This window comes from Syngnathus acus, chromosome 23 (assembly GCF_901709675.1).
Source record: "Syngnathus acus chromosome 23, fSynAcu1.2, whole genome shotgun sequence".
In the NCBI taxonomy this organism is placed as follows: domain Eukaryota; kingdom Metazoa; phylum Chordata; class Actinopteri; order Syngnathiformes; family Syngnathidae; genus Syngnathus; species Syngnathus acus.
Window position 1 is genome coordinate 1065744 of NC_051107.1, and position 288358 is coordinate 1354101.

General features: G+C 43.2%; 7 protein-coding genes and 1 long non-coding RNA gene across 22 annotated transcripts in view; 3 read left to right on the top strand and 5 right to left on the bottom strand.

The window, feature by feature from the left end:
- Positions 1 to 47393: 47393 nt before the first annotated feature.
- Positions 47394 to 153552, bottom strand: snd1 (staphylococcal nuclease and tudor domain containing 1). Its single transcript, XM_037243732.1, has 24 exons — positions 153334 to 153552; positions 152069 to 152218; positions 151143 to 151263; positions 150848 to 150929; positions 149438 to 149598; positions 148341 to 148432; positions 147823 to 147981; positions 147624 to 147730; positions 147372 to 147462; positions 142951 to 143055; positions 137659 to 137760; positions 131275 to 131375; positions 130470 to 130580; positions 129597 to 129669; positions 126214 to 126355; positions 120327 to 120436; positions 88471 to 88659; positions 70544 to 70685; positions 65903 to 66026; positions 65680 to 65749; positions 63690 to 63803; positions 58359 to 58562; positions 49345 to 49389; positions 47394 to 48049 (listed from the first exon to the last, which is right to left on the bottom strand). The coding sequence occupies exons 1-24, from the start codon at positions 153406 to 153408 to the stop codon at positions 47984 to 47986; spliced, it is 2736 nt and encodes a 911-aa protein (XP_037099627.1). The 5' UTR covers positions 153409 to 153552; the 3' UTR covers positions 47394 to 47983.
- Positions 102539 to 107710, top strand: lrrc4.1 (leucine rich repeat containing 4.1). The gene has a single exon (XM_037243731.1). It carries the CDS (start codon positions 104272 to 104274, stop codon positions 107119 to 107121), a length of 2850 nt encoding a protein of 949 aa, XP_037099626.1. The 5' UTR covers positions 102539 to 104271; the 3' UTR covers positions 107122 to 107710.
- On the top strand, positions 121632 to 121974 carry LOC119117457. Its single transcript, XR_005096523.1, has 2 exons — positions 121632 to 121743; positions 121851 to 121974. It is a non-coding gene; the product is annotated as an uncharacterized LOC119117457 (long non-coding RNA).
- A 4367-nt stretch (positions 153553 to 157919) lies between the features above and the next one.
- On the top strand, positions 157920 to 161224 carry pax4 (paired box 4). Of its 3 annotated transcripts, XM_037242627.1 has the most exons (10): positions 157920 to 157990; positions 158074 to 158204; positions 158909 to 159124; positions 159203 to 159284; positions 159366 to 159464; positions 159536 to 159618; positions 159687 to 159735; positions 159797 to 159840; positions 160507 to 160564; positions 160766 to 161224. In XM_037242627.1, exons 1-10 carry the CDS (start codon positions 157957 to 157959, stop codon positions 160876 to 160878), a joined length of 909 nt encoding a protein of 302 aa, XP_037098522.1. In that variant the 5' UTR covers positions 157920 to 157956; the 3' UTR covers positions 160879 to 161224. The 3 variants fall into 3 exon arrangements, with proteins under 3 accessions (XP_037098522.1, XP_037098521.1, XP_037098523.1); XM_037242626.1 differs by lacking the exon at positions 157920 to 157990 and having other exon boundaries at positions 158008 to 158204; XM_037242628.1 differs by lacking the exon at positions 157920 to 157990 and having other exon boundaries at positions 158008 to 158204; positions 159203 to 159269.
- A 174-nt stretch (positions 161225 to 161398) lies between these two features.
- Positions 161399 to 184166, bottom strand: hgfa (hepatocyte growth factor a). Of its 2 annotated transcripts, none has more exons than XM_037242615.1 (18): positions 180102 to 184166; positions 177992 to 178139; positions 177778 to 177896; positions 177273 to 177387; positions 173969 to 174111; positions 173770 to 173890; positions 173572 to 173690; positions 171213 to 171384; positions 170902 to 171035; positions 169560 to 169653; positions 168325 to 168464; positions 166798 to 166827; positions 166587 to 166719; positions 166433 to 166507; positions 163753 to 163890; positions 163565 to 163671; positions 163359 to 163492; positions 161399 to 163026 (listed from the first exon to the last, which is right to left on the bottom strand). In XM_037242615.1, the coding sequence occupies exons 1-18, from the start codon at positions 180163 to 180165 to the stop codon at positions 162850 to 162852; spliced, it is 2163 nt and encodes a 720-aa protein (XP_037098510.1). In that variant the 5' UTR covers positions 180166 to 184166; the 3' UTR covers positions 161399 to 162849. The 2 variants fall into 2 exon arrangements, with proteins under 2 accessions (XP_037098510.1, XP_037098509.1); XM_037242614.1 differs by having other exon boundaries at positions 177778 to 177890; positions 177977 to 178139.
- A 52-nt stretch (positions 184167 to 184218) lies between these two features.
- cacna2d1a (calcium channel, voltage-dependent, alpha 2/delta subunit 1a) lies at positions 184219 to 237089 on the bottom strand. 5 transcript variants are annotated; one of them, XR_005096385.1, is made up of 41 exons: positions 236832 to 237071; positions 229872 to 229953; positions 228108 to 228224; positions 224660 to 224719; positions 224290 to 224325; positions 223555 to 223678; positions 220137 to 220268; positions 219793 to 219862; positions 219668 to 219718; positions 218656 to 218755; positions 217129 to 217287; positions 216166 to 216270; positions 216005 to 216083; positions 215889 to 215938; positions 215694 to 215783; positions 214857 to 214919; positions 213547 to 213630; positions 212848 to 212922; positions 212686 to 212757; positions 212537 to 212608; positions 212405 to 212466; positions 212175 to 212251; positions 209809 to 209817; positions 208637 to 208645; positions 208265 to 208325; positions 208059 to 208165; positions 205123 to 205207; positions 204989 to 205051; positions 204331 to 204443; positions 204142 to 204213; positions 203769 to 203836; positions 203662 to 203700; positions 203500 to 203571; positions 197263 to 197412; positions 195696 to 195748; positions 194872 to 194927; positions 194650 to 194776; positions 193760 to 193872; positions 193589 to 193671; positions 184443 to 184573; positions 184219 to 184337 (listed from the first exon to the last, which is right to left on the bottom strand). XR_005096385.1 is itself a non-coding variant. In XM_037242605.1 (41 exons), exons 2-41 carry the CDS (start codon positions 236909 to 236911, stop codon positions 192142 to 192144), a joined length of 3513 nt encoding a protein of 1170 aa, XP_037098500.1. In that variant the 5' UTR covers positions 236912 to 236922; positions 237002 to 237089; the 3' UTR covers positions 192109 to 192141. The 5 variants fall into 5 exon arrangements, 4 of the variants coding, with proteins under 4 accessions (XP_037098502.1, XP_037098503.1, XP_037098500.1 ...); XM_037242605.1 differs by lacking the exons at positions 184219 to 184337; positions 184443 to 184573 and adding an exon at positions 192109 to 192534 and having other exon boundaries at positions 236832 to 236922; positions 237002 to 237089; XM_037242607.1 differs by lacking the exons at positions 184219 to 184337; positions 184443 to 184573 and adding an exon at positions 190070 to 191795 and having other exon boundaries at positions 236832 to 237070.
- Positions 237090 to 240861: 3772 nt separating this feature from the next.
- Positions 240862 to 271967, bottom strand: pcloa (piccolo presynaptic cytomatrix protein a). Of its 8 annotated transcripts, XM_037242593.1 has the most exons (26): positions 271479 to 271966; positions 269124 to 270306; positions 268053 to 269045; positions 264695 to 264880; positions 258726 to 262683; positions 256917 to 258430; positions 253996 to 256057; positions 252936 to 252983; positions 252380 to 252462; positions 252213 to 252288; positions 251361 to 251486; positions 248754 to 248862; positions 248607 to 248671; positions 248361 to 248548; positions 248236 to 248286; positions 247997 to 248127; positions 247648 to 247674; positions 247133 to 247226; positions 246735 to 246806; positions 246422 to 246659; positions 244602 to 244769; positions 244115 to 244256; positions 243963 to 244018; positions 243752 to 243886; positions 243187 to 243332; positions 240862 to 243123 (listed from the first exon to the last, which is right to left on the bottom strand). In XM_037242593.1, exons 1-26 carry the CDS (start codon positions 271691 to 271693, stop codon positions 242980 to 242982), a joined length of 12210 nt encoding a protein of 4069 aa, XP_037098488.1. In that variant the 5' UTR covers positions 271694 to 271966; the 3' UTR covers positions 240862 to 242979. The 8 variants fall into 8 exon arrangements, with proteins under 8 accessions (XP_037098488.1, XP_037098490.1, XP_037098489.1 ...); XM_037242595.1 differs by lacking the exon at positions 252936 to 252983; XM_037242594.1 differs by lacking the exon at positions 247648 to 247674.
- Positions 271968 to 277568: 5601 nt separating this feature from the next.
- The window catches only part of sema3aa (sema domain, immunoglobulin domain (Ig), short basic domain, secreted, (semaphorin) 3Aa), a 22685-nt gene continuing 11895 nt past the window's right edge, over positions 277569 to 288358 (bottom strand). The window contains exons 3-17 of the mRNA XM_037242611.1: positions 287720 to 287782; positions 283948 to 284067; positions 283722 to 283812; positions 283529 to 283648; positions 282463 to 282605; positions 282269 to 282383; positions 282126 to 282195; positions 280856 to 281000; positions 280172 to 280391; positions 280001 to 280092; positions 279885 to 279926; positions 279190 to 279347; positions 278521 to 278588; positions 278296 to 278453; positions 277569 to 278201 (exon numbers count right to left, since the gene is read on the bottom strand). Coding sequence (XP_037098506.1) covers positions 277569 to 278201; positions 278296 to 278453; positions 278521 to 278588; positions 279190 to 279347; positions 279885 to 279926; positions 280001 to 280092; positions 280172 to 280391; positions 280856 to 281000; positions 282126 to 282195; positions 282269 to 282383; positions 282463 to 282605; positions 283529 to 283648; positions 283722 to 283812; positions 283948 to 284067; positions 287720 to 287782 — 2238 coding nt within the window. The remainder of the gene's footprint in view (positions 278202 to 278295; positions 278454 to 278520; positions 278589 to 279189; positions 279348 to 279884; positions 279927 to 280000; positions 280093 to 280171; positions 280392 to 280855; positions 281001 to 282125; positions 282196 to 282268; positions 282384 to 282462; positions 282606 to 283528; positions 283649 to 283721; positions 283813 to 283947; positions 284068 to 287719; positions 287783 to 288358) is intronic.

The window sequence follows — 288358 nt, forward strand, 5'->3', positions numbered from 1 at the left end:
TGCTGAGCGTGAAGAAAGCGGTAAGGAACAAAGCCGGGCGCGAGGAGGAGGCAATCAAAAAAGAAGGGTGCGGGACCGTGGTCGGTTCAGAAACACGAGGGGGGGCAGCGGTGGGGAGTTAGCGGGTGATTTATAGGTAGGTGGTCGGCCGCTCGAAGTCAAGAAGCTTTATTCATTTCTTTCCTAATCTGGCTCGCGTCAACCAGACTCGCTTAAGGTGATGGGCATCGAGGTGGGACTGCGTGACCGCCAGCTCAAAGGTGATGAGGCCAACATGCACCAGCTAGCTTGGTAAGGTTACGATGTTCTATGTGACTTTTTTTTAAAGCTCAATCATTCCCCTTGTTCCCGCTCTGGTTTCTCTTATATAAAGTATTTTGCCAGTTGCTAAGCTACAATAGTGTGTCCCCTGACACAAATCATCTGATTCCCTACTGAGCTCTGAAAAAAGCCAAGAAAACACCTTCTACCTCAATATCGAAGATACTTATCATGCAGTGAGGGAGGCCTATTGTTTCGTGTCACTCTCCTTCCACTGTATGAAATTCACTCTCCGAATGAGGCAAATTTGTTACATGGTAGAAATACTACATCTGACATATGATTGCCTGTCGTTCTCTTTCCCCCTGAGATAAAGATGTGGGACAAAACTTGAAATCCTGCTCTGGAATCAAATAAGCTTACCACACTGGGGTTGCTCCAACTAATTTCCAAAATGTCTTCTGACGGGTTGAACTAGCTCGTGGTCATGGCTGCTAACGTATATATTTTCTTGTGCGTTACCCTTAAAGTGTATCCAAACCAATTTGTGTCAAACTTTAGCATCTGCGTGGTTTGACTTTCCCAAAGATATCTGGCGAGTCAACAAATAAACAATACTTTGAACTTTGACTTGAAGGTTCAATGTCGAGGCAGCCAACCCTGAAGCTCAGCACAAACATTCTTTTGAGTACTACAGCATTTTATTTGGATTGCTGGTTCCAAGATACACATTTTCATTCCAAGTGATTACTCATCAAAATTAATTAAGCACAATCTAGCAATTTCCTTGTTATTGGAATAGCCTTTGAAATACAGTCATGACTCGTGAGTTTTGGCTTTACAGCTAATTCTCGCCGTGGCTTTTGGATGAGCCAAAACAATACCGCAATGTGAGCCTTTTATTATGTTATTGTTCTAGTGCAGCTCATTATGCACTACATTTTAGGCCTTTATTGTCGCTGTGTAACACAATTAATGAGCGGAAATTGCTTTAACACATGACCTATGGTGGCACCGGGACGGAACATATATGTATCGTCATATCTTAACCTTAAAATGAATTCTTGCAGTCCTTTTTAAGAGTAAGCTGTTTATAATATTATGTCTAATGTATGTTCTTGTTCTTATTCTTCAGATATGGTCATTGTTCCGGCGGAATGTTTTCCCACCTACTTTGTCAGCATTCGCCGGCGTGCTTTTTATCATTTCCAAATTGCGTCTCGAGTATCTTGTGCCGTCGAGAAGCTCGGTAATGAGCATGGATTCTTTTCCTAGGCGGCGGCGGCGATGGCGGTGGTAATGAATCTGAGTTGTATTTGTGTTAACAATGGATTTGAGGACGGGGGAACAAAGAAGAAGCAAACAGCAACTTTAGTTTTTGCACTCATTATTATTTTGGGGGGTGGGGGGGAGTGTATGGGTATGACCTTATTAAGCACATCAATTGGGATGACAACAATCGCCGCACACACACACACGTCTTGCTTCCCGCAAAATGGGAGCCGCGGAGCAACCGGTGCATTTCCTGCATGTCAAGCACTAAATGTCATCTCAGCTTGAGGAGGTAAGCGCCCTAAATGGCATCGTGGCATCATTTACATCCTCTGCAAGAAATGCGCATGCTTATTTTTAGCCGCCCGCATTTGGATGCTTGGTGTGTTTACTGTTAGCGGCAGCTCTTCTTTTTCTGGGTCACAGATGAAATATGATGCTTTTCAATTAAAACTTAGCCCTTTTAATAGTGATTCAGCAAATTGGAAGAGAGAAGTGCCAGGCATCGAGGCAAAAGCAATGCCAAAAGAATTAAAGTAATTAATGTGTCAAATTTGACCTTGATCAGCAATTTCTGTTTGACCATCGGTGATTGGCTGCGAGTAATCACACGGGTCGGCATCAGTTGGAACAAACCTCGAGTCAATTTTAATACCACCAAGGCACCACTAGTTCCGCCCATTTCAATATTTCTGGTCACCAACAGGGGTGTGGATTTCTTCCTGCTCCCATATCACACAAAGTTTTGACCATCACTCCAAAGAACCCAGTACCACCCCAGCACTTTATAAGCCCCGCCCCCAATCATAACAACCCCAATCAGAAATGTGCCATTTTGGTATACCAAAGTAACTGGCCCTATTCACCCTTATTTTTAAATGCACGCTTCAGAAATATCACCACCACAAGGATTGCCATGGTTACGAGCTGCAATGATGCATTCGTGTCATATTTTGAGAAATATTATTGTCAACGTGGGGACCCCAGAAGTGGAGGGGTAGGGGGGGGGGGCTCCCAGCCCATTCCATTAGTTTCCTCGGCACCAGCGCAAACATGACGCACCTCCTCCTGCAGTGCACCCACATGCTATAACGTAGCCGCCATGGCTATCGCTCGTCTCATCGCTTACACTCTGCTCCCATTCAATCAGGAGCCCGTCACCGCCTCCGAGGGGGCTGCAGATAAAATTCTCATTATCTTAGCGCACAGAATTAAAGGGACGCTGGCAGAAAGGGTGGGCGCAAGCATGCGCTTGCAAGGGGAGCTCATGAAGATGTTCCAAACTGTTACCGTGGGAACAGTTTCCAACTCTCTCAAGGACAGTGTGCTTCAAATATATCCAGCAGTGGGCAATAGCTCTTGTGTTTGCTTATTACCTCACCAGGTGGAAAAAAAAAACCTGAGCCTATCTTTCAGCCGTGAGCACACAGAGACTGTAGAACTTTAAAATGAATTCCTCATTTATTTTTCAGTCAGCCTACACTGGATCCTAATGGAGGCAATAACCCAGCAATGGATTAACGTTTATAATCTGCATCATCGCCACCTAGTGGACTGGAATGGATAACATGTCCCTGGGATATTTTTAAGCCTTGGCGGAGGTCTACTGCCATTGTTCAATATACATTTGTCATCTGCGCGATCTCTAAATAGTAGTGTGCATGAAAAGAGACAGAAAGATCTGTTAGTGTTGGGAACGTCACCAGGGGAAATTTCTTCAGTGCATGAAGAGCCCATTGTTTATTCATGCCTCCTAAATTGAAGCGTGTGCATCCTTGAATTCTCCCGCCTCTTGTGTCTAACCAACGGTGAAGGAAGTTCCTCTAGGCCTCCTGCAGTTACTAGCATCAAATAGCTACCATAATGAATCAATTGGATCAGAAGTGACCTCAAACCCTGTCTTTCGTCTCTTTGCGGTGGATTGACACATCCCTGGATGTGGCTTTTTTTGACCACGCCTTTTTTTCCTCTCACAATGTGCTATTGACCGCTTCCATTTACGCGCCTATCGATGCCTCACCTTTTTCCATCTGGCGTCACTTCTTATTTGTTAATATGCGCCACACCGATCCCTCCATTCCACGCTGTTTTTTTTTTCCCACTTGAGTGTTCAATCAATGGCTGACTGCTGCGGGCCGGTGGCGGCGCCTTCAGGAGGTGTTAGGCGATGAAAATGTTTATCGGAATACCATAATACGATTAGGCTTTGCAAACCTGGCCGGAATTAAAACGACATGCTTATGACGGACACCGGCTCTGCCCTGTGGTGAGAAAGAATCTAATAAATCAGCGTAATTTAAAAGCATTGGCTCTCTCCCGCCGGGATGCCGAGGACTCTAAAATATTTGTGGCACAACCGCAAGGACAAACGCTTTCTTTGGCACACGATGCTCAAGCCCTCCTCCTGCGCCTCTATTCATTAAAACACAAGTAGGTCACCTACAAAATGGCCGCCCCTTGGCCACCCTCGCCGTCCCCTATTCCTGTCAGCATATGTTCCTCTCGGGCCTCCGCCAACAAGAGGCTCGGTGATATTACACTCCGGCGAGGCACCCTGAAGACAGGCAGCCGGCCGGGAGATTTATTGCCGCTGTCTTTGAGGCTGCTTTTGCTCGCAGTCCATTTTCTGGTGGGAACCCGTTTTAATTACCCTAATCAGATCCTGGAAAGAGTAGAGGGACAGCATCACTAAAGATACATAATGACAGCAAAAAAAGGAAAAACAAGACTCCGGGGAATCTCGGCTTGTTTAGTCCGTGCCCACAATTTGTCCAATTTGTTTTGTTTTGTTGTGGGGTGACTCAGTCAGCGTGTCACTGTATGCATGCATGTGTGTGTGTGTTTGTGATATCCTGAAGCATTAACCCGATTGGAGGTTCCAATTGGGCCAAACATGGCACATTTTTGTTGTTGTTTTGTCTGTCCTCATTTTTGGAGCTCCTTGCTTATTCTTTATCATGTCATACATTCATCAATATGAATTAGTAGCCTGTAGTTGCACTATCCAGTGTTCAGGCTAAACTTTAGCTGAGGGTTTAGTAAACTTTTTCAACATGGGGTTCTGTTTTAGCTTCGCCCCCAAAAAGCAGGACAACTGAAAAGATGAAAAGCAGTTTGACGATTCAGTACTTCAGCCTTGCCATGTTTTCATCAATTGAAAGAGATCTTTAAATTCGCTGTACAGGATTTGTACAATTTTGGCATTTGTGTGGTTGTCCTAGGAATGTAGCTGGTTATCGTAGCATACAGATAACAATAGTTATATAAATACGTGCAAGTCACACGCTTCATCTGCGCAATGTTAATAGAAAGTATAGTAGTATTTCTATGCATAGATGCCATGAGAGTTAACCTAAATCTTTCTCCCGTAAAAGAAAAACTTGCTCACGCGCCCGCGCATAATCCCTGCACCCCCGCGTGCATATGCTGAACATTAACGCAGAGATTTAGCGTAGCCCCTGCCGGGCCGCCGTCAAGTTCCTCGCCGACCCACAAACATGTATATGGATAAGATGGCGTTGCGGCTCATTTGCATAAAGGATGATAGCAGCGGTGTAGCGCTAGCGTGATTTGTGATGCGTGCGTGCTTTGGTTTGTACCACACGCCATAGCGCTCATTCTCGACTTGCTGCCTCTAATTATGGTGCAAAACGTGAAGATTGTAGCTCAGTTATCTGGCTCTAAAAGCAGTATTATTAGCCGCTCTGAAACGGCCATGTTTCTTGACAACACACTCGTTGGCCTCCATACAATACATCTTTTTTCTGATAATCTTCCCCACTCATGTAGCTACACATGGCAACCAAAATATTAGGAACCACCCTCAGTATGATACATGACAGGGAAGCTTTACCGTCACTCGTCTTTAGAGACTGAGAGGCTGAAGTGCGTGTGTGTGCGTGTGCGCGTATGCGTTACACAGTGGCAGGGTTTGATTTCTACTTTGGCTGTATTGATTTTGTCAGTGTTCCAAGGGCACATCTCACCTCAGTAGCTCAGCAAAGGAAAACCCTGTCTTGTACCCTCCTCCCCTTTTCTGGCAACCAGAATTTCTGTCATCATACACGCTTAGCAGAATGTTCATGTAGCACTTAATATGTTCCTTGTTGGTGTAAGTCAAACCTCTCGTGAAATATTAAATTATGGCTTCTGTATTGTCTTAATAGATCTCAATCCTTTTTTTGACATGGAAGCAAACCTGACGGACAGCGTTTGAAACAAATGAGAACATTGTAAACGATTAAAAAATATACCTTACCATTAACCTTACCATTAAGTATTGGTAATAAGTGGAAGCTCTGCGTTAGTTTCTCTTCAATTTTCTTGGTCCTAAGCTCGACTGCTTCTGTCTCATCATTACTCTCCAAATTAGGTTTGTCATTCATTTTTGCGAGTTTGTGGGCTTCCTTTCTTGCTACAAGTGGTTTGACTTGTGTACATAGGTGAATGGACCTGAACTGTAAAATCAAACTTCTTTCAGTCTGTTCGATTCAATATTTTTTGATCAGTTGTTTGTACGCTGCTGATTTAATTGACGATATGACTAGCTCTTGTTCTCATGTGTTTCTATGAACAGCTATACCAGGAAGCACACTCAACCTTGTGATTCCCAAGGCAACAGATGAACTCTGAGGACAACAAATGTAATGAAAATGTGTGCCATTGTCCTCGCTCTATCTCCCCTCACTTGGTCTGTTTCGCCACTATCGTGTGTAGGGGGTCTACTAGGACAACTGGCTTGCTGTCACGCCACTTTGCCTTCGATGTGGTTCACATGTTGATAGAATGTCCTCATTGCGGCGCGTTTTTTTTGGCATTTATTTCTCACAATGCTCATCGTCTTTATCTCGACGATCTTCATTGTTTTGTTTTTTAAACACGACCTTTTTCTACTCTTGACTAGGGCTGTCAATATAAAAAAAAATTCTAATTCATCATTCTGTCAATTTACTCTATCAATTAATCGAATAATTGGACGCAATTTTAGTTTGCATGCCAGTGTATTACAAAATCAATTTTCTCTCTTTGACTCTATTTGGTATCAATTCGTGATGAAAAGAACGAAATGATGCGTAAATAACTAAGACACACAAGATGGATGAATGTACTCAACAAACATGTTGAAACTGATTCAGTGATTGGTGCGGTTATAGTTTTCTGTAGGAGATCCAAATTCCAGGTCTTTGTGTGTTTCCTCCTGGTAAAATCCCATAGATAAGAAAAATGTCAAATTGACTATTAGAGCACAAATGTCAAAGGATGTTTCAATTTTGTCCAAAATGACGATTTAGGGCTGTTTACGTGGGCAGTTCACCTTTCTACAGGAATACACCAAACACCATTTTATGTCTGTTTGCTTCCCAGCTCCATCCTGCTTCCTATCGTTGGAGCTAATTGGACACCTGGGAAGACGCACCGTCGCGCGGTAGAATGAGAAATGCGAATTGAGCGAGACCGAGCAGCGACAGGTCATTCGGTAAAGATGATGTTGGTATAATTGCCCATTTGAGGCTGATGTGAGCCGGAATAGGCGGACACTTCACTTAGTACACCTGTATTTTGGTTAACATCACAAATAGTGAAGTTTACAACCACCAGGAGACCACCACAATAAACATACTGTATTGTATATTTGCTCTTTTATAGCACGTGATTAGCATAGCAAAAGTATCGCTTTCTAAATAAATATCCACACGGCCAAGCTGGAATTTACCCAAGATCAATAGTACTCCATGGCCGTGCGCTTCGGATACCTTTTGACCTTTTACGTCTGTTTAAACTTTGCAGTGGATTCTTGCATGAGGTGCACTGCGACTCGCCAATTCACTCTGGAGACACGCTCTTCATCTGTCGGCCCACTCCATAATTTATAGCGCTTGTCACGGCGACGGGCGTCCGACGTGAGGTCCGCGGAGGATCGATAGCCGGCGACTGAAGTCGGGCCAGAGCGCCACTGCTCAAGTCCCGTGGGAAATAGAAGAGGCAAATAAAGTTTGTCAGGGTGCTTTAATCAAAATGTCATCGCTGCTCTATCCGCAGTAAAAATCTTAAAATTACGAGTATATGTGTCACTCACCAACCTTTGGGTACATTTCAAGACAAATCAAGATATTTGGAAGTGTACTTATTTATTTATGTATGTATGTTATGTATTTATTATTTGTATTTGTTTATTGAATAAATACATTTATTATATTTATTTATTATTTGCATTTATTTATTAAATAAATACATTTATTTATATATTTATTTATTTAGTGAATGAATGAATAAATAATTATAATAATTTAATTATCAAAAGTCAAAGTCTGCTTTATTGTCAATTTCTTCACATGCCAAGACACACAAAGAAATCGAAATTATATTATAATAATTCACCCATCCATTTTCTGAACCGCTTAGTCCCCACGGGGGTCGCGGGAGTGCTGGAGCCGATCCCAGCCGTCACCGGGCAGTAGGCGGGGGACACCCTGAACCAGTTGCCAGCCAATCGCAGGGCACACAGAGACAAACAACCATACGCACTCGCACCTAGGGACAATTTGGAGTGCTCGATCGGCCTACCAAGCATGTTTTTGGGATGTGGGAGGAAACCGGAGCGCCCGGAGAAAACCCACGCGGGCCCGGGGAGAACATGCAAACTCCACACAGGGAGGGCCGGAGGTGGAATCGAACCCGCACCCTCCTAACTGTGAGGCGGACGCGCTACCCAGTGCGCCACCGAGCCGCCTATGTTATAATAATTATTTTACTTATTTATTATTTGTGTACTGTAACTCTTCAAAGCTTGGCTCTGCTGGCTGAGGTGTTTGCGCAGGCACATTGTTGAAAAATACATGAAAAAGCCCCAAGTACTGGCATCGTATTTCTTTTGTTTACTGGTTGGAGGTAAAAGGTAGCGTAACGCTGCAGGAGTGGACTGATTTAATGATAGCAAGATAAAGCAAAGTTAAAAACAAAGCATTGGCCGTTCGTCTTTCATACTTTTTGTTTATTGACAGATTGTTTCCTGTCTTTTCTCAAGTCCCTTTTGCCTGAAAAATACATTTCTGTCTAGCAGCTTTACCAGGTTTAATCTTATCAGTTTCTGAAGCTTGCTTGTTCAGAAATTGAGCTCTATTCTCTCCTCAAATGACAACTGCGCATATTCTAAGCTTCCAAGTATGCGAGTTCGACTTACTCAATTTAAACATTGGACATGACTGCGGCGTTGAAATGTCCAACTTCATTGGCAGAAAAACTGATATTGATGTGGCTTTTTTTTCATTCCTCTGGTGACTAATTAATTCATTTATGAGCGCTTGGATTCATTCCATGGACGTGTTTGCCTTTAATTGACAGTGATCGCTCAAACAGGAGGGCGCTAGTGGGAGCTGTGCAGAGGCAGGAGGATGTGGATCGGTGGTCACCTGACATTTTTTTTAGCCATGTCTCAGTTTCTGGGCCTTCTCTTGTGAGAATGCAACCATGTCTTGTCTTACACACTTGAAGCCTGCTTTTGACGTCCTCTTCCTCTTGTTAGCTTGCTCTGCTGTCTTGCTAAGCGTGACCAGCCCTCATCTTCACCCTGTTCCCCTGCCTGCCATGCCTGAGTAGTTCCCTGCATTCCCACTTGCTCCATCAGCCTACTTTGTCAAGACTTGACTGGACATCAGTGCTGAAATTCCTTAGGTATCATCTGCAGTGTTGGCGGCCATTTTAAATAATTCGTAATCTCATACGTAGTCAGACGACAGTTGTTTTACCCTCAAGGAACTCTCTGATCTTGTAGATAATTTTTTTATTAGCAGTAAATTAACTAAGTTAATGTTTCAAGGTAACTGTGGCAACACTGAACGTCTCTTAGCATTGCACAGAAAACAACTGTTCCAAAAATATTTGCTGCAAGCTAACAGTAAATCCAAAATGGTGCCCATGCGACTGAACGGCCTCTTGCCCACAGTTGTTTGGGAATCTGCTCCAGGATAAGCCATAGAAAATATAGAATGCCAAATGTTTGGATTCTTACCACTGCCAAGTGAGGACTGTTTTCATGGTTGGTTAGTTAGCAGGATAAAACAACACAACAGATTTCCACGCAACTTGGTGGTCCCAGATGGAAGAATCCATTTTGTTGTTTCCGCATTTTGCCGTTTGACCCCCAGCAAGAAAATATATTCTTATCTACAGTGACTTCATGTTGTTGGGCCAAGGAGGAACCCATTAAACTGCAACAAATGTGGTTGGCCAAACTCTTGAGTTTCTTGAGGTCAATGGAACGTTCACGTCATTCTTACCACCAGGAACATTTTCTTCATTTGAAGAGCTATAGAGTTCTAAAATCATAGTTTGTCAAAAAAATAATTTGCCACCTATGTCAAACATGCTCTTCACAGAAACCTTTAACCACTTTTGATACCAGAGACTCTGTTGCAATCAATGTAGCGATGTCCCAGACTGTAGGTTTAACAGGTTTGCTGACCTCACTGAAACGACAGCTGGCAACAGTCTGGAAAGATCTACATCCAACGTTGCCCTTGGTCTGACCTTGTCTTGGCACCCACAGCGCTCATGCCATCCCATCCGCCGTACTCGACTCCCCTTGACCCACTTAATCTGCGGAGGCAACACTAATGCAGAGTGAAGGACTCTGATGTCTTCACTCGCTTTCACGGGAGAGGTTCGGTGGCCATGTGGAGCAACTGTTAACATGCTGAGTCAATCTATTGCACCTGAAGAATGTTCCATTAACAAGTGACATCACGCTCATGTGATTGATCCCTTGTGTAACACAAACTCTTTCAGATCCGATTACAGTATTTGTCATTTTGTGACAATACATTTAAAGAAATGGCTCTTGGAAAAAAACAAAAAACTTAAAAGACTTCCACTGGACCAGAGAATTTCACTCTTTGTTCATTACGCTCATGCTCGGGAAAAAAATATATATTTCATGCATGACAAGCTCCTGCAAATGATATTATGTTTATATTTCATCTGTTTGTGGCATCTGCGTGGATCATAATGACGAATAGCTCCTTACAAATGCCACGACTCGCCGATTCTCCGGGCTAAGTAAAGGATTTTATTTTTTCTTCCATCCGCGGTTGTCAGTTTGCTGGCTTTGATCGGACCCAATTGTTTGGAGATGTGGATGTTTGTTTCTTCCGGCGACAAACTCATGTTGACAGTGTGTTTACTGCTGACTGAAATGTGGCTGTGAAGACGTCCCACATTGTAATGAGGCAGTAAAGGTTTGACGGTAAACAAAAAAAATCACGTTCTATGTCTCCCATCTATTACCGTATTGGCCCGAATATAAGACGGCCCCGATTATAAGACAACCCCCTCTTTTTCAAGACTCAAGTTTGAAAAAAGACTTTTTGAACACCAAATTAAATTTTTATACAGAAAATAATTACATCTGAAACAAATGATGATAACAATATATTCGAGAGAAAAAGCATGTTATTTTGCCTCATTCAAATCATGTGAAAACTGTCTATCACATCTTAATATCTGAACGTTTAAATATGTAAACTTAGACTTAGACTTAGACAGAACTTTATTGTCATTTTGTCAACACTAGGTGTGTACAAAACGAAATTTCGTTGCATACGGCTTTCAACAATGTAGAGGTATTTCGGCTGGTTAAAAAGTGACATTCTATATAAAAATATGAAATAAGATAATTATAAAGTACAAAGTGCAGCACTGATAAAGTATGTAAACAGTGCAGGAGACAAAAGCAGTATTTACAAGTGTGCAGAGGAATGCTACGTTTGAATGTTCAACAGTCTGACGACAGCAGGGAAAAAACTATTGCAGAACCTGGTGGACCTGCAGCGGATGCTGCGAAACCTCTTCCCAGAGGGCAGCAGGGAGAACAGTCCATGGTGGGGGTGTGATGGGTCACTGATAATATTTCGGGCTCGGGACACGCAGCGCTGGGATGACAAGTCCTGAATGGAGGGAAGAGGAGCCCCGATGATCCTCTCTGCTGTCCTCACCACTCTCCTCAGGTTCTTCCAATCGGAGGCGCTGCAACCTCCACACCACACCGAGAGACAGCTTGTCAGAATGCTCTCTATGGTGCTTCGGTAGAACGTCCTCATGATGGGTGGGGGCAGGTGGGCTCTCCTCATCCTCCGCAGGAAGTACAAGCGCTTCTGTGCCCTCTTGACCAGTGTTGTGGTGTTCACAGTCCAGGTGAGGTCGTCTGTGATGTGGACTCCCAGGAATTTAGTGCTGCTGACCACCTCCACAGCTGAGCTGTTGATGATCAGTGGAGCGTGGTGAGGCTGGTTCTTCCTGAAGTCGACGATGATCTCCTTCGTCTTCTCCACATTCAGGATCAGGCTGTTTTCTCTGCACCAGCCCACCAACTGCTCCACCTCCTCTCTGTAGTCCAGGTCGTTGTTGTCCCTGATGAGGCCCACCACCGTTGTGTCGTCTGCAAACTTCACGATGTGATTGGTGGTGAACCTGGGGGCGCAGTCGTGTGTCATCAGGGTGAACAGCAGGGGGCTCAGGACGCAGCCCTGAGGGGAGCCTGTGCTGAGGGTGATGACATCTGAGGTGTTCTGTCCGACCCGGACTGACTGAGGTCTGTTGGTGAGGAAGTCTAGCAGCCAGTTCCGAAGGGGGGTGCTGAAGCCCAGGTGTTCCAGTTTTTCCACCAGATGTTGTGGAATGATGGTGTTAAACGCTGAGCTGAAGTCCAGGAACAGCAACCGCACGTGGGTGTTCCTCTCCTCCAGGTGAGCCAGGCTCAGGTGAAGAACGGAGGAGATGGCATCCTCAGTAGAGCGGTTCTGCCGGTAGGCAAACTGGAACGGATCGAATGTTGGGGGGAGTCTGGAGACGATGTGATCTTTGAGCAGCCTTTCGAAGCACTTCATCATGGTGGGAGTCAGTGCCACAGGTCTGTAGTCATTCCATGAGGTGATTTGAGGTTTCTTCGGCACCGGAATGATGGAGGCAGCCTTGAAGCACACTGGCACTTTGGCTTGGTCCAGCGAGATGTTAAAAATGTCTGTGATGACACCAGCCAGCTGGCCTGCACATTCTTTGAACACCCGCCCAGGTATGTTGTCGGGGCCTGGGGCCTTACGTGGGTTGACTCTTCTCAGAGTCTTCCACACGTCGGCTGAGTCAAGGCAGAGGGCCTCCTCTTCCTGGTGGGGAACAGTTTTCACTGCAGGAGTGCTGTTTAGTGCCTCAAAACGCCCAAAGAAGTTATTTAGACCATTCAGGAAGTCAGCATCAACCTCACCCACCGGGGGGGAGGGTAAGTTGTGGTCCGTGATCGCCCGTATGCCTTGCCACATACTCCTGGTGTTATTGGCGTCGTGGAAAAAATCCTGAATTTTTCGACTGTGGCTTCGCTTCGCTAGCCTGATGGCACGGTTCAAGTTGGCTCTCGCTGTCCTCAGTGCCTCCTTGTCGCCAGACTTGAAGGCTGAGTTCCGTGCTCGTAGCGTATGACGTACATCCTCAGTCATCCAGGGTCGTTGGTTGGCTCGGGTGATGATGTTCTTAGTGGTGCTGACGTCCTCGGAGCATTTGTTGATGTAGGCTGACACAGTCATGGCGTACTCATCAATGTCGATCTGATTGTCATATGTTGCTGCTGACTTGAACATGTCCCAGTCAGAGCACTCAAAGCAGTCCTGGAGTGCCTCCATGGCCCCCTCAGACCACACCCTCACCTGCTTCACTGTGGGTTTTGCTCTGATCAGCAGGGGCCTGTATGCAGGGATTAGCATAACAGATAGGTGGTCTGAAGAGCCGAGGTGGGGGCGGGGGGCTGCTCTGAATGCATCCTTTATATTGGTGTAAACCAAGTCCAGAGTGTTCTCTCCCCGAGTTGGAAAATCCACGTGTTGGTAAAAATGAGGGAGAATAGTCTTCATGCTAGCCTGGTTGAAGTCCCCAGCAATGATGAAAACCCCCTCTGTGTGCGTGGATTGCAGCTCACTGATTGTCCGATAGAGAACCCTCATGGCCTCTTTAGTGTTAGCGCTAGGAGGCACGTACACAGCCGTGATGCTAACAACAGTAAACTCTCTGGGCAGGTAGAAGGGTCTGCAGTTAACAGTCAAAAGCTCGATGTCCGAAGAGCAGAAGCTGGCGACAGATCTAGCATTTTTGCACCAGTTGTTGTTGATGTAGACACACAGCCCACCTCCTCGGGATTTACCGCTTAGCTCGCTGTTTCTGTCGGCGCGGAATGTAGCGAGCCCCTCCAGGCTAACGGCGTTGTCCGGCATCGATGAGTTCAGCCATGTCTCCGTCAGGATGAGAGCGCAGCAGTTTCTAACTTCCCTCTTTGAAGAGAGTTCCAGTTTTAGATGGTCCATTTTATTATCCAGTGAGCGGACGTTGGAGAGGAAGATGGATGGAAGCGGCGGTTTGTAGGGGTTAGCTTTAAGCTTAGCCGTTAGCCCACCTCGACAGCCGCGCTTTCGCCGCCGGTCACACCGCCTACGCTTACTCCTCCTCCGGCGTGTGCTGCCCGGCGAGCCCGCTGCGTCGTGAGCTTCTGGGGCTAGCGCCCTAAGCACTCCGAGGCTACGCAAACAGACTAGGGTAGTTGTGGCTACGAGTCCGAAAACACTTGATGACCGTACCTCCAGCAGGCGCTGGCGATCATACACTAATCTACTGGATGGATAAACTAAACTTTGTGTTGTTTGTAGTGTCCTAGGCGACATATTTTGCGAAAATCCCCGTCGGATGTTGAGACCCGTAGCGGCCGCGGCCAACTGGGGCGCCGCCATCTTGGAATTCTAAATAATAATTAAAAATAAACTAAAGTGCAATCACATTTGTAAATGAATGGCTTCTGGTTTTTGAAAAGTAAATAAACCAATCTACTGTGATAAAACAACAACATTTCAATAACTGCATTAACCATTAAAGTGAAGTCTAACTATAACTGTAGTCTTGAAACAAATCTGAATAAGGAAAAACATTGCAATAAAATAATGCAAACTGCTACCGCTATTGTTGGTGAGCCTGAGGACTGTACAGGGGGTTGGCTATACAGATAGAACGGATAGTTATGCTCTTTTCGCCCCCCGGGTGTCGGTCAGAACACAGGAGGGAAGACGTGGTTCAGTTTTGATTGCTTTACTGAATTATTGGCAAAAAAATAATAATGAATAACCATAAATGAAATACACTCGGCAACACACCAAACACAAGTCATCGATCAAGACAACAAAATACATTTGCTGGCGACCGTTAGTCGCCGTGCCGCTGTGTAACGGCCACTCGTACGATGCGAGGCAAACTCGAAGGAGCGCGCCGGAGCTGTCAATTAAACGGCGCGCACACGAAGCAAACCGCTATCGGACAAACGGCACAACAGTGGACAGTAGTAATGATGAAATGTATACGTATACTCACTTTGTGTCAAAGACGCACACGATCACAGCAACATACTCAGTCGATTATGAGCGCGCCGGAGCTGTCAATCAAACGGCGCGCACACGAAGCAAACCGCGATCGGACAACACGATCACAGCAACATACTCAGTCGATACCAGCAACCTTTAACTTACCGCTGCACACAAGTGAAAATGGGTATAATGTCCAGACCCCGAATATAAGACGACCCCCACTTTTTCAGTCTTATTTCAATGCAAAAAAACTCGTCTTATATTCGGGCCAATACGGTATATTCTATATGGGAACCTTGTATGACTCGGTACCATTCACTTTTACTTTACACCCGTGTTACCCTATTCTTTTTTTCTGACCGCATGGTAGAAAAATCTTTTTTGGTACGTCATCAGTGCATATCGTTTCAATTCACTTGATTTGCTGAGCTCAGTTGAATTAAGATGCAGCAAACCTCGCTTGCTGATGAGAGCTCATTAACTGCCGGCAGAGTTAAAATTTACATTTGACGTCTATACCCGTCAATGGTAGTGAATGAGTCAAAACACTCACCTTCACGGGTCAGTCAAGACTGAAAGTTGCTCATCAATTTATAGAAGAAAGACTATGTCTGATTCTTCTTCCACCATTATCGTATTTTGAAAGTTGTGGCGCCAGGTGTCGATTAATTGAACAGGTGGCTCTCATTGATACCGCCGGGGTCAATAAAGTCTATGCTTACTGACTCTAATGATGCCACATATCATCTGCATCGGTCTTCCGAGGGTTTTGGATTGACGATTTGTAACCATGGCCGCTTCATCAGGCTAATCCAGCACCATTGATTCAGCCTTCATATTGCTTTGAGTTAGCAAAGAGCTCCCAAAAGACCAGAGGTCATGAGTTTGAAGCCCAGCACGCAAATAAAGATCTCAGCTCGCCGACATTTAAAAAAAAAAAAAAGAAACAATTTCCAAGATCAGATGTCACTCTTTATATCAGAGTCTAACAGGCCTGGCCAGCTCCAAATAGATATACAAGCTAATCTCACCGCAGGTGTCGTCTAGTTTTGTCTGTTCTCGCCCTCACACCGGGCTGTTTATCTGACCTCAGCCCTCCGAGGTGCCGTTTACGCCACGGGAGGTGTTTATTGACCAGCAAAGTGATTCCAAAAAGACACTCGGCTTGTTCATTAAAAGTTCCGGACTCTTCCGTCTGAGAGACGATGGGAAGAAAAACATACTGCAATGTAGTGGAAGGTGCTTGGGGGGAGGGGAGAGGCAGATATTATCCGAGTCTTGATGGTGTTCCGTTTGATTGAATTCCCTTTGACAATCTTCCGTCGGTCCTGTTTGAATCCCCCACGGTCCAAGATTTGTTTCCCTCGCGATTGTGTTGGTGGGTTATTTGATCAGCTTTGTTAACACGCTGCAAATAAGGATGTTGAATGTTAAAAGGCTGTCAGTGGCCTACATAGCCGCTTCTGCTGGAGGTAGACCCGAGCTGTATTTTCATTTGTTTTTATTATCCAGTCAGAACTGAGAATGTGGAATTAATCGGAATTCGATTACAATGACGATTATTCCAGTCAACGATTCCAAACTTGGCATGATCGTAAAAAACAATCATGCAGTTTAAAATTAAAAAAAAAAAAAGCAATTTCCTGTTTGGTTATACAAACAGTATTTGAATTCATTGAATTGAATTCACAGATTTTTTTTAGAAATAACAAATGTGATACATTTTGTTGTTCCATAAGGATCTTATATAATTATAGTATATAAAAGTATATAAAAAAATACTTTTCTTAATATTTTTACATTTAAACATTTTATTGTTTTCTACCAAGAAATAAATTATCGTTTGGTCATTGAAATTTTGATTATGACCAAAATAACGATTATTATTTTTCTCCACGATTTTTACATTTAACCATTTAAATGTTTTGTACCAATAAATAAATGATTGTGTGGTAATTGAAATTTTAATTATGACCAAAATAACGATTATTATTTTTCTCCACGACCACAACTTTCATTATAAGGATATTCGTTTGCACCAATTTGCTGGAAATCAACCGTGTTAGGTTTTGATTCCAGTAAAGCAAGACATCAAAGAAGAATCTGTCTGAATTTATAATCAGTCTGGTCCGCTGTCGTTTTCAACGCCGCCATCACATCCGATTTTTAAAAGCCTCCAGATGCCGTCAAATTGTTGTTTCCACACTGGCAGTACTTCAAACCACCTCTCGAGATTAGCGCACAGATTGGCCAAGGGTCTGAAATGGTGTGGATTTATCAATAAAGCTGTCAGGCTTCGATTAACCGGGTGTGCTCCGGCATTAATCAGACCCCAGGCATCAATCTGGAGGTGCCCGCTGACACGTTGACCCAAACGAGGTTGGCCAAACTCTTGGCCTGAACAAGACACAAGCATACCACTCATCATCCTGAAAGCTGACCAGGTAGGAGAATGGATGATGTCCAGGAGTGGAGGGACTTCCTGTCATGGTTTCCGTGCTGCTGGTAATTATGGATAGTGGTCTAGGCCATCCGTCAGGGACAAGCGGGCGGGCAGATTGATACCAGCGAAGGAGCCCGGTCCTGTTATTTTCATCCCCTCTCCTGCGCTTAAGCTCCTCAGGATGTGATTTGGGAAATGGCGAAGCCACTCATCCATCAATTTCTCGCTTGTTTGGTTCCCAGTGGAAAAGCAGCAACAGAAGCAGCGCGACACCCCGAGCGCTCCAAAATTCTAAAGGCCGTTTCGCACAATGGTCAAGAACTGAAAACCAAATTCGAAGCAATTTAAGAGGTGGCCTAAGAGTAGAACCACTGTGGGGAACATTTAAAAGGTAGATTACAGGGAAAGGTAGTCGCTGATGATCCAAGAGTAGCGTGGGAGGTGAGTAATGACTGTGCTTTAATTAGAAAATAATAACCACTTGCAATTTCCTTTACTTAATTACAATCAGCACACTGGCATGTTAATGACTTCCTCTTTATTTCATCGTTTGGATTCTGACCGAGATGACATCTATCGGCTGCGTTAAGCTTCTTACCTGTTAAAAACCGGAGAAACAATTTCAAAAAGTCAGAAACTTTGGCAGCGTTTTGATGAGCATATGAGAGCTTACCCATCTGCTCGTGGCCACAGATGTTTGGTCGCCACGGCAACAGGTTACCCGCAAAAGATTCGATGTGTTTGTCGAGTGGGATTAGTCTAATCTTCTGATTCAAAGTTATTTTCACTTTTGATGAGATGCTTGTTTACCTAATTTACGACGCACCTTTCGTCCCGGAGTATTAATTTCCGCGACGCTTTCCTGGCAGAGACCTTGAAGGCTCACCATGCTCTTTCCCTCTGTCGAACGTCCTCTATGTCCTTGTCAGGACTGCTGGATTGATGACCACGACAATTATAAGACAGTCAATCAACGACTCGCACATGAGGAGCCGGGCCGAGATGCATCTCATGAATATTGAATGTGCGTTTCTGCCACAGCCATTAAAGCCGCTTTGCACAAATATTGCACGGCGGAATTGTTGTGACATCGCCTTGTCATTTGTCACACCCGTGTGCGGTATTTTGGACGTCTTTCTCTCAATCAACTCGACTAAGGGAGGTCAAAAAAACAAGTATTGGCTTTGGAATTCAGAACTGTTGATGGACAAGCGTTGATTTCAGTTTATTCTTGCTGCTGCCTTTTGCCTGTATTGATTCTGTAATGATTTGGATGTCAGCATTTGTCGATGAACAAGACCTCGCAAGATGTTTCTCGGGAAAACCTGTACAAAGATGGGTTCAAGATCACATTTTCATGTCTGGCACTGTGTGCATATCAAATCATTGGGTAGGACATAACATTTTATGCACTGCGAAAAGTATGTATATCAAATCCATACCCATCGGTAAGTCGTCGTCAAACACATCGGAATCTAGTCTTCCCCAACCACGTTATATCAAACCCATCGATTTGATATGCTTGTATCAAGACCAACCGAACTAAATCACGCACATCAATTTGGAAAAATTTTAATAGAACACCCAAAAAATTTATTAATAATTAAATTTATTAATAATTAAATGTATTAATAACGGCGGCTCGGTGGCACACTGGGTAGCACGTCCGCCTCACAGTTAGGAGGGTGCGGGTTCGATTCCACCTCCGGCCCTCCCTGTGTGGAGTTTGCATGTTCTCCCCGGGCCTGTGTGGGTTTTCTCCGGGCACTCCGGTTTCCTCCCACAACCCAAAAACATGCTTGGTAGGCCGATTGAACACTCCAAATTGTCCCTAGGTGTGAGTGCGAGTGCGTATGGTTGTTTGTCTCTGTGTGCCCTGCGATTGGCTGGCAACCGGTTCAGGGTGTCCCCCGCCTACTGCCCGATGACGGCTGGGATAGGCTCCAGCACGCCCGCGACCCCCGTGGGGACTAAGCGGTACAGAAAATGGATGGATGGATGTATTAATAACAAATATATTAACAATTAAATCAAGGAAAAAATATTCCTCAACCAGATCAACTCGTAGCCGTTAATTGTGTATGCTTATCGTCAAGCAAATCACTTCTCGATCATCCTCATTAATTTAACGTGCTATCCGACTTTTATTGCTATTGGAAACATTTGGTGATTAATTTCAAGTCCCTAGTGGCAGAGTGTTGGTTTCAATTCCAAAGACGTTTAGTTCTATTTGCATAGCGTTAGCATGCAGGCACACTCTCTATTTAAAACACTGTCAGCGGTCACCCAGCTCAGTGAAGGAATGCCTTTAGGCGCTTGAGTGGAAAGAAAGAAAAAAGAAAAAAAATGTGTGAATGTCGCCATACCCCCTCTCGCATTTTTCGTTTCATTTAGCACCTCAATCATTTCCAGTCGCTTTAAATCCAAATGTGTGCTCACAGAAGCGGTGCTATATATCAATACCGGACTGGTCATCTCACCTGCAAAGGAGCTAAATATACTGTAGGGCTTTTATTTTTTTATTTTTATTGAGTTGAGGTTATTTCCCGCTGGCTATTTTTCCCCAGCGAGGCAGCTAGTGCAAGGGATCCGCTTCATGAAATCTGCATTTAGATTGAACACGAGTCGAATCCTTCCTGTAAGCCCTCAAATGCTCGTCTTGTGATGCTAAACTGCATTCTTGATGATGTTTGGCTGCTCGAGCGCCAAATGAAGGAAGTCGGATGATGATGTCAGGTGTAGTGAGAGAGTCCGTAGAGGCCAGCGGGTGATGCTGGATGCGCGGGTCAGCAAAAATGGTTTTTAATAGGACTGACTGAGGAAAAGTTGCTCTTCCAACAGCAGTGGGTTCTTGAAGTTTGCCAACATTGCACTTTAATTGCAAAAAACAAATATTCTGGAGCTACTTCCTGCAAAAGCTATCTTTGAGAAGCCCTTCATTTATCACTGCGCTTATTTTCCAGAATCACCTACCATGGAACTAGCACCCATATATTCAAATATGATATATTTTAAATCAGGAATGTCACTATTGAATGTTTTCAGTATAGATTATTCTAGCTATTATTCCATCAATTAATCGAATAATCGGCTAAAATGTTAAGTAAATAAAAATTAAACGATTAACGTACTCACCAAACATTTTGAAATTGATTCAGTTACTGGTGCGATTATTGTTTTCCGTAGTCAATGCAGGCGTCTTGTTTTATAAAACACAAAATATTCATGAATGAATACAAACATTTATGAATAATTGCAGAGGCTGACATTAGAAGATTTGGACCATTCTAAGTAAAAAAAAAAACTTTTAAACAAATACTCGAGTATTAAAATAGTTGCCGATTAATATTGTAATCAATTATTTGTCACCTAATCAATTAATTTTAACAGCTCTATTTCATATCTATTCATTATATCAATGAAAAAAAAGTTTTATTAAAAATAGTTGTCGATTAATATTTTAATCAATTATTTGTCACATAATCAATTAATTTTAACAGCTATATTTCATATTTATTCATTATATCAATTTAAAAAAAAATTGTCTTGTCCACAGGGTAGCTGTTCTCATCGTCTGCACTGTAGTATCTGTGACTTCCATCGGTCCAAGTTCTCCCATGCCAGTCACTTGAGTGTCATAAATTATGGAGAGCCACCCTTCCCACATTTAGAGTTTGTTCCGAGTCGACTTATGCAAACAGCGTCGGGGTGACTGACTAATGATGCATTTTGAAGTAACTCCGCTATAGCTAGTATTTGCCACTCTCACCTCATTAATAAAAGAAAAACAACCACACACTGGGACTTAATGTATAGAGACCATTTTGGTTATGATTATGCAAATCCGCCGTGAATGCCAGTGATAAATATACAAGCGGGTTTAAGTGCCACTAATCAATAACGGAGATGCGGTGTTAGGAACTCGCCCGTGCACCGCTTCATTTGTGGTACGGCAAAGTGGTCTGTCATTCATTTTCATTAAATTCACTAAGTGAAGCCGACATCTGCTGTATTAAAAATGTAATTATCAGAATACATAAATATGTAATTGCCACTACCTGCATAATTGATGCGCGCTAATGCAAAATGGGGAAGGTGCGAATCTCCACTTAGCAGGCACATGAACAATAGGTGGGCTCCAGAGTGACAATTGAGCCGACATGTGATTCCCAGGCTTGGGAAAATGTTAATCACACAAGACCGATCCTTCATTAGCCGCCTTATCCATAAAACGCCGTTCGCCGAACTAGCTTTACGGTGAGGGATAGCTCCGCCGCTACGCCTATCGCATGTTCCCTGTCACGGGGATTTGAGAGGAATGACTTCACCTGGGAAGCGAAATGGCCGCTGAGGCACGCGCTGGGCTAAAATTCTAATTATCTTTATGGTGATGAATACGTTAGCCGATGCGCGATACATCGCGCGGCGGCTCAGAAGCGATGCGTCCATGTGTCTTAGTAACCGGATCTGGCTGCTTATCAATTAATCATCCCTTTCATTCAACTTATATCACGCCATGCATATGATGGAAGCGTTTCTACAAGGAGTCAGGGAAGCATGTATGTTTGAATACTCTATAGGAGACCATCTTTCAGTCGCTCGACCGTTTCCCGCTTACTGTGAGTTTTCCGGCATGATCCGAGCAGCCAGTCAGGAGGCCGGCGAGCTGCGACGCATCAAGCCGCATTATCCCAAAACTATCCCCCAAGGCTCAGCAGTGTCGGAAGCCCGTCCGCGAGAAGGCCTCATTTTTCATCAGGTGACACATCCCCAACCCCATTCCGAGCCCGCACCCCCACTGCTACAATTGCTTCAAATCCTATTTGTGCTCTCAGTGCAAAATATTGATATGGTGATATATGGTGGTATATTGTGTCGTTATCACATTATTGCTACCGTGGCTGTCTGTTTGCTCACCGCATGACAAGTAAAACTGAATCTTTTTGTCAATACTTGGAAACGACCAATGGAAACAAACGCCTTTTCCAGTTTCATCAATATCACAAGTAGATTGGATGTTTTTTGTGGATGACTTCCCAGTTTTAGAAGTTGCAGTGTATTATATTAAGTCAGGCATAATCCCTGTATGGTTAACATATGGTCAACGAATTTCTTTCCCATTAAGTGTGTCTTCCTCTTCCTATACATTGTGCTCTCCCCTCCACAATCCAAACCCTGTGGGACACCATTGTTGGCGGTACTTTTCATACTCTGACCAATACTCCCAATTATCTCTGTGTCTTAATGAAGCCTTGTTACCACACAACGGCCATCCCTGGAGTTGCTTTTCCTTGTCCAATTCCACTGCAGTTATCCTCACTTGCAATGGGATGAATAGCTAATTAGCAGCTAACAGATTTCTCCCAGCGTCAAGCAAGTCAAACTGTAATTAAAACTACCTATGGGCAAGGCAAGGCAAGGTAGCTTTATTTACATAGCACGTATACATACTATATACACCCCACACACACACTGTATGTGTGTGCCATCGATATGGATCAGTGTGCTGTCAGCGCACTTGTCCACACTCGATGATTTCTTATTTTTGAGCTCATCGATCGCCTTGATGAAAGTGCGCCCATGTCTGTGCTACATGCAAGTTTATTAGCCAGTGTTGGATGTGTGCGTGTAGCGCTCTCTCTGGGCCTCTGATTGACAGCAAGTCGCCTCCCAAGGCAGAAAATCCATGGCCTTCCTTGCCCCGGCTTTTACTGACTGCTGTCTTTCCCACACTTGATTTATTGTCATGCTAATTTCCTTGCTGTGGCGTTATCAGCCGCCAAGAGGGTCAGCATCAGCAATCATCTTTGACCAGTCCGGGCGTTAAAATGGACGCAATTTTCTTTTTTCCTATACCTGGGCAGGCAACAGGTTTCAAGTTAAATCTTATAAACTTTTTTAAGTTCATAATGATGCAGTTCCTACGGGGATTTAGTTTTTTTTTTTTTTTTTTTTAACCACGGCCGATACCGATCCTGATACCAATTATTAGTGGTTAAGGAGGCTGATAACGGATATTCTAAGATGACATTCATTTGCAATAAAAAGGAAAATTTTGGCATCAATCTTATTAAATAATACAAACCCAACACTTAAATTAATTTAAATGCCAAAAGGACACATTATTTCTTTCACTTCAGTTTGGTTTTTTAAACAAAAGTTCCAAAACAAAAATTGCAGTGACTTCCAAGGGTCAGCAGCACCTCTGATAAATATCTATGACATTATTAACAAATAATCAGCTCCCTGAAGTTTTATGAAGTAAATATAATTTAAACTTTTTTTTTTTACACACCCTTGCTTGAAGTTCAAAAAACGAAGTTCAGCATCTCTCTTCTTTAGGTCAGCAAAATTGCTTGAAAGGTTAACTGCATCCGAGGGAAAATACCCCAATTTTAAACTGGTCACTTGCCAGCCATTGGAAGAATAAAAAAGGCAGATGCCAATAATCATCAAAATGCCAAATATCAACCCTGATAATCGGTCGATTATCAACCTGGAATGGCAGTTCAGAGCTATGATTAAAAAATCCACAGTTTTTCTATGCCGTAAAATCTTTTTTCCAAAATATATGAACATTAACTTGGTGTTTTTCTGCTTTTTGGTCAGATACCATGGCGCTTGGTGTATCCTAACCAATGCTGCTAAAGACAACAACCCTTTAGGCTGCCTCTTTAAACGGCATGCCTAAGATGGAAAGCCATAACTGTCCTGAGCAGTGTGCCGCGAAGTCATGATTCATGTTAGGATGGCGCACCGTGCTGTCGGTGTGGTTCCTGGATAAGAACATCAACGCTTTGAAGTGTGGACTCGATTGGGGCTCCCTCTCTTCCTATCGTCGTCCCTCGTGTCAGTCTTGCAGCAGGTCTGATGTGCGTGGCTGACACATGACAATCTCATTTCCATCCAGGCGTGCTTCCTCGCAGGCGGAGGGCCTTCGCCGTGCAATTGCTATAAGTGTCACATTAAATCCCAGCCGGTGAGACGGGAATGGCAGGGTGACAGTGCAACCCATTCACCGGCGTCATTATCTCCACGGTTGACACCCTCGAATAGAAATGCGGCGGCGCCGCGTAAGTTTTAGCTAGCCGTGATCCTCGCGGCGTCCCCGACCGCTCTTCCTTCTGACACTCTGCGCGATTCGCTCGACGGCTTTAAAGTGACGCCGGCTCGACAGCGGAGACGGCGAGAGTCGCACTGACTCGGATCAATCAAATCCAAACGATGATGAAGAGTCTGACTGCCGCGACGATGATCAATACCTGCGGCCTGCTGCATACATTGTTGCCTACCGCAGCATTTCTGATGTTCAACCACTGGAATGGATGAATTGTCGATCCGGCAGTCCAGCTTTGAAAGACTGAGATGAGCCCCTATGTATTCAGTGGCCGTGAAGCCAATATCTGATATAACTTGGGACCCGCCTGCCGCGTGAAAGCAGGCCGTAAATAGCATCACATACTCAACAATGTGTGGCACTCAACAACCCCAGCGCTTCCCAGAATATCGGAAGACAATTACCCCAAGGAGAGTGTCCCCCCCCCCCTTCCATTTTCCGTTTAGCTGATGAGATTTTGGCAGGACGCCGAGGAATAAGAGGAAAGCTCAAGCCCCGTCCAATTACGGCACGGCTGAATAGCTTTGGAAGGCCCTCGTGATGGCGACGCCGGGGCGGCGGCTTGTTTGAATGGAAGTGCCGGGAGAAAAGGGGAAAATGAATTATTGATTGTAATTACACAGGTCTGTGATTCCATTCACTGCTGCGGGCGGGTGTGTGTGTGTGTGTGTGTGTGTGTCTGTCACCTGTTTAAGGGATGCGCTTCGCTCATGCCTGAAGTTGTTAACACGGACTATTTAGTTTGCATCACAGCTCAGGATTTTGGGAATAAAAAGCCTTAATAGGGCACTGAAATACTGAATAGCCACTTAAGGTTAAAATAGTAGCGAATATACCGTACAACTTCAGCTACCTTAAATGATCTTTAAAATAATCGAGAACACGGGTAGTTTTGGCCCGCAAAAGAATACCAAGAAACTGTAATAAAATAAAAAGGGGAAATGTTTGGAATTGTCCTTTGTGGCAAAGAACAATTGCGGTCCTGCTGTGACATTAAAGCCACACATCCCTAAAAGTTTCAAAAGCACTTGAGAATTCCAAGATAATTGCCCCCTTTTTCCCGAAACTTCAAAAAAGCTGAAACATTTTTCTTGCCCTTACTTCTCTGGTCCTGTTATAATATGTAGCACAATGTCATGAATATTTCACTCAAGTTGATCCACAGACACAATTCCCATCCCAACGTTCCCCAATGCAGTCATTATACAAAATAAATGACAACAGTCTTTAACGTCAAATGCATAGAACACATTTGCATCCCTCTCAAAAAGTTCCCACTGACAAACTTGCCACATGTTACACAATCTTAAATTATAATTGCGTTAAAAATACGAGACAAAGACTCCGTGGAATTGTTTCAAGAGCACACACTTAAAAGTAACATCGTTAAACAGACATTAAAATAATAAAACTTAGAAAAAACAGACTCATTGTGAATATTGATGAGATGCGGTGCACATTGCAGCAACGCTACGCGCTCGTTTACAGCTACACAAAGTCCATCTTTTGGGATCTGCTTGTGGAACTTGGGTATAAACAAGAGAGCCAAAAAGCAACAACAAAAGACTGAGTCAATCACTATAAAGTGCCTTTGAGAATTCCTCACTCCCCCCCAAAAAAGTTGAGCATATTCATTGTCATAGATGCAAAGTTGTCAGCATAATGTGTTGTCTGTGTGATATTGGCACCATACATTTAACTTCAAGTAGATGTGAGCGTGCTGACAGGGTGGACATTTTTGGCTAATGTTAGCATTTGTAGCTAGGTGACTGTGTACAGGTTAAAATATTTTTGGGCCAATTTACTGAAGAATTTTTATATCTATTGATATTTCACATCGACAGTTTAGTTTGACAACATGCAACTGTGCAAGTGTGAGAATTCCAAACAATGTTTACAAATATTTTATATTGCAATCAATAATGTTTCAGCTGCCATTGATGAAAGAAAAACAAATGAAGTAATGTCACTGAGAACATCAGAATATATCTTGAACGGCCTCCCACTCTGTAATGACAGGGTGGACAGCTATTTTAGGGACACAAGCAAAATTCTCAGTATGATTATATAGTATTATATATTTTTATACTATTCTATTAGAGTAGAATGTACATGATTGAAATGACTTGTTTCATATTTAATTTTTTTTTAATTTTCTAAAAATTTTTAATTTAAATTTAATTTAAATTGTTTTAAAAAATATTTAATTTTCTGTGACCAATAGAACCATATAAAAATGTTTTTGTATTATTTGATCACTTTTTACACACACTGTAGATGGCAGGAAATTTTTTGAGGGACATAAAATCACATACATCCAATTTTAAAATATATTTACATATATAAAATGACCAAAACATTATTGTTCCTATTTTATATAGTATGTGCAAATTTTTGTTTTCCCAAAGTTTACTTTTATAGCTGACAGTAATTCCAATTGCGCACTGGAGCACAGCAAAGGCATTTGATCGGGATATTGACGCGAATACATAAGCACCTGTTGAAACTCGGTTGGTGGGGAGCCTGCAGACAAACAACAAAAGCAGCAACACCTGTTCACCACCTCAACATGAAGGGAAAAAGAAGAGCGCAAAAAAAAAATCAACAATAGAAAACAACTAATACATCAGTTGGGAGATCTGATGAAGAAAAAAAAAAAGGAGCCCAAAAAGTAATCGAAAACAACATCTTTAACCTAGTGGAGAAACTTTGAAAAAACAAGCAGAAAGAAGAAAAAGGAGAAACCAAAACAAGTGTGTTCTCGCCATCAAAATGGCAGAAGAAGCATGCATTGTGTTATAAAGCACATCCGATAGTGGATGTGATGTGTCCCATATTTACTGTGCCGCAGCAATATTGTAGCATTCCCCGGGCCGGGAAGATGAGGGGGAGGGCGACCATTATTTTCCATGGAGTACATGTTGAATTTTGCTGAATAGGCTTTATGTTGTCAGATTGAACGCCTCCTTATTGTTTCTCCATCATCTTTTAGACACCTCAATTCCCCATGGAGATAGAGATTGTGTATTGTGTGTATTAAAAGATAAAGCCCCCCCCCCCCTACATACACACGCACACACTCCAAGCAGTGTGCTTACATGCCTCCCCTTTCCCTGTCTTTTCCATCTCCTCCCCCCCAAAATTCAATCTTGGTCACTGGCAGGCAGCAGCCATTTTTTTTTTGACAACCGCTGCAGTGGAATTTATTAACCGTCAAGATGGCTGCTATCTGTCCCAGTTTTACGTTATTGACTGATTCGTGGCTTTTATTTGTCTGTTTTTACGTCCGTCTACTCATGTGACAATAACAGCTGAGTGATGGACTCCAACATGCCTGTTTGAGCAATGATGACGACAGGCTTGGGAAAATAAGAGTTCCCGCTGCGGCTTGCATTAGAAAGGTTTTAATTGACATTTAATAGAAATTGATTCAGTTTTCCACATCAAATACTCACATACCGCTGATATTTGGTTTTGGTCCAACAAAAAGCTTCAAAATTTGCTGATTTACGTATTTATTTGTTGTTGTTTTATACAACTCTAAATCAAATCTTATTTTTAATTAAAAAAATGCACTTTTAAAGCTGTTTTAAAGAAATTGGAAACCCATAAATTAACAAATTGCAAATAAACTTTTATTTTTGGTGAAAAATAAACAGGAAATAGGTAAAAATATAAATGTAAGCTAGTGAGTATTTTATGTTGCAAAAAAATATTGTTGAAAAGGAAACGAAAATATTTCAGTCAACTAAAATACAGGAATTATATATCATAATAATTATAATTTTACAACTTAAAAAATATTTTTTGATATATGTATTCCAAAGTGTCAAAGAAAATTAATGTGACCAACAAAAATTGTATATATTTTATATAATAAATATGTATGCTTTAAGTGCGCTTTGAGGTTGCCAGAAAATAAAACATGATTCCCATTTATGTATAATTAACAAGCGTCACCATCTCCTCACAGTACATACGCGTCGTCAAACATTTTTAATGCGTGTGCCAAGTGTGCTCTCAACTGCACAGGTGCTGGCTGACGTGCGAACGGCACATCGCCCGTAATACGTACGCTCACCATCCAATCAGCAACACTGTGCAAATTGACTTGTTAGGTAAGCAGCGTTCCTGCAGATGTTTGAAATTAAAAACCACTCATGTCCTCTGAGGGCCCAACATCTGCGGGGGAAAAAAAAATAATCTGGTTGACAGCTGCCTAACGTCAATTACGAAAGTATCGGTGAAGCTACTCGATGCGAGAGTTGTTAGGAGAAACAGGCCGTACGTGAAAATAAATAAATAGAAAAAAGATAAAAACCAACAGGGACGAAGTGGATGACAGATGAGATGGATGGAGAGAAACTTGGAGATATTGGAGGAGCTCTGCCGATCATTTCCCTAAGGCGCGTCGCGTCACGTTCACATCCACCGACGCTAATGGGAATTCCCGGAAGACACAGGCTTTCGTCTGAGCAGACTAAAATACGTGAAAATCTTTCCCTCAAAGTCCAAATATGCCGTGTGTTCCATCATACCAAATATCACATCTCGCTGAATCTTGTTATCAGCAGAGCAAAATAGATTGTGAGAACATTATATTGTTAGTTACTCCCAGCAAAGTTGCTTGTCGGTATGGTAAGGCTTTGAAAGTAGTTTTTTCAAACCAGGGATATTTGTTGAAATTTGCCTTTCGAGTCAGGATTGAGGTTTCAAATGATAGTTTCTGAGGTTTGGTTTTCAAATTAAGGTTAAGTTTCAGACCTGGTTCAGACTTTCGAGCAAAGTTTTGGATTTTCGATTAGAGATTCAAAGCCTGGTTTGGCTTTCTTGATTTCTCTGTGGCGGTCGTCATTCTCATCACCTTTCTTTGGTCCTTTCACAATTTCCCGTCATGAAGTTGTCATGGAGACGCGTTAACCCGCCACTGTCACTTCTGTTGCCGTGGCGGCCCAATCGTTCGATCGACACGCCGGTGTCATGACTGACACAGGGGACAAGTGACGGCTGACACGGATCGCGCACCGCGCACATTTACGCAAGTGTCGCTCATCACAGGAGCATTTTTCGAAGCCGCCTTTTTTCCACGGCCCATTTGCTCCCGCCTCTCCACTGACGGATTTTTCTGGAAGGGGAACAGCAGACAAGCACAGGCGCAAAATTGGGTTGAAATGATATCAGCCTTGACTCGCTCTCGGAAGAGCTCTGACATTTGGAGCGTGTCTGGCGGGGCACTCGGTGCGGCGCTGAGTCACGCCCTTATTTGGACGCGCTCCCGGCGCAAGGTTTTTCCCCTGAGTGAGTGCGAGTTGACGCAGCTCATGAACATCATGTTTTGTGAGAAATGAAGTCCAAGCGGTTCAGGACGTGATGAGGTTTTCAAGTTAAGGTTTCAAACATGGCTTTCAAGGGTAGGGTTTTAATTTGGGTGGTTAAGGTTTCAAAATAGGGCTTCAAGATAGTTGATATCTGGGCAGCTTGAGTTGCTTCCTCTTGTGGCCGTCCCATTTTGTGTAAAGTAAATTCATAATCACCCTGTGAAACCCTTGGGTGTTTTGCCGAGATCAACAAATTGAAGATGTGCCTCCCCCGCCGAAATGACAGCTGAGCGCAAACTGCTGACGGCGCGTGACGTGACAGAGGAGTGCACGAGGATGACGAGACGCCATCGTAGATCCATTAGTGGCCTCTCGGGGTCCTTCGAATCGATGCGGTTCCCATCCCTGCTTCGGCCCTTCGCGAACATCCGCTCGCTGCCGACGACACAAGGGCAAGTGCACACCCGCAAGGTTACCAAATAAATTATGCACTGAGGGACAAGCACATAGCCAAAGTGCATTATATGAGTTGACACCTTGCCGCATTAATTAGCACTTAAATGAGAATTGCTGAGGATTTCATTTGTAGGATGTACTGAAGTTTATTTGTAAAGCCGTTAACTACAAAAGAGTCTCACAGGGCTTCACAGGCCCACTATTCGCAAAGATCAATGACATCCTCTAATCTAAACTAGAAACCGCAAGTAGACTCAAACGCCAAATCTTCCCAGTTACCCCCTCAGACGGGGGGTGGGGCGGTAAAACAGGCCATTGTCCGGGTGTTCAATTATGTATGGCATCACCAGCCCCGCCCCTTCCCCACCTCCGCCGCCGCCCTTGACACCTCACCTGGATCTTCTAGCCCTGCTCCGCGCGACAGTTCGCATGAATATTTATCCTAAAGATCTTGTGGAAAGCGATAACGCATAGGAAGTGTACTGTCGATAGATTACGGCTTCATAGGAGGAGTGTGCAGCCATCTGTTAGCGACGTTGGCATGTAACATTTATTGTTTGGTTGGGCAACTGCTGGTGTGTGTGTTTTAACTGCAGGCTAGTGTAGCAGCATGTTGCCTTATTTATTCATAAATTGACACTGCGTGCCAAGTATGCGCCCTACTTTTTTCCTCTCTGCTTGACTCCATGTCTCAACACGAGCATATGGAATCATGACAGGCAGGAATGGCAGTATTTGAAATCAATAAATTGTGAGCTACAGTATATGACATTATGTGGTAGTGCCTTGAGATACAAATTGAATTCATTCCCTGACCTTACACCAAGCATGCAGATCTCAAATCCTCATTCTCCATTGGAATGAATGGAAGTGCCATTAATATGTTCCAAACCACCACCCAAAAACAATTTTTTATAAACCATGTGGTAGTAACGTCATTAAATCCAATATAAAGAATTAAACAGTTTGAGAACCATGTTTTAAGTAACAAACATCGTTACGACCTTGAGCAAACCTTAGATGCGCTACCCTCGTAAACACGTTTGCCGCTCAGTGAGAGAAGCAATGGTTCTTTAGAAACATCATTCAAACTCAATAGTGCTTGTGTGAACCGGAATACTTTAAATCAGCCTATTCAAATCAATCGGCAACTGAAAATGTTTACACGACTCAGAAAAAAGTCCTTTCATACTCAGCAAGACTAGCGATTGACGTCACTTAAAAAAATTGGAGTCGATGAAGCACCTTTTCATTTTACCGTAACCTAATGACGTTTTTCCGTAAAGGTTATACAGAGACCATATAAAGGTAAGATGCTTTGACCTTTGGAAGTGGCCCAGAATCAAGTCTGGACCAAAATCAGAAGAATCATAGATGCTCCAAGATGTATGAGGTGGCTAAATGTGAAGTGGTTAGCGATTTGTTCCTACAACTAGTTGAAGCTCAACCGCCAAATTCTAATTGAGTCATTATTCCTGTCAGTCAACCCGAATCTGTCAGCCGGCTGTCAAGTCCACAGTCATTCAACCTCCTCATGCGACAGACACCCTGTTCTAAATCCCCCAAAGGCACGGCAGCTCTTTTATATATTATACAACTATTAAAGCGCACAGCGTCTGAATTATTTACCGACTTTTATGCGATGCTCCCGGGCGGAGGAGGTCTTTTATATCAGTTATATTTTTTTTCCTTGCGCAGCATATCTCGCCCCGTGCTGAGTATACTGTACCCCATATACTCTATTAGTCTTAATCTACGCTGTTAGCATAGAGCTAATTATATCCCCCACTCAGGAAGTAGATGTCGACACGGATGCTAATGGTTTTCTGTACAACACGCTTGTTGTCTTTGCTGCTTGTCAGGTGTGGATGCGAGTCATTATCGCAGCTAATCACCCCGCAAGAAACTATCAGTCATCAGTATCCCGAGTACCGCTGACGTGTAAAAAGGTTTTAATGGACGTGGAATTATAGGCTGCTTGCAAATACGACGTCTGCGGTTTTAGTGTGAGGAATTAATTGGCGTTTTGCCGTTGTCAAGTTAGTGGTGTCTGTAAGGGTATCAAAATTTGCTAAAATAATGGATCAAGAAAAAAAAAATCAAGGTATTTTTTACAATAAATAAAATGTGAGTTTAGATTAATCTCAATTAAATATTTTAATTGCTTGACAGCAGTAGTTATGTCTTTGAAGGACAAAGTGTCGTCGCTACAATATTGCTATTCACCAACATCAGAAGGAAATCTAGAATGAAACGGTAAACAAGGCCTAATTGATTAATTGATCCAAGGAGTCCCAGGACGATAGTCAGTGTGTTCAGAGGGCAGTCAGTACTGGAGTGGACAAACGAAATACGATTGACTTTGATCTTTGTTTTTGTTTTTTTCCATTAAGGTCGTGACCATGAAAGCGCCACGACTGCCTGAAAAAGCAGCACTTCATCAGCAGCATGGAAATGAGAGATGAATGTATTCAACCTGATCTGTATTCATGTCCTCATTTGCATCCTCCTCTTCCTCTGGCTCACACTGTTTGTTTTATTGCATATTTAACTCTTCCTTGTCGGGAAGTGATAAGTTTAATCTTTACAGGTAGCCCAGGCAGGCATTGGAGGACATCACTGAAGGTTACAAAAGATAGAATGAGCCAGAGTCAATACTATTAGTTGAGTTGGTAAACAAAAGAAATGTCCTTTCAACAACATGAATATCGTTAAAAGAAATCACTGAGGCCTTCAAATGAAACCTCGCGACCTGAGTCAAGAGTGAATAAAACATCACCGCAGCTAAAGCGCGTCAGAAAAAGAAGTTGGTTTTGCTTTTGTGTGGATTCCGTGATCTCCCGGCCATGAAATATTTCCACTTTCCAAACAAGCCCAGAGGTTCAATTATGAAGTCGGGGAAGAAGTGCTTTGACAAATTTGTCCTTGAAAGTATTTATCCGCTATGTTGTTTCCTTTTTTTTGTACAATTCAGCCGAGTCCGCAATGTGCCATTGATTGTCTGCCCTGATCCTCTTTTTCATGCCTGATGAGAAACTACGGCTTCTTAAGTGAAAGTTTCAACCTCAAGACTAGTTTTGTTTTACACCGTCCTCGTGGAGAATCAATAGACTTTGAGCCAAATGTCAACATTGGTTAGCGGGATAGCGGCAGGCGCAAGAGATAGGCCCGCATTGATTCCTTCTGTAAGGCGCACGGTGACATTACGCTTCTTTATCTTCGGATGGAGAAGTCTCGGGGAAAAGGGCATTCCGATTCTTTTACCTTTACGGAAGAACTTTGGGGAGTGCTTTACCTTCCTCTCTAACTTCTCGCCCTTATCCCTGTGTCCTCCAACTCCGGATTTATCGATCGCTTGGCCAGATCAGAGCAGTGCTTACGAGCGGCGGCGTGCTGCCTTTGATCGACTATTAAGGAGCTAATTTTTTCACGTGTTCCGCCTCGTGCTGTAGGACGCGCTTAGCACTGATCCCTGGAACCGCTTGCTGTTTGGAGCTTCGGCATACCTCTGAACCAATTCAATTGACGTTCAAAAGCAAACGCATCTAAACAGTTTTTTCTGACTATGCCAATCAACATTAGATTAGTCAGTCATGTAAATGATCTGTTGGCTTTTTCCATATTGAAAGCAAGACTTTGGATCATTTTGCAGATTAGCAGAGATGAAAGCCAAATCCATGAATTTCTCACCACTGACAATTGATCCCTGGTTCTTCACTCTTTCTGGAATTGTCACATGAGCACAATAGTGACGGGCAAATGAAGCTTCAAATTTGCTTCATGAACCAGTTGGTGTATTTTTCTGTTGGTTTAAAAAGTAGTTGAAGAAATAGAAAGTCACTTTCAGCCCAATGTTGAACAAAGCTAGAAGAGTTAAAAATACAAGTGGTTGATGAAGCAAATTTGAAGCTTCATTTCACCATCACTACAGCATAACATTAACCAAAACCTTGTTGAGACAAAAGGCACATTATTTGGTTTCTTGCCAGGGTGGCCATTAACAATTTGTCACAAGTCACCATGCTAAGAAGGAACTTCATAGGCTATTTTATTGTTCAGTTCCCAATCAGTCGTAGTTCGTCTTCAGCAACAACACCAGAACCGCATTTGTTTTGGAAGATTAATCAATTTTTTGTTCACAATGTTGTCATTGTTTTATTTGGTCCTTGTCTATTGTGGTTTTACGTATTATGTGCAATTTATTTGAGATCAAGTCAAGCTACTCTACAAAATTTTAGAACGTGTACTCCTTTTGAACCGCAGCAAGATATTTCTGCGGTCGTTTCTGTCGCATTACACCCGCCATCTTAGCCAGTACTGAGTCTCCTTTTCTATCAAGTCCTAATAAATTGCCCTAAATTGAGACAACCGTTCCTGTGGTCCAACCCCACAAGCTAGTTTGGAACTGAGCTGTAATAGGCCATTTGTTGGTCGGCCTTCATGCCTGGTTAATGTGTTTCTTTGCCAAGGTGAGCCGGACAGAAGTATCAATTAGCCTGCAGTTGTTGGCGCCAGTGACGCGTGACAGCTTTCATCAGCTTGCTGCTGATGTTCTACATGAGTCGAGGAGCACGCGCCGCTGCTTATTGACTAGCTGCGGTTAATTGACGGCATTTCAAGTGCCGTCGTCAAGTAGCGTCTCTGCTCCATCTTCGTCTTGCTGCAAAATTTTGTTATTACAATTTTTTTATGAACGTCTAAGAGGTGTGAGTGAGCTGTGATTGATAAATTACGCCTTGCCGGTGACAAGCTAGCGTGGCAATTTAGATAAAATGCCTGCTACTTGGACGGCTAGATGACGGTCTGAGTGAGACTTTTGGAGCTCGTGTTGGCTGTTAGTAGACATTATACTTTATAATCAGAGACTAGGCCTAGCTTGAAAAGAAATACAATTGTAATTATGACATGATGGATTGTAAGGTTGATTTTGATTTCTTTGACTGGTTACACATTGACTGACAGATTTGGCAGAAATCACAAACGAGTGAAAATACAACACTATTACGCTGATTGCAGTTGTAATTACCGTCATTTTTGGACTATAAGATAAGCTGCACCAGCTAAAATTCGAGGAAAATCCTGTTTTGTTCATATATAAGCCGCACTGGACTATAAGACGCAGGTGTTTTAATGTTTAATTTCCATATAAGAGAATATGCACAAATCATACAATATTATAAAAATCACAAAAAAAACAGTTGATATGCCGCACCGAACTATAAGCCGCAGGGTTCAAAGCGTGTGCAAAAAGTAGCGATTTGGTATTCTGATTTTGTGTTCCATAGCTTATCTTAAAGGGACATCATTGCCAGACTCCAAGAAAATCAAGCAGTTTTTAGTTTCATTGTTTTTATTGTGCTTTTTTTTTTACTTCTGCCACAGGTTGACCTTTTTAATGACATCACATCTTGTTAGACAAATTTTAAAAGTAAACGACTTCAAATGGATGTAGAAGGACATGACTTAGAAAGACACAATGACTCGAACAGTCACTTCACATTCTGTAGGTTAATATTCTTGACTCCCTCGCCCACTTGCATGTGTCACTGCTGCTTTAATAAATGTTCCACAGATGAGTCCAATAGTCATATGCGTCACTTGCTGCTGTGTGATGTGTCGGATTTGTCTCTTTCTCAAAAACATGACACGTTCTGCACTTGTACAAGGACTTGTGTCGTGACGCAAAGAGAAAACCCAAAATAGTTCCGTTCAGTCACATGCCTTGTGGATAAATGGACCCTATTGCACAAAGCCGATTATCTTATGGTCTTTGTGTTCTGTATAAGTTGTGGACACACACAAGGTCGTCACCAGCTTTGATTGATAATGTTTGTAAGGCCGAGAAAGTGTGTAAAAGTATCTAATTTCCTGTCCTGGCTCTGCAATCTGGCCTTGGTCTTCTCCACTGGAGCGTCTCCATTTGGGGCGGTGGTCAAATTTCGTCGTCATGCAGTTAAAATCTCTCAAACATGAAATTACCAAAGTGCGCTGGAGTGAGTTTGTCGACTGCGAAGGAGTCAGGAGGAGAGGGAGGCGCGCCTCCGTTGACTTGACTGCAGTCTCATTATCCCGGGGCCTGTTTTTTTTTTTTTCCTCTTTCCATCCGGTGACATTAAAGAGTCCCCAAAGTCAAGTGGGAAATTCAATTAAAGCCAATTTAATTGAGCAATTAAGTAAGATGACAGCAGGGCCGGCTATAATTGGATGATTGCAGATGAGATTATGTGCTATATTTATTTATTTTTCCATGAATATATATGTACATTGCTTCCGCTAAATCCTGCTACGGTTTTGCTACTTTAAAGGCGTTTACAGAGTAATAAATACAAAAAACGATTAAACTATGATGTTTCTTGATAGACTCCCTGTACAGTGTGCCAAAATGTGTAATATGACATGTTGAGACTCGAGTAAGAATAGTGCAATGTTTACCATGATACTAAAAGACAGGTTTATCAGAAGTGTAAAGCACTTTTCGATTGGAGCGTACTCTCGCGCTGGCTCCTTTGCCAGGCCAGTGGGCAGATGTGATCTGGGCGGACAGAGCTGGAAGCCAGCCCGTGTTTTCTAGTTAAAAGGGCAGTGGGCGCATAACGCTGGCGCGGCGCACTATCAGGGTCTCTATAATCTCTTGCGCGGCACTGTCATCATGGCCAGGGTCACGGTCCACTCTGGAGAAGGAGAGCCGAGCTGACAGGTCTGACACCGTTGGGCTGGGCCCGGTCGGGCTGCGGGCCAGGCGGGCACAAGGACAAATGACATTGCAATGCAGCGTAGCATTAGCATTTTGACTCTGGCAGCTCAACTTTCTAAATGTATGCATCATCACTCATACGCTGAGTTGGATGCATGTGTCGGAATTAATTGAAAAATAATGAACAATGATTTTAAGAACAAAAGTGCCAACGAAGTGTAAAGTTGATGAGCCCACGGGGCAGGCAGCGGCGATATCCTCGTGACAGGTTGAGGCCTTTGGCTCTCCAAGGTCGGCTTGTATTTCCCACACGAAGACAGCGCAAGTTGGTTGATTACCGAAGACATAGGATGTACCTGCGAGCACAAAAATTCACGTACATGCATGTACAAACATACTTAAAAATACTAGATAAAAACAATCCAATTTGAGTTCAAAATTAGACTGACCAAGGAATTTGCATGTAAACTTGTAGATGTAACTGGTTTGACCAAACTTTGGCACGGATTTTTTTTAGGGTTAGGGATGCAACTGGACTTGATCCAGCGTTGCCTGAAGAACAAGATGGTGGTGCAGCATAAGGGGTTTGACTTGTCTCCACGCTGGTCCAAACTCTTAACACAATGGCAGACGACTTCACCTAGAAGTGACACGTTATTGTCATCAAACTAGTAAGATGACTTGTACTCTGAAGAAGAATTAAAAACAGATTACAATGTATGTGGTTGGCTGTCTATTCAGAAGTGGACGTGATCACACAACAATGAGGGAATTGGGTTAAGTGGGCGTGGTCACACCAATGCTAGCAAGCGTCTAATTGGCTAGCCAAGCAGAAGTGGGCATGGTCAGTGTAAGGGATTGGGGAAAAGTGGGTGGGGTTATGGGAGAAGGGCATGGCTAAAGAGAAGTGGTTACACAACATTTCCTACTCAGCTAACTGAGAATCTTGACACCATTTTAGCAATAAAACGTGAGCGACCGAATCGAAATCTACCTTTAGATGAGTATGCAGCACAATTGTGGAACTGTCGAGCAATTTACCTGTGCACGACATGTGGCCACTTGAGCCACTTTTCCACGTGATGACGTTCAGATAGAAATGGAGACAACACTCTTTCATTGTGGACGCCTCTGCTCCTGAATGTTGAACACTGACGAAATGACACACCAACAGAGTCAAACAATCAGGCCTCTTGGGAAAGTCAAATTGGCCAATCATAACGCCACTTTTGCTTAACTTTTGTTGGATGGGTGACATCATTGAGTCATGGCTAAATGGGACATTAACTCTCTCAAAACAATACTGATATAGCAAACTACATTCTAGAAGCCTTATGTGTCGTAAATATGCCTTTGATGGGAAATAAAGACTCTTAAAATTTTAAAATAATTCTTAATAAATCCCCACTAAGGATACCTTGTCCGTGTTAATGGTGGAGTGTGAGTGGTTGGCAAAGAGCAACATAGGGTAGTGAACAACTCATAAATTTACCATATATTTATTTTCCTCCATATAATTCCCTCAAGAGAAATTTCAAACGCTTGTAAAAGAATGAATAAATACAAATATTAAATGTTACTTTCGCCCCCAATTGATTTTGATGACTCCACATTATTTGGCATATTAAATAATGAACACCTCTAATGTAGCATATTTACACCATATTTAATTGTCAACGCTTTCGTGTAGATTAACGGCGGATGTCTTTTAAAATGTGTTTATTAGTGTTATCTGTGCAAACTCCAGTGTGTCAGTGCGTTTACGCTGCGCTCACACTGGCAGACATCCAATACAAATCAGATTTTTCCCTCCATAATTACAAGGCCCAATTCCCCTCTGAAGCTATCCGATTCCAAAGTTTTTCATCTTTCTATTTACACTACTGTGATAATTTTGATTCACATCCTAATTGTGCCACTGTAGACATGCGATCGCTCATCTTGATGCTTCTCAGCAAATCGAGATCTAAAGTGAAATTAGAATGAGTTGAAAGTTGGAAGAACTGGGGTGTACCTATTATTTTGAACATTTTGCACACCTCATTTGGTACACCTAAAAAAAGAGAATAGAAGAACCCTGCATAATTGGAACACGTAATGCATCCATGCTTAAATATTTGACACATACTTTTTTGTATCAGCATCTTCATTCTGTTTGTATGTTGGCTTCTTTCACTTTCTGTCAGCTTATGGACAACATGGTGCTTAATCTCCGAGCTGAGAAGCATCGTATTTAATCCTAATGCGTCCAAGGTGACCCTGGACACATATTGGCCTGGCGTATGGAGGGATGTTTTTTTTTTTAGTTACGTAATTTATTCCTTCTTATCATAAAAAACATTGTGTTGCAACACAGAAATGCGGGAAGAGGAAAAAGATTGATGCACCTGCAGCAGCTGCGTCGGGCAGAATACGCTGACCGGATTTTGCGAATGTGATTTGTCGGAATAACAAATAGCATCATCTCAATGGTCGCTTTGTCCATCTGCAGGTAAAGCGATTGATTAGCCGCAGCAAGTTGAGCTTTGATGGTATGGTGGCCTTCTGGGGGCCATTGATTGATTTGGAAGTAGGACAGCATTTTCATGAGCGACTATTGATATGTATGCCGCAACCAACGTTCGCCTGCTGCACCATAAATCCAAAATCAGATTTTCTCATACTTCATAGCTGTTGCATAAAATTATGTCAACAAAGAAAGTTGTGAAAACAAAAACATGCACTCGCAGGATGTCATGTGCACGCCAAAGATGTAGGAGGCGCCATTGCACGAAATGGTGTCTAACAGGTAACTGGAAGCATGAAGAAATAAAGAAATGTATTTGTACAAGTAATGCATTTGTATTTTTGGGAAAAAACACAATGTCCAAAAAGAAAAAAAACGTAAAGGAGATACCAATGCATTTGTAATCAATCGCCGTAAATTCAAATAAGAATATATATATTAATTTTCAAATTTAACAAAAATGAAATTAAGTAACAATGTTAGAAGGGATTCAAATTAATATTATATATATTCTAAAAACGGAAAAAATATCTAATGTGTTTCTTGTAAAAAAATGTTAAAAAGTAACCGATAAAAAATGTTTTAAAAATATTAAAATATGAATAAATAAATATAAATAAATAAAAATGATCTTAAGCATAAATAAAATGAAATTATTTTGTGTTAAAAAAAAAACTGATCGCACCAATTTTCATCTAAAAATAGGTTGAGCATCAATTAAACTGACTCCAATTTTCCAATAAAAAATGGTTACAAATGATTTAGCTTTAGTGAATGAATGCACTAGCTCTCGTCTCCGCGACAGCGCACTGATAGGGACGGCACGCTCAGCACTGTGTGACGATGTAATTCTCACATGCCTCTGAGTCCATACATGCTGTCACATTAATTTGTCGAATTAACTGCGGCCGCCATCCGTGACGCTTTGGCGGCTTTGTGAGCGAGTCAAAGAGCGCTAACGAGCTCGCTATTTGTCGTCAACAAACGGTGCTCTAATTGAACCGCTTTTTCAAACAAACTGCTTCATTCAATCATTGGATTTGCGTGCTCTTATCCTCCATGTCGACAGGATAATTAACTAAATTACCAGTTGGAGGCATTCCGCTTTTCTCATATGAATTTAAGCTTGAACTGCATATGCTAACATTCCCACATAGACATTATGTTTTGCTTTAGTCATTCAATTTATACTCAAAAATGGAAATTGGTTTATTTTAGACTTTTACACAATTCAGAAAAATATGCTGCCCCCCTGTGGTTTGGAGGGGGAAAGGTGTCGTGTTTTGTTTATAATGCCACATACGTATTTATTTTCCCAGACAATGTGAAATGATTTGGGGCTTGTTTCTTTTTATTTATTTTTTATATAACGCATATCAAAATGCTGATCATATTTCAATGTGTTTTTTTTATTTATTTTTTAAAATATTTTGAAATTTCAGTCATTCATGTAGTTTTAAATATAGAAATACATTACATTTGTAAAAACAATACGTTTTCTTATCCATTCTTTACACCGTTCATCCCATTCAGGGCTATTGTCGTTTTAAGATCATTTTCCATTGACATATATTCCTCTTGAATTTCTGCAAACTCATTAGCAGCATCATCACTGCATCTATGTTTATTTAAAAAGGGATGAGTGGAGGCTGACATATATGTACAGTGATTGCTGGTTGTCATGGTAATCAGAGTGCTGGGCACGTTTTTTGTCCCTTTATTTCTAGCCTGTGGGTGTTAATTAATTATGCAGTGTCAGCCATTACCCTTCATTTACAATTAAATTTGTATCTAAGGGCCAACATATATGGGTTCTATACCATATCGTACACAGAGAACGGAAAGTGGCCGCCATTTCCCTGCACTAACCCTCAGCCGCACTTGCTAAAGGTCAACCCACTGAAAGTGTGGCAAAGCCTAGTATGGCAGCATAAAGCCCATCATACACATTTTTTTTCCTTTCCTTTTTATGGACATGTCATCCCTGCAGTCATTCATGTCACAGAAGTGTCTAGTCAAATCCAACAAGAACAAGATGAGGACCTTGACGAGTGGGGACGGAAAACGACAGATGAATTAAATGGAATCATCTAAAAAAAAAAAAAAAAAAAGGAAACAATACCTTGACGGGACAGTCTCGCTCCTGATGAGATGGATAAAAAAAAACAATTGTCAAGATGAAATATTAAAATGAAAGAGCTGAATTGATTTGTTTTAGAATTGTTAAGAATTAAAACATTAACCTAAAAAAGGAGCAACTGACCCACCACCGCTCTGATGCTATTTATTCTCCAATCATACATGCTCCATGCTAATTGCTAACATATGTTAGCATATTTCTTCTCGATTATCACAAGTTATTTAAAAAAACAACAAAAAGAACAGGCGTGATAATGACATGACACCGTTTTTCACTTTAATCAGAAATCTTTAACTGTGGGTGGGGAATTTGAGTGCAATTATGAGGAAGAAACCAAAAATGTTGTGATTAACTTCACGTGGTTTCCTCATAACATTTGAATAAAATTAAATATTATCCATTCATTTTGTGATCAGGGATTTCTATTTTTCCATTTGTTGGCCAAGCACCCCTCGTCCCCCGTTGCATACAAACCACTGTCATGACAACAACAAACACATCCGAGCAAGCACCCCCACCCACCAACACCACCCCGAGGCAAAAACACATTTGATTTGCAAACAATATTCAAGGCTCAATGTACACCATGGCGCCGCTGTGCTCGCTTTCGGGCGCTTCCAGCTAAGACATCTGCTGCCAGCGTGGAGGAACAGATTTAGTGGGGAGTAGGGGGGGTTACACTCACCAGGGTCATCATCTTTGTCACTATGGAGAAGGGAAAAAAACAAACAAAATAAATCAATGAATCTTGCGTGACTTCAACTTAAAACAAGAACCCCCTGTGACTGCTGTTGCTTCATCCAGCCCTGGAGGACGCCTGCATGCGTGCGACCGGCGCGTTCCACCTTCAGTGTCTCACACACACACATGCTGACACGTACAGTTGTGCATGCTGTGCACAAGCCGTGGGCCAAATTCGCATGCTAGCTGATGGCAACCGGTCACGTGGCGGTCAAGTGTGTGTGCTAGAAAAAAATTCAAATCCAATCATGACGACAAAATTCACTTGTTTGTGTCCATATGTCGCCATAGTGTCTTATTTTATGCCAGGATGCTTTTGTGGAAGAACATTTCTGTTGCATAAAGCATTTATTTTCCTTGAAAGAAAATGAGCCCGGTCTTTGCAGTGTTTTTATTTTTTTTGTATGTGTAAGCACAAAGCAGTGAAGCAGGGGTCATAAAGCAAACCAAATAAAAACATCAACAGCAAGTGTTATAAAATGCCTAAAAAATATAACCCATCCTCAACCCATTTTTTTTCCCCGAGTACAGTCGAGACTTCAGATGAGTTTGATTCAATCTGTGACTACACTGATAACATAAAACACTTCTTAAATCATTTTTCCCCATTGAAATAAATGGAGGTGCTTTTAATTCATTCTGGCATTGAAAAAAAACTGTTTATAATGTAATTATAATGGGAAAAAGCACTCTATAAATCTATTGTACTAGTACTTGTAAGTAAATTAAACTGATTTACCACATTTTTGTTTCATTTCAATGGACATTGTGTTTCGCAATCAACGCTACCTTTGATCCTATGGACAACCAATTGTCTGGCAGCACAGGATCCAGTCGAACAGAGGCGTCTGCCCAAGCGCCTGATTAAAAAAGAAGCTTCCTAATTAGCTGCAAATAGAATGTCAGACAGGAAAACGCGCAGGCCGGCCTACTGGATAAACACTCCATGGATGGTGCAACGTCTGTTAGCCGGGAACACTTTGCCGGGCTGATGGTTTTGGCGGGCCCGGCGGCTAATTAGTGGAGGCAGATGAGAACACGACTAGCTCGTGTTCACGAAGTAATGACCGACGAGGAGCTTTCTTCCGGACCGGTCGCCGACACCTTGAACTTAAAACGCACTCACTGATCTTCCTGTTTGACGTGTCAAACGGCTACTTGCCCCTCGGGGGGACTGGTGTGCAAAAAGTGGCGGGCGTGTCCTTGGAGGATCACGTGGTGTGATAAAGGGCAAGATAACCTATCTCCACGGTAACCGAGGTGCCCGGCATCCTTTTAGCTGCGAGGCACCAGCAACATTTGATTTTGTTCTATTGATTTTCAGTTGGCGGAGACGTCAAATTAGCTGCATTCAGACGGTCGCCATAAGAACAGAACAGAAGAAAAAAAAAAAAATCATGGAACATATCTAACATCTCCAGCGTAACCACGGCAACGTGAAGCTGAGCTCTTTGCGCCAGACAGCGCGAGAACACACGGCACCCATTCCAGCCCGAGGAGACCGCGCTGGCGTGAGCAACTCCATGAACTTCATAGTGTATACATTTTAGCATTGTAGCTTTAGCATCTTTATTATTCACAGCTAATATATGCTTTAAGTCAAGATGTATTGTGTTGTCACTACTCTACCAGTCACCATTTTGAAACTAGGGATAATTATTTTACCCCAGTTGTAGATTTTCCTCGGGGTAGCTCACATCAGCACACTATCATTTGTATTCATAATTATTAAATCAAGAGTTCACATTGTCTTTGTAATCATTTTGTTTGTGTGTTGCCCTTGGCCTCCACGGCTCAGTGTCTCATTAAAGGCTTTGCAGGATTTTGTGCTTTAATGAGCAAGCAACATCGCCGCTAATCGATATTTATTAATTACTGCCGGCAGGGGAAAAAAATCTCTTGGAGAAGGAAGAGCTTGCGCACGTTAGATCAGTAGCAAGAAAGTCGGACTGTTGGATTACAGCCTCCATTGATTTTAAAACACAAATTCCTCAATTGTGTAATATATTGTTACCATGGCAACCAAATCACTGAACCACAAATGCAATTTGGAAACCTGACGTGAGATAGTGGCTCATTCCTAACTAGCCACCAAACTTGTAACTAGCCAATTATCGGGTTTGGAGTGTTTTTCTTGTTTTGCACGTATGACACAATTGATATATTTATGCAAGATAAGCTCGTTCATGGCGACCGAATTTCAGCCCAGCTGTTAAGAAACGCAATTAGTGGCACTTAAAAGTGGTTAAAAGTGCTAAGCCTGTTTACTGCCAGTGCAGCTTTGTACACAAGATAGCCGCCCTCATTTGCATATGCTAATGCTAGTTAATTAGCTACGCTCCACCGGGTATTCCGTATTCGCTCTCACTTGGGCTTTTTTTCCCTCTTTTTTTCTTGGATGACAAAGAGCAAGAATTCAATCAATCATGTAAAGGCTAATACATGCGCGACAAATGGCAAGGGGACAACTTTTAATGCCATGACAAGACCCCTGCCACCAGTTGTATTATTGGAAGTCAGATATTAAAAGCGCCCCCGCCACATACACATCATCGCTGCGGTTGACCGCGAAATTAAGTTAAGCATCAGCCGGACCCTCAGGCAAACATGTTGGCTGTTTGACTTCAACGTGAGTTTGAAGTGCACAACGAACCCATCAACTTGCCTTGTTATCCCATTAACGCCTACGAAACACAGTGATGGCAGAAAAAGGCGGGAATATCAAAATCAGTCGCTACTGTTTCATAATTCCTTTTGTGTCTGAAGTACATTTTAAAAAAAAACACTTGTAATTATTCATTTAATATAGCTGTGTGGGTTGCTAGGGAAACAGACAGTTGCAAAGGGGCGGGGCAGTCGCGCATGCCAATGTGCACCTGTCGCCATGGAGATTGACGATTCAAAGCTGTGGCTGGAGATGATGTGGCAGCGATTACTGCCGCTTTTTATGTTTAAAGGAATACAAAAAAAACTAATGATGCTTAATAATCATTGATGTGTTTTGCATGCTTTGTAAGAAATTGTAAGCCACAAAATTTCTACACCAACATGACTAATATTTATTCTCCCTCATTGACAAACAATACAAATATTCTTAACAATAATATTACAAATGATTATGAAATATATCAATCTTGATCAAAAAGTTTTATTCCATCATGGCACGTCGAACATGTGGAATGTCGAGAGCAATGCTTATTCTTGAGAAATAGTCCAATTGCAAAGGCCACCGATTGATAAAATTTTTTCAATCGTTTTCTTTCTAAATTCTTCACGATGGCCATCGTCTGTTACTATACACAAAGACCCATCTATTAGCATTAAACACGCTAACATGCTAATTTCAGCTACCGAGCCATTTGCCTCATCAAGACAGAATTATACATGACGGCTAATTATATTGCCTGCTGAAATGTCATGCTACCTGGAAGAAAATGGGGCGTGTGGCGTTGTGACTGCTAAGCACAAAGGTGTTGCAGCACTAATTGGCGGCATTGAGGGTGGGCGGTGTCCGGGAGGTTACGGTCCATCCAGTCTTCTTATTGCACTTGACCATGAAGTCAATTTAATTCGGACGTCATGTTAATTTGTGAAATAAAGTAATAAAGTTTTCATGCTGCCTTAAGTTAAATAGCAAAAGTGTATTTAATGAAGGGACTTTTGAAGGAGTGGGTGTTTCACACAGAGTGGGACAAAGTGTGAAAATTAGTTTTTTCACAGTTACACTTAGTTTGGTATTTTTGACGATTGCAAAACTTTAAAAAAACACATGATGATTTGATTCACTGTTATGTTCTATTTTTTTTTATGGGGCAGTGATTGAGAACTGTGAATACTACCAAGCAACAAGTAGCTGGGCAAATATAAGGTGATCAAGAATGGGAAGCTAAGCTATGCTGCCGATTTATGTTTCTGCTATTGTTAAAAACATTACATCAAGGTTTCTCACCTCATATTTGATTTGGGTGTCTCTTGAGAGCACCTGGAAAGGAAAGAGCATGGCATCAGGGAGGGATGCTAACATGCTAATCAGATGTAGCTTGTTTTATTGGACGTACCTGTGATGCGATGTTGCCTTCGCTGACAAGTGGCAGCAGCAGTAGTAGAACGGTAAACAAGGCAGTGACGACGCCATCGCAATAAGTTCTTTTTTGTGTGTGCAATTTAAAAATCAATTTTGAGGCTTTGAATGCAAAGCTGAAAAATTAGTAACACAAATTAAGATCTTATTCAAACGCACCAACAATATAGTCATAACTTGTGTGACGCATGGCCAGAATGCAACATGAAATTAAAGTTAAGTTAATAAACAAAGTTCTTAAGTCAAATTATGAAAAAAAGTGTCATTCTGAACAATATGGTATGGTGGGGCGCTTAAAAAAAGAATTGATTTTAAATAAGAAAAAAATATATCAATAGAAAATAATTTACCAATCAGAGTAGAGACCAAAATGAAGACCGAAATAAAAAAAAAATAGAACGATAGGAGTATAGAAATGTAATGAAGGTGCAAAAATAAAATAACGCAAAGAAAGTTAGGGCCAAAACTACAGTAATATTCATAACGCAAAATAGTAAATTAAAGAGATAAAATTAAAACCCCAAATAAACTAAGTGTTGCGGTTAGCCTACCTCACTTTTATTTTTGCGCTATTTTAAGGTCAAAGCGTTGTAAACATGCCAAGGCAGCCGCTCGTTGATGTAGTGCTTCACATAAAGCTGCATCGGCGAGCTAGCCCCATTGGTGCGTTGAGCGGGGCCGTCCGTCTGCCTCGTCGCCGTCATGGCGGCATTCATGAATTATGCCGTTAAGTGAGCCGCTTTACGCCAACTGCGCTTAGCGTTCATTTCAGGCGAAACGGCGCATTTACTTCTACGAGGGCTCGTATTAAATGTTTATGAGTGCCTCCGCGTGGACGTGTTTTATTTATTTTTTATTGTTTTGGCCTGTAATGATAATTCAGTGGTTATGCTGCCACGCCGCGAGATTTACACGCAATCCCTTTTATAAATAAACGGAAAAAAAAAACCATTCCAAAATAAAGAGGGGGAAAGGGGTCATTTAGTTGTTTTTATTGAGGAGACAAATGCGAGACAGAAAAGATGGCTTGCCCGCCAATGTCGCTACAGAATGAAGATGGGAGAAAAGCCGCTGCATGGTGTCACTAGTTTTGACAACAACAAAAAAAATCGGCATCGCACGTTTACACTCCAAGACAAACAAAGACACCCTTTTTGTCCTTTTATTTCCTCGCTAAATTCATTGACATCGAGGTTCATTGGGGGAGCAAAGTTGTTATCGCAAGAAAAAACACAAATAAAAAGAAACTGAACATTAGTCCTTGAAGAAAAGCAGTGATTGGAGGAGAGGCCGTCGCTCAAACGCCTCGGAATTATCAAATAGCGCGGGAAGTGAGCGCAAACGACACTAGCGTGCTTTTTTCTCTCCATGATATTCACAATTTAAAAAGATAAGACTGAGCGTTTTTTTTTTTTTTTTAATTCATTTGTCCAGTCAGTCACCCCCCCCTCCCCCCAGTGCACCGCTCCCCCCAATATGTCCAAGTTGGTCTTTGGAATGGCGTTGATTGGATGGTCGATTTTTGTCGATTTTTGTCGTTTTTGTGAAAATTCTTATGTCGCATTGACGTTAGCGCCTGTAGCCAAATTCTTCGGCGTCGTCGGCGCGGAAGTCTCCGTAGCGCCAAATGTTGAGCTGGTGAAAAAACAAGTCACATTTCATTTGACCATTTCATAGACCAGTACACACACCAAATTATAACATCTATTCGAGGACATTTCTTTTTTTTTCTTCAGACGTTTCTTTTTCTGGTCTGCTTGGCTATTATTGCTGTGATTCATAGCTAATTAGCGCCTGTGCTAATTAGCACCAGTTATTAGAAGAGGAATCAATGAGCCATTTGTAGCGTGCATTTTCTTTTTAACGTTTACCCCCCCAACATAGTCTAGCGCTTCCCGCTATGGTAAGCAAAGACAGCGGCACCCCCACCTCCATCGAGCACCAGTCATCGGGATTGCGCCAGGAGGTGGCGGCAGTGAGACTTCACTTTGGAAATGAACCAAAGAATACGTACACTACAAAATGGCAACACGTTATAAAGAAGTCTGTTCTGAGCAGTTTAACTATTATTTATTGTATAGTTTTTACTCTGACATTATATAAGAAAATATTTATGATTAATGATTTTTTAGTGTGTAATAAAAATGGCATAAGTATTGATCCTGGTTATCATTATATATAGTTTCATGATTTTTTTAAAACATGTTTAATATTTTTTATACATATGTAAAACATGTACTAAGACTAATTATTTTATTACCTTATTACATAAATTGCAGAGGTGGATGAGGTTTTGGTTTGTTTGGGCTCAAATTTGACCTCAAATTTTAGTCATAAATATAGTATGTATAAATAAAACATTACAGATTTTATTTTTTTCATTTGAGCTGTGTTTTAGAATATGAAAAATTACCATAATTTTATTTTTTATTATTTTAAATATATTAGATATTTTACAATCTGTCTAATAATCTGTCTAAAGTTAATTTTTTTCTTAAATCCTCCATTATTTAAAAATTGAAGATCTAATTTTAGAGTCATTTGGTGCTATAATCAGTACGTTTGTGTTAAATAACTATGTGTGCGTGTGTTTGTGTGTGTATGGTGTGCGTGCAAATGAGTTTCCAATTTTTGGTACACATTCAAACGAACACCATATTTGCATTCCACGTTGTGTTTTCTCTTCCCCGAGGAACAGTATGTCACCTTGTGTCACGCTTGTTCCAGTTTCTATCTCCACCATGCACATTGTCACACTATGGACTGGCGCTAACTACTGCAACCCATATGGGGCTGTGTTGTATAGTGAAGAAAAATGAAGCCTGGGGGAGGACAGGAGACACCGCGGGTGCGCGTGTGTAACAGTAATTAGCATTAGCATATTAATTGTGGAACAGTTCTAATGTAGATTTTAAGCAGGCTGGACTCACCCTGGCACTCTTGGCGGATTCTTGACTGTTCAGGTATTCCTTTACCTGCGGGCAGAAGAGAGGGAATGCATCATACGTTAAGAAATTGGGATTGGCAAAATGGATAGTATTGAAAACTAGAATTTGCAATTCCTGAAGAAATTGCGTGTGAAGGTGAAGAAGTTGAATAAATATTTAAGGAATGCTGCAGAATGATGTTGAAACGAGTTGAATCAGTTGAAAAATGTAGAAATGAGAAGGGAAAAAGGAAATATTGGAGAAATGGGTGTGAATTTCAAAATAAAAGATGTGAAGTTTTTGGTAAGTTGTGGAATAGGTAGAAAAATGATGAACAGTTGAAAGTTGGAATGGGTTGAATCGGTTGAAAAATGTAGAAATGAGAAGGGAAAAAGGAATTGGGTGTGAATTTCAAAATAAAAGATGTGAAGTTTTTGGTAAGTTGTGGAATAGGTAGAAAAATAATGAACAGTTGAAAGTTGGAATGGGTTGAAAAATGTAGAAATGAGAAGGGAAAAAGGAAATATTGGTGAATTGGGTGTGAATTTCAAAATAAAAGATGAAAACGTGAAGATTTTGAATTTGGCAAGTTTGGGAATGTCCCCAATGTGATTTGAATGTGTTGAATTATGTGAATTTCAAACTGGAACAACGTAAATGTGAAATGTTGAATCTGCCATTAAGAATGAATGGGGCAAAATTCGCCGTAAATTTGTGAATTTTGCGAAAACGGAAAATTTTTCGAACGAAAAAAATGTAAGCACCCATGCCATGAATATTTGGAATAAGTGAAAAGTGGAACGGAGTGAATCGGTTGAAGTATGTGGAACTCGTTAAGCGCCAAAGAAAGTTAGCGGAAAGCTAGCGCAAAATGTTGTAGAATAACAATAGTGTGAAGGTCTTCACCTTCACACTAATAAGGCTTCAAAACATTCAATAGGGATATTTACACATTCCAATGGTGTTATGTTTGATTGATAATACTATCAAGTATCGTGATCTATTCATGATCAAATACTCGCATCACCTGCAACCGATGGGAGCCGGTTGCCGTTAGCGACGCTAACTGAAGTGCCTTCAAAGAAGCGCCACAAAATACAAACGTTTAATTTTTTTATTTTTTTAATAACTCCAGCATGTACACAAGGCTCTTGGAATATTTCTAATTATGTGCACGGCGGGAGGACGGTGTTCCTGTGCCGCCGCTGCCGCAACCGTTTAGTGTGAAAGGAATTGTTTGCGAGAGCGGGAATAAAAGAAAAAGATAAAGAAGACGAAGCAGTGTGGAGCATATTGACTGCTTCTGCTAGAGCAGCCTTTTAGCCTCGCTCAATGAAGCGCTCATGAGTAATAGGGAGGAAAAATAAAAGGGGGGGGGGTTAGCGAGTTAGCCTTTGAGCAGACGCGGTCTTCGTCACGAGGAAGAGTCGTAAAGAACACAACACTCCACACGACCAAGGTTTGTTGTACTTCTTGTCGAATGATAACAGTGAAAACAGTGGCGCTCTACATGTTACTAAAATTGCTTGCAATTTAGCTCCGCCCATCTGTCTCGTATACACACTTCAAATAGAATTGGACGCCAACCTCCTATGTCCGTTATTGAGTTTTTTTTGTCAGTCTACTCATGTCCACCAAATTTAGTGTTCATAAGTGTAACTGGCTTCAGGGGCTGTGAATATTTAAAAAAAACAAATTAGCCGAGTTATTACTGGTTATCAAACTTTGACGCCATGTTGCACCCACAAAAACCTTGAAGGCTATTTTGCATCAGTCTATGAGGTTTAACTTCGGTGGCAATCTTTGAGGAGTTGGTCTTGGAAATTGTCTCTTCAAACTGAGATGGACTTCCTGTATCATTTGATTTTCTTTTGTGGAGCTACTCCTGATAGATCTATTTATGCGCGTTTTGGTTTTGTTTGTTTGTTGTGAGGACATATTTCCCGAGTGAGAAGACCTGATTGGACAAACTAGCCCCACAATTAAAGAATTCTCGCTCCTGCTTAATGGAGGCGTTGTGTGTCTTATTATAGCAGCAGATGCGCTGGCATAGGCGCTGCACACTCTACACGGCGCTAACATCTGGTGCTCTTGTTCTCGGACTCGAGTGTTGCAGCGGCTGCGCGAGTCATCCGTCAAATCAGACTAAAAGAGATTTGTGGGGAGGTTGGCGGGGGGATGTAGTCATCGGGCCAGATGTCGTCGTAAAAGAAAAGAGCGAAGCAAGCACAATGAGCGCTGATGATCCCGCCGCCGTCTTCTATCCACCGACGTCAAGGACGGCCTTTCCAGTTACCGACAACTCAGAGAACCCCGCGGTGGACCGTTTTTCTCCTTTCAACGTGTTTCTAAAGCAGGCAAAATTGACAAAGGCGCTAAAGAAGGGCTAATCTGGAAATGACGTAAACAGAAAAGTTCATGCAAGTGCTCCTTTGTGACGAGGTTGAAGGGCCTTCAATTGAGGCAGAACGGAACAACAATATTGTGCAAAAGAATGCCAACAAAGAGAGAATTCATTCAAGGGTTGAGAAGGACTAATGAAGACTTTCAGTTGACGACGGAGAGAGAATTATGGAAACGTCGGGTCAAAGTCGACCCCTCAATAACGTCTCGCATTTTTGCAGAAATGGTAAAATCACTAGGTAAAAGCATTTCTACAAACAAATTGTGTGGACAATGTTGGAATTCAAGTGAAATTTTGAAATTTCTTAAAAGTCTGGACAAGTGGAAGGCAAACCGTATACTTTTGCAAACGTCGGAGGTGCAATCGTTCCTGCAAGCCGAGTGACAGACGCTGCAATTATGAGAGAGAGCTCGGCGAACTTGCCAAGCTAGCTGTTCGCCGAGCTGGCCAGCCGCCTCGTGCCGCATCCAGGTGGCGTTCTAAAGAGTGACAAATCGGCAGCGGCTTTTTGACAGGTTGTGCGCGATCTGGTGCGTAGGATTCGACCCAGCCCGCTTGAAAAACATTGCAAAGAAAAACACTACGCGAAAGCAGATTTTGTTAGTGACTAATCAAAGTCACGGCACTGGGAAGCCACTCGGCCATGAAGGGAACAACGTCGCGTGTCGGGCCTTGCTCATTAACAGCGATGACGATCAGACGATCCGGCTGCCAGACTCGAGCAGTCCATCTCCAACCAACCAAATAAAACAAGCCCCGCCGCCGCTATTTCCCTTTTCCTTTTTTTGTTGCTTTTTTATCGTTGTCCGTCTGACAACGCCTGTAGTTGAAATGGTTTGGAGTTGGCGTGTTGTCGGCACTCCCTGGGAGAGGTTCTGTCATTCAACATGGCAGCCGCATTAATACTGCAAGACCTGCGGCGGGGATTTTGGGCAGAGGAGAAGTCTCCTCGGGCAAATGCTTTGATATCAGCTGACCACAGCAATGTGTTAGAACCTCCATTTTAATAGACGGATGAGCCAGGCTGCCATTTTACATCACAAACAACTTGTGGTTTTTTTTTCCTTTTTACTGTAGTATTTGAGGTGCCCTGACGGGGCCTTGGTGTTCCTCCCAGCGAGGCTGTTGGGTGGGATCAGGCGCTGTGCTGGGAATGCGCCATGACAAGCCCACCAGCATGTGCTCACACGAAGAAGGGTGGGGTGGGGGGGAGACAAATGAGAGGGAACATTCTAGACTAGGCTCCCACCCCCCTCAAGGGCACTGTGAAAATAAAAACACACAAATATGGAAGGCAGACATTTTACATGCTGCTGTGTCTTTTTTTCCTCATTTTCTTGTCAGCAAGGTCATAAAAATAAAGTTTCCTAACAGTGACCCTGAGGAAGTAAAGTGATTTTGAGTTTTCTCAGATATCTTCCTATTTAATAACTATTTCTTATATAAATTTGTATCTTCAATATAATGAATTGGTTGATTCAGTCGCTCCACTTGAGTGCAATAGCTAAAGATGGAGGCCGTGAAGCATTTCCACCCGATTTGAGACCACCTCTTGGGCAGATCTTCCAGATGTCAATTGTCTGATCTCTTTGCAAAGATAACTCAGGTTATTTTACCTGCAAAATTTACTGCAGGAATTTGCCACCAAAATTTTTTTTTGTTCCCAAAACAGGCCATCAGGAGATAAACTTTGGACATCCCTGCTACGTGTTTGACTTCCAGATGTGCATCCCCTCAACCGTGTGTGTGTGCACGTGTGTGTGTGTGAGAAAAGTGGAAAGGGTCAGGGAGGACATGTCCGAAGGGTCTTTGGGGACAGAATGGGACTGTATGTGTGAGCAGTCAATAGCAGGCAAGCAGAAAATGTCCATTAAAAGGCCCCCCGCATCTCTAACTCTGGCTTGTAAATTAGGTATTGAGCCATTGGTGGAAAGCGGTCATGCTGTCCGACATCCATGACACTCAGTGTCTGTGTGTGCGTGTTTAGTGACAGGATGGAGGGGAGCGAGGGGGGTGGTCTTGATGAGCTGTGACAGGCACTGGGGTTGAACAGCGAGGGCAGCGACCTGAAAGCCTGTCAATTGGTGTTCCGGAAACAGCTAAAAGCCATTTATAGATGACATGCGAGTGTGGGTGTCGGTTGGGAGCAATCGTGATTCGGATAACCCCGAATTTAACTCAAAGTGCACAAGTTTTAATACCGGGTTATTCCGACATTGGGGTCAATGCATGCGGAAGCAACAGGTGGCGCTCAAAGCTTAAGGCCTATTTTGCCAAATAGAGGCTGGAAGAACGGCATGTCTGGTAAAGGCACAATATATTGCGCAAAAATCCGAACGACTTGGAAACTAAAAAGGGATGGACAAAAGAAAGAAACATTTTTTTTTTTTTTTTTTTAAATACCAAGTTAAGATTCATTTGGGAAAAGCCAACCTGCCTTATAAAAAGATCCAAATTCCCATGTGACAAGCAGCACATTCCAACTGTGATTAATGGAAGGCGGCATCCCTGGAGGCATCCTGGCATATGCGTGCATCCCCTTTTCCTCTCATTTCCTGTATGGATTCCACACGTGTGCTTAACACTTCCCACCACCACTCTCCCTACTCTGTTGTTCCATCCTGCCACCAGCCATGACTGCAATCATGCCGCGTCGGGACTTCCATGATACGCCGGGGACTCGGCGATGAAGAAACAAGTCGGACAAATGGCGGGGTGGGATGCCCTTTCTGGCCCCTCAAAGCTATTCACACGAATAGCCAAGTGTGAATATGTAACATTTCCCAAGGCGCTAACTTGCTAATGCTATGCCGACTATCAGCTTTCTAAATAGACATATTCACACATTTGGATGAGTTGTACATTAATATACTCGATCTGTATATGTTCACGCCGGAAACATCTCGATCAATGCGGCAAGGCCCTTTGTTCAACATGATTGATGATAACTGAGAGAAGGACCGCTGCGTCTTTGTATCGGATTAACAATTAGCACGGAGAGAATCATTAGCTTGTAGCACTAATGAACTTTTGTTTGCGCTAACGGCGGTCAGCGGAGTCAAGAGGTGGAATTTGTTATTTCGTTTACGAGGATCTAAAAGAAATTGCGTGGCTGCTCGGTACAATATTAGCAATAAAAGTAATTACATATAAAACGGCATACACAAATAAAATTTAACCAAGCAGATGCTAGCGGAAATAGCGCGGGCTACGACGAGCAGGGGAACAACCAGGAAGGGTTTGCCAACTAATGGCACATTTTTATTGTCCATTATGACACTAATTTTGCTTTATTTGAGATTTATTTTAGCTTTATTCTCCAGTGGTAAACTTCTCAACTACTTATGTTAAAATCGTACACATTGCTGATGACTACGACTAAAGGGCTCGACGGGCATCTTTCTATTTTAGCAGCGTCTAGTGTCGACAGTGCCAAGACAATTTAAGGATAGCTCAGTACATTCACTGTGCCAGAGTGAGTGGATTCATTATGCCTGTCTCAGGTCGGGCAAAAAAAAAAAAAAAATGGGACAGACTTAACAACTCCAGTTGCCAAGTTGACTTCGCATATTCAAAAAGGAGAAAAGTTTCTTTCCTCATTTGGCTTATCGAGTTTGGGTCACCGCTAGTTTTTTTCCCGTCGATGCTCTAACACCCCAGAGAAAAATCAATGCGCACTAACACTTGGAATTTAATCTACGGGAACGAAATAGCATTTTATAAATAAAAACAGCAGCTGCCACAAGAGAGTGAGCGGATCAATTATATGCTTAACGTAGCTCCAAATCTACTAGATAATCACATATATTTTTTATTATGGAGCCAATCAATAGCAAAATCGCTTTTTAAAACTTAAAGAAAAAAACTAATTAACTGAAGAAGCACAATGAAGAAGTAAATTGAGCAAGATTCCCTAAGTTGGCTAACATCAAATAGATGTAGATGGCAATATTTTTCCCGCCCATTGACACCGCTCACCCAGATCCATATTTTTTAAGACTGCATTTGAAACTGAAGAGGCCCCCGGCTGACCAAATGAGCCCATTTTCATTTGTTCTACATGCAGTATTGTTTTCTGACCATTTGATGTGAAGGGATTCCCCAATATGCGCACCAACAAATATAGATTGCTACACTGTATCCACACTTTGACATCGCTCAGCAAGATTGCTTTTTGTTTTGGGGAGTGGCTCTGAGCCTCAGTAATGAACCCAGATGATGAGTAGTAGCCTCTCATATAAAGCAGCTGGTTTTACAAGACACAGCGTGTTGGCCACTGTGCTGCTGATGCACCAAAACAAGCAAGAGCTAGCCAGGTGTAATGTGCGCTGCGTCAAACAGTGTTACGGCGGCATAAAAAGGGAATAGCGTCCATCTGCTCCGAGTGTCACGCGGCAGGTGCGCAACGACGACGCATTGCGTGCCAGATGCGGGCAGGATTAATCTTTACATTAGGACGGCCTGCATCTGCTGTACAGTCCGTGAACGCTAATCACGTGTATGGGACATGAGTGCTAGCGACTCTACGCGCTGATTTGTGATTTTGTACGACAGCGGCGTATTTATACGGTAATCCCGCACTTTATGGGGCGCACACCTCTGGGTCAGGAATATGACGCTTTTGTGGACACGGGTCGTTTCAGAAAAAGGACTGTTTATCCTTTGCTTCCAGATCGCATTTCACGTACTTATCCATATGGCGGACAAGCGGCGTTAACCTTGAGCGCGGCCGCGACTCGACTGGCGAGCGGCGTTCGGGCGCGACGGCTAAACGGCGGCACCCATCTGTTACGCAATGTTTAGCACGACACATTACGACGTCGTCGTACTTCGGGTAATGAGCGAAGACCAGAGACAAATGACAAAAGTCACCCGAGATGAGGCTCAAGAGAGTTTGGGAGGAGTTTGCTTGGATAGCAAGGTTTTTAGTGTTTTATTATTTTGGCTAGGTGAGATCTGTTCAGTTGGATCAGTACATTTTCACATTTTTTAAAATAATTTTTCAGATCATACACGAGTGACAAATATTCACAGATTTGTGCAACTCCTGGTCAGACTCTGTTCCTATCCGTATCAGTTGTGTTTTCCTTTCTTGTTTTTCAAAAACATTCAAACGTGTCTTGGGCAATTATGCTATTATGCTAACTAGGAATGGGTAAGTGTCAGTACCTATGCTGATCCCAGCCTTCTTTCAATTCCTTAAATTAACAATACATTAGATTTGTCATTAATGTGTCCAATTTATTCAGTATTTTGTGGTCTTTAAATCATTTTGATCACATTTTTACTAACCGGTATTGTCATATCAAACACAGTATTTTGTTTTGTTACCCGCAGTCAATGTACAAACTTTCCTTCCTCCCCAATTCTAACCAACTGTAACGGTGAAAATACAGCAGATTGTTGCCGTTGTACCGGGAGCAGAGGAAATAAACAAACCTTATCAGTGTGTTTTTATTAACTTTCCCTCTAGTGGGAGTCAGCGATGGCCAGCGGGTGTTGTACATCATCCGTGGGATTGACTCGTACTCCATTTTAAAGCTTTCAAGTAGCATCATCTTCGTTTTTTGCGCCCGTACAAAATGAGCGAGATCTTCTTTGGAGCCGGGAAGCGGGGCGGAATTACGAGCAGGGTGGCTTACTTGCAAGTACGTCGGCAACGCTGCAGCTTGTTAAAGCTTTTTCCGGATTGGAATATGGTTGAGGGGGAAGGGGGTGGGTGAAACGTCGGAGGGACTGCAGAAACCGACGCGGAATACTAAAGAGAAAGCATTAAATGCAACCAAAGCAAGCGGCTCAGCTTATTAGACCGTGTTTTCCGTCCTTTGTCTATTAAGTCCATTACCTCCAGACCACATCGTGATCCTCTGGCACCTCTTTAGCGCCAAGAGGTCGAAACAATGATGCGAAGGGTTCAGTGAGGCACTTCAGTACACGTGGGGCCGATTATTCGTCAAAGAAACACCTATCAGTCATAACCGTATACGTTTGAGCGTTTACGAGCAATTAAGACGCCAGCGGACATATTTCTCCGCGAGCTCGCCCGTTTACATTTTTTAACTAAGTGGCAGAGTGACTGATATTGGCGAGCATTCGCCGGCTGTAATTGCAGACATGTAATTTTTCTTTATGTTAATATACCAGAGTGGGTCCATGGGGGAAATTATTTTAACGACCAGAAAAGTCAATGGGCAACATAGCGGCGCTGTGAGAAAATGTTTGCGGCAAGTCCTTTCTGATATGAAATAATAATGGCGTGGATGGAAATGTGCTCGTTATCGAACCGGCAACACTTAAGAACTCAAGGGGGCCATTTGCAAATGGTGGTTGCACATGGTATTGATTTATGCAAAATAAATAATGTATGCGGCCGTAAATGGCAAATAACGGTAAAAACAATCGGCAAACATCGGCCATTAGGCTATTATTTTGAGCGATGTTTGAAGAGCCATGATTGGCTGATGTAATCGGTCGGACGATTAATCGGCTGGGCCCTACTCATTAATAATTGTAAACTCTCCTTTTGGCAGTTAACTACGACATTGTACGAAAAAATAAACCATACAGCCTAGAGATAATCCACAAAGTCAAAACACGAGCATGCGACACTGACCATCTTTTGCAGGTGCTTCTCTTTGCGTACATCTACCATGACCAGACCCTCCTTGACCAGGCCAAGGCCAACGTCGTCCTTGGTGTCGCCAAACTGTATTGTGACGTGAGGGCATGTGACGCCAGAGTACTCCACGTTGAGCAGGCACTGGCTGTTGTGGATGTCGCGCACCACGCAGTCCACCACGTCAGCCCGGGCATCTTCCTACAAAAACGGACGAGTCGAATTCAGAAATAATGCCGTGTTCAACCAATATTATACACGACTCAGAAGTTAAAACAAAAACGACATTTTGTCAAGCAGATGCTAAATTTAATAATCTCCGAAAGTAATTAGAAAGTTCTCCCAAGTATCTTAAAAAGGTTGGGCAGTTTGAGCTCATTTCTGTTTTATCACATTTTAATGTATATTTTCGGCTCCTCATGCTAACTAACCAATGATAGCTAAATCAAAAACACTGGAAAACAAAAAGAAAAAGCCATCGCCACTTTAAGCCCATCAATCTCCTCCCTCCCCTCCTGCCCTGGTCTTGTCTCCATGGTAACCCCTTTCCAGCAAACTGCCCTTGGATGTGTGTTTGTGTGTGTGTGGGGGGGGGGCATTTCTGAATGTGCACTCAGATATTTGATTAGGTAAAAGATAACGAGTCCTTCTGAAAAGTGTGACGGTGTAAATGACAGCAATCAACAATCAAAATGGACACATTGAGTTGTACCTAAACAAGTGTCCAGCGTGACCATTTTTTTGTTGTTGATTTGGTTCTCGTGCTACAGCTTCCTTAGTTTGTTTTGATCTATTTTTTTTTAAATCATTTTAGATCTGATAGAAATTCAACTTTCTAATCAACTGTTGACCTATTAAGGATATTTGAGTTTGTGCTGTTTCAGAATGTACTCAAAAGTCAAACAAAAACAACCAACGTGTTTAACCAACGTTTACCAAAAGTTCGTTTGAATGTTTGCGTAAAGGCTAATACCAAAGTATTAAGAGGCTTGTTTATGCAAAGTTCTTTCAGCTTTTTAACGGGTTGTTTTTCCTCCGTCGGTTGTCATGGTGGTTACACAAAAGTGTCTTTTTCACTTGAACTCAAATGAACTGAAACGAAGTGTTTCTTTGGTTACATCAGTATGTAGAAGCTAAAAATAGTAAAGCACAGATAAGGATGTCAAATAATTTTCTAAAAGTTGTTTTGGAGGCTGACTGGAATGCTGGATGACTTTTTGACTCCCATTTCGGGGGGAAATTTCTCTTTCCTGTCAACGACGTTATGTCTCTAACTCGTTCAAATCGAAAGAGTCCCAATTAAAGCACTTGTTGATGCTTGATGGTCTCAGCCGTTCTAATGTGCAAATGTTTTCATGACATTCAGAGTGCTCGAGTAAAAAATCCTCTTAAAAGCCAGAATGTCGTTGACTTTAATCGCTAATTAATTGACATTTTGTGTTTGTTGTAGAACTTTCACTTGGTTTGATTTATGGAGTCAGTGCGACTTAGCAGTGCGGCTTTGACAAGGCCGTCTTATTTAAAGAAAATAATAATCATTGATTTTGTAGTACGTCACCTTTATAAGCGAGCTACTTTGATAAATTAACCCAACTGAGTGCAGCCGGTCAACAGAATCAGCGTTGTCGTGGCAACAATGCCCAGCGTCGCTGACTTTTCAAAAGGTGACTGCTTTTATTTCTGTCCAAAAGCAACAGCTGGAGAGAGTGATGTTTATTTGCCGCGCGGCGTGAACTCTCCGCACCCGGGAAATGGACGCCTGAGTGTACGCCTTTGCGGAGGTGAGGGTCGCACAAGAAGATAAGGTGGGTGCGACTTGGCCAGCCGAGAGCGACTGTCAGCTTGCAAGTGTGTGTGTGTGTGTGTGTTTGCAGTATAGGTGACGCCTGTGAGCGCTGCAACAGATGGGCCACTTTAGCCGTCAGGAGATCCCACGTGACAGCATGCTTCAACACTCAACACACACAAAGACACCAAGTGACCAAGCACATTTTGGATACATACACCATGTTTATAATTATGCAAATGGGACTTTTTTTGCCCAGATTTTTATAGTCTATGCTAATGGCCTCATCAAGTCATTAAAACATAATCAGAATGTTTTTAAACAAACCTTTCTGTGATAACAGGTTTTTTTTCTAAAATTAAAAACATCTAAACAGGTCACGTTAGATTCTAACATTGGGGCTTTCTTTGAGAGCAGCTTGGAGATTTTTTCCATCCGTTTTTTTTTATTTTTATTCAATGTTTTACCAGGTAAGCCAATTGAGAACACTTTCTCATTTACAATGGCGACCTGAAGGCAAGGTGTGTGAAGTGTCTTGCCCAAGGACACAACGACATGTGACTGACAGAGCTGGGATCGAACCGCCAACCCTTCATCCATCCATCCATCCATCCATCCATCCATCCATCCATCCATCCATCCATCCATCCATCCATCCATCCATCCATCCATCCATCCATCCATCTTCTTCCGCTTATCCGGGGTCGGGTCGCGGGGGCAGCAGCTTTAGGAGGGACTCCCAGACTTCCCTCTCCCCAGCCACTTCATCCAGCTCATCCCGGGGGATCCCAAGGCGTTCCCAGGCCAGCTGAGAGACATAGTCTCTCCAGCGCATCCTGGGTCGTCCCCGGGGTCTCCTACCGGTAGGACATGCCCGGAACACCTCTCCAGGGAGGCGTCCAGGAGGCATCCTGATGAGATGCCCGAGCCACCTCATCTGGCTCCTCTCAACGTGGAGGAGCAGCGGCTCTACTCTGAGTCTCTCCCGGATGACCGAGCTTCTCACCTTATCTCTAAGGGAGAGCCCGGACACCCTGTGGAGGAAACTCATTTCGGCCGCTTGTATCCTGGATCTCGTTCTTTCGGTCATGACCCATAGCTCGTGACCATAGGTGAGGGTAGGAGCATAGATCGACCGGTAAATCGAGAGCTTTGCCTTTTGGCTCAGCTCTCTCTTCACCACGACGGACCGGTACAGAGTCCGCATTACTGCCGACGCTGCACCGATCCGCCTGTGGATCTCGCGCTCCATCCTGCCCTCACTCGTGAACAAGACCCCAAGATACTTGAACTCCTCCACTTGGGGCAGGATCTCATCCCCGATCCGGAGAGGGCATTCCACCCTTTTCCGACCGAGGACCATGGTCTCGGATTTGGAGGTGCTGACCCTCATCCCGACCGCTTCACACTCGGCTGCGAACCGCTCCAGTGAGAGCTGGAGATCACGGCCTGAAGAAGCCAATAGCACCACGTCATCTGCAAAAAGCAGAGACGCGATGCTGAGGTCCCCAAACCGGACACCCTCAACGCCTCGGCTGCGCCTAGAAATTCTGTCCATAAAAATTATGAACAGAATCGGTGACAAAGGGCAGCCTTGGCGGAGTCCAACCCTCACTGGGAACGAATCCGACTTACTGCCGGAAATGCGGACCAAACTCTGGCATCGGTGATACAGGGACCGAACCGCCCTCATCAGTTGGCTCGGCACCCCGTACTCCCGAAGCACCCTCCACAGAACCTCCCGAGGGACACGGTCGAACGCCTTCTCCAAGTCCACAAAACACATGTGGACTGGTTGGGCGAACTCCCATGCACCCTCGAGGATCCTGCCGAGGGTGTAGAGCTGGTCCACTGTTCCACGGCCAGGACGAAAGCCACACTGCTCCTCCTGAATCCGAGGTTCGACCTCCCGGCGGACCCTCCTCTCCAGCACCCCTGAATAGACCTTACCAGTGAGGCTGAGGAGTGTGATTCCCCTGTAACTGGAACACACCCTCCGGTCCCCCTTCTTAAAGAGGGGAACCACCACCCCAGTCTGCCAATCCAGAGGCACCGTCCCCGATGTCCACGCAATGCTGTAGAGGCGTGTTAGCCATGACAGCCCCACAACATCCAGAGCCTTTAAAACTCCGGGCGGATCTCATCCACCCCCAGGGGCCTTGCCCCCGAGGAGTTTTTTAACTACCTCAGTGACTTCGACCCCAGAGATTGGAGAGTCCGCCTCAGAGTCTCCAGGCCCTGCTTCCACAATGGAAGGCGTGTCGGTGGAATTGAGGAGGTCTTCGAAGTATTCTCCCCACCGACTCACAACGTCCCGAGTCGAGGTCAGCAGCACGCCATCTCCACTGTAAACAGTGTTGACTGTGCACTGCTTCCCCCTCCTGAGACGCCGGATGGTGGACCAGAATTTCTTCGAAGCCGTCCGGAAGTCATTTTCCATGGCCTCGCCAAACTCCTCCCACGCCCGGATTTTTGCCTCAGCAACCGCCGAAGCCGCGTTCCGCTTGGCCATCCGGTACCTGTCAGGCCAAAACCGCCCGATAGGACTCCTTCTTCAGCTTGACGGCATCCCTTACCGCCGGTGTCCACCAGCGGGTTCGGGGATTGCCGCCACGACAGGCACCAACGACCTTACGGCCACAGCTCCGGTCGGCTGCCTCAACAATGGAGGCGCGGAACATGGTCCACTCGGACTCAATGTCCCCCGGGACGTGGGAAAAGCTCTGCCGGAGGTGGGAGTTGAAGCTCTTCCTGACAGGGGATACTGCCAGACGTTCCCGCCAACCCTCCAGTTACTAAATGACCCACTCTACTGCCTGAGCCACAGCCGCCACAGTCCGTTGAACTTGTTAATTTTTAGACAGCATCTGCTTGAATCATTTGTTTTGTATTAATGATATTGTTTGGTTATTTGAAAAATAAATGTTAAAGTGACATTTTCTTTTTAGATTTATTGGTACAAAAATTAACCTCTGCTACCACAACAAATAGAACAAAAGTACCGAAGATTGGTGCCAATGAGTACTGGTATCAAGTCCCACGTACTGTGAATCAGAACCCAATCGGTTCAAATGTGAATGTGACCCCCAGAATCTAAAGACAACATTCTGATTGATACTACAATTGTGAATTCATCTGAAAATCCAGAGAAAACTGGTTACTTTGATTTTATATTTATATTCTTAAAAATATTTTTTTAAATATGCAAAAAATAATAATAAAGCAATATTTTTATGGATAAATAATTATAACAAATTGCACTTGAAAATTAAAAATAATATAGAATATTAAGATAGGTTAAATAAAAATGATACCAATACTGAAGGATGTTTATGTATTGACGGGTATAATAAATGAGAAGTGGTTTGGAAAGACAGAAATATAAAATAAACAAAAAATACATTCATAAACATGATCCTCCTCAACCTTGCGTGTCTTGTTCAAATTTGAGCGTGTTGAATTGTGTTTGTACCCACTCAATGTCAAATGGATTTGGTTATGCTGTTCCGCCCCAAAACAGAACATCTATTTTTGTTACTTACGTCCTGCGGCACCTGGATGTAGGCGAGGGCGTACTCTGTAGCCTGTGCCGGCAGCGTTCTGGTGCTGAAGGCGGGCGGGATGGTGGCGAGGCGGGTGGACGACACGGTTTCTCTCTGGCAACGACACATATTGATTGTGTTTATTATCGTCATTTGTGTCAAGCTTCCAATTCGGGGCCGGGTGTCAGCTGGGGGTACACGAGGCTTTGGCAGCTGCCGGAGAGCCCGGAGTCAAAAAGCCGACGCGCGCCAGTCAAGTACACGCTGAGACAATACGGCAGCCGTGACAATTAGCCCTGATTGCTGTGATTATGCCTCTGAATAAAGACATTTGAGTAATAAATGAGGCAGAGCTGTGAAAATAACTTTTTTGTGTCTGTGTGGGAGGGGGGGGTATGATCCCCCCTCCCCACAATGGAAATGGCATGTTGCAAATGATGACAATTAGTAGCTCACGCTGTGTGTGTTTTTTTAGTCACTAGCAATTTGAATTTAGTTCCCCAAGAAAGTTGAATTTTAAGTGATATCTTCTACAGGACTGTCTCAGAAAATTAGAATATTGTGATAAAGTTCTTTATTTTCTAAAATGCAATTTAAAAAAAAAAAGTCATACATTCTGGATTCATTACAAATCAACTGAAATATTGCAAGCCTTTTATTATTTTATTAATGCTGATTATGGCTTACAGCTTAAGAAAACTCAAAAATCCTATCAAAATATTAGAATATTTCCTCAGATCAAGTAAAAAAAAAAAAAGATTTATAACAGCAAAACAAAATCAAACATTTGAAAATGTCTATTAATGCACTCAGTACTTGGTTGGGAATCCTTTTGCACGGATTACTGCATCAATGCGGCGTGGCATGGAGGCAATCAGCCTGTGGCATTGCTGAGGTGTTATGGATGCCCAGGATGCTTCAATAGCGGCCTTTAGCTCCTTAGCATTGTTGGGTCTGGTGTCTTTCAGCTTCTTCTTCACAATACCCCACAAATTCTCTATGGGGTTCAGGTCAAGGGAATTGGCAGGCCAATCAAGGACAGTAATGCCATGGTCAGTACACCATTTACTGGTGGTTTTAGCACTGTGGGCAGGTGCTAGATCATGCTGGGAAATGAAATCATCATCTCCATAGAGCTTTTCAGCAGACGCCATAATCAGCAATATCAAATAATAAAAGGTTTGCAATATTTCAGTTGATTTGTAATGAATCCAGAATGTATGACATTTTTGTTTTTTTAATTGCATTTCAGAAAATAAAGAACTTTATCACAATATTCAAATTTTCTGAGACATTCCTGTATACAGATACAGAATCCTATGGACGCATTCCCGTATATTGCAGCTCAAAGCAACACGAGCAAATGTTTCACCAATCAATGAGCTCCTAAAATAAATGCTTGAATTCTCTTAAATGGGTGACATGAACAAGATAGCACAGTGTGACAAAAAAGTCTGTCCGAAAAAGCGCGCCGCTCCTTTAACGAGGCGCGTATATTAGACTAACGCAATCAAGTGCACTCTAGAGTCGAGAGGGAGAACACCTTCAACGTTTGCTACCAATCAAGCGCCTTCAGATTTATTGACGTCGTATTAGAGACTCGCACGGCTGTTGTAAATGTGTCTCTTTTGAAGGAAAAAGGAGACAAAAGCCCTTTGTCGGAGTGGACAGAGACAAGGTGATGCCCCAATGCATTGTGGGAAGTGACCCAGAGCACACTGGATAACGAACGAGGAAGAAGTACCTTGGGTGATGCCGTAAAAGTGCACTGGTTCGCGAAATGAGTCACACCCAGCCATAATTCAGGAATGAGGTTTTAGAATTATCTCAGTTTTCCAATACAACCATCGCGCTAAGCATAGCATAGCATAGCATAGCATAGCATAGCATAGCATAGCAGGAAAACTCAAATCAAAGCGGTCCAACTCATTTTTCGAATGTGCTAACTATGTAATAAATAGTTAAAGAAATACTGTTTTCCGTCACTTACGTTGCCGTAGTCGATGTAGAAGACGTGCACTTTTGCCGCCGACTCTACTTTCTCCACTCGGGCTCTGTACCTGCAGGGGATAATATTCCTGTCATTATTCTCTTCGCTTCGCAATTGCATGTTTTCCACCTGGAGACAACTCTGGTTATTATATTGCAACCACAAACGCATGAGCTGATTGGAGCGGTCCATAGTGAAGTCCTGCTTTGATTCCGACACCTACCATTCACCATCGGCGAACTTGGCTATGCAGAATTCGCCCCGGCGCGGAGCGTAGGCTCCTTCTACGGGGGGCTGGGTGGCGAGCTCTGCTCGCATGCTCTCCATCAGACTCTCCAGCTGGCTTCCTAGCGGGGCACAAAGTGATTGACAAGAGAGAGATGTTGGGTGAAGCTATTTCGGTTCAATCATAGGGTAATTTATCAGGATTTCAAGAAAACCGGGAAGGTAAGCACTTCAAGAGGTCCAGCAACCTACCGAGACAAGGTCCCAAAATAGCTCAGAACCAATTTGCTAGGAACACTGAAGCAGCAAAAAAAAAATCTGGAGTTTTGGTATGCTGCTCATACTGAATGCTTGCATGTGGTTGGAAAGTGTGTCGAGTCTGCAGATGCATGAATCAAAGATGCTTGTTAGCCAAAGAGCCTCAATGTCAGAATACAGACATAATATTAGATAAGTTCCTTTGGAAAAGGCGCCCGAGTCGCAGATGTAAACACATGGCAAGTTGCATGGCAATGAGTCTTGCAATTACTCCCACATTGCGTTTCTTAAATCTGGCGGGTTAATGCTATGCGCCCTCATTTCAATCTGCCCCCAGGTTACCTTCGCAAACGCAATGTTTGTTTTTGGAAGACGCACCCAGCGCATTTGCTCGGGTCATTTGCGGCGACCGCGTGTCGTCATTAACACCTTGAGCGGGGAGCGTATATAAATAGTTACGGCAGGGTTATCTTCGTCAAGACAGGCGGCATAATTTTATTAACTTCAATCGGGGCTTTGCAAGGATCGGGAGCCATTTTGGAGAGCGGGGCTACGTCAACGATTTACAAAATGGCGTCAATCTTTTTGACGTATCTATTTCCGCTTTGTGTCCAAAGGGACGGATACATGAACCTTGAGAGAATGCTATTGGTTCTATTTATGTAAATGACAAAGCACGTCCAGATGGAGAATAAAATGGACAACGCAGAACTCAGTTTTGGGATAAAACTACAAAGCAAAAAATATAATACAGTAATCCCTCGTTTATTGCGGATAATTGGTTCCAAAAACCACCCGCAGTAAGTGAAATCCACGAAGTACGGTCACCAACAAGCATTTGGAGCAATCGGCCGACTTCCTCACATGCTTCCTCAATTTCGAAGTTTTATTTTGACTTTTTAATTGTTTTTCAATTTGGAAAAAAATCCGCTATGTAGTGAAGCCGGGATAAACGAAACGCGAAGTAGTGAGGGATCACTGTAATAATAATTCACCAAGCTTGTAAGTTGGACTCAACTTTCTACATTGACTTCTGAGTGAGTTTACAGCGTCCAACGCCACCTCGGGGCCATAAATAGCCGGCGCCTTGGCCGCCAGCGCTAACATGATTATTACAGCTTGGAGTGATGCAGTCAAAGGCCGCTGACAAGCGTCGCCATGGTTCGCCGCCTTTAACGAGACGATTTATGACCCCTCGCGTGCTTCTGGAGATTCACTCCGGCCACTTCCCGAGTCAAGTCCTGTCACGTCTGCTCCCAACATAAATCCATCACGGTCAATGTCTCAGAGATATTCAGCGCCTTCAAACCAAACATGGATACCCTTGATTGGGAAAATGTGAAGGACTCCTGCTAATTACAACACAGATAATTCGCCTAACGGTGAGTGAGATTTGTTGCTGTTGAAATATATTAAAAAACGACTAAAATAAAAAATCGTTTGGTCTTTCAACCCTAAACAGGATCGATTAGGCTTTCCCGGCTGGCTCCATCCTGTCGAATGCGTGTTTTCTGACATAAAGAACCCTCAGACCTGGTTGCCTCTTGGCTCGCATTATTCACACTTCCGCCTTCTACGCAGAGCAGCTGTTCATCACCTAATGAAGCCCCCTCCCCCTCCCCTTCCCCAACGGCCCGTCCGCTTCCAGGCAGGTCGCTCTTCAAAGCCTGAAACCCCTTTCCCCATCTTTTTTTAATCTCGACTGTTGACTTGGAATATATTTCAGGCGTTATGCGGCGGGCGATTCATCAATGGGGAAGCGGCGAGCCTGTTGCTCTTTTGGCCTTATGTCTTATCGGGATTATTTACCTGCTTTGGCTTTAATGACTTTCATACATGGCGCTTAATAGAATCCCACGCAGCCTTGGGATGTGCGGAAAAAGGCCACGGGAGTCCCAAGTGGGCTGCCCCGCTCTCTCTGCAAGGATGTTACGCTTAGATCTCGAGCTATAATTTTCTTCCATACATCACATTATTTTTCTCTCTCGATGTGACAAACTGAAATGTTTGCATTTGTCTGTCTTATGTTTGCATTTTTTTTTTTTTTAAAATCACCGCTGGATTAATTTGCCTGGAGCACACATTGGCCATCAAACATTGATCATGTGATCGCTACTAAGCTGTTGTTGCAGCGCAAATTGTCACGATTGAGCTTTATCCTCCTTAGCGGGATGCTCGCTCGTTTAATTAGAACGCGCTTATTCTCTAAGTCAACATTCACTCAACTACGAGGACTACGACTTGGTGTCTTTGATAAACAGCTGATGTGGCATCCAATATTCAGACTGCAGGCACACACACCATGCCGCTAAATACTTAATAGGCTATATTTAGCACATTATTGTTGTTGTGGTTTTTTAATGAGGTTGGCAGCGGAAAAGTAGGGGTTTCTATTTGCCGGTCGCATTTACTTGGAGTGGCCCGTGTCTTTGGAGTGCGCAAGGTCGCAGAGATCTATGCGGGTCCCCCACTCCAGACAGTAATTACATATAGCCTACAGAGAGAGAGGCCAACGCCGAGGGAAGAAGAAAAAAAAAAAACTTGGGCGGGGTTGGAATGGTGTGATAGCCCTTTGAAGGGGAGATAATGTGTGTGGGGAGGAAAGTGAGACAATGCCAGATAAATGAGTACATTAACAGATAAAGAGCCGTCCAATGAAGTGAGGATTAAGGCGCGCAATCCCTCACGCTTGCTGGCGATTTGGCAAAGAAGAAGAAAAAAAACCCCGCTCCAAACGTGAAATTAATCACTTATCGAGCGCGTGTAAAGATAGCCATGCATGAAGAAAGCTGCACTTATGAGTTATTAAAGGGGGAATAATTAAAATGGGAGGGTTGGGTTCAAGAGCCGAGTTGGCGTGACCCGCTGAGGGGATAAAATGGGAATTTTCTCGAAGTCATTTGACAATCGCTAGGAAGATGAAAGTGCTGAGGTTATTTGGTGGGTCTGCACGTGCCCGCTCAAGTGCAAAAACAGCTGTGAGGCCTTTTCAGTTTTTCTTTATCAAGCCTGCACAACACAGTGATGGAGCTCGGTAGCATTTTTAAATCAAGCCCCTAAATCCTTTTTAAGTTTGTAACATAAAATTTTGTAGACATGTCTATGATGAGTAGACCCACTAAAAAAAGACACATTTTGGTTTCAGGTGTCCATTTTAGGGGTCACTAGAATTTTTTGTGGGTAGAGCCTGGTGGCAAATTTTGATGACTCTCCCCAAAACGGGAAAATCTGAAAACAAGTCTCTGCCGAGTGCCACGTCACCGTTCCGTAACGTAATTATACAGTACGGTGCTCGGCTGCCGTGATTCTACAACAACACTTTGATGTGCTCTTCAAGGGCTTGCTATGACTTAATGCGGCTTTGAGCGAGCGTCAGCGAAAACGAAAGCGACCGAGAGAGAAGGAAGGACGGCGGTAGGGGAGGCAGGGCCAGTTCCCCGATGGGGTTTACGCTCTCGGACAAAATCTCTAGGGCAAGTCAGTCTTTGAAGGCCTTAAAATGGCTGCTTTAAACCAAAATGGCAGACTTCCTGGGCCTTTTGGAATACAGTCTCTGGACATTTTTGTAGGTCTACTGATAGACAAATTTCATTCGAATAATTTCCAACATTTCTGTAATTTCAAGTCAGCCTTGATAATATAAAGAAAGATTTCAAGCGTGCTCAGGAGCTACTCGGTAAAACACTGCTTGATCATAGAAAATGTTTTAATGCGTTTGATACTACTATTCGTAGCGAGTCATTAAATCCATGTGCCTCGTGGCAAATGACGCTGAAGGCGTCAGCCGCTCACTTCAATCGGAATAGCAGGTACTGCACGTGGTCCTGGTTTTTATCCTCGTGTTTACACCTGGAGGGGGAGCGGAAGGTCGGGCTAGCTGTGTTAGCCGCAGGCACGACTGGGGGCCTTTCAACCTCCTCGTCGGAGCCTACAGCAAGATGATGAAAAGATGATCAGTCGCATGTTTGCGCTCTCAACCCATTGGTTTTGTAAAAGTGAACAAATAATACTCAGCCTGAGTTTGTTGTCACTTGTGGCGGGTGCTACTAATCTAGAATTATCCGGGGAGGGGCGGTACGGAGAGGTTTTTTGGGTGAGGATGCGAGGGGGTTGGGGGGTCGTACTGAGCACAACACACCAGGAGATGTATTACGTGCGCATTCATTCATGTGAAAACATACATCAGCCGGTGTGGGTGTGCATCCAAGCGGGAGCAGCAGGGACTGTTAGTTCTCCAGTCACAAGCGACGGGGTGATGGATTCCTGTCATTGCATCGCGATAACAACAAGCGGCATGTCTATGGCTGCGGGAAATTGGGGTTCTTTTACTTGGCCTGGTGTTTAAAGGCGAATAAAAATAAATGGGGGAGGAGGGACGTACCTGTCTCTACGTCTTGGGTGTACAAGTGGAGCATGTCGGTGATTTCCGTGACGTAGACGGGCTTGTATTTAGCCACGCGCTCTTTCTCCTCGGACACGTGCACCACTTCCTCCTTGGGCTTCTCCTCGTAGTTGGCCCACACCTACAACACACGAGACTCCACATCACACACAAGTCGATGTCGCCGTTGCAAGAATGAGAGAGATTAAAATGGCATGAAAAGATGAAGGAGATTACATTCTCCATCATGTCGGAGGAGACGTGGGTGTAATGAATCGATTAATCGTTTCATTGATTCCTAAGAATTGTCAGTCGTGTGGGATCGGTTGAGTCAAAATGGAGTGCTTATCATATTAATAAATATGTCTTACAAGACATCAAGTCATATCAAATGGATGTATATATTATGCATGTCCTTCAATAAGTCAGAATTATACAAAAAGTGATGTTTTCCGACATAAAAACTACATATACATAAAAAAATGCCATAAAATGGTTCCTTGCTAGTCATTAAAATGTCTTCATGTGGAAAAACGCCTCAGTACACTAAAAATAGCGCCAAACATTTTGTCAATGAAAAAAATGTCTTAGTATATACATCATTAAAAAATGTCATCATCAAACATGTCATAATGATGTCTTGCAATAATACATGAGGGAGTACCTAATATTGTGGACAGTTAATCACACAGCATAACAAACAAATAACACTTTGTTTCTGCGTTAGTGGAAAAACAAGAGTAGCCTTATTTTGATGGAAGTGTGTGTGTGTGTTTATGTTACGATTGAGTGTAAGCAGGTTCCATTCTTCCCGCATTGAGGTTACGTCTCTTTTGGCTTCCCAGGGAGAAACGGGAGGGCAGGAGGCTCATTAGGAAGAAGTGCTTCGCCGGCGGCCACGTATCAAACCGCACAGATGCCAACTGATGTGTGTGTGTGTGTTTACTGTACAAAGAAACCACGGTGGCGGGTGCTTGTTAAGGCAGAATGCAGCCGTTGTGTACTCATCTTTAAGAGCAGTAAAGCATGTGAACACACACAAAAGGTGAAGGGGAAAAAGGATGAAAGCGAGCTAATCATTTTTCGGAACTGTATTCGCGCTCTCTCTCCTTTTTAAAATATTACAGCAGACGGGCGCCACCCCGAGCAGACGACGCAACCTTTCTTTGGCGTGATTATTGCGGCGCAAACGAGGCAACGCTAAAGTTTGGAGTTTTCCATTATTTTTTTTGTAAGCCTTCTGGCTAATGAGAGATGGGGCCGCGACGAACAATTAAAATCAATTATTCATTCCTCATCGTCGGTGGAGGTGTCGCAACCCTGGAACAGGGGGCAAGGGGTTAATTAAGACGGGGGAAAATGTGGCCATGCGTTGTAAACTCAGGGATCAACAATGAAGACTTTGATTCAGACAGGTAGCCGTGATAGACTAACTTTGGATGAATTCCCGAAGTGTCAGCTATGTGTGGCAAAGATTAGGCCGGGTCACCATTCATTAACCTGCTGACCATCACTAGGGCTGCTCAGGTGGGTGGGATATAAAGTTGTTCGGGCAAATTAATGAATGGAAGATCACAAAAGGACGATAATAGATGACGAACAGACATGAATGCAAAAAAAAAAAAAAAATCACTATCACATATTTTTAGAATCGATTATTCCATCGATTAATAAAATAATCTCATACAATTGTATTTGCATTAAGATGTATTAAAAACATTGACAATAATTACTGTTTATTAACAAATTATTTTTGTTTATTTGGTATTATTTAGCGATTTGAAAAAAAAAAAAAAAAAAAGTTCAGCAATATGACGCAAAAACGAAAAGGATTGTTTTCCAAAGCAGATGTTAGCAAATATCTTGGTGAGACACAAAGATAAATCAGTCTGTTTTCATGAAGCACAAGAGAAATCAGAGAATTACTTTTGCCATCTTGAAATCAGAACATTTTGACAATCTTTAGTCTCTAAAAGATTACTTGATTATTAAAATGTGAGGCGATTAATTTGATGAATTTGTTTTCGATTAATTGATTTATTTTTACCCCTAAACTACAGTACGCCACATACAACGTCTTAATTATAGCCTTTCATACGATAAGCCACCTTCAAAAGTATTGGAACAGCATTGTCACTTTCTTTCTGTTGCATACTGAAGACTTATTTGGGTTTCACATCAAAAGATAAAATAGTAGAAAAGTCCAGTTTTTATATGATGAAGTGTTTTAAAGTTACATTGAAAACGTGCTTTGGACTGTCCTGGGAGTGAATCACGAGAAACGCTGCGGTGTGCACGCACGCGCACACGCACGCGCACACACACACACACACACACACACACACACTGCCCAGGGCTGATGACCTTCCGTGAGCAGCCAACCATCCAGTTTGTTCCACTCGAATGCAGGTATGTGACTGCTGCTCTGCAACTGCAGCCAGATGCTCCAGCCCAGCCAACGGCTGAGAGACACCAGCATGCAGAGACGACGGACAAAACCAGAGTGACAAAAAGCGCTACTAACAGAGGCCGCTCAGCTCGCCCTTCGGAAACTCCCGAATGACCCCAGCTTTTGTTTTGACGTCCGACGCAGCCATTTTGACAGCAAAGCAGGCGTTCTTTTGGGTTTAATCATCTCTGCCGCCGAGGACGCGCTAATCTCACACCTCCGATGCCAGACTTTAGCACTTTTCAACAGCAGGGATGCCATCAAAGCCAACAGATGAACCTATTTTTTTTTGTCCAACGTGTTAAGTTATTATGACAACCTTTAAAGTGAACGAGCACTTTCTTTTTCTCACTAACTTAGGGAAAGGCCTCTTAAGTGATGACTCATTTTTAAGTGCTAAAATGAGGGTTGGGAGAGTGACCGTTAATAACATTTAGCGATTGTTAGTAGGATGTAATTTTGAGTTCAGTTAGTTCGTCATGTTAGTATTAAGGCCAATAAAAACGTTTTGTACAGCCAAATGTTATGAAATGTCAGCACAATAAAATTAAAGTTCTTCGTTAGCGTGAACCGCATTGTGGCGAAAGAAAAGGTTAGGGGGAAAAAAATATTGAAGTTCAAGTAATGTTTCTATTTTCAATTTCTTTCGATTTATTTGAACTGCAGTGATGATTGATGCCCTATGAGGAAAGCCGATGTTATGAAATATATTCAGACTAACATTAAAACTAAGAATTTGTCACAAGTATGGTCTCACAACTTTTTTGCTGGCTTTTTATTATCAAGATGCTGCTATGATGTGATTTGTCATCGTAACATCAATCTCAGACAGGCCATGAAAGAGACGCACTATTTATCATGTTTTATTTATTATCCAGTTATCATGGAGGCACACCTTAAGTTGCCATTAAAACCACAGTTTTCCATGAAGCCATATAAGAAAAGCAGCACCTACCAAATGTGAACAAACCAACATGAATTTCGCTTGTTATCGAAGTTAAAGTTCAGTACTTTTTAGCTTTTTACGATTCAGAATTTTGTAGTCGGTCTCGGAGGCTTCACAAAGTTACTAAAGAGGTGCAACCCTCAACGACAAAAGGGGTCCAAGTGCAAATTTGCCGTTTGATGGTGAGCAAGGACGCCTTGAAAGGCGAACACAGGTGTAGCGAAAACACCGTCGCAGATGGGTGAGCCAACGCCAGACGGAGGAAGGTGGAGGCCACTTTGAACGCTGATTAAAAGGTGTGTGTCACTTCAATCAGTGTGTGTGACTGTGTGTTTGTGGTCTGCTGAGACGAATCCAAAAGTTAAAAAATTAATAAATGACTACAAATTAAGTGCACAAACAATCACAGAAAGGCCAACTGGAGCTTCCAAGTCCAACGTCCAAATGGAACATGTTGTATTGTTATGAATAATCACGCACTGGGTACTGGGATGGCTTGAGGGATGCCATACACAGCACGGCCCTGTCGGTCTTTGGCAAAAAGCAGGGAAAACCAAATGACTGGTTCAATGCCAATTTAACAACATTGGCACCAATTCTTGAAGAAAAACGCGTCGCACTCACAAATTACAAGCGCACTCCAAACACCAAAACTCTACAGACCCTCCGATCTTCTAGGGGGAAACTCCAACAAGCCGCTAGACGTTGTGCCAATGACTATTGGCTACAGCTCTGCAGCAACATTCAAGCAGCTGCTGACACAGGCAACATCAGACTCGTGTTCGATGGCATCAAAAAGGCACTTGGACCATCACCCCGCAAAATTGTCCCATTGAAATCAGCTTCGGGAGAAACCATCGCTGAACGCTCTAAGCAGCTGGACGGACCGCTGGGTGGAACACTACTCAGAGCTCTATGCCAGGGACAACAGTGTCTCTGATGCAGCCCTCAGGCATGTAGGGCACCTACCTGTTATGGAAGAGCTCGACATGGAACCAACAACTGAGGAGCTAAGCAAAGCAATTAACAGCCTGCCCAGCGGAAAAGCTCCAGGCACCGATGGGATAACAGCCGAAGTCCTCAAGTGTGGGAAGCCTGCTCTTCTGCATAGACTGCACAAGCTTTTATGCCTGTGCTGGAAAGAAGGCTCTGTCCCACAGGACATGAGAAATGCTAACATCGTCACCTTGTACAAAAACAAGGGAGACAGGAGTGACTGTAACAACTACCGTGGCATCTCCCTACTCAGCATTACCGGTAAGCTCTTTGCTCGAGTTGTACTAAACAGACTCCAAGTCCTCGCAGAGATGCTCTACCCAGAGTCACAGGCAGGGTTCAGAGCAGGAAGATCAACTCTGGACATGATCTTCACCCTGAGACAGCTGCAGGAGAAGTGCAGAGAACAACATAAACCTCTCTACATGGCCTTCGTTGACCTTACCAAGGCTTTTGACCTGGTGAGCAGGAGCGGCCTTTTCCAAATGGTGGAACGGATAGGTTGCCCGCCAAAACTCCTCAGCATCCTCCAGTCCTTCCACACTGACATGAAAGGTACTGTTCAGTACGATGGGTGCACTTCTGAGTCCTTTAACATCCGCTGTGGTGTCAAACAGGGATGCGTTTTGGCACCCACTCTGTTTGGGATATTCTTCTCTCTCCTCCTGCGCCAAGCCTTCGGAACATCAACTGAGGGAGTCTACTTACACACCAGGACAGACGGCAAGCTATTCAACCTATCCCGACTGAGAGCAAAAACCAAGATCAGACCACTCACCATTCGGGACATGTTGTTTGCTGATGATGCAGCATTGGCAACACACACTAAGGAACACCTGCAGACTCTTCTAGACCGGTTCAGCCAAGCATGTCAGGACTTCAACCTGACCATCAGCCTAAACAAAACCAAGACAATGGGCCAGGGGACTACTGTCCCACCTTCCATCACCATCAACAACTACACACTGGAAGCTGTAAGCAGCTTTATCTATCTTGGGTCTACCATCACCTGCAATTTGTCACTCGATGCCGAGGTCAGCAGCCGGATTGGGAAAGCAGCTTCTACCTTTGGAAAACTGACACCCAGAGTATGGCAGAACAGCAAGCTCACCATCCATACAAAGGTGCAAGTGTACAGGGCCTGTGTCGTCAGTACACTCTTGTATGGCAGCGAAGCCTGGACTCTTTATGCGCATCAAGAGAGAAGGCTAAACTCTTTCCATCTGCGTTGCCTGAGACGCATACTGGGCATCACCTGGCGGGACAGGATCACAGACAGTGCAGTCCTGGAGAGTGCACAGCTCCCCACTATGCTCTCCCTGCTGAAGCAGCGGCGTCTCCGTTGGCTGGGCCATGTCCGTCGGATGGAAGATGGTCGTATGCCAAAGGACATCTTATATGCAGAGCTAAAATCAGGCAAAAGGCAAGTAGGCCGCCCACTGCTCCGCTACAAGGATGTCTGCAAACAAGACCTCAAATCCTTCAACATCAACCCAGCCATCTGGGAAGACGTCGCCCAGGATCGCCACAAATGGCAACAGGCTCTCCGAAACGGGCTGCAGACCTACGAAATCACCCTGGCTCAACATCGAGAAACGAAAAGGAAATTGAGGAAGCAGCAAGCCACCATGCCCCCACCTCCACCGGGTCTGGCCCACATCTGTAACATCTGTGGCCGTGTCTGCCTCTCACGGGTAGGACTCGCCAGCCACAGCAGACGCTGTGCAAAGAACACCTAAAATCCAGACACAAGAAATCTATGGTCTTTCGAGACTGTGATGCCGCTGATGAATCACGCACTTCAAGAAAAGAACGTGTCTCTCTAAAAGAACACCACATGGTTCTTCTGAATCAGTCGACGGTGGCAATTTTGGAATGGACAACGCCACATCATACAGACGGCGTTGGAACTAGAACGCTCGCCATAGTCAATTCATTAGCCGATCGCGCTTTGAGAACAATTGAAATCAATATGAGCATGTTATTCATAAGAGTGCCCTTTGTAAATCAATTTAGACCCTATTATATCCCTAATGAAACCTCGGTGGAAAGAATGGTTCATTAATTCACTGGAGGACACTTTTCTTTCTTTCTGTTTCTTCCTCGTCCACTCGTCGCTTTTGGGGGGGGGGGGGGGGGGGGGGGGTCTATAAAATACAGCAAGGAGGCAGATGAAACGAATTTGATTGGTGTATAAAGTAAGAAGAGGTTCTTTCACACTGCCGAGTTGCTTTTCTGTAGAAATGACACGACACAAACGCAAGGGACCAAGTCGACCGGGGAATTTTATATCAGAGCTGTAAAAAGAGAATGGAGGCCGCCTGTGTGTAAGGTCATTTTTTGTTGGATTCGGTTCACAATTTGCAGAGGGTGGAGACACTTATTGTCAGTATAACCTGACTGTAGTACACGAGTGAAATGATCTCTGGGGAGAAAATGCGACACAAAATGGACATTTTTACTCATCACCTCTTTGATTTTTAATTAATTGTACATTCCGAAATTGGGTGAATTGCAAGAATTGGGATTAGCTAGCTTCTTATTCAATCAGTTTTAATGGTGTAAAATGGGGTCCGATGTGACGCAAGGCCAAACACGGAAAACGCAGCTGCCGCACAATAGCGCCAGTAGACGAGCTGTAAAACAATAAATAAAAATTGAATGCCGCGCTGTTCGAACACATTGCACAGTGTGATTTTCCAGGGCCACTTGGTTTACCATGACATGACTTTACAGACTATTGAGCAAAAGTGGAACAAGCTAGCGTGACGCACAATGCAAAGAAGCAATTTTAACGCAAATTGTGCGAGACCGGAGACCTAAAGAAACTGAAATGGCAAATGCCTACTTAATACAAGAATGGAGATAAGACGCAAAGGAAATTTACCAGAAGGGGCTATACAAGATGTGGTCTGATTATGTCTCGAGTGAAACAGCATGTGGCTCATTATTCAAGGTTATTTTGCACAATTGTATGTTTGTGATCAGAATCAGGAAGCCGCTTGTGCTAGTCAGAAGACTGAATGCGCTGTACGATTTGCTTGAACTTGTAATATAGCCTGATCTTATAGCCTGAGTGTCAAAAGGAGGCAAACCCTTTGGCACCCATGCCCCACCAATCTCCCTGCTGGTAGAAATGTTCACTTTCCAGAAGGCCTTGGTAGGGTAAGTACCACCCGGCTGCGGTTACTTAACAGATAAATTATGCATTGAAGCCGCGCAGGGTTGACGGATGAATGACGAGGCAGGCGAAAGGTGTAAGGGAGCCGGAGAGAAGTGGTCGTACAAAAGACAAGATGCTCCCCTCCCTGTCATATCGCGGCCAGCAGATGTTCCCGCCGTCAAAGCCCAGCTTACGCGGCTAATATGAGCACAGCCCCACACCGCCTCTCGCATATGAGAATCCGCACAACAAATTGAAGGTTCTTAGACGACCCGGGGCGATCGCAACTAGCTACACTTTCCAAATTGACACAAATTGATCCACTTTGACATGTTGGTGGGCTTTTGGGAGCGCGAGCGGCTATTCTTAGCGGCACCTGGCTGCCGGAATTCTCGCGTACGCCGAAAGAGGGCATGGCGTTGCCGTGGAAACAGAACATGTTGCTGCATATGTAATTGGGGCGAGGGGCTCATGCAAACTTAACACCTGTGACGACGTCCTCAACGGCGCACACAACAACAACACCGACTGGTATGCAAAACCAACCTGGAAGGTTGTGGGTTCAAACCCCGGCCGGGTCATACCAAAGACTATAAAAATGGGACCCATTGCCTCCCTGCTTGGCACTCAGCATTAAGGGTTGGAATTGGGGGGTTAGATCACCAAATGATTCCCGAGCGCGGCGCTGCTGCTGCTGCTCACTGCTCCCCTCTCCCCCAGGGGATGGATCAAAATCACACGGGTTAAATGCAGAGGACAAATTTCACCACACGCAGATGTGTGTGTGACGACCATTGGGACTTTAAACTTTTTAACTAAAAAAAACAGGTTGACAAACCCTGGAGCCGAGTTGCTCGGGCATATGGCGCCTTGTTTCAGTTGGGACTTTGTTGGTTGTGACCTTTGACAATAGATTGTGTCATTTTTAAAGATAACTCAGGCCTTGACTTCAGAAAACCAATTAAAAAGTTTATCCATAGACATAAGTTTTGCCCATCTGTTCTTAATAGCCTCAACTTAATTCAAACTCAAAAGAACAAAATGTGTTATTCGTTTGGCATAAGTGATCCACTAGTTTATTATTTCGATTGCGTAGAATTTCTTGAATGAATGTGAAGCATAGAGCTTTAAAAATCCATAAGAGATATAAGTCCTGCCCACTACAATCTCCTTCAGGCAAAATATTTCAAATTTGTCAACAAAAACAATTGGTAGGTCGTTTGGGATCCACAGAAACTGTAAAAATATCTGCTGGTTATTTGTCATCTGCTATTAATAGAGCGTGAATGTGGCTTAAGATTTCAGACAGACTGAATAGTGTTGCTTGTTCAGGATATTGTTTCAGGCTTATGGCGAGGGCCGTCACTACGGACTATTTTTAATATTGATTATTCCATCGATTAATCAAACACAATTTTATTTCCATTCAATTCATATATTAAAAAAAAAACAAAAAAAAACGATTCCTCTTTATAAGCCAATTATTTTGTTTATTTGGGAATATTTTGTGATTAAGAAATAACTAAAAGGTAAAGCAATTGACGCAAGAAAGATTGACGGTCATTTTTTTGCAACGTAAAAGCAGATGTTTCCGTGCACAAATACTCTATCAAAATATGAGGTGATTAAATTGATAATCGGTTTGTTGTCGATTAAGTGAATTTTGATGTAACAAGTTTAGTTTATTTAAGGATTATTTTATTTTATTTTATTTCCAAGGCATGTGCCACTTCATTTTCTTCCTGTGATATTTTGGGGGTTTTGTTCTTGACAACCACTACGATTTGTTCAGCTTGAGTCTCAGTTTGGACTGTGGAGCCACCAGATGACTTCTTTTTATCTACCCATGTCTACCTTAACAAACGGATGGCAAGCCGAATGCGATTCGGTCCCAAAGCAAACGTGGCCACCTGGTTAAGTATTAGCCACGGGTTTCAAGCGGATCCATCGTCCAAGAGAGAGCGATCTCTCGGATTCGAGTGATTAAGAAAGAGGACTACCTCAAAGCCACTATGTGTAAGTATGCAATTTAAGGGCCATAAATCAACTTTTTAATTAACAGGGCACTCTTGCTCCCAGGTTGCCGTGGTGTTGCCATGACAACTGCCTTTACAGGGTGCTGTTATCTGGCTCGCATGCACACGCGCTTGCTCTTCCGTCGTTTCTTTTCTTTTCCCGAGGACAACTCCTGATCATTTTTCTTTCTGATCACACCTTCCGAGGAAAAACGGGAGGCAAAAACAAGGGGCGGTAGAAGATGAGGATGGGATTAGTGGGACGGTAGGCATGCGGGACAGAGGCCCAGAGGTTAATGCCGATCTGGCGGCGGCAACCAAAGTGAATGGGGACAGGACGCTGGGGGTGGAATTGGTAGAAAATAACAGCACATCAGATGTTCAGAACCCGAAATTGCTTTCCCCATCTGGGGTGATGGTGTCTGTGTGAGAATTGCAAAGTTTTGGCGCAGCCACTCCGCCAACCAATTAACATCTTTGTAAAGCCAGAATGCAGTTGGGGGGGTCACACAGCTCGGATGCCAACTGAAACGGAGAACAAAGACTCCATTGCCCCAAATTGGCCAGTTCTGGCTTTTTTTTTTATTTATTTTTTTTTATACAAGAGCTTTTTATGCCAACGGTCAAGACACTAATGTAGTGTTTGATCTGATTAATGCTCATGACGACAAGTCATTTTAAAGACAAAACTGCCCAAACCAGGGAAACCAAAAATTTGGAATTGCAGACAAGACGAGGGTTGGTTTATGTAACGGTCGCTCCCCAAGGCTTGAGGGCAAGAAGAGAGACTCTGTAAAATGCACCAAAACACACACACAGCAAAGTGTTCTCTCTTTCTGACGACTTGGTGTTTTTTAGCACTCCATCCAGCCCAGTAGCCGGAACAAAGTGAAAGTAGACTGACCTCAATATGAAAGGACATTTGAGGAGAGGGGGGAACAGAAATGTCCCTCTAACATGAATCTTCTCTCGGAATTATGTCAAGATCTACGATGACGTTCACACGTTTGACGGACGACCTTCAGGCCTCTAATCAATTGCACGGATTTATCTTGCCCTTATTGCTCTGTAAAGTTGACAAGCCTTCAAATAAGCACCCATCCATTTTCTATTAAGGGGGGTTCGCCTCGTGCGGCGTGCTCGCGTTGTAACGAGGTCACCACATGATGATCCTTGAGGTTTTCGTTTCACGGCCACAAGCGTTAACGAAGCGGTCGGTTGCGGGAATGGAAAAAAAAAATCTTCACGCTGATTAATACTCTGCGGACGTCTTTTGATTTGGGCTCAGTAATAGGACAGTGTGGGGCGGGCACTTCTTCCAATTAGGGTTTAATTCACTTTAGCGACTCGAAGGCTCATCCCAAAACCAAAGAGGACATAACTGTAGTAGATGCATAAAATGAAACGCCAAGAGAGACTAGCTCGTCGAGTTGCGTTCTTATTTTGGTAGAAAGTCTGCTGTTTCATTCACGACTTCTTAAAACTTCTCGTTTCTAATTCTTTGTTTCTAACTCAGATTGACAAACCTACCAAATTTCATGTAGCCAAGCCAAACTGCCTACAGTGACAAAGATACAAACCTCCACGAGGCACCGCGCCAAATTCTGGGGTTCAAGCTCGGTCATTTCCAAGCAAGAGTAAGCCCTAAACGTTGACGAGACTGAGCAATTTCAAGAAGGCCCTAATGAATCAAAGCACTTTGCATTCACTTCACATTTGAGAGCATGGGAGGTGAACGGCACGAATGATAAATAGGAGGGATGGAGTGTGAAACGGGAAATTTGGGAGTCAGACTGGAGGGAAGATGATGTAGAGTCACGGGGAAAGTGATTACTGTGGGAGAGAAGAGAAGGCAGGAAAGAAAAAAAAAAAAAAAAACGAGGTGCATTGTGGGAGAGTGGGACGATCGACTACGAGGGGGTAATAAAGACAACTGAGGAGGCGCTAGAATGCCTCTGCTGCCCCAAAGAACCTACCTGGAGAGTGGCCGATGAGCCACTTAGCATTCCAACAAGGTCCACAACTAATGAGCACAATAAATAGGCCGAGGTTCGAGGATGATCACAAGCCTTGAGATCATTTTCAAAGTGGTGCCCTTCAGAAGCAAATGCTTAACATTCTATTAAAATGAGAAAGGCAAAGAATCCACCCATCCTCCACTTTGCTCACATGGAGAAGAGTTAAAGAACCGCTAGCAGGCACACTAAAAAATGTCCAAGACGGTGTAAATGTCCAACTTGTCTGGAGAACAAACCGGCTGCTCGAATCTTTCGCTTACACCTCCGCGTTAAACAAGAGCGATTAAAGAAAGACATCCGCAGCCTTGACGGGTCGATGGCAAGAATACAGAAATGCCAATATTCAGACATCCTCATATCAAGTCCGAAAACGGACGTGGAGTCGTCCGCCAATCAAGCGCCTGGTCATTCACCACCAACAAAAGGCCCACTAGAAAAAAGGGCTCAATAAAACGTAATGCACTAACAAAAAGTAAAAAATTATATTGGATTGGGACCACTGACAAGTAGTAAGCATTTATAGGCCGCTCATTGATATTATAATTAGACTTTATTATACATATTTGCTCATCTTCTATTGCCTCATTTCTATTGGCTTCACACTCCCGAGAGAAACAAATAATCAGCGAACGTGATTTCCATCGATGAATGTCCTTCACACTCGCCTTTATCGAAAGAGATGGGAGGAAATTGGGTTAAGACCCAGGAGGCAACTTTTGTGTTTTGCAGACGGAGAAGGTGGCGAGGCTCGGCGTGCGTTTATCGGCCATAATGCAGCGATGTGTGTCATATAGCATCATGTTCACTGGCGCTCTTTCACCTCTCTCATTCTTCTGCATCCCTAGCGCAGATAAGAGCCCGAGGCATTTCCGCACTAATGGCGCCCGCAAATCTGCCCCCGAGGACCTCCGCCAAGGAGTCGGCGCAAAAGGCCAAGGACACGGCGGTGATGCATAAGATGAAAAGGAGACGGTAATATGATGAGGATTCCAAGTAGCCTTCTGTGTCTTCCTGGGAATGCTTCTCCTTGTGGCTGGGTGAGTTCCGCAGATGACACAGTCCAAGTCGGCGTGTAATCCTCCAACTTGTGCGCATGCATAATTCAGCCCGTCACTGCTGCCTCATCCTGCGCGCCTCCCTGCAGGTTGTAGTCGCCCCTTGATCACAGGAACATCACCCTGGACGGCGCTCGGCAGGTGATTGCCACGTGAGCATGCGATGGCGAGCCGACGTGGGGGGAGAAAGAGGATAAATATGTGGGGAAGAAGCAGAGGCTGGGGTACACACATCACTGGGTCCCGCTGATCTGCTTCTCTGTCTTCCTGTCACCGCCTGAGGCGTCGAGGGTCCGGCATGCCGTCTACACGGGAGTGGCGGCCCCCAAGAGAGCGTCCGCACATGCTCCGAGTAGCTTTGAGTAATCAGGAAAGAGACAGCTCGAATGGTGTGAGCACTCTGGAATTCAGATTATGTAATCCATATGAAAACGCCTCTGTCAGCTTTTTTTGCTTTTGTGTGTCAGTGGTTCATTTAGTCAAGACATGGCACACACGCAAAAGACATTGCAGGACAGCAAATAGACGGCAATGTAAAGACTGCCGATCCTCGCTGTGGTTTTTTCCCGCAGAGGTCGAACGTGGGTCACCTTGTTCATTGTGACCACCCTGCTGCGGGCAATGACGTCTCCTCGCTGCGATCCCGATGTCCTTTCACTCGGCCCCCGCAAAAAGTCTGCAACCTCCATCTTGCGAGGTCACGGAGAGACTTTGTTACTATTCCAAGTACAAGGGAAATTTTAAACTATATTGTGTTAGTAGGGCCCATAAAAATATAGAGACGATCAATATGAAACTGGCAAAAATAGCGGAGTTGAAGTGCGTGTATTGATTAAAATGTAAGGAAAAAATAAACAAGTGGCAAACTTCCTTTATGTTAGCAAAGCTGAGTAAGACTTTTTCGTGGGTTTCCTTATGATAGACATACCTGACAAATTTGATGTTGCCAAGTTTTTAAGGGGGGTTCCATCCACAATTTTCCTGCATGCTAGGCACTAAGAATCCAATCTCTGTCGGCCAAACACAGCTCAAGCAACTCAGACGTAAATGCCCTTCATTTGTGCGTGACTGACCAGAGAATGCAAGCGTTATTATTCCTTCCACTGTAACAAAAAAAGGAGTCGAGTGGGACGGAGGAAAAGATTGCAACCCTGAAAGCATTTCTGTGGCTCTGGGGCATAAAGCAGCAGCGAGCGTTGTATTAATAGAAAAGAGACTGTCATCCGTGGAAAACAAACAAGGCGACTTGTATGAGATCCTCCATGAACGGTTTACCTTGTGCGTGCCACAAACATGAGGCAAACGATTGTCGAACGAGTCCAGGTAAAACACCGAGGTAATCAGATGCCACCTGACCGAGCGATACTGTAGTGCGGAGTGGCTGAAGTTACAACACAAGCCCATTAGGTCGAATGAAAGGCCCAATTATCTGGATTTCTGCTAAGCCAGGTGCGTGATGTGATGGCCGCGATGGTTTTTGACAGAATGACAATGTGGTACGCACAAGCTTTGTATCGTAGCTGCTGAGCATGGACGGAATTCTCCCAAATGAGCCGCCACCAGACAGATGAGCGTCGCTAAACTGACCAATTAATCGGCACTTGGTATCGGTATCGGCGACTACTCAAGATTTTAGTAGTCTTACAGGTGTATCAGTCTGAAAAAAAAAAAGTGGTATCGAAGATCCCTAGTAAAAATTACATAAAACATTTGAACAGTTTTTAATTAATTTATTTCTGCTGAGGGAATTCCGAAATATTTTATATTTATAAATGTATTTCTGTTGAGGGAATTCCGAAATATTTTATATTTATAATTTGTTTTATAATTTTTTTTATTTATAAATTTATATATACTTAACATTAATATTTTTAAACATATCGCGATATACTGTGACGTGAATTCATACTTCCAACTCTGTGGCAACCGTTTGGGGAAAGCCAACAAGCATTCCCGAACAATCCTAGACTTCTACGACCAAATTGGCTTCAAAAGTGTGACGATTTTAAAGCATTAATGACGTCTGTCATGTCGGTATTGCCACCCTGGATTGCCTCCAAAGAAGCGAGCTGAAAGGCACTGCCAAGGACGCATCGCCGTATTCAATGTCAAAACAAGGCCGCTTTGACGGCGGGCAGTGATGGATGGCTCAAGTATGGGGAGAGGCAGCGGCGGACGGGATCCGAGCTTTATGATTCCTGAAAAGATGAACGAAAATACACTCTGACCGTATTGCTCGAGGACCCCCCTGTGGGATCCCGACAGCAAAAGGGGGTGCAAAGGCCACGGTACCAAGCATTAATCCGGTTAGTGGGGATGGATTCAAAGATGATTAGTCGGTGGGGGAACGGAAATAAAAAGCCAGCGTAAGGATGTGAGAACAATGAATAGACGAAAAGAACTCAGCGAGGAGTACGAAGACGTGGCAATGAAAAGACGAGCGTCCCGTAACATGTAATGTCTTCAACGCGGGCGGTCATATCCTCTTTTGCTTCCTTCTCTACCTCCTCCTCTCTTCCAAGCTGGCCCGATGGAGTGTGTTAATCTCCTTCAAGGTTGGGTAATTACAGCAGAAAAAGCCCTTGCTCAACAGAAAGCGCATTCAGGTTATTATTGAGAGCCCCCCCTATTGTTGATTCACCTATTCATAATTAGGACACTCCAATTACCAGCCCGTTTCCTTCCTCTGGCCGTTTTGCTTTAATTAGATTGCTTTGCTTTCAAGCCGCAATATTGACGAAACAAAGCAGTATCAAATAGCTTGACTGAGTGGGAGAGCAGAGGTTAAACTCGGCATTAAACTAACGCAACATTGTATCGTTGAGAAGAAAAAAAAATCTTCCTTACAAATTTCAGTACGATGTATTGATTATTGTATTGCAGTGTATTGTTTACTTTTAATTGTGTATGCTAAAAAAAAATCTTCCTTACAAATTTCAGTACGATGTGTATTCCGGTATTTATTTATTTTTTTAAACATTTTTGTTTTTCTTTTAATTGTGTATGCTAATTTATGTTTGAACGGCGAAGTTGAAAGGCACCTTATAAATAAAATTTTGTCGACATACAACGCTTACTATTTTTGCTTCATATGGGGAAAACTTCCTGTGTCCATATATGGTTCAACTCGTTTTTTTTCCCCACCAATCAATATTGGTCTGTCCCTACATGGTGTTATTGTTACAAATTATAAACCAATTTAAAGCTTTCACAGAAAATCTATTAAACTTTGACACTTGATTTTTTTTCTGTAAAACTGCTTTTTTACCTCATAACTGGAAGGTCTGGATTTTTTTTTATTTTTATAATATATATATATATATATATAATATATATATAATATATATAATATATATAATGACCCACTGTACCGACTATCGCTGCTGTTTACATTCTGAGTTGCAGCTATTGTACCGTACACATTTGTATCGTTATAACTCCACTTGCTGATAATTGATAAGCTCCAGGGGTTCTTCCTGCATATAATTCACTCGACCGACTCTTGCTGCTGTTCCCGTTTGCATCCTGATACTGTATATTTACTGCATAAACAAGTTCGCCATTACCAAGGCTAAGTCAATTCTATTCTATTGTTAAGTCCTGAAGCAACACGCGTATCCATAAACAAAGGCAGAGGTGCTTAACTTAAATCTTGAGGAACCAACTGTGCACAGGGCTTTTGTAGTGACAAGTATCCAAAATAAATTTTCAGCTGACACCCGAGAAATACAAATATGCTGAGCCGTCCTCTTTGGAAGGCTTCATTTGGAGCACAATCACTTTGTCCCACTGGTCTAATTGTAGTAAAACCTCATTGACTCCAACCAAACTAAGCAGTTTTGGGTTCCGGATGCAACTGCAGTCAGTCTGCTCCTCCCCTTGTTGGCGTGGTGCTAACTCCCCGCTGAACGGCAAAGTTTTCATTAATGCATCCGCCTCGACATTTCATTACGACAACCTCGTTTTCTCGGAGGGTAGCCTGACACAGCATGTTACCACAGCCGGAGGGACGCAACTAAAGAGCCGAGGTGATAAGAGGAAAAGGAGGCAGGAAGCCGCACCAGCCGCTACACCAAGACAAAGGCCAACCGTGACTTCAAACGAGGAAATAAAAGCAAACATCTCAGCTTTTTTTTTTCTTCTCCAGGAGGTCTCAACGGGTTAATTAGAGCACACAGACTCCCATCTCAGCTGCCTGCAAGTTGCAAACTATGCATTAACAACACACCCACCAGCGCGCACAAAACAAACAACTCGGGGCAGGGCTCGAACTGTGCGACATCAAACAAGATCACCGTCTGTCTGGCTCGCTGCTCTCAGGTTAGCTCAAGTCACAAAGCTGGCGGTCAAAGTCAAGCCGGCTCAACTCGGCGCGAGCGGAGGGCGGTCGGGTGTTGTCATCGGAGGTGTCGCCGACCAGCCTTCCTGCGGCGGTGAGATTAAAGCTGGCAGCGGCTGTATCTGGCAGAATTTATTTTTTTTTCATTTGGAGACGACTGGGCAAAAGCTCAAAAGCTTGTTAACTGGTGCACCTCGCCATTGCTTAGAGAAACATCCACGATATAAAGTGAAAAGACCATTGGAGGTCTCAATATGACTGCACACAAGTAGCGTAGACGCAAGACAGATCTGACGTCGAACACGATGCTTTGAAAAAATGTGATATAATTTTCAGGATAGAAAAACAAGGAAGTATGTATGTAGGTTACAACCACAATATCCCAGTGACAAGGCAAAACAAAAATGCTAACTTGCGCATAAAGCAGAGCAAAAAGACAACCATTCTGAGATCAATATTCTAATTTTGTGGGACACCCCATCCCAGGGACCTGAACCATGAGTGTTGTTAAACAATGAAAAAGATCTATTGATTGTCTCTTTTATGCAGCCAAATGTGTTTATTTCTTAAATTTATAAAGGCTGTTCCTGGCTGACGTAGGGTGTAGCATACAGAAATTATTTTACGGTTTCCAGTCTGTCTTAGCGAGTCGATTTTCTCTCCGTTAGTTGGCATACAATTTTTTACACAATGTTAGTTAAGCTATGATTTAATGCGCTTTCCAGCTATAAATCTGTGAAAAGTGTACTCAATCACCCAAGCACCTAATGAGGGTGCTAAACACGCTAGCTGGGTCAACCTTAGGGTTAGGTTAGCAATTAGCATAGCTTGTAGCTTAATCGCTGCTTATTGGTCTTAGGTGCAACGCCACAACAAACGAGCTTTAATGACTCTTATGCCAATATTTTCTAAAATAATAAACCAGTGAATTAAAATTGCCACACACCTTCTCCTTCCTCTGCCGGCACCCTTCCTCGGCCGTCACCAGCGTTTTGTAGTAGTTGCTTCGCTCGGCCGTGAAGTGGACCTTGGAGAGGGCGTTCTCTACCAATGCCACCGACAGGTTGACGCCTTCGATGTGCAGCCAGCCGATGAAGTTGCCCGCTTTGTCCATGTTCTCCACTTCCACCTCCACCTGGAACCCAACAGGGAGGAAAACATTGTTCAGAGATCTACAGCGCAGATTAGGTGTGAGGTGTCATTACAAGGAATCAAGTGCAGATGCTATCTCGAAGGAGTTGGCAGTGTTCCTCATTGGAGCTTGCCATTGATTCTCTAATATGGATTTTCCCGCTGTGCTTTGTCATCACCAAAATGAACCTTTTGTTCGCAACATCTGCTGATATTTAGGGGTCAAAGCATGAGCAGCATGGAATTATTGTGGCATATGCGGTGTTTTTTGCAACGTAACTGCTCCGCAATTAGCCACTTGCAACTCATAACAAAATTTGTGCCTATTCAGACCAATTATCTATTCATTTGCCTTCGACCGGTGATGGGCGAATGGGTGGAAACAGCACAAAAAAAAAGTTTTTTTTTTTTTTTTCCTGCAGTCAGCGAGAAAGCGAGAGGGCAGGTGCGTCGGCGAGATAGGAGGCCGAGTCCAGCGATTAGGAGCGCCGCCGGTTAATGCCGTGGCCACGGGGGAAATCTGCCAAGAATTAAGTTTGTAAACTGCTCGGCCTCGTCCGCCGCTCCCAGAAAAAAAAAGTTTATTTAACGCAGGCATAATCTGAGGCATCAAACTTGACAGCGTGGCAATTTCATTCGGGAATCGCTCGGCTTTTCTGATCCGGGTCAGATCACCTCAACAGACATCAAAGAATTGAAAGCGTACTCAAACCTTATCGACCTATGAATATTTCTGTACTCCCCCTCCACTATGAAGACTCTTCAGCACTCTGGGCGCAGTGGCAGTTACATAACTAGGCCATTAGGAATGAACTCGTCCACAGAGCGCCGTCAAACGGGGGAATTGAAGGCAAGAAAAGGTTACCGGCTAAAGGCTAAAAGATGGAAGGGGGAATAGACAAAGGAAATGATTAGTAGCCGTATGTTATGCCATGTAGCCTAGCATAAGCGCCAAAAGCGCGTTTTACCAAAAAGGGGTACTTTCTTAATTCATCTTGCCTTTTAATAGCTAAATATAACAGCGAGGAAGTCGCGAGGCGGCCTAGAAACTGCTTTGACTGGAGCCCAGATGGCTCCCAGTAGAGGCCCACTCTGTCGAGCCAAGATGGCTCCCGTCGGAACCCAAATGGGCTTCGGTAATCTCATAAATGCCGGGATTGTGTCGACACGGCGGATGGAAATGAGGCGACAGAGGGGACAAAAAAAGAAGAAAACACACAAAGTTGGAAGGGTGCGAGTGTGTGCACAATATCGTACCAGAGCTTAACCGGAGCCCCAAGGTCATTGTTTAAAACGGCGGTTGATTTAATTCACTTAACTCTTTGGAAGTGAATGAAAATAAAAAAGTGAATGAATAAATAAAAAAAAAACTGCAGTGGGTGACACCTGGTCAGAGCCAAAAGTTGCACTAAAACAAATTGAAAGCATGCAGCAGGATTGCATTTCAGAAATTAGTGTTGTTCACCCACAAACAAAAGTACAGCTGGGCCTTGAGATACGACTAACCCGGATAACAAATTTGGTTTCGGTTGAATGACTTTCTCTACTGCCCCTAGTGGCCAAAATATGCATGCCAGAAGGAACAGCACAATGAATGGAATTAAACAATTAAATTATGATGCTGATCATTTCTTTACATGGAACCACTGCGCTGCATCTCCTACTTAGCTTGCAAAACCAAACCAACAGTGTGCGTATATAGACATACAAGCGCAGGCTTCTGTTAAATGAGACATTTTTAGCCCTGCAGCAGCACACGCCATCGCAGCCTTGATCAGATTTCAACCCAAATCAATATCTTGTAAAGGTGTCGCTTGCTGCGAGGAGATAATTAATCAAAGCTCAACCGCAAACAAAATCAAACTGTCCGAGGCGACGGATGAACGTGGGTGGGGTTGCTGAAGGGGGGAGGGTAGAAATCAATTAATGCCTGACTATGACTGTGAAATCAAACGTGATTTTTTTTCCAGATAGGGAAGACCGATTTTGGCTCCAAAGTTGGAGTCAATTGGTACCAGAGTGCTCCTCCTACATTTTCCAACATGGGCCGAAAAGGCTCCAGAGTACAGCAAGTGCGAGCCAAAATGGATGCTTGAAACCAAAATGGATGACTTGTACAATTCCGAGTGTGCGTCCTTGAGATTTTTTCATCTTATGAAATAAATGAACGCCGCATTTTGTGTTGATCAGGTGAAACTGACTGTGAGCCTTGTATATTCTTTCCTCTTTTTTTTTTTTGGAAGACCTGAAAAGGTTAACCGTCACAATCAGAGGTCTACAAATAAAAATCACCGGTGAGCTACACATGAATGAATCAAACAAACCACCATTGATCGCTTAATGGCATTGACCGGGAATGAATGTCAAGACCATGTTAATGGAGCTTGTACCGTATTTTCCGCCCTAAAAGGCGCACCGGGTTATAAGGCGCACCTTCAATGAACGGCCCATTTTAAAACTTTGTCCATATATAAGGCGCACCGGATTATAAGGCGCATAAAATAGAAGCTATACTGCATCAAACTGAGGTTGACTAGGGTTGCGGTATGCATCCACTAGCCAATAACCAACGAGCCCTCTGTAAACAATCGCGTTTCTCAAACGATCTCCTATAAAATGATCAGAACTGACTAAAGTTCGATCTAACGCATTGGTACTACTTACCTATGTTTCCCTTCCATATCGATCCGTAGATTTACTCGAAACATTAACAGAGCAGCCTATTTTGACATGAAATAGCCTGGTATGTATAGCAGCTATCGCAATAGCATTAGCCATCCGCAAAGTCCCACGAGCCTCAGCTCGCAATCTCCCATGAGCCTCAGCAAAGTGTAAACAATCGCGTTTCTCAAACGATCTCCTATAAAATGATCGGAACTGACTAAAGTTCGATCTAACGCATTGGTACTACTTACCTATGTTTCCCTTCCATATCGATCCGTAGATTTACTCGTAACATTAACAGAGCAGCCTATTTTGACATGAAATAGCCTGGTACGTATAGCAGCTATCGCAATAGCATTAGCCATCCGCAAAGTCTCACGAGCCTCAGCTCGCAATCTCCCATGAGCCTCAGCAAAGTGTAAACAATCGCGTTTCTCAAACGATCTCCTATAAAATGATCGGAACTGACTAAAGTTCGATCTAACGCATTGGTACTACTTACCTATGTTTCCCTTCCATATCGATCCGTAGATTTACTCGAAACATTAACAGAGCAGCCTATTTTTAAATGAAATAGCCTCGCGGGTACAACAGCTATTCGGTGACGCCCCCTGACTCCAGTTGCCGTAATGTTGGGAAGCGATGCGACCTTGTAATTTACTAGTCGTACTAAAACGTACTGAAACATTTTGGCAGAGCACTGTGTACAACCAGTATGGATCAACAAATTCATCAATTGATCCATATATAAGGCGCACTGGCCTATAAGGCGCACTGTCGGCTTTTGAGAAATGTTTAGGTTTTTAGGTGCGCCTTTTAGGGCGGAAAATACGGTAATAAAAAAAAAAAAAAAAAAAATCTTGGCTGGTAAAATGAGGTCTGTTCAACTATGTTGTTACCGCATAGTACGGCAAAAGTTGCCATGACAAAATAAGTCAGGTGGATTTCCACGGATACAAATAAATTTGACATTCAGAATCTGAGAGATTTTCATTCCTCACAATTTGGAGAAGGGATGTTTACCTAACTCAGCCAAAAATGGGAAAAGCACGTAGCTGCTACCATGATTCTGCCTGCCAAAGAACAAACATCACAGGAAATAAAATAGGCAAGAGCCTTCAAAGGAGGCGCCGAGGGGTCTTTGTGATGCCAAATGACCCGTGTGATCTTAATTTTCCCACCTTCTTCCTGCCTTCGCCAAAGCAAAATGACTAATAGTCATCATAGGAGGCGGCCGCTGAGATCAGTGACAAAGACTAATGGGAGACCTCTTGGCAATATCGAGATTCAGCGTCAGTCAATCTCTGACCTGTCGGATCGATACATAGTTTTATTGGGTTTTTTTTGTTTTTTGAGGGGGCAGTTCATTAAAATGTAAACAAACATTACGGTAGGAATTTAAAATTCCAGGAGGGTTTCAAAAAAGGGGAAAACCTTTGTCAGCAAACTAAATCATGCTAAATCTTTTTGGAAATGACTTTATGGATCCTTTGCTAGATGAAATGAAATGAATGAACTGAAGCGACTGCTCAGGGCCTGGAGAGCCTGGTTATTAAAATCAATAACAGCAATAACTACAATTCCCGCTCAGTTTTTCTCTCGCTCGTTTGCCCTCCCCCCCAGAATGGTGGCAACACAGTATGTAGGTCGATGATTATTGAGCTACATTTGTAATGTAATAATATTAAATAATTCCTCTTAAGTGGTTTCAGGTTGAGGAAGCACAAATGGGAATTGGGCTGTGGGTGATTTGAGACTACTGTGATTGAAGCAAGAAAATGAACATAGTTTAGGACTTTTATTAGTATTTGTCTTGAATTTTTCCAGAGATTCATCAAGGCTTGAAAATCAAGCGGTCAAAATTCATCGATTAATCGACAAGTAGGTAGTCCAATAAGTAGTCCAATTATTGTTCGGAGATATTTTTTCCCTTAGGACTGTCCGAATCCTCTAATGGCAGCTTTTCGAACAGTAATTTTTGTTTTTGAAGTCATTCATGAAAACAAATCTTTTGTGTTTAATCAAAACAAAACATCTGCTTTTATTTTGCAAAATAATTCCTGCACCAAAAGTTGAATTAGTTTGAAAGGGTCATAATAATCATTATGCAAAATTTAATAAGGTGAATCTCATGGACAAATTTTCTATTTGTCAATGCTGGAAAAATAATATTTACCAAAAAAAAAAAAAAAGCTTTCAGAGGATTGAGATGTGGTGACAAAACATTCACCAGAGTTGACATTCAAGTGTTACCTTTTCCCGCTTTGGCAAATTTGCGGCGGTACGCATTCATATCAACTACAAGAGCTCCGGTTTTCGCGCTCACGCTCCACTTGCCGCCGCTCTACGAATCAAATTAAGATTTCATAATGGAATTTTAAATATTCATGCCTCCGTTGCCGCCGTGACAAAAGTGCGCCCGAGATAGCCCGATCCTACGTGGGGTGTATTAAACCACGCTCAACGGGATTACAAGCAAGCCGTCTGGAAAAATGTCTGTACATCTGCTGGTTATTCAGTCTCCGGTGACCACATTGGGAGAGAAAATGAGGCAACAGAAGGGGGAGGGGGCGGGGCGGCCGCGGCAAGGCCGTAATCATTCGTCTCCGCCTCTTTGCTTCATCCCCTTTCACCAGTTGACGCGGCAAATGGCATCGCCAGCCCGTGTCACTCAAAGAGCCATTTCTGTTCTCCCGGACTGTCTGCGCTGACGGATTGAGAGAATGAAGCAAACGGCCGTGCAAGAGAGCAGAGACAGAGGCATTTTTCAACATGCCCTTTTTTTTTTTTTGGTCAATTTATGTGCGCTTGTCAAAAGCGGCATGAGATGCGCACTGGCCGCGCAGTTCAACTTGAGAAGGCAAGCTAGTGAAGAGACACAAATCCGAGTGTCTTCGTGCTTTAAGCTTTGGGTGGGAATCACGGAGTAGCAGAGTCACACTACACGGTATTGCGATATTTTAAAGTTAAAGTCCCAATGATCGTCACACACACATCTGGGTGTGGTGAAATTTGTCCTCTGCATTTAACCCATCCTCGTGTGATTTTAATCCATCCCCTGGGGGAGAGGGGAGCAGTGAACAGCAGCGGTGCCGCGCTCGGGAATCAGTTGGTGATCTAACCCCCTAATTCCAACCCTTAATGCTGAGTGCCAAGCAGGGAGGCAATGGGTCCCATTTTTATAGTCTTTGGTATGACCCGGCCGAGGTTTGAACCCACAACGTTCCAGTCTCAGGGCGGACACTCTACCAGTAGGCCACTGAGCTGCAAACATCGCTAAACAGTCCAACAGATTCCGAAAATAGCTCTTAGCGTTTTTACGATGACCAAAACCATGAACCAATAATGGGCCCTTTCTCAACTAGTTCATTTCCCCTCATTTATGAACCGCACTTTGACAGCCTGATACGGTTACAACTGTGAGTGGGCGAACGTGCAACATGAACCGTGACGCCATGAAACAAATGAACCTTGCTTCAGCAACAACAGGTGGTCAGGCCGGCCAAGACGAAAATGATCCGATTGCAGACGGGGGCAGATGTTATTGTGTCATTCCTACTTAGCGGCCGCCGAGTAAACAGAGTTAGTCTGTTGCCGGATAACAAATTACAATTGGGTGGCAAATACGATTTCACCTCTAGTTGCCTTTTCTCTCGACCGCGGGCGGCCCCCAAGACTTTTTTATGAATCTGTGTGGCATCAGATGCGAGAGCGCAAATTAAATTGGACTCGGGCCGAAAATGAGTGTGCATGCGTGTGTTCTCATCTTTTCCAATGAATTTCACCCATCAAAATAGAGCGCTGTAAAGTGGCGTGTCGACGCGGTCAGAGAGGCTTTAACATCAGTGCTTTATTCGCGGTCTGTTACTCGGTTGGGGTGGTCTGGGAATTTCAAACCATCGTAAAAAGATCAAGTTTTTTTTGGTAAGAGCCTTTTCGAAGGGGTTTTGCTTTTGTCCTCATTTGCCCTCATCTTGGCGCCCTAAATGCCCGCCATAATCCAGATGCCGCTAATCAGTGCTAACTTGGAGAGGACACGAAGGATTAACGCTGGAACAGGGCGAAAGGACAAAAAGACAAAAGAAGGGCAACCAAAAGGCGGAACAAGTTGTTCGTAACGATCGTGACAGTGGATATTTGTCGCGTTTAACAACATATGAATGAATTTACTGGCCTTGAGCTTCGCCACGGTGGTAGCTATGATTTTAAAAAGCTTTTTTTTTAGGCAGGGGGTGTATTCTTTTGTCATTCTGGGCACTGGATAGAGATACGGGAGTATAATAGCGAGATAAACAAAGCATTGAAGATTGCAGAGCACCTGCACTCAAGAGGTAGCCGTAATTAAATGATCTGTATCCGAGTGTATCACTGATTACGCTTGATTCATTTGGCAGATGCACTTTTAACGGTATCCTCCGCTAAGATATGACTATTGTGTGGAACAATAGGTAGAACTCCCTTGAAAACAGGCGGCAGATTCAATTACCCCAACTATAGCCACAGGCAGACAACACTAGTAGCGGATTATGCAGGTACAAGCTTACAACAATTTGCCGGCCGCACTTCCTGCGCCGATATCCGATGCGACACCTTTTTTTTTTATTAAGTCGATGCCTTCGCCCACGGGCTGTTGTCTTGTGGCGTTTTCTGCTATACGCTCAACTGAGGCTTCCTTCAAACAAAACTCAAGTGACTGTCTGAGTAGCATTTATTTTGTTGTTGTCAACAAACGGGACAAACAAATGGCATCCCTGCGGACTGACAAGTCATCCGCAGGCTAAAACACACATTAGAAGGCACGTCTGCACGGTTTCACTATTCGTGAGTGGTGGGCGGAAAAAAAAGAAAATACACACATACACATATATTATATATATATGTGTATTTTTTTTTAATAATATATATATATATATGTATATATATATATATACGTATATATATATACATACATACATATATATACATACATACATATATACATACATACATATATACATACATATATACATACATACATATACATACATATATATATATATATATATATATACACACACATACATATATATACACATATATATATATATATATATATATACATATATATACACAAGTGAATTGTTGGCCACCTCAAATAACCGCAGTGTTCCCACTAAATACCGTGGCTCCGAGCCGTCTCGCAAGAGTCCATTAACTCGCAGAAAAGTGGGTATCAGTGGGAAAAAAAAAGCTCCAGGTAAGGCGCTGGGCACTTTTACACTCGATGGCTCCTTTTAATGTGTTATTGCATTTGAATAGATTTCAATCAGAGTGAACGCAGCCATTTCCCTGCCATCAATTGACCAAAAAGCTATTGTCAAACTCGATTGCCAGTACATGAGTAGACATTTTGACAGCAACCAACACGGGAAACTAACTTGTGCACTTGTCTAATTAACATAAAAAACGCTCGTTAAATAGGCAGTTTGCATGTCAAGGAGGGTTTGATTGCGTCATAAACTAACATTTGCTCATGAGGAACACAATCTAGAATGCAGCAGTGGATGTTTCTCTTCTTGAGTTGACACCCCCCCCCCCCCCAAAAAAAAAACAACCTAAAATAATGTGGTTGCAAAAGTGTGCACACCCTCCAAATGGGTTGGGGCTGTGTTTAAAATTATTCACCAAACACATTCAAATGTATGATAGTCAGGACACCTCAGATTAACCTTGAATAACATTCAGATGGTCCAGACATGACATCCGAGCAAAAGCCTGAATATTTTGTGTGCACATTGACTGCTATTTTGAACTGTTCAGAATTCCTTCCTTGTCCATGGGCTGTTATGACCGAGAAGTTCAAGCTTAATTTCATCCGACCAAAACAAAATCTCCCAAATACATGCAGGAATGTGTTGAGAAACTTGCTTCAAGGACTGAATTTTCAGAAACTTGTCAAGAGAGCTAGAGACCTCATCTTGGAGAGCCAGGAAAACAGCCACAACCACGATTGATCACGATTAAAACACCGTGAAAATTTGAAGTGTGTCATTGAAGCCACGGCTAAACCAAAAATTGGCAGGGGACTGTAACCTGGTTATGACTTTTGTATAGCTTTAGTCGACACCCCTCCACTCAATCCGTGTGTATTCACCCACACAAACACATGTTGTCCAGTGCACAGGTACTCGGGAGAAGTCAATCGACATTAGACCCCGCCGCTCTCCTTAGCGACGGCGTGGGAGGGCCGCCTTTGATGGAACGCGCTGCTGTATTATTGACTTTAATTTAGAAAGTGCTGCCTCCTGCTTTTTTCCCCCGTTTTTCCTCTTCCCACCATAACCCGGACCGAGCGCCCAACCCTGCCACAAACCTACCACCGGAGGGGATACACCTGATTGCACTGCTACAGAAAACACACTCAAGCAAAGAGACCTCTGAGTTAAAGGTTTGTAAAGGTTTTTAAAGGCACGCTGTGAATTCTCACCACAATTCATTTGCTGTTTCTTGTTGTCGGCCTGCGCCAACCAGTTGACGGCAGCATCCATCCACAGCATTGACTTTAATGAAGGTATTTAAGAGTTAAGGCATGTTCTGTCCGTGTAGGTTCCGATGATTTAGGTGTTTCCTACCCTTGAGTCAAAACGGACACATACTTAACAGTCTACCCACGAGTCAATTTGAAAAAAAAAGCCCAACATATCACCTTCACAAGAAGGGGAAAGGCAGATGAAGTTGGGAGAGAAAAAAAAAACAAAAAAAAAAAACAACCTCAGTTGTCCCTGGAAGAGGCATAAAAATGGCCGATGCACAGTCCATTACTCAGCGACAACATTGGCCGGCGAGAAGGAAATAAACGTCAACGTGTGCCGACTTTATGCACACATAGTAAATAGCAAATTCTTACACATGACAACAAGTCCCCTGCTAAAATGAAGGTGACCAGCATGTACCTTACCTTTACTTCAATTGAGAAAGCAGAATGTAAAATTGCCAATTAGGAACAAATCTCACCGCAACAACAAAAACTGAAGTGTAGCTGGAAACGTGATATTATTTTTTATAATTGTATGCTTCAGATTTTGTTGGAACAGATGGGGGAAGCTGCCCTGACCTTAACCCCATCAACCAAGCACCTTTGAGTACAGAGCTTTAATTCAGTCACCAGGTCGATGTATAGGCCTCGGTCAGACTAATCCCAGTGCGACGTGAAGCGCGAGCGAGATTTCTGGATTAGTTGTTTGGACGCAACAACATCGCAAAGGCGGTGACTTTCGATAAGCTTTGAAAGGATGCTTGGAGGTCAGACGGATAACAGTAAGGTTTCTATTCAAATGTGCCACAATGGCTTTATTGGAGATATTTGATAAAGAATATCTTGAAGGTATCGCGGTTTGCTTTTAAGAGCTTTAAACGGCTGATCTGATTACCTGCAGATATTCCATTGTAAGACGACTTGCAGTGCCAGGACTCATCTATCAAGGCTACAAACTGTTTAAGTCGGCCCAGACGACGACATCAAGTCGAATGAAATTTTTTGTATCCTTTGTTGCCTAAAATCAAAAGTCACAACGCTGTCGGGACATAGAAGAAGAGAAGAAGAAGCAGGCTATCTCTACAAAGATGGCAGCTTATCTGGCACCTCCAAAAGATTTAAACCTCCCGCTGCCGTGACTTACTGTGTTTTACCTGCGGATTGCCTGGCAACAGAGACATCCATTTTCTGGGACCTGTCAGTTCGCAACGCAACACTGTGATAAACGCATGTACAAAGATGTACAATGAATGTTAATGTGGCTAGTACAGGAACGAGAACGACAACGTTTTGGTGTGTGTGTGTGTGTGTGTGTGTGTGTATCGGCTCAAAACGGGGCACTCGTGTCGCCTTGATAGGGTTAAGGACTGCTAACGAAGCAGCGCCTTTTCTTCTGCTTCCAGCTAACGCAGCGCTATGGCTAATCCCGGCTCTGGCAGCCGCTAGGAACACAGCTCGACATAATGAAGCCCATTAGTCTGGAGACAATGGCAGCTCGCTAAAGCTCAAACATTGAATAACGCGGAATGAGATGCAAAGGAAACACTCATCCTTTTGCCTTCAACTGTCAAGACCTCATGCTGCCCTCGTTTGAGAGACTACAAATATGCTGAAGGTGTTAATTTAAGAGTGAAAGTCAATTACAAAAAGGGAATGGAGTTCAAGGTTTGTCTCACACAAACCTGGCCAGACGGGCGTTGCTAATATGCACTTATGGCCCAATATTAATCTCTAGAAAAGCTGCTGCTTGATTAAACTTGTGTGGCGCTTATGAAATGATATCACAAACGGGGAAGCTGTTTAAACTGTGACTGGTGTGTGTGTGTGTGTGTGTGTGTGTGTGTGTGTGTGTGTGTGTGTGTGTGTGTGTGTGTGTGTGTGTGTGTGTGTGTGTGTATGTATCTGTAATCTCTTAGCGTATTAATTCCTAGAAATGAAGATGAAAACGGGATGGACTATAATCTTTTTTTTTTGCCTGAAGGTCAGCGTCATTGAGTTGCACGTGTGTGTTTCAGTGCAGCAGCTTGGAAAAAGTGGCTTAAGATAATATTGCATCAGTGCGGGCGGCGTAATCAAGCACTGGGACATTACAGGCCACTTAAAAGGCCATTCGAGTCGGTGCAAAAACTTCATAATCGTCCTCAAGACGTGGACGAAAATAGTGTGCCTCGTTTCCCCGCTGAATAAAAACTCTTTTAGGCAGCAAGTTCAAGGCAGGGTGATTACACTGTTTATTTGCTCAACACCACTTACGAATGACACCTCGACACGGTCGCTTGAATTTCCATATAAAAGAGCTACGGTGAAAATTGCGGCATAGCCGCCGAAACGAGAATTACAATGGATTTGGTGGAAGAAAACCATGAAAGATTGGTGCAAAGTGCATAAGCAGCGTATAGAAGTCTCAAAACTGTTAAGGCAAATGAAATATTCTAAGACAAGTGTACCACATGCAGGACTCGCGCGGTGACTCCTTGATTCAGGCAATGACATTACAATTCGTCCTAACATGCAGATATACATTCCACTAATCTGATTGTCATTGGCGCTATGGCACACCGCAGGCCTTTTAATCCAAATGAAACTAGTGACACGCACACATATGCAAACGGACACAGGCTGCTGACCTACATGTGACTGGCCAAAGCCCAGATTTGCCAGCACTTGCCGCAGGGGGTGTTGGGTACGGTTTGTATACTCCCGTCCAAAGACCGCGACCGATAAAGCCACGCCAAAGTAGGTCGCGCGATACCCCCAAACCACATGGGGTGCCCTCCGGTTCTAGGGAGGCTCAAGAGAGCCTTTGGGTAGGCAAAGGGCATCGGGAGGCTGGCATTATGGTGTGAAGGTCCCACATATCTGACAGCTCATCGGGTCACCACCAGTCGGTCGGTCCTGGAGGTACAGCCTGACAACACTTGTCTCGTCAACGCCAAGTGTGTGTTTTACTGTGAACATATGGGGCCCGACTGTGTGACCTCGCTTCCTGGCTGCCGTTCACCGTGCATGTGTACTGTACACTGGCACAATCTAAAGCGGCGGATCGACGCTCTAAATCTAACAGTATGTAAATTTGCCTTGGCTCGCGTTCTGCCTATATTACAGGTGAACGTTGTTCACTCAGGAAAAGTGATTTTCCTTGGGTCGCCGCCCAGCCCCCGCACTCTGGGTCAAACTCTCGCACTCTAACCCCCAAAGGTTGACCACATTAAAGTTTGACAGGCCATAAACTGGTTTCATGTAGCCACTGAGCGAGGAGATACCAGGAGACAAGACAAAAAGCCATTGTGAGGTATGTTCCGGGTCACTGAATCTTTGGACTGGATTGACTCATTCGCGGTCACCTGCTCACCAAGATGTGAAATACGACACAGACAAAGCAACTTGTCATCTACAACCAAACACATCTGCGACTTAATAGCCTAACGTCCCATTTTAGATCAGGCAATCAATGAGGAAGATGCAGTTACACAGCATCGCACGGGGCAGTCCTGCGAGGGGGAATCCCATTTCGGAGAGGAAGGCTTCACCTTAACGCAGGAATATCCCTTCTGCATACTCGTGCGAATGCAATGTGCTCGATTGAAGCCCATTGGTATTCAATTGCGGTGAAGTAAAGAAGAAAGTCGGTGGGTGTATAATGCCGAAGTGTGTGCTCGTTGCGCCGGTGGGAATAGTGCACTGCGCTACAGGCGCTATGACCTTTTATGCCTGCCGTGCTTGCTCTTCCTCTCTTTTCCTTCTCCCGCTTTCACACGCTTATCTGCTAGCTCACACACACACACAGACACACACATCCAGTAGCGCTGTCACAGCAAGCTTTAGTGACCATCAATTACCCACGAAGCTTCCCGGTTTAATGGACATGGGGCATGTACAAATCATCGGCGATATCGAGGTGATGGGACAGTAGGGTGCATTTGTTTTAGGCTATACTGACACAGGGGGGCGGAGTGGTAGAGCATGTCCCATTTCCTGCCAATTGCCTTCTTGAAAATGACCTTTTGTGGGATTGCAAGGTTTTGCTTCGGTCCAGGCGTTTAAGCGCCATACATTTTGGAGGCTTTAATAGGTTTTGGAGACTAAGTGCACGGACATGTAGTGACAAAAACATGACGTCAACGGGAAGCGCAACAGAGACGGATGGGAAGCTTAGCAATTGGGTCTTCATAGGACCTGAAAGTTTCAACCTTGCGGGTCCTGGGAGTCCAAAAAAGGGTCTCAAGCTAAAAATATGGCCTCCGTGATGAGGTATGGGAAATTGAATTAAATGCCTTGCTACTAGTATCACGAGTGACACAGGGAACCTTGCAAGGTGAGCCTGACAGCAAAGAAAGACGAGGGTGACCTCGGGTGACGAGTCTTGGAGAGGGGAGTAATCGTAGCTCTACGCATATGGAACAATCTCCGGTAGCACAATGCGTCAGCACTCCATTCATGTTCCGCTAGTTTTCCCACTACAGAACAAAATGTGAAGGGCAAGACGGCATTCTTTTTATTTACCTCTTTACTCATTTTTGCTTCTTTAAATACCCTTAGGCCAGGCGACGAGAGCGCATTTCAAATAAAGAGTGCAGCGGGACAACAGGAGAAAACTGGTTTTTCAAGAGGTGCATCTCTAAATAAGGTCTGAGTGCTTTGAGCTCACCCAACTACCTCAGGACACTGCAGAGAGAGCGAGAACAAGAGCGAGAGAGAAAGTGAGACTGCACGAGAGAGAGAGTGAATGAGTAGAGAGAGAGAGAAGAGAGAGGCAGAGACAGAGCGCAAGATCCAAGCTCGCTCGCTCTCTCCCTTTAGCTGCTACAACGGATCCTTTCCACATCGACGCTACTGTTAACGTCACGCCTGTGAGCCCTGCTTGCACCCTGCGCTTGCCTCGGCTGCCTTGCTGCTCTCTCCACCGGGCGGACGCAGCGTCGGAGAGGAGGCGCTGATCGGCGCCACAAGAGGAGCGGGGGTTTCAGAAGAAGAAAAAAAAAACAAGAGAAAAGAGAGGACTAGAAAGGAAAAGGATAAAAGAACAGAGAAAGGAGAAACTGCGCACCACCCCTCCTTCTTCTAAACTCACCCCCCCACTCTCGATCAACACCACCACCACTCCTCTCCCCTCCTCTCCTACTTCTACCCTCAATCCCGCTCCCCCCTCCCTTCTCTGAAGAAATTGACGGATTATTGGGAAGTGCGCGGGAGGCAGGCTGCAGCTGCTGCTGTGTGCGCTTGGCAAGGATGAAGCGCGTGCGTCCGCAATTTGCCGCACGGCCGCAGTGTGCGGCAACTTGACGAGAGGGAATGAGGGGATAAGGACGGCGGGAAAAAGCCGGGAGCCGCGCCGAGTCTTTGCAACCCCTGCCGAGTGCGCAGGAAAAGAGAGGAGGAAAAAAATCCAAGTGGACACGACGCCACATTGAGGATGAAAAGATAGAAGAGCTGTCAGACTGACCAACCGACCAAATGATTGACCACTGAAAAGTGGGCACAGGAATATAAAGGAGGAGGAGGAGGAGGGTGGGGGCTTCTTTTTTTTTTTACCCCCCGGATTGTCAATCTCACCTCCGGAGCGCCGCAAACAAAAAGAAAAGAACACTGGAAACAGGGACTGTGTAATTCTTTTTCAACCTTTTTATTTGGTCCTAATCTGACTATTTTGGACAATTGTGTAACACGACCAGTGCTATGGAAACCAGGATAAGGTGTCTATCGAGGGGATCAACTGTCGGATTCCAAGGACAAGCGAGGCAAGAGGAGCTGACTGCCAGAAGCCAGCAGTGGAGCATTGCTTCTTTGGGAGCCTGAGTGGATTCCTATGTACAATTTTTTTTTCTTTTTGTTGTTGTTGTTGCTGCTCGAGAGACAAACGTTCATCATAAAGGGCCTTCGAATCTTTCGGCTTGGATGTATGGATTTACAAAAGGGCTCATCCTGGTTTAGCAGGGCAGTTGTTAAAAGGCTTTACGTTGCTGCTCGGGGAAATACGTGCATCTCAAGTGAGTGCCACAGCTCTTTGTGAGGGGAAGCTATATGTCTCAGTTGAAGGACCTGTATTGTTAACTTGAGGTAGGTGTCTAGTGTTTCAACCCCTCTTTGCATCAGTTTGCGACACCCTATCTTCTCGACTTGTGTCTTTGTAATATGGCTTTTGCTTGCTTAATTGACCACCGTGTCCTTTTCATCCATGTTGCAATTCAGCCAGCACCCTCGACCCACTCCCCTCACTCGTGAGCACAGATCATGAGAATATATTGTTAACTCAAGATAAGTGTCAAAAAGTGTCATTCTATCAAAATGTCCCCTTTCCTTCTTCAGTCTCCTTAATCCTTTTGACTCTGGTCTCGGAAAAACTAAAGTCAAGTCAACCATCTCATCTTCCTGTGCCCAAACCCTCCGCTCCCCACACACACCACCACCACCAGCCCCCCAGATGATGCTGAATTATGAATGTGCCACATCATGAGTCTCCTGGGGAGGGTAGCTGCGCATCGTGCCAGGAAAACCGCCCTACTCTGTGTAGTGTTCCTGATGGCACGGGCATGGAGCAGCGCCTCCCTGGCCTTAGGGGCGGCGGCCTCTCAAGGACCCCAGGGCTGTCCCCCACAGTGCTCTTGCAGTAATCAGCAGGGGAAGGTGGTGTGCACCCGACGGGGCCTCACTCGCGTGCCCCCGGGCATACCGGCCAACACGCGACACCTCAATCTGATGGAAAACGCCATCGAGGCGGTGCAGGCTGACTCATTTCGCCACCTGCACCACCTTGAGGTGCTCCAGCTTGGGCGGAACGCCATTCGGCAGATTGAGGTGGGCGCGTTCAATGGACTTACCAGCCTCAACACTCTAGAGCTGTTTGACAACCGGCTGACGGTGGTACCCAGTGGGGCCTTTGAGTACCTGTCCAAACTAAGGGAACTGTGGCTGAGGAACAACCCCATTGAGAGCATTCCTTCCTACGCCTTTAACCGGGTGCCCTCCCTGATGCGACTGGACCTTGGCGAGTTGCGGAAACTGGAGTACATCTCAGAAGGAGCTTTCGAAGGCCTACAAAATCTCAAGTACCTCAACTTGGGCATGTGCAACATCAAGGGGGAGATGCCAAACATGAGTCCCCTTAAGGGCCTGGAGGAGCTGGAGATCTCTGAAAATCACTTCCCCGTGATAAAGCCGAGCTCCTTTAAAGGCCTGAACTCACTGAAAAAGCTATGGGTGATGAACTCACAGATAACCGTGATAGAACGCAATGCCTTTGATGACTTAGCGTCACTGGTGGAGCTTAATCTGGCCCATAATAACCTGAGCGCTGTGCCCCATGATCTGTTCTCCCCGCTCAGGTACTTGGTGGAGCTCCATCTCCACCATAATCCTTGGAACTGTGGCTGTGATGCTGTATGGTTAGCACGCTGGTTGAGGGAATACATACCTACAAACTCTACTTGCTGTGGACGATGCCATTTGCCTGCCAACATGAGGGGTCGGCAGCTTGTGGAGGTAGAGCAAGGAGAGGGGGCTGCAACCCAGTGTTCGGCACCGTTCATTGCAGACGCACCAAGGGATTTTAACATCTCGGCCGGGAGAGTGGCTGAGCTTCGCTGTCGCACGGCCCAGATGTCTTCAGTACGCTGGCTCCTACCCAACGGGACTATACTGACTCACGCCTCGAGTCATCTGAGGATATCTGTACTCACCGATGGCACCTTAAATTTTTCAAATGTCCTGGCTGTTGACACTGGCACATACACCTGCATGGTATCCAATGCAGCTGGGAAGTCCAACGCGTCGGCGTACCTCAACGTGAGTGCGGCCGAGCTCAACACCTCCAACTTGAGCTACTTCACAACTGTGACAGTGGAGGTCTTGGGGCCGACCACAGAGATGCCCAAACCCAAGAAGACGACGACGACATCTGCTTCTACTGCGGTGGCTGGCGTAGCGGGAGGAGGACTGGGCCTTGGAACGACCACCACAACTGCCTCACCCTCCGTCTTTCAGCCAGTGTTCATCTCCACACCAACTGTGTTGCTGCAAAGCACAGACAGCCGACCTGGTGCAGCCAAGCCATCTGCAGTGCCCGGACTCAAAGGGGCCACCGGCAAGCCTGGCAAGTCCGGCCCCAGTCTGGATGAGGTCATGAAAACCACCAAGATCATAATCGGCTGCTTCGTGGCAGTAACGCTGTTGGCTGCCGTGATGCTCATTGCCTTCTACAAACTGAGAAAGCGCCACCAGCAGAGGAGCACCGTGGCGGCTGCTCGCACCGTGGAGATCATCCAGGTCGACGAGGAGGACCTTCCGCCACCAGCTTCTGCGGCTCAAGAAACAGCTCTGACTCTACCCGAAATAAGAGACCATAATAGCATACACAAGATGGACTATCTCAGTCACAAGACGGACTATAGCTATCACAAACCCAAGGCCGAATACATACCTCAGCCTGATTTCACCCTTCACAAGCCAAAAGCAGAGTACACAACGTACAAGCCCAACATGGATTTCCATGGTCACAAGTCGGTCCAAGACTATAGCACTTGCAAATCTACGCCAGATTTTAGCCTCCACAGACAAAAGCCTGACTACAGCCCGTTCAGACAGGACTACAACCCTCACAAATCCAAAGCTGAAAACAGTCCATTCAAACCAGACTTTGGGACTCACCCAAAGACAAGGTCAGACTACAGCCCTTTCAAATCAGACTACAGCACTCATCCAAGGCAAAAGACTGACTTCAGCCCGTTTAAGAGAGATTACAGTACCCAACCAAAATCCAAACACGATTACAGCCCATTAAGGTCAGACTACAACACTCAGCATAAACACAAGGTTGAATATAGTAGCCCGTTCAAGCACGACTTTGGGACACATCCGAGACCTAAACCGGATTACAGTCCATATAAGCCTGGCTACAGCACTCAGCCAAAACCCAAAATGGACTACAGTGTCCAGAAATGTAAACCTGACACCAACTACAAAACCAAGGACCCTTACAATGCTTTCAAGACCGACTTCAGCCCGCACAAAGCGGACTTCAGCGCCTTTAAATCAGAGTTCAGTCCCCATGCTCAGAGACCCAAAATGGATTACAGTCCACATAGGGTGGACTACAGTCCTCATAAAATGGACTTCAGCACCATGAAGCCAAAATACAACACCTATAAAGCGAGTGGTCACGGGGCCAAATGGACAGAGAACAACGTGGGGAACTCTTTGCCTCGAACCATGCCCAGCACCATCACGACAATGGCTGAGCCCTTTGTCATTAAAACTCACACCAAGGAGAAAGTACAGGAGACTCAGATTTGAAAAAAAGGTTTAGACATCCCACCCTTATGCCCCAGTTATTGCCCATAAAGCCACACCCCCTATCCTGACCCCACTTAAATCATGCAATAGAATGCACAATGAAAAAAAAAGGGACAGAAACGTCTATTTTGTACAGAGCAGACGCAAAGACGGACAAGTTCTTGTTGTACATGCTTATAAATAAATATATATATATATGGACACGTTGAAACTACCATGGGCTGGTGACAGAGAAACATATATTAAAAAGAAAATGAAACTATTTTCTAACTTGTAACTTCTATTTAAAATAATGTTGTTTAAGAAACTGTCTTGACTTTGACAAATGAGGGTAGTGTTGTTTGAAAAAAAAAAAGGGAGGGGGGGTTGGGCATTCTGTGTGATTTTTACACCGTGCTACAGAGAATGCAGTGATACGAGGAAATATTTATACAGAAAAAAGTCCTTTCTTTAATAAAAACCTTAAAAAAAAACAAAAAGGTCAGCGTTGATCTTTACAGGTTCATCTTGTAAAAGCACCAAGAATTTGTACCGTGCCAAATGTTATAAATGCAATAAAAAGATTTTTTGTAAGAAACACACAACCTAATTTGCTGTAGTTTCCTGTTCTCCTGTCGGTGTTACTGTAAAGATCAGCCAATTGCTGTTAGATACTGCAGCAAGATGCAGCGCTATTGCCTTTAACCCCGTGCGTGCTGAATGACTCAGATGTCCGACATGCTGCTTTTCCCTTCCCTTTTACTACGCTCGACATTACAGCTTGAAGCCACAGTGCTAGATCATGCCAGTTCAATAGAACCCTACATTGACATCATTAAAGGTGAACGAATGGCAATCATAGCAACAATAAGCGCATTGTTCACCCCGACCACTGATGATGAAGCAAACCTCTTCCGGGGTGAGAGATTTACGAGCTGATGTAATCGCACGTCAAAGAGTAAAAAGGTGATAAATTCGGGTGAAATAGCGACTGAAAAGTGAAGACCTCATCTCGGCCGGAAAATATAGATCGTCATTTCACTTTTCATTGCGCTGCCAGCTGTTGTGGCTTCATCAATCAGCATGATGGTGGTGGGTGGGGGGGTTAGGTCTCACCGTTAACTGGGCATTCTTCATTTCTGACACGATTGCCCCTCTTTATCATAATGTGGCTACGCAGATTAGCGTCTGACAAAGAGCAATAACATGCAACATATGTGGCAGTGCGCAGTTTGTCTCATCACTTGCAAAATAGCAGCAAGGTAATGGCTACAGGCCTACTTAAAAAATACACGGAATACAACAACGATTAAAAAATACACGGAATACAACAACGATTAACAACCAGTGTTTGAGGTCCAAATCCTTTTTTTCCTTTGATATCTAATATCCGAGCGCATCCTGGTTCAATTTTTTAGAACATCAAAAGTCTTTTTATTTTTGTACAATGAATGTTTGGACACCCGTGCTTTCTATGTACGCAAAGGAAAACAGAGAACTTCAAAACTCCTCCTTGTGACACATCTGAAGGCTTAATTGTTGAAAATCAGGAGAAATCAAAATTGAAGAAGCATCAAAACCAAAGGGCTATGCGACAAGACTGGTGGGGGCAAGTTTAGATAATTGGACTGACAAGTGGTGGAAAAATGTGTGTGTGTGTGTGTATGTGTGTGTGTGTGTGGGGGGGGTCGTACCTGCAGTCTCGCCTGTCTTTTTATAATCTGAGAAAAAGAGTTTAGTGGTTATCTTAGGGGCGTTTAACGATGTCCCGAGAGAGGGAGAGTGATGCGAGTGTTAGTGTGGAATGGCACTTGAACTCGGGAGTTTGTGTTCTCGTCTTTTGTCAGAATGGGGGGGAAAACAACAGGAAGGAACTGGATGTTCCTGCGCAGGAAGGCTTGTGGCATCAGCAGAGGACCGTGTGATAATAACTCCGAGGGGGGTCTGCTTTAATACCAAAGGGCTGCGGCTTAATTAGTACCTTGTCAGATGTGAGCTCCACTTCCTACTAATAATTGTCATTGGACTGTGGGGAGAAAGAGATTGGGGGGGTAGGGGGGGGGGGGTAAACCCACCGCAGTGCAGCATCCGCTCACTCGCTCGCTCGACCCGACAAAAATCACTTACACTGACATTGACGAAGGCTTTGCTCGCCGTTTCTGGCTTTGTGTTGGTGAGTCAGCCTGCGTTTTAAATATTTGCGTGCGTTTTGCAAACGCCATGAGAGAAAGCCTGTCAGCATTTCCCTAGGGGGGGGGGGGGGGGGGGTGATTTGAAAAACACAAAAACAACATTATCAAATGTGTCACGAGGCTGACATACCCAAGTAAAATATTTGATTTGTTTATGGACATGTATTGGTCTCAAACTGGTAATGTTACCATACATGACAATGTGCAAATTGCGCATTCCAGCTCATGAGAGCGTGACGTTCTTTCGTGTGTGTGCTATAAAAGGCCTCGTCATAATCATCAGTCAACGCGGCCGCGGGGTCATCCGTCAGCCAATGGGCTCGTCCGTTACTGAAGGGCACGTCTCCTTGGGAAACGCTCCGCTCCATCTCTCCCTCCTGTTTCTTTTTTTTTTCTCCCCCTACCCATCTTCCCATCCCCTGCTCATCCGGTCTGTTTATTAGCAGTCATGAAAGAGGAAGTAAATAGAGGATGTATGAAGTTACATAAAGATAAAAGCTCAAAGAACAAAAAGGTGATTTATTAAAAAACAAAACATAAAAAAAACAGGTGCAGCAAAAAGGGAGAGCAGCGGCGCAGGGAAAGGGAAGTGAGCGGCGCAAATGTGATGCAAGAGTGCCAGCTACAGATGGAACGGGGGATATGAACGCCAGGGCCATGTGGCCGCCACGGGAGGAGGAGGACGGCGAGGGGGGTGGGGGGGGGTGCAGTGCGGGACATGAATATGAACTGCTGATAGCAGTAATGGAAATGACCATTGGGACTAGTTAAGGAGTGGGAGGCGGGGGGGCTCAGAGAGTATATGAGAGTTTGAGGTGTGTGAGGTCAGCACAAATGTGGCGTGGGGGGGCAGGGGGCACAATTACTGGCAAAATGCACACGTGTGCACGTGTGCGCTTTCTTTGAGTGGGCGACTCCATTTTACAGGTTGCACACCAATAACGAACAGGAATTAAAAAAAACTTCATGGTACCCGAGCACCTACCATGGGGTGCGCCACAAAAGTGCAACGGTAATTTTTTTTTGTGGTTACTTTTAACACGATGGGATTTAATAGGTTACAAATGTTTTTAAAGGGTGTAGCATGGGAATGGCTGAAGAGCGTGTGTTGTGTTGTTTAAAAAGTCTGATTAAGGCGAAGTTGAAACAATGACATTGACGTAAGCAAGTCAGAAAGATCAACAGTGTCACTCATGAGACTTTAAATATTGGTATTGTTAAATATTTAAACGCTGTCTTCCAAGTTGCCATGCAAATTCAGAACGTCTGTAACTCAAGTCAGCAACCACCCAAAACAAGCATCTTGACAATTAGTCCAACAGTCGGCACGCGGCTCCAAAGTACGTTTCAGCGAGCGCACACGTACACTGTGACTGGCCAGTCTGCTAGTGCAGCAGGCTATTCTGAGCAGGCCTGCGAGCATGTTGCCGAGTGAGTCAACATGAGTCAGGGTCAGTCGCTTTGGTCCTCATGTCAAAAACCAAGACTTTCATAATAATTCCACGTCGAGATATTGCTTCATACAATCGAGTCGTTTTGTACAACTATCCCAACATACTTTAGTGTTTACAAAATAGTGTGAAATCAACTAGCCGTACCTTGGCCAATCCATTTCAAATCCAAAATTTGAGAAGCAAAGTCATCTAACAGCAAGCAGCAGGTTGGCAGTGAACAATTCTTCAAAGAAGAGGTTTCAAGCTATTTACGATCAAACTAAATGTACAAATTATGTAAATAACTATGTATGGACTATATTAACAGTCACGTGTGTTTAAATCATTCCCATAACTTTGCCTTTGGTATGATAGCTAGCTTAGTGCTGACAAACAACGCCATAGGTGAGCTAGCAAAATTGGTGTCTGTGTTTAAGCAACAAATATTTGAACATAAGCAGTAGTAACATTTGTAAACATATCTTTATCTTCTACTACTACTACTATTGAGGGGCTGTGGCCTTCTTACATTTATGTCTGTATTATAATGACAGATGAGGGGAAAAATGAATTAACCATGTTGCAGAATCTGTCTAATTCTTTACGTTATGTACTTCCATTCAATTAATAGATTTTTTTTATCCAACTTTTTTTCATTCAATTAATAGATTTTTTTATCTATTTGTTTTTTTTCATCTGGTCGTCACGGGAATCTGTATGACTGAAGACTTAATGCTCCGTTCACAAGTGAAATCATCACCCGTGTTTTAGCAGGGACCACAGACGATGGGGGGTGAGGCGGGAGGGGAGGGGTTTGGTCATGGGGAATCCTCGCTTTTTACGAGGGCGTCCGGCAGGTCGAGACTGAGTTTGCATCGTGAATCACGTCTGGGGCGAGAGGGAGAGAGCGGCAAATGGGGCATATGTGAGGAAGTGAGAGGGTATCGCTGATTAAGATCAAACACGCCAGCCAGTGGGGTCAAAGTTATTGGCTTTAAACTAGATGGCATTTATTTTTAAATTTACTGCCCAGCGCAAATAATAACTGGGCTAGGAATACAGGACTGAAACGGCTTCAGATTATTGAAGTCATTTTTGTGCTACTAAAAAGAAAAAAAACGTGCATTTACCTTTGGTCAGTAACAAAGGAATGTGTTTGTGGGGAGGAAAATAAGGAGATTGGTTTTCCGTCAAGTAAGCTGCGAGAGTTTTAGACGGGAGGGGGGGCTGGGGTGGGGATTTCATCTTTTCTCAGCGAGGAATAAATGTCTGGCTGTAGACATTTGGGGGATTGAGCAGGGGTGGAATTGGGGTGATAAAATGGTTCCCTGCATTGCTGCAGACGTTGAAGAAAAAGGCAGCAGGGACCTAATACAGAAAAACAAGGACTGAAAAAGAATTAAAGCTGCGCGTTATTTATGATTTTCCATATGAGCAGGGCCAAGCAACTGGAGGGCATGGAAAAAAAAAGTGTGAAATATTGACACTTTGCAGAGCTTGTAATTGTCACGAGGCACCAGTCGGTCTTGAAAAAAGTTGACCGTGCCTATGCCGTGCTATGCTGAGCACGCCGCCGCGTGATGAAAGCAGTGTCAAGATGAAAGCTGTGTGGATCACTCGCAAATTTTCATGTTGGGGCAGAAAATTATTCAAGCGCTGCTGCAATCGTGGGCTTATGTAAATAAGGACGGCATCAAGGTTGAGCGAGTTGTCAAATCAATGTTATTTCCTATTAAGTAGCATCTGAGTGAGGGTGTTGTCTTTGATACATTATTGATACCACTGGATACGAACATCAATTGTGATGCATCGTATGTTCAATATATCAATCACCGTAACACTTTTTGTGTGTAAATGCCGTGAGTTACTTCGATATTCAATAGTTTTCTGTATTTGGAATGAAACAGACGTTCGGCAGATTAAGACAGGGACGACGCTAAAAGTTTCATCAGTGAAAACCTCAGAGGAACTTCTGCATCAATGAGGGAGCAACGGGATGGGAGGGGAAAAAAACGGCAAAGACTTATTAGATGTCTTAAATCCGATATGGGAGGAAAGACTAAAAGCAAAGGGAGGGAGGGAATCAATTATATTTCTTAAGACTGGAAGTAATCCGGAAAGATCCGGGCAAATTGGTTGGGCTTTCTTTCAGGAAATGATTTGTGAAGTTTTTGAGGTGTGACATGAAGCATTTCAGTAAAAAAAAAGGAACCTCCTGAAATTTGAAGGAACGCTTGCCTAATGAATTAATTACCCGTCAGCACAAAGCAACTCAGCTGTGAAGCAAGCAGTGGTTAACCGACACGGTTACTTTCCGGCAATATATACAGCTAATATTTTAAGTTCGTAAAGACAATGTTGCAAGTGAACATTGCATGACTCTGTAAAAACAAAATACACGGAGTCCCGAAATGACCCTTTAAAGCAGCCCCCGAGGCCACGTTGTGTCTGCAGTGAGCCGTGGCCCGTTTTTCCCCAAGTATAAAAGCACACTTTCTTTGAACGAGCCAATTTTCCTGAAGGGACAAGCGCTCCGTCGGGGCGAGCCGGCACGGAGCAGATGATTTTATAAAGACGTCAACACGGAAAGCGGAATCAACGGTTTTGCATGGAGAGTAGACTTGGCAAGCGCTGGGCCTCCCACTCGTTTGGCAGCGCGGGCACAAACTGTTTGCTCACAGCGGTACATGCGTCCATTAGCATTGTTCCAGGAGATAACTTGCTGTGCCCCGCTTTGAGTGTCACTTCTCCGCCAAAAGTGATGAAACCAAGGTACGAGGTGGCAGACGGAGACAAATACGGTGGCAAATGTATGGAAGCAAGTAGGGATACCAAAATGAAGATAACTAGCTGCAACATAACTTAATCAAACAGATCACTGACCAGTTTTATCACGTCATTCGGTGGCTCTCCAGTTGCTAGAAACACAATCCTAGCTTGGTTACACTCGTTTGAACTTGGTATGCCTCCGAATATCGGAGAAATTTGGAATATAACAAAACTTTATTTTGTCCACATTATCAGTTTTTTGGGAAATTGATGGTGGGTTCCTATGCTCACCATGGAAGCAAGTGTGTCAGGTTTTTAGGAGCTTTACAACCAGCGGGCATCTTGGAAGAAGCATGATAAGCTTTGCAAAAACCTTGGCTGGTGTTGAATCAAACAGCCCGGCCAGATGTTTCAAATTTTGCCGGAACGTCGGAACCAAATTGAGTGCGCAAAGTCTCAACTGATGAAAGCGACGACAATTACAACAATTAAATGTGGCTCTTTGCAGAAAAGCGAAGAAAACGTTGGCTTTGAAGAGATTTGAGCCGGCGACCAAAAGCTTTTCAAGAAAGCCACAGCGCTCCTGCCAGCGTTTTATGGAACCAGCCGAGAGTGTTTTCAAAGAAAGCACATGCGCATCTTTCCAGTCAGTTGCCCACTGCTGCCATTATCATTATCTGAATTCAAAGCTCACAGCCCAATCCCCTGACGTGTTTTTTTATCCCGAAAAGATTTCGCCAGACTCGTCCTTCCTTTTATACACCCGACTCTCCTTTGGCAAAAACACGGGAGAAAAAGGGCTTGGGAGGTTGCGGGCCGAGGACGGGGAGTCGCTCATAGCTGACGGAGCAGATAGCCGCCACGTCTTGTAAAGAAATGGAAGGAGATGCTGAGATGGGCTAAGCTGGTCAAGGATTAACGCCTTTAAAATCTTTGCTCGTCACAGACTTCATTTTTATTTATTCTTATCTGTCAAGCTGGCGAGTGCGCAGAGATAATACAAAGTATGAAAAACATGCGAGAGAAAGGGTTAGGATTGGAAGACGTAATGGGGTGGAGGGTCAGTGGGGGGGTTTCTCGGTTTAACAGGGGCCGGATGCTGATAAGTATAAAAAAAATAACAAAGGCCCGCCATTTAATATTGAAAAACCAACAAGGTGTTTTCACAAGATAGTCACGAAGCAGTTTTTTTGCATTTCCATTGTCGCATTGCATGAACTACAGCTAAGGCCAGCCTAGATCTAATTGTGTTGAGTTGAGTTTCCAAACTTTTTTCCACGGAGAACCAAATTCAGAAAAAAGGGAAATAAAGAGGGGTCATTACAACTAACCAACAGTTGAGCTACCGGCGCTAGTACTCAATGGAAGGATTTATGGTCACTGATTTCCAATGTAAAAGCAGATGTTTACAAAAATCAGTCCGCTTAAATGAAGGAATAGACAAATCCGAGAATTATTACTTGTGAGAGCCTGAAATCAGAAGATTTGGACAATCTTTCATTTCAAAATGTCTCAATTACTCGATTCGAAAACTACCAGGCAATTAATTTGATAATCGGTTTGTTGCCGATTAATTGATTCATTTAAAAGCCTCTAATTCTGATAGCGATTTGTTTAAAAAAAGATTTAATAAGTGTAGAATAATGCTTAGTCAATAAATTTGGTGCGTCAAATATTCATTTAATCTATAGATTGTTGAGCAAGGCATCAAGTACAGAGAAATTATGAGCCAATACACTCAATCTGTCTACATATCAATCACTTGACCCATCTTCAGTTGTGAATTAGCTCTAAATTGTCAACAATACTTCAGCACAGAACAGCATCTCTTCATACAAATGAGTTCAATCAAACACCACGCTCCACTGTCAGAACCCAATTCAATACGTGCATTTTTACCGACAATGACAGAGGAGTCAAATAAGGCAAAAGAACTCGGGCTTAAAAAAGAGTCGACTGCTACGGGTGACCTGGCGAATCAAGTGCAGCGCGAGAGGCATAAGCATTATTATTCTCTGGCCCTAATTGACGGCAAAGCGTACCGCAATGCCCTTCAGGTAGGAGGGAAGAGTGCTGAGAGGATTCGGCTGGTCCCCAGGCGGCAAGTGACCGTGTCTTTGAACTGTTTGCAAAGTGTATGCTTATCAAGAGTGGCTGGCCAAGTTGCCATTCCATCACACACCCCAACGCAAACACACACTTGAAGCGCAAGGTCGTCCTCGTAAACGAGTCGGGGCAATAAAGCGGTAAGCGGGTTTCTCCCTTCGCTCTCATCTCGCCATCTCTATTCAGGCCCATCCATCTCTCCGCCGCCGTAATGGCATGAATGCAGTTATGTGGGTCGCCCTATTCGCACCTCCGGGCTATAATTCACCATTTTCAAGGGTTAGCGCTGTCCACCGTACCCACCACCACTACCCCCTCTACTATTGCAAAACCAAAAACTAAGATAAGACCATCTCCGGCGGGAATCAGATGGTCAGTCCTGTTCGCCATAAAAGCTATTTACGCTCATAAAATGGCTTTAATATTTCCTCGGTTGCAGTTTTTTAAAAGGTCGTTATCTCGGGATACATGGGATAAATCTCCAGGCAGAGGAACATTTTTCATTTGTTGGGGATGACCAGGATTCAACAGCGGGTGGAATGATGAATGGCTCATAAAGCAACAACAACACGACTGCGTGGAACACAAATATGATTCAACAAAGATTAACCGTACAGCCTGTAATTAATCTAGGAGAGGGGTTTTACAGAGTAAAACTGGCCTTTACACGGAGAGCTTTACATACTGTCCAAACTGGTCAAGCTGTTGATCCATGTTTATGAATGCGCTAGGGCGCCTCGTCTCCGTGGCCATAAAGCAGCAGTAATCTATGATATGAGGCTGTCTGCTGTCTGCACTGGTGGTTTGTTTAACTACAGTGTGTGGTGTGGAAAAAAGGACCCAAGGGGGCCGCTTGCTGTACCCCCCCCCCCCCCCAACCCTTCCACCACCCGTCTGTCTTGTTTCACTGGGCAGGAAACCACAGCATACATTATTCAACGTCTTCCTCGGATGCACATTTTGCATGCTGATGGGTAGCATACGACGGGGGTGGTGGGAAAGGAGTGAAAAACACAAGTACTTGCGGGAAAGGTCGTTACGATGAAAGAGACACCACCAACACCTGCCGAGTTGCGGCAGTCGCATCATCGGCTTCGTGCCAAAATAAGTCTGGATCGGAATGGGAATCAATGAGCGCGCATGGATGCTGTCCCGTGGCGCACAAAAAGGCAAAATAAGAGAAGCAAAAGACGCTTGAATGATTCACATCAGTGTGAATCAGGAGAATGAATTGAAAGTGAATTGATTGGCGTTGCACTGCCCGCGTGATGGTTGAACCGATTGACTCTAAATAATTATACACTTGAAGAGGTCAATTAAGGGAAGTTCAAGAAAACTACGATCAAGTCATGAACGGCCCTTCAAAGCTGGAAGACTACAGCCACCGCTTCCAGTACATCTGATGCCCAGAACTGACGTTTCTGCACCAAAAACAGAGGTAAGATAGATGATTATCGAACTAAAAAACATTTCCACACATCCTATTACGCAAGACATCCAGACTACCAGAAAATGGAAAAAGTACAGAAGCTTTGATTTTGATATCTTCCTCAGTCGTGGTTCCAAAATCAATTAATTGACAAGGAATCATTATCAACTTAATCGACAACTAAATCATTTGATTATTAATTTAGAACCATTTTTACCTTCTAAACATCAAATAATCTAATGTTTCTCTCTCAACGGTAATTATGCATTGATTTTTTTTTTTTGTCATTCCTGTCATTCTTTAGTCATTCCCGACAACACTTAACACGACATTTGTAAACGCACTAGTAACTGAAAAGGATGCCAAATGCCTTTTGGCATCACCAACAGTACAACATGAATCCCTTTTGTGTGATATTGAGTGTTATTTAATTGTTTTTATCACTATAAATACCCAATAAACAGTAAATGGGGGGGAAACGGTTTTGTGATGTACCTTCATTATAAAATAAACTGTCGTATTATTACTCGATAGAATAATCGATCCTAAAAATATTCAATAGTGACAGCCCTAGTTCCATGTAATTATCGCAAACTCCTTTGGTTTTTGATATGAACCCCACAAAACAGAATTTCTGATCATACGTTGTGTCGGTACAATAAAATAAATGGGTTGCTTGTGTCTCAAAGGGCATCCGGCACAGAAACTGTGCCAAACAAATCATACAAGTGACTCGCTGTAGACTGATGGGACAAGCTGATAATCGCAACAACTTCAAGAGCCAACAGATGATCAGACCATTGCGGATTTGATAAGAAGGGAGTACTCAAGCATAAAATCATCCAGATTATGTGTGTAACAAGGCTGTCAAGACTACTGTCATGTGATGGATTTGTTGCAATCGGCAAAAAGAGAGAAAAGAAGTAAAGCCAGACTCAGATCTCCCTGATGCCATTGACTATAGTTACATAACATAATGATGGCAGAAACTCATGGTAGGTGCCAATACTGTCGACCTCGCGAACGTCTCGGTCTCGACTCATTAAAAATGCAGCACCAGTGCATTGGGAGTCGTTTTAAGGCCGGCTTCCGCTTTTACGAATGCAACAGGACATGAGTGATTGTGCTTCGTCTGGAGCTGACTCATCCTAGAGAAAACACTTTTGACGAGAAGAAAAAACAAAACAACAACATCCCCCTCAGAGGTTAGGTTTTGAAGTCATAACTGGGGAGTACTGAGGGAAAACAAAAATCAACAAAGGCTCGGTTTGTCTGTGAAGGGGGAGGGGGGTGCAGGTGAGAGAAATTGAACAGAAGATGGAAGAAAAAGCAAAAGGGAATGTCTGGGGAGTGATGCTATTACAATGTTGCCGACACACCACTGCAGGAAAACACCACCACACACACACACACACACACACACAGTGGCAACAAAAAGTCACAAGGTGAGGGATTAAAGGAAGATCAAAACGGTGAGCAAAATCTGTGGCAAGAAAGACCTCGCAACGAGGCGGATAGAGTTTCTGTTTATCAAGTTTAAATGGAGGCAAAGCGGATCACACCTTCAGCCAGCTCCACATAAGTGGATCGGTAAATTGCAGAGATTTCGAAGCGTTGAATCAACATGGCATCAAGCGGACAAAAAGTCATTGATGACGCCTGTTGCTTTGATGAATGCCGCCAAATATCATTCATGAGAAAACGCACGCAATCAAACGCCATTCAGAGATTAATCCTTACGCGCGTCACATCCAGCAACTGGCAATCGAACCTCTGCAAGGGATGGACCAGTTTCTTCTCAGCGTGCTGCATTAGATATTTATTTGACGCAGCGGCAGGGACTTCTTCACTCGTCCCTCATTAGCGGCACCTACTGCACTTCCTCTCACCTCTGTGCTTCCTTTTCCGCCTTCAAGGATCTTTTAAAGGTGGGGATGTTAGCAGTGGGCAGAGGCTTCTATTTTGGTCAGTTGAGAAAAAACAAACTTGGAGCAAGGTTGTTTAACCATCAGAAGATGACTAAAGTTTCTTTGGCTTCGGATGGGGAGGCTGGAAGCGACAGAAGTGAGTCAGGGGCCCTTCGTTTTCATAAGGTTGTTTTAAATTGCGCACACGGTCTCTAGGACATTAGAAAACTCAGTTCTGAATTAAGCTCAACTGCAGAAATCCTGGGATCCAATCGTTTTATCACTGATCAGGCCCCAGAGTGAACCCTGACTAGAAGAAAGTCATTCCCTGAGGTGACCAGGAAAACGTTACACTTGGGGTTACTCTTTGAATAGAAAGCAGGAGATATGCATCAGTTAGCCTGTTAGCATTACCAACACGAACGATGCGTCCTGTTGTCACGTCGAACGGACAAGGTCTGCATAATCGCCGAGGCAACAAGGCTTTCTTTATCAAACTGTGGGCAACCCCCTAGCCGCCCCCCCCACCCCACCAAAACCATTTCCATTACAATTAAACACCAAAGGACATGAGTGTCAGCCACCGACACAAAAAGGCCCTTTAAACGCCGAGATAGCGATGAAGAGTGTGTGTGTGTGTGCGGGGGGGATTGTGTGTGTGTGGCCTGAGCAAGTAAGCGGTGGCGGGATTATAGCTAGCTCCCCAATCGTGGCTATGGTCCATTCGCCGCTTCCTATGAAAAAGCCATTAGCATGTGAATGAACGGGCGCACAGTGGATGGAGTTTTCTTAAGCCTGAACGCACTGATCCGCAACCAGGTGAGCCGAGAACACACTGGAAGGGAATTTCAGTCGAGAAGAAGGTTGCCGTTCGTTGCTATTTTATTGAAGGTCGGACACGTCAAGCTTTAAGCGCCTGTAAGATTCGGCGACGCTGCCCCACTTCCTTTGTTTATCCATTTTTCCATTTGCTTCGCTTAAATAACCCCAGTTTCCGTTTACTGTTTTTTTTTTGCCTTCTTTTGCAACTCGCGTATATTTTATTGCCGCTGTTCGTGTTTTTTATGCGCGAGCGGTTTGTTTTTCTATTTTCAAATCGATAAGCCCGTGATTATAAAGTGAGTTAAACCTCGGTCGTTTGCTCGTTTTTTGAAATACGCCACTCGGCTAAATTGGATTTTTGACATGGTGGCGTGCACAACAAAACAAGAGCAGAAGGGGTTTGCTTTTTTTTTTTTTTTTTTTTTTTTTTTTTAAGTCCAAGCGGGGCCTCTCCGCAGTAATAAAAGTAAAATAGACATTGGTCACACATCATTGCGCCAAAATGCACTCTCAGACAGAATGGCGGGTTTTAGCACCAACACGGAGAAAGCGGGGTGGTGGCTCTTACCTCTCTTTGCATCACCAGCTCTTTGGTGAACAGCATGGCCTCATCACTGAAAGGCTCCGCTACCTGCATGCCGCCTGGAGTGTTCCTGGAACTGCGTGGACACTCGATACCTGGGATACACATACAACAAAACCGCCGCTGGATATAAATCCTGCTTTATTTGCTAGAAATAGACTTTCTGGAAAGGGGGGGGTTGGGTGTCTGTCAGGATAATAACGAGGTGACATGGTTTGAAAAAATGATTCAGGGACTCCAACTTATACGGCCGAGAGAAAGTGTGCAACTCCAAACTCCGAAATAATCCTGACAACAAGATCACCTGCCTCAATTTCGTGGTTCTTGAATTATTCATCAGGAATCGAGCAAGCACTTTGCGACGTACTACAATCCGTGGCGAGATCCCGGTTCCCAGGTCTTGGTTCTTGTCGACTTAAGTGACTTTTCGCTCACACCACGTTAGACTTGAAAACATGGCAGTCGGTTACAAGAAACATTGAAGGACCTAGCCGGCCGGACAGGGCAGAGCTATGTTGTGTTCGTTTGGATCAATGTAAAAAATCCATCCATCCATTTACATTGATCTGTAATAGTGCCTTCTCTCCCAAATTCTTTTCCATCCTGAAATTTTAGGCTCGTGCATTTTCAACTTCACGGAAGGTCCAGATCAATATACCTTTCCGCCCATTCATCCGATTCAAAGGCTTTTTGTTAAAGTGAACTGAAAGCCTGCCAGGCTGACTATGCGCCACCGGTTATGTCATTAACAAGACTGCGGGCGGGCGGCCAAAAAAACACGGGACTGGCGGCGACGTGGCGACTTTACTGTTAATGGCATAACAGAACACGAAGCATTTTACACAGAAGACACACACCCACCACAATTTGGGATCCAGAGATAGAAGGTAGAAGGTTTGACCCAAATTGGTTAACTCCGATTAAGATTTTTTTCTTAAATAGCTCGCTAGTAATATACTAAGCTCCTCCCCACAGAGCACCGGTTGCCTTGGTGACATTTATTATTACATAACTCCCACCTGTCACCGAGCCAAACATCTGGCTCAGACAACTGCTGATTCATCTTATGTGACCCCCAGAGAAACAAAACCTACACTGATGACAAGAGACACACACATACACACACAAGCGCCCCCCCCGAGCGTACATGTCAATCCACCAAGCGACACATCAATCATCAGATGTGGTCTGGGAGGACGTTTGGAGTGGCTGCTTAACCCTTGTATGGTGTTCGGGTTTCTGGGACCCGTTTTCAGTTTTTAATCAAAAGAAAAAATATAGATCTTGCTTTTCTGAATCCACACTGCGGCTCCGGATACACACGGTCAGCTAGGACCTGTAGGCGGGCAAGGATAACACGGGCAAAGACCTTGCCAACTACGTTCAGTAGAGAGATACCACGGTAACTATCACAACTACTTCACAACTACTACGATCTCCCTTGTTCTTGTACAGTGTAACAATCTTCATATCCTGTGGTACTTTGCCGTCTCTCCAACACCAACACAGGAGTTCGTGGAGTGGTTTCAGAAGCGCTGGTTTTCCGCACTTGATTAGCTCGGGAGGTATTCCATCCGCACCAGGAGACTTCCAACATGCTAGAGCATCAATGGCCTTGCTGAGCTCATCTAAGGTTGGTACATAGTCTAACTCGTCCATCACAGGAAGGTCTTCTAACGTACTGATTGCGTCTTGCGAAACTGGCGATGGATTGGCATACAAGTCAAGGTAGTATTCTACCCATCTCGCTAGCTGTTTGCTTTTGTCAATGATGACTTCACCAGTCTTGGATTTTATGGGCGCATATTTCTTCACTAATTTCCCAGTAGCTTGTTTGATGCCTTCGTACATTGCCCTGACGTTGCCATTAGTTGAGGCATGTTGAATGGTTTCTGACAGCTGGAGCCAGTAGTCGTTCGCGCAGCGGCGGGCTGTTCTCTGGACGTTACCCCGTGCAAACTTCAGTTCCTGCAAGTTTTTTGGAGATGGGTGCTGCTTGTACTTGCAGAATGCTTTGCGTTTGACATCAAGGACTGACTCCATTTCGGCAATGTTCGCCTCAAACCAGTCTGTGTTATTGCGTTCCTTCTTACCATAAGTCAGAGTTGCTTCCGTCTGAATGGTAGTGCGGATAAACTTCCACCTGTCTTCAGCACACTCTCGATGATCATTTGACAGCGTGCTTTCCAGTCTTGCGATAAACTCGGCGTTCTTGTTTACACAGCTTGTCTTGCCGATATTGATGTGTGGCTGACACTTCGACTTCGAATGATAAAACCTCTTGAGCTTAAGATTCAATTTGCTCACAATCAATGAGTGGTCAGTGTCGCAGTCGGCGCTGTGGTAAGCTCTCTTGTTGCAGATGCTATTGAAAGAGTTACGTCGAGTGACTACAAGGTCAAGTTGATGCCCGTGTTTTGATCTCGGATGTCTCCAAGACACTTTGGGACATGCCTTGTTTTGAAAGTAGGTGTTGGTCACGCACAAGTTGCGAACAGAGCATAGTTCGAGAAGCCTTTGACCATTTTCATTCATCTTTCCAACGCCGTGAGATCCTAATACATCCGGCCATGACACCTGGTCCGCACCCACCCTCGCATTGAAGTCACCTAGGACATAAAGGTGCTCAGATACAGGGATTGTCATCTTCGTCATTCCGTGATCGAATCTTTGTCCTTTATGTAAACAACCGCCGCGCCACTTGAAATTCAAATTACAGTAATCCCTTGCTACATCGCGGTTTCACTTTTTTTTTTTTTTTTTAAATTTGTGAAAGAATTCACATATAAGTCGCTCCTCAGTATAAGTCGCCACCCACCACCCAAACTTTGAAAAAAACCCGCGATTTATAGTCCGAAAAATACGGTAGGTGAAACGCAGTAACGCGCTCCCGGCTTAAATTAAAAGCCCTTATTTAAACCAACAGTGCAATGTAGAGGAGTTAAATAATACAACTGGTTCATGAAGCAAATTTGAAGCTTCATTTTCACATCACTAGAAAATTCAGACAGTAGAGCAAGTTTTACTTCGCAAAATGAAAGTTGGAAAACATGTCTAGAGGGTAAACCAAAATTTGTAATCCATCCATCCCCAACCCCACCCATCCATCCCCAACCCCACCCATCCACCCAACCCACCCAAACCCCAATCCATCCATCCATGCATAATTTAGAGTAACGTCATATTCAAAGAGATTGTTTTTGCCACATTTTTTGCTTCAACTAAATAGACATTTTGCTGTACCTCCTTCCTTGACGAGTGTGAACAGGCTGAAAAGTGGCGATTATTTCACTTAAGATTCGTGACGACAGAACAATTATGAGACGCCTTTGACCCCAATTAACACCATGAAGCAGTCAAATTAGTCTCAACACACAGAGATCAAACTAGCGTTTCATATTGCAGACGTTTGGTTTGGCATGCGGCGCACAAAGAAAAAGACAAATTGCTCAAAGTGGCATGCTGTGCGGTGGCGTCTCGCTGATACAGTAAACTCTGGCGTTCCGACTGACGGCTGCCTCGTCAATTTTGACAGATTGCTGCTCCACATACCTTTCAAAGTGCCCTTCATCTGCCACGGTCTCAAAATAAACAAATAAATAAATCGATGAATAACCGCCACGTAAAAGTTTCCGGGGGCCGTCATACCTGAGATACTTCGGCACGGCCGTAGTGCTTCTCTTTACCGCGGCACGCTTTGCTTTTATCTGCCGGCCTGTCCTCTCTGCTTCACAGGTTCTTACTTCACCTTTTCCCCTTTCATCCAGGCTCAGAATTGCCCCTTCCTGTGCAAATAGCCTCCCACAAGGGCCTGTCAGAACTTTACGGAGCCTTTCAAGGAGTAGCGGGCAAGACAACAAGCAAAGGTGACTTGGAAGTTACCTTCAAGTCCAGCCTCTCCCGACTTGAAGCAACAGCTTTAGGCAATAGGACGCTTTGAGGTGTCTCTGTGGGGGGGGGGGGGGGGGGGGGGGGTCTTGGGTGTTAAATGACTAGAAAGAAGTTAGCGGCTTCAAAGACCAGTCGACGCTAATCAGCAATAGATCTCTGTGTTGCCTCGACAGCCTCCCACAGCATTGTTATAGAACATTGGGGGAAAAAAAAACGTTTGGCCATGACTGAATGCAGCATGAAAGGAACACTAATGAAAGAATATGACTAACGCAGACCTGTTTTGACAGCAGCCTGCTGTGAATGCATCTGTATTACACAAAAACCTCAACGTGATGACGAAGAGGGGGCTGCAAGTTGACATTTTGCCTTGAAAACAAATGAATGGGGCACTAATGGCTGCGTGCAGAGGTGTCAAGCCACTAATAGGAATGGAAGCTATAAATAAACAGAGCAGGAAAGAAGTTCATTTGTAGCACTCTGGGCTAATCTACGCTAATGTGTATATTAAAGACAAGGCTTGTTGTCTCATTTCTTCAAATCGACTTTCATGCTTCAACAGGCTTCTCAACATTTTGCTAATAACCTTTGCCTTGATATCAAATCCAAAGTACGTGAGTATACTTAGCACAGTCTTATTAGGAGACGATGTCAAATGATGCTCGCGTGCAGATTTCGCATTGGCGAGGGTCTCCGCCGTTTCATCTTGCGGCAGGCGGCGCACAAAATGTAATTAAAAAACTATCAGCAGCTCGCAAAGACAATCAGTAGCAAATGACAAAAGTAATTAATACATACACGACACAGTCGCGCGCAATTAGGCCAACCGCCGATGTTTGTCCGGAAATATGAGCCATTTCTTCAAGTGGAAAGTTTCTTGGAAAAACATTAACGCATCATCATCTGCAATGGGAAGCAAAAGTACTTAGTAAATGCCGGAAAGGTGACGGGCGCAAATCATTGCGGGGGTGCTGAAATGTATGGCCTTTATTGTAAAGTGTATGCATTTTACCTTTCGTCGGCCTTCCCTTGACTTCATACTATTTTCCTTACAACGCACTCACCGGGCACAGTCGTGTGCACCAGTAGCCGAGTAGGTCAAAAGATGGTGCTTTTCAATGTGTCCTTGGGTTCACATTTTTCTAAAGCTGGGTTTTGATAGTATATTCAATTCTCTATATTTGGTTCTCTACATCAGTTTTTTTTTAAAGTTCATTTCCATTCATTTCCCCAAATCAACACGTGTTGATCAATCCAATTTCTAAATTTTGTATTTTCTCATTAGGACAACAGCAATGTAATGCCCTGCCAGAAGTCCAATTTCCAAAATAAAAGCATACAGAGTAATCACAGTTTTGACACATTTTCATTGGTCACATGGTGCCTTATTAAGCTGCCGCACTTAGTAAACAAACACAAAATACATACTTGGAGTGTTTGACTACTACGGAGAATGGAGACGGGTTCTTACAGCGTTGTGTTTTCAGAGTAATCAAACACCACTGCCTGTTGGAGCCCAATTTCGCTTTATCTACCGGTCTAGTCCGCCAAAAAGACTCAAGTGTGCTGGAAATTGCCAACTTTCTACGATTTTTTTTTCCAGTGGGTTTTTATTCTCTGGTGGTTCTACTATTGTTGATAGACATGCTTACCAACACAAAATAAGCGATGCTGGAAAGTGTTTCAGGGGCTGACTGTTCCAATAATTAAGATGTGGAGAGGCTGAATGTTCAAATAACTCAGTTGGGGAGAAACAATTTTCAAACACAGACAAAAGGACTGGGTTTCTTCTAGTGGTTGAGGCTCTTGCTGGTCTAATCATGCCTATCAAAATTCATGTAGCTATAATGAAACGGCTTTGGGGGCTGAACCGCTCCCCCTCTCCCAAAAACATAAAAACAAACACTCTGCCGGAGGCGCATGGACGTGAATGAAAAGTCTCGTGCGTGCGTAAATTGGCGCTCGGTTTGTGTGTACGCACCAGCGAGCAGGAAGGTGATGAGGCAGGTCTCTTTGGGCATGTACAGCTTCAGGCGAGAGCCGCTGAAGACGTACTCGACCACCGCTTCCGAGCGTCCGGCCCGTTGCAGGAAGGGCAGGAACTGCTTGGCTTTCTGCGTTTCCTGGCGGATGAAAGAACGCAAGGCCGGGATTTGAGATGAAGAATAATTCCGCTGATTTATACAGCTGGCTAAAGGTACAACCGATATCAAATGTGAAGTCATTCTAGCAACAAACAAGCAAAGGAAAAGCAGTCGAGTGTTGGTAGTAGTAAATAGGAGAACTTTTCAACTTTTTATCAAAAGCAACCGAAATAGACAAGACAGACGACATTGGCAACGACGGGGGATGTGCAGGCTTTTTTGTTGTTGTTGTTGTTCCTCCAGACATCTTTAAATCTTAGTCAGGCCTAATGAAGTCGACTTCTCAGTGACACGTCTGCAAGCTCATGCAATCCAAAGTAATTCCCAATCCTGCTTCTATCTCAGTCTGCAACAGTGACTCACATGGCTTTTTTTTTTTTTTGCAATGCCCGGGCCAAAATTACACGGAGAGAGAGGAGAGTGGGGAAGTGATGTGTATTCATGCAGGGCAGGCGAGAGGGGCTAGGAATCATAAACACTAAAAAATTATTTATTATGTGCCCACTGCAGGCAATAAGCATGTAGGCACAACAGACCAGTGAGTCACGGCCCGGTAGACTGTTTTTCTGTGTTTGTGTATGCTGTAGAGTAGCCAAAGGAATGGGAGCAAATTCTCAGAGGTAAGGCGTTCAAATAAGGAAGCTCAAAAAATATTTGAGCAGTTTTATATTTGAGTGACTGCAAAGTTCGAGCAAAATTTTTGTTTTGTCCTCATTCAATCTCTTGTCATCCAGTGTTGCTGATGCGCTGGATGAGATTCTCAAGTGGGTTTTAGTGGCAAGCAGAAACAGACATAATTGCGTCATCAGTAAGAATGACCTATGTTATGCTGTCGCATAATGGAACTAAGTGGGAGCATGTGTCAATTAAAACAGGAGAGGGCCGGGAATGGATCCCTGGGGAACACCAAATGGAACGTTGCAGGATATGATATCAATGAGAAAAACTGAAAATGAAAAGCAGATAAGCGCAGTTGCCATGCAATGATGTCATACTATAGCTACTGCAGTTAGCGCTACAGCGCTATCCCGCCGAAAAACAAGCCAGGTCAGTCTGTAGCGTTCCCGCAACGCTGGGTGGGAGCGTAGCTAAGGAGGCACAAGAGTCCCCCGCCTGAACTGCACCCACTGCAGTCCAAAGTAGCCGCTCGAGTGGGAGCCGAGCGATGCAAGCGCTCTCTTGTTCACGCCGACACAATCGCCGTGGTGCGTGGGAAGGGACATAGCCTAGCTCGGCACATGATAGGGGAGATCATTACGCAACCTTTAGGAGGTACGAGGTGAGTCAAGTGCTTTATCCACTCTGCTGAGTCTCACACGTTTGGTGTGCACAAAGAACGCCTGCTCTATTTGAGGACGCCACCCACTCCATGTATATAATCTCTAAACTGACGTATAGGGAGTGCGTGTGATTCTGTGTGTGAGGGCTTCGAGAGATGGAAAGAAGGGGAAAAAGCGGACTTGTACTGATTGCTATTTTTGGTCCTTTTTTCGAGCTACCCGTTACACTCGCTTAGCTATTATGTGGCTAATGACGGCTACATTGTATCATCCAGATGAAATGTCCGCTACCTTGATTCATGAGTGAGCAAATTTGTGAATATTTCAAACTAAGAGCGCATGATTGGTTGTTTTTCTGCTTAATTTTGCAAGCCACAATTCAAGCATGAGGGGGGGAAAGGTAATTAAGGTAGTGTGGTAGAGTAATGCCCTCACATGAAAGAAAGCAAGCCAAAATCACGGCAGTTTGAGTCATTTATAAAACACACAAAACAAGAAAACTCACAAGCAGCTGCTGTAGGCCACTACTCACGCCCAGATGCTCAACTCAGCCAGACCCATTAGACACACACATTCAACACAAATACTAGATCGTACACACAGTGGGTGCATTTGATATGGAAAAAAAATATACACTCCCGTTCAAAAGTTTGGGGTCACAAAATTGTTTGGGTGACCCCAAACTTTTGAACGGTAGTGTAAATATTATTAGAATAAAATATTATGAATTAAATATTATAAATTATATCTTATATTTGTATAAGATTATAAAAAATCTATGAATATAAGTATACATATATATTATAAGATTTTTTACACAGAAGATTATATATATAATCTATAAATAATTATCTAAATAAATATTTACACTACCGTTCAAAAGTTTGGGGTCACCCAAACAATTTTGTGACCCCAAACCTTTGAACGGTAGTGTATATTTTATAACACTCCCTTTTATTATGCTATATTGTCTTTGTTAAACAAATAAAATTATTTGATAGTGTTGCCAGCTTGCCTAACGAATTAAACTCTTATGTGAAGGTACCACTGTATATTGCTTTGGTCTTCCATTATTAAAGCAAATTAATTATTGAGCAGTGGATACACCACCGGCCGCAATTACTCAAGGCACATTGACTTAGCATGGCGGCTTAAGTTGTGTTGGCCGCCGATGAGGCGGGACTGTATTCGCGCCGACAGCATCGCATTCCCTTGCCATGTCATTTGCAATGGACTACGAGTTTGCACTGAACAAATATGGCAAAAATACAGCTAAAGTACCCGAAGTTATGCAAAAAAGACGAGAGCCTAATTAATTTGCCCAAATGTCTCTCGAGTGGCCACGAGTACGATGTACAAGAGCGCTCAAGTGACAGAGACAATGAGGCGCTAATGTTCCCAAAGTTCAATTTAGAGTCTTTGGCGGCTTGGACTATTAAAGTGGTTCATTAAAATGTATAAGGCTTGCCTCTGCGACACGTGTCGAGGCATACTGGCCACTCCAGTAACTGCAAATCTGAGTAAAAAGGTTCAGGTTTGTGTCGGTTGGGTGGGATTTTGTCATAGTTGTGGCATATGATTGGAAGATGGGTTGGAAGCATTATTTACTTTCTGCATTAGAGGTCAAATGAACCCAAACTACAATTGCCATACCCGAGGAGTAGAGCGAGACATTTTAGTGATTTTGCACAAAAATTCGAGAAGAGCAACAAAATAACCGAGTGGAGTCCCAACTCCCCATTAATTGTTCTCATCATTGCACACTGTGTTCTGGCTTGCCCTCCACCAACGCTACCCTATCATCGAGTCTGGCAAATGTGAACAGCTGCAACGGTGCACTGGGAGTTAATAAGAGATTTCCTGACTTCCTAATAACCAGACGATGCTTTAGGGTGTATTTTGGGGTGGAGGTCCATGCGAAGTTGTTTCGAAAGACCTACCCCAGAGATATCTGCCACTCTGTGAATGGGAACCTCCTTCTTGCTGTGCAGCCCCTTTCCGTTCTTGATGGCCCTGCAATCAAACCAAAAACATGTCCATTTTTAAGTCTTTTTTTTTTTTCATGGGTTTTACAACCCCTAACTGGAGGCGGATGGTGAGTTCAAGAAGTCAACATAATGGCGACTGTTTTATCAAACGCCTCAAGAGCAGGAAACGGTAGCAGTTGGCCACTTTTGCTCTTGTGCGCTACATACCATGTATGTGTTTAATCGCCGGCAGGGAGAGAGGGAGGGAGGTTCCTTGAAGGCACTAAAAATACAAGCAAGCCTAAAGACAGAAACCTATCATCAGCTCTAATAAGACCCCTGCCGGGGGGAGGGAGAGATTAAGAGAGCAGGAGCGGGAAAAGGGAAGGCCAAAGAAGGACAGAAAAGCAAGGCGCGAGAGGAGAGAAAAGGAAGGAAGGAAGCAACGGCAGAAAGAGGGAGAGAGGGAGCAGACTATAAAAGGAAGCTGCATCTGCTCTACCTATAGCCAGATCTTAATCTATGGCACAGTAATAAAGCTTGAGATAAATCTCCCCACTGCACCTCCATATAATTATATTCATAGCAGCTGTATAAAGGGAGCCAGCAGTCGGGCACACGAGTGTGTGTATGCGTGTTCCGAAATATACCAAACGCTTCCCGGGGAAACAACCAAAAAATGATCGGTTGTGACGTGCAACGAAAATAAAACACTGGAAAGCCATTTTAGATGGGGGACGGGGAGGGGGGGAATAACCCCCAAGGTTAAAGTCAATTTCATTCAACATCCCCATTGTCAAGGTCACAGAGATTGTTTGCAAAAAACAATTAAGGGTGGTTGCTCACCGGGCCTCCGCGGCAAGGAGCTCATCGTAGTGCGAGGAGCGCTGGTCGTCGTCCTGTCGGTACCTGATGACCGTGGCCAGGCCTTTGCTGACCAGAGCTTCTGCGATGTTACTGTGGGCAACAAGGAGGCATAAGTGTCCAGACATTTGGAGGTAGATTCTACTTAATGCCCAAATATGTGCTTCTCCAAAATTGTGTGATCTCTTTGGCATTATAGCCCAGGTAGAGCTGATCAAAATTAATCGATTAATCGAAAACTGTTAATGAATCGTTTTACCTTAGAATTGTCCAAATGTGAACCTCTCAACTATCATTTTTGAGTACTTATAGTATTCATTCATGAAAACAGATTATCTTTTGTGTTGAATCAAAACAAGATGTCTGCTAGTTTGGTGAGTAAGACATTAACCAACTATGTGTGATCTGGTTAGTTGTTTTTAATCACTAAACAAAAATAACAATCAACAAAAAATGGAGACAAATGGTTTTGTAACGCGTTAATGCAAAATGAAATTTTATACGATTATTCGATGGAATATAGGTGTCGATGGTTTGCCTTCATGAAAATGAGGTTCTGTCTAAAAAAAAATACTTAAATAAAGGGGGCAAGAATGAAAGGATTTCAAGGTTAAACACAAAATGTGCTAGCTATTGTAATCACAGTGATTACAGTCAAACACCGTTTGAGTCTGCTTTCTTGCAGATCCCACCCCATAACAAATGTAACGACCATTTTTACACACGCAAAATTGTGTCATTATGCGCTGGGTGGGAATCCTGCTGCCCGTGGGTTACTTAAACTCACATTCCACCGATGGTGACTGTGGCACAGGTGCGCTCTGAGAAGGCAGGGGTGCTTTCGCCTGGGCCGGTTGCTGCTCTGATGTAGTCCACCGTCACGTTGACCTAAAAAAATAAATAATAAATGAATGTATGAGATATTCAACTAAAAAGTACCCATAGGAAGCACAATTTAAAGTGATAGTCATTTTTGGGGGAGGGGGTGTTCTCAAGGTCACCCCCAGTCAGTGTGCATCATGTCAGGCATGAGTGCAGAGCTCCCAAGAGGATGATTGCGAGTGTGTGTGCGGGCACAAGTCGGGAAGCCACACGACTCGGGCACCGCGTTCTCCCTGAGACCAATTCAAACACCCAAGAGATTCGCTTTTGTCACATGAGCCGCGTGGAGCGCTTTCACTACGTGATACAAGTTCGCCGCTTAAAAGTACCGTGTGTTTCGAGAGCAGAATCCAATCACAAGGTGCAATCAGACCGATCAAAGAAAGCTCATTTAAACAGTTTTACGCCGACCCGGCGAGATCGTAATGAAGACGTCAACTTGAGAGCGTCGGGCAGTGATCATCCAGTGTTCATTTTAATTGACTATTATTATTATTTTTTAAAAGGTTTGTTTTTGGGGTTTTTTCTGGTAATAAGTTCAATTGTGGTGTCTAATGAAATCGCTCTTCAGTGGAGCATGGCAGCTCATGCCGCAGTAATGAACTCATTATGCTTAACTTTGGATCTTGGCTGATGGCGTGCAAGGTAAAAAATAAAAATAAAAAAAAGGAAGAGGGGTGGGCGAACATGAGGGTAGCTTGTGCATTTTTACCCATAAAATCCTGACAAGTCCTTGGGTTATTAAATAAGATAATTTTGTGCTTATGTGTGTGGAAAAAAACCCTTCAATTGGCAACCATTGTGGAATAAGACTGGCTTATTTTCACATCATAGATTCATTTAAGCTTGCTCGCCCGCTCCCCCGAGACATCCTTCGATGCCTTGTAGCCCAAACGCGATACGTGCTTTCATGGCGTTTCATTATAATGTGAGGCAATTAAGACAAAAGCTTTCTATGTTGCGTCCGTGCTCGTCTTTGAATTTAAATGGCCGCGCGTGGCCAGGCATGTGTAATTGAAAAAAAGAAACGATCTAATGAGAGATGCGTATAATGAGGTGGGGGGTGAATAAAAAGTTGTGATACGTACTAAAAGCCAAATATAAGGTGGGATAACAATGGCACACCTGTCCGTTAAACAGGATGTGAAAACTATAAAATAGATGTCCGCTTTTGTTATCCAATCATTTCATGCTGTATATTTAATTATGTGAAGCACATTGACTTGTGTAAAGTTTTTTTCCCCCAAAATGTCAGCTTCTGCCATTTTAAAAAATTGACTGGCTAATTTCTGTACTCATTCAACACAAACAAATTAGAAGAAAAAAAAAAAAGAATGCCACTGAATCTCTTAAGCGTTAATAACAAAAACGTGCGAAGGAGTGGGTGAAAAACTGGATGCTAAAAAGTGCTAAGTAGAGAAGACAGGTGTGCCAAGACAATCGCTTATGTTGGCGAGTTAATCAGCCACAGTTAGCAGCTATTATTCAATTTATCATCCAGACAAATAACATCCTCGTCCTATCATCACTTATCCTCTCATCAGGTCATTAAGCAAAACAAATCAATAGAGGGAGTGGACGTATGAATTTAACGTGACATTTGGTGTTTATGTTCTGATTGAATGTAACCAATCTCAGTGAAGAGAGAAAGGCGATGGTTATGCTTTCAATTCTTTTTCCATATTCACACGGAGCGCTAACATTGCTAACGCGCGAGCAGCTGCACGGAACAGAAGCCACTTTGGAGCCCGCAGGATTATCCGAATGTGCTCAAGCCTGATAAGTGGCTTAATGCAACATCTTTGGACTTTTTTTTTTTTTTTTTTTGGGCTGTTGTTGCGGCGGCTGAGACCAAGGCATGCACAACAAGCACTACTTATAAAGTTAGCCAAATGGATCTTTTTGGGATTATGCCACCATGCAAACACAGCTGTTTCGGATCGGACATGGATACATCATATGTACACACACACGCGTGAGAAACAAATGCCAGGGAAGGAAAATTACAGTACCTTGTATCTTACCTAAAATGTAACATAAGTGTATGTGACAACTCGCTGCACGCTCGATGATTCATCATCACAAACAATCAACTTTGGGCAACAACAAAAAAATATTTTAAGGGCACCACAACCACAGTACTATTATTTTTATTCTTACTATTCTAGGCTGTTTTGTCTGTTTTCCTCCACAGGTTTATTTTATTATTATTATTATTATTATAATTATTGTTATTATTCATACAGTAACGGTTTTTAAGAGCTATTTAAAGACTTTATTGGTATGGCGCCGACTGCCTGACACGTATTTTTTATGGGAACGCTCATTTATGATTAGCAACCATGCGACAACTCGCAGGAAACAGCAAAACTAGGCCGAACACAGTTTGTCAATTTCTGCCGCTTCACAGTAAAGGGAACCAGAAAAGGTGTCATATAGTAGGCACTAACACACGACACGACTTGTTGAGTAGTTATTTTAGTGTTATTAGCAACATTAAGAGGATACTTAAAACACCGCCAGTAGCGTTAAGTTCATTTTTTATAATGAATTCAAAAACAAGCCGTCCACTTTGGAGGTTCTACTAAGATTTTTTTTCGATACAAAATATACGCTAATCATCCTCAGAAATCAAACCTGGGCCCCACATTGCTGAAAGCAGAATTGAATATGCAAATGACACGTTACTGATAAGAGATGAAAATCACGGCGGTTTCCTTACAGAGATGATGAATAGCAGCTTTAATGACGAGCGAGCAAGCGGCGCTTTATTCTGCTGAAGTCGAGCCGCGCGCTGCCGCGGCTTGGAGCTTTAGCGCGCTGCTACCCATACTTTAATGCCGAGTAATGTCCTGGAGGGTTTAGTAGAGTTTGTTTTCTCAGCGCTGCACTCTGAGCTTAAGACGGGTAATACGACGACGAACAGGGGAAATGTGCCAAGTCAACCTTGCGACTGGACATGATGTGTCGACTGTAGATTTTTTTTGCCTCAGAAGGTGACTCTCATTGTCCAAGAATAGGTCAAAGCTAATTATCTTTGGCCATAAAAATAGATTCAACACAGAGCTGTTCTCCGTCTGTTCTCCGTGAGGCTTAGCGCTTCAGAGACAGTGTGACAGCAAGTGGGTCGACTAAACTCCCCAAAACGCAAAGCGGTATGCTCTTGCACCCACCTCCGCCTGACGCGACTCCCAAGTAGGTCAAGGTAGCGCAGATGAACATGAAAGCCTCCGGGGGTTAAGTCGTTACGCTGGAAAATAAACACGCTCCCAAAAGCAGGCAAGTGATGGTTTAATCCATACAAATTCTTTTCCGGTTGCCAAGGCCACCAAGGAGGCTGCCACCTTAAAAAAAGATTCAGGTTTTTTTGCACTTTAAAAATAAAACATAAAAAGTGTCATTTTTGCTGCTCATTTTTTTGCAAGTAGTTTTTGAGCAAAATGCTAAGTTATAAAGAGAGGTGTTATGATATACAGTCAAACCTCGGTTTTCGACCACAATCCGTTCCAGAAGGCGGTTCGAGAAGTAAATCGGTCGAATTCCGAATCTATTTTTCCCATTACAAATAACGGAAAAAAAATGTAATCCATTCCAAGACTAAAAAAAACACCTTTTTTAAGCAATTTTTCATTTGCGCATTTTTGTCCGATCGCGCAACTGCAGCGCGCCGCCGAACGCGCCGCCGTAGCACGCCACCGCGCTGGTTGCATTAAAGTGACAGAGCCGTCGCTGAAATTTAGAAAATATTTTTAAAGTCCTGATGTACTTTCCAAAATTTTAGTGGACCTCAGTGCGCAGAGAGCTTAATTTGGTCCGATCGCGCAACTGCAGCGCGCCGGGCGCTCACTGTCGCATTGTTTTAAGAGCGTCTTTGTGTTTTAGGATGGCTTTACTGCTCCCACTTGCTTTCTTTGGAAGCATGATTAGGGGTTAGTACAATCCTCAAAGTAACGAAAATACAATAACAACGAACGGAGTCAGTCGGCATCCGGATCGCGCGGTCGGGTTTTCTCGGGTCATCTCGGCTCATCTCGCGAGTTTCGACCTCTTTGTTCAACGACCGAAGCAAAAACATCGAGAATTTTTCGTTCGAATTCCGATTTGTTCGAGAACCGGGACGTTCGAAAACCGAGGTTTGACTGTATATGATATATATATATCAAAACAAGCCTTGTTCCTTAAAGAGGAAGTCACCCATTTTGTTTTCTTTACATTAATATGTTGTGTGATCTAAACACAGCATTCCTGTCCTAATTGCCTTCTTTTTTAATATGAGTTAAGCTTTTACTCATTTCAGGGGCGGTCATTTTGCCACTTGCTGTCAATTCAAAATGATGTCACAATTGCCGGTCTCAGGTCACAACCAATCATGACCCAGCTTCAGAAAACTGGTGAACTGTGATTGGTTGCGACCTGAGACCTGGCAAGTGCGATGTCTTCTTCAGTTGACAACGAGTGTCAAAATGGCCGCCCCTTGAGATCGATAAAAACTAGTGGATTTTGCCTGTTGAATTCATATTCCGTGTTTTTGATGAATGAAACTAGTTGGGCTGCACAGAAGATATTACAAGAAAAATTGGGGGTTGACTCCCTCTTTAAAACACTGGCATTTGTATAACGATTGTCCAAACCGTCAAGCTATTGATTTAGCAGCGTATAGAAAAAAAATGGGCTCTCCAATTAAACATCAGTAGCAAAAGACACTTGGAGAGAACTCGTCATTGGCCTTTTACAAGTGGATGGAGCTTTCGAAGCCTGCTGTTTACGTCAGTGTTGACGCCGCAAATTGTAGTGCCATCTTGTATTTTGTTTTCACACCTTTAAAAGCAAATTAGTTAATCCCAACCCACGCATGCATCCATTATTCCCCTGACACAATGGTTACCCAAAAAAAGTCATTGTTCAAAGCCATCCTGCATCTCCATTTTAACGACGATGATTAAATACGATAGCTGAGAGGAAATGAATGATCAAAGTGAACTAATGTGGCAGTTTCGTAAAGGTAAACGGGGGGCACTTTGTGGTTGGTGTGGCAATTCTAGTCAAACAGCGGTGGGTGCGTAAGCGCAAGTCTCAAGTGCTCTTTAGCTCAGCGGCAGCGGCGTGCTGGTGAGTAAATGACGGCAGCGCCCCTGAGGTCTACGGGCTCGGCAGATCAATAGACACGAGTGGGGCAAATCAACACTCCTTGTTTGAAAGGGTGCGCCCGAGACTTCCACTGCGCTACGATTACTTACCATTCACACAATCATGTCGCTGAGACTTTCAGATTTACAGCGGGGGGGGGGGGGGGGTTGACTTTGAGCCGCCGTTTGGAGCTAATGTGTTGTTTTCCATTACAAGAACAGTGCCAAATTGGGGCGCGAGTACCTTCCTCAAGGGGGTGCGTGTTATTTTAAAGTGTAATGGTCGGACTGGTACAATTATAATCGCATGCTAATAAAACGAAGCGGTCCGCCGGCTGTGTCAGGTGTGAAAATAGTTTGGAAAAGCCTGTTGTAGCAAGTCAAATATGGGTACAAATGATAACGCGAGCCATTAATCTATGACTGGGATTCTGTTAACTGTGGTGTGAAAGGCCTTATAAGTGGTGCGCAGAATGAAAAGTCTAAAAAGAATAAATATTTACAGAATACGCTACCTGAAAACAACTGCAAAATCGTGCTGGACTGGAGATGTTGCACTCGGCTTTTTGAGGTGAATATAAATCTTAAAATTTTTGGCAAAGGCTGCGCTTGAAAATCACTAAGGTCAGAGTTAAAAAGGGGCTTCCAGGACATAGATTCTAAAACTCCAAGAGGTGCGTGGGCGCACAAGTGCAATGGCAACCTGGTATGGCATAAAAAAATGACATTTACAGTCCAAACTCACTGAAATGGGCGATATTGATTTGTGGAGCACAAAGTCTGAAGGTACAACGAAGGCGTGCGTTACACCGGAGGGGGTGCACCTGCTGTGCCTTGATGTCGAAGGTTGGGTGCGTGGCTTACAATTTTTGGATAGGGCTGTTCTTGGAAGGCACAAAGGCAACAAGAAGAGCCAATTAAAAAGATGTCAGTATATCATGGTGCAGGCTCCCACCAGGGGGGTAAAATTGAATTGGCAGCCTGTTCTAAAAATGACATTTACAGCCCAAATTGACTGAAATTATTTTGTGGGACACAAAGTCTGAAGTGACAACAATAGACAGTTGTGGAACACGAAGGACGTGCGCCAGCTGAGTTGGGATGTTACGTATGCTGTTTGTTCATTGGCCACGTGTGCGACAAAGAGAGCTTTAACAAATCACCTTTTTCCCGATGAGTTTCTTCCTGAGGAACTCGCGAGCTTCGAACATGTAGGGGATGTCGTAGAGCGGACGGAATCGCTTGTCTTTGTCCTTGTTCTTCTCCTGAATGGAAGGAGGAAGGGAGGGGAAAAAAAAGGTCATGAATGAGGAGAATACGCGGAATAATACGGCGAATAATAAGCTCGGCTGTGCGTACTCTCGCTACTGCTACACAATAACAACTTGCCACAAAACACTCGCCCACGCTCTGACACAAGCGCCGCAAATAGAAGCCATTTGCATTTTGAAAAGAAGGACGGGGTTTGCTGCGTAAAAAAAAGACAAAGGCATGCACTCGGTGACAGGTGCTTTTTTTTTTTGGAGAGGCGGGAATTGAAAAAGAAATAAAGAAATGACAATAGCGCAGCTGGAGAATAAAGGCGGGAGCTAAGGAAGACACAATGAACGCCTGGTGGACAACTTCCCGATTTTTTTATTTTGATTGTTTCTAAGAACTTTGCCGTTGTTAAGTCTCACAAAGAGAAACTGGCAGCATCCAAATGAACACAGCCATGTGCGCAATATTGTGAAGATTTGAATAATTTCCCTTAATGTCTATAATAGAACGTAATTATGAGCACCGCCATTGAAATGCGTTGTTTTTTTGTTTTTGTTTTTTAATCAAAAATGATTTATTTGTTTCTAATTTCCTTTTCACATTTGGGATGTTAATTTTCTTTTAATACTTGCATGTTTACTTCTTACTTTTTATTGCACTTTAATGAAAACACACACGCTACACATGAAAACTGTAATTTGGTATTTCAAATATTAGTTCAAAACCAGTTTAATCTGATCCATATCTGCTGCTGAAAACATTCCCTCATGTTTAACGACACGTTTTGGTTTTGGTTTAATTTGCTCTTATTTTTACTTTGCTTTCATTACATGTTAATAAAAATCCACACATCACACACTGACACTCAACTTTGCAGTCACATCATGCCAAGGTATAATCTCATCTGATCCAGATTTGCAAATGTGTCAACTATGACAATAATTATATATTGAGAATTTTTACTTTGCTAAATTTTAATATTAGAATATATTTCTATTTCTGGGATTTTATAGAGTTAGAAACTGAATTTGTTCCATGAACCCATTAGTAACTTGAACTGTTCATAAATCAAGGTAATGCTTCCCACTGAAATGGATGGAAATGCAATTAATCTATTCCAGTCCCAAAACAAAGTTATACTTACCGGTAATTTTCCGTTATTTTTATTTTCAATGAGTGGTAAAAAAAATATAAATACAAAATAGAAATAAGTGACGACACTTTTGCAACTAATTCCTCATTAACAAACGAGAGTGGAGGAGGACTACAGCTCCTTAGTTGAATTGCTCTTAAAGTTGTTTGTAACTCGAGGTTCCACTGTAAACGGTGTTTCAGCAATAATATTCTTGGGTCACTTTGACCTGGTGAAATTTTACTGAAAGTGCCCAAAATGAAAGGATCCCAATAAGCATCTTATGAACTTCATTACGAACCATTTCCGTAAATCCAGTAATAACCCAATCATCTCTAGAGCTTGCGATTCAATGCGGATCATTTTTTAAATTATTTCTTTAATTGACTTGCTTTAAAAAGGGTCAATTTGACCCACGGTGGGTTGATAAAAGGAGAAATATGGTAGCTCAGAACAATCTCTCTATTTGTTAATAGAAATCCATTTTTTTTGCACAGTAGATTTAATTGCAGCCTTCAAGATAATTCTGCGCATCCTGAATAGGCTGGACAGTGAGAACACCAAACAAGCGGCTAACTTCAACAGGGAAGTAAAAAGGATAGAGGGACGCAAAAAAAAAAAAATCATTTCTGGACTAATAAGCTGTTTTGCGGCAGAAAGGCAGCCGTGTCACCGAGGGCTGTAAATGTCAGCACTCTAAGCCAATTAGGCGCAGGGAGCCAGAGATTCGGGGTGGGGGGGGTGACAAAAGGTAGCACTTCTCCATCTTTTAGAAGGTTAATGGCAAGCGGCGCGAGAGGGTTGGAGGCGGCGGTGACAGAAGACATGAAAATGAAGAGAGTGAGAGAGAGAGACACGGACGAAGCTGTCGCCATTCAAGTAGCCTGCTTATTATTAGTATAATAATTATGGTGATGTCAAGGTCAGGAGGTGTTTCCAAATGAATGACATCAAGCTAGTCTAGTCCAACATAGGTTACTCCCAAAACTGTAATATTTAACATGAAGTGCTGTGACAATGAGCCACATGCTGCTTCACCTAAGATATTTGCCCCCCCCCCCCCCCCCAAATCTTTGCAACCTTTGACAACGAGCCCAGACGGGAGATAAAAGTGACAACGGTGGCGTGGTGAAATTACCATGACGAGACTAAGTCTGAGCGCATCACCCGTAAACCGAGCTAAAGCCGCCCGGGGAAGGCCGGCAGGGGAGAGCGGCGGCAGGGGGGGGCGTCTCGGCTCGTGTGTCTCAAAGCGTGACCCAGTAACAGCAGTTTGCGCTGGCTGTCCTGCGGTGGAAGCTCTTGTTCTATTTGGGGTAAATTCCCTTCGCCCCAAATTAGGCGCCACTGCTCAGGAATGGTCTTTGACTCCCGTAGAGAAAGAAAGAGAGAGAGGGGGGGGGGGGGGGTTGAGGCATGACGCTGGCTGGATGCTACAGCGGCGATGTGCGCAAGCTTTCCGAACATCAAAGGCGGAGGCATGACTCAGGGAGGATTGACGTTGGGAGGAGAATGCGCACGTGTTTTTTGCACGTTTTGTCCATTTGGGGCTCTCACTTTCTTTTTTTCCAAGCCATTTGAGTGCATTGAATGACGAAAAGAGAGAATGTGCCTCAAAACTACACAAATAGAAATCTCCCCGAAGAACATCATTCGATCCCACCCTGAGCTCAACGTATGCTTATGCAATCTTGCGAGATTTCAAACCCACACAGGGGTTAATTCAAAATGATGTCATCGCTTTAAATACAATATTGCAGGGTGAAGTTCGAGCCCAGTTACGTGCATTGCGTTGTCAACTAATGCTAATGGACAGTGGCAAGAGACAAAACAAAGCAAAAAAAAATAATGGTGCACCAGTGACTCAGGATTTGGGCAGCGCTCCCTCCCTCCCCCCATCCAGTGTCATCTTCGCTCCAAATTAAGGGGTCAAGACATGTCACGGCAGGCTGGGGGTGCGCTGTGGGCGCACACATGTCGTGGCAGGATGCTCGGATTAAGAGGGACGGGGGGCAGAAGTGTGGAAGGGGAGGAGTGGGGTGCGTTTAGGGCAAAAATAGCTACACGCTACTTAAATTGCTTTATGTTTTATTATCCAGAGACCAAATATTCTGCATGTTGATTTTGCTCTTTCAGGGAGAATTTGACTTGTTATGTATGTTGTTTAAGCCTCGGAGGCGGTCTAAAGAAATTGGAGGGTTTGGGCTGACTGGTAGAGTGTGAGTTTTATATAGTGATGCAGTACGTCCTCAACCTTACTTAAAAAGCTCATAGGTACAAAAACACAGCATGCAAGCGAGTGGACAAAAGCTAACAATGAGTCACTTGTTTGGTACTGGTACTTTTGTCCCTCTTCACTCTTTTTTTGACTCAGCTTCTACAAGGAAAGAAACTAAAAAAAATATATTAAAAGAGGAAAAAGAAAAAAAGGGGAAGAAGGGGAAAAACTTCCAGCTGGAAACGACTGTGCTGTTGCGCTAATAGTGAGAGGAAACATGCCATGTGTTAGTCTTATAACAATTACTGTAATCATCGCAAAAGGGGAGGGGCGGAGGAGCGGGTGGTCGCGGGGGCTTGAAAAGAAAGCAAAAGGCGAAGTCGGAGGGGCTGTCACACTCCATCAGGGCACGGCTAACATAGCGTTTGGCCTCGCTAACCTTGCTAAAGTATACACAAAACACAGGAATATGCTTGCAGAATGCTCAGAAGTACCCCCCCAAAAACGTTTTGGTGGGAAGCAGACCTCCGTTAATCAATAAAAATGGTGGATTAATTAGCTATCTGATTATGGATGGAATAATCAATAGACTAATCGACTCTAAAAATATAAGATAGCGACAGCCACAGATGCCAAAACAGACACTGCTGCCTCATTCAATTCTTTTGGGTGAAAATATCTTCGCTGTGACTTAAGCAGCATGTCTCAGGTTTTCGGCCATCCGCCCGTGCCAGCTCACTGTCGATGGCCAACGCGGTGTCAAAACGCGCCAAGTGGCAGCGCGGCCGAGAAACGCACCTGCCGCGACCTCTCGCTCACCTCCAACCCGCCGGCGAGCGTCCGTCAGCGCGGCGTCTAACAAGGCTAACGGGCCGTAAATGTGTTGACTTTTACGAGTACGCTGTGCTTTCGGCTCGCCTGGAAGGGTTTTACTATTGGCAATCTGAAAGGGACTCAACGATACATATGCGACATGCATCAAATAAATATCAGTAAAAGGCTCATTGCTGTCAGATAACTCTCGTCATCCGAGGGGCTGCCGAGCCATCGTGTCGCTGCACCGCTGCCATGGCGACGGCGAGTCGAACCAAGCAGACGGCAGGCGGGGGTCCTCGCTAAAAAAGCTCAGCCTGCCTCTATTTGAAAAGTGCCACCAACCATTGAGTGACCAACAAGTGAGTGCCTTCAAGGAATCAAATTCAGATATTTGCTCCCAAACTGTCTATAAGAAAGAAGAAAAGGCGCCATCGCTATAGTCGAACCTCCAAAAAGGAGAACAATTCTGTGAGAGCTTTCAGGGTGACTTCAAGCAGGGAGTGTATGACATAATTCTCCACAAAAAAAGGTCTTATTCTTGTTTGTCTTATGAGAAGCAATGCAGTGACTCACTGAAAGCGCTTTCATTTACAGACAGCAACTCCACAAATAAGTAATCCCACACTACTGTTATTATTGGCAAGAGACATTTCATTATATTTTTTTGCTGGCCTTTTTATTGACACCGTTTTTTTTGCGTCAGAGCACCTTGGTTACGACGAAGGTTGCCATGCGAGGTAACCAAGCAATATGCGTATAGTTTGAATCTTAAGCTTCGCCTCGCTCTCTGCAGTGCTGCAAATGCTGGGCGTGTGCCAGCGGCGCCTCGGGGTGTGCCACCGGGTGGTCACGAAGGGTTCCCGCGGGCATTTCAACAAGGTTGTCGAGGGCCTTTAACCCTCCTGTTATATTTACCGCCTTCGTTTCTACGGTATGCCAAAAATGTTCAAAGGAAAACCAGTAATGACATTAAAGTCTGTCGGCAACAGAAAACCAACATTAGCATGCAATTTTGTGTTTGCCACGTACCTCGCCCTCGATCCTGGGGGGCCGAATGCTGGACAGGTGAATGGTCTTATACTCTCCCGAGTTCAACTTGACCATGATGGCGTCGGCGTTGACAACCTGCATCACCTGCGAATGAGGAAGAGCGTTAAATAAAACATAGAGTGATTTAGGAGGGAATGTTCCTTGTCAGTGAGGTTCGAAGGACGGAGCGAGGATGCCGCGTGATCCGAGGAAGAAGACGAGAGATTTAAAACACAAGCTGTCAAGAGATTGGTCGGCAGAGCGTTACACTGCTGTCGCAACCCCGAGCAGACGGCCATATTTTACGGAAATATCCGCGAGTTTGGCTAAGGACACAGATTGCTGATCTGATTGTGTTGCCCACTAAAATAAGTCACTGGCTCGACACTCTTGCGTTTGGGAAGCGGGCAAGAGACGCTACAGCAGATTTGGACATTCATCAGAAATAGCACAACAAAAAGAAACAAGCCAAACTCTGGACTTAGCTTCAAAGGCTAATTAGCACAAAAAAAGAACCTCCCCAAACTCTTGACTCAATTAAAATACAAGTTGGGTCCATTGTTACACTTTGCGAGCGGGCGGGTCAGCTACGTCGGTCCAAAATATCATTATCTTACTACTCGCATTAGCATAACTCGTCGCACGGGGACTCGTGTGCCTGGCGACCAAATAACTTGAGTCATACAAGTCTGCTGGGGAAAATTATGCAAATCTCCTGAGATGAAAAGTCATCATTTAAAGTCATGAATACCAATGAAGTGATGTGTAAAAAAAACTTGTGAGTTCTATATGAAAAAAAAAAATATTGGAAAGGCCTCCCCATGCTTGGACAGATTGGGTTTAGCTCACAGAGGAGGTAGTACTCATCTCGTGACGAGGACAGTACAAACAAGCCGGTGGGTCAATACTAGCGCCACAAAAAGCCTCTCGTATCTTTATCAGAATCAATGTCATAATGAAAATGTTGCAAAAATAATTCAACATTGAGGGCCATTTGAGATCGTGTGTGTGGTTGAATGCTGTTAAGCTTAAAATGTCCACCCTGTCATACATAATGAAATAAATTGATTTAAAAATATTTGGGAAATTTGAACAGTAAACTTGCTGAGCCAAGGTCCACCATGTAACTCAACATCTCAATGGCACCTTATTGTGATATTGATACAGGTACAGGGGAAGAAAAAAAAAAAAAAAAAAGAAAAAAAACACTATCTGTGACTGAAAACATAAAATAAACCATTAAAAACACAGCGCAAGCTCAACAGGAGCCTCATTTTTCATTCCAATAGTCACGCCCAACAGCCAGCAGGGATCAGGAATTAAACTGGGCCCAGTGGCCGATAATACATCACATGCTTATCAGTGAGCCTACACAAGGTCACTGGGCGGCCCACGCACGTAAATAAGGCATTTAGCGGCTAATTAGAGGAAGGGGGGGGTGGAAACACAAATCAACGCCCCGAATAGCGGGAGCAAAGATGGAGGATGGCGCCGTGTCATCTGATATGACAAAGATGGTGGGTCGTTGGAGGGTGTGGTGTGGGGGGTAACTTGGTGTGACTCATGGCCTCAAGTCGGTGGGGCTTTAAGAGGTGGCACTCTACTGCCACCTACTGCCCGCCACTGTGCAAGTCATCTGCAGTGGCCAAGATCTGTCACAGCATAGTGAGATAGTATTTTTAACCCGCAGGGTGGCAGAAGAAAAAAAAAAGACAAGAGGAATAGAGACTTACTCATTTCTGGCAGCGTTTCCATCAAAACTACCCTGAGAGGTGACTCGTCACCGAAAAGAAATATACAAAAAATAGTTTATGATGCTGCCGCTAAATAAACAGGCCGTGTGAGTTTTCCAGCCTGCAGCATATGAGAAAATTGCGGCGAGTAAATCATGGAAATGACGTGACAGGTGGAGCTGCTCCAGTTTGAGATGACTAAAAACCAATGCATGTTTAAAAATAAAATACTTGAACGTGCTTAATGTCACTTCAAGGTGAAGTTTACCGTCAAACTAATCCTAATCTTTCAGTCCGCTTGCCTAATGCTAACACACAATAGGATAGTTGTCATACTCTTACTCGTTTTTTTTTTCGTCTGCATTGCGATATTATACTACCCTCCAGTGGCCAAGTTGCACACATCAGAGGAGCTGCCACAGATTAATCATGCTACTTATGTTATTACTTTTTTTATTCTTATATAAAAGATGACAAATCCACACTTGCTCTCCCTGAAATATCTGAAGGTTTTCAAAGGGTGAGCAGTTTTACTGTATCCTTCCATTTTATACTCGCTGAAATACTATTAGTGCAGTTAAGAACTGTTACGGGGGAGGAAAACGAGGCAGGATGTATTATCAAGTGTCACGTCTTCTCCCCAGCCATGAAAGGTGAGTAAAAAGCCTTTTACGCCACATCATTTTCACTCCATCACCTTGGATTTTTTTTTTTTTTACTGGGGGTGGGAAGGGTAGGACTTTCGGGACATGGCCTACATCCAGTCCCGAATAAAAAAAAATGAAGAGGCGTCAGCAGGATTGACTTGTGGGGATTGGACCTTCTATGGACCGCCACTATCTCACCATCAGTCAAGTAATAGGAAGTGAAAAGCAGAGAGGAACGAGACAGATGGATGGCTGGACGGCCATACACCGGGGACAGATGGCACATATCTGGCGATCAGTGTGCTTTTTTCATAAGTCAGTTGGGGAAAAGACAAAAATACAATTATTTGATAAAATAATTCTGTTCATTGATGAGCTCCGGATGAGCACTTTGGTGTTCTCCGAGCGACGCTGCGCTGACTACAACAACTTTGACTTGTTCCTTTCCCCTGCACTAAATATTGCCCGGCACATGCCCGGCCCGTCTTTTCGGGAGATCTGAGAGACAATATGAATGTTTCATTCCACCTCTTTTGGTGTGCATTCATTAAGCGAGCTCCCTTGATCGCCAGCTTTTATGTAAGCCTCGGGCAAGCCGTGAATTTAATCAGCATGGTATAAAAAAAAGTCTGGAGGGAAATTGGGGGAGGGTGTTTAATATTTTTATACTCTTCTACTGCATGTGAAAAAAATTAAGGCAGTAATGAGGGCTGAGATGTTGTGGAAATATACAATATTATCTTACAGCCACGGCACTGTCCATCTGACTCCATTGAAGCTAATAAGTGCTGACAAGGAGGAGCTCATATCCTCTGCATTGAGGACGTCGTCTCCCTCTCTAAGGCCCCGGCCAATAACCTCCAAAGCTAATATGTGGCTGTCTTTTAGCAGGATGAGCCAGCGCTTTTGGGCCTAATTGGACGGGAGACCCTTTCAAGGTGGCCGGTGACCGTCCAGTTTGTTTATGGTGAGAGGAGAAAACAAGCGTCGGGGGAACGCAATGGGGTCAGCTTTTCTTTTTTTCTTTTACCTTGGTGACGCTTCTAAAAGGTAATCAAGTCTTGCGTTTGAAACAGAGCGCTGCTGCGGCGTCGGCTTTTAGGACGAGAGAGGAATGTTCTTCATTCAACTTTAAGGTTAAAGCATTGTCGTGTCTCCAGTTCAAGCGCAGGGCAACAGGGTTCGAATTGTTTCGGATTTTCCATTATACAGTAATTTTTCTTCATTTTTTTAACTGTTTATTTTTCAAAAAATGCCTCTTTTAGTTTTGTTTGAAATTATTTTTTTTTTTATGTGTTGTAAAGGTTAGTCCCTGAAAATTACAATAACTGTAAATGACTATTTCATATAATTATAGTTATAACATCTCAATTGTATTTCTTTATGAAAAAATACTGCATTTCATGCATTTTGTTTGGATTTACGATGTTTCTATGTTTATTTATTTTTAACAAATATTACTGCTTTCACACTTATCTATAAAAACGGACAGGACGTGTCAAGTAGAAAATATAAAACTATGGACAATTTCATGCACTTATTTATTTTACAAATAGATGCGAATCTTGAGTCTATTCATTTCAAAACTGATTAACCAATAGGAAGTTTTAAAACTAGCTTGGGAGCAGATCTGACTCTTCCTTTCCTTGCCGAGCCTCTCGGCGTTTTGTCGCCCCAATATTGAAAGTCTATGTTGTCGACCAAAACGAGTGGAAATAGGCAAAAGATATTTTTGTGGATCTCTTCTGTTCAGAATCGATAGCTGTACTGCTGAGTTGCAGAAGGAAAAGCCGAGAGGCGAAGTTCGCGTGCAGATTAATTTCCGGCATTAAACTGTCTAGTCAGCTCATGCGTTTATTTTTTGTAATTTCTTACTGCATCGCACACTTAATTTTAAAGCTTTGAGTTTGGGAGTTTGGTAAGAATAGGTTTTGACGACGACTCAATGCGGTGTTTATCACTGTGGGTTTTTTTCTTTTTCGTTTGATTGCCTAAAAAGCATGGATTCCAGTTGACAGCGACAAAATACTTAATGCCTCACCTTGGCCACAAATTGTCTGTCCTTCTGGTCCAAATTGGCTGTGGGCGCCACATAGTCCTTCCAGATGCGCACTTTGCGCTCTTTAGCAGATCTGGACACACACAAAAGAAAAGAAGCGTGTAAGACGGCCGACATAATCAAATAAAAAGGCTATAAAGAGACCCTCGGTCATTTTTGCTGTGGAAGTGATGACCGATTGTTAGCTCACGAACATGACTCCCAAAATATATCTCGAGAATGTGTTTTTAGTACCGTTCAGCAGCTCTGAGTTTCTCGGCACCCTGGGTATAGACGGCCATGGACCAGTCCACGCAACGGGCAAAGCCTTCCTTCAGCAGCAATTCGGTGATGTTGCCATTCTAGAAGGAAGGGTGAGGAGTAATTGCTGGGATTGAATGGATATTTGTCGGCATCGCTGCCAGGTTGCGTGCAAACTGTTCTCCTCTCTTACCGGGTGTAAGATAGTTCCAATGATGATCTGGTTAGGGCAACTCTCCAGGATGATCTGCACGTCGCGCTGTAGCAGCCGTGACTCAGTGAAGAACTTGGCCTCAGCGGCGAAGGACTCCGGGGACTCTGTGCCGTCCGCTTCTCGCTTGAACGTGGGACACTGCAGGACGCAAAAGCAAAGAAATAAAGAAATAATCTTTGTGCATTTGCCTCGTTTGCTCCAGCAAACTTCTTGGATGTCACCTTGACAGGATGCAAAAACAATGAGCATTTCAGCCGCCAGCATGAAGTATAAAATCTTCAAGTGGCAGATGAGTACGATTATCTCAAGTGGTTGCAGCTCAGTCAAAAAATGAGATTGATGGTGAAATGTTGCCAAGCGGATAAGACATGGCGGCGGAACAAAGAGAGACAAACGAGCAACAGAAGTGATCTTTCATTGCCCCCTTTTTTTTTTAATCTATTTTCCCATAACAAGCCTCAGATGAGCATTTTTTGTTTGGATCAGTGAAGTGTTACCTTGACTCCAGACAGCATGACAGTGACCAGGTAGTAGTCGGGAAGCAGCAGGGCACGCACGACGCTGCCGTCACGCACATGCTCGATGATGGCTGACGGGAGTGAGGACAGAAGCACAGGTATCTTTAGATAATGTTGTGTTTTCTCATGACAGCATTCAATGAACAAATATCAATTGCATATATAAAATCTAAATTGGACAGAATGAAAAAAAAAAATACTATGTTGTCTAGGCCTATGTGTATATTAGATTAAAAAATATTTAAAATGCTTAGAAATCTATAGAAATTACTAATTTTTATTAATTTCAAAATAAAAAGTAAAAACAAATATTGATAAATAAATGACTACTTTGAATTAATTTAGTCATGATCCTAAAAGTAGTAAACAGATTCCCTCAGATAGCACACGAATCATCTCAGAACAATTCATCAAATACATTTTTAATTAAAAATAAACTTGAATTGTGGAATAAATTAAATATTAACTACTGCATAACAAAAATAATTACTGAAAGACACTCAATACATTTGTTTATACAGTAGAGGTAAAAAAACAATTTGACAAATGAAAACTAGGTAATATCAATGATTGCACTTAAGGGAGAATTTTTAAAAAATTTAAGATTAATGAGTCACTTGTGTGAGGCTCAATAATTAGCATACTTTAATGAGAAAAACAAATCTGCTTGCTAAAACAGCACTGCAACTAAGCCACGTGCTAACTGCTAAAACGGGTCATTAAACGAATAAATAAAGAAAAATCCCATGTTGTTTAACAAGGTCTTATGTTTGCATGTATTAAAAAGCCAGCAGGATAAGAGTCACGTGTGTGAAAGTCAATTTGCTCTTAAATGGCACTTTAACGTTTGGAGCACCATCTTTGCAGCATCGAAGGGCAATGAAGAGTCTCTTTTTCTTGCTCATTAGCTGGCCGACTCACAAGCCGTTGAAATGAGCTGAACGCTGTTAACGGCACTGAGCGCCACATTGAACCTCTGAAGGTTGATCTGGCAGGGCACGCCGCTACATGACAACCTAAAGAGAATCTCCCGAGTCCCACAACCCATAGAAAAAAAAAAACACGGGGTTGCATACCGTTGACGGGCTTCTGGTGCAGGGAGTCCACAAAGTTGCGGGGGTTCTCGATGGTGTATTTGAGATCGCGGATGGTGTGCGCGCCGCCGCCTTCGGTCCATATGCCCTTTCTGGATGCTTTGGCCTGATCCTCCAAATCACACAGCCGCACCTGGTCCAGACTGGAAGAAGAAACGTGCAATTGGTGTGACGTCAGGCGTGACACTCGCAAGACGTTATGGGCCAAGTGCAACAGCTAATTACTACTTTGTTACAGAAGAAAGAAAAAAGTTCCAATTCTGAATTACAACAAAACAATTATGCAACACACAATACAAAAAAAAAGCTCTAGGAAAATTGAAACAACTTCAATTAAAATAACTAAAAATACATATAGGATGTTCAGGAAACAGATGGCTGAATGGATGGACGGCAAATGACAAAATAAAAAATATAAATTTAGAAAAGGAACACAAAACAAAAATTACAATGTATGGAATGCAATATTCATTCATACAATTAATGATGGAAAATAAGATTTCTAATAAAATATTTATAAAATAAAATATATAATAAAATAAATGTAAAAAATATACACATAAAATAAAACAATAAAATTCATATGGTATAATTTAAAAAGAAAAAATTAACAAAAAGCAGTTAAAAATCAAATGTATAAATTCAAACAAAAAAGAAAATATATCGTAAGGTACATGGAAACATTGAGAAAATAAACATATCTAAGAAAACACTAAATATACAATGTCTACTTCCTAGTTCCTACAACCTCATCTCTCATTTCGACAGAACCACACCGCGGAAAAAGGCTTCCGTGATTGTAACTCCTGCGCATCATACTTGGAGCCATTCCAAATGTTGCTAATCACCACAGCCAAATTGAACCGTTTACATGCACGGGTGCGTCAAAACGACCAGTAGCTATTTCCTCCTAAGATGACAGTCAGCTTGTGAACACATGTTGTCCTCCATTGGGCAACGCAATCATCATAATCTTTATTATCCTCCCATAATCATCATTGGACAAAGTCACACTGGATAACTTACTGATGGAGCCACTGGGGTGAAACTCTGTCAGTATTTAGGTGTGCTTCGTCATTGGTCTCGTGACTTTAAGGTCTAATGTGGGGCTTTGACAGGAAGAACACTGCTGCCACCATTTGGACATTGCTGGTACTACCTGAGTCTCAACTTTTTCTCCCCAACAGTAGCATTTGGTTTGATTGGTGTGTTTGTTTCACGACTGCCCGAAACACGACTATTGCCTGCCAGCCACTGCAAGGCTGGACCGCGCTAATTACAAACCAGAGAAGCCGGTGTCGCCCATGGTTATGCAACGCGGATCCATGAGGTTCTCTTTTCAAATATGTTCACAAGCTTCAAGCCAGTTTTAAATTAGGAACGCCGTCTTACTTGTTGCCTCTGATTCCTTCTCGTCTCACCGTGGCGAGGCCCTCGTTCACCAGCGACTCGGCGATGCTCTCGCCCGTTGTGTCTGCACAAGGAAAAAGACTCCTGTTACCAGAGCGGAGACTTTGCCTTCAAAAATTAAATCAAATATGACCATAGAAATTAATCGAAATTGCACAACCCGTTCCGGCCTTCCAAAAACGTATGTTACTTTTTTTTTTTCTCAACATAGTGCTTTATATGGAAAGTATTTTGAGTACTTAAATTTTACCAGTGGAAACACAGTCAGCGTACCAACCTTTTCCCAGGTAGACCATGCCATACTCGCGGCCCAATGGAGTCTTGATCTCTACGGTGAAGCACACCTCTTTGCCAATCAGCTTCTTGCGCAGGAACTCTCTGGCTTGAAAGGCCCACGGCTGCAGCACCGAGCAACAAAAGAGAAATAAGAAGATGGAGACGCTAATCCTAATGTGAAACACAGAGTCAGCAAAGACCGAAGTCTTGTTTTTTTTTTAATCAATTTAATTTTGCTTAGGACTAGTTTTACATGTACACTTTAATGCTCACCATTACTGTGAAGGGATTCAATTAATACCATGATATGAATTTCAGGCAGTGCTCGCTAGGCAGAATATGGCGGGGAGACAAAAAAGACATTTGCATTTTTATTGTTTACTTCTATTAGTATGACATTTATAACAGTTTTGGTCAATAATTTAGATTTTTACATATGGATTATGTATAATTTATAATTGACATTTTTGAGTTTTATAATTTTTTTTCATTTATAGTTTGGTTTTATTATCTGTTAAGTTTGAATTTCTGTTAAAGTAATGCTTCTTTATTTTAGTTTTATTACACATCTGTCCAACTATAGTTTATCACATTTATAATTGCTTATTGTTAGAAGTTTTGAAAGTTGTTTGACTTTCCTTTAGTTGTATAACACAATGAGTTTTCTTTATTATCCTTTTTTTTTCCACACAGTGATTAACATCCCCTTAAAAGAATGTTAAAATATCACAACAGAGCAAGAAAGTTTTCACAAAGGTGAGTGACCCTGTAGCAATTAGATCAACAGTTTTGAAGTGAAATCAACTCTGAAGTCAACCGACGCAATTGATCGCAATTATGCGGTTCAACTTCCTCCCACAAACACCGCCACGCCCAAAATAAAAGTGCTATCTTGAGAGACATGTCAAAGAAACAAAAGCAACACACCTCATCGGGCGTGTCCTTGGTGTCAGGCTGGCTTTGGGCCGCTCGCCGAGCCAGGGCACCCGCTCGGATGTTGCTGAGATTTATCTGGCGCTCCGGAGGTGGGCCGCCGCGAGGCTGACCCCGCACAATGATGGCGCACCCTGACAGCACCTGGACAGAAACGACCAAAACCTTAACAACCATGAAAACAGCGAGAGACAATGGATACAGAGCTGTCAAATGTCTGCCGGTTGCTATGGCGACAAACTGGCCCGAGGGAGATGTTGGCTTTTGACAACCTTGGCATTTGTGTGGATCTGTGCAAATAGCTTATCTGTGGGGGGATGTTGATCTAAGATGAGAGCGATAACTACATGGAGAAAAAAATCACACCATTTAACAAAATGCTAATTAATCCTGGGCTTGGACTGAAAACTGAAATTCAGAAGAGAATAGACTTTTAATTGAGTCACAATCGAGCGCTAGACTTGTGATTAGTGACCATACAAAATAAAAAACTTGTCTTTAAATGTGAACACATGTGAAGAGATATTTTGCCAACGGTAGTCCAACTTCTGAGTCTTCTGATGTTCAGGTAGCGTAACTTTCATATGAGTTTTTAATCAGCAAAAAACAGGAACTATGAACCAGTAAGCGAGTGAGCGCATGATGATGATGTGCTTGAAAACAGTAGCTACGTGTCAGTCCAGTGGACGGGGGTAACGGGGGGGGGCGGGGGTTCCGAACATACGAGCCCTTAAAAAATAACAGTACTTTAAGAAATATCCGAACAGAAAAGGATTTAAAAGTTACACGAGTTTCTTTTCAGCAACGAACTTGGAACGACAACTCCGAAGTTCAAAGTTCACGTCCCAGTCGTCCAGTCAACACTCGGGACAGCGTTAGCACCCCCCCCCCCCCCCAAGCTAACCGCTAGTTAGCTGGGAAAGCTCACATCTGTCGCCCAACTAGTCCACTTTCCAAGTTGAAAATCCTACACAGCGGCAGCCGAACTTTCATGTCACTCGCCACGTTGCGCGTACGCAAGTTGGGGGAAAAAAACAATACATGCATGTTCCAAACGTCATTTGGCAGCAGCACATTTTGCAGCGTGCTAATATAAGTTGCTAGCTCCAGCGCACTTTAGATGACACACTGACAGCAACTCCGCTCGTAAGACATTAATTGTCCGATGTCGCAGCTAAATCCTAACTGTGATTTGCTGGAAATCACGTCGCAGAAGCTAGCTGGCTAACTAGCGCCCACACATGAGGGGGGGCTCTTACCATCTTAACTATCCCTCGCTGGAGCCCAGCAGAGGGAGCGGAAGCTGTCTGAGCAGGAGCAGAAACAGATGCCATGTCCAGCGGTTTAGAGGTTTGCGTGAGGTCGTAAGACAGAGAGGGGCAGACCGGGTAAAAGGAACCTGGGACACTGGAGGAGTGACTGCTCTATAGAAAGCCAAGCGAAAAAAGGCTGCGCGTTGGTCAACACACATGTAGTACCGGAAGAAGACCGTGACACGCACATACGTCATTTTAGCTACTCGGGCTACTTCCGTTCGTGAATGAATGGGAGTGAACGGGGCAGGCTCGTGGCCGCGCAAGCGAATCAAATGAAGCACTTCCGGGTCACTACGTGAGACACGTCAGCACAGCTTGAAACGATTGTTTTCTTTTGATTTTCATTTACAAACAATATTGTTTTTGTTTATGTTCTTTTAAATGCGTATGACTACCAATTTGTTTTGATTCAGTTATCATTTGTATTTTCCAATGTGACGTCAGGGATGTGGGGTCATGATTGACAGCTACCTCAGATTTGTCTCGTTCGTGTTGAGTAGTAAAGATGTATGTATAAAAATATAGTTTGTAATATTTATAAGATGGTCCTATTGCAACTTCTAACTTTTTCGTCATATACACGAAACCGTTTTTTTTTTTTTAAACATTTGGGAGCGTATGTATCGCCGCTGACATCTACTGGTAAATCTTATTAACTACACTTGTATACAACGCTGACTTGTTTTACTCAAATCATACATCATAGCCACAGGGTGATAATGAAGCAAATAAATTTGTATGACAGAAATATATTATAAAATGCACACAAATAAAACGTTTAAAAAAAACTGAAATTTGTTGTTTGTCCAATAGTCCTAATATATTGCTCGACTTCATTTTTCAACATACAAAATTTTTGTTTCAGATTAAATCATCGAGTGTGAATATGCCAAATAGTCAATAGTATAAAAGGATTAATAATATAAAACGTTTTATTCATAAAAAAATAGCCCTTAATGGACAATCCCAAAATGAAAATTCAAAATGAAACACGGTTTTAGGAGATCCTTCACAAAAACTTTTTTCGAACCACTTTAGAAATAGTATATTTTTTAAAATTGCATGGATAATACCAGTGAATCATTTTCAATGACGCTTCTCTCTGTTTTTAATCAAATGTTAAGCAAGCAAGTTCCAAATCTATACCCAGTCAAGCTTATCTGAATAAAGAAATAACATGAATTAAAGGCAACACATTTATAACATAGTCTTCAAAAATTACCATTAGAATTGCATTTAGACGAGAAACAAATGCTTCCAATTTCTGTTTTTGTTAAATCTGTGTGTAACAAAAAAAAAAGGCAACATCAAAAATATGACCTGTCAACTACTTGACAGCAACTTGACACTCATCCTTTGGACCAATAGATCATAATAGGCTTTGATTGGTGTGTTTATTCCATTAACCCACGACCAGCTGTAATTACTCCAATTAGCCACAAGATAGCAGCATTGCAACAAATTCTCAGTTTAGCCCTTTGCCTCAAGTCAATTTTCTCATCCGAAGACAGCATCACGACTCAATATGACCATAAACACGTTTTGATATTATAATTCTTTTTTTTAACACATACCAAAATGTGTGATAAAGAGAATGTGTTACGTTTGCTTTATTAGAGGAAACACAATATGAATAAAAAAAAAAAAATACTGACCGTGAGGAACAAAGCATGCACCCCCAGTACGAGCTCATAATAAAAAAGATGCTCACGTTATATAATTAATGTGTTTCTTTTTACGGTTAGCAGTGGTGTACTAGTGCACTGTAAACTCAAGAGCAGTTTCTAATATTTTGGCTGTATTAGAACCGAAGGGAAAGTTGTACAACCCTGCAAAGCACAAATACAATAAAAAGTTTGTTTGAATATTGGAACTCATTGTAGTTTGGCTCATCAAAAAAAACAAGCAACTTTCAGAACCATAGACAGCTCCAATGCACTTATAACAAGCTGCTTCGGTGTCTTTGAACAGATTTGAATCATGGGAATGTCAAGTTATCTGTCATGGGAACATACAACACTCAAGGGACATCTCTAAATAATATATCATTTTTATGCGTAATATGTTTTTACGTTTTCATACAAAATCACTGGTGCCATCAAATAAAAACATTCTACAAATATATAAAATGTGATGGTGGGTTAAATGCAAGATAAAAGACAGCCAGGGTTAAAACTCTCAATAATAATTCAAATATTGATCAGGTAAGAACACGAGCACTATGACTTCTGATATGGATCTCAAACTAATGTGTCTTTAGCGTACAGCTGTAAAAGTATATGGTAATTGCTTTTTTGGACAGTTTTCACAGTTTGCTTTGGTTACGACATTAATGGGAAAAGTCTGGGAATAACATTGAGAATGAGCACATTAAATGTCATTATTTTTAAACATTTACTGAAACGGTAATTGACGTTATAGGTCACTTTGGAGTAGAATACTCACAAAGCAAGCATGACAATTCGGAGAAAGACGTTATTTGTCCCATAAAATCCGCAAATAGACTATTATGAAATAAACACATGACTCAAATCGTGTTTCTATTAAAAGTGTGTTTATTATTTTGTAAAAACGATGCTGAGAAAAGGAACGCACTCTCCTTTTACGCACAATTCTCCCGACATGGTGCGCGCGCATCGGCCTCCTTTTCCTCGCCTTTTACGCGGCCGATTTTGACTAATTTCTCATCGTTTCCGTGTCACAATCGACATGGATTTATGTGTAAAACACCCCAAACAACCACATAGGATGCGTCGTTCGACCATCTTGCATTTTGGGACGGTAACAGTGGAGCCCCCTCAAAGTCGAACAGTCCGATCCTACTTGAAATTTACGCACAGGAGAGCCGCGGCTTTCCTAATCAAACTGCAACGCGTGCGTGGGATTTCGCGTGTGCACGCGGCACGCTATAAAAGTTGATAAATCAATGACAGCGTGTAATCAAAGAAATGGCCGACCTGATTGGAGGTGCGCTGGTTGGCAAGGAGATCCACACGGGCTCGGATCCATTCCACGCACACACACGGACGGTGTGTCCACTCATAGGTGGTTAATGTATAATTTGCGCCATATGGTTCTACTTTTTTTTTTTTTTAAATCACCACGCACTTCCATCTGTGTGGACCCAACTAATGATATTCAATTAGTCACCAAACAAGGCCCCCCCAAAGTCTCGTCACCACCGCGCCACGCGTGATTTTTTTTTTTTCTCCCCCCCCGAACGGTCCGCGGCGCGCATGCATGTACTAATATTTGCTCGTCAAATATTTCCCTTGGGGACGTTTACAGCGCATTTTATCTTGCGGGTAGCGTGAGGAACATCTGTGAGGGTGATTTTGGGCCCCCCACGAGCAAGGTGCCCTCGCGCGTTTGGCCCTCCTCCGTCCCGATTTGTTGACGTTCGCAGGGAAAATGTAATAAAGGCACTCCGGGATGGATTTACGAGTGATCAAAAGCACTTTACCATATGGCACTCGTCCTTGGGGCACATTTCCAAATGTTTGCTTTATGGAAATTCCCCTCCTGCTGCTGCTTCTTCATCTCCGCACACTTGAACGCAGCACGTGGGAAAAGGATGCGGGGGTCATGTGACCAACCACCCATGAAAGAAGTTTAACATTTCATGACGCTGAAATCTTGGAATATTTCACTTTCCTCCATCTTCATGTGTCATAGATACGGGATGAAATTCATTTTTCCAACAGACATGAAGGCATCATTTGCGTATTTTGGTTATACCTGTAATTAAGGTCTTTTCAACATTTTTAAAATTAATTTCACTTTCATTTTATGGTTGCATTAAACCTAGGGAACAGGTTGAAAGCTAACATAGCAAAAAAAGCTTTCTCAAAAGTGCCAATGAATATGAACTGATCATGAATGAAAGCAGATTACCAAACAATTCAATGCACAATGGGCACCATTTGGATTACTTTTGAGAAACATGTCTGCCTCATTTTTTTTAATACAATGAATCACAATGGGGCACCCGTTGAGGACTTTTAATGCACGAGACTAAAAAAAATATCAACATAAAATCTTGTGTAATCCTTATTTTGTGTTCCTAAAAACAAGTTGAGAGAGGGAAAAATGTTGCTTATATAAAAAGCACTGCCGGGAATATAAACTCATAGTGCTCAATAAAAGTTAATTTTGATACATTTAATTGTGCATTTGCATGTTGTCCAAAATAAACTGAAGCATATTTCTGTGCTTCCTTAACTTGAAAGCTTATTTAACTCATGAGACCAAGATGGAAATTGACATTAGTAATGGCATATTTGCATTTTGGATTTATTTTTAAAAGCACTGACAGTAATTAAAAATAATAATACTTTTTGTGCTCCCTTCCTTATTTAGTGACATGACAAGACTGGGAACAAGATGAAAGTTTACATTTTTGTTCTTATTTGAAGAAAGCATGTAATCTAATATAAAGGCCTCTGGCTCCAGATTGAAATAGCCAATATTGACATTTCAGGTTCTCCCACGTCACGCACACGCTGAGCTATAAATAAGATGAGGAGGCGGCTAGAGCACCACGAGTCACCTGCACCTCCAAGCGGGATGTGCGGGACGCATTTGGAGCAGGCAAATCCAGGTCAGCTATACTTTGGGTCATTTTGAGAAGGTGATTTACTAGGGAGATGATTGTTGTTTGTGTTTTTTTTGGGGGGAGAACAGGAGGTGGAAGTGTCAATCAATTAGGTGGGACGTTCCTTAACGGCAGACCTCTCCCGGACGCCAAGAGGCGGAAAATGGTGGAGCTGGCCTCAGAGGGGGTGCGACCAAGTCAGATCTCCAGGATCCTGAGGGTATTTGGAGCAGGGCAAGAATAATTTGGGATTTTTCATTATGGTTATTTTTTACTTTTATTTGAGCCTTTTTAATTGAGTTATTTTATTTTTCACAGCAAGTTTTTTTTTTTATTAGTTTTAGCTTTTGGCCAAGTGCAAGATTATTTATTTTAAGTATTGTGTAAGAAAGTAAATTACAATTCTTAAACAAATTTTAAATCTATCTTCTGTATGAATTAAAGTAATACCAAATTAACTAAATGAGCTCATAAACTCATGTATGATATCAACTGACAGCTATATTTGTAGCAATTTTAGTTAATTTCAGTTTTTCATTTTCATGTTTTAAAAAGCATTTTTGTTTTATCATTCAATTTCATTTAAGGTATTTTCTTAGTTTTTCGAGTAACAGTTGTGCCTTGAATTGAGAATTTTGTGACCAAAAAATGGACACTATCTGCCAATAGGTAGCGGCAGAGAACTTCACGACATCTGGCCACTATTAGTTCATGTTACTTCACTTATCAGTTCATGTTACTTCACAGTGAACATACAAGTTTGCCAAATCTATGAATTGACATTATGAAATAGAACGTCATAATTTTGCTTCAATTCCTCGGGCATTGCCAAAACTTAAATGTTGGGTCACTTGTATCTCAAGGCGCCACTGTTATTTATTTTCCCGAATTTTGCCGAAAATGTTACACGGGTGTCTTTTTCAGGTGTCCACAGGCTGCGTGAGTAAGATCCTGAGCCGATACCGTCTCACCGGCCTCGTCCAACCCAAGACGATAGGCGGAAGCCGGCCGCGGCTCCTCACACCTAGCGTCATCACCGCTATCGTCCGACACAAGCGGTACAATCCGTCCATTTTTGCCTGGGAGATTAGGAAGAGTTTGCTGGACACCAGAAGCTGCAAGGCCTCCAGGGTTCCCAGCGTAAGTCACAGCTTGGAATTTTTATTAATTTTCTTCTCAAAGGACATTTAGCCGCATTTTAATGTTTCATTTCATAAGGTGTCGTCCATAAACCGGATTTTAAGAAGGATCCCATTGGAGGAGGCATCATGGAGCGATGCACACTGTAGGGCTGAACATAGTAAGTTCTAATAGCTAGGAATTTCACCATCTTATCAGTATCGATCGCATTTCACATGAGTTCACCTAATTTTGGGGGCAGGCACAGCCAGAGAAGAAGCCATGGTGACCAATCCCAAAGGTGCCCACCAGAGAATCCGGACCACCTTCACTCCTGAGCAGAGCAAAGTCTTGGAAGAAGGTGGCAATAAATTACAAAATTCGAGTCACAATGAATGAATTTTTTCACGATTCTAAGTGTTTGTACTGCAGAGTTTTCTCATAGCCAGTACGCCGACGTGTACACCAGAGAGAAACTCTCAGCCCGGATCAGACTTCCCGAGGACACTATCAAGGTAGGGGAAGAAACTGTTCTAGGTAAATCGCTAATTCCGAAATGAACTTGCTATGTCTCCATTCCAAGGTGTGGTTCTCAAACAGACGGGCCAAGTGGAGGAGGGAAGTCCAACAATGTAAGTTTGTTGAATATCAATGGAAACTTGTGGGGACACTCAAGTATTTTGTCCTTCCCAGCTGCTGTAGATCCAAAAGTGCAAGGAAGCATCCAAACGTCACAGGTAATACCTCACACTATAAACAAATGCTGGTTTGTTGCCATTAACCATTCACTTGGTAGCTGTGGATTTCCACCAGTTACTTTTACCCAAGGTTGGGTTAAAAAAAAATCTACCAAGTAGATTGGGTTGAAGATTGGATTTGGGCAGGCTGGACCTTGTCATCATTTTGGACAGCTTTGTCATACAATTCAATAAATTCAATTTAGTAATGTAACATTTTTTGAAGAAAAAAAAAAAAGTTTGACGCTCTACTTGGCTCAAGTTGAACCAATTTTGGTTTGTTTCGTACAAAAAATAAAGTTGTTTTAAAAAATAATCCAGAAAATTGGGTCAAATTGACCCAAGTAATGGGTTGGACCAATTTTGTACCAAAATTGGGTTATTTTCAACCCATTGGTTTTGAGTGCAGTGATAGCATGGGAGCCAATTTCTCTGTAGCTTTAACTAATCGGTAAATAGCTGGATCAAAATGACCGAAATTGGGTAAAAAAGCAACCGACCATATTTTGGAAGTTATTTCTTGAATCGCCAAAATTAGGTCAACTGCATAACCCACCAAACTGTGTTGTTGGGCTGGTCTGTTTTTCAGCCAATTTGTGTTATTTCTGACCCAAATGTTCATTACACACACTGTAGAAATATTCATGCTGCTTATTATGCTGGCAGATGACCACAGGACCTTCGTACTGCAGCACATATCAGATGTTCCCCGGTGGTTACTCAGGTTTGTAAAGTTCAGTTTAGCACTAAATTGTGATTTAAGATAGTAGGGATAATGCCAACTGCAAATAAAAAAAAAAACTTGAAATACCAACCATAAAGTATTATTGCATTGCTACATAGATGCTATATTAGCATGTGTTAGCATGAAGCTACTAACAGTCCACACCATGCCACTAACCTTTGTTGGAAAAATCGGCGTCAGGTTTTGGGTGGTCCACGTGCATCTCCGTCCCGCAGCTTGATCAGCAGCATCCCAAAGGCTCTTCTATGTTGACCCACTACCATCACAGCGCACAAGATAAGGCCTGGGCTTAACCTGGAGCACCACCTACAGGAGGAACACAGATCACACCAATCTGCCTCAATGATTTCAATAAAAAGTTATTATTGCATTTTTGGCTTGATTTCTCGACAGTCACAGATAAACTGCTACTTTTTGAAAGAATTCCTATTTATTGACACAAGTGATGGTAATAAAGCACGATTGGACGACTGGACGAGCGCGTCAACGGCGCGTTTAACATCCAGAAAGACGGTAGCCGCCAATCATAACGCCACGGATCATAAGCAGAAGTAGATGACATGTCCACATGCTTGTGCTAAGGAAATGATCTGTGACCATTTTTAGTGTTCGTGTAGTCATCCCAAGAATAAAAAAAAAAAATTACCTGGAATCCACTTTCATATTTCTTGTAGTAATCTTGGAGTTCCCTTCAACAAGACAGAAGAAATATGATTAGTACAGCTATTGTCATTTATTAAATCATACGAGCAATAGGCGATTGTGTTGCACTGCAATGGCACAATTTGTTTCCTTTTTTCTTTTTTTTTTTTATTAAAATGGGAATAACAAAGTGGAACAAAACACAAAACCAAAAAGTCATAGGGCCAAAAATAGCAGCTTTTATAAAAAATAAATTCAGCCAGTTGCTGTGATGTTAAAAAATATCATGTGATATTTACAAAATTTTACACTGGGCTATGTACAACGTCAGGCAATTAAATAAGAGTTAGTAAAAAAAATGAACACTTAAAAAAATTTGTTTCTTATTTGGATTATGCCACAGTCAGTTGAGGAAACTGTTATTAGGGGCTTACCGATATGGATATTTTAACGCCGATGCAGATTCTGACTTTCGGGATTCAATTAAGCGATTGATTAATTAAAAATATATCATGAATAAAATCTCTTTTTCCTTCCTTTTTTATACAAGAATAAAAATAATTACAGGCAGGGCTTTTGACTGATTTACATATTTTTTTCCTTCAATATTTGTTAAATTTTACAGAGAATAATCAGCTGATTATTTTTGCCAATTTTTTTGGTAGAGTGAATATTCTAATGTCATTATATTTTTCTTATGTTTCAATGTGTTAATATGTGTATAATAAAAAAATTGCAAAATTTTGGTTGATTTTTGCGATTTTAAAAGAGGAAAAATCGGTCGACCAAATCGGCCTGCCAATTAATCGGTTGCGCCCTAATTGTTGCTAATACATCTAAAAACCACATATTTTAAATGTTCTGAATTGCTTTTTGCATAGATGACATATTCAACTCAATTCCTTCAAATGCTCCATCACATGAAAAATCGATCCAGATGTTGTAAATAGTAAATAGTCCAAGCCTAAACCAAAGAAATGATGAATAACCATTTAACTGACAAAGTTTCCAGCCAAAAACGTCTTCATTTAGCCAGCAAACCATCAGCCTCTTTTTGTGTGTATGTGCTCATCTGGTCTTAATTAATTCCAAAACCATTTGGACCGCAGTCGACAATAAATATAGTCAAGCTACCTCTTCTCTTTTTTAAATATATCAAACATCATTAGCGGCAAAAGGAAGTGATGGGAAGGGAAGTTGGATCTATGAGACCCATAAACTCGCGTTCGAATATCCGTCCCGTTATGTACATAAGGCTTCACTTTGCATGAAAGAGAAAAATAACCGAGTGACCGCACACAGCCCACCAGGGGCCACGGCAGTTCCCTCCAGAAAGCGGAGGCATGTTTGCCTTGGCGAGGGCCGCCGCTCGCTCATGCTACAAGCATTAGCACGAGAACCTCGGAGCTTGACAGCAGCATCCAATCGCACGCCGAAGCTTCTTGTCCGTTACGGACCACCGTCCGAGTATTCAAGTAAATTCCAGGAGACGATTCTTAGTCACGGTTCGCTTCACACAATCTTCATTTGCTTAGTGGAGATTCCATTTGGTAGTCAGTGATTGTTTTCCCTGAAAAAAATAACTCCTTGCAAAGTTTTTTTTTTTCTCCAGGCCTGCTCGGTCAGTTCGTGTCCGGGCCGGGGTAAAGCTTGAAGACTTTGTAAATCCACTGTGAGTAGAACGCCACGTTGACGAAGAGTGCCGGCCGTGACGATGCACACTTGGTGCGCTGGATGCTCACACCCACCACCACACGGCGTTCCTGCTCCTGGCACACCAGCGGACCACCATTGTCTTTCTGGAGAAAGGAAAAAAAAAAAATCAGTAAAATATGAATTAGACTACCAAGAGACAGATGTTATTTTTGTCCACTTGGGCTCACTATCCTCTTGTTTTGCTGTAGCGTCAGTCAGATTTTGGGTGCATGGCTTTAAAGGCGGGGCCTTGCCCGGTGAGTGACGTGGGTGTCAGCAAACGAGATAGTAGAGTTGAGCTGTTAACCTAAGTGAAATGAATGTGTTCACGTTCATGCTTCTAAGAATCCCACCTGCTTTGGAGCATTATGTAAAATAAATTTAATAAGTGCTTTATGAAATCTGCCTAGCAACAAGCAAGTTAAAACTCCCTTACTTCGCACACGCCTTCTCCTCTCTTGCCTCCGGCACAAATCCTTCTTTCTCCAGCGTCCCCCTTAATCCGCGAACACTTGTCGTCGTCCACCATCGGCATGGTCACGGCGTTCAACGCCCGTTCCCGTTCCTTATCTGCGTAGCACAGCAATTGTGGGAAGGCTTCAGTTTTTGAATGCGAGTGAAAGCAAAACAAAAACAAACTACCTCTGGTTTCGCCCCATCCGTACATGGTGCAGTTGATGCCCTCGGCGATGTGACATTCTTTGACGGGAAGATGAATGGTGGCGGCTCCCTCCGACACGGGCGCAGGGCTAGAACACGCATCAATCATAGATAGTCATGCTTGACAATGGAGCTAAGGGCGCTCACTTGGAGGAATGTTGGCAACTCACTTGGCCAGTTTCAGCATGACCAGGTTGGATCCCTCCGGGCCGCAGATAAGGCGAGATATTTTAAGTCTGGGGTGACGCGACGACTCGTTCAGGTGGCGTAGTCCCACCTGTACGCTGTATTCCCTCAGGTCGGGAACGCTGTCAAACACATTCAAGAAGAAAAACAATATATTTTAAAGCACATTATAAAGAAAGAACCACAAGCCCTGGATTTATATAAAAAAGACAGCTTAATTAATTGGACACAACAAATAAAATTCATGACATTAAAGCAATGAGCTGTATTCAATCGATTAATAAATTAAATTAATTTGTCAAAGAAACCAATTAAATAAATTAATAAATAATAGTGAGTATATTCAATCAATTAATAATAAAATAACATTTTACTCTGTATAATTATAGCATTTTATATCAAATTTAAACAAAACTCATTATTTTTATGAATTACATCAATTAATTAATATGAAAGTACATATCAATTAATAATACGATACATTGAATTTATAAATAAAAATACACAAAGAACAGTGAATTATTTCTGTCAGACAACAATAAAACTAATTAAAGAAATTAATAAATTCAATAACTACTGTACATTAAATCACCTATTATAAATTACCGTTTTTTGCCATGTATAATGCGCAAAATTTAACTAATTTATTGTCCTAAAATCTGGGGTGCGCATTATACATGGGTACCGTAATTTTCGGACTATAAGTCGCATTTTTTTTCATAGTTTGGGTGGGGGGGCGACTTATACTCAGGAGCGACTTATGTTTTTTTTCCACAAATTTTTACTTCATCATTAACACATCACTTACTTAAAGTATAGTTGACCACTTCACATGTTATTTTTAGTATAGTTGATCACTTCACATGCTTTGATATCTTTATCTTGAACATATTCAAAACATGAAAAATAGAGAGAAAAAATCAAATAAAGTAATTAACACTTTAAAGCGCCATATCCTCTGGACATGTCCTCTGTCACCAGGATGACATGAAGGACGAGAAATTTGATGGATGGATTTAATGATTTGGAGTGACACAAATGGTTTGATAATATTGTTGTTTATGTGATAGTTATTTAAAATATAGTTTATATATCGTTGTATGGGCCTGTGGAATAATTTGAACTGCGGCGCGGCACACGGCATTGTTGACAAAGGACGATCGATAAAAGACGAGAAATTTGATCGATGGATTTAATGATTTGGAGTGACACAAATGGTTTGATAATATTGTTGTTTATGTGATAGTTATTTAAAATATAGTTTATATATCGTTGTATGGGCCTGTGGAATAATTTGAACTGCGGCGCGGCACACGGCATTGTTGACAAAGGACGATCGATGGATTTAATGAATTGGAGTGACACACATGGTTTTATAAACGTGTTATTTATGTAATAGTTTTTTTTAAATAACTGAATGTTACGTCAGGCCCGTTCTCAGCTCCTCGTTTGTGTTTGTCACGTTAGCATACCGTATCGTTTAGCCTGTTGTTGCTCGTTCATGTCTGTTCTTGGTGTTGGATTTTGTCGAATAAATTGCCCCCCAAAATGCGACTTATACTCCGGAGCGTCTTATATATGTTTTTTTTTCACATTTTTGGGCATTTTATGGCTGGTGCGACTTATACTCCGGAGCAACTTATAGTCCGAAAATTACGGTACATTTTTTTATTTTTTTATTTTTTTATTTTTTTATCCGGATATGATACGGAGGCCGCCATTACAGATGCGCTTTCTTCTCTGCTGTTCACTTCAAACACGCTCCATACGAACACAATGCTCTCGTATCAGACGCTTGCTCGATCACCTGCTCGTTTGCTGTCACAATGTACCCTACACAAATCCGAAACATTTCTTCGCTATCGAGTTTGCTAGCGCATGCGCAGTGATACTGACCGGCAGAATAACATCCGGTTGTTCCCAAAGATGATCTTTTTTCTGAAATAATTTTACGTTTACGGACTTAAGTAGGAGTCAAAATTTGGGTGCGTATTATACATGGGTACAGGCTTTTTTCCAGCATCAACATGCCATTTCTAGGGTGCGTATTATACATGGGGGCGCATTATACATGGAAAAAACGGTAAGTGAAATAAGAAATCAAATAAAATGTATAACTTTCAAAAACGAATTCAATAAACACATTAAATCAGTAAACTATACATTCGATAAAGGAATAAATAATAAAATTAATTAATTCAATCAATAGTTGTACTAAGTTCATTTTGTTTTTCCTTTTTAATCACTTCACTGGTTCTTTTATCTCAAACTAATTATTTTAGGTGCATTACCTGACATGTTTCGGCGTGTACTTCTGCCTTCACTCTGATGAAGGTGGAAGTACACGCCAAAACAAGTCAGGTAATGCACCTAAAATAATTTGTTTGAGATAAAAGAACCAGTTAATTCAATCAAGTCGATAAACACGAAATTATATTAATAAATCAATCCCAAAAATAAAGTTCGCAAATCAAGCATCAAAAGTGTAAATAATGTAATACAAGTGAACAGAATACGTGACTTAAATTTTTTTTTCACATATATATATATATATATATATACATATATACCACCAATGGTTTACAAAAACGACCCTGTACTAAAAATTGGTTGACATTTGCCCCCATTAAAGCCTAGTAAACAGGATTCCTCAAAAGTTCGTACCAGGATGTGAAGCACTGCTGGTCCGTCAACACCCAATCTTCTCTGATCAAAGAACCTCCACACATATGGATCTTTCTGGAACAACAGCAGGAAACAACATAAGATTATTTAACTTTCACGGGAAGTTGAAAACAACAACAGCAAAGCCTCTCACTCTCTCTGGATGCTGACAACCCAGCTACCATCCGCCCCTCGCACTTGGTGGCCCCCGACGATGCGAGTGGTGATGTGGACGAAGCACGAGATCTTGGGCACGGTCGGTGCTGGACCGGGTGGCGTTTGCGTCGCTGGATGTCACCAGATAAGAGAGGCCCATCACGACATGGGCTGCGGCAAGCCGGTGGAAAGCGGGTCAAATTACTCACCGTTTGGAGGTGTGGCTGTTGTGGAATCACCTGAACAAAGCAAACGAAGCAGAGCATGGATTTCCAAGCAATTTTTATTAAATACATTTTATAAAGCAAAAAATTGCATCTTCTACCACCAAAAATTAACTATTTCATTTGTTTTATTTATTCATGTATTCATTACTCACAGTATACATATGATTTATATCTATTATACTGTAAATAGTAAGTACTTATTAATATTTATTTATCGTATATATTAATTTTTTTACATGAAAATTCACTGTGAACCTAGGAAGCTTTATTGTTTAAAGTTGGTCTGCGTTGCACTCCCGTCCCTTTCTTAATTTTGGTTTCAATTGTGTCCTCTGAAGGTCGCTGCTTCGATTTCTTCAACAAAAATCTTGTTAGACCGATAGAAGTTCACGACTGATGTGCAAATTTACTTTCAGACTTGTTTAGTTTTGTTGCCAATAGGCGTGATCGTGGAACTAATTCCAAATCCAAGCAATGAATTAATTACGATGATTGATGTGATTTGGCACATCTGCTACTCAGATGCGTTTCTCTGTCAGTCGGACTAACAAGCAGCAGTGTTGCGCGCTACATTGTTAACATTCTTGGCAGCGAGCGGGGTGTACAGTGTACTTGGCTAGCGGACTGTAAACATCAGGAGGCTGGCAGAGCTTTACACATCGCGCACACAACGAGAACCTCTGGTTTGCCAAAAGAAGCCACGCAGCACAAGATGCTACTTGTTACACTGGCGGCTCTCCAGACTGATCTGCTTTCTCCGATAATTAGCCAGGTGGCCAAAAGGTGTCAAAACGCACCTGACACCTGCTTGCACTTTATTTTTCGCACATTCCTAACATTCCCAAACACAATCCCGGCAACAGAGGCCTTGTGTGCTTTTTGGGACCCAATGTGCTGATCGAGCACAGATCAAACGCTTGGCACCTGGTCCAAAAAAGCGGATTTGTGGGCAAAACGCAAAGCCGTCCCTTGAGGCCTTGCCGAAGAGTTCCCACGTCGTCCGTTCTAATCAAGCCCGATGACATCACTGACCTTTCCCTTAGTTACGGTTGCTAAGGCGGCCAAGCTTTCCAAGCTGACATGAGAGATACGGCAGCGTGCCTGCGAAGGTTACGGTCATGCGCCGTGTCAAAGTGACAAGGAAATAATGCAAAACAAATCAAGATGGACGCCAAGGCACTTCAGATTGCAGGCCAAGTCAACCATCAACAAAGAAAGGACAGCAGGCGTAAGACCGCTTTGCATCATAGACACCAGAGAACATGTTGCGAGCACTAGCACCAAGCTAGCTTAGGTGGCCAAGGACAGAAAGTAGGCAACATATTAGCGGCATAACGTTAGCATTTTGATGACTAGCTAACACGTCAGTAGCAGTGAGCTGAAGGAACAGGCTCAAATTTTCCCTTCAGCCTCGCCAAATATGTAGTTCTGTGTTGCCGCATGATTGAGGGGTTTGCATTTTAAAGGCTAATTAACGTCAACACAAATAAGGACGTGCCATCCACTCACAGGGTTTCAATTTGCAGTAATCCCAAGCCAGGCGAGTGTTCGGGTCAGTGTAGCACCACGGGCCATGTTTGTCCCGGTCAGGATTTCGGCAGTAGTTCTTGTCCAGCCCTACATGGGATAGTGTAGAGTGAGAATCCCCGCTGTAAAACACACACAAATATAGATGCTCATGTTCTGTTTGTTATTTGGCAAACAGTGGATATCACAAAACACACACGCACACACTGCACGCTGAGCGGCCACCGTGGGGCACAAAAGTCGCATTTCAATGACTGCGGCGCGCCCGTACAAGGAAACGGCGGGTTTGGCCAACAGCGCTCATGGGACTTTGAAAGTATGCGCTCTCAGACCGCCAGGAGCCACGTCTTCCACGGTCCGCACTTGGAGGAATTCCCATCCAAGGAGCACGCGAACCCTGTTCTCGCGGGTCTCCTGAAAAGCCATTACTGGATGGGACCGACACACACATACACACGCTCACGGAAGCACGGCAATTTGTCAAGAGGTGAAGATAATTTCACTTCCCAGGAGGATGTTAAACAAGCCGTGGTGCTTTTTTCCTTCCCGGGACGACCCCTCACCTCAAGCCGGGCTAGACTGGCTGGCGAGGGGCGCTGATTGGCTTTGATCTGCAGCCCCGCGCCAAGCACTTCCCGCGGGTCAGGGGTCTGCTCTGGAACATGTCCATCTTCCCGTGCCGTTTTGGCTTTTAAAATTCCTGTAAATTAAGCCATTCCAACCTGGAAGCGTCAGGAATAATAATTGGGCTTAGCAGTGACCCCTGAGGAACCCCTAATTTCCTCCGATTTATTTTTTTGCCGTTTGTTTTCAAGGCTTAGCTCCATTCATATGAAAGGGATTTTCACATGGACAGAAAAAGGGGGGGACTTGTCCACTTGTCAACAAACACTCATCAGTTAGCAGCGAAGAATGTTCCTCCCTCTCTCGAGGAAACATTCCCAGTGTTTCGCCGCTTGTGTTGGCTCTGAAATAAGCAATAGATTTGCAAAAATGTAACGGGCACATGGCTAGCCTTGTTAGCTTAGCTGGCCAAATACTCATCCCATAAAATTTTGGTTCACGAGCTAAGCGCTGCGTTGACTATGCGGTCGGTTGATCATCTCAAATTTTTCTAAACATTCCTTCAACTGTTAAATCATAATGAGCTTCTATAAAGCATGCATTCAGAGAGCAAAAAAATCACAAAATGAATCAATAACTGCCACTTTTTTTACCTGTTGATGTGAAGGGACCAATTGGCGCAAGGAATCCCTGAGCGCGTGACAGCTAAGGTGCCCCGGTACGCCTCCCCGTTGTCCTCGTAGCATTCTACGGAAGAAGAAAACTTTGTTATTTCAAGTACATTTTCCTTCCCAGGGGGCCGGCAATCGGGCTTTCTCCTACAACGCCTAATTGCAATCAGCGAACGCGAGTGTGTGGGCTCATTCGGGAGGCGTGCTGTGCTCATTTTTAAAAGTCCGCCGAGTGTTCTCAAAGGCAATAAAACATTTGAAATGGGATCAGAGCACGTGTGGTCTGCTTCAACAGAAAGCAGACAAACATGGGAAGTGACAGCGCTATCAAAAGTGTGTTGCTTAAGGCCTTCTGGGAAAAGGCTCCTCTTAGGCTGCATTCAAGAATCCTGGGAAATTTGCAAAAACATGGAATTCCATGGTGTGGAACTAACTAAAGTATCACAACAGCATGTCCGACGATCGCCAACACAAGGTATCGATATTAGCGGATTTTTAGCAAAAATAAACGCTAATGAGAATGTATTGTAATATCCCACAAAAGGTCAAAGAAAGACAAAGCCTTTACTGAACAAATTTAAGAAAAATATTCTACGTAATATTAATAACCACATTCATAAATGAGCTGTCACTCAACAAGCAAACTAGCTAATAGTTAGCCATTTCATTAAAAGCCACAAACTGAGGAAAATAGTGTGGAATAAGACATACTATATCTCTAAAAAAATCAGCTAGCGATAATCATCCATCCATCCATTTTCCGAACCGCTTAGTCCCCGCGGGGGTCGCGGGTGTGCTGGAGCCTATCCCAGCCGTCAACGGGCAGTAGGCAGGGGACACCCTGAACCGGTTGCCAGCCAATCGCAGGGCACACAGAGACAAACAACCATTTGCACTCGCACTCACACCTAGGGACAATTTGAAGTGCTCAATGGGCCTAATAAGCATGTCTTTGGGATGTGGGAGGAAACCGGAGTGCCCGGAGAAAACCCACGCAGGCCCGGGGAGAACATGCAAACTCCACACAGGGAGGGCCGGAGGTGGAATCGAACCCACACCCTCCTAACTGCGAGGCGGACGTGCTACCCAGTGCACTACCGAGCCGCCCGCTAGCGATAATCAAATCATTCTAAAATATTCGCTTCAGCCCATAAAGAATTTAAACAAAGTATTAATGTATACACAAGATTTTTTTTTTGCTTTCAATTTATGATACAACATGGAAACATTTTCCAGTTTTTTTAGAAGTGAATTTTTTTCCAGATTCCTCGCACGTCAGCACGTGGCTGACACGTTGTAAGCGCTTTGCCTGAGAGTGATTTACCAGTTTTCTTGGCCGCCTGGGCGTCACACCTGGGGATGTGCGTGCAGTTGGCTCTGCGCTGATTGGGATCGCTGGTGAAACACCATGGGTACTCTGACCCATCTGGGTTGCGACAGAAATTGTCACGCAGGTCCCTAAGAGAGACAAAAGCAAACACAATGACAGTATACAAAAAGACCATCTTTTATCTGTTTGGCGTGGCAACAGTCAGAATAAAAAGACCCTTGAGAGAGAGAGAGAGGCTTAGCTGAATCCAAGATGTCAGGCCTAGGGGTGAGGAGGGGGGGGAGGGACGAGGGCGCATTACTCACTTGCATTTGAAGTTATCTGGAAGAAAGAAGTGCTGGTGGGGAAACTGCGAGTCCCAGCGCTGACACGTCACCCCTTCAGGAGTTACGTTCATGGTGCCGCGGTACTCTCGACCCTTTCCGCGGACGCACCACATCGTGGCGTTCACATCTGGATCCTCCCTGGAGTCGGACTCTTAAAGAAAAGAAAACAAGAAAAAGGAAGATATTAATCCTGACAAGAATGTGCCATGTTTAAGATGGAGACAGATGATCAAAAACAGTAGCAACCCCCCACCCCCCACCACTGTTCTGTTTATTCATAACACTGACAGACGCCTTGCATTCTTCCACACCGGGACATCCGCAACAAGACCTTACCCAAAATATAGTTCATATTAAATATTCATGATATTTGGGGAATTTCTAGCATTAGTATCGCATTTGTTTATAGCACAGTGTGGCCACTGTTATCATTTCAGTAGCGAGCCAATCTTTCTCACTTGGGAATCCACAATAACAAGAAGACATTTAACCCTTAAGGAGGTCCCTTAAATGTTCAACTGCCAAGACTTTTGTTTCATAAATAATTGACGTCGACACAAATACATAGTACACACTTTTATACTTATACAGAAAAACGGTAGCGAGGCAAAAAAGTGTGTTTTTCATATTAAATAGTAAATGTCACACAGGAAATGTTCGTGTTTTGTTTTATGAAAACATAAATGTTAAATTTATGACATCCAACACTTTGAATCTTCCCATTGTGGGAATCTTTTGCTTTGAAAGCATCCTAACAATGAAACGATCCTAAACACATTCAGGTGGAATTCTTCCCCCTGGATTTCTGTCTGTGTTTCTTTAGCCTTTGACAAATGAGACGAGAGAAGATGAAGGAGGCGAGGTTGTGTTTGGGGAGAAAAAAAAAAGGATTCTTGAAGTAACGCATGCCAGGCAGCAGCACAGGTCGGTGTTTTTTATCTGTGCGAGGGATGCACACATCTGGCCACAACGCCCCACCCTGCCTGTAAATCATTAGACGCACTGTAAAGTCAATGCATACGGACAGAAACAAAGAAGGATGCTCGCCTTTTGTCTGTGAGCATATTTCACTGAAACTAATTCCGAGGAATCTTTGTGTTGCGAATGTTCCCATGACTCCACGGGCTCATTTTAAGGTCAATGTGATACAATTTTCTAATGCCAAAAACCTTTTGCTGGTGTTATTGCAAAGATTTTCACAGTCTAAAGCAAACTGGAGGCGGCTCGGTGGCGCACTGGGTAGCACGTCCGCCTCACAGTTAGGAGGGTGCGGGTTCGATTCCACCTCCGGCCCTCCCTGTGTGGAGTTTGCATGTTCTCCCCGGGCCCGCGTGGGTTTTCTCCGGGCACTCCGGTTTCCTCCGACATCCCAAAAACATGCTTGGTAGGCCGATTGAAGACTCCAAATTGTCCCTAGGTGTGAGTGCGAGTGCAAATGGTTGTTTGTCTCTGTGTGCCCTGCGATCGGCTGGCAACCGGTTCAGGGTGTCCCCCGCCTACTGCCCGTTGACGGCTGGGATAGGCTCCAGCACTCCCGCGACCCCCGTGGGGACTAAGCGGTTCAGAAAATGGATGGATGGATGGATGGATGGATGGATGGATGGATGGATGGATGGATAAAGCAAAATGGCAAAATAAAAATGTCTAATAAAAAAAAATGGAAATGTACTTCATCTTCAAAATGTACTCGCAAACAACTACCTAAACAATTAAAGGATTTAGGTTTATATTTTACATAATCCCACTAGCTAGCAAACTAGCTAACTAGTAAATTTGCCAATTTATAATGAAACTAACCAATTAAAAATTTGACATTACAACTAGTAGAACAAATCCAAATAGATGAAGTGATGTGCTCGATTTTATGTAGATTTGCTATCTACCTTACAAGTTAAAACATTTTTAAAAAGCCAATTATTTAGACTAGCCATTAGCCAAGTAGCTACGAATAAAACTATAACACCTAAAATGTGAACTCCACTGTACTAGCCCTCCATGACAAGCCAGTTTTTAGCATGACTATGCTAACGAGCTAGCAAGACTCTAAACAGTTCCCTTGTCTAATAAAACAAGAGGGCTCAACTCACCACAACAAAACATTCAAATTGAGAAACCAAACATACTAACACCACTTAAACAGTCAAAACCAGCAAAGAACCAGCAATACCTTCTGTCGCCATTAATCCACAAGACCCAAAACCATCGTCTCCCCATTGCCATTAGCGCTCACTGATCTCCTAATACCTTGCTAACAGCAGCTATTTGCAGATTTGAAACTGGCCAAGATGAATTGTCGACAAAGCGCGGAGAAGGATCCGGGAGTGAGCGGAGCCCTTACCACACATGGTGATGTTGCAGTACTCCCAGGGAGTCTTTGGATCCATGGTGTGGCACCATGGACGGAGGCGATTGTCCGGATTGCGACAGTAGTTATCTGTCAAGCCTTTGTCCCTGTACCTGACCAGGAGATGAATGGCAGAGGTTAAAAACTGCAAAACCAACCGCGACTATTTTTTGTCGATATTTGTTGACTGACTTTTTGGGCTGGAATTTGTGTTTGTGGGGTCTGGTGGAGTCCCATCGTTGGCACTCCTTGCCGCTCTCGGTATGGTCAACTTTGCCCCGGTATTCCTCACCGTTACACGTCATGCACACGTCTGCGGACATCATTGAACCGCACATTTATTTATGGTTAAAACACAAGCCCGTATCACTTCTCATTTGGTGCGTCTTACCCTCCGAACACTGCGGCACGCCACACTCCTCGGCCCGTACGTTGGGATCGGTGGTATAGCACCACGGACCACCGGGGTCGTTGTTGGGATTCCGGCAGAAGTTCTCCCTCAAGTCTTGCATTGGGTACCGATCGGGATAAAACCTACAAAAGGGAAGTCGACAAAACAACTGTAAGCTTCTAAAATAAATTTCAGGAAGCCGCTGGGTCAGTGTATAGATGAGGGTGTTCCGCTCTCGCTACCTAGCAAAATAAATCCAAATCCCATTTGCATGAAAGCCGTGGCTACAAGATTAAAAACTGTTGCGATCGAATGCAAAATCGGTCATTGATACTCCGTTGCTTAATGAGCGCTACCTGCTGCTCTCTCATGTGTGAAGGAGGCTGACAGGACCAGGAGCAAACCAGCAGCGTAGAACGTGATGTGATTGATCACCCACCGTGACACGCATTTGCGTGTGCCCCTTAAAAATAATCCCCACTTCAGTTAACTGGGCGCAGTCAAGCAGCCGTTAAAGAACAAGGCTTAGGTGTCAAACCGGGATCTTGATGTTTACGGAACTCTGTCTTTTCATAGGATATCTTCAATCTTTTAACAATGCCAAATATAAGTCATGGATACACCTTGTCCAGATGTGTGATGGAGCTTAACAGGACCAGGAACTGCCAGCACAGACCGCCAAGTGATAGCTCAGCCAACGTGACCCGGATTGCACCTTTTTGCATGCAGCCTCAAATGTAATCCCCCTTCTGACGAGTGAGCGTGGTCAAGCCACAGTGAAAGAGCAGGAACCAGAAACGGGCTTGCGGAAACAACATTTTACATGGACAAGGTGTGGAAATCAGGATATCTTGACGATCCGGACTGACCGTGAACTTCTAATACAAAAAAACCCAGCAAAAGTCTACGGATTTTTCCAGCCTGTCAGCAGGTTGTCCGAACACTCTACCCTCAGCGATGACTCCTTTCCTGGGGGACTTTACTCTAACCCTGCTCCCCCTCCCCTTTCATGCTCCGGGGCTTACATAAAGCTCCGACACTAATGCACGACATCATTCAACCCAGAACAAGGAGAGACGCGATGGGGAAAAAAAACAACCAAAAGAAAACGCCACTAAAATTTCACCCCTGTTTAGCGACGCGGCACCAGAACCCGAAACATCTGCTTTGTGTTAAACCTCTTTATAATGTCAATGTTTTTATGTCATACTCGAGTATATAATAAATTGTATTACAAGGTAGTACACGGTACCCCTCACAAAACAGGTCGCATGTGGTGAGGAGTCCATAAAAGGCTGCCGCATTAAGCGCGAGTTAGCCGCAATGATGTTGCGCTAACAGATGTTAGCCAGTTACGCCTTCAATTTATCTGGCTGCCAGAGTTGGTTCACATTCTACATACGCTATGTTTCTATGCGCACATATTTTCTTTGAACGCACTGGCAAGGCACGACCAAGGCGATGCATGCCTGCAAAAGCCACTACGGGTAATATTTACGACTTAAGGTACGGTATACTCCATAAAGTCGGGCCTCTGGAGTAGTAAAACAAGTTGTGACTCTGAAAATGACAGCTGAGAATGACACTGAAGAAGATCGATGTATGGGTTTTTACTTGTAGCTTCTATGACACGTTTTTGAAACGTTAGCGTGTTTACCTTGTGAGACGAATGTAAAAAAGCTTATGTGAAAAATGCCACTTGGAATTTTGGATAAGATGAAATCCAAGCTAGCACATACATTTAGTATTGCAAACTAATTCTGACAAATTAATCCAGTATTAAGGTTCAGAACTGTAACATTTTGGCTAACATTGTTGTGTTCATATTTAAAATGCAAATTTAATTCAGTAATATTTGTCATTGTAAGACGGCTGATTTTGGACAGTTACGAATGTTCAATACGGGTCATTTTTAGGTGCTGACCACCTGGCGTCCATGTGAATTTGCTGAGTTATGTGACCAGCGTTATGAACACGCAGAGAAATATTTCACCCTCCATGTAGCGCTGGGCGTCAACATGCACTTCCTCAGACAACATGGTTCAATTCCCAAGGTCCAAAGGACATTCCTGGATGGAAACATTGCGAGAAATCACCGCTGTTTGCCGTTGTGTCTGATCAAGCATGAACAAAATATGTCGGGAGCTTTGACGCGGCGGTGCAGCGGAAGGTTAGGTCGCCCTCGGCGGCACTAAATCCCGTCAAAATCAGAGGCGCTGTGTCTGATTACCATCTGGAGGGATCGCTGACTAAGAAAGAATTTACTACGTTTCATTGAGGGGAACCTATCTGCGGGTTGGCGAGCTCAGCTAACAAATGTCGTTTAATGCCATTTTTATTTAGCAACACTTCAAAACACTGTCTCCCTGCGGCACGGGATTAATGAACACTGCTAATGACAAGTTGGCACTGAACCATCTCTTACGCAAATAAACTTAAGCGTACATCACATAGCAGAAGGGAAAACAAGAAGACTTTCTCATTGTCCATTGCGCAATGAAATTTTGTTGAGGACGCCTCAGCCCATTGACGCAAACAATGAAGAGACAAATAGAACATTTATGAAAGCAAGTTATTAAACTATTACAACAGTAATAAAAAAAAAAGGACACGAGTGTCTGTATAAAACGTTTGGTACATCGATAAATGGTGAGAAAAGAGGGAGCCAGTTTTTAACCCATAGTGAGCGCTCAAGAATTGTTTTAGTGCCATCATGGTCAAATTAACATAGCAAGAAGAAGCAAGAGTAAACCAAGACGACAGATTGATGGGCTATGCGGTTAGCATTAGCCTGCTAGCCCTTGTTTGTGAGATTTGAAGATTGAAAGAGGCTGGCAAAAATGCAATGATGTTGGCAGATGGATTTTGTATGGAAAAGATTCTTAGAATTTTCCGCTAACATTAGCTTGCTAGCGCTCTAGAATCAAAGATGAGCATAATGAATGTCAGAATTTTGACTGTAAAAAAGGAACTAGTTACGATTTTTTATAACTAATACACCAAGCTCTGTGTATTATTTTTTTACAACTCCGAATGTTCGTTACATTCGGAGTTGTAAAAAAAATGGAAAAACTCCTGACTGGCAAAATAAATTCGCATCTATGAGGTGCGGATCGGCTCTACCTTGTGGTGGCATTGAGAATTACAGCCGATTTATTAATTTCATGAAAAAAAGCAGTAAATAAATAATGATTTTTCTCCCCAACTCTAAACCTATTAAAAAGATTTTGGTATTTGCCTGCAGGCACAAATTTAGCTGTGACTTTCCGACATTTTGAAGGTATAAAAGGGAGGGAGTACTTACGTGTGTTCATTGATGTTATTATCAGACCAGGCTTGACACGTTATGTTCGACTTGGTCCAAGACCTCCTCCCTCTGTAGTTGTCCTTGGGTCCCATGATACACTCCCTTATGTAATCTGAACAGAGTGGAGTAAAAACCACTTAAAAGAGTCCCTTCATATTGCATTGTTCTTATAATCTGGACGATTTTCCCGAACATATTTTGGCATTGACCATATTTGGTCAATCAGAGCTTTTTATGTTCTGCCCACAACAACTCTCAGGGTTCATTAAATGTCACCAGGGTTGCTGGTAAGGGGGAGTTTCCGCAAAATTCTCAAGTGCTAGATTCCACAGGCCGCACGGCGCTACGACTGTAAACAAAGATACTTTACGGGCTTGTTTACGCGTCACTGCCGAGTGTCCTTTTCAAACGCATTTGTTGTGTCAACATGCAAGTGTTCGTGTGTTCCCGAAACGCAAAGAGTCGTGAATTAACGTCACGTTGAAGGAGCCAAATTGTTTACCTTTCTTTTCATACAGCGTGAAGTTGGCGCCGGCCTGCTTCTGTGCGCCGTGGCTGAACCGGTCGAAGGGGAGCAAGTGGCATTTCCTGTTGTGTTTGTGGAAGTTGAAGGCCCTGCACACAGGAAGATGTTAGAAGATGAACGCCTGATTTAAAAAGGAAACAAAAACGGACCATGACTAGAAGGGCCGGACTATCACCTGCAGTTGAAGTGCTTCTTGACTTTCTTGCACTTGTGGGCGCAATGTTCCTGCGAGCGACTGTTGCGCACCACGGGAGACTGCGGGCACTCGGCACAGACCAGCAGGTGGTTGTCAGACTTTTCATAGCGTTGCAAAGACTGTCTGCTCTTTCGACAGTCACCTGATGGGCGAAAGACTGCAATCACGTTTCTAAACGTATCACCCAAAACGTTTTTCACAACAATTTTGTTTCACTTCATTAAAACTATCATAAGTCGGGATGTTTTTTTGACACCCCGCAAAAATAAAAGTAACCTGTAAACGCCGTATCAACTTTTTTTTGTTTTTAGCAGGATTGACGAGAATATGAAGAAGAAACTTTCAAAGTTTTATTTGTGTAATTTTTCAAAAACAATCAACTCATTCACTGCCATTGACGGCTATAGACGTCTTAATATGAAAAGGCCACTTTATCAGATTGTTTGCAACTAGTAGCAAATTTACAATTTTTATTTTAGCCAAAGGTGAACTTTTATTCAAAATTGTATAATTGTTAACTCTAAATTGTTATACTCCCTCGCAGAGTTTCGCTCGAAAGTCTAAAACGCTTTCCAAATGTTGGATGATAGTCAAATTCGACCAAAACACTTTAAAATGATTAAAATGAAATATATCTTGCATGCATTCCGATTTCAAATCAAAGCAAAACATTTGTGAAAACCGTCCGATTTTTGGCCCCAACGCTTTTAAATTCCGACCAAATGTACCGTTTCTGGAACAAAATTCTTTGTTAAAATGTGAGAAGGAGTCAATTTGGAAGCTATTATAGTACTTAGCATGATGTATTCCCTCGTAAAATCTTGCGAGGAGACATGGCACGAGTAAACGCCGTAAAAGTGACAAGCAACTTGAAACATTGCCATCGCTCTCGCTTCATTCCGAAGGCCTCAGTTTTTCAGCGAGAACCGCATGAAGAGAAGCAGCGTAAAGACAACGTGTGCGGATGAGGGGGTTCACAAGGAGGACACTGCCATAATTTAAAAGCCCAAATCCTCCCGTGTTCATTTCCACCTGCCGAGCGGCTCCACCTTGTATAGAAACCGGGCTTTGGTTACAACGTGCGCTCGTTTCACTTTACAAGCGACACGAGCGGTGGTAGCAAAGACGCTTAGAATTTTTTGGGTTTTTTTTTACTTTTGACGTGCTATTAATGTTTGGGCTCGAGTGCAGCACATCTGGCACTCATCACAGTGTTGTTGCAGTCCTCGTGTCTGGCCAGGCCCGCTCAATTAGATTTCACTTAAGCTCTTCCTCACACTCGGCAAAGGTCTAAAATGCACTTTGCTGTGAGCGAAACGCATGGATCGTTGAGGGTGGGCTGCGCTGGGGCCAATAAATGGTGGGACCGATACAGCTGTTATCAATGATGTCAATTATGATTCCATTCCAGTGGGATTCAAGAGAACATTAAATCTTGAAATATGAAGGGCAGCCATAGTGATTTACAGAATATATTTTTTTATATAATTGATGTCCACAAAAAAATTACCAATTTTTTTGCAAGTATTTTCTAGATGAAAATATTTTATATTTGATACAGTCTACAGACTAAAAATTATATCCCCATTAGTTCTGATTACACCTTTTACCAAAATGTCTTTCATCAGGTTTAAGATTGGCAAAAATTACCCTGGTTAAATTACAGCGCCACCTGTTGCTTTGGCATGTACTTGACAGCCGACAAGTGGATCGTGATTTTATTTAAGGGAGCGATTTTCTGCTTTTATGTAAGAAATGATAGCATCCTCATGTATTCTAAACTTTAGTGCTGCAATGCAAATTATGCTGGCATGCAATGATAAATAAAAGGAAATAAGAAGGCCTCTTGATTTTACTCTGCAGGTAGAGCAAATATTAAATCTTTGTGCCAAACACTCATTAATTGCTCCAAAAACAAATTCTCACTTTTAAAGTCATCAAATGTCATGCTGCACTCGTGCGTCAGTCAACGCAAAAGTCCACTGGAAAAAACGCTAATTTAACACTTTCAGTACACTTTTAAAGATCACATCGATACACACGCGCAGGAAAACACACGCGGGGAGGCGAGCATAAAGTTGCCCATGGTTCGGCATCATCTTACCTGCATCCAGCAGGCTGAGCAGCGCGCACACCAGCGCCTGGTAAATCCATACGTGCGTCCTCATGGTGGACTTGAGCGGGATGTGCGTGTGCGTGGGCAGCTTGTTGCGCGGAGTGAGACACACACTTCGGGATGCTCCAATGTAACGTCCTGCGTGGCCGACGTCCGCCCAAAGACTCGCTGGTAGAGTCCACGCGCGTCCTCGGTTCAACCCGCCCACTTCACTCGACTTTTTCTACCAGAGGCGCCTGTCTGGAGCGCGAGTCAAGCGCATTGACGTGCATGCTGGCTCAAGCCACGTCCGGTGCTTGCTTTCAAAATAAAACCAGACTTCGGTTTAAGAAATGTCACGAAAAATATTCGTGTTCATTTCTTATTTCAGTTTTTTTTTTTTTTAATTGTTGGGGGAAAAAGTAGAAAATAAATATTTTTAACTTAAATCTAGTTTGGTGATAACATATTTTGTCACATGTATGCTGTACTGTACATACGACTTGATACCAACTATATCCAATAAAATAGACATAATACATTGTGTATATTTTTTGTAAAATCTTTTTTGGTAGATCTCCCCACCCGTGTTGCCATGGAAAGATTGATTTTGTTTTTTGCTCAATTTTGTTGCCATGTAGTCTCTTTATCCTCCAATGTACCTATTTCAACATTACCTTCCAGATGAAGGGTGACGAACATGCTTTTAACCGCCATGCATGAGAGCACTTGATGGATTTCAGTTTAAGAAATAAAAAAAGACTTTGAATACACGTTGCAATTCTAATCATGCATACAAATATGATGGATGACTATAGGTATTTTGCAGTTTGTCCTGCAGCTGATTTACAAGCCAGATAAAACACAAATGAATCTCAACGTGTCACTTGTTGACATACTTTGCTGTAAGTTGGTCGGAAATCTGAGCGCTCGAACTTCTTCAGACGAGTACCCGACGCCAAAAAAACGGGATAATTGTAAGAGCAGGATCCCGCGTGCGTTCGTCCCCGTTGCCTCACTTTGGCTGCCGCGGAAAAACAGATGGGATTCTTGGCGGGCCGTGCCAAAGACCACTTGGCACAAAACACCGAGATCCTCAGCCAGTTGCAAAACGCCTTCAGGTACCGAAGCACATAAGCAGGAAATGCTCAAAAACAAACTTTCACTTCCAATCAATCATCGTAGTACGAACGTTTTGGGATTTCTACCCGGTTTAGAGCTATCTGAATACATCATAGATATAAAAGGGTGGCACATCATCTTAAAGGGGATATTCTGGTGGCCCAGTAAAGCGTATGTTTAGGGTTAGGGTCAGCTGGAAGTGATCCAGTTCAGGTACCAGCATACGGGACTTTTGTTGGGCCCTCACCCGAACTTGACAGGAAATCCACACTTGAGCCGTTAATGGCCGGCAGTCTTAGGACCCTCCAGAGAGCAAGAGAGAGACCGGCGTGGTGGAGGAATGGTTGGAGGCAAATGCCAGACGCCCTGGTAAGGGCTCATTAAGACGTGTGCAGGTCATTTGGGCTTTTCTGCCTTTTGGTCGGCATGTGTGTCGGAAAGTACCGGCAGGTGTAGAGGCATGCTCACATCACATCTGTCAATCAGCTTCAAGAAGAAATCCAGACACGCAAAAACATCTTTTTTGGTGCGCCTGCCAACTCTTTGAAGTACAGCTAGCCCCAACATCCACCATTTCAGGTAGATACGTTAAGTCTTGATGCCTGATTATGCATTCATTGGGGGGGGGGAAGGTGCTGGAGGCGGGAGTGATTCTTTCCAAACATACCAAAGCGAGGGGAGTATTAGCTTCCACCGATTGTAGTCCCATTCGAGACCCCCCAAGTCTCCAAAACGTCAGTCATTCTATATATACTTGGTAGGGTTAAGCGCTAGGTTAACAAGTCCGTTTTGACGCAAACGCGAACAAACTCCCCAGATGAGTTTGTGCTAATTTGCCGTCAACCTGAGCGACAATTCCAAAGATCTTTATCCTTTTGTTTTGTGGCTGATTATTCCCCAGCGATTCTGGACTGTTGGACAATGCGCTGGTACCCTCAAAGGTTCTGCTTTGCTAGCCTTGACATTTTCACAGAAGAACCTGTCAAGTCCTGATCCTGGGAATGATTATCTTCGAGTCCAATAGTTACGGTACAGGAATCAAGACCGTACCTTGATCAAGACCACTACATAGACATTCCGCTCGTCCTCCCAACATACCAACGATTAAAAGCCTTAACGAGACAAAACAAAATTGCAAAGTGTCATCCTTTGAACGATCCTTCAAAGGGGATCAGTTTTCCTCAGATGCTAGAGACTCTGCCTCGCTGGGGAGTCCCCACATTTGACCCACAGTGTCACCATTAACGACGCCGAAGCCGGACTTTACCCGTCTAATTATTTTACACCCCAGCTGGCCGGCACACCCGCTCCGTTGCCCCGCACTCTCGCACATGAAGGAGGCTAATCACCGGTGTGATCTCCCGCTTTTCACCTCTGACCCGCCCAACACTAGAATAACAAGGTCCACCCCTGCAGCCTCGCAGCCCCTCAACACTTTTCCCCCCAATTAGGAGAGTGCCTTTCCCATTGCAGATGACAGATGAGCGGTCAGGGGGGCGGGGTGTCAGACCTCCTTTGCTTAGCTTCTCCCGGTGCCCGCGGAAGGGATGAAACAGGAGGACATCCCGGGCCCTGGGGAGCCATCTTAGAGGAGATGGAAGTCCTGTTGACGTAGATAAACGACTGTCTGAGCGGAGCAGCGAGACGGGGGGCAGCGAACGTGAATACATCGGGGTGCGGCGGCAGATGGAAAAGAAATTGCATGGAAGGAAAATGGAAGCTGCGATGTTCCGTATTAGGAAGCAGGTAGAGAAATCAAGTGCGGGCTCCAACGGCCGGAGGAAAACCGCGACGGGGACGGGGAGATAAGGCCTAAGGCCATTTTCTTCCGCCTGCAATAAAGGCCGAGGCGCACTCCAATGAATCAAGGCGTCGGGGGCTTTCCTCTCTCTGTTGTGTGTTATGTCCACCGCTAATGGCCAGCAGATGTGGACGTATTTCACAAGTGCGTCTTTGGAAAACATTCCCGCACATAAATCCAATTAGATCGCATGAGCGAGCTGGTGAGACGGTAGAGTGTGAGCAGCGACCGCCCAAACAGCTGACTTAAATAATCCCATTTTTCCACAGGTAGAAGGTTCGCGGCACTCCCTGTAGGTTTTAGTCTGGTAATTTATTTGGGTTTGTCTGGTAGTAGTGCCTAGATGATAATCTTTGACAGAGTGCGGGTTCTTTTTTCAGGAGATCCAAGTGAAGTGTTTCATCCTACGTGGAACAGCAGATCACCTGTAACGGGATGCATTCTGGAGAACCGCACATAAATCCTGCAACGCACTTGAGCTTGAAGCAACAAACCTTACTGTATATGTTATAGCGCGTCCTCTGGGAGGCATTAATCGCTCATCCAAAGTCAGTCATGAAGTTCCTGATAGTGTAAATCCATGTTTGGACAAGAGTGGAGTATGAGAGCCAGGTGATCTCTGCCCTCGGTCTGGGATTTCAATAAAGCTTGTTGGGGTGAGATAAAACGCTGCTGAGCCATGCGGCCGTCAGGAATGCACAAAATAAGAAGTGATGCATGCAACATGTTGGCCAAAGTTGGTCGAGAGCGAGCAAAGTCTCAGAAGCCATCGGCCTGGACTGGCCTCTGGGGGAAGGGGGGGGGCGAGCTCTAGAATTCTATGGTGGATGCCAAGACCTCCTTTTCGAGGTTCTGCTTCTACTTTATGGCCCTGCAAGCAACTTGAGGAGCAGAGAGTGGAGTGAAGGGACGGCTTTGTATATTTCACAACGTTTGGACATACATGAAATGAAAATCAAAATGACCTGCATTGAAAGAAAGCACACACACAAAAAAAAAAAAACAGGCCACGAAAGTCCCGATGGACTCTTTAAGATAACCTGGCAGGCCGGGCGAGATTCAGATTCAGGGGCTGGTGAGTACGAAACCTTCATAGTCAGTCAGTCAGTCACTTTTGTTTGTTGGGTTTGCTGGCTATGCTTTGGTTTGGTAAGGGAACCAAAGACCATACTGCTTTTTGATAGCTTTTCTAAGGGCCTACCGTCTCGGGTTCCAGCCCAACACCAAGGTCATTTTCTTTCCGACAAGGGAAAAGAAACTCACCTGGAGCTCTGGTGGCTATGATATGAGCGGAAGCAGCTCGACCCATCCTACACACAGCCCTGGAAACACAAGCCAGATCAAGGACTTACTCTTCCTTACTTGCTTCAAAAGCCGATGACAAAGTTCACTTCCTGAACAAAACTGATACATGAGCAAACACGTACTTTATCTCACAATGATTCCAGAGATGTCAGGCAACACGAGGGCCAGAGTAAACTGCCCCTGACCCTCTGGCTTGCCAGACTCAATCAAGTGCAGGGGACTTTTCTCAAGGCAGCGACAAGTCGGGAATACTCTGAGAACAAAATAAGACAAATGGACTTTGAAAGGAGTTTGGCAGAGTGTTCTGCAAAAAAAAAAGTTGCCCTGAGGATTGTTGATGTGAAATCCAGCGCTTAAGCAAACACACTGCTTGCCAGCTCATAAAAAAAGATGGATTATTCTTTTTTTTTTTGGTTCATATTTCTGCTGGCATGTGTGAGATAAAAACAGTCACGGGTGCACTGGCCCGGTCTCCAGCCTGATCTGACCTGGAGTCAGCGCTCAACCACGGCCTACTGTACATTCAACAGGCGCTATTAGCGTAGCAGCTGCTTGTCTGGCAGCATGTTCGCCGCTAACTAGCTCCACGTGTGCACGGACACACCACCACACACACGCTTGAATCTCCTGGCTTGAGTGTCACAGCGTGAGTGCGGCGGTCTTGCGAGCTTTTATGGACAAGGGTGGGGCACGGGGAGGTGAACGTCCACATTGGGAGGGGGGGGGGGGGGTGGCCGAGGGAGTCCCGCCAGGTGCTAATGGATTTCCTGCAGCTTTGAAACGCTGGCTTGCGCCGGCGACTCGCAACAGAGTCGGGTTTCATCTGCAGGCCAATTGCACCGGACCAACGTTTGACTTCGCCGTCGACAACACACCTACGCCTGAGCGGCTAGTGAAATGTATTCCAGTGAAAACAGTAATAATGACTCCACTGTCTGCCTGGCTGGCTGGCGAGCTTTTGGGTGATTCACGCTCTTGTTTTGCGCGCCAGGGCAAAATAAAATCAGCCCCGGGATGTTACGCGAAGGGACTTGGCAAGTGCATCAACCATGTTCAGAATCAGCACTCAGATCCGGTCTGCTGGTGAGATGATTGGCTTCTAAGTGAGTCACTTTACAAGTTCATCTCTCGTGTTGCTATTTAGGGACATTGAAGACATAAAAGAAAATCGCACATGGTTAGTTGTACTTCTTTGGTGCAGCTGCTCATCCAGACGCAAGTGTCGTGTCAAGAGATGCTTAGGCGAGTCAACCACTTTGTTATTGTAGCACACATGCAGCTTTGAAACACTTTCAAAAGACTATATAAGCATTTATAGTAAAAGCTCGGGATTTTTTTTTTTGTTAAACGATTAAGGCTAACGAGACTAAAGAGGCGAAACATTGGCTATGCTGTTCGACCGATTCCTTAATGATACCCTAATAATACTTTATAGCAGCTTTATTTTTTGCTTATACATTCGCTTTGACCTTTGACTTCAAAAGTGTGATAATTCAAAATCCTCTTGGCTTTGAATGCGGCACTTCATATTGGGTCTATTTTAGGGGGGGAGTCACTCTTTGCAACCATTCAGCTAAAATGTTAGCACATTGCTAATGTGCTACAAGCATGATCTCAGCACTTTTCAAAGAGAGTTGGATTTGAAGCAACATTAGCTCATATAAAGAGATAATGATACGACAACTACTACTATTAACAGACATTCGTTAGCAGAGGCTAATAAGTTATGAAAATTAGCATTGGCCTTCTTCTATCATGCAAAATCCCAAACTATCATAGCAGGGACAACAACCTCCTGCTGAACGTCAACAAGACCAAGGAGATTGTTGTTGACTTCCGGAAGGGTCACACCCAACACCTGCCGCTGATCATCGACGGTGCTGTGGTGGAGAGAGTGAGCAGCACCATTCCTGGGGGTGCACATCAGTGAGGATCTCTTCTCCTGGTCCACCAACACCGCATCACTGGCGAAGAAAGCTCAGCGCCGCCTGTACTTCCTGCGGAAACTCAGGCGAGCAAGTGCTCCTCCGGCCGTCATGACTACATTCTACCGTGGCACCATTGAGAGCGTCCTCTCCAGTTGTATCGCTGTTTGGGGTGGTAGCTGCACTGAATACAACATGAAGACCCTGCAGCGCATAGTGAACACGGCTGGTAAGAATATTGGTGCTTCACTCCCCTCCCTGAAGGACATTTACACCTCCCATCTCACCCGCAAGGCGACCACGATTGTGAGTGATGTGAGTCACCCCGCTCACTCTTTGTTTGATCTTCTGCCCTCTGGGAAGAGGTACAGGAGCCTGCGCACCCGCACCACCAGACTCACCAACAGCTTCATTCTCCAGGCTGTTAGGATCCTGAACTCTCTCCCCCCTTCTGCGTAGCGTCCTGTACTTTTGCGCTCTATTCTGACTGTCTGCTGTATCCACACTTGCTCCATTTTTACTCCTCTTATTTATTATGTTATTTGTTTATTTATTATTTATTCATCACTCTTATTTATTCATTGTTTGTGCCTTCTTGTTTTTATTTTTTTGTGTTGTTTACTTGTATGTATATTGTGTACTATGTCTTGTCACCGTGGGATAGTGGGAACGTAATTTCGATTTCTTTGTGTGTCTTGGCATGTGAAGAAATTGACAATAAAGCAGACTTTGACTTAATTTAAGTCATGGGTCCCCAAGGATTTTTTGTTGTGTGGCTCCAGTAATTATACACACAATTTTATGTCAGTTTTTGAGTTAAATGATTTTTCAGGATCCTGAAAGCTTCAGCTGCCTTACTGCTAAATTGGGGAGCTGACTAAGACATTAGCTGCAAGTATAGTGGCCCCTATTGGCCTGGAGTGTTAAATTTGGAATCAGAGACGTACAAATTGTGCCTTTGATCATGGCTATGATAAATACCAAATCCCCCAAAGATCCCAAAAGGCACACCACGTGTTAGCAAACAGCAGGTGATTTTAGTGAGTCAAAAGCCACATCAAATAACGGTGCTGTTCTCTACATGGATCCAAGTTTTTTCCCCCATTAATAACCAGTGACTCCACACGAAGTTTTATCTTTTTTGTGGAAAAGAACAGCAAAACCTTGCAATGATTAGAATCAACGTGTAGTAAAATCGAAAAAGTCTCGGGGCTACCAGGAATGCCAAACTTTTACTTTTGCCCCACTCCCGCCCCCATTTGTGGTAACGTGATAGCCCGAGACCAAAACAAAAAGATAAGCACGCAAAGACATCCCAGAGCCTTGGGGGCCAGACTTTTTTGAGTGAGCGTGTCGCAGTGATAAAACATATTCTAAACATAGCAATCTCAGCTTGGCGTGACAAAAAAAAGGGGGACAACCCCCTCAGGACGCGAGACTATCACGAGATATTTATTACCCCACTTGTGATTGGCTTCTGAGGGCGAGCCAAAGAAATGCCTGCAGCGAGGTGTTCTCGCTAAGATCATTATACACTCGCACCACTTGACAATATGGAACAATAGCAAGGAGGTCTTTTTCTTTGCCTGAAAAAAAAATAAAGCAATAGCGCCAAGACAAATAATCAAATGCGTCATTTCGGTCATACCAAGGCTACGTACTCAATTTCAGCCATTACAAAGTGATCCAATCAATTTGGATCTGGATCACAGTTAAAATGTAGTTAATTTGTTTTTAGGTCCCACTGAGAGAGTTCAACCTAATTTAACTTTTGGAGCAATTACCATTTTCCCCCACAAATGACCTGAATTCTAGGATCGAAAAAAATCACTGTCAAACTAAAACAACAATGCTAAATCTAATCCTAATTGTCAAGGGTTATTTTACAAAATGATCTCAATCCAGATTACAAATCAAGATTAAATAAATACCTTCTTCCAAGGTTCATACAAAAGTTATGAGATACATAAACACAATACAAATCCGTTTAGGATTTTCTAAAAATGGATCTGGACCCAGATGCTTGATTCGGATCAAAATCAAGTTAATCAAATTCTCTTTTTGGCTCTTATAAAGTAACACACCAAATTTAATCCAATTGATCAAGATTCAGAACCTTGATCATAACCATTAGTCAATTTGTTGGGTCTGTCATTATCAAAGGTGACAATGAATTCCATTCCACCAAAGGCAAGATCCAAATTGAGATTAAAAAGTGAGCCATTCATCCAGCCTGGTTTAAAATGAAGCTACATACAAAATTGAATCTCATTTTTACATAAATTCCAGGAACAACAACTCTTCCTGGATTCATACCAAACACAAGCCAAATTTCAAACAAATCTCAAGTGTAAAAAGAAAATTAGAATCTAAATTCTGTTTACACCTTCTCAATCCAAAAATCATCCAGATCTCGATTCCAAATGCAGCTCCTAATACAAGCAATTCAGTTTTTCATTTAATCCAGGCCTTTCTGCCGTGCGTGTAAAAATGTTTGAGCACGACATAATTTTCATCTGATGGAACGATTACGCAGCATGCAAAAATAAACATGGCGCTCATAATGAGACCACAGCAAATGCAATCACTTACATAATAAACTTTTCATATTTACTGAGGGGGACGTTCCCTGCGGGACGCCGGGCCAGATATCCATCAGAGGCGGACTTGGGATAACAATCCCAAGCACAACACCGGCGACCTCTCGGCATAAACCGAACGAGGAGTCTCGTTGCCAGACGCAAAATCCAGAGCCGCAAGCCTCAGCTCACCCCGGGCAGGAAATCCAGCATGTGCTGTTGACATCGCAACTCATCCGCGGAAGACGAGGAATAACACTTTAGGAAAAGTCAGAAAAGAAGTCCAAGAGAAGCGTGGAAGGAAGGAAAAAGTGTGACCAGTAAATCTGTCAGTCTTTATGATTGTGCGGCAATGTATGACTTTGAATTTGGTACGGTCCAACAAAACTTAAAAATGAACTTTCATATTAAAAAAAGAATCCTATCATATTGTCATTTAAAGCATTTCATGTTGGACATTGGTGACAGAAACAATACATTTTTCTTTTCAAATTAAGAGCAAATTAATTGGAACATGAAGCAATTCGTGGAATCCTGCCTATTTTGTTCATTTAAAAAATACAACTGGTCCCCAAATTCCACAATTTAATATTACTAATTAGTTACAATTTAAACTGATGCGCTTAGTCTTTAGCCAAGTACTTTCCCACAAACAAGCCAGAAATAACATCAATGATTTTGCAATAGCTATCTTCAAGAGTTGTATCTTCATTTTCACTCAATGCCCTGTGGAAATCTTGTAAAAGAATGTAAATTTTCTACGAAATCCTTCGCCATACTGTGTTTGGACTTTATTTTGTATAATATGATGTAATTTCACAATGATTAGTCTCCAAGCAGTCATCTGGCAGCTGCTACCAAGACAAAAATGGCTATTATTTCATTATAAGACGTCGTAATTGGCTACTTTTTAAAATGTCCCCGGTGATTGTATTTTTTTCTACTCTCAGCATGTCGCTCCATTTTTAACATCCGCCATAAAAGGGTAAAGTGACACTTTGTTTTTTTTTTCATTTTTGGGGGGAGCCGCAGCTGCAGTCGCGTGCAAAGCGGACGTCGCTAACGATTAGAATTCATCATGGCTTGATGGACGAGCCAGAGGAGACACCGGCGATAATTTATGGAGACGTTTGTGGGTGAAATCCAACATGGTGTTGTCGTTGACTGCCTGTCAAGAGTGCGGTCATGTGATCCATTGGGAGGGGAGAGGAGGGGGGGTTGAAGAACTGCCATGGAGGAAGCAAATTGTTGTCATAAAATTTTATTCTGAATATTTGAACATGGATGAACACACATTTTGATCAGAACTTTGGTTTTGTACTATTTTTTTTTTTTTACAAGTTCCACTTAAGTGTAACATTTTAAAGCACGATCAAGGGAGAGGGAGACTATGTCCACATGATTAAAAGTATTTTAAAATTTTTATTTGTTTTTCAGTTTTCAGTCACTTTAAATTGACTTCAAAGAATTTTGCGCATGCACTGTTTTGTTGTTGATTGTTGATGGGGGTTAGCTGTACAACAAAAAGTGGACCACCACTATAGCAGTGAAACAAAAATTTTAAAATACCCCTGTACATGTAGACAGTCTTAAAAAAACGGGACTTGGTGGACCCGATGCTAACACACAACACACTCACAGACACAAACACACGCCAACCCGTAAGATTTCTGCGACCTGTACGGAATCGGAACCACTTCATATCACGTTAATTATTCCCGAGGGGACAGCATTGGATTTTAGCACGTTAACTTAAAAAAATTTATGTTTTTTTTTTCCGCGCTTTTGGTAGCACACTGCTGCAGTGGGTGCTAAAAATCGGGATATGAATTGTAATGCAAAAAAACTGCAGATGCTGCCTCCTCAAGGGAAAACAAAGGCAGTAACAGCTGATCATCGCGCGATACTTGACATTAACTTGCATAAATTCGGAAAAGGAGAGAATTCGATTATGGCACTTGTTTTTTTTTCCCTCTCCCTGTTAGTAAATGACAACCACGTTGTTAGTTCCACCAAGAGCACGATGTTATGGTTGGATTATAAAGTGCAACAATTGCTAGCGTGACGGAGGAGTCTCTCTACGCCGAAGCAGACGAAAATAGCGATAAAAACGATCAAATATGAAAGTGGAAGGGTTAGCATCAAAATGTACTTTGTAGCTTTAGTTCTCAAATCATCAGCGTTGCACAATAAAACCACAGTGTAATGCAGACTAACACTTTACAAAATCTGATCTTGAGCCCAGACCTACTGCGATAATAAAACGCTCAATTTATATTCGATTTGTTGTTAGTTCTGCAGAGATGTAAGCAAAGAAAAGACGACAAAGTGGACTTCAGTAGTTGTACACACAAAATGCAGATAGTCGTCTCAGAAGTACATGGCACTAGAGAGTTTTCAGTCAGGTTTGTCCTGATTGGTTGACGCGCACTCATGGCAGTTTTCGATCCAAGAATTCCAGACGTAAGGAAAACTAGGATTCGATTTTGACGAAGAGCACAGAATAAACAAGTTCCGGAGACACTGGCAGGTGTGAGGAAGAATCCAGACATAAAAGATTATCCGCAGGGCAAAAGTTGGTGGCGGCGCTGTTTTTCTTGCCTTCAACCAACAAGCAGACCACTAGATTAAAAACAAACTGTTTGCTAGCTTCTGGCAGTGTTGATAAAAAAAAAAAAAAACTCAAGCTCCTCAACAAAGTCCGATAAGGCAGCCCCACTTACAAAAACAATGACGCCAGCAATCAAAGTCCTCTTCAGGTGGGTTTTTTGCAGAAAAAGTTTGAAAGCTCTTCTCGTTCGTCATTCCAGAGACATGCTGGTAGAGATGGTGGTGGGGCAAAAACAGGTCATGACAGGATGGTGTAATGTCCGCAGCCACTCAGAACCCAGAGAAGCACCAACTGAAGAGCAAAGGTGAGCCACAGCGAGGGACTCAAGCTGGATGCCCCACCACAGTCAGGGTCCTCCTCCTGGAGTTCCGACAAGGGGGACAACGTCAGCGCGGGTTAGCGACGTTGGGTCGCAGTTGACTTTGGAGGTCAACTCTCACTAAGACAAAGACTACAGCTAAGATTTCTGATGACGCTAATTTCTTTTTTAATCAAAAGTTACTTTTAGCTTCGTCCGTCGCTCAACTTGTCATCATAAGAAAACTGATAGTCTCCATTTTTTTTGTTAAGATAACAGAAATGCTAAATTGTGGGGCACTGATATGAAATGTAAATCACAGTGATGGCAAATACCACCTTTTCATCTAAATTCACACTAAATTCAAATCAAAACACAATTGTGTTGAGGGCAGATGCAACATTTTTGTTATTGGTCAGATGCCAGACACAAGAGCGTTGGCAATTGTTCCAATGCTCCAAAGTGCTGTATCAGAGCAAGCATCGGAGGATTACGATACACGAGGAAACATGCTGGTAGTTCAAAGCTGGGCAAGAAGATGGGGAAAACATCAGCAGGGAAGGCAGGAGAATTGAAAACAGATGCCGGCAGAACAAGTAAGTAGGTGGCAGGTGCGGAGCGATACAAGACATAAACCAAAAAATAGTGGAAAAGGCCAAAAAAAGATATACGATTTGAGGTGGAACATGACAGCAAGAAAAGACGGACTGACCCGGCAAAGCACACGAACAGTGGCGGCAGTAACACGAGCAGCGAGGACGTCGACGGGGAGCCAGCGCTACGACGGCACAGGGCCTCGTCCTAAGCGGCAGGCCAATCACAGAGCGCAAACCAAGAGAATACATCATGCAGCAAAGCGCTCGGAAGAAAACCAGATTTAGTGGAAAGCAATGCAGGTTAATAATAATAAAATACGACATTTGCTGAGCAAATCCACGCAGCAGCCACGAAATACAAGCCGAAAAAAAAAACACTTTTTCGAGGTATTAGTAATGTATATGTATAATACCGGAAAATTTCAGGAAATAATTTGGTTCAGTAACGCGCTAATGGCATTAGCGACCAAGTGCTAATTAAAGTAAAAAAATGTAAAATCCTAACGCTTCTGTGACAAACTGAAATGTCAGCGCCAACAAGATTGGCAATTAACATTTTGAAAAAAAAAAATCTAATACTTCACTGGTTCTTCTATATCAAACAAATTATTTTAGGTGTATTTACCTGACATGTTTCGGCGGGTTCTTCCGCCGCGGAAGAACCCGCCGAAACATATCAGGTAAATACACCTAAAATAATTTGTTTGATATAGAAGAACCAGTGAAGTAATTGAAAAGGAAAAACAAGATGAACTTAGTACAAAAAAAATCTAATGTCATCTAAAATGCTAAATTGAAACCATTGTAGCTAATTTATGGGGACGAATGTACACCAGTTTAGCAAACTAGCATATGTTAGTTCGCAAAATTCTAAAACAAGAAAGAGTTCTGATTAATAAAATGTTTGAAAGATTTTAAAAAAGATCCAAACTTTTTTTCACAGTCAAGCTAGTAACCACATTATTGGTCAATGCTTTGCGTTTATGTTGAGCTACATGTGAGTAAAATATAACATTATAAATAATCAAAAATGCCAAAGTGTAAAATGAAACACTATTTTGTGTCAACACTATCACAGTGAATGTTGTTAGTCACCTGAATGTTGTTAGTCACTTAATAAAACTGATTCTGATGTTAGCTGACAAACAAGAATGGGACAACAAAGCTGGAAGGCGCTCCTGATGCAATTTAAGCATGAAACACCATACAAGGCAAGCCATTTGTTTGGAAACAAGCATCCGAGCTGCGATAAGACTTACGTGTTCGTTATTATCAAAGCACACCGCAGGTCCTTTCCTGTAGCGAGGTTTCTGAGCCACCTTGCAGGGATTAGGACCGTTAGCTAAAAGAGCCTTGTCAGGAATGTCAACCAAAGTCTGGGATTTACAGTAGTTCCACTAGATAGTTCCTAAAGGTCGGCGGAAGGATACACTGCTGTTCATCCTGTATGAGCGGTTTGGTATCGCAGGACGAGCAGGTGAGTTTGGCGTCAGCAATGATGAAAACCAGGTTGGTGTTGGGAAGCTTCTCAGCATGGTACAGTCTGAAAGCACAAATTTAAATTTTGTACAAATAAATGTGTATTTTGCAGGACTTGTAAAAATCGGCAAAAACAATCCTAACATCATATTATGCGGAAAAAAAGTATATATAATTTTTTTGTAGATTGATTTGTAATTTTATGCAAATATATTTAGAATCATTTTCCAAGAAAATAAATGAAAAACATACTTTAAGAAAGGTGTTACACTTTTATTTTTTTGATACCGAAATAGTTATACTTTTATAATAAAAACAAAAAAAAAAGATGATGGGACATTTGACATCTTAAAGCGATTGCGACTCTTAGTTTATGGCCCCACCCAAAAGACAGGAAGTGACATCTCATGACTCATAGAACAAAAATCGGAATTCGCAACAAATCATACATACAGTAACGAGAAGAGATTTTCTTTTTATGGCTTTCCATCCCAAAGGGAGAAAAACGCAACCCTCCATAAATACTCATGTCAGGGGTGCACAAATGATTTTCTCTGCTTTTTTTATGGCGCTCGTTAAGCGGAAACGTGTGCGGCTAACGCGCAGGAACGCTGCAACGCATGTGGGGCAGGCACTCCATTAGGCGGCACGAGGGGGCTTTAAAATGGCGTGCGCACATGCAAAAGAGACGACGGGGCAGGCAGGGGGCGGCGACGTGCCAGGACGGTGGTCCACACAGTTGACTTCACCTTCATGGCATGTGATTTTTTTTTTTTTTTTTTTTTTTTTTAAACAAGCACAGCGTCGTCGGGGACTTTGCTTGAAATGCAATTTTTCTTACCTGGAGCAGTTGCCACAGTCGACCGTTCCTCGGAAGGCGACGTCGTCCGTCTCGAAGTAGTACTGCGTTTGCTCCGTGATGCACACTTCTTTATGGACAATGTCAGACATGTCCTCCTCCATGTCGGCTGAGGCCCAATTTTTTTAGATCATGTATTAGTTTTTGATTTGCACCCTCAGAGAAGTGTGATCTGAATTTAAGGCGGACGAGGAAGAGATTTACCTGCATGTAGGAAATTGGGGAATGTGATGCTAACCAGCAACTGTTGCAGGATTGACCTGTGAACAGATACAATTGTAGTTTTGAGAAAAAAAGATGAAATTGTAAGTTGCCATTTGCAGAAAATAAAGTTAGAATTTTGTGAAAATGTTTGGGAAAAAGGCCTGTTCAAAAGAATCATGCTGTTTATCAAAGAAGGTGATTTTAAACAAAGCATATGTACAACAAATATTTTGCAAAACATTTTTACGTAAAAAGTCCGAATGCTACGATAAAATGTCGGAATAGTACTAGAAATTATGCAAATAAAGCAAAAATATATATTTTAATTTTACTAAAAAAAATCCTTATTCTAAAAAAGTTCATCTATTCAATTTATTACAAAAAAAACAGCAAGCAGAAATTATGCACTACTGAAAAACATTTTGCGAAACAATGTACGCAAAAAGTATCGTTACAAAAAAATGTATTTGTCTTTTTTACACAAATACATTTTCTGAGAAAAATTCAAATGTAGATATATTCTAATGACAAACCAGCTTAAAATTCAAATCAAATTCCAGCAAAATTTATGATTTTGTGAATAATGTTACAATTATAATCTTTTTAGAATTTGAAAGGTTTTCAATAGCAAAATATTTTGTAATACAAACTTCAGAAAGAAGACAAAATGGTGTGCTTAAAAGCTGTAGTGTTAACCCCATCAAGAAATTGAGGCCACACCCTTTTTTCTATTACGATTAAAAAATGTATGTGCCCTTTAATTATTGTATTTCCCAAGAATATATTTTTCAAGATAAAGGCACAGGCTACATAAAAGGACTCACCAGGCTGCAGCAGTGGCCCACCAGCCTACGTTCAAAATATCACCAATGGAAGGCTGTGAAGAGCAAAAGCGGTGCAAGTTAACAGATAACAAAAAGCAACAACATGAGGTTTGAATCAAAGGCCTTTTGACCATGTTGTTTGGATTACAGCTAGCATGCGAGGACCTTGTTGTGGCCAATCGGTCATGTAGCGTTCAAGATACGCATGCTGAGTCACATGCCGAGTAAACGTGTTGACTTTGATCACATGGATGATTATACGTGAACGCTGCAGCTCAATCGTGGGCTGTGTCAGGAATTTGGAAGGTAATCAACTATAAAGCTTACCGCAACGACCAACTAATTATTTGTCTTTTAGTGGAGGTGAAACTTTTACAAGAAGTTGCGTCGAGTTTTTATATCAACGTGACACAAGAAGTTTATATGGCAACACAAAAACTACTTACGAAAGCTAGTGGAGAGTACAAGCGTGGGCTTGTTTGTCTTTCATGTTTTTAACTGCAATTAATGGTCGTGGAAAGCTGGCATGTAACAAAAAAATCAAAGTACTTTCACGCTAAAATTGTAATTTACGATAAAACGATCTATGATATGGGGAAAAAGTAATAATTTAACTTCAAAGCTTTCATGTTTTGGAAAAAAAAACTAATACTTTTATGCTAAAGTTGTAATTTCCATTAAAAAGATCTAAATGATACGGGACAAAAGTAATTTTTAATAATAATAATTAAAAATCAGTTTCAATTTAAGAAAAAGTCTTCATGTGTTACCTTTTTGCGTAAAAAGACATTTCATTCTAAAAGTTCTTATCTTAAACAAAACATGTTACATTTTTGCGTGAGGTAATCTGACACAAAAAGGTTGTCAATGTGGAAAAACAGCTCAATATATCATCATTAAAGTGGTTACATTAAAAAAATATTATTTTTAATCAAGGTGTAATTTTATGAAAAATTTATGTTACATTAATCATATGAAAAAAATCATTATGTTCTGAAAGAATGCAATTCTATTTTCATGTGAAAAAGAATCCTAATTTGACAAGAATATATCAGAGCAAAATGAAAAGAAAAAAAGTCATCAAAGCATTTGCTAAGGACCTTGGCACATGACATTCAAGGATATTTCCTGTGATATCACAACCTTCCCAACCTTCCCCAATTTGTGTTTTCCTCAACATGAGGCATATTACCGGGGGGGGGGGGGGGGGGGGGGGGGGGGACTTGGGAGAGTTCCCAAGTTCAGCAAAAAAACAAAAAAAATGGCAGGGTGATGAAAAACAGCGCTTGCCGCTTGGCGTGTCGGCCGAGCATGCGAGACCACCTAATCCTGTTAGCGTTACGACAACTCCCACTCCGACGCTTTTGCTGGACCTCTGCTTCCCTTCTCATCTGCGCTATGGCGATTTATGGCTCCCCTGCGTTTTCTTGTGTGTGTGTTTTCGTGTGTGTGAGCAAGCAGGTATGTCTGCTTTATCTGTTGCTATGACTATGCAGCATGTCAGGATGCATGTATCAAAATGTGTTAACAGACACACGAGGATGGGTTGCTGGATTTCGTGACTCACCACGTAAACAGATCGCAGGCCCGCCGCCTTGGTCTCCTTGACGGGATCGCACAGCGACTGGTAGTCGTAGGAATTCTTCAAGGTGTACACCGACGAGTTGACCAGGGTGACCATCAGGATTGGGTCAATCACTCCGAAAAAGCGACCGATCTGAGGGATGGGAAGTTTTTGCAAATGTAAAAAATGTGAAAAAAATAAAGTGATAGTTTTAAAAAACAAATTATTTGGTACGAAAAAATACATCGTTTGAAATGAGAATAAGATTATTTCAGAAAAAATATTTTTGGGGCCCGGCCGGGCACAGCCCGAAAAGGAAACGTGGGTCCCCCTTCCCATGGGCTCACCACCTGTGGGAGGGGCCAAAGGGGTCGGGTGCAGTGTAAGCTGGGCGGTGGCCAAAGGCAGGAACCTTGGCGGTCTGATCCCCGGCTGCAGAGGTTGGCTCTTGGGACATGGAATGTCACCTCTCTGGCTGGAAAGGAGCCCGAGCTGGTGTGCGAGGCAGAAAAGTTCCGACTAGACATAGTCGGACTTGCCTCCACGCACAGTTTGGGTTCCGGTACAAGCCCTCTCGAGAGGGGCTGGACTCTCTTCCACTCTGGAGTTGCCCACGGTGAGAGGCGTCGAGCAGGTGTGGGTATACTTATTGCCCCCCGGCTGGGCACCTGCACATTGGGGTCCATCCCGGTGAACGAGAGGGTAGCCTCCCTTCGCCTTCGGGTGGGGGGACGGGTCCTGACTGTTGTTTGTGTCTATGCACCAAACGGCAACTCAGAGTACCCACCCTTCTTGGAGTCCCTGGAGGAAGTGCTGGAGAGCGCTCCTTCTAGGGACTCCATCGTTCTACTGGGTGACTTCAATGCTCACGTGGGCAATGACAGTGAGACCTGGAAGGGCGTGATTGGGAGGAACGGCCCCACCGATCTGAACCCGAGCGGTGTTCTATTATTGGACTTCTGTGCTCGACACGGATTTTCTATAATGAACACCATGTTCAAACATAAGGGTGTCCATGTGTGCACTTGGCACCAGGACACCCTAGGCCGCAGTTCGATGATCGACTTTGTAGTCGTGTCATCGGATTTGCGGCCGCATGTTTTGGACACTCTGGCGAAGAGAGGGGCGGAGCTGTCAACTGATCACCACCTGGTGGTGGGTTGGCTCCGATGGTGGGGGAAGATGCCGGTCCGACCTGGCAGACCCAAACGCTCTGTGAGGGTCTGCTGGGAACGTCTGGCGGAATCCCCTGTCAGGAAGAGCTTCAACTCCCACCTCCGGCAGAGCTTTTCCCATGTCCCGGGGGAGGCGGGGGACATTGAGTCCGATTGGACCATGTTCCGCGCCTCCATTGTTGAGGCGGCCGACCGGAGCTGTGGCCGTAAGGTCGTTGGTGCCTGTCGTGGCGGCAATCCCCGAACCCGCTGGTGGACACCGGCGGTAAGGGATGCCATCAAGCTGAAGAAGGAGTCCTATCGGGCTGTTTTGGCCTGCGGGACTCCGGCGGCAGCTGACAGGTACCGGATGGCCAAGCGGAACGCGGCTTCTGCGGTTGCTGAGGCAAAAACCCGGGCGTGGGAGGAGTTTGGCGAGGCCATGGAGAATGACTTCCGGACGGCTTCGAGGAAATTCTGGCGTCTCAGGAGGGGGAAGCAGTGCAACGTCAACACTGTTTACAGTGGGGATGGCGTGCTGCTGACCTCGACTCGGGACGTCGTGAGTCGGTGGAGAGAATACTTCGAAGACCTCCTCAATTCCACCTACACGCCTTCCATTGTGGAAGCAGGGCCTGGGGACTCTGAGGCGGACTTTCCAATCTCTGGGGTCGAAGTCACTGAGGTAGTTAAAAAACTCCTCGGTGGCAAGGCCCCGGGGGTGGATGAGATCCGCCCGGAGTTCTTAAGGGCTCTGGATGTTGTGGGGCTGTCATGGCTGACACGCCTCTACAACATTGCGTGGACATCGGGGACAGTGCCTCTGGATTGGCAGACAGGGGTGGTGGTTCCCCTCTTTAAGAAGGGGGACCGGAGGGTGTGTTCCAATTACAGGGGAATCACACTCCTCAGCCTCCCTGGTAAGGTCTATTCAGGGGTGCTGGAGAGGAGGGTCCGTCGGGAGGTCGAACCTCGGATTCAGGAGGAGCAGTGTGGTGTTCGTCCTGGCCGTGGAACAATGGACCAGCTCTACACCCTCAGCAGGATCCTCGAGGGTGCATGGGAGTTCGCCCAACCAGTCCACATGTGTTTTGTGGACTTGGAGAAGGCGTTCGACCGTGTCCCTCAGGAGGTTCTGTGGAGGGTGCTTCGGGAGTACGGGGTGCCGAGCCAACTGATGAGGGCGGTTCGGTCCCTGTATCACCGATGCCAGAGTTTGGTCCGCATTTCCGGCAGTAAGTCGGATTCGTTCCCAGTGAGGGTTGGACTCCGCCAAGGCTGCCCTTTGTCACCGATTCTGTTCATAATTTTTATGGACAGAATTTCTAGGCGCAGCCGAGGCGTTGAGGGGGTCCGGTGAGGGGAGGATGGAGCGCGAGATCGACAGGCGGATCGGTGCAGCAGTAATGCAGTAATGCGGACTCTGTACCGGTCCGTCGTGGTAAAGAGAGAGCTGAGCCAAAAGGAAAAACTCTCAATTTATCGGTCGATTTACGCTCCTACCCTCACCTATGGTCACGTTCTTTCGGTCACGACCCATAGCTCGTGACCGAAAGAACGAGATCCAGGATACAAGCGGCCGAAATGAGTTTTCTCCGCAGGATGTCCGGGCTCTCCCTTAGAGATAGGGTGAGAAGCTCGGTCATCTGGGAGAGGCTCGGAGTAGAGTCGCAACTCCTCCACGTTGAGAGGAGCCAGATGAGGTGGCTCGGGCATCTCACCAGGATGCCTCCTGGACGCCTCCCTGGGGAGGTGTTCCGGGCATGTCCCACCGGTAGGAGACCCCGGGGACGACCCAGGACGCGCTGGAGAGACTATGTCTCTCAGCTGGCCTGGGAACGCCTTGGGATCCCCCGGGATGAGCTGGATGAAGTGGCTGGGGAGAGGGAAGTCTGGGAGTCCCTCCTGAAGCTGCTGCCCCCGCGACCCGACCCTGGATAAGTGGAAGAAGATGGATGGATGGATGGATGGATGGGTATTTTTATATTAAAAAACTAAGAAAACGTAATTTTATGCTAATCAAGTTGCAATTTTACATTTGCTCAAAAAAAATCCCCCAGTTTTATTTTTCATGAAGTGTTTTTCTTCTGACTTTTGAATGACTATAACCAACTTGTTAGGGGCTAAAGTGCCACCTGGTGTCTTGGCATGCACATTTTGTTCTATGTGAGGAAAAAAATTAAAACGAGCAAAGTTAATGACACGTTACGAAAAAAGTAGGAATATTCTGAGAAAAAAATGCACGAGTTTTCCAATAAAGTTGCAATTTTATGCAAACAAAATTATAGAGAAAAATTTCACAACATTGCAGAATTATTTTGCCCCCCCCCCTTGTCCGGAAGTGACTTCTTCTGATTGGCTAAAAAGATTATGTTCGATTACCATATTTTTCGGACTATAAGTCGCGGTATTTTTCATAGTTTGGGTGGGGGGGCGACTTATACTGAGGAGCGATTTATATGTGAATTTTTTCAGAAATTTTCAACAAAAAAAAACTAAAAAGTGGAACCGCAATGTAGCAAGGGATTACTGTAATTTGAATTTCAAGTGATAGCAGCGCGGCGCGGCGGTTGTTTACAAAAAGGACAGAGATTCGATCACGGGATGACGAAGATGACGAAGGGCCCCACGTACTCCCGGCATCCTTTGTTTGTAAGTGACACGGAGGACGAAGAGTTTGAAGGATTTAATGATTTGGAGTGACACAGAAGGTTTGAAAAACTATTATGGCTTTTACGCACGCCCGGTGCTACTCTACGGAGCTCTCTTTCACCTCCGTGGATGGAAGTCGGGGGCCGGCGCTCGGCCTGGTCGCTGTCCGGTGACGGTGGATGGGGCTCGGACATGGCTTTTACGCACGCCCGGTCCTACTCTACGGAGCTCTCTTTCACCTCCGTGGATGGAAGTCGGGGGCCGGTGCTCGGCCGGGTGGCTGTCCGGGGATGGTGGATGGGGCTCGGACATGGCTTTTACGCACGCCCGGTCCTATTCTATGGAGCTCTCTTCCACCTCCGTGGCTGGAAGTGCCACCTCCGGGGATGGAAGTCCACGCCGCCACACACCTGGAAGTTGACGCCGGTGGTTGGGGCCGTGTGGTGGTGAACTATTTATGTTATAGTTATTTGATATATTTTATTTCGTGTAGCAACTTGTTACAGTTCAGTAGTTGTTGGCTCGTTGAACTCTGGTTTTGTTAAATAAAGAGCCGTTTACCAAACCCACGTCTTTCCTTGTACTTTGTTAACTAACAATATAGTTATATACTAGATTTGTGGAGGAACGATGAGGCTGACGTCAGGGCGCACGTGCGGCGTTGTTGACAAAGGACGAGGAATTTGATCGATGGATTTAATGATTTGGAGTGCCACAGATGGTTTGATAATATTATTGCTTATATAATAGTTATTTGATATATAATTTATATATTGTTATATGGGCCTGTGGAATATTTTGAAGTGCAAGTGCCGTCAGCGGCGCGCACCCATTGTTGACATAAAGGACGATCGATGGATTTAATGAATTGGAGTGACACAGATGGTTTTATAAACGTGTTATTTATGTAATAGTTATTTGAATAACTCTGAATGTTACGTCAGGCCCGTTCTCAGCTCTTCGTTTGTGTTTATGTCACGTTAGCATACCTATCGTTTAGCCTGTTGTTGCTCGTTCATGTCTGTTCTTGGTGTTGGATTTTGTCCAATAAATTTCCCCCAAAATGCGACTTATATATGGTTTTTTTCACGTTATTGTGCATTTTATGGCTAATGCGACCTATATTCCGGAGCGACTTTTAGTCCGAAAAATACGGTATATAGTGTCACCTGAAAAGCAAATGCCCAATAGACTTTGGTGTAATCCCGTAAACAAGAGCCCTAAACGTCTTTTCCTAAATCAGTCTCGCACGTGTCCAATGAATGAACAGTTGGTGCCCTGTTGGCCCGCAGACTCCCCGAGGACTACCCGGGTGAAAAAAAAGGGAGCGGGTCACGCATAAAGAGGCGGAGAAAAGTACACTAGACGTCCCCGCTGGATATACGACGAAGGGGCATAAACGAGGCCTCAACTTTTAGTGCTGCTGCCAAACTTCAGAGGAGGCCTGATTTATCCAGCGCACGCCCAGCGCTGATTAGCTAGCACATGAAAAAACATTTAGGCAAACCGCAGCGGGGGTCCCGACTCACCTTTTAGCTGTTTAAGAAAAGTCCATTGGCGCCGAGTGTGCTTTCGCATGTCAACAAATTGGGTCAATTGTGCTGGAGTGCTTTGTTTATTTACAGATTTTTCTTTCTTTGGGCAGGTGGACTTTGTATCACTCTTTGTATTCATCTATCAAACACCCACAGCAATAGAAATTGAATAAATGTCTTGCTAAGACATAGCTACATAGGCCTGCTTTGGAATCATTTAACTAAGAAAGATGTCCCAATACATTTATCCGTTTATATTGATTTATATATATTTATGTTGTTTTTTTGTTCAAAATACGGAAGACAAATAAAATTGTGAACCAATTGTTAGAGTCAATCACCTAAAAAAAAAAAACGTTGGTCTTCAAGAACGACCATCTTGACAAAATACAGCAGTAAAGTACTTAATGATAAATTAAAATCTATCGCACAAAAAGGTACCTAAATAAATCCTTAAAAATAAACAGTTCCGAAAGATTAAATGCTAATGTATTAAACTTAAAAGTTAAATAAAACTGAGCTGTACTCGGGCAGTAATTCTTTCACAAACCACGAGAGGGAGTCCATGAAGCACGAGTGCTTATTACATGGTGAATCCCTGATCAAGATGCAATATTACCAATTATTATAAGGAGAATTAATTTTCATGTTTACATGGTGCTTCAAAAAGTATGTTACATTTATTTTCTTCATTTTAACTGCGTCGTTTTTTAAGCATCTTGAGTTTCAAATCAACATTCGAATTTCAATGGCCTTCTTGCTTTATTTTGGCCCTTTGTTTTAACATGGGTATGTTGTTTTAAGTGTTTCTAATGTTCTAACAATGTTATTTTTGACACGGTTGTGTGTTTTCACATACATAAAAAAAACGTTTTCGACATGGAAGAGCAATAGCAGACCTGATTGACGTATTCATCCCGATTGGACATAACCAGGAAGCCACCGTCATCCAGGATGACGCAGTCCACATACTGGAATCACACAGAGATAATTGAAAACAAAACTTGAAGCCAAGAGGCATGAAAATAAAAATAACAATAATACCTGAAAAAAAATCTCACCATATCGTTCCGTTGGCAGCCGCAGATCTCATCTGTGCACTGTAATGAAAAAAAAAAAAGACTTTAGCTTCACATTTTTGCATGTTCGTGGCGCAGATGTAACTCACGTTGGTCCTCAGCGTGGTGTTGATGAAGTTCACCATCCAGGCGCTGACGTCCAACTTGACGCCGACCACTGGGGATCAGAAACAACAAAAAACCCAGACACCCTCCATCATGCCGGACCCTGGCGTCAACTTTACTCTCTGAACCGACGAGAGCGGGAACACAGAAAACTTGGCCGAGGATCACAGAGAGAGCGGACAGGTTGATGTGTGGTTTGTGTGTGCGTGTCACAGGAAGGTGACAAAGTGTGTGACGGGCGTCTGCGTCAAGCAGCTGGTGACAAGTCGCCTTTAAAATACGCATCTTAAGTGTGAGTGTGTTGACACGTAAGCTTGACAGATTGCAATTTTTGTTTGGTTTTTAGCATGTTCTTACCCGCCGGCTTGAGGAGCTTGTTGTCGATCTTGAGGTTAAGAGCTCTGCTCACGAGGATCGAGTCGTCGCTCACTACCACAAGGAGGACAAAAAGCCACATCGGTCAAGGACAGATGCGTAGGACAATCCATTAGGTACACCTTAGCGGTATATATAACACGTGTGAAAACGGAGTTGGCGTGTACTCACTGTTGTCTTTGAGGTATGGCGTTGGCGTAAAGATGTACAGGTCATTGTCCAAACTTCGTTTGTAGAAGCTCGACTCGTACGTCTCTGCCTCCTCCCTCCAGCTCAAGCCAGCGCTGAATCGACAAATCAAACCTCAATTAAGCGATTTATTAAGCTATGAAAAGACTGGTCATAATTTAAAGTTTAGTTGGTGTGCTCATCAGGTTTCTATTAAAGTCCCCAAATCTATATTTTTGGACAACTATCTCGTTGGGCATACCTCAGGGATCTGTTTTAGAGCTACTCTGCTTCTCACTAAGCACCATCGCTTATGCAATTACAGGACAAAAATAAGCATTTATGCAGACCGGATCCTCTCGATTTGTTTTGGATTCAAAGGGTCGCCCTTGGGGATGCGCATTGGAAGAAACAAGTCAAGGTCAAAAACTGCATTGCAAGTGGGAAATGGTTGAGAACAGCAGGGATCTACATCCTATCTGATCGCGGAAAAGTCAGGAGATAAGCGATGTAAGGGCCAGTGTACTGGGGATTCAATGATTCCAAGAATGGGATGATGGACAATTGATGGATACATGGTGGAAAATGTCATTATCCACCACCTACATCTAGTGGCGTATGTTATGCAGTATGTTGGAGTGATCTTCTTTCTGTCTATTACCTTTTAGGGTAGACTCGGGTAATCCCTCCGTCGGTGGCAACAAATCTGGCAGTGACTCCAGGCCTAGAAAACACAAAGTTACGCAAATCCCGCAGAGCTGAAATGATATGTATGATGTTTTTTACTACACTCACTGCAACTTATTCTCCTTCCAGATCTTGATGAGATCTGAAGTGATGCCAGCGTCCAGGAGCAATCGGTTCACCAGCTCCACGTTACCTAAAGAGCAAAAACAGCATCAGCCACATCTGCCAGAGCCATTTGCGCCTGTCTGCTGACAGATCAAAAATTTGTCAAACGTAATGTATTTGATTGTCCATCTTTGTGGAGACGGTAGGGGGAAATGTTGTAAGTTTTGGTTTTGGGAACCTAATGGCCTGGAACGGAACGGCTATCTGCAGGAATGTGTTAAATAAATGCATGGCGTGTATAGATAGCCAACATGGAATGAAATATGATGTGTTGAAAAAAAAAGATGGAAAAGCAATAAAATAAAGTCAGAAAGAAAAATTAATGTAAGTATATGTGATATGAGAAGGGACAGGGGGAAAAAAAGCTGGGAATCATTTTTTATGACTTTTGCTGAAAGCAATTCTGATTAGCAGATGACCTAATCGATGACACAAGCCAGAAACGATGATAGGGTTTACATTTTCTCGCTATAAAAAGCTCCGGGTTGTTAAACGTCAACAAATAAAGGAGCCGTGGAGGAATAAAGGAAAGAAAGGCGAAACAAGAGCGCGCGAGAAGCCCGCCAAGCTGCGGGCGTAACAAATTATTTGCAAGACCTCCGACGAGACCACATGACAAACATAACAGGCGATAAAGGCTGTGTTTTTTTTTTTTTTTGGGGTTGTTGTTTGCCAAGGCGCTTTGAAGCCTCCGCTCCAGTCCATAAACATGGAGTCTCGCTGATGCACGGCCGCCACCTCATGCGAGCCTTCTAACGCAGCACACACATCAGAGAACAGCTGCTCTAACACTTTATTCCGAGGCCCTCCGCCACCCCTTCGCCCGCGGTGGTTTTCATTACATGGCCTTTATTGAAGGCAGCCCAGGAATTCCTAATGTACTCTGACTTCTTCGCCACTGCGGTGGCTTAAGCGGGCAAAGCCGGCGCCCCCCCCACCCTCCTATTAAACTCGCAGCTAATAACGGTGAAAGTAATCACTTAATGGAGTGAGAGGTTTTATTGGCAGCGTGTTTGGAGGGCCGAACTGCGACAATACCGACAAACAAGGCGACGCGGACGCGAGCGGTCATTAATGTGGTGGTCAGATGTCCCGCTGGCCCCTGATTTGGATTTTACGGCCCCGGCTCGTGCTCTCGGCCTGCCGCGTTCTGCTCTTTGTCACAAAACACACAGTAATTGGACTGTGTCGGGCGGCCATATAGGTGAAGCGTGTGTGTGCGTGTCACATCTAAGCCAACGGGCTTCACACATGTGCGCTCAGGCGTGTGATGGTCAGACTTAAGGAGTTAGCGTCAGACGGGCAACACGAGGGAGGTGTTGGTGGTTCCACTTTACAAAAGCTTTGACTGGTCATGCACAGCCAACCATACAACCAGACCACTGGAATATAAAGGGGGAGGGCAGGAAGGCTCAGGGGATGGGTCCTCGACATGCTTGAACCAGATGTCTCACCTGGACCTATTTTATAGTAAAACGACATTACAAGTTTGGGATTTATCAACTGGAGGGGATAAGACTCATAATTGTATTTGTAATTGAAGTTAATCAGATTGTATCATCATTAAAGTGAATCCTAATTTGGCTAAATTGAGTTTTATTGTATGGTAAATGGAGGAAATCAGATTGTATTGTAATAAATAAAAGGTAGTATCATACTATACATGGTACCATAAGTGCAGTAAATTTCATTTTCATTTAAATAGATCATCAAATAAATCAAATTAACCAATCATTATTTTTGATAATTATTCATTTAGATAATTTTTTAAATTGAAAATTGTCCAAATCCTTTATAAACTCCCTTTATATCAGGGGTGTCAAACTCATTTTTTTGGCGGACCGCATTGTAGTCATAGCTTCTGTCGGAGGGCCATTATGACTGTCAACCCAAATGAATGTATGAGCACCTCACATTATATACAGTAAAAGCTACAAAATAAACTGACAAATAACTCGTTTTCAAATCAGACAAGTAAAAACTGGACAAATATTTAAAAAAAAAGAGATATTATTAAAAGTGAAGACAATTTGCAATTCTAGTAATGACACACGAATTTGATGCACAATTTGTCTTCGCGGGCCACATAAAATGATGTGGTGGGCCGTATCTGGCCCCCGGGCCTTGAGTTTGACACCTGTCCTTTATATACTCCCGATTTGTTGCTCTCCATGACTAAATTATTTTTGTGTTGACTTAAAATAAACATTTCCTCTTCCTTTGGAAAACAATGATTAACATTTTACCTATTTTCCGATATGTTTTGGACTAATCCATTAAAGGAATGATCATTTGCATTCTACATTGTTAATTTGACAGAATGCCCTGTTGTTAAATAAAGGGATATAAATTGTTTTTTTTATCCGTTTCACTGATTAATAGACAAAGTAATTGACCAATTATTATCCATTAAATGAATGATCATTTGCATTCTGCTTTGTTAATTTGACAGAATGCCCTGTTGTTAAATAAAGGGATATAAATTGCTTTTTTTTTTACTCGTTTCACCGATTAATAGACAAAGTAATTGACCAATTATTTAATTATCAAAATTATTGTGAGTTGCAGGCAGCTCTAATCATATAGTGTTGTAACACACTGAAGTATCATTATTACGAAAGTGAAATTTGCAATATGGAATCAGCACAATTGAAGTAAATTGTCCTGTATGATAATTGGAGTGAAATTTGTCCTATGGGACTTCTCTCAAAAGAACACAATTATGGTTTAAGTGTGTCCCTATACTTTTGCCTATACAGTATACTTTTGCAACAATCCGTGGTGGGAACACAGCAGAATCAGCACATTTCACGCTTATTTTTCTCTGGCCACCCGGGACACGAGGTTATTGATGGCGCCCGTCAAGCCTCCACACTCACACATCGGATTGTTTGGCGTCTTGGTGTCGATGTAGTTGTTGAACTCCATGAGGAACTCCGTGTTACTGTTGTCGTTGTCGGGCGGCTTCAGGTCCTTGCAGTACACCCTGCGAAACGGCGGAAAGGGTCATTAACGAGATGGAAACCTGAGACGGTGGAGAAATAAATGTCATGTCAATTAAAAAATGAAACGCGCTCCATCTTACCTTGGCGCGATGAACGTATAGCCGTATTCGTCAAACTTGTCCGCCAACAAGCTCTCGGAAACTGGTGAAAGGAGGGAAATATTACAAGGGTGGCAGAATTTTGGAACGAGCGGTGTCGTCTTTTTGAAGACTCAGCAGAAATATGTAAATACAAAAACATTCCAAATATGAATGATGTAATTTCTGGAGATTTTGGGTGTGAATGCTCAAGAGCTGATGCGCCTTAATTGAATTGTTGGGTGAATCTTTCGAACTTTTTTGAAATGTGCCAAAGCTCTTCATCGTTCACACGGGGATGAAAGCACATACTAAATGAATGTCTTCAAACTGGGCCTGACAAAAGTAAGAAATAAATGAAAAGACTGTACTTGCCATCTTTTCCTGCAGTGGAAGGAGAGGAGGAGAAGAACCGAGAGGGAAGAGAAAAGGGTACTGGGTGAAACCACGGCGGGGTCAAAGATCACACAATATTTTATTCACAGACATAGTCCTGAATAGAAATATTGCAAAGGCGTAAAAGGTTTTTTAAGCAGCGAGTGTATTAGCATTACGATAACCGCACGTCAAGTTTTCATGGCGACAGCGGCCAATCTTTTGCTCTCTCTGATCATGGACGAGTAATTGCAGCCATGTGTCCTTTCCTAGCCGTCCCGCTCTCTCATCCGGCGCCACGATGGATTGGTGACAAGTGACGACTGAATACATTTAGTCTGAAGACGGGAATCTTCACACCCAACCGCGGATGTTGATTGAGGTATGAATTCAATCATGTTGTGGGCGAGGGCCAATTATTTTCCTTTCAAACTTCTTTTGAGGCATTCTGTCGCTAAAAGCAACACAAAATTAGAACAAGAGAGTTTTGGGGAATGGCTTTCATTCAATTTGTGGTTGGGCTACACCCCTAAATTGTCCTTGAAATCTTCATTGTTTTGCATTTTGGGCACTTTGTTGCATCATTTTTGGGAAGGCCTTTTGGTGTTCTCACATTGCTTCACTACATTGCGCAATCTATGGTGAGGCTTGCTGCTCACTGCCTCACTTGGGGTCTGTTTGTATTTGAATCGGAAATACTTACATTCATCAATTTTGACTCAGGTTTAGCAATTACAAATTCAGTTAGGCACTGAAACAACTGTAACTTATTTTTTGTCATATTTTGGACACTTTGTTTTTCAACTTAAAGGACATAAACTTGTCCCAATTAAACTTGGGAACATTTCAATGGATTTCTGTTCCTCATAAAAGACATTGAATGTAATTACAGGTGATTGAAGGAAAGAGTTTCTCCTTTAAGCATTCACCTCTGAGTAACGCAAACATCCGATTCTCCAGTGCTGCGTCTAGCACTAAAACCACAACTGAAGGCCAGCGGAACAGGTGGGGTGGGGGGGCGTTTTAAGACACGCAACGTGTGTGTGGGCAGCGCTCGCATGCGAAGCCAAGCAGACGCCGGCCTCGCTACGCACTGTCATTATTAATCACCGGAAAAGGTTGTTGAATTGAAAAAAAATAAATTGGATGGAGGTCAGAGGGAGAATACTTGCCCAGAAATGCTGCAGGCATCCCAACACATCACAGGGTCAGGAGATGAGAAGCAGGTCAGGAAGAGGGAGGAGAGGAGAGTGGGAAAGGCATAACAACAGGGTTACACAATATTTTATTCAAGAAGAATAAGAATATTGAAGACACACGTGAAAATAAAACCAGCAAGTAAATAACATCCAGATGAAAGCAACAGATGCACAGTAGGAGACCATTTTTACACTAATGTATTCCAGTGAATGCTTTGTTCTTTTCCAATTCTAACGTGTACAAAAATCTAACTCGAGTAGATAGAATAGAAATACTGTTTCAAAAAATAGCACTTTAACATTTTAGAAACATACGGTAATAAAATAATTAAAATGTAATTTAACAATTTACAGCCACATTTTCTGCTGTCATTCAATGGACATGGTGGCACCCCGTTCATGCTCAACTAAGCCACCTAAGGGCAGTATAAATAAAACTTACCTAAGCCTCAATAATATTAGTTGTTCTTCGCAGAGGATAAAGAATTAATTAATGATGGTATTTGTGTCTCTTACTCTTATGCTTTTATTTAGTTTGTCAGTTAACTTCAACTGGATGTGGAAATAAACAGTTCAGAGCTTTTTTTTCCTTTTAAGTATGGTTCACTATCTGCCCAAACTGCTACTTGTTGGGAAGCGAGTCAAGTGGTGTGGGGTACGGACTGAAAAGCTGTAGAATTTACAACACCCTCTTTTCTCTCTCCAGTACATTCCTGTGCTGACGCCAAGAGTGCCAATAAGCAGATTTAGACCAAGTCAAATCGGTGATGAAAGGGGAGGAGAAGGAATGCTGCCGCATTGAGAAGGATTATCAAAGTCGAGCGCGTCTTAAGAACCTGTTGTCGGTTGATTTTGGCAACAATCGGACAGGAATTCTAGGAAAATCCAATGCGATAAAAAGCTTTTCCAGAATAATAAAAACGTAAGGTGTGGACGTACACCACTCGAGCCCTTCTGTTTAGGCTGCTTGGTGTGCTAAGTAGATGCAAACTGGTGTTGAATGATTTTTAAAAAGAATAAAACATTTTCCCTTCACAATTGTAATTTAATATTTTTTTAAGGTCGTGTACACAAACAATAAATTAATTTGTATTACCGTATTTTCCGCACTATTAGGCGCACCGGATTATAAGGCGCACCTTCAATGAACGGCCCATTTTAAAACTTTGTCCATATACAAGGCGCACCAGATTATAAGGCGCATAAAATAGAAGCTAAACTGCAACAAACTGAGGTTGACTAGGGTTGCGGTATGCATCCACTAGCCAATAACCAACGAGCCCTCTGTAAACAATCGCGTTTCTCAAACGATCTCCTATAAAATGATCGGAACTGACTAAAGTTCGATCTAACGCATTGGTACTACTTACCTATGTTTCCCTTCCATATCGATCCGTAGATTTACTCGAAACATTAACGGAGCAGCCTATTTTGACATGAAATAGCCTGGTGCGTATAGCAGCTATCGTTATAGCATTAGCCATCCGCAAAATCCCATGAGCCTCAGCTCGCAAGCTCCCATGAGCCTCAGCAAAGTGTAAACAATCGCGTTTCTCAAACGATCTCCTATAAAATGATCGGAACTGACTAAAGTTCGATCTAACACATTGGTACTGCTTACCTATGTTTCCCTTCCATATCAATCCGTAAATTTACTCGAAACATTAACGGAGTAGCCTATTTTGAAATGAAATAGCCTCGCAGGTACAACAGCTATTCGGTGACGCCCCCTGACTACCGTTGCCGTAATGTTGGGAAGCGATGCGACCTTGTAATTTACTAGTCGTACTAAAACGTACTGAAACATTTTGGCAGAGCACTGTGTACAACCAGTATGGATCAACAAATTCATCAATTGATTTATATATAAGGCGCTCTGCATTATAAGGCGCACTGTGTTTTTTTTAGTAAAATGTAAGTTTTTAGGTGCGCCTAATAGTGCGGAAAATACGGTACAATAACCAATATCAGATTGTTTATACATAAATGTTTTTATAGGTTTAAAAAAAGATGAATTGTTCAGCTCTAGTGCAAACTGTCATTTGTGTAACACTACACAAGCAGTGAGTGATTTTCACTGCGGGTATGAAAGGAGACACGCTTGTCTGCAACTTTGAACCCTCACCACAAGTTAGCGTGTGCTGCCAACAGCCAAACACGAGGCGACACATATACAGTGTGTGTGCAAGTGATGGATAGCGACCATAGCGACTCCGCCGCCTTACATGGCGAGCGGTTAAGTCAGCGTTTTTTCCGTCGTTAACGCGCCGGCCGCCGCTACGTGTGTGATCTCGTCAGGCGTGAAGTGTGTGTGAATGAGTGGAAAATAGAAGACTTACATTTTGCTTGGGTGATGGTGTCGCCGATGGTGGCACGGATGTAATATGAGCTGTACTCGGGCAGCACCAACGCCAGACTGACATACATACATATACAACCTCATATTAAAAATATGTCATTTGACTTTTTCACTGCCAGCCCAGTTAAAATGGAGTTTTGACGTCTATAGCCGTCAATGGAAGTGAATGAGTTAAATACAGAATTGTCTTTTGTGCTGCTGTGTTGTTACCTGTAGTCTGTATCCTTCACCGGCGCAAAGGTGTACGTTCTCCGGCCCATGTCAATGTAACGCTTATGAAGGCAACACAAGTTAAAACGTTGAACAGAGTGACATCATGCAATCTATGAGAAAGAAAATTACCTCATCTTGTGATTTGACCAGAGCAGATATGGGGTAAGTCCCAGTGAGGCCATCAATCATTTTCTGTCTGATCTGGAAACGTAGATATGATATGGAAAATGTGCATTTAAAGCCTCTAAGAATGACTGATGCATCATGTAATTCGATACCTCCACTTTGATATCATTCTCCAGCTCAGCATCTAAAAAGTCCAACGTCACGGGCTCGTGGAACTCGGCCGTCTGCTCAAAAAGGTCCAAAAATTAGAGTTATTAGTTCATACTAACCTGTGTCCAAAATCCACCAGAAACTTCAGCCGGAAGAGGACATACCGGTGGCTGAAGGTTGGGATGGAGCAGCACATAGCCATTGGGGTCGATGGCAAAGTAGTAGCCGTTTGGTCCAAACTGCTCGAGAAAGAGTTACGTGACACTTTATTAGGGACGCCCCAGTTCCAATAGTGGGAGACAACCACATAAAACCAACAAAAGATGGTGAGAAACACTATTTTTGTCTAAATGTATCTCCTCAATTCACTTCAACATAGTTCCTTTGTACCCAGACGCCGCAAGATGATGGCAAAGGACTCCTTTTGTCCAAATGAAACTCCTCAACTCACTTCAATGTGTCATCAATTAATCAACTCAGTTCAACCAAAAGGCTACAAAAGGCCAGCAATGCACTGCTTTAGTCTAAAATAGGCTCCTGAAAGACTTCAATATATCTGCTTGGCATCAAGTCACCACAAGAGGGCAACAAAGCATGCTTTTTGTCAAAATGAAGCTCTAAATTTACTTCAAGAAAGTTCATTAGCAGCAAGATGCTTTTTTAGTCTAAATGAAGCCATTTAATTGACTTTCAGTTTATTCAAGATGCCACATGATAGTATTAAAGTAATACTATTATTGCATTGACTTGGGAAAAAAAAAAAAAAAAAAAAATTTGAATATGGGGCAATTACAAAATAAATGTCAATTAAAAGCAGCCTTTTATCATTTCATAGGGTGTACCTAATGTTTTGACTGTCTTACAGTAAAACGTGGCGTGAGCCTCTTGATGTCCTCCAAGGAAACGTCGATAGCCATGACGCCCAAGATGAGCTGGTTCTGAGATTTCTGATGTATTCAAAACAGAAAATAAACAAGTCAAGACCCTCAATGCAATGGGGATAATTACGACGCTCCTCCGAGTCCTCCTTTCGAGGAAATGAGCTGCAATCGAAATCTGGAAAGTTTCATTCCCAAAAGCCTAACATGCCGCCATGAGTCAGCGCCGAGGTATTTGCAGCCAATCGGCGGCGGAAAGCAACCTGGCGCGTAAACTCATCTTGACCCACTTTAGTCGCGCCGTCATTTGTCTCTGGCTGAGCCGCGGGTTTGATCCCCCTCCCCGTCCTGCGCTTCTGACCTTGATAGCGGGAGAACGCGCGGGGGAGAAGTGAGGAAACGTCAAGGACGAGTTAAAAACGTTCCCCCGAGTCTGAGTATTGCGTGTACTGGATGTAATGAAAATGACACTCATCCACTACAAGACTGTTGGCGGATGTTGAAAGCTTGATTTTCAGCATTTTTACAACAATTGCTTTTTTTGGAAACACACCATTGCATAAAAGTTAAGTCATGTCTTAACGTTTTCTTGTTCTAAATATGGCGAATGTGACTGCTCATCTCTCCACCTTTATAGACTATAATTCATTCAGCCCCCAAAAATGCATTTTGTCTCTTAGCATTAGTAGCATGATCGTTGTTAAAGTCAGACGTGAAACGAATCCATGAAAATAAACTTGTCGGTTAGCAATTGTACTTTTTTTTCCCCCAGGAACACGATGTACTGTAATCAGAATCTGCAAAAAACATACATACAACCTAATATACCGGTACAATAAGACAAGTGAGAATGCTTCTTTTACTGTTTTCAGAAATTATTCTGATGGAGACCTGAACTACAATTAGCATTAATGGTTATATCTTAGCATTTATACAGTAAAATAATATTTATAATAAAGGGTAAATGTGTGTCTCAGCATGTATATATTATTTAAATTATGAAATTTAATAGTACAAGCAAAAATGCTTGTTACAAAACACTTGTTTCAAAAAAAGACTTAGCAGTAGAGTGAATGCTCTCTGAAAATACATTTTCTAATTGCGACCTATAGTAAAACGAGAAAAACAATTCAATCCGACATATGATGAATGCTCATCTAGGATTTATAGACACATACTTAGAGAACAAAAATTTAATTCCCTGCATACAATGTGTTTTAAAAAGATATAGAAGTAAACACTTCAGGAGCGTGGATGCTCGTCTCTCAGCATCACTCCAATAGAAAACATCTTACCTTGGATCCTGTGTTGGTCTTGTTGAAGACGGGTAGGGTTCCAGTGATGACGAGTCCCAGCTCCTGTTGAACAAGTTCAAGTTACACAACGCAGACACAAAAAACCCAAACGGTTCTCAGCATGGTGAGTGTTAAGTCATAAAAAAAGAAAAAAGGAGCTGCTTGTCCCAGTAACGAAGCCCAGAGACATTTGGTGTCAGCGTCTTATCAGTCCAAAGGGATGGGGCGTCCATCTTGGTTGGGCGCGTTCTTATCGGTGCTGTCGCTTTAACAGCACAATATGGCTCGCAGGGGCGTGAAAAATGTTTTGAATGCGTTGAAATAAAAAGTTCATCCATCAATCAGGTTAGGCGTCCGATTGGCGGCGGGTTGAGAGGAAGTTGAGCCAGATAACAAACAGCAAATATTTGCACTTTTAAAAATGGATATTTTGGTTTTCTCCCCATAATGGTCCTGCTCTGTGTAATTCCCACATCTGTCTTCTGTCATTTCACGGCACCCACTAATTTATGGTCGATTTCATCCATTTAGGGCCAATTTGGAATAGAAATGCTGGGGGGGTAAAACTAGTAGCAAGTTGCGCAAACGGGATGCAAAAATAAGCAAGTGAATCAAGTACCATCCGATTCAACAAAATAAATAAAATATAAAATATCATTAAATAAAAATACTGAAAAATAAAATAAAAAATAACCTAAAATAATTTGAATTTTTAAAAAATTAATATGTAGATAAATTAAATGTTAAATAAAATATTACTATTATTATTATTATATATCAATTAATTTGATTTATTATTACAAATGCTTCTCTCAGTCGGTACTTATCGTATGTTACCAGTGCATCCTGGTAGACGTTGGTCCACTGGACCTGCTTGGCCTTGCGGTCTGCTTTGACCATGGGCCTGCCCAAAACATCCAGATACTCCTGCAAAATAAACAAGTAAATAAATAAACAACTTTTTCATATGACATGCACTGTACCCTAGTGGCCATAAAAGGGCCACATTTACAAGATCGCGTCTTTCTTTACCTGAGTGTTTAACCTGATGGCCCCAATGGACGGAATCTCATAGTAGTAACCTGAGAACAAATGAGCGCTATTAGGACACATTTTGGTCAAAATTCACACAGGGTGTGTCATGATACCTTTGTTAGTGCACGCCATCCACTGAATGGGCCCTTTGTCGTAATTGTGTTGACCCACTGAGAATGTGAAGATGCGCACCTGTGTGGAGACAGAAGGGGCAAACATTGTCATGTTGGGTGGTAAAAACATTTTTGAAAAGTGGACTTTTGCGGTCACCCACGGCTTGTTTGGGGTTGTACGTCTTGAAAATCTCCTCGGCACGCTCCTCGCCTCCGTCAGTGAACAGCATGATGATCTTGTTGCAGTTGGCCCGGGAAACGTTCATCTGCAAGAAAAGGTTTTAGCCACAAGAGGGCAACAGACACTCACCTAAGCAACATCATAACTTAAGCAGTGGAGAATTTGGTGGAAAATGGAAAATAAAGTATGGAGAAAAAAAAAAAAAGTGTGGTTAAAAAGTATTTAGTTACATTTTTAAGATTATTTTAACTGCTTAACGTGACTTTAATGCTCAATACAATAAACAATCTTAAAAAAAGAAACTAAAAATAAAATATGCATTAGACAAACTAAATAAAAATAAAATGACAAAATTAACTAAATCAAAATGAATAAATTTAAAATCTAATTTAAATGTAGTTCACTAAAATAAAAATAAGTAAAACAATTGGAATAAATATAAATAAAACCTTACATAAAAAGATCAAATGAAACAAATTGAAATTAAATGTATTGATTTTTTTGCTAAATTAAAATCAAAACTAATGCACTAAGGTAAAAATATAAATTAATACAGGGAGTGGGCAAATTAAATTAGGTACAGTAAAATTAATAAAAAATTTAATAAATAAAATTGATGAATAAATTACAAATTTTAAATTTCAGAAAACGTATCCTATCATAAAAATATAATTAAATAATTTAAGAAATACAAAATATTGAAAACCTCCAAAATTATATTAAACAATATTTTACTTTACTACATATATCACTTGAAAATTAAATAAAACAGACTAACAAAAATTAAAAACAACAGTCCTGAAGGTAAAAAACTAGCATCAAATTAAATCCAGATCGAATCCAGATTACCCAGTTAACTCGCATTTCACCTGGAAAATACACATTACACCTTGGAATTTGCCATGTTTATGTCGAATCTTCAACGCGACGTTTGCGTGCCCACCTGTGCGAGCTGCTTGAAGGCCAACTCGAAGCCACGCCGATAGTTGGTGGTCCCCTTAGCGGTGATGCTTTGCACGGCGTCCTTGAGGATGCGCTTGTTGCGCACGTTGGCCTGCACCAGGTTCTCGAAGCAGGCGGCGTAATTGGCCTTGTCGTTGAACTGCCGTTGGAGGTTGAGAGGAGGGGGGAGACAAGGAGAAGGAAGGCGGGATGACGAAGGGACGCGGAGGAGACGGACCGGCACATATTTGTTGCGGAAATATGTGGCGGGGCTCCATCATGCACAATGACATCAAATATCTCCAGAAAGAGAAAATTTATGACATATCGGCTCTGCGTTTGTCATAAAATAAGGTGGTGAGGTGAAGGTTTACAGACCGAAGGAGGCTAAATGAGCAGAAGGAAGGATAGAGAGGAGAAGAGGAAGGCAAAATAACACAAATATTGATTACGGAACACTCAAACAGTCAGTTCCATAACAACCTTGGTACGAGCTATGAATGGCGGTGAAATGATGTTGCTATTTCACTGCATCATCTTGAGAGGTGTTCTTAATATTTTGGTCAGTGAGTTCAACAGTGAGTTCAACGATTACAAGTCAGTATGATAGTAATCCGTCTGACAATAGAAACTAAATTAAAAAAAATTGTGGCCAGCAAACTAATTAAATTTTGAATTCTCATTTTATTTTACGTTCAAGTGTAATTTGGAACATGTCAAAATAATACAATTCAATAGACAATATTTTATTCATTGCTTTCTTTTAAATAAGTGAATACATTGGCATCATACGTTCCACGCGCACCCACGTACGCACGCACACACACGCAATTATGATGGCTTGCGGTAGGTTGAAAAAGAAAAAAAAAAAGCATCAATATCGTGATTGCGATGCTGACTAACTGCATTAGTTTGAAAAGCTCTTAGCTGATTTGAAGGTCTCTCTCTCTCTCTCTCTCTCTCTCTCTCTCGCGCGCGCACGCACACACACGCACACACACGCGCACGCATATACAAACAAAATGAAACGAACGGCTCCATCAAGGAAGAGTGAAGCAAATTGTGATCAATGGCTCCTTTAAAGCGCAAATGGATATAAACGTAACTGGCGGGGCGACACAGAGGGGATTTGCAGATCTATTTTCACGCATATTCCCATTCCAAGGATACGCCGTATTTCCAGCATCACAGGAAGTGTGAGTGAATCACTTTAAATGATGAATATTCCCAGTGTCAGTAAAAGCATCTGTGCTGGACTTAGTGCGTTTCTTACATTGGAAGCACGTGAGGCGGGGTCTTCGATTTGTTAAATGTGTCACGCGAGCATATGTTGGGCCAATTCGACGCCATTACATAAGGTAGCCTCGACACACGCACATAAAGGTCCAAACTGTGATCGAAAGTTACATAATCCGAAAGACACAGCTTGCAATGCTACTTTAATTCACCGACACCCACGTCACTCACCAAACTAGGCTACGCCTTTTAAAGGCATACGCACCCAAAATCACTAGGTTGCAGTACTCACATAGACGACGTTGACGTAATCGTCATCCGCCAGCGTCTCCAGCATCTTGCTGACGGACGTTCGGATCAGCTTGAGGGTCAGGCCCGACACGCTGCCACTCCTGCGGAAAGTTGGCAGCGCATTTTATATGTAGTATTTGCATTTATTGCCACATCATAAAGATATTTACAGTGGGAAATATATCGCAGATTAGCATGGAGCTTTTATTCAAAATGGTTTGCGTTAGTGGTCTTGATATTGAAATTTGAAGATTTTTAGGCGATTCACAAAGAATGTACAAAGGTAATAAAAGCATGGAAAAAATATGTAATAAAAATTTGAGTAAGAGGCAGAAATACATATGTATATTTTAAAATAATCTTACTTTTTTGAAATGTTCTCAATTAAAACCTATAATAATTTATGTGTAGGCAAATATAGCTGGTGATATGCAGAGAATGGAAAAGATGGATAAAGATAGCCTTATAATGTTCAAAAATTATACATAAATTATTAAGCAAATACTATTGATGAAAAAAAGTTTCAATTTATTTTTAAATCTATTTTGGTAATGTTTTAAAATGTAAAAAAAGAAACATTTATGTTCAGTGAGTGACAGACCAATGTGTAATGTTATGTCGGCAGAGTGAGAAACTAAGTTCAGCAACATATACAAAAAGTGGATTACTTTTGAATAGAAATGAGAAATGTACAAAATATATTTTTTGCTTAATTTGATCTCATTTAAAAACAAATATGTCAATCAGACTACATTTCATTTGCTATATATAGCAAAAACTGTTTGTTTTGGTACTCTGTGACTTTCAGGCTTGGCAGAGGTCTTTGCTCCCAATGCTCTCTGTTGGACAAAAATAACCTGGCATTTTACATGAGGGCCTTTTTTTTCAAGCGTGGACTGTAAATGGCCGAGTCGTCCTCGCCGCTCGCCGGCAGGTTGATGCGGGGTCAACGGTCTCGGCACAGCGCACTTATTCCAGCTGACTGTGTGTTGAATCATAAGCTTTTCACTCACGCGTCCACCAGGATCAGCATGTCCTTGGGCGACGCCGCCCCCTGGATGTACCTGCCGGGTAATGGCACGACAATGACACATGGGTTTTGGATCCAGCGTAACGGCATGTGTAAATCTGCACCCACCACGGCCGCCTGCGTACGTCGTAGAGGTCGATTTTATTGGCCGATTTGCTTGAGTCGATCCAGGGAGAAGCTGCGTTTTGACAGAAACAAACAGTCATTTAGTTTCCAGCGGACCCTTGAGGTGCTGCCGTGCTAGTTAGCTGACATCTTTATCTTTTGAGGCCACAATTTAAAAGTAAAAGGCAGCGGCAAGGAAAAAAGTGTCGGGTTTTGACACTGTCAGAATGCGAGTCATTGTTGCCAAAAGCCACAAGACGGACGCGCGTGCTTGTCACTAACGCGATGACGCACAATGCACACAATATCGTTTTTGTAGACAACTTTGCCATGGTCAAGTAACGAACCTGGGAAGTAACGAGCCAATCCAGTGGCAGAACCAAACACCTGCCAGAGGAGCGTGGAGTCTTCCTCTTTGTTGCTCCGAAAGACATCCTCCAAGGCCTCTGTCCAGTTGAGTTCATTCAAAATGATGGTGGCTGTAAAACACACACACAAAAGACAACCTTAAAATCTTTTGGCTGTCTTCCACAAACTACACTAACACAAATAGCACCAAAAAAAATAATTATCAAAATGATGCTGGCTGTAATCCACTCACACACAAAGTTGATACATGGTAAAAATAGCCCCTAAAATAAACTTGACAGATGGTTTTGTCACAAGTGGTGAGCAAGCATTCACTGTGGCCATTTCATTTTGAAAGCGAGAATTTATATCGTTGACACCTAGTCTGGTGCAGCAGCAGCGGGCTATAAATTGCCCCAACAATATCATCTTTTTCCATCCAAGCCTCCTACTTCTCTCCATGGGGAATCCTCCCTCCTTGCCATCGTGAAGCCCTGCAGCCGACTTGACTTTCCATGCTTTGTACGGTATGAAGACGCCCCAGGCCCCTCCTTCGAGCCCAGTGTGCACCCCAAGGGAGATAAATGCTCACAACTTGGATTCTCACACGCCTCCCTCAGGACAAATGTGCTCAGTCTCAAACAAGATGACTACAATATACCGACAAATTCCACCGAGTAGTAATGTTGGTGAATTTCACTTTCAAATTTTTGTTGCTTAATGGTCAAAAAGTATCAACACAGAATCAAATGAATTAAATTTTTCATAGTGATAATCTACAACTGAGGTCAACAAGAGGGGGACGCCAGTCTATCATCACCCACACTGCGCCGCTGACACCAATTAAGTGGCGGCGAGAGAAGTGGCGAAAGGTGGCCGACTGTCACGTCTGCTTGCTGACAACAGCTGCCAGTCGCCACGATCACTCTACTGTACGTCGCCGCCAACTCTGTGTTAAAAAGCCTGTCACATGACCTTAAATCCAGTCGGAAGAAACACGACGTTGCTACGGGCCAAAATGTGTCCATTGGATGATTAGGTCATCATGGAGAACATCCAAGTCTTTGCAAGGACAAAATGGACAACACAAAATGGACAAAAGTATTGGGAATCGATTTTCTTTTCCACACTCTGACCATTTCATCCAAAAAAAAAAAAAATCTAGCAGAAGTATTGAGACGCACCTTTAATTGAAATGTGGTCAAAAATCAGGTGACAAACTTTTTTAATTGGACAAAAGTATTTGGGTAGGCTTGAGTTTGTCGCCACATGCGGTCATAAATGAAGCCAGGCATGGATTGAAAAAAATTAATAAAAACATGTGACAAAAGTATTTGAACACACTACTCAACCTGTCACCTCCAGAAGGTTTCCTGATATTTTTGGCCACAGCCACAAATGAAATGGGACACGGTAGAAGGGGGACTTTATTTCCACGCCGCAAGCCGGGCCGCAGCGAGGAGACTCGAGAACACACGGTGGCGGCGTGGTGATATCGCAGCACGTCACCGCCGCGCGTCCGCCACGGCCTGACAGGTGCCACACAGTGTCGGCGCAAACGGGCATCAGATATGCGGCCGCGGGGGCCGCCGAGGCTCTCCTTTCACGCCGCGCGTCCATGCCGATCTGCCTAATGAGCGGAGAGGGCAGAGGACGGGCGCCGTGCGAGGATCGTGACATGCACACGCTGTGATTCATGGCATGAGAGGCGAGATGGATCCCTCTCGCTGGAATGGATCAAGAGGGAAAATAGAATCCAATCAAGCCTGACTAATGTGGGATAAGAAGGAATATTAGTCGCGAGGGGGGTCAAATTCATCTCCTCTATTAATAGCCATGATTGGAGAAGATGATTAGCCGAGGAGATGTGGGGGAAAAGGATGACAGAGGCGACATTTGTATAAAAAAAAAAGAAAGGCGACAAGGACGCCAGTCGGGTCCAGACTAAATCGTCGTAAATCCAGTTAGCGGACGTCTTTGTGACACTGATGCCATGGAAACGCTAGCTCGCCTCAGCAGTGTCAAGATGGCTGCCTGTCCCTTGAGAGGGAATAAGTGAAGGGGAAAAAACGCAACTACGCCCAAACCTCGCCGAGTATGACAAAGAGATGCTATCTGGTAAAAGGTAAACAGGCGAGTTACGCTAAATGCTAATCAGAGATGGGGACTCGAGTCACTGTGACTTGGACTCGAGTCGACTCGAGTCGCTGTTTTGATGACTTGTGACTTGACTTGACAAAAAAATGAAAAAACTTGAGACTCGACTTGGACTTGGAAGTTAAAGACTCGGGACTTGACTTCACTTTAGACACGATGACTTGAATGACTTCAGTGTTATTTAGTTTATGTTTTCAGTTTGAATATAAAATTAATAATACATTTAAAAAAATAATATCGATAACACGATAGGAGCGCAGGCTGAGAATGGCGTTGTCATGATTGGATCACTACCCTGTCAATCAATCAGTCGTGCCCTCTCTACCTACCGAACGTGTTTATTGGAGAATCACGCCCCTTTATATCAGACAAGCGCAAACATGTCAGCGGGAGCGGGAGCGGTACCGCGAGTCATCACCTTCGGCTATCGCAATTACTTCTATGACGGCAAAAGACGGACAGCACAGCGCGAGATATGCAACAAAAACATTTCGGACAGCCAGACGACAACTTCAAACTTTGTCCGTCATTTGAAGAGCCATTCTGCCAAGTAACTGCTTTTCATTTATCTAAATAGGTGTGTGTATATAGCTTTAATGCAATGAATATGATGATGAAACTGAATTAAGTAAATATGATTTAATGGTGTATTTTACTGAATATCAGTAATTACAGTGCAAATCCAAATTATTGTCATATTTTTTAAACAGGTTAGACACATTGGACAATGATGGTTACTTAAAGTTACTGATATCTTGTCTTTTCACTACTAAGATCAGATTCTGCAGGTAAAATTGCAATAATAAGGTGACTTGACTTGGACTTGACCTATTTAAGGACTTGACTTGGACTTGCCCTATTTAAGGACTTGACTTGACTTGCCCAAGAAAAAAATGACTTGGGACTTACTTGAGACTTGAAGGTTAAGACTTGAGACATACTTGAGACTTACACATGTGTGACTTGGTCCCATCACTGATGCTAATTATCACAAAAAAGAAACAAGTGAAATTATTTACCAAAAAAAAGGAAAAAGGCAAGTGATGCTAAATGCTAAAAACAGAACTGAAAAAGGCAGTTGAGTTCAGCTACATCCAGAGACCATAGATATGAACAGAGGTGGGTGGATATGACGCGGCCCTTTTGAGCTGCGTGCCTCCAGTGATGCTAAGCTAGGAGGGGCAAAGGTGCATTACAGCGCATGACCTAAGAGTGGATGACAAGAAAACTGATAACAACACATCACACGTCACCACTTACAGCCCTCGTATATGTCGGTGGGGATGTGGACGGCAGTGGTGTTGTACGAGACCAGACGCTGGAAGACGGTGTCCACGTGGAAGTCCTCGGGAACGTAGCGGTTCTTCTTCTCCGTCTGATTGAGCTATGCCAAGGACGACATGGCAAAAGTTGGAAAATGCCGCTGCACAGGTTTAAATCCTTTTCGGGTGTCATGATTGGAAGTGCGGTGTAGTCCCGGTTAGTCAAAACATGTCTAAGGCTGATTGTTTTTAAAAGTTGCAAATTTCTCCATGGAGTCTGGCCATCTAACATTAGTTCCTGAGTATATGAACACCACAAAATGTCATTTTTGTCTTTCCATTGTTATTGCATGATTTCCAGAAGCAAATTTCTTCAAGCTTCTGATTGGCTAAAATTACATAAAATTATAGTTTATAGCATCAACTGTTGCTTTATGACAAGCGCCTTACAGATCGATATTGAGAAATCTAAATGTGAGAGTGTGGAAGGGGTGTGTTTTGTCAGTCAAATACAGAGTGACAGGAGTGCACTGTGGGAGCACGCGCTGCTTTCCCACCGCGACAGCGCACGGGAATGAGATGCCGATCCCGGCTTATCGGAGGCGACAGATGACGTCTGAGGCCACGACGGGAGGAGGGGCGGGCAAGTCTAGTGTGCTCTTGACGCATGAATGCGAGTAAAAGTTCATCAAATACTCAATAAAGCCACATAATACTTCACTGTTGTACTCACGTCGTCTTTGGCGTTGTAGTAGACGATTTTGTCAGGCTGCCGGAAAAAAGGGAGTCAAGTAGGAAATGAGGGTTAGAACAAAATATGCATTACATTTGCAATCGTATTAGGACAGACAAATTATAAGCAGAAAAATCATATTCACTCATGACAATTGCAGATAATTGACTTTTAATGGTAAATGCCTGCTTAGCCTGAAGATGGAGTGTTTTCTTTAATGCTAATAAGCTCAACGGTAAAATGGGGGACAAAATATCATGTTACCATTTAAAGTGGCAGTAACAGGGCCAGAGGCTTGACAATTGCATATTGAAATGAAAATACAACACAACATGCTGTCAATGTATTGGCAATGACTTCAATAACTCACCTCACTGTTGACTTGCCATTCGTGACGCATTTGTACGTCTTCCGCCCTTAATGCCAGCCTCTAAAACACAGAAAAATTCATATAAGTGTAGTAATTTGGATGAGCTCTTGTAGTGGCCAATGAGTACATGCTATTATTAACCCTCCCTCCTCCTCCTCCCTGTACACCCATTGTACTCGGTCCCGTATTCGGGCATAATGACTTGGTTAATAGGTTTATAATGCGCCCATCTTTTAATCTGTACCCGGTCCACAAAGGCGGCGTACTATTAATTTCCCACGGGATGCACTCAAATCCCGAGCCAACTGGTGGCTTGAACGCTACGCAAGACTCAAGGCCATTTGTAACGGTAGTGCGTTTAAAACGAATACATTTTGCAATAGACGGGTGGAAATGAAGATTATGAATTATGCAATCAGCCATCGTGTGGAATTTAACCTGACATCCAGGACGATCACGGCGTCGCATTGTGACTCGACAGACCACAAACACGAAACCCTTGAGCATTGTTTTTTGGTTTTTTTCTTTCCCTCATTCATTAAGCCAGTGTTCCACTTACATGTAAAATTACTCGACTAGTGAATAATAATAAAGTAAGCAGAAAAAAAAAAACGCCTCCTCAATGGAAGTTGCATAATTCATTAGCAGTGAGGCGACATGGGTGGCACGTTTAAGTGACGTTTGGGCTAAGTTGATCACCCGCTCAAAGTCAACGCTGGCACGAGCGCAAACAACTTTGCCTCTTGGCTACGTTGGGCTCTTTGTGCTAAAAATGCCAAATTGTACTTCTCCGAGGAGACAAGTGAGACATTGCAACTAGAAAACACTCCCACACTAAACATATGCGCAAGCTATAGCTGATTAGCAGGCAAGATGCACTGATGTGACTTCTCGACACAACCGCGAAGCGACTCATTGGTTCTACTTCCAACGAAAATTGTGAAAACATTATTTGAAGAAAAATAAATAACCACATCACTTTGAATGTCTGCTAGCTTGATGCTAACACACAATACAATCTCCGTGCTAACAAACATGTTGACATAATACTATAGCAATACTGAGTTATACGTTCTTACTAAAATACTACTAAATGCATTCTTACTGAATACTAAAATAATAATCTTTATATAAAAAAAAAAAAATATTACTGCAGCTTACTGGGCCATTTAAGTGTGAAACTCTTCACTTGTGTCCGTATGACTGTGTATTATGCTGCTTCCTGGTGGCCAATGTTGGGCTGGGAGGAATTGCTAAATTAAAAATCGATTAATCAGTCGATTTTGTCAAATAATCGATGAAGAGGATAAAAAAAAAAAAAACATTTTGTTTTCCATTCTTTTATTCAAATGTGGGACATCATTTCAAATTAATTGTGCAAAAAAAATATGATTGAGTTCATGCTTTGCTCCATAACATACAAATACAAAAAATATCTAAATGATTAATTGGTTATCAAAAATAATTATTGGTTAATTTAATCAGAAATTAGTTGTTGATTAATCAATTAATTGTTACACCTCTATTCATTACCCTTAATTTCAATGAGGAAAGATTTTTTGTATATTAAAGTTGTTTTATATATAAATCGTCGTAGCAAATTCTCAAACTGCACGTCAAGTCAATAACGCTAATTGAAGTTGATAAACTGTCTTTCATAATAATGCATGGATCTTTTGTGCATCATAAAATCTGACCATCTTTATTGTAATACATATTAATGTATTGCTTTAGTTTGTAAAAAAAGTATACACGGAAAAAGGACCTTGAAAATATAATCACATATTAAATCACAACTGCAATATTGCGATTGTTTTTCTAACTTGTTCGAGATGTGTTTTGTGTGGGGTTTTTTTGCTGCCTGGCAGGAATCCAACCGACTCTGCTACTACACTACCGTTGTGCTTGCTTGTTTTCTGCCTCTCCCAAAGGTATCGCCTTGCAAGCAAACACAACCCCTGCACCCGTCTGTACTTCAAAGCGCCCCCCCCCAAACAGCTGCCACCTGCCTGTCGATGCGCAGGTAGGGGAGGGGGGGAGGGGCTCAGGAGACCAAACCCCAAGCATCTGCTGTTGTTGTGACTGGCAACATGATAATCACATCTCTCTTGTGCTCTCCTTGTGCGACACGGTAGTTTAGTCGTGTATGTGTACGCGTACGGCGCTTGTGATGTAGGCGTTCTAATGGCTAACAAGTGTCAGCCTAATAACGCACGCACATCAGGGATCGGCGACTTGGCTGTAATTACGCGCCACTACACAACGCACAGCTGAAAGGGCCATTACTCAAGTGACACCCTAATGAACACTGCAAAGATTCGCCGGGCAACTTTTCGCTGGTGATTAACCGCCGAGGGAGGATTCGGCGTGTTTATGACGCTGGGTTGCCTAGCGACGGAGGGGGTTGTCATGGTAACCCGCTGCATCCGTGGGTTAAAAAAAAAACAAAAAAACGCAGGGATTCTCTTGGCCTGGCAACCTGCACGTCGGAAATGAAGAGGCGTTCCATCAATGGCGAGCCGCACCGAGAACAAGAGAGGACACCGACTGTGGCCCGGCCTGTGGTGGGAGGCCAAAGGCTTTTTCGGATCGAGTGCCAGCACTAATGCAATCCCAGACCTTAAAATAACCCCGATGATTATTCAAAGAGCCCCGTCTTTGTCTGACATCCTCTCAGGCTGTTTGTCTGTCTGTGCCGGTTTGCGTAGGCGCTCTCGGCAGCCATGCGAAACTGGTGGACGAGGTTCGCTCAAGGTGAACGCAACAGGAATTCAAGTGGCCACTTGTAGAGAATAACCTTCAGCTTGCCTCAAAGACAAAAGTAAGATGGTAAATGAGTCTCAATTACAGGACTAAAAAACACATCTGGGGATCTATGACCACTTGCCTCTTTTGGGGTAAAAAAAAAAAAAAAAAAAGAAAAACCACAGACCTATTCCATCGGGAGATGTCAACCGGGGGGGCCGTCAATTTGGATAAGAGTGACTCATCAATAATAAACGAGAACAGTCGCAGGAGTCAGAGGTGGCCTAGATATCCGTGTGCGGGTCCAAGTGGATTAAGGTCAAAGCGATGAAACAAAATGGCCTTAAAAGGGTGTCGGTGTGTTTGAGCACATTCATAATGAACAAGGTCGATACCAATCTTGGGAATTAACGATAGGACAGAGAAGTGGTTAAGATGACGGTGGGTGACAAAAACGGAATCATTGGGGGACATTTGAAACAAAATGAAAAAAAAAACCAGCATCTAATTAAAGCTTTATTGCTTCATCAAAATGTAATTGTCGCCAAAACGCTCGACTGGATTGACGGGTGTAATTGATGAGAAGGTATCCATGGAAACGGGGTAAGGGGTGCTTTAATTGGGTATCCCTCTGGCGTTTGGTCGTGAGTCAAATCTCACCGAGCACCAAAACAAGCAACAGTTTGATGGCAATACCTCTCACCTCGAGGGCTTTGGAGCGGCTTTCCAGCAATCCCTCAATGTTCCTGGCGGCCGTGGAAACGAGCTCCTCCACACGGTTGGTCTCCACGCTGAAGTGCGTTTTATGTTTTTCGTAGATCTGGTGACAAAACAATGGCAGATGTTAAGATTTTTTTTTTTTTTGCTCAACAGTTAGCATCTTGAATTTGTAGTTTTACAAACGCAAATTTTTAGTTTCACTTTTCAGAGTTACCGTATTTATTCTAATTATCGCCCAGGGCGATTAATAGAGAACACTTTTTGTCCGATCGCCAAGGGGCACTGAAATGGGCGATAATATGTATATTTTCCTTATGTAGTATGCAATACCTGCATCTCACTGGTGTTCTTAACACTAGAACAGCGGCTGTTTTGATCTACCTCTAACAGCGGGGTGCGTCAATTGACACTCCATCGATGCGACACGTTACCGTCGCACATCACACGTCATGTTATCGCGATCGTCTTGTTTGAGCGCATAACGTAATTGTGTGAGGAAATTGTAGCGGAGTGACGAGTGTAATTGTATCATAGTTTATGGAGAAAAACAATTTAAAAGGGACATTCGACGTGCTGTCAAATCAGTCATATTTGAACTTGCGCAATGACGTCGGCATGCGGTCGCGGAGGAAAACATACGTTTTGGGGGGAAGTTTTAGCAGCATAGGCGATAATTAGAGGTATCAATGTTTTTTATTTATGTCATCGCTAACACAAACTGGGCGATTATTAGAATATGGGCGATAATTAGAATAAATACGGTATTTCGTTTTAGTGGTTTCTTATACTAACACAGACACACACAGATCCCCTTTTTGAGGGTTCAACCATACTGGAAGTTTCTTTCAGTCATTGCTGACCAACAAAAAAAGGTGATTGAAAAAGACATATTTAGCTCGCTGTGGAATATGCTGGAGCAAAAGAAGTGAAAGAAGCAAAGCGCACAAATGACAAACCGAGCCAATTATTTTGCAGCCTTTTCATTGTCCGACGTTCACGACGGCAAATGCATGGATTGGTTCTTCCATCCGGGTGGTGAACAATATGAAAGACCACCGCCACAGCAGAATTTGCGATGTTATACCTCGGACTGAAACTATTTACTCTTTTATGTATTTTTCTAGGACCAGTTTTAGTTGGGTTTGATGCCATTTCGAGTAATGCGGACATCAGAGTGTTTTTTGTCTTCTCAAATGGTACCACCAAATGGACATGAAATTGAACCCAAAAAAAAGCTGATAGTTTGTGTTTGGCACTCATCATAGCGGTCACAAAAAGTTGGTTATGTCACATTAGTTCGGGTGAGATGACAGTTTTTCTTTTAATCCAATTTCTTCATTTTTTACAGAATGCGTCGAGGGACTTGGGCACCCTCCAAACAATTTTTGGAAGAACTTCCTGCTCTTTCGGCCAAATTTAAATTCACATTCAAGCCGCCCCTTTTTCAACTTGCTGAACAAGTTTAATGCAGTATTAAAAAGAATCCATTCCAATGAAAGTTTGACATGATTTTTCTTGGAAGCGACACGTGATTGCAAGAGTACACTATTATTAGTATTAGCTCGTCAATCAGTGCAGTCTACAAGGATGAGATGAGGTAAAGTGCAGCATTAGCGCTAATGAGAAACGTCTATATATAGAGTTGTGGTAGAATGCATATGAGTGAAGGTCGCTCAAAGAGAGCTGAAGGATGATTAACATAGATATTCACTTTTTTCTTTGCCTGACTTTGATGGATGCGACTCACCTGAGTGAGACTCTGAATGCCGCTGGCCTTATCCGTTAGCGTGGTCAAGTCCTTTTGCATTTGATCCACCCATTCTTTAATCCTGAGGACACATCAAGCACACTCAATTAGTTCATCAGTCCACTGAATTGAAAGACATTTGTTGAGTATGTCCGCACGGCATGACAGTGTACAGTATGCTAGCATGTATTGAAGGAGTAGCGTGAAATAACAATGTTTAGCCAAGTGAATGGGTTACACGTGCATTAAGGCGAGAGCTATTCATAGATGGCAGTGTGACTGTCACGCCCCAGGGGCGACGGGATGCCGCGGCCGCCTAACGTATTCTTCTCAAAAGAAATGAGAGGGGACACAGATCTAACCCTTCACAAAAAGCATAAGAGGGTAAAAGCATCAGAAGGTGTTGTGTTTGGAAAAAAAAAAACTAAAAATGTCCACCATGAGAACTGCTGGCTTGAAATAAAAATATTTATGATGACACACCTGGCATAAACCATTACCATGTGCTCTGATATCTGTTAGCTTAGGTTGTTAGCATTCACCATGCCACCTGCTGGCTAAAAGTCTTAGGATTCTCTATTTGAACTGCTTGAGAAATGCTAGCTACAAATATTACAGTTAACTATTAGAACGGCTCAATAAATATATTAGCAATGCATATGTGCGCTGCTAGCTAAAACTTTCACATGGGAGATTTTTATAGGATTCACTCTGAGAACTACTAACAAAATAATATATTACAATTCACCATAAGACCTGTTAGCTAAAAATATTAGCACTCTTTTTTTTTTTTAGAATTGCTAGCTAAAAATATTAGCATTCAACAGCATACCAATAGAATGACTATCAGAATTACTAACTTCAAATATTACCATTTGCTATGACAGCTGCTGGCTAAACATTAGCATCCACAATGAGAACATACTGAATGTACCCTATGAAATATTAAAAGGAATTATTCATAATTGTAAACATTTATTAATATACATGTTTTGCCTATATCCAATAGACCATGCAAATATGCCAACAGATCTCTCTTCGCTTTTGACTGACAAAGTTGATAAAGAATACATGAGTGACTCCATAATGAAAATTAACCTCGTCTCCCGCCCACATAATGAGTGCCAGTCTTTTGACCTGCTATGTTGGGGAGGGGGCTTTGACTGACCGTGTATCTTATTTAAAGCAAATACGGTGTAACGCGAGCCGGCCATTTTTAGCCTTGCAGGGTGGACAGCTGCTTGCTGCCGAGGGCAGATATAGGATGGACAGTTCTGTCAGCACATAATTCCCAAACAGTGTCACGGTGGAATTATGTCAGGGTTCAGATGTCAAATTCCCATGTTTTGGTATAAATAGTGAACAGTTTTGGGACTCGGGAAAACATAAAAGTTGAGTGTTGTAATGCTAAATGTAACATCACAAAGCACTTGTTTATTTCAACAGGCTCAATCCAGAGTGGACTAATTAGCCACTTCCCCAAATAACCATCAACGCCGCTAGCTTGTGCAACAACGGGATGTGCGACTTCCCCGGTGGACGCTGATTGTTGCGAGAGTGCACAAAAGGAAACTGTTTGGCTTTTAACAAGAATTTCCTCAGCTCTTTTTCCGCCTGCCCCCGTCGGTGGAATTTCTTCCTAGGCGAGATCGGGATGGTGACAATGTGGGAAAGAATACACCTAGCGGCTACGTCTGTATGAAAGTTACATGTCCTTCACCAAACCGTTAACACTAACCCCTAACCCTTTTAAGGTAATGAGGTGGGTGTGGCTAATTAGTGTATGGGTATTACGTAACGAACTTGAGGAATGGTACGACAACGACAATCTGCACTGCACTTTGTCGGACTTCGATCTTAGGGATTTTTTCCACGTACATAACATATAAAAGTTGATCGAAACATTTTCCAAGGTTCACCCACAGAATACAGGACTCACCTGGTTCCACCACCACGACCTCAGCAGCCCGGTTTATGGACAGTGGGTCGGTAGCGATTTACCCGACTCGTAAACATTCACCCCCCCCCCCACAGAATGAACACGGTATTGATCTTTCGAAAGCTAGATGGCACATCACTGTGCGCCATCTTGTTTCTAAGATGACAAAAAGCATCTAATGGCTCAATATCTTATCTAGGGATTTCCACTCAAACAACCAGAGTCCACTCAGAGTCCAGTGCTTTTGATGTCATGGAGCCAGTAAACTATTTTTATGTTCCCGGCAGGTCCTGTGGGGGACGGTCTGAAACCTGAAATCCTCGTATGATAGTTCTAATTGAGATGCTTCATCAGTTGTTGGAGAGTGATGGGGATGAAAGTAGCAGTCACTTAGGGAATTGCTAAAAAGAGCTCAGACCAAAAGGCATCCAATTTGGGGGAGACAAAAACACGGTATTTGTTTCCTACCAATGGGACCTTTTCATTTAATAAGAGTCCATATAATTAAAGCCAATTTTAGCAAGATAAAACCCAAAAAGTTACCATAACAAGCTGCCATGTATCACCATGGGACAAGCAACGACATCTATCTTTTGTATTAAGGTCAATAACACCGTAATTGCCGCCTTTGTAAACGTCTCACGGCCTTGTTATCTTCCCAGATGGAAAACAAATGATGTTCTTCCCACAAATCAGCCGAAGCGGAGGAGCCAAGCCTAAGCTAAAACCAGACGGTTCCTATCACTTAAGGAACAAAAGGGTGTGTGGGCGGCTGTCTGGGGAGAAGGTACAGTGACCAACCTACCTTCAAATATCAAGGCATTAGGTCACCGGGCTCAGCGCGAACCCAATCGATTCAGGATAATACACGCCGTACAAAATGTCCTCGGTTGTGAACCTTAAAGGCCAGACTAAAGGCTAGTATCCATAGCAAGCACCCTGCTTGTTTTGGATTGGGATACAAGGTGTTTAACTCACTGCCATTGACGGCTATGAACGTCAAAGATCCATTTTAACTGGGCTGCCAGTGAATGAGTTCTGTCAAATGTGAAAAGTGCTTCTGTGTTATCATCTTTTCAGGCCTGCAGCCATTTTTGGCTTCGCTCTGCAACATATACAAAAACACACCATGAGCATAATTGTAGAACCCACCAACCCAGTCTACCCCCTTTTTGGTCAAAATGTCCAATTTACGCCATGGCTACACGTTAGTGCAGTGGTGTGGACTTGTCCCCTGATGTTCGAGCACTGGTATTAAACGCTACTAACGCTCCATTAAGGGAAACTCTCGGCGAAGCCATCACACACCGTCATGAGCGCCACTTTTCTGCTGCACACCCCACGAGCACCTCAGAGAAATTTTAAGCACTTAACGCCTCGAGTGCCTGACGAGATGCCTTAATGGGATGCGCTTGAGCAGATATTAGGTGATAATAGCCTTTATTTACTCAAAGGATCTTTTATGGGGAAGCGACATGAAACGCCTGAAGACATTTTCAGGGACAAACCGTGGGCATGCTGTTTAAATAAAATTTTGAAAGACAATGTCATTTTTTTTTTTTTCGCAAAGAATGGGTATTGCTGTAATGTTCAAAAGCAGCTGTTAAGAAAAACTATAAGCTATTCTGTTTTGAACTGTGACTATTAACCACAGTGCATATACAATAGTAACTAATGTTAATTAAAATGTCGGAGCGACTTATATGGTTTTTTTCCCTTTTTTGGGCATTTTATGGCTGATGCGACTTGTACTCCGGAGCGACTTTTAGTCCGAAGATTACGGTACTTACTATATGTTTTTAGATTGAAATGACAGTGTTAAGTGTTACTAAATCAAATTTTTTTTTTTCTAACAGTAAATTTCATGACAAAACCAAACAGAGCAGCTTCCTGGATCATGTACTGTATGACATCAAAGCATCCCACTGTACTACGACGACATAGTCGCAAATAAAAACCTCGTGGTGCTTTATATGCGGGTATACAGATGTGCTTCCTGCCATCCAAACAGCTGTTAGCCATTCCCCAAGTTGCCTTGGTAACGGAGCAGTGGAAAAATTCCCAGCGCACGGCGAGGGGACGTGAGGTACGCACGTGGCTTGCTTCCCATAAAAATCTGCCCTGAGAAACTTTTTCGGCATACGACATCCAGCCACCCCTGCAAGGCCGGGATCTCGCTGACGCCCCCCTTCCTCAAAGACCGGCGCTCTTCTAAATAAATCCCACCAGGTTGAGACGGGGGGCAGAGGGGATTTAAGAGGGGGTGTGAGAAAGTCCATGAATGACTTTCAGTTGCATTTCTTTCCCTGCGACAAGTCGAATGAAGCTTGTAATGGACACAAAAAAAACAATAGAGTAACTGCTTGGGATCATCTTACGGTCGACTTTGTGTCGCCGTGTTCATCGTGCGACTCCACCCCTGTGCAATGTTGTTGTGTTCATATAAAGTGCCTCCTCACATTAAATTGGAGATTGCCAAAGACAAGACAGCGAGCAGAGAGGCATGGGCTCTTTAGCTGAGCATGAAATCGAGTTAGCCTTAAAAAAAAAAAAAAAAAAGACAAAAGTGGGGAGGGGGTGAGTGGGAGAAAGGGCAGAGAGATCTGATTTGGAGCACCGATCAATACACGACAGTGTGCACAACACAAAGATAGGCGACTGTCTCGTCTTCTGTCATGTGTCCTCATTTCCCGGCCTACTGTGTGAATGATCTGTGGCACTGGGACTTTTCAGAGTGGATGAAGTTAACACATCTGCCCCCAGGCAAGAGAAGAAAACGGATGACAGAAGATGGACAGGAAACCGGGATGATGCACTGTGCCGAACACAACACACGTCAACAAGAGGGATGCTGCCTTTTTGTGTGTGATACGTGACAGGTGTAAACACCTACTTCACATACAAGATTACTATAAAAAAAGTCATCTCCCGATTAATTAATTAAAAATTATTGTGCGTTATTTAACAAAATATTATGAGCAGATACTATTTTTGTTCATTCAGGGTCCCCACTGTAGCATCTGTGACTTTGAATGTGTACGGCTTTGCAGGGCCTGGTCTGGTGAGTGACATGGGTGTCAGTGAATGAAATTGTAAGAGTTGATGGGCTCTTAACTGGCAAAACTTGCTTATTATGTGTTTGCTTTCTGATCATTTTGGTCAACTAAGTGATATTAGGGTAGGCTATATCAAAGATATGCTAGCTCGTGTTGCCAGAAATTTAGCTTCAGGGTTTCTTTGTAATCAAATTATTCATTATGGTTTGATTCATTGGTGCAGCTCCAGACATATTATGGAAAAAATATACAGTAGAGTGGTCACAACAAAACTCACAATCTCATAAACGTCAAAAGAAGAGCTGCATAACAAATACTCTTTATATCCAAATAGACTTCCATTAGCATTTTATCAATTACTTTCTTGAACCTGGCTTACATGTTTTATCAAGCTGCTACCAAAAAATGTAAATATCAGAGTTATAAATAATAATAAAAATAACACAAGCTCACCATGGTGAGTGCGCACCTTGCACGACTGAGCCACGGATCAATCCACTTAGCGAAATATACTCTGCAAGTCTGACATCATCGCGCTCGGGCCATTAGGCTGAGTGCCACGGTGGCTCACCACCACTAGCGATGAGGAAAAGGGCGGGACGGGACGAGGAAGAAGAACAAGGGCGGTGATGGCTTGGAATCATCCGGAACATATTTTTTTTCTAAACCTGTTGATTTGGCTTTATCAGTTCTATGATCAATCACAGCAACAAGACACACTCAGATGAGTTTGATAAGTGAGTGAATTTTGTTTATATTCCACTTGCTGTGGGTGGAGTCGTATCCCAATAGTTTTGGCCACAAATTTCCAGTTGTTTGTGTTGTGGTAAAAGACACACCTGCGCACTCATATTTAGGTTTGTGGGTCAAAATACACAAAACTCAAGATACATTGACACTCATACACACAGCAGGGGCGGAGCTATGTGGTCGCCAGGCATGAGTCATGTCCACTCTCAGGTACTCATTGGCCACCCTTCATCTAACATTTTGACACCTGTGACTTTCCTGTTATTTTTCACAAGGATGCAGTATTCTTAGATCCCTATACCCTCTAACACAAATTATAATAACTATATTTGAAGAAAAATTGAAATTGAAAAATTACAATTGATTTGAATGCTCACTTAAAGAATCTGTCATCCACAGTCATGGTTTCATTAAATAAAATGTGCACATACATTATTACATATTACATATCATGGTCAATACATTTGTAACATTCCAACAGAACAAAGTAAAAAGCAACATTTAGAATTAAGAAATAAAAGATTTAGTCATTGTCCTTTTTAGATGTTATTCGAACGAATGGGCCATCAATCGTAGTCTATGACAAGTGATCCACCGATTGTCTGTTAGCTAACTAATCAGTGCAGGAGGGTCTGGCATTATTTAAGCTCAGCAAAATGTTGCTTTTTAATGAGACTTGATTCTGCTTGTATTATGAGTGTGTTGTGAAAAGTTCTGGATATGTGTTAATTTTACTTCACCTTGACTGTGGATGGTCTGACAAAGTTACAGAGAGGGGTCAGATGAATGCTGAAGTATACATCTGCGCAATTATGCATGCTGGTGGCTAACACTCCGATTTTTTTTGTCACCCTGGCCACCCCATTAAAAAAATTCTGGCTACGCCCCTGACACAGTGCCTTTCTGTCTGTCAGTTTGTTTATGTGTCCAAAAGAAAAACAGAGGCACACTTGTTTTTAAAAAAATAATAATACAATGTTTATCTGTTTGTGGGTCCAAATTAACACACACATCACCAGAATATTACATGTAGACAAAGTTCTCACACATCAATATAGCCATGCATGATCACCCCTGTGCAGAAAATAGCGCCCCCCCCCCCCCCCAAAAAAATCTGATTTCACAAGTTGGGGGTCCTCCCACCACGATGACATGTATTGCCTCCTTCCAGTGAGAATTTATAGACAAAAAACAACATCTCACTTTAGTACTCACATGTGCTCGTTGGGGAACTGACCAGTAGACACGCAGGACACGCTGGAGAGTAGCAAAAGTACGCACAGGCAGTAATCCATCGCGGGGAACGCTGAAAACAAAACAAAAACAAGAAGGGGAAATTAAAAAATGAAAGCAGCGCCACAAATCCACGTCGTCGCGTGTCCTGCCTTGCTGCACTCGTCCGTCAAACGTGTGCTCACACAAACGCGAGACAAATCTCTCCACACAGCCCGCCCCCCACTCCCACAGTTGATGCTCGTGGGCATTCCCCCCTTTCTTTTTTTAGTGTTACACTGTAAGAAATACGGGACTGTGGGCGGGGACATATGGTATATTAATAGTCACTTTAAACATTACAACACCCCTAAAAAATAAAAACATTTCAACTAAAAAAGTAGAATCAACTTTGACTTTTGAGAATCAGTCATATTTTGGTTACGGGAAGAAAATTTTCCAGAAGCTAAACTAAGCGAAGCTAGAAAAAAAGCTAAGCTAAGCTAAATACCATGGTATATTAGGAAAATACCAAAACAGCTTTTTAAATAATTTTAACCCTTTAAATCGGTACATTTATGTATATAATATCCTCAAACAAAAGTAATATGTTGTAAAACCTTTTAAGACAACTAAATCACTTACGGTTTTTTCCGACTTTCTGTTTCTGGGCGTTCACCTGTTGATTGAGCAAACTCAGTCAAGCCTTGACTCCACCCACCTGTCGAGGGAATCGCCCATCTTTCGTCGTCATAGCAACGCCTGTGCGCATGCGCCATCTCGACGGCACAGCCGAGCCACACCACCGTTGTTGCTTTGAATTTTAAAGAGTTAAAAATATGAGTTCTTATCAAGAAAAGAAAGTCAAAATAAAGTCAGTTACATAAGGGCAGCGGTCAGCGGTTAGTGCCAGTAAAATTGACCTTTTTGATGTTTTTAAATGTGAGCAAAGGCTATCCAGCATTTTGGGATCATTTTAGGAGTCACTGCGGAAAAATGTCAACGAGTGCTTTTAGAGTGCATCCCGGGTCACGTCTTGTCAGATCAAATTGGATTCTTGGCCCAAAATAACCTCAATGTGATTTCTCGGCATCAAGCTTAGTAGAAATAGACGGATGCATGCATTCAAATTAGGGGCATGATGGCCAGCGAGAATCTCGAGAAAATGTTTGAATTTTACTGCTCAAACCGTGTGACAAAGAACTAAGATTAAAATTTGGGAAAAATATACAGTGATCCCTCGCTACTTCGCGTTTCGTTTATCACGGCTTCACTACATCGCGGATTTTTTTTCCAAATTAAAAACACATTTAAAAGTCAAAATAAAACTTCTCTAAATGAGGAAACATATCTAACCTTTAGGACAATGTAGTATTGCTCCAAATGTTCGTTTACATCCCTTTAGAAGTCCGTTTTCGCGTGTTAGCACGATCGCGAATTAGCATCTTTCCGCTAACTCGTTAGCCTGCCCAGTACTTCTTGTTGGTGACCGCACTTCGCGGATTTCACTTATCGCGGGTGGTTTTTAGAACCAATTATCCGCGATAAACGAGGGATCACTGTATATATATTTTGAAAAAAAATGGTCTCCTTTCAAATGGACTGTGATTTAAATATCGTCAACGTAAAAAGTGATTTCCTTTATTTGAATTAGAAAAAAGTAACCACAACAGTCAACGTTTAATCTTTTTCTGCATCTGATTCACTCACGTTTTATGTTCAGATTCTGTCTGGTTTGACTCATCGCATGTGACACTCTCAGTGTTGACTTGATCGCTATCAGACGCGGACATTTTGGAGGTCATCTTGAAAAAAAATATTTTAAAAAGCCAGATTTCAGCTTCTGGTCTGTCGCGGTGTCGCCTCGTTGACATGTAAGCAATAGCGAGCTCGTGTGTGTGATATGACGTCTCGTCTCAGGACGGAGTTGGCCTCACTCGGCCCTCGCTTGGTCCTGCCTGCTGACTGATCGCATTACGGTGAGGCCGAGCCATGTTGTCAGGAGCAGAAAGTTCGGGTCGGCCGGCGGCATCCAGTGACAGGAAGCCGGCTCACGGGCGGAATCGGAGGCGATTGGACGTGAAGGCTTAGTGCCATCCTCAATGCTAGCTTGCGGATATTAAAACTATAAGCATCAGTTGGCGTCCATTTTGGATCCAATGCCCAAAAAAAAAAAAGACATGCCCGGTTGATTCTTGTCATTATGATCTTAAACACGAAAGAAAATCTTCAGTGTTTCCATCGTGTTTATCTGTTCTTCAAGCCACTGTTACATTTTCAAGTAGCATCTTTGAAGGCAATGGAGAACAAACATCTTTAGAAGTGCAGATCAGAAGAATCAATCAGAAAGAAAGAAGGTAGGATGAATGACAACATAGCAGACATCAAAGAAAAGACTGAACTGAAAGGTTTTTTGATCCAGTCGTGACTGTTGTGATTCCAGATCTCAATCTCAAAAATGACCTTCGAAGACTGGAATATGCTAATGTTTTGGAGTTCGGTCCCTAAAGTAAAGGTCATTTGATGGAATATCAATTGGTGGCTTGGATTCATGGCGGCAAAGCCCAACAGGTGTTGGTTGACACATAAAGCATTTTTCGAGGTCTCAAAGAAATGAACATACACATGAAGTACTTTCACCCTCTGCTGGTAGAACTCTAGAAGTGTGCTCTGGAGATACTGTTTGGTCCACGAGGGCAGTTCCTGGTGATGATCCAGAATCCTGCAAGGGAAAGCTCAACTTAAATGTCTCTATTCTGTCTTTTTTAGTTTGCTTCTTCTTACTTCTATTTGAAAGAGCTTTCATGGGTCACAGATCAATCAGTAGTCCATGGTGAACCTATGTTGGGTTTCCACATTGAACCGGAAACCACTTGGCACCATCTTCTGGTCAAATCCTGTTACTTCATCTCTGTATAATTAAAAGAGCAGCTGTGGAACACTCACCTAATCTTTGAATTGGTGAGAAATCTTATCCTAACACTAAAGACTGCCTATAACCACCTGGAATATCTCTAACCCTGAATCCTTGGAAGAACCTCTAAGTTAGAGGACCAACATAACCTTACCTGTAAATCCCTGATAAAACTCAAATCTTACCCAAAGCCTCTGAAGAACTTAAATCACTAACTTGTGAAGTGGATTGTATCATCTTCTTATCCTACCTCCCAAAAAACTCTAAAACCCGCAGAACTCTGTAATCTACTTCTGATCATCAAAAACTACCTCTAAACTACTCCCCTGCCCTAACCTCTGACTATCTGGAGAACCTTAAACCCAAATCCTCTAGACAACTTGAAAACCTATTCTACAATCCACTAAAAACACAACCTCTAATTTTATGAAGGTCTTTAAAACATACCTCTAGTCCTCAGAAAAAAATGAAATCCTACCCCTATGACTCATAAGAACCATGAAAAAAGTCTAATCCTCTGTAGAGCACATAACCTACTTTCCATTCTTGAATAAATCTGTAACTCTACTCTTCAACTTCAAAATGTTTTTAATAATAATTTCTAATCCAATCCAACTACCTGGACCACCCGAACCAAATCCTCTCCAAAACCCATCTTGAAACACTACCCTAATTCTGTAAAGGGTCTCTCACACAGCCTGTGGTTCTCAGAAGATCTTCAAATCCTATCTCTCCTCAGAAAAACCTGTAATCCTGTACCTATGACTCTGAAAAACCTCTAACAAAGTCTATCCCTCTATCTTGAACCGTACTCTTAAACCTTACAAGAATTTACAACCCTAATCCCTCAATATCTGGAGAACCTAAAACCCTGCGCAAAAACTCTAAGGGAACTGCCTTAATTAAAAACTACCGCAATCCTCTGAAAAACTTAAAATCATACTCCTTTTCACCCATTCAAACTATCTCAAGAACCTAAAACCCAAATCCTACAAAGACCCTAAAACCTCAAACTTACCCGAAGAACAGTCATCTGTAGAACCAAAAACCCTTCAACACTATTGTTCTTAACGCCATCCCCCAGCATGACCCCGGCCCCAAAATAACAACGCAACAAGCCCTCATTTGTACTCATATTTAATATTTAGACATGGGGCGGGCGACAGCCATTTTTTTTACATCACAATTTGCATAATTCATCAATACCTCCTGTATACAATCACAAAACCATGACAGTATAGATAGATTTTTTTTTTCTCTGTTTACTTACAAGTGGAGGGGGGAAAGAATTGGATGATCATCTTTGTACAGTCAGCATATATTATCAATAAATACCCTCGCCCTCACCCATAACATTTTGTTCTAGATCCTTCTCTACATGTCACTTTCTCTTTTTTTAAATGTATTCATAATCATAATCTGGACACAAAAATAGTATGAGCCATCAACATGCAACATCCAGTGTGAACACAATGACGATTCTCCTGCGACTACTCGAGCTGTCCAAGTGTGTGTGCGTGCGTGTGTGTGTGCACTCTTAGTAAACACTTTACGGTACTGACCGAGAGAAAATCAAGTGACTGCACACACTGGTCTTTTTTTCCCCTCTTTTTTTGTTGTCCATTAAAAGACCTATTGCTCCCGAAGCCTGTATAACGTATTTACACGCTTAAAGGTTTGTGTGTGTGTTTGTGTTGATATTCCTAAAGACAGACCAAATGACATGCATTGAATTGAAATGAATTATAATTGCACACTTTCGGTGACCTTAAAATCAAGAAGTGTCTTTTTGGTCATTGCTGGAAATTAAGCGAGAAAATGCAGGGAGGCGTTTTTTTTTCATCAGATTTCTCTGTAAACGGGAAAAATTCTCTGAGTTTCAGGCCTTTGGAACTTAACTTTGTAGACAACCACTACAAATATGCGTATCGAAGAAGCACACCCAATATGTATTGTAAACATGAACCGTCACACGGGGAAGAAATTATTGTAAAATTTAAATAAATAAATATATAAATAAATAAATAAATGAATGTAATTTTTTGTCATCCTTTTGACCACTGTTGTTGAAAAATTGAGATATGGCACACAAAAAAATGGTCCTACGGGCAATAAGTAACAATTTCATGCCAGTAAATAAGAAATAAATGTTAGGATGAAATTTGGTATTTCAGTCATTCACAGTTGGGAAATCAATAGTTTCACTACATATAAATAATACCATTAAATGGCGACGAATATGTCAATAAAATAATAAATATAAATAAATAAATGTCATTAATATTAAAAATAAATATATACAAATTCATCTATCATCCATAACCTGAACCCCTTATCCTATACTATAAAATGATGATATAACATTAAATGGAAATAAATAACATATTTAAAAAAAGACAGAATAAATAAAAACAACGATAAAAATGTGTCACGCTTTCACATATTAAACTTTCTTTTCAGGACAACGGAGACGTGGTTGCCGTGGTTACTTGTCATGGTTGCATAGAAAACAAATTTCCTACTTACAAAAAAAAAAAAATCAACAAGAACAACATTTCCGGAACACTATGCGTAATATGTTAGCAGTGGCTCAAACCATTAAATCTCAACTTTTTTTTTCCCCCACGTTAAGTCGCTTTTACATTCGAGGAGGAAAAGACACACAACTGTAAATTGTCTGTGGGGGAACTTCACAATCGTCACAATCAATCAAGACTTGATTGTCTGTGATAAAAATCAATATATATGTGTATATATATATATATATATATATATATATATATATATATTGTATTCCATATATTTCATGCCAGCTAAGACATTTTATGTACAATAACAATATATGTGGCACCAGTTACTCCAATTTCATACAAAGCAATATTCTTAAATAAATAATGATAGAAGTCTGTTTGCTCAAGTGAAAGAAGGTCCCCGAAGTAGAATGCTAGGTAGTGCGTGTTGGATATATGACGTCCCGTTCTTGCGCACATGAAGAACCGATAAAAATTTTACGTTTCCTTCTAATAGAAAAATAAATCAGAGTCCTCATTGAGTCAAATGCTTTCAAAGGGAGTGAGTGAGCATCGACTGTACATGTGTGTCCCTGTATTTCATGTGTGGATTAAGGATGAGTGTTTTGTACCTGCTTGCTTGCGTGGTCCACTTCCTGCTCCTGTAAGTGGAATAAGTGAATTTACCCCCGCTCCCCCCCTTGGGTTATCAAATGGTACGTTCCACCTAGGAGTGGATCTGCGCGCTGCTGGCAAGCAGTTTGTGCCAGCTGACCACACGCTTGCGCAAGTCCACCTTGTCCAGCCACACGTAGGCCTCGCCGATCAGCGTCTTCTTCATGAACTTGCCGCCGTTGGATACTAAGAAAAGCTGGGAAGGAAAGCGGCTTCGTTCAAGCTTTTTGTTTTTAAAATGGCAGACGGCGCTGTTTACCTGCAGGGAGTGCCCGGCCGGGTTCATGCAGAAGCGGAAGGTCTCGTTGAAGGAGGGCTCGCGGTCGTGGCGGCACACGCGCGTCTTCTTCTTGATGATGCGCTTCTGTGTGGCGATGTTCACCACATACAGCTTCACGTAGAGGTCTGCACGGGGCGGGGCACAGTCAATATTTTGAATTTTCAGCTTTTTTTTTTTTTTAAATGGCAAAATTAAATGAAATTAAGGCACATTAAATAAATAAATGTACATTTTTAATTGGCTTCAATAAAATATGATAAATATTTATAATATTATTTCATATTTTATTGTTAAAAGCACCAGCGTTGTCTCCAGTAATAATAATTATCATAGTAATATTCATAAATACAAAAATAAATACATAAACAATAAAGGTTACTTTATTGACAATAATTGATTAAAACACCCACTAATGAAAGAAATTGTGAAATACAATATTTTATAAAGTAATTAACTTTACTGGCATTTGGATTAAATTTTGCGAATAATCTGATTTGCCACTTTGCTGGAATGCCGCAAAAGAAATTCACCACAAAAAATTTACCAGGCAGGTGATCTGCAGTCTTGAACTTGTAGGTGATATTGCGACACTGCAGAATCTCCAGGACCAGGTGGTCTCCCTCCGTCCTCACTTCTTTCTTCAGCGCAATCTTGATCTCACCCATCACCTGTGACTTACCTGCACCAAAAAAAACATTTAAAAAATTAAATTATTTATATAATGTATAAATAACTCAAGCAGAAATGAATCTTACCGTCAGAATCTCCCATGGAGGATTTTATCCCATCAGTGCCATTTGGAATTTTCCCACTGAACAGAGAAACATCAATGAATGAAAAATAAAATGTTTTTATTATAAATATGAATAACAAATCTTTTTTTTTTGAGTGAAGGCATGTGACTCACAATCGGGGCACCTGGAAGATAGCGCTATCCACCTCGTTCATCTCCGCGTCCTCGTCCAGCAAGCTGTAGGCGCTGCCGCTCAGGCCGCTGTCCAGCGAGGCCGCCGTCATGGGGGCATCGCCCGACCTGTAGCTGGCGCGAGCTACGGGACACAGTCATACCGTGAGCCAAATATCGTCCAAGAGGAGGACAGCAACACTGGACGGACAAACTGGTAATGAAAAGCACGCTAATGAAACATGGACGACAGACAACACGCGTTATGTAATGCACATGAGATCAATTAAGACATCATTAGTCTGGGTTATATTTGTTTGGCTAAGTTGCTGAGCAGTATCCATGGCGACGGCACACTGACTCACGAAAAAAAGTGTGCGTCTCGCTGCATGGATCTCAGCCCGCCGTCCTCTTTGGTTTCCCTGCGGGTTAGTAGCATCCTCTCACACCACAGGGAAGGGAGGGGAGGGTTGTTTTGTTTTTAGCTCACCTCGGGCAACGTAGGGCCTCTCCTCCGACACAGCTTTCCTGAGGGTCAGGTGACGACCTTCCGTTCTGCTCCCATCGGCCAGTGACGGCAAGGCGGGCAGGTAATCGGATTGGCCTCTCTGAATGGTGAGCACACCGACTACACTGTGTCTCTGGTGGCCTGGTAGGCCTGGAGGTGGTCATTTTGGATGTGGGGGAGGGAGGGGGCGTTGTTTGGGGGGGGGCAAGGGTGGTCCAACCAGAGGATACAATGTTTGAGGATCCAAGTTGAAGATGGGAAGAGGAGGAAGATGGAGATTTGAGAAAAGAGCTCTCTTCAAGTCCGCTTGTCTGTCAATCACATGCACATGGGTGTGCGGCTGCTGCAGAGGTGCATTGTGGGTCCCGGAGTTTTTTTCAAATGAATTTAAAAAAAAGAAAGGAGGGGGCTACATGCACAGCCTTCAGGAGGAGCCGCAGATATGTTTTTAGTTAAAAAACAAGACTCAGGAAGGGGAATTCTTCTGAAGTTCTCATTAAAGTTCAAATATATATCTTTATATACGTATATGTTTGTGTGTGTGTATATATATATATATATATATATATATATATATATATATATATATACATATATGATTAAAAAATTTAAGGGGTTTATGTCGCTACAATTGGTCAAGGTGTCTCTGTAAGTTCTGGCGTCCTCTAGTGGCGCGTTTCTGGAGGTGACAACTGTGAGGTGCCAAATCACAACTGAAGTGAACTTGGGGGAGGTTAAAAAATAAAATAAAAGATAAGAGTCAAACTGAAATAAAAAAGCCTGATGAGTGCGAGGCGGCCATGCTGCGGTGGCGTTTATTTGCGCCTTGGTTTACTTGGCTGGAGGCGTTGCGGCGGTTGTGGCGGTTGTTGCTGCTGCGTCGGCCTTGTGTCAGCCATTGTTGTTGTTGTTGCTATGGCAACGCCTTGGCCGCTCCCAGCACCGCCATCCTGATGGCGTTGTTGCCATGCGGCGCTTTTGGAGGAACGCGGGCGAGGTTGCGGCGCGTGTCCGCGGCTGGGGCTTTGGTTCTGGCCCTCAGACGGGGACGGCTTCGACCTGCCAGGGCTACTGTGACATTTCTCGAGAGGGGGCATCTGCGTGTCTAAAACAATGACATTCACCAAATTAACAAAAATAAAAAAAGTTGCCTAAACGGGCTATGGTGCGAGACCAATAAGACGGAATTTAGACTGACTTGTTTGCTGCCTAAACGGGCTGTGGTCCAGGGCCGTTTTGTAGAAACTGAGATCATTTAGAACTGTATTCATTATTCCAAGGACTAACTGACAGTTGTTTTAACATGAATATGTTATGTAAACTAACCAAATTTGAACTAAAAAAGATTTAGGAGCCCCGATTTGTTTGCTGCCTAAATGGGCAGCAACCCTGAAGGATTCAACGTTTGTTTTAAAAAGTCATTTTCAAAACAGGCAGCAACTTTGAAGGATTTAAATTTAGTATAAAAACCTTAATTGCTTCGTCCTAAAAGAAACTAAAAAAAACAAAAACAAATCGGAGACACAATACAGGGCCAACTTATCTGTCGCCTAACCGGGTTGTGGATCATTTTAAATTGATTTTCATTGATTGCATCGAGGAGGTTACCAAAACAGGTTGTCCGCTGCCAGACAATTTTGAAGTAAAAGCGGAACTAAAGCGAGGCCTCAGAGCTGAGTGACCATGGCAACCAAGAAGACAGACCATGGGAAAGCAAAAAAGCATGACGCTGAAGCTACGATGATGGGAGTGCAAACATCAAGCAGGAGGTGTGAGTTAGCGGGAACACGCGTTTCTCCTACCCTTTGCTGGATCGGGAAAGATGCCGTGACTTCGGCTCTTGATCACCGATGATTTGGGGGAGTCCTGCTCGTGAGCGGAGCCAGCGGTTTTAGGGGACGAATGCTGCGAGGTGGTTTTGGAAGAGCCGTGACGGCTCTGGTGGGAGCGGCGGTGGTGCTCCCCCTCCGTCTGCGCCTTCAGGGGGAGCCACCGAGGGACGTTGTCCAGCTGGCCCGTGTTGGACAGGTCGATGAGGACCTGGACATCCATTGTAGACTCAAGTGATGAAACTGAAAAGGAAAATAGGAAGCAACTGGAGGGATAATTACTTACCTCTCCAAGGAAATCATTGGAGGAACATTTGTCGTAATCCCACACGCTCACCTCCAGCGTCTTTTTCCGCAACTGAACACAAACAGTAAGAATTAGAAAACTGGCTAGCAAAAATTAAGCAGTTCTAAATTCTGATACCTCCTCAAGTTACAGTAGGATCAAAAAGATTGCGTTGTAATGCATTAAAGCAACCACTAGGTGGCACAATTAATGCAGAATTTATCCTTTTTAAAGCCTTGAAGTCTTGAGGTCATTTGGAACGGACAGCAAATTCAGGCCTGACTTGTTTTCTGCTAAACGGACATGTACGAGACTATAGACAATATTTAATGTTTGTTTAAGTGGTTTTGTTACGACTAGTAAATCTTGAAGCAAACATTAGGGAAGACATTTTCTACCTGCTCCAGGTGGATGTTCTTATAGATGACTGTCTGGTTCCACTCAGGGTTCAGGCTCTTGCCTGCATGTTTGGACCTCCTCTTGTTTTCAGCACTGGTGGGCGGGGAGGGACACACCATCCGTTTCATGACTTGCACATTAAAAAAAACAATAGCGCGACAAAACCCATGTGAAACTAGGGGCGGACGAGGGGTGAGAATGGACGAGATGCACATCATTAGGGAACTTGTACAAATGTGGCGTGCGTCAATGGCAGGGTTGGAAACGAGACGGCACCTTTCGATCCGGTCAGTTGCTAAAAGCTAATGCTAAAATACGATTACCAAAAAAATGTTAGCACGTTAGCGTGGAAAGATTTGTTGTTGTTTGTTGGAGTGGAGGGTTAGTTTGGTTAGGACAAGGGTGACCTATATTTGATCAGAATGAGCAGGACCACATTGTATTTATTTATTAATTTTTTACCTTCACCAAACTGACAACCAAGAAAACACAAATAGAATTGTCAATCACATACCTGGCGTTCTGGACAACCATGACCTGACTGAGAGGGGGGAGGGGGTCCAGCATGCATTAAATATAGAGAACATACAAAAAAAAAATCAATAGTCAGAGGGAGTGATTGTGTGACGTGTGGGGGTTGGGGTCTAGTTTCAGTGTCAAGAGGGAAGTGGGGGCATGGCACACTGGCCATTTTATTAGGGACACCTGCACCAACGAGACCCAATACAACAGTGCAATAACAATGAAAATGGCGCTCGTATTGCAGCGTTATTGATTTTTTTAACACCTCGTCTGGTGGCCGAAATACAAAAGGATAATTTGCTTTATTCTACAAGCCTGGTTGAAAAGATATTTGGACTCACCCTCGTCCCGGCAAGAGGTACACCTTAACAAAGGGGTCCGAGTAGCCGTTGTTGTCGCGCGGCGCTAGGTTGCGCGCCTGCAAGACGTGCACGATCAGGTTGCCCAGCTGCATGTCGTAGTGGATTTGAAGCTGCGGACAGAAGAAGCATGATAGGTGTTTGTTTTTTGTTTGTTTTTTTATGGAAATGATGAGAATGAACTGTGAGAGTTTGCCTTCAAATAACTAGATGTGACTGACCTGTATGTCCCCAGTAATTGGGTGTGACGGGGTCTTGCTCCCATCCGTGGCCTGGAAGGGAAGAAAAGCTGCTAAGATATGCAGAAAGAAAGACAAAGAAAGCGTCGCCGGCTCGAGGCACTCGCCTTGGTACCGTGCCGTTTCTTGCCGACCGACGGTGAGCCCGGCTGGGCGGGGCTGGAGGTGGCCGAGGCGGTCGCCGTAAGGCTGGTGGAGGAGGCGGTGGAGGACGGGGCCTGCTGCTGGGATACCTTCTGCAGCTCGGCCGCCAGCTGTTTTGGGTCCACGCCTGGAGATCTGGGCGGCCTGTCACCTAGAAGAATCAAATAGTCATACATCTAATTTTGACCGCATGGCCGACAACAACTTACTTTTGCTTGGCTCCTGGAAATCCAGGTGCTCGAAATCTTCGGATTCTGCCAACATGTTGAGATCTCTGACATGTAAAGAAGACCAACGCTAAGAACAGTAACAGAAGCAAGACAACAAAACGATTTAACATCAGAGGTTGTGCTTACAGTCGGACACACAATTCGGCCTCGCTGCACGAGTGGCCGACGAGCCCTTGCACCTCTTCGTAGGTTTTTCCCGTCAGCAGAGTGCCGTTCCATTCCAGGACTTGCATTCCTGTTGTAAAAGAAACCGATTTAGGGGGATTTTGGGATTATTTTATAATATCACCTCATTTTTATGGGAAGAACACACTGCAAAAACTCGTCTTAAAATAATCGTCAACTCAAGTATTTTCTTTGCAATATTTATTTTCTTTTTTATTTTATTTATATATTCTATGCGTCCCCAATAATCCAAACACGACGTTCTAATTAATATTGCGTGCATGGGATATCAATTAAGCGGTAAAATCCACTAGTTTTTATCCATCTTAGGCGGCGGCCATTTTGCCACTTGTTGTGGCCTGAAAATGACATCACAGTTGCTCAAACGTGACTCAGCTTGCGAATGTCACATGACCAAACAAAGCGAAGGGAGAAAAAAACAGGTGAGTAGTGACTGGTGGTTATTTAAACACTGTGGTGTCATTTTCAGTCGACAGCAAGTGACAAAATGGCCGCCCCCTGTGATAAATGGATTTTGCTGCTTAATTCATATTCCACATATGCAATGTTAACACTAGAGGGGGAGCACAGAACATATTTTTATAATGGGAATTTTTTCTCCTCTTGGCAGACAAATCACAAGCACATTTTGTCTTGATTTGAATTTTTTTTAATCATGGTGAGATTTGAATTTTAGCAGCAATCCAGCAGGACGTTGAACACAACCCAAACCCACAGCAACGAAAACACAACCAAGTGCAAAGACACTTCACACTATTGTTGCCGTCGCTCACACATCACAGCACGGGCAAAGCCAGGCTGTCAAGACTTACACGGCCTGAAGCAGCTCATCAACAGCGTCCTCTGCTTACGTCTCACTGCACGTATTGCACAAAAATTAGCAACCTTGTCACACAGCAAATACATTTTTGGTCAATTTGGCACCTCACGTTGCTCGTGGAGGCAGAGCACAAGTGTGTAAAGGTCTGAACGTTTCAGATTCAGATGTCAGGGACTTGTAATGATTAGTATTATCATTATTATCTGTTGAGCTAAAGCAGGGAAATGGGTTTCCTCCAAAATGCTGAGAACAACTACAATTCCCAGAGTGCATCAGCAGCAACAAATCAACTGCACTTCTGCCACTGATTGGGAGCACCTGAGGAGCAGGAGGGATTCTCATTTTAAGTAGCTTTAGAAAGAAGCTGGACAAAAAAAAAAAAAGAGAAGCACTTGGGAAAACTTGGATACACTCTACGATTTAGTACAAAGATGCCAATGGTTGGTGAAACATTTTATTTACCCTTAAGGTGTTTGGAATGTAATACATTTATGTTTGACTCCTGTGTTCGATTATGTGCTACAAATTATGTTAGAGCATTTAAACGCTGCTAAAATTGAAGTTCAACTAAGTCATTCAATTGTATTTTTGACTTAAGATTTTAATTTAATTTTCTTTAAGGTTTACAACCTCTTGAAAGATCAACCAATCAACAAGTGAAGCCAACCACTGAGAAACCAAAAGTTGGAAGGCAATAAAAAAAATCTGAGTTGCTCTTGTGTCCTTTGGGTGTGAGGAGGACTTGACATTATCATTAAGTGTGTTAAGGGCAGGGGTGAGCAAACTTGGGTTCCCAATGGCCAAATTAAAGGTTGGAAGCATCATTTGTTCATCGGTTTAAAAAGATTATTATTATTATTTTTTTTTTTACAATAGAAATAATGATTCATATTGTGTTTTTTTTTTTTTTTTTTTTTTTTTTTTTTTTAAATTAACTCGCACTGCCAGCCAAAGTGAAGTTTGACGTCTATTCTCGTCAATGGCAGCGAATTAATTAATCTATTAATAGTAAAGCAATAATTTAATCAAATGATTTAATTGAAAAACGGTTTAATATTTTTTATTTACAATACATAAAAACAAATTGAGATAAAGAATACAAAACAAAATTAAACTTTCTTTTCTAATGATAATTTAATGAACTGCTTTTAAGAGGAAATGAATATTTAAACAATAAATTTAATTCTGTTAATTTGCTGAATTAATATGAGATGAGATTTTTTGTTTTCAGTATGTACAAATCAAGAAATAAGTACATTTATTCATAGCAAACACACAACGTTTGGAAGTTTTGGTCGTGACACCGCAAAGGGCGAGATCATCTTGCAAGACGGTCACTGAGCATCATTTTTTTTCTAACGATAATTTAATGAACTGCTTTTAAGAGGAAATGAATACATTTAAACAATAAAATTTAATTCTGTTAATTTGATGAATTAATATGAGATGAGATTTTTTGTTTTCAGTATGTACAAATCAAGAAATCAATACATTTATTCACAGCAAACACACAAAATTTGGAAGTTTTGGTCAAGTGACTTTTCTGTCACAGCAAAGGGTGAGATCATCTTGCAAGATGTTCGCTGAGCATCTTTTTATGTTTGGGCCTTCCTCATGTAAATGTTCAGTAGGCCGGATTAAAGATTCGATAGTATTTGTCCCAGAGGTCATATTTTCCCCACCTCTGGATTATTTAGGCTGAGAATGTTGGGATGCAAAGCGCTCACCTTCCAGGATCTTCCCCGTTTGTTCCGCGGCTCCACCAGGTAGAATTTTAGCAACATAGGCGCCGATCTCTCCGTTACCACCAGGCACCTCTTTTCCACCGACAACACGGATACCAAGTCCGTTCCCTGGCAAACACAAAAGATATCACAAAACCTCTCTTAAATGATCCATGTGTTAATTACATAATGCTGAGTGTGCAGCCCTGTGCCATTTGGAGAACGGCAATGGCTGCCGGGCGTGGAGGCGATCCAAACGGAAAGCGACGCCAAGAAACTGAATGTCTGCTTCACGTTTTAAGCGAACTGACAAAGGATAATCACGGGCGAAAATGCTTGCCAGTTTGTTTCAAAGATGGGAGTCCAAAAAAGCCATGTGGTGCATTTGTCAAACTGATCCCAACCTGGTTCCGGTTTGAGGATCATTCAGACTGCAAAACAAAACGGGCCAAGATATTAACTTAGCCCACGGCTCCCTTGGGTAGCATTTGAAATTAATATACTGTAATTTTAAGAGCCAGCAACCCTCGCCATATTGAAAATGGTTTAATAATCACCAATTAGTTTTTCCTATTCTTGCTAATTAACTTACGTGGGTAAGAATGTTTACCTAATAAAAGTTTTATTGTATCTTTTGGTTAATTGATATTAATTTTATATCAATTTATTGTGATTTTAAAAAAGATATCATACAGTTAAAATGTGTAAAACTGAATTAGATTTGTCGAGGTGTTTTATTCTGCCACTAGATAGCAATCCTGTTTCATGTTGGACAGTACATTTTTCTTTTTCAAATTAAAAGCAAATTGCACCGTGAAGCAATTTGTGGACTTTCATTAAGTCGAACTATTTTACCTGACACACTGCGGTCTTTCGGATCTCTCTTCAGCTTGACCCTGAGGTGAGGGAAGGGGTAGTACGGACCTTTACCCTGTGGCCCACACATAAATAAAATCAGTTATACAGATTCAAAGGTACAACTGGCTGTTTTTTTTTTTTTTTTTTTTTTCAGGGGGTGTCACCTGTCTCTTGTCATGTCCGTTTTCCGGCCGTCCATCTCTGGGTTTGTCGAACCAGTCGGTCTCCTCCCGTCTTAGGTGGTAAGCTTCAGCGACAAAAAAATAAAGGTACTCTAAGAACATCACACCAGTAAGGATTTCTTCAAATAAATGCATGCTATTTATGGGAAGGTAACATCAGCTTGTGAATGGCAATACAAGAGGCCGGCGTCCATGTTGAATTATTCATGTTTTATGTTAAAAAGGGTGAAAAGCGATGAAGGGTGTTTTTTTTTTTTTTTCTCTCCTACTGTTATTACAAAATGGAGTAGAGGAATGAAGTTTGACAGCGACAGTATGGTTATTTAGGAGAATGCAGTGTTTTTTAAACCTCCATGACTGTAAATGTTGGGTTTGTATCATTAATTTTTTTTCTTTCCGTTTTAAATAAAAATATATGCATGTGCTAAGAAATACATTTTAAATCTTCCCAACATTTAATCATCAAATGTGAATGATTGTGCAGTTGTCGTGTGGGTTAGTTAATGTTATGCTTATATGTCGTGAACTAATACTCTACCATTGGCTGAATGGTCTCGGTTCAAAGGCATCAGGGAATCACTTAGGGCTGCAATCAAGGCAAACGAGTTTACACGGCAAAATGGCGGAATCCATAGCAAACGTCCTTATGATGAAGTCAAGAAGACTCAAACCTGAGAGCATTAGTGTTTTTAAGCTAACACACATAGTCTGCTTTGAGCTAAGCAGACTTTCAAAAGAATATTCTTAATGTAGAAGACATACAAAAAAATACATGTTTTAGTATTTCCCCCAATACATTTTTACCAATTTAAACCTACTAAAAATAAAACTTGTCAAATAAAATAAAAATAATTAAAAACACTATAGAGGCTGATAAAACTTCAAAAAGTACACAAAGCAGAAAAATATGCATGCAAGTATTGACAATGATACATGCAGAAATTAAAGTTTTATATTTATTAGTGCTTCAAAGAGACATGCATTTCAAACACGCACACAAAATCCAGCACATTTATCTAACAACTCTAATGCTTCTATTTATTTTTCTCTCAAAAGTGTTACCTGCTAGGTGGACTGTTTTATAAAGTCTATGTTGACTAAATTCTATCAACGGCTTTGTATTCAAACTCCAAGAATGTAAATTAAACCAATAGTGACGCATTTCTAAGATGGAGGAGGCACTTGCCAGTTCACTGAAGGGTAACGAAATGCTGCGGGATTAACTCAGAGGGACGATGAAAATATTCCTACACTGTCCAACATTTTATTTCAAAGTGTCAAAAAGACAAAAATGAGTATACATCTACAAAATGTCCATTAGTTCGTTCCCTATTTGAGGAGAACACCGCCCACACAGTCACACAAAGTTATGCCAACACATTACATAATATCGGAAGCACAGACAGAAGCACGGGCATGCAGAAGGCCGCATGCCTTCGATGACAGAGAACAAGATGTGCGACATTTTGATAAGAGTGACACCACAAAGAAGAAGCAACAAATACATGCAGATCTTCACGAGACCTCCACATAGTGGCAGCCAAGGCATGCGAGAGGAAATCAGACAGGAACAGAAAAACAATGGTTCTGTTTTTTACCTTCGCTATCTGACATGGTACCCTGAAGGTCATCCATCAGGACATAAGTCCTACCCCTGCTCGGTTCCTCCCTGATGTGTTGCTGCTGCGAGTCCTGCAAGGAAAGGCAGGAACCAAACTGGTCCCGGGAGTCGGCTGAGATGGGCGGCAGAGGTCCTGCCGAGGCGCGGGCCATGCCCATCGGCTCCCCGACGGGGCTCAACGGACTTTCTTCCTCGGAGTTCTGAGCCACGATGGGGATTCTGCCACGGCCACTTTGCACAAGGGGGAGGCTGGTGGGTTTAGTACGACCAGAGGGGGTTTGGAAGCTGTCCGTAGAGGCTTCGCCGTCCCCTTTGAGTCTCAACGAGGAGCTAGAAGGGTCTCTTTTGATGGACAGGTCTAAACCATAGCAAGATGTAGGCCTGGATGACGGTCTTGAGCGACTGCCACTCGGGTAAGCAGAGTCCAGTCCCAAACTCTGGCCCAGGTTTAGCGAACCAGCCAAGTTGGCCCCCAAGGTGGACCCCAAGTATTTTTGCTGCTCTGCAATATTCTTACGGAGACCAAAGGTAATCTCATCCTGCATGAGTCGACTGGATCTTGGGGATCCACCTGTAGACCCCAGGTAGCTCGTATAGTCCACATCCAAACCTCTGCTTTCTGTAATTGAGGAATACTTGGAGGAGATTTTAGGTTCAAGTAATGGAGTCTTGTGTTTTTGATAAAGCACTGATGCTGGGAGTTGTTTTGCTGCCTGCTTCTCCAGAGTCAGCCGACTCATGCTGTACTTGTCTGTCTTTGGATAGTGCCTTTGGGAATAACTGGAGATGCTGGAGTTCGGGGTATAGTAGTGCTGAGAGAGGCCTGTCAGAGGGTCTAAGCTTTCCGTCCCACCGGTGCTTCTCCTGAACTCCTGCTTGAGCTGCTGCTTCAAGAGCTTCAGTTCGTAAGGTTCTTCCATTGGATCTTCTTCATCGGGAGTTTTACCGTAAGTATGCAGTCTGGAGGTGGATCCAAGATAGTCAGTTGATCCTAGATCAGCAGCGCTGCGTTGGAGAAGCTTTTCGGCTTTGGCCAGCTCTCTTTCGGCAAGACTGTAAGAGGACGACATTCCAGAGGAGCTCTTAGCGAGTTCGGCCGCATCTTCCAAGAGCAGGTAACTCCGAGGTGTGTGGTGATCGATATCCGAGTAGTAGGGATCGGCGACGGCGGACATGGGACTACCTGCCATACTTCCCACATCCAAAGCTCTGAGATCAAGGTGGTTGCCATATTTGTCATATTTGACGCCGAGGTAGGGCGACGATGTGGGATCAGGTTGGCGATTAATGACATCATACTTGGTGGCATCTAGTTCGGAGAGAAGAGCGGCTTGCCTGGCAGCTTTCTGCTGCAACAGGAGCATCTGCTGGTAACTTTGCTGTTGGGAGCTGGTGAGCGAGGGCACAGACGAGTACAAAGAATGTGACTGGTAAGACTGGGGGGTCTGATAGAGGGACTGCTGGTATTGACTTTGAGGGTACTGGTACTGCGAGTATTTTCCATATTCATGTTTGGTTTGAGGTGGGACGAAGTCATCCAATTCTGACTGAGGAGCTGTCCTGGGACGTTCCAGACCGTGGCTTTCAATTTCCTCGTCCTCACCGTCACCATGGTCGCCTCTGGTCTCTCGGATATTGCTAACCTCACTGTCTGACATATAATCTCTGTCTTCAGCCACTCCCTGCAAATACGCTCGTTCTCTCTTCTCCCGCTCTTTCAGAAGGGCGCCTTTCCTCCGATTAATCCCCATCTCCAAGTACCTCAGCTTGGCGTCAATTTCCTTCTCCTCTTCGTCAAGCTCCGCCTGCCTTTTGCGCAGTTTGGATGACTCCCGTTCCACCAAATCGAGCTCGCGATCTATGTCTTGAAGGATTTTGGCACGCGCCATGTTTGAATTACGGCACATTCTCCGCCGAGCAGAACCGGTGCTATAGGCTGTCTGGCCACTGGTGGAGGACTCCTCTTCTGATGGGGGATTTGGCAGAGTCCTCTTGACCTTCTTTTGAGTGCCAGTAGGTGTTCCACCAGAGCCCTTCCCCTGCAAAACAAAAAAGCAGGCACAACGATCTTACATCACATTAATGCAAGATGTTGGAGGTGAAGATATTCGTTTGATGGCGTGGGAAGATAGCAGAAGTTTGGGGGCATTCCAGATTAAAATACAAGGAGACCACCGTGGCACGTAATCACTGTAAAACGGACTTTGCTCTCTGACAAAGATCCCCAATGCCTAAAACACGTTAAAAATTAACGGATCAAGTTAATGTACATTGCACAATGTCAATTTAATAAATAGGAACTGTTAATTTGTATAATAAAGAAACAAATCGGTCATTTGTTATTAAGTCACTTATTTTTTTAGTCATAATTGCTCTGAAATCAAGCAAAAATATTTTTCGTCTATAAATTTGATTATTCTATAGACTTTTCAGTAGAATACTAAATATAGTAGAATACTAGAATACTAAAATATTCAATAGATGCAGCCTTACAACTCCCTGGTTATATTTCATGTATCATAAATCATATTTTTATTGTTTAAACCCTTGCATCTGTTCCCAGAGAGTAACCCGCAAAAAAAATATATTCAAAATTACAAAGTTTCTCCTCGGTAATTAATTCACATGGGAGATTTCACTGAATATATTCCTGCAAGCTCAGCATATTCTTTATGCACTTTATGTATGAGATAGTCAACGATGCGGTACCCAAGCATAGATCTGACTTTCAAACCAAATGTAAGCCGGGGGAAAAAAAAAAAAAGATGTTTGGCGCGACAGCTGTGGCTTGTAACATTTATTTATTACATCAGAAATGCTAACTAGCATTTCTTCAGAAATGCTAAATGCTAACTAGCATTGCTTTAGAAAAAAAAAAAGAAAGAAAAGTGTACTCACGGTATCGCCATACTGGGTTCCAGATGTTGCCCTTTCTTCTCCATTTGGACTAATAGATTTGGGGTCAGACATGGATCTCTGCATGGATTTTGTTCCTCGGGGACTTCCGGGATCTGGGCTTCCCCTGAGCTTTTGAGGGCTTTTATCACCCAGTGACTTATCATAAGATACAAATTCGAGTGATTTACTTGGAGAAATACACGGCGACAAGGGAGAATAGAGCACGTTAGGAGATTTAGGGGACGTTTGAAGCGTGGAGGATTCAGCTTTGAGGTGCGGAGACAAACCCATCTCCAAAGGCGTGGGTCGTTTCTTTGGCGAGGTTCTTTCCGAGTCAGACAGTTCCATTCTCGTGTCCATCCTGATGTTTCCGTCTGTATCCGTTTGGATAGAAATCTCAGTGTGCGCTTGTAGAGACATGTCGGCGTGCCCTCCCCTGTCGCCTCGTGCAGTCCGTGGTCGGTTCTGCCGGCTTCTCTGCGCCTCCCACTCGTCTTGATCTTCATCATCTGTTTGCACGCAGCTGTCGACGCTCTTTTTGGCACTTTTCTTTTTCCTCCCCGCTGTGTACGCTTTACTGACAGTCTCGTCCTCTTCGTCTGTTTGGCAACCACTATCTGTGATCTTTCGTGACAGCACGGTGCCATCGGGGCCCAAAACGATGGCCTCTTGGATGCCATTCCCGAGGACCTCGCCACCTGGATACATCTGACGAAGTTTTTGCTCTTCCAGCTGCATTCGGAGTTGCTCTTGGAGTCTTTGAATTTGCTCAAGCTGCTGTTGTTGCTGAGCGTAGGTTTCCTTTTGCATCATGAGGTGAGCTTGCCTTTCCTCTTCCTGCTGGGTCAAAATGTGCTGCTTCATGACCTGTAGCTCTTCCAATTCCTTCTGTACCAGCAGTTGCTCTTGCTCACGAAAACGTTGAATCTCCTGACGCTCCCATTCCAGCTCCTCGGCGAGACGCTGCTGTTTGAGTTTTTCCATCTCAAGCCTTTCGCGCTCCGCCTGATACTGGCCATCCCCTGGGACCATAGGTGACGAAAGAGCCTCCAGGGATGCTGCTATTGCCTCAAGGGATTCATCCGTGTAGTCAAGAGATAAAGAAGTGGTCGATGTGGTGACGGCATTACCAGACCCGTCCTCCTTGGATATCTCCAGGTTGAGAGGAACGTCAGCTTGCTCATCTGCCGTCGTAATCGAAACGGTAGACAGGAAACTGTGGGATCGCGTCAGTGGCAAATTCTGGATTTCCGACAATGACGGCATGGTGTCACTTGTATGCATACTTGACTGCGTGTTGTATGATGTACAAAAAATTGATCCGGGTTGGGTTGTTATTGCATATGTAGATGGAATTGGTGCAGCGACTGAGGAATAAACCACGCCATTGGAGGACCTCAGCACACTACTCGTACCAAAGAGAGTACCAACACCACTTGTGACTCTTGCTTGGCAATAAGGGGGGATTGTTGTTCCCGCGTGTGCCCCTTTTTTGGAGTAGTCCACCGCGTCTCCTGTTCAGAAAAAAAAAATCAGTTGAGCTCATATGATCCAGTTGATAAAGTAAATGTAAGTGCATCAATGCCATTCCTTACCCAAATTATAAAGTGATGGAAAAAAGGGGACACAAAAATCCAAAGTATAAACAAGACGTACAGCATGCAGGCACAAAAAAATCACAACAAAATAAAAAAATAAAAATCACTTCCATGCAAAAAAAAACAAAAAAACGAACATGCTAGCCTTGGATGAGAGGTAGCATTTCAAAATGGCATTTAAGCGACAGGTCTGCAATGTCACTGCACTGACCTGCATCGGAAATCTTTGCGGAAGAAAGATCTACGGCACCGTCTGTGGTGCCAGTGAAATTATAGCTGTTCTTACTCTTGTAAAAAAATAGGCCGGCTTCTGCCAGGTTGGTGTCCGACATTGAGGGTTTGATTCCGCCGAAGCCCCTCGCGCCGTATGACGATCGGCCGAATTGGTAATGGTCATCGCGATATCCAAAACGGTCTTCGGGCAGAGGAGTTGTGGGCTGCTGTGAAGTGCAGCTTCCTGCAAATGGGAGCTTGTAGACAACATCACAGCACACTGCTCTTTTCCCCGCAGTCAGATCGACTGGTTTGCCGTCATCCTCCGTGATGACAGTTGTGAGAACCTCTGTCGAAATGGCGTCCATGGATACCAGAGTATTGAATGCTTTTGCCGTGCTCAGGTCAACAGCTCCTGCCACAGACGTTGTACTTGTCGTTAATCCGTTAGCAACGCAACCAGCGATGGTGCTGGGTGCCATGGTTACAGGTGGTGTTTGGAATGTTCCACCACCAGTTGAGCCAACTGTGAGATTTATGGGGATCTCGCCAGAGTGAGTGGGAAGCTGATAATCCACTGACCGGTATACAATTTGAGAGACGGGTTCAAATGCTTTATTTTTTGTTAGCTGGAGTGGGGTTGAAGATGTTTGAGAGGTTTCTAAACTGTCACATCTCTGGATTGTAGCAGAACACGTCACTATGGTGATGCTGTCAGTCATGATTGAGAAAGTGGAGGATTCAGAACTGAGGTTTACGACAGCTGACTGTACAGCACTGCTTTGGCGACTGACATCAGCTGCTAAAGGCTGTCTGGACTCCGGGCCAGCAGACAGATCCACTCCATTTATATGTGAGGCTGTCTCGGGCTTCATAGTCCTCAGATCCACCACCTCACAAGGCAAGGCTGCCTGTCCATTCTGGACAGGCAATTGGGTCTTTGGTTTCTCCAATGATACCGGGATACCAGTTGCCCTTGGAACTGGCACAGGTGGTGGCGTCCGTTCATGAACAACAGAGACGGTGGTTCTTTGGACCTCTGTGGTAACCACTTGAGAGATTAGATTCGGCAAGACCACGGGAGGGTCAGCGGAGGCCGACACGGCCTCGATGATGTGACACGAAGTCGAAACGTGTTTTTCCGGTCCGCATATCTCTTGGTTCTCGATGGATTCAGTCACTCTGGTGTAAGCCAGAGGTACCCTAGTTGTATGAGGTGGTGGTGACTGCTGATATGAATGTGGTTGAGCCTGTGATTGGTGATAACTAGCTTGATGGGTAGTTGATGCTGGGCCAGTATCAGAGGGGGCTTGAGTTGAAAGACTGTCTACCGGAGAGCTTGGCTGAGACGGGAGCGTGATAACCACATACGTATCTCTGTTTCTTGCATATCTCGGAGAAGAAGGAGACTTTGGCGAGGGTTGAAAGATCTTGCTCTCAGAAGGGCTAAGGTTCAAAGCAATTTCATTGGACTCTGTGGGAAGCACAGTAGGTCTTGGGGGATGCGAGGAATGAGCAGGGGAGGACGGCTGCGAGCAAGGCTTCGGTGCAATGGGTGGTTTGCCGCCATGTCTGTGGCTTTCGCCGATACCTGCCGGAATGCAGGGCTTTGGAGGAACGGGAGGCGGGACATGAGGTTTGTATGTTGGCGTGACTGATTGTTTAGAAGTCGTGGTCACTGTCTCCGGCCTGACTGACACGGTTGAAATCTGAGGTGGGAGCGGAACTGGAGGTTTCCTGGGAAAGACTGTCGGTTTTTGTGGGGTCGGGGGAGGCAATGGTGATTCAAGGGGTGTATCTGCTTTTTCCTGAGAATTAGCCCTGCGCAAGACACTTGGCTTCGGGGGGATTAGTGGGGCAGTTGAAACGATGCTCGGGGTACCATGTGCATACTGGGGGACAGTAGGCAAGATGGTAAAATTTGCAGTTACAGGAGCAGATGTAATTGGAATTGCACTTGATAGGTCTACAATATCAGTCTGGCGTGATGTGACCGGGGGGAGTGTTTTCTGGTCTAAGGCGGAGGACGGAGATGTAGTTTCCACAGCTGATGTTGATTTGACCATTTCCTCCTCCTTTTTAATACTTTCTTCGTCGGAGGACAACTCTCCTGAGGAACACTGCGTGACTTGTAGGTCTGGGATTGGGTAGAGAGCCCTTCGAGATGAAGTGGTCTCTGTTTCTTGATCTTGCGGAGTCGGACTTGCTCCAGGACTCAAGACCTTTTTCATGAGTTCCTGGTATGCACTTTCGGCATCTAACAATGGTTTTCCATCTTTTCCCAAAGTTACTGTCGCGACGTTGGGAATGGTATTCTCAGCGGGCTGTAACACGATATCTGGGTTTGTACTTTCAGTTTTTTGTTGTATGTTTTGGTATTCCTGTTCGAGTTTCATAAATTCTTTCCTTTTCTTGATCATGTCTTCATAAACTTCATCTGGGGATCTCAGTTTCTTGGGCTGGCTAGGAACGCTGATCTTTTCTGCCTCTCCAAGATCATCTGTTGAATTATCCATGACAGATGCATAATCTTCAATAAGCATACTTCCATAAAGAGCCGCCTTTCCTGGATCGAACTCAACATTTTCAGCGGTAGGAGATTTAGACCTCAATATTATCTCCTCATATGCTTCATCAGCAGATCTGAGGGTTTTTTGCTGTGATTTGTCAATGTTTTTATCTTCTGTTGGAGAATGTAGGGCCACCGATACGGGAAGTTGATATGTTTTCTGAACCGCTGCAATCTTCGCAGCGTGAATTTCAAACCCTTCAGGATCTGAATCGATACTTGGGGAGAAATCAGAGCAGGATGATCGTCTGATTTCTTCCATTTCTGCCTCTTGCCTAAGTTCTTCTGTGGGTGAGGCATCTTCAATCGGTGAAAGGTTACTTGGGGGCGTCATTGAACGGTCGCGCCTCCGCTGTCCTCGAACCTCTTCTTTGTCTCGCTTTGCCTTTTTACCGGCTCCTCGTTGCTTCTCCTGCTCCCTGAGTAGCTCCTCCTCTTCCCGCAACTCTTCCTCCTCTGAAGAGTCTTCTATCGTCGGCAGCATTTGTCCAGGTTGTCTGTGTTTAGCTTTTCTGTGCTGCTTGCTCTCGCTGGAACGAACGTGGCTGGGACTACTGTCGCTGTCTTCATCCAGTGAGGACAAGGACGTTGGCGATGTGCCTGGCGTAAAACTGGATGCGTGTAGACTGGATGACCCCTCCCCTTTTGAACGATCATCTGGTGAATCAGTCAAACATTCCATCTCGGGCTCGATGTCAACTTGAGTTACACACACGGGGCTGCTGGTTGTGTTCAGTTGCATGGTTTGAAATTTGCGAACGGCAGTACCTCTTTGACAATCGTCTTTGAGCTCTGGTGGATCAACTTTGACGACTTGAGCTTTCTCCAGAGAGATTTGAAGCTCTTCATCATCAGTGGGACTTATGGAGTTTTTCTTGGATAACCGCTTGGCTTTTCCTGATGCACTCTTCTCTACAGACTTCTGTTCCATTTTTTTCCTCTCTTCTTGTCTGATCTTTTGCCGAATTAGATTCTCCTCATCGGATGGCGAGGCGTCCTCATTTTCGCTCATTTCTATGATCTGTTTGCGGATGAATTCCTCATCATCCCCTGACATGGGACTCTCTTTGCTAAAACTTTCACTGCTATCATCCAGTGAGTCCATCCTGACGTCTAGCGGCACCAGTAGCTTTTTCTTTGTGCTACTTTTGTTCACATCTCTGTCGTCTTCCGAGCAGGGCGAGTCGGGAGAGAGGGGAAGCACCTCGAGTTTACGTCTGGTCTTTAGTGTGTCCGTTTGTTTCTCTTCATCACCCTTCACTTGCGCTTCAAGAATGGGCAGGACTGTGCTTTCCAGCTTGGCCAGGTCTGAGGGGCTGGTAGGACTCCCCACCTTGGTGGCACTTTCAGGTTGTTTCAGTTCTTTCAGGGTCTCCAACTTCTCCACCTGTTGGATTTAATCACGATAATGGAATGAGTTTAGAAAAGTGCAGCCTTGACGTGTACCGTGTACAATACTACCACACAGAACAACTACTGTAGTCTTTCCATTGACTAAGCTAAATATTGGTCACCTCAGGCTTTGTATCTTCACCAAACTGCTCGCCCTGAAGGTCAGGTGGGGGCTCGCTTTTCTCCTTCGAATTACCGTCGTCATTCATTTCTGTGGTCTGCTCACAAACTACAGCATTTGGGATTTGGGGTTCGGCTATGAGGGCTGAAGCTGCTACTCTAGACAGGTTGCTATTTTCAGAATTTGATATGAAAGTAGTTTCCTGGATGTTGTCTGTGTCAGGTAATGAGCCAAGCCTATTTTTGTTTGCCTCTTTTTCACAGTTGGAGTCTTTTTCCCCGTTGAATTTGTCGAGTTGCTGCTCCTCACTGCTCGATTTTGTGTCTACGGGGATCTCATGAGCCTCTGGGGTTATTTGTGTTTGATTCTGAACGTGCTCTTTGGGTTTGACTTTATCTTGCTCATCCGAATCTGCAACCACCATTTTGTCTGACTCTTGTTCTTTCTGCAAAATATTCATTGGTGGCTGCTGCTCCTCTTTTGGCATTACAATCTCAGATTCATCTAGAGCTTTTTTTGTCTCTGTTGACTTCTCAGGGGACGAGGCTGTTTGAACACGGTTCTCGTGAACAGGAGGTGGCTTATCAGTTGTTCCTGGGTCGGTCTGTTTAAGAATTACTTCACCGTGGCTGTCCCCGAGATTGTTTTTTGCACTTTCCAATTCCTTTTTATCAATTGCACAAATGTTTTCAGTTTCAATAGACGATTGTTCTAAAACTACCTCTGTCTCACTAAGAGGTTTCTGCTCTTCCTGTTCTTCAACAGGATTTATCGTGTCAGCTTTCACCTCCGAAACTCTATTTTCAAGAAATGTTCCCTCTTCAAAGCTAACACCATCACACTTTATCTCACCATCCATCTCTTTGTTTTCAATCGTTTGTCTTTCGACGGCCGTCACCTCAGGAGTGTTTTTTAGTGTTTCTAACTCTGCTGAATTTTCGCCACTAACTTCAACAGATACTTCCTGATCAGCAGTTTTATCTGAACCGTTACTCAATGCTTTTTTAACCAATGTGTCATTTGATGGGAAAGGATTCGATTCTGTTATACCCGTAGTTTCTTGTGCTTTTTCTACAAGTTTGTGCTCCAACAAATCAGCCTGAGTTTTCTGCTCAAGAGTTGAGTCTGACTGATTTGTAACTGACGTCACAGGGTGTTCTATGCATTTTGATGCATCTGACTGTATTTCAAGTTCTGGGCACTTAATTACAGGTTCTGGGCCCTTAATTTCAGGTATTGGTGGTATATTTTCATCAACTTCAACAGAAGGATGAGAAGCATCCTCTTTGACTATACATGCCTCTTCTATTGGTTTAGTCATTACACCTTCAACCTCAGTTTTAGGAGTAGTTGTGCTGTCTACTGTCTGATTTGGTGCCTCTGTTGAATGTTCACTTCCTATTTCTTTGGTCATTGGGGATTCTGCTCCTGAATTAAATTGAGGAGTAATTTCCTGTGTGACTGAGGCAGGTTCAGGCTGTAGTGAATGGATTTCACTTTCTATCAAGGGGGCTACACTCTCAGTAACAGTGCAATTTTTGTTTTTTTCTTCAACGGACACCTCATCAAAACCTGAGCGAACTACAGGGAGGTTTTCTACTACCTTTTCCTCAATTGACTCACTGACAATATGTGCTTGATGCTCATCTGACCCCGTCACTGTGTTGGCATCATTCAAGCTACCCTGCTGCAGCTGCTCAATTGCTGGTATTTCCTGTGCTATTTTGCCAGAGCTCTCTTGCTCTTGAATTTCAACTACAATGGGAGCTGCACTTTCAGAGATGTTTTGAGAATGAACGACAAGTTCAGGAATGTGCTCGGTTGGTTGTGATTGATCAGAAGTACCAACAGCATCATGTGATGTTGGTGCAGGTGTGGCCGCTACCTTGGTTTCGGGGGCGGATGGGGTTTGGTCTGCTGCTGCTGATTCTACGACAATGGGTTTACTATCTACAGCAGCAGGGGTGGGGGTGGAGGAGGGAGCAGGAGCAGGCGCTGGCTTCTTCGGGGAAACCGTGTCGTCCAGCTGACTGGCTCGTTTCGTCTGGCAGTTGAGGCAAAGCCATTCGGTCTGAAATGAAAATGACAGAAATTTGATCATCGTCTATGAAACTCTACTCAAGATTCAAAGAAACATCAACCTCCTTTAAACCTACACAGTCATTTTCCACGGGTATTGACCTCAGCACCCACGGGAGCTCGTGACGACAGCAATGACACATGCGGAGCTTTGATAAGAAGCGTGACGAGTCATTCTATCTGCCCGGATCGGCACTGAATCGTTCCGAGTGCCAGACTATTTCAACTAAAACAAAGTACGGTGAAGGTCAATGCAGCTTAATCTAGATGAAGGATCCGGTGTCGGTTTTACCTGTCCAAATTTAGATCGAAGCTGGCATGGAGACAGGAAGGGTGTGACTGATGGATGGAGGATGAGAAAAATATTTCATATTTAAAATACTGCTTGGGAGCAAAAATGTGGGTGTCTCTACGTGCTCGATTTTACAATGCAGTTTTTATCTGCAGATCAATGGCCTTTGGGTTCAGAACCATACAGGCCAAGAGGGAAGATAAAATTTTACATTGTCATCAACAACTCTCTCACACCATCACCGATGTCATCTTTATTGTGTCCTTACTGCAGTATCTCACTACCCACTCAATTCAGCTAAAATGAGCGTCTTAAAAAAACGCCATTGGCCAAAAAAGATCTTAACACTAATAAATGTGGTAAATTTATGGATGTGACAAAAAGCTAATGTAATTCCGAGCTGATTGATGCAAGTCCAACGTGTATGTTGTGTAAAGGAGGCCATTAAAGAGATGGCGATGTTATTACCATAATTTGTTAATAAGGGTTGATCAGGAGGATAAAATGGTTTTGGACTTCGTGTGATGTGGCCCTCTTAAATATTTTCTCCCATTTCCGCCTGAGCGGATGTCGCAGCTTGCGCTGCCCAAAGGTGCCGTTGACGTGACTCACAAGCTTTTTGAGTCACGAGTCAGATGGTGCACACTGCCGTCCAGATCCTTTCTGACATCCCATCGTCTTTATCGTGTATACTCCTCCACCCCACGTTAGCGTCTTAGCTGTCGTCACTGATCACAGCTCAAAAAGAATCCTAGGAAAGAATTCAGTCGATTTCTGTGCACAGTTTTTCCTCACTGATGCAGTTTTTTTTCCTCTCGTGTAGGATGATGTGCCAGACAATCCGTCCACGCAACAAACTTACTGTTTCCACTCTGGGAGCGCTGCCATCGTGGCTAAGTGCATTGGGGAAGGGGGAGGGGAGCAAGCAAGCGGAGTCGGTCAGGATGTAAACACAACAGGCTGTGCTAACGAAAGGTGACCGGTGCCAAAAAATGTTGGTGTATTTTACAAAGCACAGCCCTTCTGCCTCACTAGCACTAAAGGTTCTATCTGCTAAATACATTTAAAGACACATTCGCGAATAATCTCAGGGGGGACATTAGAGGATGTGTATGTGTTTTGAAAAGCGAGCTGACCTGAAATCGCTTTTGTGCCAGCTGACTATTTTTATACATGTGGGCCTCCGGGGCATGTGAGGGGAGCGCTGTGAGGCAGTCTGTGGAGAAACGATGGGGGGGGGGGGGGGGGGGGGGGGCTGCAGGGCAACCTTGCAGCTGGATTGAATGTGAAAAAAAGTTGAATCGAAAAGAATGTATGGATTGTTCTTCCGGTCTTCCACAAGTATCGATAGAGATTACGAGCACCTGACCAGAGGATCAAGTCTCAATAAAAATAACAGGATTCCTGTTGGCCTCTAAATCCTTTTAGGAAACTGGGATTAAGCCTCTGGCCGCCCACGTTGGACCCCTTTTCATTGTTTCCCAGCCGACGCCCATCTGTTAAGTCGACGAGCGTGTTTCAGGCAGCGTTGTTTGATATATACGTATGGCGTCACGTCTTTGTGACTCATCTGGAGCAGGAACGCGGCGGCCTAGATGGGAGTGTAACAGCATCACCCGTTCCTTCGACGCAATTACTGATGTTCGGCTGACTGATTGCACGGCTCGTCTCCTCGTTACATTTGCAATTAAAGCCTCGTGCTAAACGTGATGGAAACTCAACTTTCTTCCGACAGCACTGACTGAAAACGTGGACACCTTGATGCTTTGTGTTTCGATAAAGATAATAGAGTGAATACAAGGGAATTGATTTCCCGGGGAGGTCATTTCCAGTTCATCTTAAAACTCTCGGGAATACTCAGAAGATTACAGATAAGACTGACGAAATCTCACTCCGGATAACGACGACGCAATTACATGACATCAGGATTGCTGACAAATATTTTGATGATTTTTCGCATACAAGGACCAAGAGTCACCTTTTTTTGGAATGGGTTCAGAATTCGGGTTTCAAGCTTAGGTTAGTGATTCAGTAAATCGTTGTCGATAGCAGCCTTATTTCTTGATAAGGTCGTTTTACAATCAGGAACTAGAAATTAGAAGAATACAAAAATACTGTTAATTACATGCAATATTAAGGAAAATTGCTATATTGGAATATATATGCCTTTAGAATTATCTGTCATTGTTTTTGGGGGGATATTTTATGTAAAGTATTCGTGGTATCGGTACTTGGTATCGGTGACTACTGTGACTACAATCAGGAAGTAGAAATCAGAAGAATAGAAAAATACTGTTAATTACATGAAAATTGCTATATTGGGACGTATATGTCTTCAGTTATTGTTTAGTGGTATCCGTACTTGGTATCGGTAATTAATTCAGAATGGAAGGCCTGAAAAAAAGCTGGTATCGAACATGACGACTTTCAAGACATTCAGACAAAGATTCAGGTTATTCGGGTATCAGTTTTGGGTTTCAAAAAAAGGTTTCAATCCAGGGCTGAGGATTTGAATGTTTTGATATGAAGTCCTGCCTTGGATTGCTTTCAACACGTTTCATAAACAAAAGGTGAAGGATATCAGAATCCTTCCATTCATCAGTATGCGTCCCTTGACGGACACCCTGATACAGACGAGAAGGATTGCTATGCAAGAAACAGCCAACGTCAGCATGTTTTTGGACTGGATGCCACAAAAAGCACTCAAGCGAAAACCCTTTTTGGCCTGCGTTCCTTCAACATGCTGATGCGCCGCCATCGTGTTCCATCTGGTCTTGGCGAGCCGACACACAATGTGGAACCGTGAGGGGAAGCGGGTCAAAGGCGTTTGGTTTCCGTGTCACTAACGGTAGTGTTTGTGAGTGTTTCTTACCTCTCCTAAATGGGGATTGGGGTTGAATCCACACAGATTGCACACACTCTTCTTACAGTCAGTGCAGAGACTGTAGTTTGGCGCTTCTGATGTCCCCACATTCAGCTCCGCCTTGCAAAGAGGACAGCTTTCCTTAGTTTGGGAGGCTAAGTCCAAGCTGGATTCTCGCGCAACGGATTTGGTCCTTGGTGGTTTTCTGAATTTGGCCGGTGGGGTGTCAGGAGCAGAATCCGAATCAGGGGGAGAGCCCGGAGCAGAGAATGGAGAGTCGGGTGGGGAGCCAGGGCCGGAACCGGGTTCAGAGTCTGGCGGTGACCCCGGTGGAGAATCGTCTGGTTTCTCTTCCTCACCGGTGACGAGATTGGTGGCTGAGTTGAGGAGGGATGAGCCGAAGCTGAACATCTGCGAGGCGGTGGCGGGAGGTTTTGCCGCTTCTGATAATCCACCGAATCCTCCGAACAGCTTCCCGGCGACAGACTCCTCCTGCTTTGGAGCCGCCTGTGCTTGGGGCTTGGATGAGTCCATCAATCCACCAAAACCGCCAAATAGTTTTCCAGTGACAGACTCAGCAGCTTGTGTGGAAGCAGCAGCCGGCTTGACTGAATCGGTCAAGCCTCCAAAACTGATGCCTCCCAACCCACCAAAGAAACTAGACTCCTGCTTGGCCTTAGCCGGTGACTGCTGGGGGCTGGCCTTCTGTTGAATGGGGCGGCCGGTCTTGGGATCGATCTTGGGGGAGCCTCCCAATGAGGAGCCTGGAGAAAGCGGCCCTGGAGAGCTAGCACCTGGAGATTTCTGCCTTGGCGTGGTTGGGGGCGTCAAACCATGGTCGGTGGTGCTTTGCTGCTTGATGAGCAGCTTGCTGGGTTTTCCTGAAGTCTGTTTCTGTGGCGAGGGCGGGGCCGAGCCTTGTTTGGGTTTTGTCATACCAGGGGGGTTCATGCCTCCCATTGCTCGTTCCATCTGGCAGTTCAGACACAACCATTCTTTACCCTGTGTGGCATAAGAGAGAGGCTTTTGTTAGAAGATACATACTTTATGCTTAATACCGTGCTAAAACAAAACTCTTACTGCTGAGTCCGGGGGACTGAATCCACAAAGGCTGCAGACCTGGTTCTTACACTCAGTACAATGACTGTAATTTGGCGGGTCCTTAGATCCAGTATTCAACTGGGTAGTCTTACACAGTGGACAAAGCCCCCCGGCGGGCTTTGCGGCACCCTGTTGACTCTTGACAGCATCTCCGGGACCAGCCCCAGGCTGCGTTGGTCCTTGCTGTTTGGGTCCAGGCTTGCCAGGTTCTTTTTGCTGAAGAGGACCACTTTGACCCTCTCTAGGTGCTTGTTGGCCTGGTGGACCTTGACCTTGTCTGGGACCCTGCTGTCCAGGTGGTCCTTGACCTTGTTTGGGTCCCTGCTGACCTGGTGGTCCTTGCCCTTGTCTGGGACCCTGCTGACCTGGTGGTCCTTGACCTTGTCTGGGACCCTGCTGACCTGGTGGTCCTTGACCTTGTCTGGGACCCTGCTGACTTGGTGGTGGTCCTTGACCTTGTCTGGGACCCTGCTGACCTGGTGGTCCTTGACCTTGTCTGGGACCCTGTTGACCTGGTGGTCCTTGACCCTGTTTGGGTCCCTGATGACCTGGTGGTCCTTGACCTGGTCTAGGTGCTTGCTGTCCAGGAGGCCCTTGTCCTGGCTGCCCCTGGCCTTGTCTGGGAGCTTGTCCAGGAGGTCCCTGAGCTGATTTGGGTCCTGGGCTTGCTTGTCCTTGCGCAGGTTTTGGCCCCTGTCCAGAAGGACCTTGACTCTGTCTTTGGGGCCCCCCTTGTGGTGAACCCTTTGGACCGGATCCTTGTTGAGGGCCTTTGCCTGGTGGCTTTCCTCCCTGATTGGTCCCAGGTGCAGCTCCTTCCTCCTCCTCTCCAAACAGCCCAAACTTGGGCATGTTGACAGAGTCGCCCATGGAGGATATAGAGGAGGACACTGAGGAGGTCATGGATGACATGGCACTGAGGGGGTTGGCCCCACTGAGAAAGCTGGAGCCAAACATGCCGGATGACTTGCTTTCAGAGTCTTTGGGCTCCTGCCGGAATCGGGACTCAAAAAGATTGAGTGATGAGGGACTGCGCCCTGTGGCAGGCCTGCTGGGGGGACTCTGGTTGAAGGCGTCTACCGTGCGACTCTTACTGAGGCCTGCCGGGGCCCTGGCGGTCCCCTGTTGCTGGGATCGCTGCTGGACTCCAGATTCCGACGGTCTTGGGGAGATAAAAAGAAAAGTTTGTTCTTAAAAAAAGATATTGTTCGGGGATATTGTTCACATTTAGCATAGCGCTGGTGTTGTAATAATAATACGCATTACAATAGCGGCCATATCAACATGGATATGTAGCATGTCGTCGCCGTGGGCTAGCGCTAACGAGTAAGTGAACAGGGCTGAATGACACAGAGTGTACATCACGGAGATGAAGAGGCGGCTTTGTTAGCTGAGGCAAGAGGGAACCAATTTCCACGCGCTGCGAGGAGCAAATTGTTTGTGGTATTCATTATGCAATATATCGGCCTACATTGCCGTGTAGTATCGTCAGACTGTTACAGTAAGGCACAATCCAGCGCTGCTCACTTCAGCACCATGGACAGGGAAAACCAGACAGATGCTTCAAATTAAAGGAGGGAAGTCTGAGTGGGAAGTGACATTCACACTGTGCTTCTATTTTTAGTCATTAATATTGATGGACCCCGACCATCCTTGTTTGCTACCCAACATAACATATTTCAATTCGGGTTGATTAAAAGATCGGTATCAAGCATTTTAATGCATTTAGTTGTCATTTGTAGTCTCCAAGCCCCTCCCACTCTTTAGCCACACGCCATTAAAATCCAATCTGGACAAATTCATTAGCAGATCAGTCTAATTGGCAACATTAACGTGGATACAAGCGACCATTTTGTGTTGTCATTCGTGACATGTCGTTCAAATAGAGGGGAAAAAAAACAACAAAACTGGATTGTGGTTTTTCTTTTTTACCCAACAGGCATTTCGATCATTTGGCACAAATACTGGGGGTGTGTCTCTTTCTCTCTTGATGTGACATAAACAATCCGGATGGTATCCTTATCAACGGCTCTGTGCGAGTATTTACGCGTGCAACCGTGTAGAAAAAAAAATGCAGCATCGACACACAGCTCCACACAGGCTGCTGAATGCGTGTCGTCACATAGAAAGGATAAAGAGGCGTTTTTATGCATTGCTGATAAGCCATGAAAATTGGCTTTAATAATGAGATCACGTCTGGGTGGATTACAAAAATGGGCGTGATCTCACGCCTGCTCAGCCTCAACACTTAACTCGGTTAGTGTGGATATTTTTGTTTATATATACATATTTTGCAAAAGCAAGATTGGTAGCAAGAGTAATACTAAGCCCTGCCTTCGTGCGGCCGCGGCACCCCCGGGCTGCCTGCCCTGCGCCCTTGACATCACCGCGGCGAGCTGCTTCCGCTGCTCCTCGCTCAGCTCCGCCAGGTTCACCGGATCCCCGCCAGGGACTCGCACGAAGCCCCCGGCCCCGTCGGGTGCCAGCCCCTCGGGTAGCCCTTGCAGCGGGCCTTCGCCTCCTCCTTCCAGGCTCGCCTCGTTCCCCATGATGCAACCCTTCCCGAGTCCGTCCTGGATCGATGCGCCGCCGCGACCCGAGCCCCTTACTGGCGCCGCGGGTTTTAGCTCCGAAATGCGCAGCGGAAACGGCCTGGTTGCATCTCACACGGGTTTTATCCGTTTAATGGCTATTTTCCCACCAAGAGCTGCCGTTCCACTGACGTTTGGTGCCTGCTGCGTCGAGCATCTCTGCAGCTTTACACACCAGTCACCAGCTCTCCGCGACTGGGGGTCTTCCGTTTCACTCCCTCCACAGCCTCAAATTATGACATCCGGATATTTTTCCAAAATAAAATCTCAATTAATTCTCATTCCTGCCTATTTCACAACGTGTTTGCGTCCTATACATTAAAGAAATAAATAGTAAACACATTAAATACAAATTTGAATTCTATAGTCCATGAAAAAGGTGACTGGATCACATTTACAATGCAATATAGCGACCGCTTCCGCATTCTTCATGAAAACAAAAATAACTTGACGCTCTCAGTGCTGACTGCGCATGCGCCGTCTCTGACAGGTGAACTGGATTCTTCAGTGGAGTAAAATGTGTCGTTAAAGGGGAATTACCCGCACAAATGCATTAGATTGAGGTCCATTATTGTCACATTTTGGACAGCACGGTAAAATACTTCAATATAAAATCTCTGTGTGTGCAAAAAAAAGATGATATAATAAGAGCAGGTGAAGCGTGATAAAGCAAGCTGTTCAAAAGGAGAGCATATCCACAGTAGAGATAATAAACAGTAGCTGTGGAGGATGACTCATATTACGAATAATAATTCACTGCCTTGGCTTGTTTCTTTGGCAATTAAATGTCATCGGTTGAGATGATAAAAATATATTTATGTGCAGTGCAATTGTGATTAATTCCTGGTCTCCATTGAAAATGAGACTCCTTTCATCACACGGTAATAGCAATAATAAAATAATGTGTTGCAATTGTATTTTACATGCAAAGAGGATTACAGCCGAACACAACACAACGCGTCAGCTTGACTAAGCGTCAAGCGGATGTGTTGCGACACGGCACAGAAAAAAAAACTAATTTGCTTCATGCGTGCGTGTGTGTGTGCGCGTGCGCGTGCGTGTAGCTGCAGGACACATGTGTCCTCTATGCATGGAAGCAACACAGCACCCTCAAGACCCTTGGAACCCTGAAGAGGATGCACTGGCTGACCATGTATATTTTCTTTATCCTCTTCCAAAAGCAAAAAATACTGCATTTTTTTTTCAGTTGTGACCATAGTCTTTATTTATGTACAGATATACATTATACTGCCCCCTAGTGGCTAAGGCTGTATGTTTCTATAAATTACAATTACTGTAGAGTGCTACGATCGATTCGACTGTTCTCCAAATGTACTTAGGGCAAAAAAAACAAAAAAAAACCCACATTGAACCATATCAAGCTAACATCTAACCGCTAAGACAAATTTCGTAACTCAGTATTGTGTGTTTGTAAGTCTATGCAACATGACTCTGGTAACCAGATAGCAAGCAGTACACACCGTTCATTAAATTTGAATAGCTCAAATGTGACAAAGAAAAAAACTGCAGGGTTCAAATATAAGCTTTTGCAAACCAAATGTTTTGAATAGCCGAAATATGACATAGAAAAAAACTGCAGAGTTCAAACATAAGCTTTTGCAAACCAAATATTTTCAAATGATAAAATCAAAGTGTTGCAATTTCAAAGTTACATACCTGGGACTCACAACAGGCGTATATCCTTGCGGCGTCTGCCGGGACAGTGTGCGAGCGATCACTGCCGCATTCCCGCTGAGCCTCACTCATCCCGCTTAGCGCCTAATTCCGCCCCCGGCTTCACCCGCCACTGTCCGTCCCTAAAAATAAAGTGACGTTAGGAAGGAAGCTCCACACAGCAGCAAAGTCAACAGCGGCACGTAAACAGGAAGTTGTACTGAGGTGTTGCTAATCCTCTTTTATGGTCTAAGGCCTGATCTGTTTTCCTGTACACTCACTGTATTCATTTCTTTACTGACTGTCAACTTGCTGTACCATACCGGTAGATATATTTGTAATTTTTTGCTTGTGAATTCATATTGAATTCAAATTGTCTTCACTTTTAATAACCTATTGCTACTGGGACATTACAATTAAAATATTGTGAATTTCTCAGGAACTTTTGAGTGAATCACATTTTTTTTTGTATTGATGCAGTCGTGATACTTTTGGGGAAAAATAAAATATAGTTACAGTAAATATCTCCTCCTCCACACTGACTCACTGTTATCGGATGAGCTGCCATTTGATTGGCGAATCCAAAAGAGAGGACACACTAAAAAAGAAATGAATGAAAGAGTGAGTGACACCATCTTTCCCTCCCCCTCCCTTTCTGAAAATTCATGAATTATTAACGCCACCTACCTGTTGTCACCGCTTGGAGTGCGTCATCGCCATGCATCTTGGGCTCCTTAGCGGATTCCGCGAGGGACGTGACGCCAGTGACTCACAAACCTGCGAGGGCACAAACATGCACATTGTGACGCGAAGAACTAACTGTGCATTCAAATGATAAAATAACAATTGACTCTGTAGTGCTTGAAGAAAACCTTTGCACTTGTTTAAGATGTCATCTTCCATCCAACCCGCATTGGTTGCTATGACAGCAGCTGCCACTCACCTGCAGGGCTCCTAATGAGGCACATCACTAGGCATCGGACTCCCTGTGATGTCAGTTTTGGTCATTAGATATTACGTTTAGAAGCAGTTATTAAAAATTGAAAAAACGACTCGACTGAATTTAGTTTTGATATACGAATACAGAATACAAAAAAATACAAAAAACATTCAAATACTGCTTGTTTTTCCTCATTTGTTGTCTGAAAAGAGTACGTAAAAGACATAATAGTTTGAGTTTCATTTCTTAACTCTAGAACAATTATCGAACACAGCACGAGACACAAATTATATAGGCTTGTATAATTAGTTTTGGATTCCGAAGGTCATCACTGGCAACATTTCTCATCATGACCAGGAGATGGCGACAGTGTGGTTTCTGCAGTTATGTGACTAAATGCTTAAGAGATTTTGAATTTTATGACTTTTTCTTTCTTTCTTTCTTTCTTTCTTTCTTTCTTTCTTTCTTTCTTTCTTTCTTTCTTTCTTTCTTTCTTTCTTTCTTTCTTTCTTTCTTTCTTTCTTTCTTTCTTTCTTTCTTTGTCGTCATTAACATAAGGGTACCAACAGTTTTCTACGCGTGTGGAGCTCGCAGTTGTACAATTTATGGGTCATTACAAAACACAACAGTATCTCTACATACACACGACCGCCATCTCCTGGTCAATATGAGAAGTGCTGCCAGTGATAATATCCGGTAATCCAAAACAAATACGAGCCGTCTTTTGTCTCGTGCTATATTCTATTTTTGTTTTAGAAATAAAAATCAAACTGTTATTCGTCTTTTACTTACTTTTTCCCAGACAACAAATGAGAGAATCAAGCTGTTCAATTTTGCTATTTCTATTTTAAAATAAAAATCAAATAACGAATCGTTTTTTCTACTTCTAAACGTAATGTTGAATGACCAAAAGAGTCACAGACCTAGTTCATCATGCCTGGAACTTGGAGTCAGTTTACTTTAGTAAAGAAAACTACCTCATGCTGTTCAAGGGCGGTTGCCATGGCAGCAGGAACAGTTTATTCACAAGTGTCAATCTTTGCCCGTTTGCGCCACTTGAATCCTTTTAGCACAGACCAAGCATTAATATAAGTGATGTCAAGGGAACTGTGGCTATTTTTGTTTTCAAAAGAAATCTTACCACTTGCTTTTCCACTGAATTGGCCGCGTCACACATGCTCATGCAGCACTGACCTCCAAATTTCCTACCACTCAGTCACAATGATATCAAATAATGTACATACACGAGCCAATTATCCAAATGCATTACAATTAAATAAAGAAGAAATGTTTTTCACAAATTCCTCTAGAGTCTGGAGGAAATTGTGAATAACATTCTAGAGTCTAGACTATTTTCTTCTTCTCCGCTGGAAAATCTGCCGCCAAGTGGTCGGCGGGACGCTCAACACGCAAATAACGCATTCTTTCTCTCTATCTATCTATCTATCTATCTATCTATCTATCTATCTATCTATCTATCTATCTATCTATCTATCTATCTATCTATCTATCTATCTATCTATCTATCTATCTATCTATCCATCCATCCATCCATCCATCTCAGGGGTCTCAAACTCCAGTCCTCGGGGGCCGCATTCCTACATGTTTTCCAAGTTTCCCTCGTTAAACACACCTGATTCAGGACTGGAGTTTGAGACCCCTGATCTATCTAGTTATAGTGGCAATTTAAAAAGTAAATGAAACGCACGTATGCAAGTGACAGTAAATGAGACGTCAACGTTGCAAGTTTTGGACAGTTGCAGCCACCGTACTGCAGTTGTCTCATGTAGCCGCAAGAGGGCGACATCGCATTGGACTCGTGTTAGAGAGAATTCCAACCACGGTTTAAACAATACAAACACTAACCTGGTAATTACCATCCATCATTCATGTATGGTATAAGAGAAAAAACAGACACTTCGTTTGTAACAGAGATGTTTATTCAGACAACCGAATGCATGCCATAAAGAATTGTGTTACAGCAGCTGCAGTCACGTTCAGTGTTCCAATTGAAAACTGAATTAGGGTTAGACTAAACGTCCTTGATTTTCAGGGGGGGGGGGGGGGCAGCTCATTATGTTGTTAATAACATTACTCTTGTTGGCATTTGAAGGGAAGTCCTACACAAAACACTTGAGACAGTAAAAAAAAAAAAAAAACTGTAGGCAGCATTCACATGCAATATAACATGTCTTCTCGGGCTAACTGGATATTTGTCTGCGCTATTTCTTAGAGATTCACAGCTAGAACTGGTTTTCTTAAGGGGAATATCTTACATCTAATTGAACAATGTGTATGGATGTGTAAGAAACTTAAAAAGTCCTGAAAAGAAAATTAAATTGTGCTTGTGCTAGGCCTTATTTATATTTATCTATATATTCTGTATTTCTATCCTGAAAATGAAACTAATTCCATCCAGTTGGTCCAAAGGTATTATTTAACCACCCCCGATATACTGACAAGCCCCACCCCAAAACAGCATAATATAAAAAAATAAATGCAACCCTTTCACAAAACGAGCAATAAATAAAGATCACATGGTGTTTCCTGTACTGTATATACACACAGAGAGAAGCTTGTCGTATATATATGTACATTAAACAAGTGTGTGTTGCGGATGTAATAAGTTACACAGAGGGGACAATGAGACCGCTGCAGTCATGTTGTGTGGCTTATATAAAAACAAATTGTTTCAGGATGTAAAAAAAAAAAAAAAAGCCTGTAAAATAAGTAGCTTATTGAACACATGGATGGACAACAACATGCACGATGCTTCCCACTGCATGTGATGCGACATGGAAGATTCTTTTTTTTTGCTTCTTGTCAGCAAACAAGAGTTTGTTCCATTCGGTGTTGGGGGGATCACATGCTCGAGTCCTGCGGAGAATGTGCTGCTTCTTTTTCATTCCGAAATAGTCCGCCGTCTTCCCGTCTTAAACCGCGTTTAAGTGTGGACTAGCTTATGTACATACAAGGAGGCGCAAGTGTCCGCCGGGCCGTATCCATGGCGACCGGCTACGTCCTCGCACGTTTTTACATGTAGCTTTCCCGCTGCTAATATTCACAGCTCGTGTGCATGTCGTGATGTGTATGTAGAGGTCACTGAAACCTGAAATGAAGATAAAATCTACAGAATGTGTGCTTATGCGGGCGTGTGTGCATATGTGTGTGTATGTGCTCATCTTTGTGCTTATTTTTTGGTGTTAACCTCGCCCTCCCTCAAACGCTCCTTGGGGGTCTTTGCAGCTCGTGGGTTCTCCTATTACGTCCCTTCTTGTTGTCCTGCATGCGTCGCCACTTGGCGGCGTGCTGCGTCCCCGCCCGGGCCGCCGCCTGCCCCTTCGGACCGCTCTGCGTCTTGGCTTGGTTCTTGGGTGCCTGGACACTCAACATGCCCAAGCCGGCTTGACTTTTCTGGTTGTCGGCTCCGGACTGGAGCCAAGCTTTGCCCTGCGGGGGAGCGGCTTGCAGCTTTTGCGCGTTCGGAGCCAAAGCTTTGGGCCGCAGCGGCGGGTTGCCATTGGGCGCCTTCGCCTTCTTGGGCTTCCGCTCTTTCTTCCAAACACGATCGCAGAACTCCTCCACGCTGTTGAGGTCTGGGTGATCCAGCAGGGACAGAAAATCCCGGTACCACACGCGCTGCTTGTCGGGGGGCGGCGCCCCGGCTCCGGGGAGCCCCGGGAGGATGTCACCCAGCCTGTGGGCGGGGATGACCTGCAGGCTAAGACGCAGCAGTGGTTGGATGAAGCCGTGCTCCACCGCCTGGCAGTGGTACACGCCCGTGTCCGACTGGGACAGACTGCGGATGAGCAGGCCCTGGTCCGTGCGAAGAACCCGGTCGTCCATCTTGATCTAACAAGACACCACAGGGACAATGAGATAACATATAGCGTAAAAATAAACAAATAAAAAAGTTGGGTGAACTCAAACCCTTTAATTAGCGCACCTCATGCTTGCGTTCGCCACCGGGCGTCTGCAGCTGCCAGTAGATGAGCGCCCGCTGAGACTTGGGGCTGCACTCCAGGAACATGCTGCTGTTCTCCACGCCGTAGACGGTGCGGTCCTCCACGCCACCTACGCCGCCACCCAAGCCGTCGACGTCATCTGAAGAGGCGTCGACGTTAGACAGGGGACATACACCGAACGTTTTATTTATTTATTTTCCACAAACCGTGATGCTGAAGATCTGAGCATTGGGAAAGTGGGTCTCCATTCCTAATGTCCTGTCGTCTTGTTCGCCTGTGAGGACAGAACAATCAATTTAATCCTGTACTTCCACCATTCGGCCTCTAGGGGACAATGTTTCCAAATTCAAGCGCTCAATGAGAACATATTATTTCCTTCTCCTTTGCTGCTAAACTACTTTAGTGAAATGGGGATTGAATTTAATCACTGTAAACCTTCAGTGGCCTTCGATGAGCCATTTCCATGAAAGTCGTCCTTTATCCTTTTTTTAACGACAATAGCGAGAAATGTCATCGTCAAGATTTTACCGCACTTTTCCAGTTCCTCTCGTAAAAAAAAAAAAAATGAAAGAAGAGGTGAGCCAAAGGTGAGGGAAATAAAGCAAAAGCTGCTCAGAAAATCGGGTACGACTGCATAGCCCCACTGGGATCATTACTGGACTTCAGAGCCCAAAAGGTCCATGTCGAGCATTACATTTGAGGGGGCTACAGGGGTGGTACCCCTAAAACTGCCTCGGCCCCATCTGCTTCTCATATTTGCAGCGTAGAAGAATGTCAGGATGCTCCTGCGCAATGTCCCGACACCTAATCACAAGGACTGAGATGTTCTGGCCCGACTTTGTGTTTTTTTCTGTTGTGCGGAGGTGGTCCGGTACCTCTTGGCGGTGGGGAAGTATCTAGAGCACTCAGTGCCGTCCCAGGCGCAGTACGGGTCTCGGGCCAGGCAGCACTCGGCGCAGGCTTTGCCGTAAACCTCGCAGCGGTGCAGGGACATCTGTGACACGCCCAGCGATGAGCCCAAAAACAACTGTTGCTGTGGGATGCAGGAGGCAAAATAGTGCATGAGATAACAAATATATATAGATTATAATCTAAGTATTTTTATATTATACATAAGTATTTTTTTCCATCAAGTATATACATCAACAATATTAAGATATCAAGAAAAACTCAAGATTGGGGCTCATTTGGTTGAATTACAGTAGAAGTTTGGCTGCTTCCTATCAAAATGTTCAATTTAGTGTATGAGTCTGAGGAAGTTTCTTCTTTTTTTTTTTTTTACAAAATCCCTTTTTTTTAATAGAAAACACTCAAAGATTCATTATAGGTCCCTTGAAAACTGAAAAATTGGAAAATACTCAAAAATCAATTATCTAGCCTGGTATCTGGGAATCTAACCATATATAAAGGGGGACTAGTGCCCCGAATGTCCCCCCCTCTAGCTCTGCCAATGAACAGATTCCTTCGGGGCAATTCTGTCAAACAAGCCCAAATCAAAAACGTGAACATGATAAATTCAGAAGGATTTCGACCTGGAAACAGCATTTCAATCTGACTTTGTGTAATTTACCTGCTTGGTTGACAGCTCCATTGCAGTGATAGTGGTTGGCTCCTAAAATAAAACAACACACATTGACATTCAATTGACCCAGCTACATAACAATAACAATTATTTACAAATCATACCCTGAAGACGGTCATTTCCTCCAACACGACCTCCTCCAGGTCATGCCAACTTTCCCTGGGGATGGTAACCACCTTGAGCACAGTGCCCATATCTGCAAGAAAATAATTCAAATCTAAAAATCCCCATCCGCTTTGTGAGTGCGCATACAGTAGCTAAGAGGTTAGCCGTACCCGTGCCGATGAACATGACGTCGTACTGGCCGTCCTCGGCTTCCACGCGGTCCACCACCAGCTGCGAGAACTGGTAGTCTACGTCGGTGCGCACCATGATGGGGCGCCCGCCGATGGGGTGCACCGGGTTGTACATGGCCGGGTGGCCCCGGGCGAACGTGATCACGTCGTCCGGGAGGTCTTTGGTGGAGTCGAAACCGCCAAAAGTTTTGCTTGGACACTGAGGGCCAGACACAGAAGGATGTTGAGTATCAAGAGATTTTGGAAAACTATTATTTAATTTACTTGTTTATTTTTTGGGGAAAAAGAGTGTGTTAAGAGTGTAAAACAATGAGCCCGAATTGTGTTGAGGTTATTTTTCTGCCACTGGGTGGCATTAGCGTTTTATGTTGTAACAAGAACAGTATGTTTCTCTTTATAAATTAAGAGCAAATTAATTGGAACGTGAAACTGAAAAATGAAGTAAATCGTGGATTCCTGCCCATTTTGTTCATTGGAAATTACAACTAGTCCCCAGTCTCCACATTTTTTCATTTACATCATAATAATTATTGCTAAATTGTGTTCTTGTATACGTTAAGTTTTATACTGATGCATTAATTTTCTATTTAATGACTTTGAATACTTGACCCATGGAAACTCTGGTCTTTTCAAAATGTACAAAATGTTGGACCTGACACTCACAGTTCCAGGTCGGGGGTAGGGAACCCTGCCTTGGAAGGGCACCCACTGGTATGTAGGTCCGTCCCTGTGGGCGTAGGGGCCCAGGAACACCCTCCGGATGTCGGCCATGTTGTACATGCACACTGCCGAGCCTTTGAAGATGTTGCTGCGGAGGGAGAAAACCACAAATGAGTACAGGAGACAAAACGAGACAGCAAGCAGCAGCAGCAACGGATCGGAATATTTCTTGATTGCTTCCAGGTTTTTTTTTTTTCCCCCAACAGGAATTTTGGCCTGGAACTTTGCTTTCCAGAGCATCCCTGGAAGTCACGTTGGTGGCTTCCACTTGCTCCAGAAACCCGTGAGATCAATCAATCTTATAAAAAAGAAAAAAAAAGAAAGTGGAAGCCCTCAATGCGAATTTACGATCCATCTCAGGTTATCCAAGAGGCATCGCTCGCTGGAATCGGAAATTTCCAAATGTGGGTTATTCCTGTTGAACGCAGCACAATCGCGCCGCGTTCATCCATCAAATTTGATGTCAAATGACGGGAACGCAAACCTTCCAGCATCATTCTTTTGTTTCCAAGCCGCGTCCGACTAATTAGGCGAGCACACGCCGAGTCGGCAAAGCGCGGAAGATGAATGGACGAACGCTTCCGAGGTGGTAATTCAACTGAAATTCAATTAACGCAAAAGACGCGGCGGGCGCCTTTCCTCAAGAGGAACATCTGTTTGTGCGGATATTCCACTTCACACAATTCCATTCTGAACGCACACTTAATCAAACATAGATCTGTCAATGGCGGCGCCCCATTAAACAGCCATATTAAAAGAAGCTGTGCTCTATTCATCTCGGGAAAACCGGCCGCTTAGAAAACCAATTAAGTCTCTTGTACTCCCCGATGCCCCTTAATTGAATTTAATGTGCGCTTCTGCGTGTGTGTGTGTGTGTGTGTGTGTGTGTGTGTGTGTGTGTGTCTTGACCTCTCACCTTGAGTACAAGCTAGAAAATTGATAAAAGCCATCCACTGCGGCTGCCGCCGTGGTTCCACTGAGACGTTTTGTATCATTAGCGGTGATTGATGGTGTTTGGACTGATGTTTCCGACATATGCAAATGAGTTATATGCGATAAGAGTTATATCCGATAAGTACGACCAGATGGGGTATTTGTATTTTAGGTTTTAATCGGATTCAGGTGATCTCCTGGCTGTGAGAGGAGAAGCGCCATCTGGAGTTTTAATTTTTGCCAAAGGCTTGTTGTAGAAGAGCAGATCTGGGTCGCATACCTGGATGTGGTGAAAACGGCATAGATGAGCGGATTCTTGGGGTCCTTGGAGCTCATTAGGAAAACGTCCTCTGAAAAAAGGCACATGGTGGAAACGTTATTCTTGAGAGCTTTTCGGAGCACGTGAAAGTCGCAGAAACTCACGCAGTTCATCAAAGTGCGTGTCGATGCCGTTGATGCCCGGTACGGAGCACATAAGCCGAGCCTTGAGGAAGGTGGTCCACTTGTTGACCAGACTGCGGTGACCTCCCATGTCGTTCTGCAGACAAACATTCGGTAGATGTTCCCTCAAAAACATGAACCTGTTGGTCTCGGAAGGACCCACGAGGAAAACTTACCTTACACAGTTGTCCTATCCGAGCAATGGTGGCTTTACCCGTGTGTTCTCCATCCATGGCGTTCTCTTTGAAGAACAAAAAGATCTTGTCGTCCTCAGGGTTGTCGCTTTCCGGGACCAAGTGAATGCCGACGAATTTCGGGTCTAAAGGTGGAAAAAGTGAACAAAGCTGCCATTAAAGGAGTCTAAACAAAGCCACATTTGTTCAAGGGGACGTAGTTTTACACCTCTGAAAGTGATCCCCCGTGATACCCGGCGCGCCAAATCCCGGCTAAACCGCACATCCAAACCGCATTCACTCAAAGACACATGGTTATGATTGAGCCCTGTACCTTCGATTTTAAGAGTGGGAGGAAATCAAAGACCAGAGACTTCCGCTCGTAAGCGGAGAGGCGTAAAAAAAAAAAAATACGGTGCCGTGTTACGTCTTTCAGGGCTGTGAAAAAGACGCCTCAAGTGGGACGTGGATTTATAAGCCTCTGCTGGAGGCAGGTGCGAGACCTCTGCGATGAATCAAGCCCCTGTAGCGAGTACGTGTCATTAAATCGACACTTTCATAAATTACAAGGGGAGGTCGCGCAGTTCGCTGCGTGGCATTACAAACTGGAAGGCACGAAAAAAACCACCCATTTTTTTTACATTATTTGGACAGAGCATCTTTGTTATATTATCCGTATTTTCAGCACCTGTAGTTAGACAAATACTTTCCCACTTGTGACACATGAACCCCTCGATGATAAATGCCAAAAAGAATATCCCCTAGTTTCGTAATCCCCACCATTATAAGGTGAAAGATGGATGGGGGGGATTAATGTCAGGACAATATGTCATCAGCGCTGCCGAGGCTTCTGGAGTGTATAATTGTTGAAGGCAGTGAAGAAGAAAAAGTGGAATTTGACTCCACAACAGGAAAACAGCTGAGAGTGGATTAGCAGTGTGGGAAAGCAAAAGAGATGGGGGGGGGGGGGAGGCTGGCGCGGCTCGAGGAAAACTTGAATCCGATGTGATGCTGAGAGATAGCGCTCAATAATCCTTCTGATGCCGGCTTTGGTTTCCCGTTTGCTTACCATTGAGCCACCTGGAGTCGTGCTGCTCAGTCCTGACAGGATGGTGATCCCCCAGCGTCCGGAAAATGGCAAAGTCCCGTCCCATGAAGTCGGCCGACGTGCCAGAGTAGAGCTGCCCGTCTGGCGAGGGAAACGAGCGGTCATTAGGGAATGAAGTTGTTTGCGATCGTCGCGGCCCGAAAACCCGACTCACCGATCAGGAGCGACGCAGAGAGCATCTTGGGGTCGTAAGGACTTTTGCCGCGACCGTTCTCGAAATGCGAGGCCAGCCGGAAGATGTTGTCCTGTCAAAAGGAAGAGTCGATAAATCCTGAATTACGACACATTAGCAGTCTGAGGTTCGATTGATGAAATATCAGGAAGTGGTTGTCGACTATACTTGCTGTCTGTACAATATCTTTTGAATTCTAATGCATTACCTCGGCTTTCTTGCCCATTTCCAAGTAAGAGCAGATGGGATGGAAGGCTCCGGTGCCGCAGACAAATAAGTGGGTCTGGTTGTAGGGTTGGAGAACGCGGATGAAGTTCAAGCACTCTTTCTGGAAAAGACACAACAGGGAACATTCGCATGTGAAACTTTTTAGTCGTAAAATATCTTCAGCTATGAAAACGGTATGGAGGCTAATTGAGACAAGCGTGATGTTAGAAAATGGAGTCTAATATAGGACAGTAGAGACCAGGACTACTCTCAGGTGGGAGATTTTCCAAGGGAAAAAATAAATAATAGCCCTGAAATTTCCGCTGCCTTTTAAGCAAATCCCACCTGTGAGAGAAATCAGGCAAATCCACTTCAGAACGGGAATGTTCCACATGTTGGGGGTATTTGACTTGGCACTTAGAGACATTCCCAACGGCGCGAGGCCGTTTAGGGCCATGCTAATCAGCGGGTTTGAGCAAAGTTATTAATGGGCACATATGTTGAAGACATTCAGGATATACTTATTTGCCCTCGTTTACGAAAAGACAACATCTGTAATTTAAATATAGACAGAGAGCCGCCTTAGCTTTGCATGAATGCTAGCAACAGTCTCCCTAAACGGTAACAGAATCTGACCACAGGCCCGTTTGTTTAAACTACGAAAGGAAACCTTCGGGGGCTACATGTGGAGACAGAACATTTGAACCACAATCGTTTTGTGTTAGCGTTGGACAGAACTACGCTAGCTTTGCATGTTTTCCAAATTTTGTTGTACAACTAAGTTGTAAAATGACAATAAAGGGCATTCTATTCTATTCTATTTACTTTCCTTTAGCTATGACGCTAACAAGGTGCTAGCATTGTGGCTACAGCGGCCGTTTATCTTTGTCGGTGACACCAATTCTTGTAAACTGCAACTTTTAGACTGGATGTTTTACGAATGGACAGCATTATAATTATAATTTCCTTTTTAATCATCTTTGAGCTACACAGGGTGCTAGCTACGAGTTGCTAACTGTCATAAATCTTTGCCTCGTTCCCGTTGCTCGGAATCAGGAAAGAATATGTGACAATAGTTCATCACAATGCTTGGAAAACACTTTTAGACGTACAAAATATTCGTTAGTAAAGAAAAGAAAAAGGCTAGAGTTGCTCACTCGTTTGTTTGTTTTTTAAACTAATTGTATGCTAGCTCATGATTATTATATACATTACTCTTAGGTAACTGGGTGCTACCCATAAATTACTAACAGTTGTTTAAACTTTGTAGGTCAACAATTATTCTCATAAAAAAAATATAAACATTTTCCTGGAAACCTGGATGGACAATGTAGTAGCATTGGAAATAAATAACCGAGCTTTCCCCACTCTGGTGCCACTTAGCTATGAAGCTAAATATGTGCTAGCCACGGGTCAAAATCTACATGTGGGAATGAAACAAACAAAAAGAGAATCTTCCACTGAAAGATAAGACTTTTTGACATTTTTACTATCGACTAGTGCGCTAAACGTTTGGCCAGTGCACCCAGAGGGCCGCTGCTGAGATCTTACTTGAAATATTGTGGCTGACCTCATCCGTGCATATACAGCCTATACACTGCCCCTTAATGATATTCCCCTCTGTGTTTCCTACTGCACACGACATGATTCTCACGCCGTCGTTTAAACGTCAACCCTTCCCCGGTGCGCTTGAAGTCGACCCCTCTTAAAATCTGACATGGGCTGTCTTCGGGTTGGACTCATTAGCAACATGGGACGCAGTCTTGTCATCATTGAACACCATCAACGAGTCAAATTGGAGAAAGGTCTTTTGAGGCAGATGTACAAACGGATCTGGAACGTGAATACTGGGACAAACGAAAATTGGTCAAATGGCGGTTAGTTGGAATAAAATTTAGAAAAAATGTGAGTTAAAATATATGAATAAAACTATAGTGGATTTCTTTTAAGGAGGCGGGACCTGTTACCCTTAATTTGCGGAAAACTTATTTTCCGCTCAACGAGGCCAGACCGTTGCTTAAAATGTGATCTAAGCACAATTTTAAAGTCATGCAATGATGAAAGTTTCCATTATTTTGATTGGTAATTTCAAATCCTTCTGGAATGACTCTCCAGCCTACCGTATATAAAAAACGTCCCATTAAAGGGAATCACGTTGTGTATATTGGGATGAGCCGACTCGATTTTCCCCCAGCTGTTCCGTGCGAACCGTGGGCTGCTGTAAATTTGCGCCGGTGGAGGATTGTTTTTGGAAAAGTGTGAACATTGGGAGTATTGTCCCAACGGACGCCTGGTGCGTTCCGCTCCATCTGCTCCCGCTGGCCGACTCTCAAGGGTAAACATTTAGCGGCGGCACGCAAACACCTCATCGCTTTGCTAACAGACGACGGCGCTAGGGGCCGCTGAGGTGAGCTTTGAAGCCCGACGTAACGGCGGATGACGTGTGATCCAGGCGTGAAATTAAGCTCGCGAGCTATCCAAACACACGACGCAAACAAAGCCAGCGCTGGTAAATGTGTTAGTTAAACTTGCGAATGGAATAACACATCTCCCACTTGAAAAAAAAGACAAAAAAGACTAAAAACAAAAGCAATAAATAACCTCTGTGGGAGTGTGTGCGTGCCATGTCTTTGTGTCTTTTCGATACTGACAAACAACATCTGTTTGGGCGTGCTAGCTTTAGCCATACCACATCACTCGTGACACTTGTATAAATTATATGCGCGTTCACGAAACACAAAGGAGATGTTATTATTTTCAGATCAAAGGCGGGCAAAAAAGACATAAGTATTATACATGTAAACAGGGGTTTGGCAATGCATACACATAAAATGAAAATATATCAGTAATCTAAGTTGTTGCTGTCACAATAGCAATATAAAAATAGCAATGAGATTGCTAAAAAACAATGGGGATGATTTTCAACCATACTGGACACAGTGATCCATCAAAGTTAAATCAGTTTGTTGAGTTTATAGTTTTTTTCCCTCCTTTTTCCCCCAAACATTTTCCAAAAATATGACTTTGGCAATCACGCTAACTGGCTAACGGCATAATAAATAAAAAAAGTCTCCGCCATTTCAGCACACTGACTCGACACTGAATTATTATGGCTTCTTGTCTTGTTAAATGAAATAAAATAAATATAATAAATACAAACTTTTTATAACTTTATATTATTATTTCATTAAACAAAACAAAAAATATTTTTCTGAAAACAGACTAATTGGTGGCTTTATTGTTTGTATTATGGTTTGGAATGTTTATTTTGTTTTTTTCCCCACAAAAATAAAACACTCACTGGCCATTTCATCATTTGCAACATTTTTGGAGAAATACATACACTCACTGGGTCCTTTCCAGTGATAATTTGTTTTAATTAAAAAAAAAAAAATATATATATAGATTTTTGTAAACATTTTTTTTTGGAAACCATACAGTGGCTGGGCACTATTTAATGCTTTTCTTTTTAATCATTAATATATTTTTAAATTTTCCCACAATATATGCTCCACTGGACTCTTCGTTAGGCACTGTACACAAACATGATTAAATGTAAGAAAGATGCCCCGATTATTTGGGACTAATGAGAAACACCATGATCCACAGTGAGCATTTTTGAAAAGGCCTCATTTGATTTGTCATTTGGTTATGTGTGAAAATGTGTCCCATGAGTAAACTTCAAAGTCCAAATCAAGGCACGTGAATGAGAGGGCAAAACACAAAGCAGCCGTATCATTGCGGTCGGCAAACAATGCAATAAGACGACTTACCCCGAGGTCTTTCCCCGCCCACTTGCACTCGTCCCGCTTGGAGGGGGTGGCGGGCCACGCGATCTGAGCAAATGACAAAATGCCCAAAATCACGAGGGAGAAAAAATGGGAGAAAGACAAGGGACGGAAGGAGGGAGAAAGGGAACGCGTGAATGTTTCATGAAACAGGAACGCCGTGAGTCACATTTGTATAATTCAAGAATTTTTTGAGGGGGAGTTCAAACTGAGCTCGTTTCTTTCGGTCTGACCTCGGAAATCTTTTACAATGTGTGTGGTTCTTATTAAAGTTTCTATAACAACTCTAACATATGGACGCACTTTACTGTCGTTTTGACGTGAGAACAGACGAGAGAGCGAGCTCCTTGGAAGAGACGATACACAAAAGTATGAATAATGGATTCAAATTGTCCTCTTGGCAAATCCATATGTGTGCACATGAATTATAAACACGTAGATTATAAACAGGCCGCGAGTGAGATGTTAGCTGACTCTTTATCAACTTAGCGAAACGTACAATTGTTTGCACATGGCTTAGCGTATTAGCATAGTAAAGCTACGTGCGTTAATGTGATGAATGCTGAAAGACATATAATGCTATATCAAATATGAATGTCCTTTTTCATTTATACTAGATGCTAA

Bases quoted from the DNA above. Each gene is read 5' to 3' on its own strand.
- lrrc4.1 (XM_037243731.1), top strand. From the start codon at position 104,272: ATGTGCCACATCATGAGTCTCCTGGGGAGGGTAGCTGCGCATCGTGCC.
- snd1 (XM_037243732.1), bottom strand. From the start codon at position 153,408: ATGGCATCTGTTTCTGCTCCTGCTCAGACAGCTTCCGCTCCCTCTGCT. The intron at 148,433-149,437 runs GTATGCAACCCC...CACTCCCGTCAG, and splicing joins GCACCAGAAGCCCGTCAACG to CCATCATCGAGCATGTGCGT. The intron at 58,563-63,689 runs GTAAGTAACAAA...CCGTTTTTGTAG, and splicing joins ACATCCAGGTGCCGCAGGAC to GAAGATGCCCGGGCTGACGT.
- pax4 (XM_037242626.1), top strand. From the start codon at position 158,037: ATGATTGTTGTTTGTGTTTTTTTTGGGGGGAGAACAGGAGGTGGAAGT. The intron at 159,125-159,202 runs GTAAGTCACAGC...TCATTTCATAAG, and splicing joins AGGCCTCCAGGGTTCCCAGC to GTGTCGTCCATAAACCGGAT. The intron at 159,736-159,796 runs GTAAGTTTGTTG...TGTCCTTCCCAG, and splicing joins GAGGAGGGAAGTCCAACAAT to CTGCTGTAGATCCAAAAGTG.
- hgfa (XM_037242614.1), bottom strand. From the start codon at position 180,165: ATGAGGACGCACGTATGGATTTACCAGGCGCTGGTGTGCGCGCTGCTC. The intron at 174,112-177,272 runs GTAAGTACTCCC...TCCCTTTTGTAG, and splicing joins AATAACATCAATGAACACAC to GTTTTATCCCGATCGGTACC. The intron at 168,465-169,559 runs GTAAAAAAAGTG...TGTGTTTTACAG, and splicing joins TGGTCCCTTCACATCAACAG to CGGGGATTCTCACTCTACAC.
- cacna2d1a (XM_037242605.1), bottom strand. From the start codon at position 236,911: ATGGATTACTGCCTGTGCGTACTTTTGCTACTCTCCAGCGTGTCCTGC. The intron at 229,954-236,831 runs GTGAGTACTAAA...ATGTGTCCTCAG, and splicing joins CAGTTCCCCAACGAGCACAT to GATTAAAGAATGGGTGGATC. The intron at 193,672-193,759 runs GTATCCTTCCGC...AGGCTCTTTTAG, and splicing joins CATACAGGATGAACAGCAGT to CTAACGGTCCTAATCCCTGC.
- pcloa (XM_037242593.1), bottom strand. From the start codon at position 271,693: ATGGGGAACGAGGCGAGCCTGGAAGGAGGAGGCGAAGGCCCGCTGCAA. The intron at 270,307-271,478 runs GCAGGGCTTAGT...TATCTCCCCAAG, and splicing joins GGTGCCGCGGCCGCACGAAG to ACCGTCGGAATCTGGAGTCC. The intron at 243,887-243,962 runs GTAAGATTCATT...TTTTTGGTGCAG, and splicing joins CTCCATGGGAGATTCTGACG to GTAAGTCACAGGTGATGGGT.